Below are 288,358 nucleotides of genomic sequence, written 5' to 3' on the forward strand. Positions count from 1 at the left end.
TGGATCTATCTACTGATTCGAGTAACAATGAAGAGGCACTGAATCGAAATGCGGAGAAAAGAGCTTTGTGTCACAAATTGGCTAAAGGGTGTGGATTGTACAAGGAGTATTTAATCTGGGTTATGTAGGAGAGAATGGGGAGTATTTAATTGAAGAGGGGGGAGGGGTGGCAAAGCTTGACTACAGTGAGTACAATGAAGTGGATGCTGGTTGCGGTAGTTATGAAACTGGCGAAAAGATCTGCGTCAAACTAGTTTTCGGAATAATTACTTCAATAAACAACAAAAATACTGGTTCATGAACGATTTGTGTATGTTCCAGCTTCTACGAGTTACATACACTGTTGAGCCAAAACCTTTTAACCACTGCCCAGCGCGAAACTGAATGCTGCCTGGTGGCTTGAAAGTAAGAGGTATAGTAAGAAAAGTATAGCAGCGGAGCAGGGACGAACGGGGTGTCATTCTAGAGACGTTACAGCTCGCAAATAGGAATATCTACTGGCATTACCGACTTGGAAATAGGGTAAATTATTATGGCTCGACGCCTGGACACGAGAATCTCGCAAAAAGTGCGATAGTGATCGGCTCTTCGCGTGCTATTGTCGTGACCATCTGTAAAAGTAGGTAGCAGCGCTGTCAAACCTCGAGTAGGCGACAAGGAATTGGATGTCCACGACTCATCGCAGAACGTGGAGGTTGGAGGCTCGGCTGCTCCGTGAAACAGGATTGACGACAATCTGTGTGGCATATCTGGCGATAGTATACAGAGCTAGCGTTCCGGAGCACACCGTTCAGCGCACTCCGCAGCGAACGACTTCTACGCGTTTCCGTGTTGACCCAATGACAATTTCAATTACGATTGGAGTAGGCACTGGACCTCAAGATTAGACCGGAATGTGTCGCGTAGTCGTGAGAGTCACGTTTCTCCTTACTCCAGGTCGATGGTTGTGTCCAGATACGTCGGCATCCAGGCAAACGGCTGCTGGAAATAAGCCCCGCGCGATTGACGGAGGCCAATGGGCGCAGTTTTGTACTCCGCGGGACATTCACCTGTGTTTCCATGGAACCTGCGGTGATACGAGGGCAAATCAGAAAGTCTTTGCCCCCTGTTTTATGCCAAATTAAGGCTGTAAATGCTAAGTCAACATTTTTCTTGGTTCGTGGCGGCCTTATCTACTGGTAGCCCCGCCACACGGCGCTGCTGTCAGTTGTTAAAGATGATGGCGGTTGTGCTTCACACGTCCATGGCGTTTGAGCAACGAAGTGTTATTTGTTTTCTATGGAGCAGGGAGGAAAGCCGATAGAAATCTACAGGGAAATGCAGTTCACATATGGGGAAAACTGTCTCGCTTTAAGAACTGTGAAGTGGTGGTGTGAGTTCGACAAAGGCCTTGAAGTCTTGCATGACAATGAGCGGTCGGGGAGACCGCGTTCGTTGCTGACTGACGGCAACATGGCGCGCGTGGATGCAATGGTGAAAGCAGATCAGCGTGTGCACATCACGGCCATTTCCGAGAGCTTGGCATATCGTGTGGGAGTGCTTACGACATCGTAAGCAGTTGGATGACATGATCAAAGGCAAGCGAATGATGTTTTCACTGAATCATCTGGAACGGTACTCCAAGGAGGGTGAAGGTTTCCTGGTCCGCATTGTTACTGGCGATGAAACGTTGATGCTGCATTTCCCGCTGGAATCCAAGCAGCAGAGCATGGTGTGGAAACATATGGGGCCGGCCGTTGTGGCTGAGCGCTTCTAGGCGCTTCAGTCCGGAACCACGCGGCTGCTACGGTCGCGGGTTCGAATACCACCTCGGGCATGGATGTGTGTGATGTCCTTAGGTTGGTTAGGTTTAAGTAGTTCTAAGTCCAGGGGACTGATGACCTCAGATGTTAAGTGCCATAGTGCTTAGAGCCATTTGAACCATTTGAGACATACGGGTTTTTTGACAAAGAAATGCCGTTCGGCGCCATCTTTTGGGAAACTGATGTTAACGACCTTCTGAGATAGCTGTGAACCACTCCTGCTGGATTTCATGCCACAAGGTGTAATCATCAGTGCCGACTGTTATTGTTCCACCATGTCCTGTCTGAGGGCTACCATCAGGCGAAGGTACCGAGGGATTCTCGGTGTGGACAACGTGACTCGGCTGACAATACGAAACCACATGTGGCAATCAGAACTGCCGAGAAGCTCCAGGCATTTTACTAGGAGATTTCTGTGACACCCATCATACAGTCCAGACCTCGCCACTAGTGATTACCATATTTTCTAACTGCTGAAGAAGTTCCTGGCAGGACAGGGATTCAAAAGTAACGATGAAACCAAGACAGCAGTCCGACGGTGGTTCCATAGTCAGACGAATTATACCACAGGGGCGTCTCAAATTTAGTGCTGCGATAGGACAAATGTGTGAACCGGTGAGGGGACCATGTGGAAAAATAGTGTAAGACACGGAGGATAGGATGTACTTGAGGGCATTATGACAGCTGTGGATTACCTGAATATTATTTCCAACCATCTTTATGCACGATGTTTCTCGGATGGCTATGGTATCACAAGGCGAAAATCATGCTACACTAGTTTAAGAAGGATTATAGTGAACTTATGCTGATGTTTTGTCCACCAAATCTGCCTCATCTGAAGCAGATGGCACACATCTGGGACACCACTTCCATGCCTACAAAACACTCCCCCATAATTAACGAGAACTGTGTGACCTGAGAGCAGACACTTGGTGCTACAAACCTCCGGAAATCTAAGAACGACTTGTGGAATCCATGGCACGCAGAATCACTGCTGTATTGCGTCCTTTTAAGAAACCAACAGCGTACGTTACAATACTGCACACAAGTGCACTTTTGATGCATCCTCAATCACATTTTGTTGCACTCTGGTTCCCAGAAGTTACTTCAATTTATACTAGCAACAACTATTGTTTTCTTTGAAGTAATGTAACAGCCGCAATATCAAGTGAGACATCCATTTGGAAGAGATGTGTCTCCAAATCTGTGGTATGGAAAGAAAAAAAGTGCCTTTGCGTCAAAGGTGAAACACGTATTGTTCCACAAAAACATTTTACTTAAGTACTGTCATCTTTCATCCCTCAAACGTTCAAATAACGCTCAGTGCACTATAAGTAACAAATTATAGATCTGTGACTTAAAGGTATTGCGAAGTAAATATTTTAAGACAATTACTCAGAGGTATTACAATTATATATAATAGGGACTTAGTGTACAATGTCATGTAAAATAAAAAAAAAACTATTTTGTTCGAATTGTGCTTAAAGTATTCACCTTTAACAATATTTACTATGGTTAAGAATTGTTAATGATTATTTGAACAAAAAAAGAGAAAAAGAAAAACTAGAGAAAAATGTTTTTATTTAAGAAGAATATGTTTCATTACTTGTAGCCTTTCTTTCATCGTTCAACATTGTTCTGAGTTTTGGTTTTGTGTCCAAAACACGGGTGACTCAGTAAGTCTAGATAGCGTTGCATTACGTGAACTAATAAGAGCAATAGTAAGCTATCAGCTTGTCATGTGAGTGTAGAAACAGCAAGGCTTGCAGCAACGAGAGTAAGAATTAGCAATGTTGAAGTTACAGTGTATAATCTATATAGAAGCAGTAGTTAGCATCAATCAGAAATTTTTAAATGTTATGCAGCAGAAAGTGAATTGGCTCGCTGTGCCTGCATAAAAGGACTATTCTGTAAAACGCGAAAGTACATGACCGGGTAAGGCTATCGGCGTGAGGCAGGGGGGCGGAAAGGGGGGGGGGGCGAAGAGGCGCGCGGCAGGAAATACGAGTGTGGATTTCGACTGTTTCGGGAAAGGGGATGTCATTTAAAGCTGAAACGCCGAATACGTTAACCGTGGCAGCCAGTCAACTGAAAAAACAGGAACGGCAGTAATACATAATCCACCTGCACTACAGATTGTCAACATCGTATGGCACGTTTCGTGCAACATTTTTCATAGAACAAACAGGACCTACACATTGCACTTACTGTGAGATATGAAACAAGATAAAAGAAGGGCAGCTGAATAATTTCATTTTCCGTCAACCCATTAGAGTTAAAGTCCATATTGGCTGAGGACATGGATGGTAATGGAGCACGGCCTTGCTCGAGGAACGATTACAATGTTCACCTGTAGTGATATAAGGAAAGTACAGAAAGCTCAAATTGGGTAGGCTGGATATGCATCTGAACGGGATCCGGCCGGTTACAAAAAAATGGTCGTGGTGAAATAGGTGACGCACAGCCTTAAGAGAAGAGCAGAACTAATCCTTTGGTTCCCGGTACATTAAATTTGATAGTTATGCTAAGTCACCGAATGCATTCGCAGAAAAGTCTGGTAAGAACGCACCAAACAGTTCCTCCACATCGATAAGTTGCAGAGGACAGAAAATGTACTCCTAACAGATGTTGCAAAAAGTGTTCGACCGAAAGTGCTAACGTCAGAAAAGTTGATCGACGTGCAAGTTACATGTTCCGTGCGTAGCGTCAAGTCTTTGCGGCCCCTATCTAGCTAGTCTCTCCGTTGATAATGCCGACACGGTTCAGCGCAGGTGTTTAAAGATGCATCCGTACGATTAGGACCTGCTTATGACTTATTACTTGCAGACAATAGAAAATGGGTAGATTTCTATCAATGGCTGTTGTCATCCGTAACATTATAAGGAGAAGTACAGTATGGTTTCTTTTCATCTGAAGAAACACGGTACCATCTTTATGGACATATGAACGTACTTTTTTCAGTTGACTTCCATCAGCCATAATATATTTGAGGAAACGCATGACACAAAGCTATGTTAATGGTTCTTTATTGTTACTGTCGGTTTCGGTAAAACACCATCTTCTCGATGTCTGTATCAACGATAAAGAGCAATCACAGAAAAAAATATACACAAACATCGTTATATTAATGGGTAAATACGAAGTAACACTTACTTAACGACCCAGATTCGTTATACATACTGACATGGAAAACTACATTTTTGCTACGAATTCTTCATAATGACGCATCTTCGCCACAATAGTAAATCTTCTAACATACGGTAAACAGTAACCCATTAGATAACAATTAAAACTGATCGTAATGTAGTGAGCAGATAGACAAAATAGATATCAAAATGATCGATCATGCAAGTGTGTAAAATCAACTATGTGACATCTCTGTACTGATAACTTCCATGATCGATCATGTTTGATATGTGATTTGACTTTTATGCTCACTACTTTACGATCAGTTGTTATTGATGTCTAATGAGTTACTCCATAGCCTCGCGTATTAGAACATTTACTATTGTGCTAAAGATACACCATTATTAAGATTTCATAGTTAAAATGTGATTCTCCATGTCAGAATGTATAATGACAGCTGGGTAATATTAGTCTTTTTTGTAATACCCTGTTTTTACCCATAAACCTAACAATATTTATCCACATTTTTTCAATAGCTGCTTTTCTCTTTTCGTTGACGCAGATATGAGGTAGTCGGTTTTTTTACTACCGAGACCGGTAGCAATAACAAAGAGAGACTGAGAAAGTTTTATGTGATGCGTTTTCTCAAAGACATGTGAATGTCAGAACTGACGCATTTGGGTTACGGCGAATCACATCAATGGCAGGTAAGAAATTTAAATGTTTGGTGTGTAGTCTCACGTAGGCGAATGTTATTCACATTCTTCCAGTGAACGGTGAGCACCGAGTGCCACGTGCAAATGTTAAAATGTATAAGCACTATAAGCACTATAAGCTGCAGCATACGTGGCTTCATCCGCAAAATACTACACCGTGTCTGTGTTGGATTGATGTTTCCGTCACCACTGTTTTCGAATGGGCTCAAGCTCTCTCTATTTATCCCCATGCGAACTGTTCTTGACGAGATGCCTTAAGGATGCTGCTTCCAGTGTGACACTCATACTATTCGCGAATTGCAGAAATAAATCGAACGATGTGTTGCGATAATTCCTCTACAGAGGAGTACATATATGTTTAAGTAAATGCAACGTCGTTTTCAACTATACGAATCGAGTAATGGAAGCTACTTTCAGGAACTTTCGCGATTTAGATATTTTCCTGTAAGGTTGTACTAATTTTTTGAACAAAAAAATGGTTCAAATGGCTCAGAGCACTATGGGACTTAACATCTGAGGTCATCAGTCCCCTAGAACTTAGAACTATTTAAACCTAACTAACCTAAGAACATCACACACATCCATGCCCGAGGCAGGATTCGAACCTGCGTCCGTAGCGGTCTCGCGGTTCCAGACTGAAGCGCCTAGAACCGCTCAGCCACAACGGCCGGAATTTTTGAACATTCCATACAATGTTCTACGTAATCTAACCTATTTGCAGGGTGCCTATAATTAAAATTTTGGTACATGAGAGGGCCTCCATGAAAAACTAGTGATCGTAGGACAATGAAACATTTGTAAGGACATGCAGAAGAGAAATAACGAATAAACACGAAAGGGTAACATTTGTTAATTGCTTACCATGTTTACGTTCCAGGCTACAAACGTTGCTCAATAAGACGACTACCTGCATCCACAACAGCCCGGAACCGTACCAGACATTGCTCTACTGCTGTCCGAAGCAACGGAGGACGATGCAAAGTTCAGTTGTCGCGACACAGCTCGTGCACGGCCTGAAGATCGCACCCGGCGTCCAGCATTTTCAGCTATGGCAACAGTAACTCCTTGAACAATTTGTGGCGCAACTGGTCGTCGGCCTCTCCCAGGAACAATTTCGTCAACCTCGGTGAGGAAAGAGGATATCTCCATATTCCTTTAATGCGCGGATACGCGCCAAGAGCAGCAGCACTACGGCTGTTGTTTTAATAAAACAGGTTTACAAGTGAGGCCCTGTCAACCTTGTCCAGACCCATGTTGACTGTTTGCCACTGCAATGCAAAAATGGTTCAAATGGCTCTGAGCACTATGGGACTTAACATCTGTGGTCATCAGTCCCCTAGAACTTAGAACTACTTAAACCTAACTAACCTAAGGACATCACACACATCCATGCCCGAGGCAGGATTCGAACCTGCGACCGTAGCGGTCTCGCGGTTCCAGACTGTAGCGCCTAGAACCGTACTGCAATGCACACTGATGCTTGTGTTCAACCACGGCACCCAGCGGAAAGTCATGACACTAATACCATTAACAACCCAAATTCTGCAGTGCACAGTCTGGACATCATTCCTATAACGTTGAATTCCTATAACGTCTACACTGGCTCAAGTAGCGGAAGTCTAATTAGAACCACCATGTACGGAAGGAAGTTCGCATAGACGCAGCGGGCGCGTGCGATCGAGACAGCGGCGGATGCAGCCGTGGTGTGCTCGGTGCGTTGTCAGCGCTGTGTTAATCATACCGTGAGGCACGGGGAATTGTGAGCGCGTCCCACCATTGTCGCCGCGCTACTGAGTGCGAGGACGCAGCCAGGCCGGCTCCTGCTGGGGCCAGCGGCGCATCGGGAGAACGGAGGACGGCTCCCACAATTATCTGGCGCAAGAATGCGGCCCGGCCGCTGCCCCTGCTCCAGTCATGTCGATGCTCGGCACGAGATACTTTCCGACAGCAAACTTTGCTGTTCTACGGGCTATACCGCTAGTATAACCGACAGACTTGCGGCTAGACAAATGTAATACCACACTGATCACGTAAGTTAGAAACAATCGCAGGAACAGCATTACCCCGGGGAAGGAAGTTGGAGTTGGCATGAAGCTCAGTCCGTTGCTATCATGGCACTCTTGCAGCATATTGTCACATGGAAACATGCAACGCTACATTGCGCTTCCCCATCAGGACGTATCTGACAGCTGAACGCGTGAAAGTAGGGTCGCATATGACGCGTGTGAGAAAACAACTGGGAAGGCCACATTCGTTCAGTGGCGTCGAGATAGTAGCAGCAAGTTAGGCTCGGACAAAATCTGTGATAAAGACGTCTCTGGAAGAGTCAAGGCTTCTTTTTGGGCCGGCCGGTGTGGCCGAGCGGTTCTGGGCGCTACAATCTGGAACCGCGGGACCGCTACGGTCGCAGGTTCGAATCCTGCCTCGGGCATTCGGGCATGGATGTATGTGATGTCCTTAGGTTAGTTAGGTTTAAGCAGTTCTAAGTTGTAGGGGACTGATGACCTCCGATGTTAAGTCCCGTAGTGCTCAGAGCCATTTTTTTTTTATTCCAAACATGTTTCACTGCAGTTGCAACATCGTCAGCGGGCTTTTATTATATGGCTGTTGAACATAAAGAATGTTCTTTACTGTTTGTATACACGTAAATATTAGTTCTTAAAATAGTAATTACAGGTTCTTCAAGAACACATAAAATTATGTATTCATACCTTTATACCATAGGGTGCGGTTTTCCTGATGTATTATTTTTTATAGTGCCTGCTTTCTTTCACAGTTCGTCATCTGCAGCCATATACAACTTAATGTGGACATATTTGTCTACATTGTCTACGTAAACAACGACTTACGGCTACGGTGTCTCCGGAATTTAATCACATTATCAACTAAAAAGATGTGACTAAGGGCGAACTGTTTTTTGCTCAGACCTCCAAGTCAGTAGTTAGCCTGGACTGTTCATTGTTGATGTAGAGATCGAGTATGATGTATATTTTTGTTATTTTAATCGATAAACTCTGTGAAACATCTCTGCAAACACCACATCACTATCACACAAAATAAAACCGAAAATATGTATAGTAGAAATACATAAGTTTACAGAAATGGAGCTCATGATAAAAAAAGCAGCAAGTCAGCCGAACGGCATGATAAGATAGCTGCGAACGAAAGCAATTTGCTAGAAATCCAGGAGGATTTGTCCTTATCTCTGCACCTTCAGATCACATTTACAGATCAATCGCTTACACTGAAACTGCAGGATTTCCGCAAGTGAGCTAGACGGGTTCGGTAGAGGGGGTGGGGGGGGGGGGGGGAAGGGAAGGGGTGTTAACGAGACAATTTGTTTGCGCTAAGTAGAAAATCTGTGGCTACTTTTGATACGAATTCATTCCGCAATCCTCATTAAGCAACGCAAAGAAATTTCGCGTAAGATGTAAATAAGTTGGACAGGGACTGGCTTCGAGCCGAGCTACGTCGGAATACGAATCAAACTCGTTTGCAAGACGCCGACCGAGTGGGGCGCGGGCGCAGGCATTTTCAAATGTAATTATACTGAAAACAGAACGGCGGCGCGGCCCGTGGTGTCTATTACTTCTGAGATGAAACGAAATAAATCGATCAGATACGTGCCATTAAATGCAGTCCGGGTGAAACCGGACGGAGGCGTTACAAGCAGGTGATTATCATCAGCACTTGCTTAAAATATGCAGACTGGTAGAGCAGAGTCGAGCCACAGCCTAGGGCAACTTACACACGCGGTTGTCGGTTCATTAAGAACAGATCGACACGATACCGCCTGCTGACAACGTAGCAACATTAGCAGTAAAGGAAGATCTGAATCACGTCCGTGTTGCAGCGGCAACGGTGTTTCCAAACAAGTTTACCTGAGCTTCGAGAGAAACAAAAGAATAAAAGCTGGACGGAGGCAAGAATAGAAACATTAACACTATAAACAGGAAAATGAAATAATGAAATGGCCCAATTTAATTTCTTGACTCCTGTATTGACGACAAGGGTACTAGGTGAATAACACTCAGTCTTTGGTGCGAGGCGGGAAACATTAATTCATATTCATTGTTCGTCCAACAATAATTTCCATTCAGTATAGCTTCACAGTGAACTGTCAGTTTTAGGTAACCAATTATAAACTGATTTGTGACAGAATGACAGTTCCAATTTCCTTTTTGCGTGATTTCTAAGGTGAAGTTAAGTAACCACTAGAGTTGCTATGTAATGATGAACACAAATAAGTTACTCGCGATAGCATCAGGAAACTAGAAATTAATCTTAACATGTGGTCGACACCGCAATGCTAGCACTATAACAAATAAAACTTAACAAGACGTCGAAGTTACTTATCGCCCTCATCGTAAGGGTAGGTTACCACGGATACAGCATGAACATCGCCAAGGTCAAAGACTCTAGCAGAGAAAACGTGCAGATTACCTGGGCTCCCCTGTAAGGATTTACGCTGAATAAGTAACATGGCGTGCCGTCTTTTAAACAGCAGTTTACCGTACGGTACCCATTAATAACCTGGGCTGCAGCACGACTTTGCGAATGGATGCTCAGCTGCAGACCTTTTATCAATTATTCAACTTGTTGCAGACATGCGATAGACAATTTTCGCTCCTATAACATCAACCTCGTAGTGACGTAGCTATTGTTCTACAAATCTGGTGAAAAAGACATTGCTCAAGTTGTAGCTAGTTGCGCAAACGATCCGAGGCATGCCCCCCATTCGACAGCATTCAGCAATTCCTCAGCAGTATTGGTCTGAGAATTTCTTGAGGAGCCCAAGCAAATATTTAAGGACTGCTCACCGAATGTAGTCTGAGACGGCTGCAGATGTGAGAGTTCAGCCTGAGTTATCTAGAATGTCTTTCTACCAAAGCCACACTGTCGCCTGCTAAAGAAATACGAGTGCGGCATATGTGGCCAGCTTAGCTGTTGGGCTGAAGAGTTATCGCCGGGAAGAAGTAAGTATGCTGGTAAAAACAAACATAATGCTATAAACGTACACATAAAATAGTGACAAAGGACTGCAGTCATTCATTCATTATACAAATGAAGTGGACAATATACAGGTAAGTTATAGATCATGTTGTCCTTAATAGAACAGCGTTCCTTTCGCACGGAAACTTAAGTGAATCCAAGAATCATGATGTATTGCCTAGCTGTTAACTATCAATGTAAAAAAGTATAGAAAAGTACAATGTAAGGAGAATGAACGAAATGAAAAGCTCCGACAACATTTGACTCGTTCGCTGAAAAACCAGCGATAAATAACCAAAGCCACACATTTTTATCAAATATCTGGCGACGACCTTTAAACGCTCTTTCCAATGTAACGACACACCGAATGCCACAGCTAGACAAAGGAACAGAGAGAGAATTGCGAAGAGATTTTATTAGATCAATTGTCCTAGAGCTTCACGACCTGTTTGAATCATTTGTCGAATCGAAACGGTTGAATAGAGCGATAAATTCAAGTAGAAATTGTCAGGTCGGGACGGACTTGCTTAGGTCAGCAACAGTGTGTTATTAAAGGAACATACGCTACAAGCAAAAAATTACTCGTATTACTCATTAGTAAAACTGTCTGTAGCTCACAAAGGAGTTCAATTGCATTAACAAAATTTTTTGATCATTTTCCCAACAACATAAAATGGCTGACAGATAGTAAAGCAATTTTTAAATGTAACCTAAAATCTCTTCTTCTGGACAACTCCATCTGTTCGTAATCGAATTTTTATTTGAACAGCTGGTGGCCTGCAAAAAACTAGTTTTAAGGGTAGCTGCCTGAATAGCACTGAAAAATAGTACGAGGGATGTTCAGAAAGAGAGTGTACTGTGACCGTAATGGGCTGTGGTTTTTTGTCTCTTGAGGTTTGGCAATAATGAGTTTTAGAGGGGGATCCCCCGAGCACAACGAGAATCGCAAGAACACAGCAGTACGTACACTCACGTTGTGGTGTACTTTGCGTGGTGAAAGACGTTGGTGCCACGTGCTGCAATCCGCTTCCTACTCGCGGAAGGAGTAACACCTACCGAAAGCTTTTCACGAATCAGGACGGTTTACGGCGAAGATGTTACTAACAGAACGAGTATGTTTAAGTGGTGTATGGAGCTTAGTGGAGGCAGAACAAATGCTCATAACGAACAGAGGAGTGGATGACATTCCATTTTAACTGATGAGTTGATGTAAAAACTCGAGGTAACTGTTCGTGAAGACTGCCGATTGAAAGTGGATAAAATTTCTGCAGTGTTTATTCCACGACTCTACAGGACTCTCTCATACGAGACACTCACAGCAACCGCTGGGACACCGGAAACTGCGCAAGGCGGGCCGCAAAGCAGCTGATAGAGGAGCACGAGAAACATCGTGTCAATAGTGCCCGCGAGTTCCTTGAGTGACTTCAGTCGAAAGGGAGGTTTTCTGAGCTCTGTTGTACGAGCCTGAGACAAAAAGACAGTTTTCACAGTGGCGTCACACATATTCCCCATCTGCCAAAACACTCAAAATCACGATTTCGGGCAGAAAAAGAACATGGCCTCAGTGTTTTGAGACCGAAAAAGGCATCATTTTGGTCGAATTTCGTAAGTTAATTCATGTTAAATTTTGGATTCTGTGCCATTTAGTAGTAGTAGTATGGTATTCTGCCTTACGGCAGGTCTTGTGGTAGGTTAAGCCTCTTCCAGTTTTGTCTGTCCCTAGCCAATCTTTTCATTTCTGAATATTTGTCTCCTTTTATATTGTCCAGCATTTGATATCTTCTTCTTCCTCTTCCCCTTCTTCCCTCCACCATTCCTTCTATTCCTTCCTTCAATAAACAGTCCCTCCTCAAACAACGTCCAATCCAGTTCCGTTTCCTCTTTCTGATAACTTTCAGCATGTTTCATTCTTCTCCAACTCTTCTTAATACTTCTTCATTCCTTACGCGGTCTTCCCATTTAACTTTTTCCATTCTTCTCCGTATCAACATCTTTAGTGCCTCCAATCTTCTTCCATATTCCTTCCTCAATGTCCAAGTCTCCGCACCATATGGTGCAACGCTCCAGATGTAACATTTGGCAAGTCTTTTCCTCAGATCTTTGCTTAGTGGTCCACAAAGTAATTTCTGTTTCCTCTTGAATCCTTCTTTTGCCATTGCAATTCTTTTCATAATTTCTGTTGAGCAATACATATCATCCATTATTATATTTCCAAAGCAATTGAAGTTATTCACTTGCTGTATTTCCTCTCCCCCCTACTTTCATACGGCATTTTCTCCCCTTTCCTCGAATTACCATGCTTTTCGTTTTCTTCTTGTTAATCTTCATCCCATATTCTTCTAATTTTGTGTTTAGATCATCTAACATTTGTTCCATCTCTCTTGCATCTCTCTGCCATCACAACCATGTCATCTGCAAATCTGTGTCATTCAGAAACGTGTAAATGGAGAGCATGTGGCCATCCAATGAAACTAATCATGTATATGTATCCTGAAGTGACTTGTTCCACATTTCGATAACAAAATCTTTTAAATGACCAATGCAACAGGTAACCAATTGATTGCGCGAAGGGACCCAGATTGCTCTAGTGCGATGTTTGTTTTATCGATATATATTAACAGAGGCAATAAAACTCTAAGAATAAACAGTACTCCAGCACCGACACCACTGATCAATAAAAGTATTTATCTGTAAAACTAATTCCTCACTCTCAAACCCCACCTTATGGGGAGAGAGGGAGAGTTTTAGTTTTAGCGAATCAAAATTTACGAAGTAAAAAAGTATTTTTTATCTATCCGTAACCATTTTCCACACAAAAATGACAACATGGATTTTCTTGAATCAGAGCGCTAACTACCAAGAATCAAAACAAATGTTTTAGACAAACTGTACGTACTTTTTTTAATGTAGAACCTGATTCTGCAATAAAAATGGGGGTTCTCATTTGAAATTTTAAAGTTGACTCCCGCCCCACCCCTAGGGGGCTGGGGTGGCGGGCTAATTTTAGCACTAGCAGATGTCCCCCTCGAAAATAATCAACTTTGGATTCTACACATTTTTTCTTGTCAAGCTTATATTTCGAGTTGTTCTGGTTTGTCAACTTAAAATTTACACCCTGTATACAGGCTGAACATTAATAATAATAATGGTAATAGTAATAAACGACAAACTGGAGGGGCAAATTCCTCACTAGAGGTGGAAGAAAAGCGGTCCTATGAATATGTGTTTGGAAATAGACGGTGTGCGTGCAACGATTACAAATCGTATAGGAACACAATTCGGAGCCGCGCGGAGTGGCCGCGCGGTTTAGGGCGCCATGTCGCGGAGTGCGCGGCCCCTCCCGCTGGAGGTTCGAGTCCTCCCTCGGGCATGGGCGTGTTGTTGTTCTTGGCATTGGTTAGTTTAAGTAGTGTGTAAGTCTAGGGTCCGATAACATAAGCAGTTTGGTTCCTTAGGAATTCACACACACACACACACACACACACACACACACACACACACACACACACACACACAGTGGAGCTGCATCGCATCCACGTCACAACAGATGTTCAAAGTGGTCTCCTTGGGATTGCAGGTGATGGGAATAGTAGCGGCCGTCATGCAGGACAGACATAATCGTAATTTGGCGTACACCATGTTGCGGGCCACTTGCCTTGAGCTTGTACTAGAGTTTGTCTCAGTATCTTGTAGAACCCGGTCCTCCGAATCCGATGTATGCAAAGCTCGCCGTCTCCCTGTACGTCCGTCTGTCTGAAAGGAATCATGATCAAACGAACGCCCAAAAAGCGCTTCAAATGCTGTATGATATTGTTAGTGTCTGTGAGGGTACTTGTTTTTGTACAGCCGTGTTGCCTCTCGATCGTTTCCATCTGCTTGGCCGTACACAAACACCATCTTGGCTTCGGGTCAGAGGAACTGTCATTAGTCTGCGCCATCTACTGTGACAACGATGCATAGGCCCTTTTTCCTCCTTTCCCGTCAGAAACTCGTCCTTGCAGTTTGTCTATTTTTATTAATGTTTTGTGAGTGCGCGCGCGCGCGCGCGCGCGCGCGCACGTGTGTGTGTGTGTGTGTGTGTGTGTGTGTGTGTGTGTGTGTGTCTGTTTGTGTGGAGACAAGGTATTGCCTACGGTTATGTGACAGGAAGTTTTCTAGCATTTTAACCAATTAAGAAAGCAACGGAAGGACTTCTTTAACTTTTGCTGTCCTGTCTTCCTCATTTGCGTTTAATATTACGGTATATTGTTAATTTTTACTTGTTGACTGTCTGAATGAAACTATTTTCGTGCCATTCGCGTTTCGCCTTTACTCTCTGCAAGGCATCTTCAGTGGCCTGGAGCTGTAGTTAGACGGTAAATATGTAAAAATTAACAATATACCGTAACGGAAGGACTGTTGGGGAGGAGTTGGAAAGCTTGAGCCTACTGCGTTTAGTGTTTTGACTCTGTGCTGTCTCGCGAGGAGCACAGCTATAGTAGGAGAAAGTACGAAGTCTTAGAGCATAATTAGGGGACATACTCGTAAGGTTTGATTTTGACCCTATACAGTTATGAAGCAGTTGAATTAGAAATAGTTGCTATCATAGACCATACTAGCATTTGGCATGGATTGTGACCATGTCGTCAGGTCTTGTACTGTGATTAAGAAATAACAAGACGAGAACAGCACAAAATTTCATCATACCTAAGTTTAAACATCTGCTAGAGTAGCAACTGCTGTCACAACGTGCGGATAATACCCGTTCATGGCTGCGTAGCACAATGTGTAACTCGATGAATAAACCAGGGCGCCGCAGTTTATCTGACAAAACATTGGATGTCAAGTTTCGGGATACAAATAAGATTTGCTTTGCTTCATGCTCCGTTTCCTCATACAGCAGCCATATGGGGCACGGGCGCCCCATTTTTGCATTTTACTGTTAACCTTAGACAACTACGTTACGAAGCTGGAAATTTACAACCGTGGTAGCATTTTTATTGGAGCCTTAGGAGAATGTGACACGTATTACTCGAAGAGTAATGTACACTGGTGTCCAAAATTAAAGCAACAAACCGCTCTTTGAAATGATAATTAAATCGACACCCTAGCTGCAAACAGGCGTTCATATACAATATTAGTGAGATGTTGAAAATGTATGCCCCGACCGGGACTCGAACCCGGGATCTCCTGTTTACATGGCAGACGCTCTATCCATTTTTTTTTCTTTTGGCATTTTGTTTGTTGTTGATCGTTGTGTTTGGTCGTTGCGGACGTCACATGACATCCGTTCAAGTTCGTTTGTTGATCGTTCCACTCAGTTTTTTTTCTTTTTTATTTATTATTATTATTATTACAGATGCAAACCAGCTCTCTGACCGAACACGCTGAGCTACCGTGCCGGCATTCATCTAAGCCACCGAGGGCACAGCGAATAGTGCCGCCTGCAGGGACTTATCTCTTGCACGGTCCCCGAGAGACCCACATTCCCAACATGTCCACACCACTACATTCGTAGTGCGCCTAAATAGATGTTTCCCCGTCCTGTCTATAATTCACTATATAATCACACAAAATGCCAACAGATGTCAGTACGATCGTGTTCTGCATGGAAGATGGCGTCAGGGCAGCTATCAAACGGAGTAGTGTTTGTCAGGTTCGCTGTCGAGGGTCATAGGAAGAATGGAAGCAGGACAGTCGCAAACTCATGTGGCCCGATGGCTTAACGTGAATCGCTCTGTCGTTTCTCGGATGCGGCGACAGTTTATAGACATCTAAACTGTATTCCGAAGAGTAGGGCATGGCCGACCACGTGTGACGTCAGTGATTTGCTGTAACGGCACGACGGTACCGCCGTAATACTGCGCAGCAACTGGCATCTGACCTCGCAGGACCCACTGGACGTGTTGTATCGAGACAAACGGTGTAGAGAAGGCTTCGACAGAGTGGCATTTACTGGCGGAAACCTGCTGTATGTGTGCCTCTGACGCGTCTTCACAGAAGAGAACGTTTAGAGTGGAGTCGTCAACATGCCAACTGGATGGCAGGACAGTGGGTCAACGTTCTTTTCACAGATGAGACCCAGTTTGGTCTCCAGAGTGATTCTCGACGGATTCACATGTGAAGGGATCGTGGAACACGATTTAGAGACCCGATCATCGTGGAAAGAGACCGATATCGAGGAGGATAGCTAATGGTGTGCGCAGGGATTATGTTGACCACTCGAACACCCCTTCATGATATTGTACGAGTGAACCGAAAAGGTTTGACTGCTGTCAAGTATTGTGACAAGGTCTTGGGACCTCATGTATGGTTTTTGTGAGGTGCTGTGTGCCCAGACTTGGTATCGATGGGCTCCACCTCATAGAGAATGAGTGGTCGATGTTTTCTTGGAAATGGAAGATACTGCATGCATGGCGTGGCCTGCTCACTCTCCCGATTTGAATCCCATGGAGCATTTCTGGGTTGCACTTGGGAGACGGCTTGCATCAGGTCAGCATCCACCGACCACTCTCCAAGACTGGCGAGCAGCTCCGCAGGATGAATGGGCGTTATTACCTCAACATGACATTGATGACGCTATCCACAAAATGCTCCGTCGTTGTCAGGCCTGTATTGCTGCCAGAGATGGTCACACGCTGTAGTGAGCACATTCAGCTGTTGGAATGTGAGTGCAAATCTGTAAAGTTGGAAAAAACGAGCAACATTCCGTCTACTGTTATGAATGTTACCGATGTTCACATTCTGTATTCTTTACATTGATTCTAGTTTTCTATCACTTTTTTATACAGTTTTGTAGGAAAATCAACGCAACCTTGCAAAATTTCCATTTGTTACTTTAATTTTGGACACCAGCGCACACGTGTTGGGCTCGACATACTTGTTGACTGACAATTCACTAAATTCTTCGTTGATAAAAATCTTCTCGCGACAACACGACGCCACAACTCGGCAAATAACCCGAGAAATTTCATCAATGTAATTCTTCGAAGAAGCCTGTATTCCCTTTCGCAAGTTGTGTACAGCCAAGTAACAAAGCTCGATGAAACTTGGGACCATACATATAAAGAACTGCTAAAGTATAATGTAGAAGGAAATTGAAAGAAATACTCAATGAGGCGAACAGAAATGATACTTTCATTCAAAGACAATTTTTACACTGAAGTCACACCAATTTATGATGGTCCCATGGACCTTAAAAAAGCTAATACATATTTCTTGATAGAGTGTGTGATCACCACGGACGGCAGATGATGCTCTGCAACATGCTCTCAAGGCGGCCACAGCTTGGTAAGAAGTTCTTGTGGTGGGGCGTTTCATTTCTCCACCAGCTGACAACTGCTGGATGCTCGTTGGTGCATGTGGGCCTGCTGCAATACGCATTCCACTCGTGCTCGATGGGAACGGGCACGCAAGTCTGTTCAAGGAAAGTCCTCTCGTCCCAAGAGCTGCGCCACCTGCGCCGTTGTATGGGGCCGCGCTTTGTCGTCCATATAAGCCAAGACCCGACGCATCCCTAATAGACGCATACGGCGAGTGCAGTGTCACAGTAACGTTGACCAGCGATATTCCGTTTTTAAGGATTTGGAGGTCAGTACGCCGATGCAACATTTTGTCTCCTCGCACCATAACACCTTGGCCACCAAAACTATCATGTTCGACAATGCTCCTGGGATGATTGCGTGTTCCCAACTCTTCCCATATGAGCGTACGTTCAGCATCGTCTAATACGACTGCTCTAAGTGTGCTCTCCACTAACTCACAGAGGTAGATCGGTTTAGACGCAATGCATACGTGCCGCCTGTACCTGAACTAGCCGGCCGCGGTGGCCGAGCGGTTCTAGGCGCTCCAGTCCGGAGCCGCGCTGCTGCTACGGTCGCAGGTTCGAATCCTGCCTCGGGCATGGATGTGTGTGATGTCCTTAGGCGAGTTAGGTTTACGTAGTTCTAAGTTCTAGGGGACTGATGACCACAGCATTTAAGTCCCATAGTGCTCAGAGCCATTTGAACCATTTGTACCTGAACTAAATTTTTTCGGTATCAGAAGATATGGAATACCACGCAACTATCGCAGGAAAGCTCACCTCCGGCACAAACAGGTGGGAACGTGCACTGTCTTGCTAAAATGTAAATGTCGTGTGACTAGGGACTCCTGTCGGGTAGACCGTTCGCCGGGTGCAAGTCTTTCTATTTGACACCACTTCGGCGACTTGCGCGTCGATGGGGATGAAATGATGATGATTAGGACAAGACAACACTCAGTCCGTGAGCGGAGAAAATCTCCCACCCATTCGGGAATCGAACCCGGGCCCTTAGGATTGACATTATGTCGCGCTGACCACTCAGCTACCGTGGGCGGACATTCTCTTGCTAAAATACACATCTCCACCAGGTTACTGCAGTTAACAAAATGGATGCGTACATCTGCCAACAAATATATTTATCTTTCACCTGTCTGGGTCGATAAAATATGTTTTTCACGTAAATAGTACCTAAATAACGTGACTGTTACGACCATAAGTTATATTCATAACCATAAAGACGCATTTGTTCCATTGCAATGGAAAGCATCAGTCCAGGTGAAATTTTTATACACTATGTGCGTCCAGCGCTACTACTCCTAAGCTCATGCTACGGTGACGTTTGTAACTTTGGCTCAGTACTGGAACTCCAGTGAGCTGCTGAAATTTGCACGTAAAGAAAAGAAAGAGGAAAAAGTATCATACTGACATATTGAAACACATCAGCAGCAACACGAAACAGCATTTAAATTGATATAATTTCACTGTCTATACAAACACGTTATATGCGTTTTTAGAATACAAGTCGTCATGATGTCGAAATTGTTGCCGACACTAGTTTAGGGGCCGGCAGGAGTGGCCGAGCGGTTCTAGGCGCTTCAGTCTGGAACCGCGCGACCGCTGCGGTCGCAGGTTCGAATCCTGCCTCGGGCATGGATGTGTGTGATGTCCTTAGGTTAGTTAGGCTTAAGTAGTTCTAAGTTCTAGGGGACTTATGACCTCAGATGTTGAGTCCCATAGTGCTCAGAGCCATTTGAACCATTTTGAACTAGTTTAGGGATGAAAAAATGCATCAATGGTAGGCCCAAAAATATCAGAGAATAACATATTATACAGTAACTTCGGTGGTAACGATGATTTCAGACAGGATGAATACTTCGCCCGTAGAGATGATGACGATGATGCATGAAGTCGACAGGCTGTATCTCTCTGAGAAGGAGTATCTCCTTCCTACTGGGACCAACTGTAGAATATCAAGTACCACGATTGGCCATCTCAGTATCGCACATTGTTCGTTGTCGAACGAGTCTCGAACGTGAAACGTAAATAAAAAGGTGTGAAGAAATAGGACATACTGACATACACTGAAGAGCCAAAGAAATTGGTACACCTGCCTAATAACGAGTAGGGCCCCCACAAGCACGCAGAAGTGTTGCAACACGACCTAACATCGACTCGACTAAAGTCTGAAGTACTGTTGGAGGGAACTGACCTCACAAATCCTGCACGGCTGTCCATAACTCCGGAAGAGTACGGGGGGTGGAGATCTCTTCTGAACAGCACGTTGCAGGTGTGCTCATTAATGGTCATGTCTGGGGAGTTGCGTGGCCAGCGGAAGTGTATAAACTCAGAAGAGTATTCCTGGAGCATCTGTGTAGCAATTGTGCATGGGTGCAGTGTCGCATTGTCCTGCTGGAATTGCCGGAATGCACAATGGACGTGAATGGATGCAGGTGATCGGACAGGATGCTTACGTATGTGTCATCTGTGAGAGTCGTATGTAGATGTATCAGGGGTCCCATACCACTCCAACTGCACACGTCCTACGCCATTATAGAGCCCCCACCCGCTTGAACAGTCCCCTGCTGACATCCTGGGTCCATGGATTCATGAGGTTGTCTCCATACCCGTACATCCGCTCGATACAATTTGAAACGACACTCGTCCGACCAGCAACAAGTTTCCAGTCATCAACAGTCCAATGTCGGTGTTTTGACGGGCGTAGGTGAGGCGTAAAGCTTTGAGTCGTGGAGTCATAAAGGGTACACAAGTGAGCCTTTGGCTCCGAAAGCCCATATCGATTACGTTTCGTTGAATGGTTCCGATGCTGACACTCGTTGATAGCCCAGCATTGAAACGTGCAGCAATTTGCAGAAGGGTTGCACTTCTGTCACGTTGAACGACTCTTTTCAGTCGTTGTTGGGCCCGTTCTTGCAGGATATCTTTCCGGCCGCAGCGATGTCGGAGATTTGACGTTTTACCGGATTCCTAAAACTCATGGTACACTCGCGAAAAGGTCGCACAGGAAAATCCCCACTTCATCGCTGCCTCGAAGATGCTGTGCTCCCTCGCACGTTCAAACTCACTTGAATCTTGATGACCTGCCATTGTAGCAGCAATAACCGATTTAACAACTGCGCCAGACACTTGCGCCATATTCTGCCCGTTTACCTATCTCTCTATTTGAATATGCATGCTTATATCAGTTTCTTTGGTGCTTCAGTGTATATTAAATACTAAGCGCCCACAAAGTCGGCGACATACTTCGCATCTCCAGGAACGGGCACATCCGTCGAAGACGTCTCCATGTCAGTTGTCCCACGCTGTTCTTGCCTGTTCTGCAGGTCACGTAAGACAACACTTTAGCGCACTACGTAGCGCGGAGCTCCTAAATTCAGCCATGAAAACTGTCTTCTCTAAAGAATATAAAATGGTTAAGTAAAAGAACGTCACCTTCTACGTACTTTTTACTTTTGTCTCGTGCAAAGAGAACTGGAATTCAGGTCTCTTAACAGACATCTCTGAATAAGAGTTCCTCGGAAGGAATGCGCTGGAAACAGCTCTATGAAATGTGTCGGCGTACATCGCGGGTACGGGCTGCTGAAGACACACGTGGTCCTGGTAGCGGCTAGCGGTCCGTAATGGCCGCGGTTTGTTTGTAGTGGCCTGCCGGCTGACGTCAGCGGCGATTAGCGCGGGCATTACACGGGCCGGCCGGGTATCGGGCGCGATCTGCGCGCCCGCGGCGGCCGCCTGCGGCAACTACACCTGCACTCAATGGCCGCGGCGCGCCTTCACACATTCGCCACTCCCGCTGCCCGTCAACAAACGCCCGTCTCCCGTCCAACACTGTAGCGTGTACACCTTGCCGTCTAACATAATATGTGGCCGAATAAGGGCTGTGGAGTTGCCCCGGAGCGCTATTAGGCAGTTTTTTTTAGAAAATTAGTTCGTTCTACCGACTTCACAGCAAGCCACTGTTGGAAGAAGATACACGTAATATGACTCGTTGGGGAATAAGAAAAAAAGGTTGTGTTGCCGAAGCCAATAGATACGGAGTACAAGCTCACCAGCGTGACAAGGAACATTTTATTAAAAGAGTTTGTCTCTTTGCATACGCTGAGTTGACAAAAGTCATGGTACAGCGATATGCACATAAACAGTTGGCGGTAGTCTCACGTACACGAGATTTAAAAGGACAGTGCATTGGCGGAGTTGTCATTTGTACTCTGGTGATTCACGTGAAAAAGTTTCCGGAGTGATTACGGCTGCACGACGGGAATTAACAGACTTTGAAGGCTGAACGATAGTTGCAGCCAGACGCGGGACGTTCAATGTCAGAATTTCCAGTGTTAAAAGTGTGCCGACAGTACAAAATTTCAAGCATTACTACTCACCACGGGCAAAGCAGTGGCCGACGGCCTTCAATTATCGACCGGATGGCCCGGCATTTGCGGACAGTTGACAGAGCGAACAGACAACCAACACTGAATGAAATAACCTCAGAAATCAAGATGGGACTTACGACGAACGCATGCCCTGGGACAGTGCGGCGAAATTTGGCATTAATCTACTGCGGCAGTGCGAGTGCGTTTGCTAACAGCACGATATCGCCTGCAGCAGCTCTCCTGGGCTCGTGGCCATATCGGCTGGACTGCCTGGGCGACTGGAAATCGTAGCCTGGTCACACGAGCCCCTATTTCAGTTGGTAATAGCTGGTGGTAGGGTTAGAATGTGGCGCAAACCCCACTGAGCAATTGGTCAAAGTTTTCAACAAGGTACTGTGCAAGGTAGCACTAGCTCCACAATTGTGTGGGCTGTGTTTGTATGGAATGGATTGGGTCCTCTGGTCCAATTCAACCGATTATTGACTGAAAATGGTTATGTTCGGCTACTTGGAGACCATCTGCAGCATTCATAAGCTTCGTGTTCCCAAATAATGCTGGAATTTTTATCGATAACAATGTGTCACGTCAGCAAGCCACAACTGTTCGCGAATGGTTTGATGAACTATCTGGACAATTCGAGCGAGTGATTTGGTTACCCAGCTCTCCCGTCATGAATCCCATTGAACATATGGGCCACAATCTGGAGGCCAGTTCGTGCACAAAATCTTGCACCGGCAACGCTTTCGCTGTTATGGTCGGCTATAAAGGCATGGCTCAATATTTCTGTAGGGGACTTCCAACAAATTGTTTAGTCCATGCCACGTCGAGTTGCTGGACTGCGTCGGGCAAAAGGAGGTCAGACACCATATTAGGAGGTATCCCATGATTTTTGTCACCTCAGTGAATATCAGTTTTCAAGTTTCTGAGCTAATACTCAGAAACGAAAGTAGTATGAAAACCAAGAGACCTGCAGTGGCAAGAAGTACTAGTAGTGTCCTTTTAACATGGTATTATTTCCGGTTGCTAGCATACACAGACGCGCTTGCGTCCTGGCCGGCTACAGAGAACATCCCAGCCACGGAAAGGCGCCCATTCACAGATTGGCTGTAGCTGCCGCCAACAATAAATCCGACACGGTTCGTGAATCCACAGACAGAACCAACAAAACACAGCAAGTTGAGAAAAGCAGACAAAAAGGAAAGCCCGCAAAAAAAGCAGGAGAGAGAGAGAGAGAAACACTACCTTTCTCGAACGGAAGTGAAACTGACAAAGGAGCAGCATGCCCTCCCCCCCCCCCCCCCCCCCAAATTTACACGCTCACATAGCCTTACTCTATACGCCTCCGTAGCTGAGTGGTCAGCGTTTCCATTTGCCATGCTGAGGATCCGGGTTTGATTCCCAGATCTGCCAAGGGTTTGTGGGAGCACTAACAGGATGCACTCAGCCTCGTGATGTGAACTGAGGAGCTACTTGACAGAGCAGCAGCGGCTGCTCGTCGCAAAAACTGACAACACGCCCCGCCTTACCGCATCCAATGACGCTGTTGGCAAAGGAATACACGGCGGTCGGTCAGTACCGAAGGGTCGCCAGGGCCTGTGGACTGAGCTCACGCACGTACCTTACGTAAGTATAGCCATAGTCTGCACACCTGTGTCCACAATCGCAATGTTAAGTGCAGTTCTGAAAACAGCTAGTGCACACTTCGATTTTGTGTCACGTTAATTATGAGATTGCCCGTGTTGTGATATTTTATTACTATAGCTCTTCAAACAGTTGCGTTGACACATGCATTATCCTCCTCATAAACAAGGAAGAGAAGCTCAATAGCTGAGACAGATTCCTGGCCGAAATTAAGAAAACATTTGGTGACATTTTATAGCAAGTTTGCTTAGCAGAGCAACAATTGAAGAACAGGGCCCATTGTCATGGCGAAACAACGCACTCATGCATATAAAATACTTTGGCTTTTTACAATATTGTGAATCCATATGAGAAATCAACTAAATCAAACATTTGATGAAAGAAGTTGCATATGACACGTACCAAACTCTTATGGTAAAGGATGTCTCGACAACAGAAGAATCATCAAGTGGTGGCAGCGAATCGAGGTAATGCAGCAGAAGGTAGTGGGCTGAAAGGAGTATCATCGTCTGCCGAATGTGGCCTTTATGGCAGTTGTGGGACACCATGATCTCGCTTCTCTCGTGCGCCAGGTTGCAAGGGAAGTGATACAGTATTTTATAGCAGCCAGAACTGTCAGGTCGAGTACGTAAGGGACAACAACCACGAATGTCATACGTCAGGAGATAATAGAGAATGTCGAAGAAGAGGTGTATCAATCTTTGGCACCAGTCTCCACCATCAGTCAAATGTAGAACAATGGACCTGGCCAATACGGAACTAACGCTGCTGACAAACGACCAGCCAGAAACCGACCTACGCAGATATAACCATTTCCTCAACCAAGTAAAACGCTCCACAGAAGAAAAGACATTTGGAGGACGGAGGATAATATGCCAGTCAGTTGTCAGTGTGGCATACGACGACTTCTACACCACCAAGAGTCAATCATCGCAATAATCTATTCATGCCAGTCAGCTGGAGACTACTGTAGTCGACCTATGCGACGAAGTCCAACACCATACCCTGCACGATGTCACTGTCCAACAAGCAGTAGACGTTCCACTTCACCATATAGAGACTGTGACGCCGATCGCCTAGCCACCAAATTGAGGAAAACTAAGCGATGCAGCCATCTGTGGAAGTTTCGCTGCAAACAGATGTAAAACCTGACTGCCTAGCAGGGCGGGCACTAGCAGGTTCAGTAATATCCTACGCTTACCACCGCAAGCTAAATATAATATGCATTTAAAACAGTATGTTATTCTGAACTGCAATTTATATTATTATTATTATATTAAAACATCCCATATTAAGCCGCTAGGTACAGTAATGATGACACGAAATTACATTGAGGGTAAGGAGAAGAAGGAGGAGGAGAAGAAGAAGGAGGAGGAGGACGAGGAGGAGGAGGGGCAGGAGGAGGAGGAGGAGGAGGGGCAGGGGGAGGAGGAGGGGCAAGAGGGGGGGGAATAGAAAGGGGAAGAGGAGAAGGAAGTAAGAAACTGTGACCCCTCAGAATCCAACCGTGGTTCTGCTACTGACGGTTTTCAGAGAAAACATTCCTATGTTCGTCTTGCGCGATTTTCTGAAACTACAGAAAACCTAAATTTGGATGGCCGGACGGGGAATCGAACCGCCCCCAGGCCCAATGCGTTTCCAGTGTGTCACCACTCCGCTGCCTCGCTCGGTGTACAGATTATAACTGCTATAACTGCCCAATTACGCTTATTTACTGTAGAAACAGAAACAGGAGCTATGGGCACAAATTCAACAAATCGTCGATGGCCTGTAACAGGATAATTACTGAACCACGTACCACATAGATCTTGACCAATTAGGGGCTGATGTCGCTAGACAGGATACTTTGAAAACAGCTGAAGAACTGGCGTTGCGGATGCAGTACTAAAACATAACAGATCCCCCTCCGGCAAGAACTGGAAGCAATAATCTGCTTAATACTCGTATTACTACGTCTTACAAGCCGCACGGCTTAATGTGGGCTACAAATCTATTCGTCTTCGGTGCGATTCTTCTCTGGTAGTTAATATGACTTTTATCCTGGCAATATTTCCTGTGTGTAAAAACATTAAATTGTTCCGCGATTCGAGTTCCATGTTAATTTAAACCCTCTTATAAATGCCTGAATCAGCCAGTTTTCATGTGGAGGAAGGCAAACACGCACCGACATAACACGGTAGTTTGACGCCCACAGAGTTCAACATTGCCTACGGTTGATGACCACTTCCATACAGCAAACATTATGAGACACAGGGCCGGCCTTAGCCATCCAGGTGCCCCGGGCGAGTCGTCCAGTTGGCACCCTTTATTGTATAAATAGCGAACCTGGCAGTGCTTTGCAACACGGTATTTGACTGTTTTCTAGAAATCGTCTTAAGTGGTTAATGGCGTCATCTTATGATCATAACATGGTTTTCTCCATCGTAAATTTGAGTATTTTATTTTTTTAAATGGAAATGAAATCCAAATAATCTGAAAGCCCGCTAAGACGCTCCATGTGAGTCTTGTGTAGCCTGTGACGTCAGTCCAGCATGCTGCTGTCGCTGCCGTAACAGTCAGTATAGCAGTGATATATTGTTTGGGCATTCACGTTTTGGGAAATTGTCTAAAAATATTGCGTAGTACTGCACTGTACATCTACAAAAACTCCAGAAAATTGTTTTTGCGAGTTCCAAACAAAGAAAAGATGCGTAAAATGTGGTTGAAACAGGCTCGTATATCCCAAATATTTCTTTTCTTTTCTGAAGCACCCCTGTACTAAAGCGAACAAAACAAAACAAAAATTATTCAAATTGGTCAAGCCATTTCTTTGTTTTGGTGAGACTAACACACAACAATTGATTTTTATATATAGGAGGTAATATGTATAACGAAAAAACACTAATTTTGAATTGGGTACCATATTTTTATTGAATTTAATATAACTGTAAGCCATAAACCTATATTTTCTGTCAGTCATCTGAACACAAAACAGATTACGCCTAATGAAAAACAATTATAAACAACTAAAATTTTACTTTTCTCGCTTTTCTGTCGGCAAAGTCTCTGATCAGATTAGCAAAGTCCAGGTTTTCTGCAACTTCATTTTCAATGGACAGTGAGGCCAAACTGGTTAGTCTTGTTACAGACATTGTAGACCGCAAGTACGTTTTTATCAACTTCAGTTTGGAAAAACTGCGTTCGCCGCTTGCGACAGTCACTGGTATTGTTAGCAAAATACGTAACGTTATCCAGATGTTGGGATATAGCTCTTGAAGATTATGCTTTTTTATGAAGTTTAAGGCTTCAATAGGCGTTGCCTGGCTGTCTTCGAGATAGTGTTGCAGGCCTAAAATCTCGTCGCACAGCAAATTTCCATCAATATCTGACTTCATGTTGACAGTTAACTTTTCTTGTAATTTAGAACAGCATTGTATTAGTTCTTTGATTTTTTTTAATGTCAAACAAGAAACTCCACGTCGCAGAAAATTCTTGCATCTGTTCAAATCTTTCTTTCATGGATATGTGCACGGTGTCCAATAGTGCATTGAAAAACTCTACTTTAAACTTCTTTTTTGGGTCAGTTATTTGATCATCGACAGCCTCTTCACCCGGCCTGCGTTTAATACGTCTTAATCGCATTTGTGGTTTAAATGATGGCTGCGTATCAAGATCCGAAGCCAGTTCAGTTGCTGTTACAATAGCTTGTTCGAAACCTGTTTGTCCATATGTTTCCAAATAAGAGCAACATTTGTCAAGGATTCCCATAAACTCGACAAAGTTGATTGTGGGTGACTGACTTGCTTTACTCACAACGTTAATTTGAAACAGAACATCATACCATGTCACGAGAGAAACAATGAAGCTGAAGTCTTTTAATTGTCCTCCTAGTGTTGTCGCTTCGTGTGACACCGCAGCATCGCTTTGTTCAGTAGCATCGGCCAAGGAAACCAAAGCGTCATGCATTTCGCATAATTGATAACGGACCGCTTTGACGCTATCAATTCGAGCTTCGCAGCGTGTGTCACTTACATTTTTCAGGGTGTATATCTTCAAATGGTCGGTCAAAATTTTCCATCTATTTACCGATCCAGCAAATAGATTAAACATTTTTTGTAACATTCCGAACAGTGTCACGGATTTTACTGATGATTTTGCCGCATCACACAATACCAAATTATAACTATGGCATCCACATGGCACAAAAAAATCTAGTGGATTTAACTTCTTAATTCTGTTCTGGACGCCTTTATTTTTCCCCTTCATGTTCGCGCCGTTATCGTAGCCCTGTCCTTTGCAGTCATTAATGTTAAGGTCAAGATCACTCAATGTTTTTAAAATGCTTTCTGTGAGACCTTCACCGGTTGTATCATCTATTTGCAGAAATGAGATGAAATGTTCTTTTACACTTGCGCCATCCTCTGTTATGTCGGCGCATTTTAAAGTTATCGAAAGTTGTTCTTTGTGGCTTATATCTGGAGTACAGTCAGCTATGATTGCATAATACTTTGAACCCTTTATGCGGGATACGATTGTAGACATAACGTGTGATGCCATGAGTTCTATTAATTCATTTTGTATATTTTTGCCGCAATAATGGTCAGCCAAATCACCACTCAATGCCAGTCTGACGTGCTCTTCCATGATTGGATCAAACTTTGCCAATAACTGTACAAGACCTAAGAATTTTCCATTATTTGGGGTAAATAATTTATCTGATAACCCTCTGAATGCCGTATTATTTTCAGTCAAATACAAAGTAATGTGCATCAATCTTTGAAGCACATTGCTCCATCGTAAACTTTCTTTAGAAATTAGCTTTTGTTCTTCCTTGTCAATAGTTAATCCAGCTTTAAAGCTGATTTCAGCTTCAGTCCATTGAGTAAATGGTTTTTTGTGGTTAGGACTATTTTCATGCAGTGTCAGAGATTCACTTAAATGTTTCCAATTTCTGAAACCCACAGTGGTAGTCAAATTAGTAGTTGACTTTAAATCAAACAGTCGACAACAAACGCAAAAGACACTGTCGTTTGATACAGAATAAACTAGCCACCGTCGTCTGATAGTTTCTTCGTTTGATAGTTTTCTTGTGTAATGAGTTGAAGAGAAATGACGCCCATTTTCATCTTTTGGAAAGTTATTTAGACATACTTGTGAGGGTCCACATATTATAATCCGATCTATATCTCTAGCATTAAGTACTTTTGGCCACGTACCTACATCAGAAACATTGTATTCTTTTATTGCAAGAACGTTGATACTTTCATCGACCACAGATGTCATGTGTTGATTTTGACTTGGAGAAATATCAGAGGATTCATGCCATGATGTACTGCGCTGGTCAATTTGATCACCTTCAATAGGTGATTGTATATTTTTTGTGTATAATTGTTCACAGTCTGAAGAAATATTTGCTGACACATGGACATTTGATTCAATATCTGAAGTATTTGCCTTAGAATTTCCTTTAAGGTACTTATAAATATTCATGTGCTTTTTAGTTTCTTCAAGAACTTTTTCTTTTTCAGCTTTTCTTTTCCGATTTTCTGAACCAGAAAGCTTTTTTAAAATCATTTCCTTCTCTTCTGGCATGATTTAATAATTTGACAAATTATTGCTTGGACACTGCTCTATTTCGCGACCACAATATTCGATCTATAACAAATAAAGAAATTCACCTATCAGTAGACGTAACTAGAAAAAAACCTGAACTGGAAGATAAAAATGTTTTTCGCACTTACCAGAAAATTAAAATGTTGACACAGTCACGACACTCGTTTCACTCACAATTATTCCGCCACGAAAACATGACCGCTGCCTCCGACTCTTACTGACAATTACTGACATGCGGGTGCAAATCGTAGCGCTGCCAACATATGCAGTCTAACAAACATTGTGTGGCGCTGTATTATTTCAGTACGTTAGGGGAGAATTCTCTATGAAAGAAGTGCACGCATTGCATGATCTATTAATTAATGTACATGAGTCATTAAGTCACAAATATTCGATATAAATACATTCGTATTAATTAAATCATAATGTAATGTATATTTCACCGTCTGTATTTTCTTTTATTTGGAGCGACCGGTAGTTTCTGTTGTGAACGAGAGATGGTGCGGCTGCATGGGCTCTTCCTTGTTGCAGCTCTTGAAACAAATAAGAGAGGCGCTTTGGTAGAGCCCGTGCTAGCCCGCGTCAAACATGGATGGTTGCAGACAATACGAAGATTGCATTCAGCATGATTTCTCTTCTGCTACCCCGAATTCATCGCGCATTCGTGAGATTAGTGACGTATGTTGAATGAGACTGAATAATATTTTAGTTTCGCGAAATGGGTGATTGTAAATTGTAATTTTTTTTTTTTTTTGCGTTTAGTACGTGGCGCCCCTTGGGCCCCGGCGCCCTGGGCGACCGCCCGGGTCGCCCCACCCTAAAGCCGGCGCTGATGAGACACATGTGCAATTCAGAACGCCTGTAGGTGCTATCAGTTTACTTTTGTTTAAATACATGTCTCGTTTATACCGCTTAAGGTAAGACTTCTTTGAAATGTAGTCGTCTCAGTTTAATACACACTGAAGAGCCAAAGAAACTCGTACACATGCCTAATATCGTGTAGGGCCCCCCTGAGCACGCAGAGGTGCCGCAACACGACGTGGCCTGGACTCGACTAATGTCTGAAGTAGTACTCGAGACAGTTGACACCAATAATCCTGCAGGGCTGTTCAAAAATCCGTAAGACTACAAGGGGGTGGAGATTTCTTCTGAACAGCGCGCTGCAAGGCATCCCAGACACCATCAATAATGTTCATGTCTGGGGAGTTTAGTGACCAGTGGAAGTGTTTAAACTCAGAAGAGTGTTCCTTGAGCCTCTCTGTAGCAATTCTGGACGTGTGGTGTGTCACGTTGTCCTGCTGAAATTGCCCGAGTCCGTTGGAATGCACATTGGACAGGAGTGGATGCAGCTAATCAGACAGGATATTTACGTATGTGACACCTGTCAGAATCGCATCTAGACGTATCAGGGACCCCATATCACTCCAACTGCACACGCCACACACCATTACAGAGCCTCCACCAACTTGAAGAGTCCCCTGCTGACATGCAGCGTCTATGGATTCATGAGGCTGTCATCATACCCGTACACGTGCATCCGCTCGATACAATATGAAATGAGACTCGTCCGGCGAGGCAACGTGTTTCCAGTCGTGAACAGTCCAATGTCGGTGTTGACGGTCCCCTGCGAGGCGTAAAGCTTTGTGTCGTGCAGTCATCAAGGGTACACGACTAGGTCTTCGGCTCCGAAAGCCCATATAGATGATGTTTCGTTGAATGGTTCGCACGCTAACACTTGGACACTTATTGATGACCCAGCACTGAAATCTGCAACAATTTGCGGAAGGGTTCCATTATGCCACACTGAACGATTCTCTTCAGTCGTTGGTCCCGTTGTTGCAGGATCTTTTTCCGGGCGCAGCGATGTCGGAGATTTGATATTTTACCGGATTCCTGATATTCACGGTACACTCGTGAAATGGTCGAAAGGGAAAATTCCCACTTCCTCGCTACCTCGGAAATGCTGTGTCCCATCGCTCGTTCGCCAACTATAACACCACGTTCAAACTCACTTACCTCTTGATAACCTGCCATTGTAGCAGCTGACCGCAGTCGTATTCTCCTTGTTTACATACCTCTGTATTTGAATACGCATGTCTATACCAGTTTCTTTGTCGCTTCAGTGTAAAAAGGAAAACAACAATGTTGTTTCAAAGCATTGTGGCGTTGGTTCATTTGGTACCTAGGACAGGACGAGATGCCTCGTCAACATATTGTACTGAAAAGAAATAAAGCTACTTGTTTAGTGAGACTCCTGTTACCTTACCGTTTAAAGGTAAAGACGTGAAAACGTAAGAAGCACAGCACCGGTTACAATGAGGGATTGATGCTTAAATTGAACTAAGTTGCAAAATGCTATTGATATACAGTGGCAAATACATTTAAGACATTACATCGGGTGTCGAACCTTGAAAAATAGTCGAAATATTCTAGCACTAAACGTCAATGTCTAGAAAAGACGTCTTAGTGTCGCAACAGTGCAGAGTGTCTCCACTGGAGTCTGTTTTCCTTTATTTATATCAGTCTTTCTGATTGGAAGTCAAATGTACTATTTATACTAGAAAAACATTTATCTACCTCATAAATAAATTGAGATATATAGGAATAATCAACTACATGTACAGACAGTGCTTTCGCATGCAGTACCTCGTATGTGGTGTTCCTGGAGAAACTATTTTAGGTTTACTCGATTATAAGCAACTGCAAAATCGAAAGAACACAGCACAAGCGACAAGAGTCATGTTATAGAATGTTGTCAGATCACCACGAAATCTATCGCAACCCAATATTCATTGCTCTTCATAAAACTTCAAGCTTTCAACAGTTATACATATTATGTAAACGTGCTCGTTCCGTATCATTTCATTAAAAAAATCTTTCGAATAATCTTTTTTGCGCCGGTAGACAACTAACAATGGGTAAATTAATTTCGTGAGATTTCGAAGCAGGAGGGAGGCCGTCTATGACGTTCGGACTAACGGACGCGGTTGCTCTCCATACGACCAAAGATTACGTTGGCGCTTATGTCACAGATTCTCTCGCGGTGCTCCCTTTTCCGCCAGCGCTCTCTGTTTATTAGACGCATTTCCTCACGTACTGCTGAGTGCGTAGCCATCTGTCTGTTGTAGCCGTTCGTGCCTATTCTTGTTCCGCCGGCTCTCTTCAGAGATCATCGTTTGCCAGCATAGACTGCAGAGTGCGCAGCTGTGAACGTAGATAATTGTCATGTGACAAATACTGTAGTGTTTTAGTTGATGATAACGCGTAAAGGCTATACAGGCACACAACGAATTCAACAATACCGTGTCGCCTCCAATCCTGCCATCTCGCTCAAACGTACGGCTCATCATCAACAATATCTTTTGACAAGAGCCTTGGATGTGGATAAGCCGATGTTTCTGTTGTTGCGGTCATCAGTCCAGAGACTGGTTTGATGCAGCTCTCCATGCTACTCTATCCTGTGCGAGCTTCTTCATCTCCGAGTAGCTACTGGAACCTACGTCCTTCTGAATCTGCTTACTGTATTCACCTCTTGGTCTCCCTCTACGATTTTTACCCTCCACGCTTCCTTCCAATACTTAACTGGTGATCCCTTGATGTCTCTGAATATCCTACAAATTGATCCCTTCTTCTTATCAAGTTGTGCCACAAATTCCGCTTCACCCAAATTGTATCCAGTACCTCTTCATTAGTTACATGATCTACTTATCTAATCTTCAGCATGCTTCCGCAGCACCACATTTCGAAAGCTTCTATTCTCTTCTTGTCTAAACTGTTTATCGTCCATGTTTCACTTCCATACATGGTTACACTCCACACAAATACTTTCAGAAAAGACTTCCTGACACTTAAATCTATACTCGGTGTTAACAAATTTCTCTTCTTCAGAAACGCTTTCCTTGCCATTGCCAGTCTACACTTTATATCCTCTCTTCTTCGACCATCATCAGTTATTTTGGTCCCCAAATAGCAAAACTCATCTACTACTTTAAGTGTCCCATTTTCCTTTAAAGCCACTGTCCATTCGGTTCAACTGCTCTTCCAGGTCTTTTGCTGTCTCTGACAGAATTACAATATCATCGGCAAACCTCAAAGTTTTTATTTCTTCTCCCTGGACTTTAATTCCTAGTCCGAATTTTTCTTTTGTGTTCTTTACTGCTTGCTTAATAGACAGATCGAATAAAATATGGGATAGCTACAAACCTGTCTCGCTCCCTTCTCAGCCACTGCTTCCCTCGACTCTGCCATCCGATTTCTGTACAAATTGTACATAGCCTTTCGGTCCCTGTGTTTGACCTCTGCCACCTTCATAATTTGAAAGAGAGTATTCCAGTCAACATTATCAAAAGCTTTGTCTAAGTCTACAAATGCTAGAAACGTAGGTTTGCCTTCCCTTAATCTATGTTCTAAGGTAAGTCGTAGGGTCAGTATTGCCTCGTGTGTTCCAACATTCCTACGGAATCCAAGCTCACCATTCCCTGAGGTCGGCTTCTACCAGTTTTTCCATTAGCTGGTATGAAGAGACAAAAATGTAATTACACATTTGTGAGGGGTGCGTTGAACTATTACTGTTCTAACAGCTCTTTTTTGAATCTTTTACAATGTCTGTTGTCACGCATACTTAATGACGTCAAAAACTAGAGCAGTAGTCCACAACAAGCCGCCGGTAAATATCTCCCAGTCAACTTCCCTATTACCGAATTCACGAGTTCGTTCAATAACCCTTCGTGGCTTGCACTAGAAATTTACCGCCGATTTTGTAATCCTATACTGCCTGCCTTTTTGTCGTTTTATGGGCTTTACGTACATTTATCAAGACAGGCAGAGAATATTTTCATTGGGATTTCGGAATGGCTCTGAGCATTATGGGACTTAACATCTTAGGTCATTAGTCCCCTAGAACTCAGAAATACTTAAACCTAACTAACCTAAGGACTTCACACACATCCATGCCCGAGGCAAGATTCGAACCTGCGACCGAAGCAGTCCCGCGGTTCCGGACTGCAGCGCCTAGAACCACACGGCCACCGCGGAATGTAGTCGTTTCCTCGGATCAGTCTATTGGAAATACTCTCCCGAAGGTAACAGCATCGTCAACGAACGATCTGGACTCGCTCCTCGCTCCTGTATCCATCCTACAAATCGTGTATCTATGGTGAGTACACCTGCCTTTCTACTTTTGCTTCTGTAGAGCACACACGATTTTATTTTTACTATTCTTGACATTTGTCGCCCACTTTCAATTAACGGGTTCTGTCTATTCTAAATACGAGGGGCGTTCAGTAAGTAATGGATGACATTTTTTTTTCTAAAAAGAGGTTGGTTTTATTCGGGATTACAGTACATCATATTATTTTTCACTCTTTTGGCTGCAGTACCCTATTTTTCCACATTATCTCTGCTCAATGCGAAAGCCTTACGCCACCTTACTGGGAGGGCCTGTATGCCCGAATGGCACCACTCTACTGGTCGGAGCCTGTGACGATGATCGACTACAAATTTTCACGATCAGCGACGTAACGCGCAAACAATTCCGCACAGATGTCTTCGTTGCTCTTTATGGTCTTCTGTTGGGCGGTGAAGAATCCTGCGTGCCCTATGGTCGACGAAAGTGTGAGCACTAACAACACAGACGTCCATTTGAGAAGCGAGGTGTTTGATTGTGATCCGTCGATCACCTCGAATGAGAGTGTCTACACGTTCCAACAGTGCAGACGTCACAGCTGTGTGCGGTCGCCCGGCAGGCGGGAGATCAGACAGGGTTGCGCGACCTTGTTGCGATGATGACAGACGCCTCCCCTAACGACTCACCGTGCTTTAGTTCACTGCCAGGTCTCCGTAGACATTATGCAAGCGTCCGTGAATACCTGCAACATTCTGCTTTCCCTCTAAAGAAAACTCGGTGACAGCTCTCCGCTTGGAACGCACCTCTATTACAGACGCCATTTTGAAGACTATGTATAGCCCAGCCACCTACCGGAACACCATGAAACTATAGGGGCTCAAGCGGGAATAATCCACGATTCCTCCGCAACCGCGATTTTCAACGGAGATTGACCATATATATATATATATATATATATATATATACTCCTGGAAATTGAAATAAGAACACCGTGAATTCATTGTCCCAGGAAGGGGAAACTTTATTGACACATTCCTGGGGTCAGATGCATCACATGATCACACTGACAGAACCACAGGCACATAGACACAGGCAACAGAGCATGCACAATGTCGGCACTAGTACAGTGTATATCCACCTTTCGCAGCAATGCAGGCTGCTATTCTCCCATGGAGACGATCGTAGAGATGGATGTAGTCCTGTGGAACGGCTTGCCATGCCATTTCCACCTGGCGCCTCAGTTGGACCAGCGTTCGTGCTGGACGTGCAGACCGCGTGAGACGACGCTTCATCCAGTCCCAAACATGCTCAATGGGGGACAGATCCGGATATCTTGCTGGCCAGGGTAGTTGACTTACACCTTCTAGAGCACGTTGGGTGGCACGGGATACATGCGGACGTGCATTGTCCTGTTGGAACAGCAAGTTCCCTTGCCGGTCTAGGAATGGTAGAACGATGGGTTCGATGACGGTTTGGATGTACCGTGCACTATTCAGTGTCCCCTCGACTATCACCAGTGGTGTACGGCCAGTGTAGGAGATCGCTCGCCACACCATGATGCCGGGTGTTGGCCCTGTGTGCCTCGGTCGTATGCAGTCCTGATTGTGGCGCTCACCTGCACGGCGCCAAACACGCATACGACCATCATTGGCACCAAGGCAGAAGCGACTCTCATCGCTGAAGACGACACGTCTCCATTCGTCCCTCCATTCACGCCTGTCGCGACACCACTGGAGGCGGGCTGCACGATGTTGGGGCGTGAGCGGAAGACGGCCTAACGGTGTGCGAGACCGTAGCCCAGCTTCATGGAGACGGTTGCGAATGGTCCTCGCCGATACCCCAGGAGCAACAGTGTCCCTAATTTGCTGGGAAGTGGCGGTGCGGTCCCCTACGGCACTGCGTAGGATCCTACGGTCTTGGCGTGCATCCGTGCGTCGCTGCGGTCCGGTCCCAGGTCGACGGGCACGTGCACCTTCCGCCGACCACTGGCGACAACATCGATGTACTGTGGAGACCTCACGCCCCACGTGTTGAGCATTTCGGCGGTACGTCCACCCGGCCTCCCGCATGCCCACTATACGCCCTCGCTCAAAGTCCGTCAACTGCACATACGGTTCACGTCCACGCTGTCGCGGCATGCTACCAGTGTTAAAGACTGCGATGGAGCTCCGTATGCCACGGCAAACTGGCTGACACTGACGGCGGCGGTGCACAAATGCTGCGCAGCTAGCGCCATTCGACGGCCAACACCGCGGTTCCTGGTGTGTCCGCTGTGCCGTGCGTGTTATCATTGCTTGTACAGCCCTCTCGCAGTGTCCGGAGCAAGTATGGTGGGTCTGACACACCGGTATCAATGTGTTCTTTTTTCCATTTCCAGGAGTGTATATTGCATTTCATATTGAACGCCCTTCGAATTGTGACCAGTCACATATCTGAGACGACATTGCGCATGATGCATCGTTACTGTCAATAAGTATTGTGACACAATTGTCGAACGCCTTTGTGAAATGCAGAAAGACGATATCAGCCTATTCATCAGCGCCTATTGTTTGTGAGACATAGGGCAGAATGGACAAGGATGGAGAAATAAATAAACCCCGTCCTTTTCGAAACATAAGTCCCAGCATCACAGTTTTTTTTTTAACCACGAAAATCCAAATCTGTACGGACGGAAGGGAAAGCGCGAAGGGAGCTAAAGTGCAATAGACTCGAAAAGTGACACGCTGATTCATTATAGTACTTCTAGAATAATGTAATTAACTGATTATATAGCATTACTTGCCAATCTGGGACCGGAACCAGGCAGGATTAGAAGTTAAAATACAGAAGGTCCGAAGAGTAGCGGCTCGTTTAGGCACGCGTTCGTTCATTTACCGTAAGAGCGTCACACCGACGCACATCACACCACTGTGGAAGACGCTGCAACAGAGGTGCTGCGCATCGCGAGAAACTTAAAGAGTCGGGCGACATGTTACTTCCTCCCACAAACAGCTTTCGAAATAGCTATGATGGGAAACCCAGGAATTTTAGTTCATTACGGAGTCGTTTCCTTGTGCACCATTCCCGAATGCAACAGGAAAAAGTCGACAGCGACGGGCCTGCGCAATATAGATGTAGATGTAGATGTCAACCTTCGTCCTCTAGATCGCGAGGCCATCGTATAAACCATTGGATCACCTCAGTAGGTACAATAGTTGTGTTCAAATATCTGGATTTTACCCTAAGATCTTAATTATTTTTACAATTTCTGTCTGAGAACAGGTACGGTAACGGTCTCAACTCTGTTTCTGAATTGACGGAGTTGCCGCCCGTGATAACGTGGTGTCGCTCGAACTATGGGTAGCCGATGTGAATACACGAGATGGAAAACGTTTTTATAACATACACTGAAGCGCGAAAGAAACTAGTGTAGTCATGCGTATTCAAATACAGAGACATGAATACGGCGCTGCGGTCAGCAACGCCTACATAAGGGAATAATGTCTGGCGCAATTTTTTAGATCGGTTACTGCTGCTACAATGACAGGTTGCCAAGATTTAAGTGAGTTTGAACGTGGTGTTACAGTAGGCGCACGAGCGAAGGGACACAGCACTCCGAGGTAGTAATGAAGTGGGGATTTTCCCGAACGACCTTTCCGCGAGTGTACCATCAATATCAGGAATCCGGTAAAACGTCAAATCTCCGACGTCGCTGTGGACGGAAAAAGATCCTGCAAGAACAGGACCAACGACGACTAAAGTGAATCATTCAACGTGACAAAAGTGCAACCCTTCCGCAAATTGCTGCAGATTTCAATCCTGGGTCATTAACAAGTGTCAGCGTGCGAACCATTAAACGAAACATCTACATCTACGTGATGACTCTGCTGTTCACAATAAAGTGCCTGGCTGAGGGTTCAATGAACCATCTTCAAGCTGTCTCACTACCGTTCCACTCTCGAAAAGCGCGCGGGATAAACGAGCACTTCAATTTTTCTGTGCGAGCCCTGATTTCTCTTATTTTATTGGAATGATCATTTCTCCCTATGTAGGTGGGTGCCAACAGAATGTTTTCGCAATCGGAGGAGAAAACTGGTGATTGAAATTTTATGAGAAGATCCCGTCGCAATGAAAAACGCCTTTGTTTTAATGATTGCCACTCCAATTCACGTATCACGTCTATGGCACTATCTTCCCTAATTCGCGATAATACAAAACGAGCCACCCTTATTTGAACTTTTTCAATATCATCCGTCAGTACCACCTGATACGAATCCCACACCGCACAGCAATACTCCAGAATAGGGCGGACAAGTATAGTATAAGCAGTCTCTTTAGTAGATCTGTTGCACCTTCTAAATGTTTTGCCAATGAATCGCAGTCTTTGGTTTGCTCTACCCACAACATTATCTATGTGATCGTTCCAATTAAGATTATTTGTAATTGTAATCCCCAAGTATTTTGTCGAATTTACAGCCTTCAGATTTGTATGACTTGTTACGTAATCGAAATTTAGCCGATTTCTTGCAGTACTCATGAGAATAACTTCACACTTTTCTTTATTCAGGGTCAACTGCCACTTTTCGCACTATGTAGATATCTTATCTAAATCATTTTGCAATTCGTTTTTGGTCATCTGATGACTTCAGAAAACGGTAAATGAAAGCATCTTCTGCAAACAATCTAAGACGGCTACTCAGATTATCTCCTATGTCGTTAATATAGATCAGGAACAATAGAGGGCCTATAACACTTCCTTGGGGAACGCCGGATAATACTTCCGTTTTACCCGATGACTTTCCATCTATTAGTACGAACTGTGGCGTTTCTGACAGGAAATCACGAATACATCGCACAACTGAAGCAATATTCCATAGACACGCAGTTTGGTTAGAAGACGCTTGTGAGGAACGGTGTCGAAAGCCTTCTGGAAACCTAAAAATATGGAATCAAATTGACATCCCCTGTCGATAGCACTAATTACTTCATGAGTATAAAGAGCTAGCTGTGTTTCACAAGAACGATGTTTTCTGAATCCGTGATGACTAGGTGTCAACAAATCGTTTTTTTTTTTTCTAGTTAATTCAAAATGTTGGAACACAGTATACGTTCCAAAACCCTACTGCAAATCGACGTTAGTGATATTGGCCTGTAATTCAGCGGATTACTGCTATTTCCGTGTTCGGGTATTCGTGTGAAGAGCTTTTCCAGTCTTTAGGTACGGAACTTTCTGTGAGCGAGCGGTTGTATATAATTGCGAAATATGGAGCTATTGTATTAGCGTACTCTGTAACAAACCTGACTGATATACAATCTGGACCGGAAGCCTTGTCTTTATGAATTGATTTAAGCTGCTTTGCTACGTCGAGTATATCTACTACTATGTTTATCATCTTGGCAATTGTTCTTGATTTGAATTCAGGAATATTTACTTCGTCTTTTTTGGTGAAGGAGTTTCGGAAAACCTTATTTAATAACTCTGTGTTTTTATCACGCAGTGAAGGTATTGATTGCGTCTTGCCACTTGTGTGCTTTATGTATAACCAGAATCTCTTTTGGTTTTCTGCTAGATTCCTAGACAGAGTAACGTTGTGGAAATTATTAAAAGCATTTCGCATTGAAGTACGCGCTGTATTTCGAACTTCTGCAAAACTTTGCCAATCTTCGAGATTTTGGGTTCTTTTAAATTTGGCATGCTTCTTTCGTTGCTTCTGCAACAGCGATCTGATCCGTTTTATGTACCATGGGGGATCAGTACCGTTTTGTGTGGTACATATCTCTCAATTGCCGTCGATACTATCTCTTTGAAATCGTTCCACATCTTTTCTGCGCTTGCGTGATCAGGTCGGAAGGAGTGGAGACTGTCTCTTAAAAAGACATTAAGAGCATTTTGTATTGTATGTTAACCGAGGGCCTAGAAACTACGGAGAGGCTCCGTCCCCGCCGCAGCCGCAGTGGTCCAGAACCCCACGGCGACTACCACAGTCCACTTCACCCTCCGCCGCCCCATATCGAGCCACTCTTCCATGGTTAATGTGCTTTTCGGCCCCCGGTGGACCCACCAGGGAACGTCTCACACCAGACGAGTGTAAACCCAACCCTATGTTTGCGTGGTGTACGCGTGCGTGGAGAACTTGTTTGCGCAACGAACATAGTGTAGCTGAGGCGGAATAAGGGGAACCATCCCGCATTCGACGAGGCAGGTGGAGAACCGCCTAAAAACCATTCACTGACTGGCCGGCTCACCGGACCTCGACACAAGTTCACCGGGAGGTTTCGTGCCGGGGACCAGGCAATCCACAAAGCCGTGCGTTAGACCGCATCGCTAACAAAATGGTTCAAATGGCTCTGAGCACTATGCAACTTAACTTCTGAGGTCATCAGTCGCCTAGAACTTAGAACTAATTAAACCGAACTAACCTAAGGACATCACACACATCCATGCCCGAGGCAAGATTCGAACCTGCGACCGTAGCGGTCACGCGGTTCCACACTGAAGGGCCTAGGAACGCACGGCCACACCGGCCGGCGCATCGCTAACAGGGCGGGCGTAAATAGATTTACTTTGCAACTGCCTTGTGGTCACTAATCACTGTATTCGTCATGATACTCCCTATTTGTCCAGGATTATTTGTTGCTAAGCGGTCAAGTATGCTTTCCCAGCCATTTACGCTTCGACTGGGCTCATGAAATAATTGTTCAGTATAGTTTTCTGAGAAAGCATTCAGTACAATTTCGGATGATGTTTTATGCCTGCCGCCGGAACGTATAATATCGAGGGTAGATTGAAGTCACCACCGACTATAATTGTCGAAGGCCCACTCGTGTACCCTTGATGACTGCACGACACAGAGTTTACGCCTCGCCTGGGCCCTTCAACACCGACATTGGACTGTTGGTGACTGGAAACATGTTGCTTGGTCGGACGAGTGTCATTTCAAACTGTATCGAGCGGATGTACGTGTACCTCATGAATCCATGGACCCTGCATGTCAGCAGGGGACTGTTCAAGGTGGTGGAGACTCTGTAATGGTGTAGGGCGTGTGCAGTTTGAATGATATGGGACCGCTGATACGTCTAGATACGACTCTGACAGGTGAAACGTACGTAAGCATCCTGTGTGGTCACATGCATTCATTCATGTCCATTGTGCATTCCGACGGACTTGGGCAATTCCAGAAGGACAATGCGACACCCCACACGTACAGAGTTGCTACAGACTTGCTCCTGGAACACTCTTCTGAGTTTAAACACTTCCGCTGGCCACCAGACTCCCCAATCATGAACAATATTGAGCATATCTGGGATACATTGCAACGTGCTGTTCCACCTCCTCATACTCTTACGGATTTATGGACAGCCCTGCAGGATTCATGGTGTCAGTTCCCTCCGGCAGTGCTTCAGACACTAGTCGAGTCCATGACAGGTCGTGTTGCGGCACTTCCGCGTGCTCGCGGGGGCCCTACATGATACTAGGCAGGTGATCCAGTTTCTCTGGCTCTTCAATGTATTAAGCGTGAGAAGGGAGAAGCGCTGAAGGTGTACTCCCAGCTGTGCCTCAGCGTCTTGGGTTACATCACAAACGCCTCCATAGAGCCTCACGGAGTGAGGTCATAAGATACTGTTGATGGCGGCCCGTTTGATGCAGGGAGATGTCAGGCTTCGTGGCCACACCGAGCTGTTCGAGACGCCATGTGCCTGGTTACGGTTTCATCCTCTTCTTGCGCTTCATTTGCATAATCATCCATCAAATACTACAATACTCCGCGCAACTCTCTACACTACACAAACGACCACTCTGCAGTCTACACTGAGGAATAAGGTGAATGATACGTTATAATTTTAGTTTGTTTTACGGCAACAGATATCGATTTGGAACAAGTTAGCAGCATTTTCCAATCTCTGGATCAATGATAGACCCCTAGGTCCCCGTCTCATTCAAAATTGTTATGTACCGCGCCCAAGGCAATTTTCAAGACAGAGTTGTATCAAAAGGACACGGCTGTGCCGACCAGCGTAAATACATTCTGATTTCTTCCATTCGCAAAACAGCTACCCAAGGAAGGCCGATACAGCTGCGGACGACGAAATATTTCTGATTATCTCACTAATCAAAGACACAATCACGAAAATAGAAATAAACTAAGCTCTAGCAACTTGATGTCCTTCAGAATGTCCATACATTCATTTCGTATGCTAGAACTGCCTGCGTAAGAGAATTATGTAAACTAAAGATGCATTCAGTGCTTTAGCTTATGCTACATACCAGGCTTTTAACACTCCACACTGCTGCTGATCTGATATAAGTTCGAGGATTTTAGGAGTTGTTCGTGAATCGAGAATTCACAATTTCTGTCACTATTACGTGTCTTCTACCGGGTGTACCGTTATGAAATGAGCGTTTTTTTGTGAAAATGAAACACTAATTTTGATTTGAAAAGTAAAAACATTTTATTCAAAGTACTGACCATTGCTTTCTACACATTTTGACCCCCTTTCTGACAATTTGTGGACATCACGCCAATAGAAATGTTCGTCTTTCGAAGCAAACCAATCAGACACCTAATTTTCGACTTCTTCGTAGGAATCGAAGTGTTCCTCAGCCAATGCGTGTCTCATTGATGAAAACAAATGGTAGTCGGAAGGGGCCAAGTCTGGTAAACACGGTGGGTGGGGTAGCAGCTCCCAGCCAAATATTTTGATTGTATCCTGAACCAGTTTTGCTTTGAGTGCAGGTGCATTATAGTGTTAAAAAATTACTTTGCCATGTCTTCTGGCCCGTTCTGGTCTTTTTTCGATCAATGCATAGTTCAAATTGACCATTTGTTGTCTGTAGCGATTAGTATTCACAGTTTCACCGGGTTTTAGAAGCTCATGATACACCACACCTTTCTGATCCCACCAAACACAGAGCATTGTCTTCTTGCCGAATCGATCAGGTTTAGCAGTCGATGTTGATGGTTGTCCCGGATTAATCCATGATTTTTCCCGTTTAGGATTCTTAAAATAAATCCATTTTTCATCGCCAGTAACAATTCGATGCAAAATTTGTTATCTTTCATGTCTTTGAAGCAAAATGTGACAAATGGTTTTTCGGTTTTCCATCTGTCTTTCATTCAATTCATTTGGCACCCATTTTCCACACTTTTGGATCTTTCCCGTAGCTTTCAAACGGTCAGAAATTGTTTGTTGTGGAACATAGAGCATTGCTGCCATTTGCTTCTGACTCAAAGTATCATCTTCATCCAATATTGCTTGCAATTCGGCGTCTTCGAACTTTTTTGGTGGTGTTCCACGTTCTTCATTTCTCACATCAAAATCATTGTTTGAAACAAATTTTTGCATGTTCCTTCTGACAGAGCATGATCACCACATGCCTCGACAAGCATTCGATGGGACTCTTCAGCACTTTTTTTCAAACGAAAACAAAAAATTAATGCTTTTCGCAAATCATCACTTTCTGGTACAAAATTCGACATTGTTAACACGATGAAAACATATGATGCTGTTTGTTCCATGACTTGATGTATACTAAATATCTTTGACAGATGTCATACCAACCAAACAAAAAAAATTAAGACTCGTTCACAAAAAATGTTCCCTATCGACAAATTTGTCTTAACGCTCATTTCATACCGGCACACCTGGTATACATATCAAGATTCTGCTTCGCTCTCTTGAGCTGCACATAGCTCATCAGTGTCAGTTCGTTGTACTTTATATACTCATATACAGGGCGTTTGGAAATACCCGTAACAAAATTCTAGGGCTTGTAGAGGGGAGTGAGTAAATATTATTTTGAATTGGAACTCATGTCCGGAAACATACAGATTCCGTACTACAACTATTTGAATTAACCTGACAATTAATTGATTGGGAATGACCCATATATTACTTGTTTAACAGTTTTACTCGTTAACAGCCAAAGAAATTGCACTTGTACTCGTTTACGGATTCGTTTCAACGTTATGCAATACGGCCATCTCCAATTCGGGTGTGCGGCGTCTCCTTGGAGTACCACAGTCACGCCTGCTGATGGTGAATGTACCCCTTCTGGAAACCGTTCAGGAATTCTGGCGAAAAGGGTATGTGATGGAATCTCACGTTGTGGAGAACTATCTTGATAAAGGCGACGAACAACTCTTCCATTAACGCGAGCTTGGATATTCAGAAGTGTGATGTTGGTGTATTCTGTAAACATGTGCTCAACTATGCTCCGCTAACACTAACAGACATGTGAATAAAGCTCTAAACACGTCAGAGAGGTAGGATAGACGTTAAATTGCATCAGCCGACGTAACCACCCAACAAGGTGACTACGCTGTTGGATACCTACGTAACAAATGTGTTCCCAATCGACTGTATGACGAAAAGAATATGTTTCTGGAGATGGGTTCCTATTCTAATTATTATGTACTCTCTTCCCTCTACAAGTGCTAGAAGTTTACAACGGGAATTTTTGAACACTCTGTATAGGGACTGAAAATTTTATGTGAAACGATAGATAGTTCTGGTGGCTGTCGTACAAAGTGACTAAACTCCAATAATTCTCTCCTGTGTTGTCTTATTCTTTAAGAGGATGCAAGACAAGCGCAACTTCACCTCCTCGCTTATTCTCTAATTTGTTTCAATTTTTACAGGTGGGGAAAAATGGACAACGTTTCGTGCATTCTCGATAAGTGAATTTTAATACAGCTCACGGTGAAAACACACACACACACAGTATGAACCACATCCTGAGACTTCGTGTGACAGCAGCCACTCGTACCAAACAGCGCATCCGCTGTGAGACACACCGCTCGTCAGATTATATGTGTATTGCTGACCCACTGCTGCTCAGGAGCAGGATTTGTACAGAATTCTTCGTCGAAAACTAGCTAATGGAGAACAACCACGTATAAGTGAACTGCATGATGGAGCACGCAACGGGTAGCCCCACATACAGTATCATGATTTAGAAGAAATAGACGATTTAGGGATCTTGTCTATGGTGAGCACACTGGTCGCTGAAACGTACCAAATTAGGTTAACCTAGGAGCACCAAACTGTGCAATTTGTCAAGGCGTCTCATTTTCGCACATAACACTGTAAGGAGATAGCTTACGTCCAAAACTGTATTTTAAGCTGTGTCGCCGTAGGCAGCAAAACATGGCCACAGTATGTCGAACGAAGGAATGGCACAGCGCCGAAGAAACTGATATTGGAACACATCGCTCCAAGCAGGAAAATTATGCACCCGCTTTTTATGAGAAAGAGTACTGTGGATATTTTTTTGAGATGAAAACACGTGAATATTTGCGACATCTCAAAACTTTTGAACGGAACTCTTCGCCCTAGTTCTCTTCAATACTGCGAATCTCGCAAGAGGCTCTCCCGCCATTCAAATGGTTCAAATGGCTCTGAGCACTAAGGGACTTAACTTCTAAGGTCATCAGTCCCCTAGAACTTAGGAACTACTTAAACCTAACTAACCTAAGGACATCACACACATCCATGCCCGAGGCAGGATTCGAACCTGCGAGCGTAGCGGCCGCGCGGTTGCAGACTGTAGCGCCTTTAACCGCTTGGCCACGACGGCCGGCTCTCCCGCCATTCAGTGAGGATACAATCCCCGAAAGAAACAAGAAACGTAGAGCCGACCGCACATTTAGTTTATTGTTCTCTGAGGCGACGCAACGAGGTGTGAATAGTAGCAACAAGTGAAAGAAATCTGTGCGCTAAATTCACCCGTCCGAGTTACGTTCCCAACTCGCCACACGGTTTTCAGGCGTCACAACTACAGAACGCGTACTACGAAAGGGAAAGAGGAAGGTAGATTACACTGTAAAGTCTTGACTCTGTTGAAATCTTTGGGGACGGTTCAGTGGCTCGTTCCGGTACGTATCGGGTGGTTCTAATTAAAGTGCAGCTTCTCATAGAGGTCCAATGTAGGCTGTAATAACCGCATGACAGCGAAACTCCTTACTATTTCAGCGATTTACGTTGAAAAAAAGAAAAAAACCCATTACTTCCAGTTTTGGACACCAGGTGCATATCTGGCGCTGTGAATGCAAGAAAGACGTATAGAAATGTTTTCATATGTAATGGATTAGGAACGGGATGTGGGCAGACAAGGTGAAACATTTGAGAAAGGCTGATATTATTATTAATCGCTGCTTAAACATTTTGTTCAATAAGATCTTCCGGTGGAATCTGTGCAACGTAATCCCGTATACGGACTAGCCTTCAGATGAGGTAGAGACCGAACGTGTACCTGGTAACGCGTTTTTTTAGGTATCTCCAGAACCAAACTTCACACAGATTCATGTCACGTGATGTCGCAGGCCATCATATGGAAAACTCCTGGAGATAACACGTCCGTAGAAGGTTGTATTAAGTACGTCTATTATGGTGAGCGACAGGAGGCGCACGAAAACAGTGGTTTCCGCGCAGCTGCATTCTTCCAAAGCAGGAACCACATGCGGTACAAGGAGGTCTCGATAACGGGCAGACGTCACGGTACGCCTGACAGGTCCTATTCTCTTCAAAGAAGAACGAACCGCGAATAAAAGTACTTGTGTTTCTGTCCCGCACAGTCACGTGGGGCAGGTGCAATGGTTCTTTGTGTGCAACACGCGATTTAACACTACCTCAAATTCGGCAGTTTTGTGTATTCACTGCAGTCTGTAGTGTAAAATGCGTCACGTCACTCCTAAGAAAATTGCCCAGCCAATCCGATCCTTACCAGAGACAGGAGAGCAAATTCAGAACATTCCTGCGGATCATGAGGTTTCTGCACCGTCTGGATATTGTACCGACACCAGTGTAAAATAGACCGCAACACATTCCGTACTGTTGACCGTGGAATGGGCAGTTCTCGTGGCACACAGCAGAGTACTAGCGCTACCCGAGACACGTGCTGCATGGTCAGTTCCCGCAACAGCGACATCGTCAATAACTTCCAAGGGGCAGGACTACTTCCTTTTCCAGGTGCCACAACAAGACCAGTCGCATTTTCGAATTTACGTGTCACCTTCTTTAAAGCATTTAATGATCTCGGGTCAATCCTCAGACCTTTCAGCTGGCGATACTCTCTCAATGCACCACTGTAGTTCCTGCCACTCACATGAAACAGTCTCACTAACAGCGTATGGTCTCTCTTCTCGCTAGCTATGCTGCCCACTCACGTTATGGCTTGTCAAATGACCGTCACACAAACAGAGTACAGCGCTAGATTTGTTCCTGGTGGCCACAGTTGGAACTAATTTTTTCCAGGGCAAATTGGTTCCGCATTAACTCATTACCATTCCTACCAAGTTTCGCTGCCATGCGATAATTACAGCCCACACTGGAGTTCTGTGAGTATCGTAATTATAGCCACGCGATATGAGGAAGGAAATCGGCTCTGGCTTTCAAAATAAAGAAGTAATCGAATTAGGGAAGGTGGGGGAGGAAACCAATTGTGGCGTTTTGAACTAAATAATCCCAGAGTTTACCTCAAGTGGTTTACGGAAATTACAGAAAACCTAAATTGGGATGACTGGATGGGTTTCGAACCGTTGTCCTCCAGAGTACCAGTCCCGTGACTCACGACTGCGCCAACTCGCTCGTTGACTTTGTATAACGAATGATGAACACTGTCGCAAGCTGTTGAAGGGGAAACTATGGAGAACATAAATCAGGAGGACAGAAAGGAGATTCGAAATCGAAATACGACTCGAACGTCTTAAACTTTGCACAACGTCGCCGTGTACAGAAAAGTGCAACACGCCATATCTTAGCAATAAGACACGTTGCAGTCATGTTGCGAATCTCTGAACCAGCTGTTGAGTAGTGTATAGAAAAAGAGTCAGGGATACGCCTAGTTATGGATCGCTATGCATTACGGCAATTTTCAGCCATTTGCGCCATATTTCCGTGGGAAAGATATGATAATCATCGAAAAACCGAGACTAAAGACCCATCTATTCTGATTTGCTTCCTTTTGTTCACCTGGAAAGATCCTTTGCCGGTAAGGTATGCGCAACGACGGTGTAACAAAACGAGCTGGTGTTAATATCGGAGGTATCACTTTGTAACGAGACTGAGCATAAACTAGCGCACAGCCAACGTAAATGCACAATTACTGAGGATAAGCACATAGAGAGGCGACGTAAAGTACACACTTCCTCGTGATGCTAAAGCTGTTTGTAAAGCTGCTGTCAAGTATTATTAATGACTTTGGCGGCAGTTACTTTCCCTACACGCCCGCATTCTTCAAGGTCTATAATGACTATTTGTCGGTGATTATTGTCGTCGAATACTGTAATTTTACTGTTTGGCAGTACGAGCTGATTTGCAGTCTACAACGAACTAGATAATGGATATTTCGCTGCGCGCATAAGCACCAGCGCAAGAACGGCCAGTTAGTATGCATAGCGAATGAGTCAGCCAATGTTGTCGGAGGTAACGCACGTGCACAACGCGCAGGGGAGCCGGCTGCGCTCCTCTGCGTAAACGCTACATAGTGCCCAGCACTGGCATTCTTCGCCACAATGGTTACCACTGGTGCGGTGAGAGCATATGTTTTTTGGAGTGCACTACAAAATGTGTAATACCCGCATCAGTATCTACACTAAGCGAAGCAGCTACTTCGGAGAAGGTAGCAACGTCCTGAGACCGAATCGAATTGCAGGAAGACCAGCAAAGGATAGCAGTAGCGCGAGCGTGGGAGGAGAGGACATTGATTAGATGGATGGTACTGATGAAGATGTTGTGCAAGTGAAATTAACTCACACATAGCTAGTATGATGAAATACACTGAGCTGACAAAAGTCACGGATGGTGATATGCACATATGCAAATGGCGGTAGCATCGCGCATACAAAATATAAAAGGGCAGTGCATTGGCGAAGCTGTCATTTGTAACCAGCAAATTCATGTGAAAAGGTTTACGACGTGTTTATGGATTATGGCCCCACGATGGGGATTAACGCACTTTCAACGCATGCGACATTATCTTTCCTAAATCGTTAGGCAATTCAATATCACGAGGTCCACGGCGTCAAGAGTGCGTCGAGAACATCAAATTTCAGGCATTATCTCTCACCACGGGCAACGCTGTGGCCGAAGGCGTTCACTTAACGACCGAGAGCATAGGCGTTTGCGTAGAGTTGTCAGTGCTAACAGACAACCAACATCGCACGAAATAACCGCAGAAATCAGTGTTGGATGAACGACTAACGTATCCGTTAGGACTGTGCGGCGAAATTCGACGTTAATGTGCTATGGCAGCAGACGACCAATGCGAGTGCCTTTGGTAATAGCACGACATCGCCTGCCAGCACCTCTCTTGGGTTAGTGACCATATCGTTTGCACCCTAGACGACTGGAAATCGCGGCCTGGTCAGATGAGTCCCGATTTCAGTTGGTAGTAGCTGATGGTCGGGCTCGAGTGTAGCGCATATCGCACTAAGCAATGGACCCAAGTAGTCAACAAGGCAGCGTCAAGCTGGCGGTAGTTCCATGGGCTGTGTTTACGTGGAATGGACTGGGTCCTCTGGTCCAACTGAAACGGTTATTGACTGGAAATTGTTATGTTTGGCTACTTGGAGACCATCTGCAGCCATTCATGAGCTTCATGTTGCCAAAAAATGTGGGAATTTTTATGGATGACAATGCGCCATGTCATCGGGATACAGTTGTTCGCGATTGGTTTGATGAACATTCTGGACGATTCGAGCGAATGATTTAGTCAGCTAAATCGCTCCACGCGAACCTAATTGAACATTTATGGGACACAATCTAGAGGTCAGTTCGTACACAAAACCTTGCGCCAGCAACGGCTTCGCGGTTATGGACGGCTATACAGGCAGCATGGCTCAGTATTTCTGCAGGGGACTTCCAACGACTTGTTTAGTCCAAGCACGTCGAGTTTCTGCACTACGCCGGGCAGAAGGAAGTCCGCCACGATATTAGGAGGTACCCCACGACTTTTGTCACCTCAGTGTAATGTATCCCTTGCACAGGCAATGCGGAATTGTTTTCCTGCTAGCAGGAGATGTTCGCGTCCTGCCATTTTACTGTTAGTGACCGTATCTTGCAAGGGATAAGGTAACTACTCCCTACCGACGTTTCTGAACACAATAAGAAGATGGTTCAAATGGCTCTGAGCACTATGGGACTCAACTGCTGTGGTCATAAGTCCCCTAGAACTTAGAACTACTTAAACCTAACTAACCTAAGGACATCACACACATCCATGCCCGAGGCAGGATTTGAACCTGCGACCGTAGCGGTCGTGCGGTTCCAGACTGTAGCGCCTTTAACCGCTCGGCCACTCCGGCCGGCCCAATAAGAAGATAACTTTGTCATTAAGGAACAAGTACCTGAAGTTTATTACGGAATTCAGCAATGAGTAAATCATTGTATTAAAAGAACCTAGTTCAATTCTTTTACGTTAGCGCCTAGCTGTTGGCAAAGGGTGCTTTGAATTTGAATAAAACATTACAAAGGAGCGCACCTGCACACATTAAGATGAGCGCGCGCAAACAGATTGAATAGGAGAAACTAGCTCCAGCACATAGCCCCACTTGCCCCACTGTAGCTAGTCACCCTGTGAATCACTTTAGGAAAAGTCTAAACCTACTGGAAATTACTGAATATGCTGCTATGCTGCAAGGAGAGTAATGACGGGAAGGCTCACCTCTTTCAAGCTGTTCACAAGTTGGCGCACCAGGGACGGAGACGCACCGTGGACGGTCACGTAACTCGACTTCGTTTGCGCGAAAAACTGGTACAAAATTAAAGAGACAACAGTTGTCTGTGGCTCGAATTTGCTCTAGGTTAGAATTTTCCGTTGAGTCAGACTTCCACCGCCGGCTCTAATACCAAAACAAGAGGGGCGTGACCTGAGAGAAACGCAGCGGCCTCTTCCCTACCATAAGCCAATGGTTAGCATCCTCTACAGCTGGGAATACGTGGCCAGGCAGTGCCAAAGGCAGTGGACGGGTATAGTGTTCGGGGCCCATTACGCCACGTTGTTGGAACTGTAGTGCTTCCCTCAGCCTAACGGCCAAACCTGGGCCGCTTTTACTGGCATAAGCCTTCCTAGGCACATTTCCCGCCCTTATTCGCAATGTTGCTACTTTACAGAAGATGCACTGTCAGTATCGCACTATACGCAACGCAGCAGAAATAAGGGAGAGTTTACTGGGATGACTAGCTGCTCTGTCAAATTACAGTTAATGTATTTAACTAGCAGACTGATATCTATGTTATAACTATTATGAGAGAGGGCAGCAGCTGCTCTTTCGAAATGACGTGCTACAATATGACCCTGAACGTAAACAAATGTTACGCGTTGCGCATCAATAAGTGAAGAAATGGGCTACCGTACGATTACGCGTTTGGCAACAGATCATTGAAAAAGTTAAAAAATGGTTCAAATGGCTCTGAGCACTATGGAACATAACTTCTGAGGTCTTGAGTCCCCTAGAACTTAGAGCTACTTAAACCTAACTAATCTAAGGACATCACACACATCCATGCCCGAGGCAGGATTCGAACCTGCGACCGTAGCGGTCGCACGGTTCCAGACTGTAGCACCTAGAACCGCTCGGCCACACCGGCCGGCGGGAAAAAAGTAACTACAGTAACATATCTTGGAGTTACCTAAAGTGAGGAGCGACCTGAAGTGTAATGAGAACATAAAACAAACTATAGGAAAACCTTACGTCGGGAGAGACCTAAAGTGTAATGACAAAATAAAACAAATTTTTGGAAAAGCAGACGCCAAGGTGAATAATTTTAAAAAGAAATGTAATTCATCCATGAAAGAAGTGGCTTACAAAACACTTGTTCGACGGAAACTTTGGTCTTGCTCATTAGTCTGCGACCCTTAGCAGATTCGATTAATTGAAGAGATAGACATGATCCAACGAAGAGCCGCAAGTTTAGCGACGGAACCGTTTAGTCGTCGCGTGAGTGTTACGTAGATACTCAACAGATTGCAGTGGCAGACGCCGCTAAAGAGGCGTTGCACTTTACGGAGAGGTTTACTTTTGCAGTTCCAAGAGAGTATGTTCCGGGAAGAGTCGGGCAAAACATTATTTGCTCCAAATTCTTCGTTTCCACGAAATGATCACAAAGAGAAAATCAGAGAAATTAGGCCTCAGCTCAAGTGCTCCGAATATATGACACAGCTGAAATACCCTAGACTGCAAGAAGAATTTATTAACACCAGTTCCAAAGAACGCAGGTCTTGAAAGGTGTGAAAAATACAGAATCGTCAGTTTAATAAGTCAACGGTTACAAAATACTGACACGAATTACTTACAGAAGAATGGAAAAATTTGTAGAAACCGACCTCGGGGAAGATCAGTTTGGATTTTGGAGAAGCAGAAGAATATGCGAGGCAATACTGACTCTACGACTTGTCTTGGAAGACAGGCTGGAGAAAGGCAAACTTATGTTAATGGCATCTGTAGATTTATAGGAAGCTTTTGCAGATTGGATGTAGCAAGAAAAGCATTTCTGAAAAATAGGAATTTGTTAACATCTGTCTTCTACTCATGTCTTCTTCTATATCTGCCTATACGTATTAGAAATTAAAGTCCCCCACTGCAGTTTCCGTCTGTATGTTGGTGCTAATCTCTGGAACTAGTGTAGAGATTTTGATTCAGTTTTCACTAAGAGATAGAATGATTCACGAATAAGGTATGTGTACATCACTACATATTATAAACAAGCCAGATTCCTAGTGTTACCCGAGCGAAGCCGGGGCTGGTCGATACCCTAATATAAATTTAAGTGATAGCAAGTGTGGTGTCACCGCCAGACACCACACTTGCTAGGTGGTAGCTTAAATCGGCCGCGGTCTATTAGTACATGTCGGACCCGCGTGTCGCCACTGTCAGTACTTGCAGACCTAGCGCCACCACATGGCAGGTCTAGAAAGACGGACTAGCACTCGCCCCAGTTGTACGGACGACATTGCTAGCGACTAGACGTACGAAGCCTTCCTCTCATTTGCCGAGAGACAGTTAGAATAGCCTTCAGCTAAGTCCATAGCTACGACCTAGCAAGGCGCAGTTAACCATATCTGGAGAGAGTCTTACTTGTATTCACCATAAACGATGTATACCAAAAGGATGGATTAAAGTTAAGTATTCCCAAAGCAACGTACTTTTCTTATTAGCATTCATTGAGCATCCTGTTTCAGACTTCACGATATTCTGGGGGAGCTGATAGCGTGCCTATTCGGCCCTTCATAATAACACTGTGTCGGCACTTCTGTCGACACATAACAGCAAGTCTTTTCTGAAGGTATTTTATTTGGATTGAAGCCTTTCGCGGCGGTGTAACATGAACGATAAGGCATTCAGATAGGTACAGAATAAAAACTTTTGAAATTTGGTGCTGTAGAAGAATGCTGGAGATTACACAACTAGGCGGAGTAACTAATGAATAAGTAGTGATTCGATTTGGTGAAAAAAGAAATATATGGCACAATATGACTAAAACAAGTTTTACCGACAGTCATGCTTCTCACGCGCCATTCGGAAATGGAGCGGGAAAGAGCGGATCATACAGTGAAAGTACCGTCCACCTCACACTGTAAGATGGCTTACAGAGTATACATGTAGAAGTGTTAACTTCTCTAGATTTTATTTCCAGACACACGTCTAAAAGCAACGACCACTTTCTGTTCTCGAAGTCTTACGTCTGTCTAAGATTTTGCCGTTCTACGTCAGTATTTTCTGCCGTTCGCTTAATCGTGGGGGTATACGTGCAGTAGCGTGAACAATATTTTGCTTTTGTTTTCCTTCCTGACGCAGTGGGAAGCCCTGTTAAAGAATCAGGTGGGACGAATGTAACAGTTGAACACACACATACCGATGTATCGAAGTTATGAAACCGTAGATACACACAGCCTCAAAGCTCAAATCCAAATGAAATGAAAAAAGGTCCTCTAATCTTCCACAGATCTTCTTTTCAGCATTTTAAGATCTCACAAATCTAACAGGGTGGCTATGGAAAGCTTTAAGACTTCACCACAACTCGTTTTCCTGGACAGCGGTAGGCCATCAGGACTTCGTTTACTTCGCGATAAGTTCTAGACTCTAGAGTGAGCCTGACTGTTGCGCAGACGCAATGTTTTGCCAAAGTCAGGGCAGACCCCGTCACGAAGCGACACCTGCTCGCCTCTGAAAAGACGGAAAGTTAAAGTTCAAATGGTTCAAATGGCTCTGAGCACTATGGGACTCAACTGCTGTGGTCATAAGTCCCCTAGAACTTAGAACTACTTAAACCTAACTAACCTAAGGACATCACACACATCCATGCCCGAGGCAGGATTCGAACCTGCGACCGTAGCGGTCGTGCGGTTCCAGACTGTAGCGCCTTTAACCGCTCGGCCACTCCGGCCTGCGGAAAGTTAAAGTTTGGTCTCTGAAACGAGTTCTTTTACAACATGTGTGCGATATATGGAACTATCTTCCTCTGACCACGTGCAGGGAAGTCAAATTCATGTAACTAAAGCCAAAGAAAACAATCACAGCGAGCATTGTTCTTAGTCGTATCCAAATCATTATCATGCTGCGTTAGGAAGAAAAGTGGCAGTCAACGTACAAGCTTAAAACAATCTCCTTGACAAAGTTTACTTCTCACAGTGGTGACTGAACAGAAAGACACAGTGGTTCCCACTCTGTACTTGCGTCCCGTCCCTTATGATATCTTCATGGACGGGACGCTAAAGTCAAATCTTTTTTTCTTCGTTCCTTAATTCGGCACAGTAGTCGCTCTACAGCTGTCTGAGGACTCATGATACCTATAAAAGTATTTTACCTCGAACTGGGCTTCGATAACTGTGCAAAGAAGGGATACGGTGTCTGAATATGAGAACTAAATTGTTATAAAAATGCGGTTTGTCTCTCACTTTAAAAATCAGTTTACTATCGGAGAATTCAAGTATCAAGCAGCTTTGCTAATTTACTGACTAATACGAGAGCAGTAAAAACGGAATGGTCCTTCATGCACCTAACAGGGCTAAATATTTAGTTTCCATTACTTATAAACCTTCAGATGCATATGTAGACAACTTTCGAAAAGCACGGTAACTTTGTAATAAAAGGAAATTTTATAAAATGTTGAAAAAGTTGTGCCGGCCTTTGTGACCGAGCGGTTCTAGGCGCTTCAGTCTGGAACCGCGCGACCGCTACGGCTGCAGGTTCGAATCCTGCCTCGGGCATGGATGTGTGTGATGTCCTTAGGTTAGTTAGGTTTAAGTAGATCTAAGTTCACGTGGACTGATGATCTTAGATATTAAGTCCCATAGTGCTCAGAGCCATTTTTTGAAAAAGTTGTGGAAATTATTCATTGATCCAGGTAGCGTCGGGTATTTACAAAGTATTTTAAATTAATTTCTTTTACAGTTCGTTACAGCCTCTGATGCTGTTCTGAAATTTTCTAACGTTGTTAGGGCGCCTTTTTGAAATTTTCCTGAAGTTCATTTGTGAGAACAGGAAACAACCAGTGCGTGTAGTGTTTCGTTTGTCTTTGTATGATATAGCTATTATCTGTTCTCCCACTAAAAAATCCAATACAGAAATACTTGGGAAATTAAATGGCCAGTCGGTGTGATCTCCGAATTATTGATCGATGAATTTTAGACTTAGCTGACGTGAATGACAGGATGAGTCGTCATGCTGGGAGAACTTTATTAGAGTAGAATATTTGTGACCATTAAAACTGTCTGTTGGAATGAGTTCAAACCTTGATCCCTGTCTTTCGCGCGCAGTACATTGCGTCATCCTATCACGTGTCACAGATGATAATTGCCAGTACACCTTCTTACCTTTCAATGTTCGAGAGCCTCTCCCAAGATGCTGCTAACATTTTGGGAGAAAGAGTATGGGGAGACTGCGACATGACGTGTGTGCATTTTGAAAGATAACAAGCAGATGAAGCTTTAAGTAGGTCCGCAGGTCGTACACTGTCTACGAAAGACAGTGATCCAAAACTCGAGTCCCGATTCGGCACACAGCTTTAACTGGCAACAAAAATGTTCACTGCTATGTATACTCCCTTGAAGAGTGGAACCTACGTTAACTTATGCCTCGGCTTTTAGCAAACGCACGTCTTCCAATAATGGTAAAATCTAGCACCGAAGCTGAAAATAATTAGTAGAACCACTCCACAAGAAAACAGAGAGTGAATAATTAAAATCTGCTTTGTCACTTGCATAATTATTCTACACGTTTCAGGAATAGTGTTCCAAATGTTGAACGTACCTACGCAAGCAGTATCAATAGAAGTGAGCACCTTGAACTGACGCGCTGTTACAAATACAAGTGGCACCCACTGATCAGTAAGAATACTGTGAACACTGCCGCCTGGTGGCGTTAAAGGCACGTGATGTGGTAAAGGAAGTATACAGGATGTAACAAGTATAACTACAGATATTTTTATGAGTGGTATCTTAATATGTTCCCACAGTAGTGTGTTGGTTGTTTTTCCTCTGCGTCTAACAGTCCTCCCGCACACGCGTCATGTAAGTTACTACCTGATGTTTTCTGCACGGTCATAGCTGCAACCCTAAGTGGGCTACATCTGTCAGTATAAGCTAACCGTTTTGTATCCACATGTACACACTTCAACAAGCGACCTGCTGTGTATCTATCGCTTGAGCCTTGTCTTGCAGTTACGCAGGGTCAGCCATCGTTAATCGGATTTGGCATGTTAATGTCTAAGGGGTGCCCAGATGCCCTTCCTGCCACCACCCCATACCCCCTGGGACGGAATTGTGTACCCAAACTGTCTGCGTCGAGTGGAATCCATGCAATAGTGCGAAAGTGTTCAGATGCCTGCGAGCCGTGTAACTGAGGTGGAACATGGGGACCAGCCCGGTATTCACCTAGCGGGATGTGGAAAACCGCCTAAAAACTACATCCAGGCTGGCCGGCACACCGGCCCTCGTCGTTAATCCACCGGGCGGATTCGATCCGGGGCCGGCGCGCCTACCCGAGTCCAGGAAGCAGTGCGTCAGCGCTCTCTGGTACCCTGGCGGGTCTAACAAGCGACCTACTATCTAGGGGAATAATTATAAGCATTAATGACTTGCTCTTGGTACAAGTATTTGGAAGTTCAAAAATGGCTCTGAGCACTATGGGACTTAACTTCTAAGGTCATCAGTCCCCTAGAACTTAGAACTACTTAAACCTAACTAACCTAAGGACATCACACACATCCATGCCCGAGGCAGGATTCGAACCTGCGACCGTAGCGGTCGCGCGGTTCCAGACTGTAGCGCCTAGAACCGCTCGGCCACCCCGGCCGGCTATTTGGAAGTACTAACCAACCTAAAAACGTACGTTTTGTAATAGCTAGTAACAATTATTAGTCTGCAAATGACGGAAATACTGATGTAATGTTGTTCAGTATACCATCCTCAGTTACACCCGGTAGAAACGAAGCAGAAAACAATTGGGACTTCTTCTAGCGACAAAACGGGTCAGAAATATGGAAATCTGCCAGCAAAAGAGGCTTTGGCAAAGGGCAGATTGTTATGTCCCGGTGCCTGGGAGCGAGTATCTCGGAAAGGGCGAAGCTGATTGACTGTGTTGCATGCTGCTGTCATGCGCATCTGCGGAAAGTGGCTGAAGAACGGTGAAACCAGACGTAGGTGACAAGATATTGGAAGTATTTACAGAACGTGGGAGCCAGAGACTTGGAACCCCCTCCCCTATAAACCAGGAAATGCAGCGACCTGCAGCAGATCTGACGACAGGGATCATGCCGTTCAATGGACACTGTTGAACCTGGGGCTCCGCATCAGACAATCCACGTTGACTCAACGATATTGTCAGTAACGACTGCAGTGGACGCGCGACATCAATATTGGACAGCGATCAACGGAGACTCGTCGCCTGCTCGGATGAACCATGTTTCTAGTTGCACCAGGTCGGTGGTCGTGGCCGGATATGCTATGATCCAGGCGAACGACTTCTCAAAACATACACTGCGCCACAGACAGGCTGATGGGGGGCAGTATTATGCTATGGGAGAAATTCATCTGGCTGTCACTGGGACCTGTGGTGTTAATCGAAACCACCGTGACAGTAGTGTACTGCGTGAATATTATTGCTGCCCACCTGCATCCCTACGAGGTTACTTTGTTGCCTGAATGCAGTGGCATCTACCAGCAGAGTAACTCTCCGTGTTACAACGCCTGAATCGTTCTACTGGTTAGTGGAGCATTATACTGAACTCATGTCGACGTCTTGGACACCAAATTTGCATTTCTGAAGCCGACAGAACACACCCGGAAAGCTATCGGGCGCCAGCTCCGCCCCCACAAACTGTCAATCCGCCATTTACGGCAATTTTGTGGCCTTTTCGTAGACATTTGATACGACATACCTCGGGAAAACCTATTTGTGGAATCTATATCACGTAGAATCGTTGTTATATTGCGTTTCAAAGATGGATTAACACGCTGTTAAAGTGGTGATCGTAACGTTTTGGCTCTTCGTTATATTAATTACTATAAGTAGTGCTGAAAACGTTGAGTATTCGATGCCTAACTCTCGTTCCCCGCAAACTACGTTCTAGATACCAAGGACAGAGTAACCAGACAAACTCTGTGCCCTAGGCTTCTGACCGCATACCACATCGACCTCCACTAAAGAAAATATATTCGTCATTTTTTCTGTTTTCCGTTGTCCCTTAGTTAAGATCCGAAGAAGAGTAGCGCCTTTAGTCACATATTTGTTTAATAAGCACGAACGTGTCACGAAAATGCTCATCCAGTTTCATTTGGCAGAAACTACAAGAGTGGTGTTGTGCATCACGTGTGATCTATTGTTAAAATACCTAGAGCTGAAGTTTCTAGAAAAGTCGACCAGAGTGATATTGTGCACAGTGTCTGATCTACTGCTAAAATACCCAGATCTGACGTTTCCAGAAGAGTCGACCAACATATTGTGTCCTTTTGCTTGAATCACGAGGTTTCCCAGCAATCTTTCTTTCCGAAAACCGTTCCCAGCTGGACTCGGTACAGAGATAAGCAACAGAGGATACACGGTGTACTATCCAAGAAACCATAAAGTGGCTTTCTTAGTATAAATGTAGATTTACATGTAGAAATAACATTTGGTATTTCCTCGAAGAAAATTGTTATAGGACCATCACTATTCGTGAGTTAATGATTTAACGAACAGTTTTATTTCCAATACGAGAAAGCCTCACACAGTTAATATAGGAGTCGATCGAGATTCTAATGTTGGATTATTTAATCAATAGTGACGGAGACGTTCGTTTAAGGAAAGCGTGGTATCAAGCGCTAAATTACATGGATCTCGTCAGAAACCACATCACTGTTATAACGGAAAAAAGTCTCGTTCGCAGGTTTGAAATAAAACGCTATTTCGGCACCGGAGAACTATCGTTGTTGTAAAAGGTGGTGTTTGGAGTGGACTAAATTCGCAGTCTGACTGGGGTGGAGACAATCGAGCTGTCATGAAGGAGATGGACAGAGAGCCTGACGAAATATCTTGAAAAATGATGAAACATTAACTCCACTGCCATCTTGGTAATCTGTGGATTATCAGTATCACCAAAAAGGTGTAATTTAGACAATCTGATCTGCAAATATGTTTTCTACAGCTTATTTTAGCTCTTTTGCTACTCCTTACATATTCCGAATTCCCTTTCTGAAGCGAACTTGACAAACACAGCAAGGTCGAGGCGCCACGCCACATTAATCGGAACTATCCATTATGATTTTTTATTTTCGAAAGATCTGGGATAACCGTGGGAATTCAGGAGGCGGCCGGTCGCACCAGGAACGGAGCTAAACCCATCTGTCACGCAGACTCAGCAGCTTCGGCTGATGCGCGCGCAGCATGGAATTTCCCATTCATATCCAGCCGCGTCTCGGACAAGTACGTTCGCATTCATCTGTTCTCCGCATTATTTACTTACCGCCGGCGCTCAGGCGTCTGTGTTAACTGCGTGAGGCATTTGTTTTTCATTTAGGCGTCTGCTGCCTCTGCACAGACACGCTCATTCAACATCTTTTCTTGTTCCTTAACGGCGCGTTTGCAAACACGCGCGCTCCAGCAGTGTATGCGGCTTGTAAAAGATTAGACAAGTTGTAACACGGCGGCTGGCGGCACGTTTTCCTCACGTCCGAGTTACAAATAGAGAAACTCCTAGGAGTCAAATGGCGCGCTGTCTTTCAGCAGACTAGGAACAAGTTCAGCCAGCTAAGCAGGGTCACGTCCTTGCGCAGCAGCTATGCGCGTTTTGTAATAGCAGACGGGTGCAGTGATAGCTGTGGCATTAGTAATACGCAGAAGTACCTGTTTTCGCGCGCAATCGCTTAACGGTAGCCACAAGAAATGGCTGCAAACTATTATTAGAAAGACAAGCGCGCCTCTAATAACGGAGAGACTTTAGTATAAATGAAAGTCGTGTGAGAGCATAGTGCTTCGGAGGGAGGTTCCTTTAAGTTCTGAATACACGTACATGAGAATTAATGGAACGCTGCAGTATTAATAAGGCGGCTAACCAGTAATCTGTATTGGTCGACTGGAAACATGTATTAGATCTCTGACGAGGGAGAAACATGCCATCCACGTATTAATGGATACGAGACCGACAAACAAGCTTATAAACATTACGGAGCAAGTCTGTCCTATCTCTTTGGGTTCCGAATGCTATAGATTCTTCTATGATGAAAATTCGGTAGCTTGCGCGCCAGTTTCAAGCAGTTGTTGTCAGCCGACAAGTCAAGTGAGCATAAAAAATATGACCCTATAGAGCTCACTGCCCGTATTAAAATTTTATGAATACAAGTTCCAGAATTATAAAAGAAATGCGAAAAATCACATATTATGTGAAGCATATTAGCGAGCTACTTACAACCCAGTATGATCCCAGTTATTATATACAGGGCGGTCTTTCGATACGAAAACGTGAAATTACTACCTTATCCGCCAGCGGCTAAAAACTGCACGAAAGAATTACAGAACCTAGAAGCGCGCAGTTCACAAAAACGATTTGGTTGCTAAATATTTCTTCGTTTTCCTGGGAAAATCCCGTGTCTTCAAGGGACCAGCATTTCATTCTGGATTTGGCAATGTTAGTGGTAAAGTGTGATTGAGTGTCCTTCCTGTGCCCACCCATTCCCTACCGGGATTGAATTTTGTGTACCCAATCCGTCTGTGTCTAGTGTTATTCCATGTGGAACTATGAGTACGTTGTCGAAATGTTTGCGAATCATGTAGCTGAGGTGGCTACCCGAACGGGTGCTGTTGAGTCTTATCAATAGAAAACCGAGGAAATTTTTCATTTGGAACAGAGATGAATTCGGTATCACTGAAAGTTTTTAATTATGTTGGCAAAAACATGTTTGAACTGCGATTGGTTTTCTTAATCGTCATTTACTTTGTTTCCTTTATCCAGCATTAGGCCAGGTTGGACATTCATGGTACTTCTCCACTTTCTTATGTCTTCCCAATATTCTTATCCTATAACTGTTTTCTTCCAGTCCAGATTTCTTCTTCTCAAACTCACCTTTATTGGGTCCATCCATTTTGCTGTAAGTTTCTTTCTCGCCCTCAAACTTGGTCTCCATGATTCACTTTGGTATTCTTCCATCTTCCTTTCGCTTTACATGTCCACACCACTTTAAACTGTTTTTCTCAGTTCTCTCATTCAGAATTTCTACTCCAATTTCGTTCCTAACGTTTTCATTTCTCACTCTGCCTCTTCTCGTTTTCCCTAATATACTTCCTAGGAATTTCTATTCACTGGTTTGGAGTCTACTCTTCTCTCTTCTTGTTACTGTCCAGGTCTCTGATGATATACCAGAATGGGTGTAAAGGATGTCTTGTACAGCGCTTCCTTGCACTTAATTGGCACCTCCCTTCCCCAGACTAAGCCCTCACACACTAGTAAAATGCATTGCTCTGTTGTATTCTTTCGCTATTTTGCAAACTTCTGCTTCCATTCTTGCATTTTTCAGCATCACACTTCCTATATCTTTAAAGTTATACACAATATTGGTATCCTGTCCTTTATAGTTGATTTCTTCCTTGCCTTCTCTCTCTCCTCTGCTTAAAACTATACTCTTGCTTTTCTCCACACTGCATTTCATTCCGTAACTCTCGATTGTTTTTTTTTTTTTAATGTCTATTTGTTCTTGCAGCTCCTTAGTGTTAGTTCCCCTCACCACAATATCATCGGAAAATACCAATAACTTCATCTTCCTTGCTCTATGATCTTCCTTTGTCTCTTTCACAATTTCACCCGTCGCCATTATAAATAATAGTGAAGACACTACACTTCCTTGCCTCAATCCCGTAACAGTCCTAAACCAATCAATTCTTCAAACTTGGGTCTGGACACAGCTGAAGCTTTTGTCATACATCGCTTGAAGCATTTCAATTGTTTGTTTTCCAACACTCTTTCTCTCCAAGGTTTCACAAACATGTTCTCTGGGGAGGCTATCATAAGCCTTCACTAAGTCAAGAAATGTCATCAGCAGATCTTTCCCATACTCGCAGTGCTTTTCCATCAACTGTCTCATACTCTTTTCTTAACCCTAGATTACTAAACCCTTGTAAAATTTGCGATTGCATTAGGGTATAAGACGGGACATTTTGCAGTTAATGTAGTATGTAACATACCACTGGACATCTAATAACTGTAGTTAAGTAATGCATAACCTATAAGGAATATCTTTCTTTGAATAAAATTTGGAGTAGTAATATTTACGATGGTTTAGTACTGATGGTAACATTTTTCCCCTTTTAGTGTGCTAGGTTTAATATGGCTTTATAAAGAAATCTTTTTTTTCGTCAAGGTGGATGTTTTGGATACATGAAATACTTCATTGCTGATGTTTGTATGAGGGCATTAGGCCGTTCTTTAAGGCATAATTCTCTGCCTAAAGTTTCGTCTTCCAATTCCAGGGATATCATCAGAGGCTATAACGACTCAGAAAACAGGTACAGTCTCAAATAATCTCAGCAAGCTTGTTTCGGTCTATAGCTGCTTTCTGAGTCGTCATTGCCTCAGATGACGTCTCCAGCACTGGAAGACGAAATGTTACGAAGAGAATTATGCCTTTGGATCACGGCCGAATGGGTATAATACAGATATCAGCAACATCACAAATACCGCCCGCGAAAGCCCGCATGCTATAATAAAACATTTTGTTTTGTGCTATTTATCACCAAAGAATATGCAACCAGAAATGGTGCGGTTTATAAAAAGTCTGCGTTTTGAACAGCTAAGAAACATGCGACTGAATTCAGACAAGGCTGTTCCTCTTGGATTTGATTCACGTGAAGGACATCTGTAGACTACATAGAGGAAATGCTCTTACGGGTAAACCAGCAATGCAGCAGCTGTTATTCCGTAGAAAGCACAGACCGCCACACGAACAACACTTCTTTGCTAGTTCCCGTAAGATATTGGTACGGTAGTTTTTTGGGTGCACGAAACACATCGAATGATGAGACAGACTTACCGATTGTTATTGTTATGTTGGTCTTTAGTAAGTTTCTGGCTCTTACAGGCGTCCGCTTGCCTGTCTGTGAACTGGTCGCCTAGTTTACACCTGTCGCACGCGCGGAGCTGTTAGTATGCAATGACTCGCCATTGACTCCTGCTGTTTCAGTTTCGCAGCACTCCAGTAGCTTTCCCATTCGTTTTGCAGGCGTAGTCTTCGGGAGCATCGATTCTTAACATTTTGTTGTATTTATTCATCGTCAGGTTTTGCTGCTCCTGCCTTGCCCGTGTTTGCAGGTGAAAATTATTGGACATAAGGTCCGCCTGTTACGCAAAATATTTTTTTTCATATAGACCTAAACATGTTTCATCACGTTTGAGTCACCCTCAGTGGGTTTTCTTTATCTAAATCTTAATTTTACTTTATAGGGTGTTTATAAAAAAAAATGGTTCAAATGGCTCTGAGCACCATGGGACTTAACTGCTGAGGTCATCAGTCCCCTAGAACTTAGAACTACTTAAACCTAACTAACCTAAGGACATCACACACATCCATGCCCAAGGCAGGATTCGAACCTGCGACCGTAGCCGTCACGCGGTTCCAGACTGTAGCGCCTAGAAACGCACGGCCACCCCGGCCGGCGGGGTGTTTATAGGCTGTACATTATCGTGTACTGCTAGCTTTTCATACTTAGTTCTCGCATACCTTTTTAACGTGCAATCCTTTGAGTTGTTGAGAAGCACAGTCTGAGACTGGACGCACAACAAAAATTACACAGTGTTGTGATGAAGTATGATCGGTGTTATTTACAAGTGCAGTTATGACAAATATGTGTAGTATTTGTGTGTGCTTGACGACAAAATGATTTGCGAAAACTTATTATGACTAGTACCAGTACAGTGATATTAAATATAGAAAACTTACTGAGAATGTCACAGTGGTGTCGCAATATGTATATATGGAAAACCAGTGTTTCGCATAACAGGCGGACTTCGTATCCAGTAGTTTTTTCGTTGTATTTGCACGAATTCTGCCGTTACTTCTGGCTTTTGCGTTTGCATTTTATGTTCATTGCTAGAAATTTTTTACATGTTGCGTTGCTATCACAAAGCTTTGTTTGTTTATTTTGGGGTCATTTAGGGAATGTCGACAAGCTCTACAGTCTACACGTACGTACGTTCAAGCCCGTCTCTATCATTCATGAAGTTCGGCAGATGAAAATATCAAGGATGTGCAAACTGTGATGATGGGCACTGAGTGTTTAAAATAGAACAAGTACTTGGCCACAGAACTGTAGTTGAGAAAGAGTACAGCGCGTTTTATATGAAGAATAAACTATTAGAGAAGTTTTTGCTACTTGAATGCTGGATTTGTTGAATGGTGATGAAAAGTACATTTTACTTGAAAGAAAGGATGACCGGCGTTTAATAGGACGAAAAAAAAATGTTTGCTGATTACCTTGCAAATGGTAAAAAAAAAGCAGGGCAAAGAAATAGGAGAGCTTAAGATTGCAAAATAAAATATTTTAAAAGGAGAAAGAATAGTGTTTTGATAATTCGAATGAAGTACGAATTGCAGAAACGTCTATCCTGTTCACCATTTTCGGCACTGGGAAGGTGCTATTTTATGGTGCGTGGTGCAATCCCTAACCATCGTACGAACGGCAGTCATACAGTTTTAACTCTCACCTCGGTCGCCCCTGAGTGGTCAGAGCGACGAATGTCATACCTAACGGCCCGGATTCGATTCCCGGCTGGGTCGGAGATTTTCTCCGCTCAGGGACTGGATGTTGTGTTGTCCTTATCATCATCATTTCATCCCCATCGACGCGCAAGTCGCCGAAGTGGCGTCAAATCGAAAGACTTGCACCAGGCGAACACTAGCCACACGCCATTTCCATTTCCAACTGTCACCTCGAGAAAATGAAGTTACGTAATTAATTTTTTTGTTTATTCCATGAAGTTTCGGGATTGCAGCCGGATGGTATCGTGTTCTTGCCATGATATTTCGACTGACAACCATTCAGCCATCTTCAGGTGAATGTAAATACATGAAACTGCGACCATTCACTTTTTTGAATAGTTATTTATTATTCGATGAACCGGTTTTCGAACCTTTTCAGGTTCTTCCTCAGATGGTTTTCCGGAAGCTACATATCTATTTCTAACATGATGCTGGGTGCTACTACAAATGGATATGTAACTTCCGATAAACCATCTGAGGATGGACCTGGAAAGGTTCTAAAATCAGTTTATGGAATAATAAATAACTATTCAAAAAAAGTGACTGGTTGCAGTTTTACTAATGTACATTCAGTTAACAGTCACGGGTTATAAAATATCCCTAATGGATAAGCTTGTATTGTATTGCATTGTATGTTAACAGGGGACCTAGAAAAGACGGAGAGGCTCCGTCCCCGCCGCAGCCGCAGTGATCCACAACCCCACGACGACTACCGCAGTCCATTTCACCCCTCTGTCGCCCCACACCGACCCCAGGGTTATTGTGCGGTTCGATCCCGGTGGACCCCCCAAGGAACGTCTCACACCAGACGAGTGTAACCTCTATGTTTGCGTGGTAGAGTAATGGTGGTGTACGCGTACGTGGAGTATTTGTTTGCGCAGCAATCGCCGACATATTGTAGCTGAGGCGAAATAAGTGGAACCAGCCCGCATCCGCCGAGGCAGACGGAAAACCGCCAAAAAGCCATCCACAGACTGGCCGGCTCACCGGACCTCGACACAAGTCCGCCGGGCGGATTCGTACCGGGGACCAGGCGCTCCTTCCCACCCCAGAAAGCCGTGAGTTAGATCGCTCGGCTAACCGGGCGGGCATGGATAAGCTTATTAATAATCTTCAGGCGAGTTATGCATTGGAGATTGCTAGCTCACATCGCAAAAACTGGCGCGGAGACGCATGCGCACTGGCAGCCGCTACGTGAACGACCTCCGCCGAGTTTCGCGCACTCCTCGAATACTGCGCGCAGGTGCATGCGTAATGGTGATTCTACAAGTGCGCGCTGTTGGAATGCTACGAGGGCGAGTAACTCGATAGAGGTCACTCACAGAGCGACTGCCCTTGCGCATGCGTCTTCGCTCCAATTCTTGGTATAAAATCAGGGATGTGAAATAGCATGTCACTATTCACCACCCTTATTGCGTTAGTCTTTCACAATCCTCATATTTCACCAGTATTTTAAAATCGTTGTCATTCTGTGTTCATGCTTAGGTATTAGCGGCTAAGTGTGTGTAGTCCCCTGGCTGAAGGATGGGTTGAATGTAGCGCTGGTAGGTCCCCTCCCCACCCCCCATCCCCAGCCCACGTGGGCCGAGAGGGACGAAATCACAATAAAAAAAAGGCTAGCATCTCCAGTATAAAACATTCACTTGAAGCTGGCTGAATGGTTGTCAGCCGAAATATCGTGGCAACGAGTCGATGTCATCCGGTTACAACCCCAATACTTCATGGCTATTCACTTCAGGCATAAAATCTGGTAGTTCTGTTAAGTCTATCTGTTTCAAGCTTTTGTTAGGTCTTCGTATTTCAAGGTTGGCATTACGCAAGGAATATTTCAAGAACCATAATTTTTTGTTTCCAGTTACATGTCTGCAGTCTTGGTACACACTAAAATCCCTACGCCACACGTACTTTAATAATCCGTTAGAGCAGCAAAAACAAAATGACGCAGATCATCGATAAAGCGCAGTATCGCGCGGTCATTCGTTTTCGGCCGCTGTGGAGAAGGTTTAAGCTGTATCAGGCCATTCCATGTAACGCCGGAAATTCATATCCTCCTATTTCCATCTATTGCACTGCAAATTTTTTTCCTTATTTTGTTACCTGAAGATATAACATTTCTGTGTGTTTGTACATTGTAATTGTTTTACTATTTGTATATATATGCATTTATGTCGATGTATAATTGGTTTGTTTTGTGAATATTATTTGTATTTATACGCTGGGTCTGGCCTAGGGAAAACTATACTATCGAACGAATACATCGATAGGTCGTGTGGAGAACCAAAGTGTTTAGGATCTTTGGTATTGTTAACTCTGTCGCGTGGAGCGCGGGCAGAGAGAGAGTCTGGCTGGGGTGGTGCAGTGGAGCAGGTGTGTTGTGTGAAGCTCCCGCGAGTTGCCGCGCTTTCGGGGTTTGGCAGCATGTAATTGCGCTCGACTTGCGATGATAGTTTCTGACTTGGTGTCGCGGACGAGAAGCATTAGCTGGCGCACATCAAGAGCCCGTTTCGTCTGGTGACCGTGTCGAGAAAAAGGCGCGCCAACATCCAGCTTCTGCAACAGCGACGGCCGACAATGAGTGACTGTCGCCACCTCCTCGATCGACGGCTTCAAACCTTCAATCAACCAACAAGGATGACTGGAAGCACGTAAAGTTTTAGAACTGTATGGCAGACCTCAGCTTTTCAAACTTTTTAAATTGTTGCATCACAAAATTACAGCAACTTAGCATGAACCTTTGTTGCTCATTGTCCCAATTGCATTGCCAAGCAGGGTCCCTTCCTTTTCCGGAATTAACCCGAGTGTCGTTCAAATTCAAACGCCAGCATTAAAGTAATGTTATAGCATTTCACTGCTTTAATTTCAAAGTTCAGTTAAAGTATTCATAGCTGGCTACAATATTTAGATTACACAAGCACGAATTAAGAGTGCGAGTTTTGTTACCGTATTTTAGCTTACCTGTGACTGCAGCTCAGCTTGGTATGTACTAAATTTTACTACTGTTAATTGTTCAGAATCATTTAATTCAAGTTCAAAGTTAAATTCCTTATTTCTAAATTGCGTAGATTCAAGTAGCTTTTGAAATGATTGTTGAGGTAGTCCAAGACTAACCGTATTTTACTGAATTTCGATGTGCTTCAGAAAGAAAGCTCACTATTAACTTCAGTCACTAAATTAACTTTCGATTTCCCGGTTTTATTAATTCTTCTGCTAAATTCAGTCAGAGTGTAGCGAAATTTATTACTTCTGACAAACTTTCAGTTTTCACGCTACACGTGTCAACCTTCAGTTGCCACGCTTCTAGTGCTAATTATATGTGTAATAACCTTTCTTTTTCAGTTCCTATAGTAATTGTCCTTAGGACTGGCGACCGTAATTTCCCCCAAATCTCAAATATCTAATTACCGCTAGTTAATTATTAACGTAACGGCCGCACATTTACTTTCTTTATTAACTTTACCCCTTTTCAAAATTAATTTCCACCTTTCATTTAGATGTAACCCTTTCCTCCCTCTTTACCGACAGATTAACTTCGGTGACGATTGCTTTTCCCAAATTTCCATTAGGTACACGCGGTTTAACTTTTCACTGTCATTGAGGTCGGTAAGTGAGGGGGAGGTTACATCCAGATGATGGTTCAAATGGCTCTGAGCACTATGGGACTTAACATCTGAGGTCATCAGTCACCTAGAACTTACAACTACTTAAACCTAACTAACCTAAGGACATCACACACATCCATGCCCGAGGCAGGATTCGAACCTGCGACCGTAGTGGTCGCGCGGTTCCAGACTGCAGCACCTAGAATAGCTTGGCCACACCGGCCGGCTCTTAAGACATGCATTCATATCCAGGAAACTAGTGTAAAGTTAATGGCAGAAGGTACTTCCCATTGTAGGGTATTAGGGTATCTTTCCATTCCCTTCGCGTACGTGGTGCGGGAAGAATGACTGGTGAAACGCCTCTGGGGGCGCTGTGATTTGGAAGGCGGGTTCGCGTCAGAATGATCCGGCGCGGCCACGCCGCGGCCGCAGCAGCGGTGGCTATAGAGTAATGAGGCGTGTAGCGTCTAGGCTGCAGAGGCGCAAGGCGCGCTACGGTGGCGCTGCGGCCAAAGAGAAAAAATGGGCCGGCCCCGGCCTGGCCCCCGGTGTGTGTGTGAGAGAGGGGAGGCCTGTGCGCCGCCAGGAATGCTGCCGCAGCTCCCAGGCCTGTCCCACATTCCTCAGCCCGCCCCGCCTCACCTGCATCCCGCCATCTGCCGCTTTTCGCTGCTCGCCTCACTCGCCACGCACCACATGTCTCCTCTGTCGAGCTGTACACCGTTCTGAACAGCTCTCCCTTTACTGAGCCTTGTAGCTCACTACGCCGCCTCCTTCACAGAACTCTGGCAACGCACGCCAATAAGGTGCCTATCGATCCCAGTCGTAAGATGCACGATACTAAGGCAACTCAAAGCTGCCACAGTCTTGGCGTGAAGTCCATTATTTTTGATTATACGATTGCAGAACAATCGCTGCAAACTCTCACATCTGCCAAATATCTGAGCGTATGCTTATGAAGTGATCTTCCGTGGAATGACCTCAGAAAACTGAGGCACTGACAAGGGAACCTCCCCATCGCACCCCCCTCAGATTAAGTTGGCACAGTGGATAGGCCTTGAAAAACTGAACACAGATAAATGGAGAAAACAGGAAGAAGTTGTGTGGAACTATGAAAAAAATAAGTAAAATATACAAACTGAGTAGTCCATACGCAAGATAGGCAACATCAACGACAGTGTGAGCTCAGGAGCGCCGTGGTCCCGCAGTTAGCGTTGAGCAGCTGCGGAACGAGAGGTCCTTCATTCAAGTCTTCCCTCGAGTGAAAAGTTTACTTTCTTTATTTTCGCAAAGTTATGTTATGTCCGTTCGTTCATTGACGTCTCTGTTCACTGTAATAAGCTTAGTGTCTGTGTTTTGCGACCGCACCGGAAAACCGTGCGGTTAGTAGATGAAAGGACGTGCCTCTCCAATGGGAACCGAAAACATTTGATCGCAAGGTCATAAGTCAACCGATTCCTCCAGAGGAAAACACGTCTGATATATTCTATACGACACTGGTGACGGCATGTGCGTCACATGACAGGAATTTGTTGTCGACCCACCTAACTTGTAAACTTGGCGAATGGGTAAAAAAATTCTTCTACCTTGCCCGATTTAGGTTTTCTTGTGGATGTGATAATCACCCCCAAAAAAGTGATGAAAACAGAAGAGTTTGTCACATAAACTGCAACAAATGAATGCAACAGTTTCACAGTCGCACAGTTTTCCCTGTGCTTTGTCAAAACATGTGTTTTTAACGTTTTCAAATTTTTCCGTGTGTAGACCGTCAAATCCTGCATATGTCCAAGCAAATCTGAACATGTCCTGGAATTTTGGAGAGCAAAGTTGATTATGTGTGAGTGCCTGAACTTTGATAAGTCTGAAAATAAAAAAATTAAACTTTTCACTCGAGGGCAGACTTGAACCAACAACCTATCGTTCCGCAGTTGCTCACGCTAACCACAGGACCACGGCGCTCCTTATCTCAGGTTATCCTTGATATTGCATATGTTGCGCATGGACTACTCAGTTTGTATATTTTGCTTATTTTTTCTATAGTTCCACACAACTTCTTCCTGTTTTTTCGATTGATGTGTGTTCAGCTTTTTACAAGGCCTATCCACTGTGCCAATTTATATCTAAATCTGATGGGGGTGCGATGGGGAGGTTCCCTTGTGAGAACCACGAGGGGCCAAAGCATAGACACAGAGTTTTGAGAAAAATAGATGCTTATGATAATCAAATTTGTGCCATAGGCTTGACCTGTTTTTCAACCAAGTGCAACACCCTATATTTCCTACAAAAAATAATGGACCCACTTTATGTTATGAAATTTTAGTTAATATTCAGGATTATTATTATTAATGTTACTCCACAAAATTTTCTTATATAGGATAGTGGAAATAGCGTCTTTTTTACTGCGGCGTAGTTCGCAATTAATGTGGAACTAGAATCGGAACGTAAAGAACGGATACTAAATCTACCACACACACACAATCATGACATATCCTAATGCTTCATGGTCGTCGTTATCATTATTTACATTAAGGACATTCTCTGGCTTGAGGTTCAGATAAAAATCGCTGTTCACTTCAGGCATAAAATCTGGTAGTTCTGTTAAGTCTGTTTGTTTCAAGCTTGATCAAATAGTTCTGTTAGGTCTTCGTATTTCAAGGTTGATACTTTCTTCCACTTTCGCATTAGGGCGCTTGATTTTGCAAGGCATCTATAAATTGTGAGGATGTAACAAATTGTGGTCTCCTTCGATGTGACTTGAAGAAAACGATGCCTCCCACAACTTTAAAGAAGAATATGTTAATATAAACAACAGTCCCCGACAACTTGGTGAACATTTGATCAATGTAAAATTTTTCTGAAATGTGCATTCTTGCCACGAACATTAAGTTCTGGTTTGATCGTGACGACCATAACATTCTTAAAACATCTGAAATCCTCAGCGCCCATTTTACTGACTGGAATGCTGACAGCATGAAACGTCAGGTTATGATGGGCGTTCCTACGAGAGCGTGCAGCTTTTATGAAGAAATGGGCGTCAGTGTAACCAGTGAGCGTGCTTACAACAATGAAAATTTGTGCTTTGGGCCCAGATGGAGATGAGTAGTAGATAAATTGGCGAAACAGCTTTACGAAAATGTTCATACCTATGTATACAATGTAGGTGTACAGCATTGATAAAGCTGGTTCAAGGAAAGCTCAATGGTGTCAAGAGCATGCATACTTGCTACAGTCTCAGAATCAACGACGATGGGCTTTAAGCATGATTGTTAGCGCCTCAATTGTACAAACATCAGATGCCTCACTAAGATTCATCGGATGAATCCTCAGGAAGTGTAGTCCACCCACGAAAGAGGTACAATAACTTATAAAACCTTCCTTCGATCGGTACTTGACTTCTTCTTCACTATTTGGGACCCTCACCACGTAGGGCAGAAGAAGAAAGTGAAAAGATCCAAAGATATGCTGTATGTTTCGTCGTGGACTCGGTTAGAAGGCGTCAGGGAGATGTTCAGCCAACTCCAGAGGCAGGCGCTAGAAGCATGGAACTGTCCAACACACTGTGGTTTATCGTTTAAATTCTGAGAGCGTACATTGCTACAACAGTCAAGCAATGTATTGCTTCTCCGTGTCTGTGTCTTATAAAAACACTATGACGGCAAAACGAGAAGATTCGAGTTCATGTGGGGGCTCAGTCGTTCTTCCCCCGTGCCATTTGCGACTGCAGCAAGAAATGGAGGTAGAGACACAGGTGCACGAATTCTCCTCCCCCACACACCATGAGGAGGCTCGCGGAGTATGGACGTAGATGTTGATGTACTTCTACAGGGGGAATGGCACGGACACTGAACGAAACCGGAGCGAAATAACTAAATGCAGAGTCAGAATCTCATGAACTGAACACTGAACGAGTTCCAAAGAGTGAAATATTGTGGAACCTTCTGAAAGAGTTGAAATTCAAAAACAGACTCGAGAAAAGAAAACTATGGAAGGAGCTCGGGTACACAAACTTCTTTGAGTTGACAGTCACGCTAGCAATCTTTGGCGGCGTGCTACCGGCTGTGGCTGCATCGCGTGGCTCTGGTGTGATGAGGTGTCGCATGTAACGCAGTCATTGCACACGGGGGAATTGCAAGGAACGAGGTCAGTGCAACTTAAATGTTTCACTGTTTTTATGTTGCAGTTTAATATTTACTCACGTTGCTAAGACTTGTTTAAACTAACAATGGGATATAATCTCCACGTTCAACTGGAGAATGACCATGGTCATTTGCCGTAGAGGGATAAATCCCTGTACATCGAGTCATGCTGATGTTAAAGTTTTTTCTATTTCGATCTGATTATGTTATCTAAAGCATTGTGGCTTTCGCTAATCAATACTCATTCGGACTGTATCTGTGATGAGCTGTTATCCATTACCACTTCATTCCCCATGTATATTAAACCGACGAATGAATCGACTGTATTCTCGTTTCCTATACTACTCGATCACGTGCGCTCAGCAGATCGGTGGTCCAGTCCATGAGATTCATGCATGACGGGGCCTCAGCGCACTTCGGTTTGGATGCACACCGAGATGACAAAAGTCATGGGATACCTCCCAACAGCGTGTCGGACCTCCTTTCGCCCGACATACTGCAGCGACTCGACGTGGTACGGCCTCAATAAGCTGTTGTAAGTCCCCTTCAGAAATACTACGCCACAATGTCTCTATATCCGTCCATAAATGCAGGTGCAGGACTTAGTGCACAAATTGACCTCTCCACCTCTCGATTATACCCCATAAATCTTCGATGGGATTCACGTCGGGCGATGTGGGTGGCCAAACCATTCACTCGAATTGTCCAGAATGTTCTTCAGACCGATTGCAAACAACTGTGGCCCGATGACATGAGGCACTGTCATGTACAAAATTCCACCTTTGTTTGGAAACATGAAGTCCATGAATGACGCCAAATGGTCTCCAAACAGCCGAAGATCCAGACGACCCAGTCCATTCGGCGTAAACACAGCCCGCACCATTATGCAACCACCACCGTCTTGGACAGTGCATTGTTGACAACTTGGATCCATTGCTTCGTGTACCGTCCAATCGATGTGGTCACGAGCCCAGAAGAGGCGCTGCAGGCGATGTCGTGCTGTCAGCAAAGGCATTCCCGTCGGTCATCTGCTGCCATAACCCATTAACGCCAAATTTTATCACGCTGTTCTAACGGATACGTTCGTCGTACGTTCCACACTGATCTCTATGGTTATTTCACGAAGTTTTGTTCGTCTGTTAGTACTGACCAATCTGCACGAACGTCGCTGCTCTCGGTCGTTAAATGAAGGCTGTCTGCCACTGTGTTGTCCGCGGTGAGAAGTAATGCCTGAAATCTAGCGTTCTCGGAATACTCTTGACACTGTGGGTCTCGGAGTATTGAATTCTCTTACAGTTTCCGAAATGGAATGTCCCATGCGACTAGCTCCAACTACCATTCCAATGGTCTGTTAATGCGACCATAATCACGTCGGACACCTTTTCACAATTAGGCTGTAATGGAAATGCCTTGTGGCTAGGGCCTCCCGTCGGGCAGACCGTTCCCCTGGTGCAAGTCTTTCGAGTTGACGCCACTTCGGAGACTTGCGTCTTGATGGGGATGAAATGATAAGGCCAACACAACACCCAGTCCCTGAGCGGAGAAAATCTCCGACCCATCCGGGAATGGAACCCGGGCCGGTAGGCATGACATTCCGTGGCGCTGACCACTCAGCTACCAGGGGCGGACATTAGGCTGTCAAGTCTTCCGAACCTAATCCACTGCACTTTCGGCTGTGGAGAGTACAACGCGAAAAACCTCTTACATGTAGTGAAAGAAGAATCAACTCTGCCGTAAATTTCGTAGTGATTCACAGAGCACAAAAGAAGATTGTGTAGACTGAATCACTACTTTTTTGTTGTTAAAATTGTTTCCATCTGCCGCGCGGAGTGGCCGCGTGGTTTGAGGCGCCATGTCACGGATTGCGCGGCCCCTCCCGCCGCAGGTTCGAGTGCTCCCTCGGGCATGGGCGTGTGTGTGTGTGTGTGTGTGTGTGTGTGTATGTGTGTGTGTGTGTGTGTGTGTGTGTTCTTAGCGTAAGTTAGTTGAAGTAGGTTTAAGTAGTGAGTTAGTGTGTAAGTCTAGGGACCGATGACCTCAGCAGTTTGGTCCCTTAGGGATTCACACATTTTGTTTCCGTTTTGATACAAATGGAGTCTAATGCTCATAGCTACAAATGATGTCCGAGATCTAATGCGCAGTAAAGCTGTTGTGGGATGGTGGTAAAGTACTGACAAGAGGATTGAGTGAATCGCGTCAGTAGTCACTGAATCGCTCCTATCATACAAGTATCGATGAGAACAATGCGTGGCCTATAATGAAATACTGACTGAATGGGTAGGTAAGCATTAGGTTGTAATTGTGAAACAGTGATTGCATGAACAGAACCGTCAAAACTTGACTCGAAAGTGAGTATCATAGAAATGATGAACAGTTTCGACTGCTATAATTTGAATAAGAATGAACAATTACCTTCCGAACAGCTCTTTCGACACCCCAAGAATATATCAGGAATCCGTGCAGAAATATTCTTTAGTCCATTTGAAATAATCCAGCCAGTGACAGCTCTCGCACAGGCATACAAACATTACATGCAGTCCTCACTAAGGGAATATACACGCTCTGCCGGACACCTCACAGCAATCAGCAGTGTACGTACGTAGATGGCGAAGCGATTTCAGAAGAAGGGGCGGTCAAAGAGTTTCCACTTGAGTTCGTTCCTGCAGCGTACATGCAACGTAACGCGACTCCGATGCGGGTATATGTGCACCGACTTACTGGAAAGGCATCAGTGTGGCACTCGTGTCTTTCCGACGCGCGTGCGGTGAGTGCAGAAACGTGAACTATGGCGACGTTACTATCAAATGCGTCCAAACACGACCAACGTGCTATTATTCTTTTTTTCACTTCCTTAGAACCTAAAGAGCGTATGGGAAGCCCTTGAAGACAGAGATAAGTTCTATGTAGTATTCATGGATTTTACAAAAGCCTTTGACTTTATAAAAAGAAAATTAATGACCAAAAAACTAGAGGAAACCCTGGGAAAAAACATCTGGACACGAATTATAAGCGCAATACTGCAATGGAACCAAGTAAGAATATCAGACAATCTCTCCCTATCGGAGCCGATACTCCAATCAAACGGAGTACTACACGGAGACCCACTTAGTCCTCTGTTATTTATCCTTGCAGCGGAAGAAATTGTAAGAATACCCCAAAGGGAGGATGTAGTCTCATATGCATATGCAGACGATATTGCAATAGGTGCAAAGAATATTGCAAAGTTACAAGAAGCGATAAACGATATGGAAGATTGGTGTGTCGAACACGGCTTCGAAATAAATGTGGCGAAAACAGAAATGATGGTACTCAGAAATGGAGGAAGAACACCTGCATCAGCTGAGATCTTCATACGAGAGAGAAAACTGAAGATTGTACCGGACTACAAGTACCTAGGGGTCACAATACAAACAACTGCAAAATGTTTCACAAAACATGTAACAGAGAAAGCAATGCAAGCAATAATGGCAATACATGAAATACAATATATCAGATTCCTTAGCATAGAGACTTCAATGGCACTATTCAGAGGCAAAATCTTCCCAATACTGACGTACGGCATAGAAATTATTGGACCACATGTTACAGTGAACAACCTAATAACACTAGAAAGAGTGAAGGCGACCTATATAAAGAAAGCAATAGGAGTGTCCAAAAGAACACGATCGAGACTTATATACCTGCTGGCGAGGGAATCCTAACTCATTGAAGACCTTCGGACAATCCTGATGCTACCCATTAGCAGCGCCTTGGAAAGCCTACTTAAAACATTGAAGGAAAAAAGGGAAGACATACCTCCAGAAGTTTACAGCACAGGTGCCATGATTGACCGATCGTGGACAAAGGAAAACTTCGAAATGAGACACGTGATCACCAGATTGGCAGTCCATGGTTTCCACCTCCCTATTTGCTACAACACGTCATATCATGAACCAGACGAAATGTGTGAGTGTAAACTGTGTCACCAAATTTGCAAACTTTACCATATAGAGCTCTGTACCAAAAGGACACGAATAATAAGTGACTATGCAAATCACAATATGTGAAATTTCTAATTTATCTTGTTATTATCACTGTACATTGAATTTGTATGTCTATTTGGCTGCAATAAACTTATTATTATTAGTACGAACACCTGTAGATATCCATCAGAGGATGAAGAACGTGCATGGGGCAGCATGTCTGTCAAAATCACAGTTGTGAAATGGTGTGCCAAGTTCCGTGCTGCTGCTTAATGATAATGCACGTCCGCATGTCGTAAATGTCGGAACGATGGTTCCAGCGTTAAAACTAATGTGACTTTGGCACTGACAGGTTACTGAATACAGGGAAGAACAATAACTTCTGTTTCTCCTTAAGTTTGAGGAATGATTCTTGATCTGAATTGATGTGTATTAAAGAAAACATTCCAAACACCGTAATTCTCTCAATCCGATCATGTATCAAGCAGTTTATTTCTCCCGCAGTAAATTTACGCCATGCTTCGAATGGACCGCTGCTGTAAAGTAAATAGTCCTGAGAGTTTTTGCGGAAGCGCAAGAATCTGCGGATCTGTTCCACTAGAAGGGGCAGTTTCCAGAAAAGTGCCATTTGCTAATTCTGCTTACGCGATTTAGATGCCACCAGTGGAAATTTCGCGGTAGCTCAAAACGACGCACAGTACTCACACGCGTGACGGAGTCTTTTTGCGGCGACTTCAGTTTTTCGGGCTGCAGTCTGCTTCCGCGAACCGTCACTGTAAGAAGGGAGTCCGCTGCGCTTAGGGCGGCTCCTGCGCGACAGCAAGTGAAGAATATCCCAGGCCACGCCTGCCACCGCCACGACAAGTCCTAAACGCCATCTCTCTCCCTCTCCCTCTCTCTCTGTCTGTCTGTCTTTGTCACCTAACGGGAATAAAGCGTGTGACAACGGTGAATGGTGAACGGTTCTCTCGTCGATTCTCTTTCCTACCGGCAGGTACCATGTAACAGAAGAGCGTTTGTGCTACAACCGCGTTATAAGGTTTCTGAAAAAATACACCAAGCGATGTGGCTCAGTTGTTAAGACAGCAGAGTCGAGCTGAATACATACAGGACTCGATTGCTGTGTCAACTCTTCCATTTCATGTTTTCCTCGGTTAATACCGGTATGCTTGATTCAACCATGGCTCTGACCATTTTTTTAAACTTATTCAGCTAGTACTCAGTGTATACTGACTTCGTTATCGCCGTGACGTTACAAGGACATTACGGCGGTTGACCGTAAACGTAAATAAATGTAACGTATTGCTCATACATAGGAAAAGAAATCTACTAACGCACAACTACACTATTGATGACAAATTGCTGGAAAGAGTATTTACAGTAAAATTTGTAGAAGTAACTATCCAGAGCGACCTTAAGTGGAGCGATCACTTAAAACAAATAGTAGGAAAAGCAGATCCCAGCTTAAGGAAATGGAACTCATCCACGAAGGAAGTGGCATACAAGGCGATTGTTTGACCTATTCTTGAGTATCATTCATATATCTGGGATAGGTACCACGTGGGAGTGATAGAAGAGATGGGGAAGATCCAAAGACGAACGGCTCGATTCGTCACGGGATTCGCTCAAACTATAGTATTACTGTTCGTTTTTGGAGCGTCACCTGCGACCAGCTTTGCGAAAGAAGCGGCGACACTTTCTGCACAACCCACCCATCATTTTGCACGACAATGCGCGGGCGCATAAAGCGCAACCTGTAGCTGCTCCGTTCGGTCGATGGGACTGGGAAGTATTGTACCATCCACCATACTCCTCGGACTTAAGTCCTTGTAACTTTCATTTGATTCCGAAGATGAAGGAACCACTTCGTGGCATTCGCTTCAGAACTGTTCCAGAGATTCGACAGGCAGTAGACCGCTCCATTCGCACCATCAACAGAACAGTCTCTGCTATCGGTATACTACGCCTTCCACATCGCTGACAAAGAGCTCTACACAACCTGGTGATAACTTTCAAGGACAGTAACAGGCACAAACATGTAACTCTTTTGTATCGGTTGTGTGTAAATAGTTGCCACTATTTAAGTTCCAACCCTCGTATGTATCCATATGTTAGGGACGACGTTCACCAAAGGTAACAGTCCATCAAGAAAACTAGGAGAGTACTTGGGTTTGGTAGAACTGACAAGGAGTCACTAACGTGATGGTTAAAAGATGAACTGAGAATATTTAATTCAAGAATGACAACTTAAGTAGTGTTTCAGTCAAATCTCAATCCTATCATACAAGGCGCTGTGTAAAAATAAGGAAATGCAGAACGACATAGTGTTTCTACACTTTAAATGCAAGACAATTCACACAGACAAGAGAAAAGCGAGCGAGGTGGCGCAGTGGTTAGCACACTGGACTCGTGTTCGAGAGGACGACGATTCAATCCCGCGTGTGGCCATCCTGATTTAGGTTTTCCGTTATTTGCCTAAATCGCTACAGGCAAATGCCGGTATGGTTCCTTTGAAAGGGCACTTCCCTAATCCGACGAGACCGATGACCTCGCTGTTTGGTCCCCTCCCCCCAAACAACCCAACAGACAAGAGAAAAACATGTATCAGGTAAAACTATGTCACATCGTTAAGAAACTTGAGGGCAATGCAACAAGGCGAAAAGCAGCCTACAGTGAGATCAGTAGCAGAGAAAGCGAATGAAGAAACAGTTTTATTAGGAGGACTCGGGGAAAGTACAGTGCACCTGTTAAGGGTAGTACATGCATAAGTACTCTAGAACAGCGTTCCAATTTTTGCTGTTCTTATCAACAACAAAAAAAAATGGCTCTGAGCACTATGGGACTTAACGTCTATGGTCATCAGTCCCCTAGAACTTAGAACTACTTAAACCTAACTAACCTAAGGACATCACACAACACCCAGTCATCACGAGGCAGAGAAAATCCCTGACCCCGCCGGGAATCGAACCCGGGAACCCGGGCGCGGGAAGCGAGAACGCTACCGCACGACCACGAGCTGCGGACGGTGTTCTTATCAAGAAGGTACTAATGCAGAGGGGTTTCAGAGTATTACGAAATTGATTCGAATTTTGCAAATCCGGATTGACGTCAGCTGTTTGTGGCAGATGAAACATTGTGTCTCACCCGTACTCGAACACAGATACACCGCTTACAGCGAGCGTTCAACTTAATTACTTCGCTACCCGTGCACACCACCAGGACAGATGTCACGGCGTCCATAACTCTTACCTTCACACATTTCGTGATTCCTTCACAGAGGGAGGGAGACAAATATTTTATCGTCATTTTAGCCCTTCGATGCATGGATACATCATTGATGGTTACAATGCTTATGTTTATGCAGTGTCTGTATCAACATTACGACGTCCATACATGTTTGAAGGGCACTGTAATGTGAAGATACAAACGAAGAAATACCAACGAAGAAAGAGGCCAATGTTGGTACGAAGTATCATTACAGTTGCTTGCAGAACACACACGTTGAACCACAGTTAATATCATAAAACTGACACTGTTGGAAGTATACGTTAATAGAAGCACAGATGTTCCAGTAAACATGGGTCCAGAGCGAGCTGTTTGCGCGATAACTACGAATTTGTGGTTACGAGCCGCCATTGACTTCAGTGCAAAGTATTGCCCTAGTTAGTGCAAATGTATTTGAAACTTATACCTTCAGATTAAGTCACCGTCAAATCAGACTCATATTGCACTCATCGTCCTTGGTTGCGGAATGTGGAACATGTATATCAGATCTCCAGCACATTTTTCTTCTGACGTAAGACGACAGCTAACGCGACAGTATAGTCCGAGATGGGAGGTCGAGCAGGATCTTAGCCTTCATGATCAACTGTATTATTATATCTGAGGTCATCTTAGAAGCGAATTGTACAGCACACCTAATGAAAAAGTTAAAGAGCTGAAACAGCGAATTACGCAGTGTTGTTAAGATTTAGAATACGATCCAGCGACGTTTGAAAGAATTAGTGAGTCACTGCAGACACGAGCGCAGCATCACATCCAAATGAGAGTACGACACGTGGAGTGCCTCGTTTAACACGTACGCGCGTACAGCATGAAACTCGCTGACGTGGTTTTGTATTTCTCGTTAGGGTAGGACACGGGTGGAAACTCTCTCTCTCTCTCTCTCTCTCTCTCTCTCTATATATATATATATATATATATATATATATATATATATAAAGCCTAAGCTGTATGTAGATCTCATCTGTTGCTGGCAATTTTATAGTCCTTCACCCTAATGCCGTCCTCAGACGGGACGAGGCTGCTAACGTTGTCGCGGACGCGGAGATGCCTGACGTGATTCGCGCTCTCCAGCGGCCGTTATCGACTTCATTTGACTCGCAAACGTCGCATTTTCTTTACGAAAGTGAACACGCATGAAATGGGTGCGTTAACTCTGTTAGCGATTGTTGAAGAAGGGCGAATAAAACCTCTTAGAGCATTCTGAACTGGATGGCTAGAAACATCGAATTTCTGATAGAGGAGTACAACATAACACTGTATAGTGATCTGAGATACATAGTAAGAACACAGGTGATTCGTTGACTTAACTGAATTTTCATCCCATTTTCGGTTTTAAATGTAATATAATTAAGGTATAGCGTCTAATGACAGTTTGGTATGCGTAATATCCATATACTCAATGTTGCATTGACTAACAACACTGAAATAACGTGCTTCATCATATATATTTCACACCAACAACACATCAGTAAAACTCACACACACACACACACACACACACACACACACACACACACACACACACTTAACCTCCTCACACGTACACAGCATTTTAATTTTTGGCTGGAACAACATCCTCAACGAAGGATGATGTTCCAGAAATAAAATAATATAGTTCCACTACCCCACTTCCGACCAAGGTTTGCGGGATGATTGTCTTGGTTGTAAGGCGTATGGCGGAACTGGTAAGCCCTTGCCATTTACACACCAGTTGGGATCCTCCATTGATTCACTATCAGCTTGTCTGATAACTGGCTGAATACAAACGCTACTCTTAATGGGCCGCATCTCGAACAGTCCGCTCCACTCCTAGGAGTGGAGAATGAAAAGAGTAACATGAGTAACGTACATCAAGATCGAAGATTCGTTTCGTAATTTCATTCGAATGGTAGAGGAGATTTTTCTGAAGCTGCTCACCATCACTGAAAAAGATAATTACCGGCAAGGTGCAAACATCGTCCACTCCTTAAACCCAGAGATAGGTATATAAACTTTACAGAATGTTTCGTAATACCAAAAACTTCCACTGTGTAACTCGTGTTTACTTTCTGATATAGACTGGCATTCATTTGAAAATTTGTTTCCACTGAGGAAACATCCCAGTCGTTGACCTTTCCAAGAGGAATGAAAGCAAATGCGCTATTTATAACAAATAACATCGGCTGCTGCAGGTAGTACTTCTATTAGGTTAATAAGAAAGATCCAGAATCGTTTGCGAAACGAAAGATAAACAAAAAAAAAGTTTTGAAATGAGATGAACGCGAACCTGCAACATTTTGCCTTTCAACTCATGACGCTATCAACCAAGCTACAGCTTCAACACGGCTTCCACTCTTCCGTATATAATATACAGCGTCCAACGACAATATCAACAAATATCATTACTAGTATTGAATACGCAAATGCTGCATTCTGGAACTGCAAGACCGCTACGGTCGCAGGTTCGAAATCCTGCCTCGGGCATGGCTGTTTGTGATGTCCTTAGGTTAGTTAGGTTTAACTAGTTCTAAGTTCTAGGGGACTAATGACCTCAGCAGTTGAGTCCCATAGTGCTCAGAGCCATTTGAATACGCAAATTGTACCAAAAAGACGCGGTTTTGATAGATCATCATTATGCCCTGGCATTGAAAAGATATACTTCGTAACACATAAGTTATAACACTAAAAAAGTCAACTACAGGAAGCCTTTAGCTAGCGATGTGTAGTTTTTCTGTCATTTTATCATAACGAACCGTAGCTAAAACGATGCATTATCGAGAGATCCTCAATTTGCTGATGCTCTGGAGCAGCTTATATTCATACCAAATACTCTTTCTCATAGAGAACCCGCAAAACACGATGCTTAAAGCCGTACAATATGGCGGCTCCTTTGTTCTGCTTGGTATGGAAAACTATATCGCATCTCATTGGCCGGATTCCTCTGCACGAGGTAAAAATCAGTCGTGCCAGATTCTTTACTTCACGCTCCACAATGTACTGTCACCAGCTCTTCGTCCACTTGCTGTTTCCACGAGGACGGCTTTGGGGTGATACATATCGAGAACTATGAAAACAAGAATTCTAGATCCAAATACGAGTTTATATTTTCCCCTAGTTAAAATGTGTGTATTAGTATAGAAATTTGTCCTTGTGGAGTTTCTCTAGCCATTTTAGGAACTTTCATTAGGCCATCTAGTCAATATATAGTCGTCGTACTTTTGATGAATAAAAAAAACTGTAAAATGGTCGCAATATTTCTTCGGAATTTCCAATTTAGAGTTCCGGAAAGATGCCTTAGGTCCTACAAAGCAAGAACGAGGACGGGGAACAAGGAGCTTATGGTGATAACGGGGAATGGTTTCCTTCATTGGCTTTTACGCAGAAGTCGCTGTTCCGTTAGAAACGACAGCGCTGAGGGAACCACAGCTAACGGTTTTTTCTGAGTCGTATCTTAGGGCAGGTGGTACTAACTACGTGACTGACATAAGAAGCGTTTGTCGCCAGATGTCTGAGATCGCAATTAATGGCTCTTCCCGGGGAAGTCTCTCTGTTCTGTGTTTTTCATTGGCCGGTAATATATCCTTCGTGCAGAAACTTGCGTGGATGGTTTATGTTACCTTCTGTTCGACAGCTGCACCAAGCATCTAGAGAATAAAAATCACGCTTGGAAAATCTTTTGCAGCACACGGTTAAAAGCAATGAGCAAGATAACATTCCTTGCATAGTATATAGAAAGGGAGATCTCAAATGCTGCGTTTCAATGTTACGATCGAGGACGTCCTGTATTGTTTGTAGCCCATCATTACAATTTCGGAGATACTATTTCTGTTGACGTTATTCGTATCGTGACAATGATCGCAGGACAATGTAAGATTATTGACACCAATGGCAACACAGGGAGATTAGGGAACATAGATGGATGTGTTCTGTACTTCGTTTTAGTTTACTTAACTATTTCTTAATATGAAACTAAGCCAAGATGACACTACAATATGTTCCAGAATATATCGTATGGTGTAGCAATGTAACATTCTGCCTAATACCTTCACTGATACTGCGCGGAGAGGGTTACATGCATAACGAATTGTACAGAAACGAAAAGATGTGTTGACATTGAAAATCCCAACTATTTTATTCGATTATGTTCAAGCTGTAAAGCATATCCAGCAGTGATTTCAACTTATACAACCAGGCGGACGTAATATAGTGAAATATTGGCGCTGTTACAGTCAAATACAAATGAAGCACTGTGAATCACAGAGAAACACTTAGGACATGTGAGTTTAAAGTATTGAGCAGGCAACAAGTTGCATGGGATGTAGGTTTTTTTTGTGGTTTTTAGGGCGCACAACTTCAATGGTCATTAGCGCCCTGACTACTCTAAGAATGCACCGCGAGGCACAAGTTGACAACAACAAATAAAAGGGAAAACACGATAAAAGACAGACTGACAGGCATAGGATTAAAAAACAGCATCATCAAATGTCCGTAGAGAGGTTTGTCAAATTGATAAAACGAAGAACACGAGCAGCTGCTCGTGGGTCATCCGCTAAAATGGCATCGAAAGTACTTGGCAGGTTAAGATCTAGGCGCAGTGTGTTAAAATCTGGACAGGACATTAAAATGTGTCGAACCGTCAGCAAGTGCCCACATGGGCAGAACGGCGCCGGCGCAGCCGTCAGCAGATGGCGATGGCTGAACCGGCAGTGTCCAATTCTTAACCGGGCCAAAACTACCTCCTCCCGCCGAGAAGGGCGTGAGGAGGACGTCCAAGCCACGGGAAGAGGTTTTAAGGCCCGAAGCTTGTTGTCTGTAAGTGCAGCCCAATCGGCATGCCACAGCGATAAAATGCGCCGACAAATGACCCTGCTAAAATCGGACGAAGGGACACAACAAGAAGCTGTCCGAGGCTGGCCGCGGCATCTGCAGCTTCGTTCCCAGGGATACCGACATGGCCAGGAACCCACATAAAGCTAACCGGAGAACCGACGTCCACCAGCTGCTGAAGAGAGCGTTGGATCCGGTGTACGAAAGGGTGAACCGGGTACGGATCACTGAGGCTCTGGATGGCGCTCAGGGAATCGGAGCAGATGACATAAGCAGAATGTCGGTGGCGGCAGATGTAAAGAACAGCCTGGTAGAGGGCAAAGAGCTCAGCTGTGAAGACCGAACAATGGCCATGGAGCCGGTATTTGAAACTTTGCGCCCCGACAATAAAGGAACACCCGACCCCGTCATTGGTCTTAGAGCCATCTGTATAAATGAAGGTCATATTGATGAACTTCGAACGAAGTTCCAAAAAACGGGAGTGGTAGACCGAACCGGGGGTAACCTCTTTTGGGAGCGAGCTGAGGTCAAGGTGAACGCGAACCTGAGCCTGGAGCCAAGGTGGCGTGTGGCTCTCACCCACTCGAAAGGTTGCAGGGAGTGAAAAATTAAGGTGTTGAAGGAGGCGACGAAAGCGAACTCCAGGGGGTAGCAGGGCAGAGACATACAACCCGTATTGACGGTCGAGAGAGTCGTCAAAAAAGGAACGATAAGACGGATGGTCGGGCATTGACAGTAGCCGACAGGCATACCGACAAAGCAGTATATCGCGCCGGTAGGTGAGCGGCAATTCGCCAGCGTCAGCATGAAGACTCTCTACGGGACTAGTATAAAATGCTCCGATCGCAAGTCGTAAACCCCGATGTTGTATGGAGTTGAGGCGGCGTAAGATGGATGGCCGTGCAGAGGGAGTATACGAAGCTCCCATAATCCAGCTTGGAGCGGACGATCGACCGATATAGACGAAGTAGGACGGTTCGATCCGCTCCCCACGACATACCACTGAGAACACGGTGTGTAGGTTCTCATCATCAAGACGCATTAGTTCGTCAGCACTTAGCACAGCTCCAGCTCGGAATACACGTATTCAAGATCAAGTTGGCGAGATCGTTGGGACTCCTTTACAAACAGAGAAGTGATTTCTCCTCAAGGTTTATCTCAACTAGAAACGCTGTCCACAGGTCGAACGTCGTGGCGCATATCGATTTGATTAATTTAAAGTTTTCACGGAACCACACTGCCTAAATCTTAAAACACGTATTAGTTTAGACATGCTGGTTCCTTAGATGTGAGGACGTAGTTTGTTTGTGGCTGTAGTAATCCATGGAAATTTTGGAAAATTTCAATACCAAGAAGGATGGTTATAACCGATATGAACTTTACATTATAGATTATGTCTATGATAATACAGAAGTGATAATGATGTCACAAATGTATATTATATGAGACTCTGAGAATTCAGTACAATATGAGGCTGTCGAGTGCTACAATGAGCAGCCTCTGAATACCGAGAGCTGAATGAGAGAGGGCGTGTACATCCCTGAGGAATGTCCGTTCACGCAGATTGCCCACAATGAATCAAACTGGTTCCTGGACGACGGTGGCGAACGAGGTGGTGACCGACCATAACATAAGCGTATTCTGTGACACGTCGGACGAACGAACAGGCCACGACGCTAAGCTGTACTCACTGCGTGTGACCATCATACTAAATTGAGGAATGTGTAGTTGCCTGAAGGAGACAATTCCCCTGTTTCTAAGACACCCCTAATTTAGCAATGGCTGTTGCGGTGCACTTCACACGTGGAGAATGAGATCGTATTTTATTGTACACCTTGCAACCTATTCTGACCTCAAAGGTAACGAAGTATAACAGAATGACCTTTTCCATTTCAACCCGCATGGATTTGCAAAACATCGGTCATGTGAAACCCAGCCCTTTATTTTCTCGTATCACATCCAGAAAGCCATTTCTATTTAATTTATTTAATCGTATGGCTAGGGCCCCCCCCGTCGGGCAGACTGTTCGCCAGGTGCCGGTCTTTCAATTTGACGCCACTTCGGCGACCTGCAGTCAATGAGAATGAAAGGATGATGATGAGGACAGCACAACACGCAGTCCCTCGGCGGAGAAAATTCCCCGACCCAGCCGGGAATCGAACCCGGGCCCAGAGGATTGACAATCCGTCACGCTGACCATTCAGCTACCGGGGGCGGACAGAAAGCTATCGATCAAGGCAGTCTGGCAGGTATGATACTTTTTCCGTAAAGCTTCTGGCTCAATAATGCGCCAATGGCTATTAACGGAAATCTGATAGTATGGCAAACAAAATTCGTGGCTGGATTGAGGAGTTCTTGTTAGGGAGGACAGAGTATACCGTCTCGGATGTGGAGTAACCGACAGAAGCAGAAGTAACTTCAGGCGTGACGGTGGCTCCGTTGCTGTTCATGTCGTATGTTAATTACCTGGCGTACAACATAGATATATCCTCAGATTGTTCACAGGTGGTACATTTATTTGTAACGAACAACTGTCTGAAAAAAAAGCTGCACAGGCATTGTCAGATCTTAGTAAAAATTCGAAGTGATGCAGAGATTGATAATTTCCTTTGATTGCTCTGATATGTAAAAGAGTGCATTACACAAAACAAAAGAATGTGAAATCCAATGACTACAATATCAACGTGTCACTATTAAACTCGATTCGTACAAATTACTGGATGCAATCATTTGTAGGGATATGAAATGAAACGAGAACATACGCTTAAATGTAGGCAAAGCAGGTGGCAGACTTCGGCACAACCGCAGAATACTGCAAAATTCCAATTAGTCTAAAAGGAGACTGCTACCAAAACAGTTGTGTGACGCAGCCTACGGTATGATTTTGCTTAAGTGTGTGGGGCCTATACCAAACACGACTAACAGAGGATATTGAATGTAAACAGGATGATTATTATTAACGTTTAAAAACCCACGAAGTGACGTAGGTGATGCTGAGACAAAGAAGTTAATATAAGACACTTGGGGCCGCAAATGTCGGGAAATACCCCAAAAGTGGTCGACAAATGTTGGCGAACATCTTTTGTCAATTTGATTTGTTGTATACGTAGACGCTACAAAATTATTATCCTAGCTGTAACCAAGCAAAAGCTGTTCTTAGTTTGTGTTTCTTTTCTCATGCCCCTTCTTTTTTTGTTTACAGATTTCGCTCTATAGAGAACACGTAGTTCAATTACTGGTAGCGATGCAATTCGGAAGCTTATACGAGGTTTGGAACTTAAATAGTGGCAACTATTTATTCACAACCGATACAAAAGAGTTACACGTTGGCACCTATTACTGTCCTTCAAAGTAGTCACCAATGTTGTGTAGAACCCGTAGCCAGCGATATGGAATGTGTAATATACCGTTAGCAGAGTCTGTTCTGTTGATGGTGCGAATGAAGCGGTCTGCTGCCTGTCGAATCTCTGGAACAGTTCTGAAGCGAATGCTATGACTACCGCCAAACACGAGACCGAATGCCGCCTGGTGGCATTGTAGGGCGGCATGCAATAAGAAAGGTGTACAGGATGTCCCAGAAATGTTGCGACAGACTTGGAGGGGTAGTAGATTGGTGTCTTGAGGAACAAATCGAGAATAGGAACCCGTTTCCGGAAATATCGTCCAACACCGCTACAGAGCGTCGAAGTTATAGACGCCGGCGCCTGGTATTAGGCCACCCCTAGGCAGCAAACGTGGCTTTGTACGCTAACGGACAGTAGGCGGAAAGTCTCGCAATGTTGTTCTGTTATTCAGTGATCGCGACTAATTGCTACGATTGCCAGTAGAGAAGATGGAGCTAACTGCCATCGATGGAAGAGTTCAGCAAGTGGAGTTTGAAAGTAAGTCTGCAAATTAACCATAAAAAGACTAGAATAATACAATCTAAGAAAAAGAAAAAAGAAAACAATGCACCACAAAGGAATGATGACCCCAGCTCGTGGTCTAGGGGCCAGAATTGCTGTCTCTGGATCACGGGGTCCCAGGTTCGATTCCCAGCTGGGTTGGGGATTTTCTCTGCCTGGGGACTGGGTCTTTGTTTTGTCCTCATCATGTCATCATATCATTCGTGACAGTGGCTAGATTGGATTGAGTAAAAATTAAACTTTGTTAAAAATTGCAACTTTGTGCTGGCGCTGATGACCGCACAGTTGAGCGCCTCACAAATCGAAGATCATCAACAAAGGAATTACTTGAATGAGACAGCAATTGGTAGAAATGATGTACATTTTCAGACGAACAAATTATAACAATTTCAGAAAAAAATGTATGATATACTTAAGTGAAAGAGTTTCCCAAATTGAACTAGCCAGTAACACATTGGACCACCTCCGGTCCCTAAGCAAGCAATTATTCAGCATGGCTTGATTGACAGAGTTATTGGATGTCCTCTTGAGGAATGTCATGCAGAATTCTGTCCAATTGACACATCAGAATGTTAAAATCCCGAACTATTTGGAAGATCCTGCCCATAATGCTTCAAATTTTTTCAGGGGGGGAGAGATCTGGTGGCCTTGCTGGCAAATGTAGGGTTTTGCAAGCACAAATACAAGCTGTGTACTGAAATTTAAGCCCACGATGGCTAGCCATTTAGAGCAACAAAACGAGCTGTAGGATATCGTCGAAGTACCGCTGTGCTGTAACTGTGCTGTGCATGAAAGCCAAAGGGATCCTGCTATGAAGTGAAATGGTAACACAAAACACCACTCCTGGTTGTCAGCTCGTACAGTGGGTAACGGTTAAGTTGTTGCCCATCGCTTTCCGGGGCGTCTTCAGTTACATCGTCGCTGGTCATCGGGGCTAGATTGAAAGGCCTTGTATCCTAATGCGAAGCTCCGTTGCCTTGGTGTATGACGGTTTTGGACACGGGTTTTCATCTGCAGTTAATTTTTCTCCTGGAACCATCTAAAATCTCCAGCATTTTCGGTAAATAGGAAAAAAAAGTCATTCACCATGGAAACAGAGCATCGCATTCATTGGATACAAGGCCTTTCTATGCAGCAGCTGGCTCCATTTCTCCACTGACCGTCATTGGCAATCAGTTGCGATCACTGGAAAACAACAATGCGAGACGTTCCGTTTATGGTCCGTCAGCGTACGAAGTCACATTTGCTGCAGAAGGCCTAATGGCAGCAGCGGGCACCTATAATTTCGCCGCACTGTAGCGTCGCTGGATGACGTTTCCAGAAACGGTTTCCTATCCTCGACTTCCTGACGCCCTCTACAACTATTCGAAGATTGTTGAAACGTGGGACACCCAGTGTAAGCGTCAAAATCCTCTGACGAGAAAGACTTTCACAAAAACCAGAATTCTACGTTCTGGCCCCTGCGCAGGAGCACCTCGGAAACGGCGAAGCTGATCGACTGCTCACGTGCTTCTGGCGTGAACATCAATGGAAGAGCTTGAAGGACGTCGAAGCCACGAGGAGATAATAAAACGCTGAACGTCCACACCTGGTCACAGAATGTGGAGCTCGGAGTCTTGCCCGCTCTGTAAACCAGGATAGGCGACGATCTGTGGAAGACATGACAGAGCTTGCACAATCCCAAAGTTTCGGAGCAGACTGTTCAGCACACGTTGTTGAATGTAGAGCTACGCTGCAGACGAGCTCTCCCTGTTCCATGTTGACCCAACGAGATCGTCAATTGTCCGCCGCTCGTGGTCTCGCGGTAGCGTTCTCGCTTCCCGAGCACGGGGTCCCGGGTTCGATTCCCGGCGGGGTCAGGGATTTTCACCTGCCTCGAGATGACTGGGTGTTTGTGTTGTCCTCATCATTTCATCATCATCCAGGAAAGTGGCGAAATTGGACTGAGTAAAGACTGGGTAATTGTACGGGCGCTGATAACCACGCAGTTGAGCGCCCCACAAACCAAACATCATCCTCATCGTCAATTACAACTGCAGCGGGCACAAGATCACGGAAATACGAGCGTCCATCAAAAGGCAATATAACGATGATCGTGTTTGGATATGCCGTTATTCAAGCAAAGTGCTGTTTGAAACAACGCGCTACGGATGCAGGGCGGCGGAAGTAGTATTACGCCACGATGGACATTTACCTGGGCTTCTGTGGAACCCGTAGCAGTAGTCGGAGGCACCATGACAGTTGTGGGTATGAACATTATCGCACACCATATGGATCCCTTCATGCTTGATGTCTTCCCCAGCGGCGATAAGATCTTCTAGCAGGATTACTGCCCTCGTCACAAGGCCATAAACGGACTACGGTAGTTTGAGGAGCTTGACAGCGAACTACGATGGTGACATAGCCACTAAATTCGCTTAATCGTAACCTGATGGACCGTATCTAAGATGCTGTCGGGCGTCAGCTTCGGGCCCAAAAGTCACTGATCTGTAATTACGGGAATTACGTGACCTGTGAGTAGATATCTGATGTCCCAAGCCTTCGTATACACAGAAAGAACTTGTCGGATCCATACTACACCGAAATGCTACTACTTTGCGTTCCAAAGGTGGACCCACATGCTGCTGAGCAAGTTGTCTTACGGCTTTGGATGATCTGTGTATATACTGTCATTCATACAGGATTCTAGGCAGCGCTAGCAGTGAACCTTTTCATTTCTTACGTTATCAGGCGATTTAATTTTCAGCATCTTTCTGTGACACCAGATCTCTAACACTTCGCTTTTCCTTTTTTCCAGCTTTTCCGAAGTCCATGATTCACTTCCATAAACAATGTATAGAGAACATTACGCAACCTAATTAGTAATACGTGCTTGGGGTATAAATTCTGTTTTTGCGAGAAAATAAGATGCTGCTCGTTGATTGCCAGACACATTTCGCTCTTTTACTTTCGAAACATCCTCAGAGGTCGTTCACCGTGGTCATTTCTTCACACATATGGCGCGATGGAACTGTGTTTGGCGGTGGAACACAGAGTAAATACACGTTTCTAAAAACATGCTTGTGAAACCGCGAAGTATATGTAGTGAACTGAATACGCAAACACCAAGAACAGGACACCCTGCTCGGTACAAGGCATCGAAGCGCAGTTCCATCGCGGCACGTATCTCTAGAAAGGGCCACACGAAGTTGCCACAGAGACAACTGACTACGGTACAGGAAAAAAGCAAAACGCGTCTGGCAACCAAAAAGCATTTTATTTAGATGCAACACGAAACTTGTACATTAAGCAGATAAAACTGAAACTGAACTCCGCTCGCAAAAGCCATAAATGCCCAAAGGTACCGACCGGCTGTCGTGTCCTCCTCAGACCACAGGCGTCATTGGATGCGGGTATGGAGGGGCATGCGGTCAGCACACAGCTCTCTGGTCCGTATGTCAGTTTACGAGACCGGAGCCGCTACTTCTCAATCAAGCAGCGCCTCAGCTTGCCTCACAAACATTCAGTGCACCCCACTTGCGAACAGCGCTCGGCAGACTGGATGGTCACCCATCCGACTGCTAACCCAGCCCGACAGCGCTTAATTTCTGTAATCTGACGGGAACTGATGTTACCACTGCGACAAGGCCGTTGGCACATTAAGCAGATACTAATAATTAATTTAGTGACGAAAAATGACAAAGTACATAAAATGGTAAGATTACGAGAGTCAAACAATTGGCTGAAGAAAACTTGAGAAAAGGCGTCGAATGAGAAAACAAAGACACCGTTGTTGACATGGCCATTTTCTGCAATAAGAGAAAAAGCATTAGTTTTATAAATTCAAACGTCATTTTATTACTGCAATACAGTGTTTACGTACATTCCGGACGACGCCGGCCGGTGTGGCCGAGCGGTTCTCAAAAAATGGTTCAAATGGCTCTGAGCACTATGGGACTCAACATCTTAGGTCATAAGTCCCCTAGAACTTAGAACTACTTAAACCTAACTAACCTAAGGACATTACACACACCCATGCCCGAGGCAGGATTCGAACCTGCGACCGTAGCAGTCCCGCGGTTCTGGACTGCAGCGCCAGAACCGCTAGACCACCGATGCCGGCGAGCGGTTCTAGGCGCTACAGTCTGTAACCGCGCGACCGCTACGGTCGCAGGTTCGAATCCTGCCTTGGGCATGGATGTGTGTGATGTTCTTAGGTTAGTTAGGTTTAAATAGTTCTAAGTTCTAGGGGACTGATGACCTCAGAAGTTAAGTCCCATAGTGCTCAGAGCCGTTTTTAAACATTCCGGACGCATTTCGTCTTTCGTAATAAAGGCATCCTCAGTGGATTTAAGCCTCGCAGTATCAAGGGGTGGGGGTGGGGGGATACTTATGGGCACTTTTTTAAACTACTGTCATTTAATGGGCTACTTTATATTTTAAAATTCTGAAAACATATTTGTCGTTTTTAATGAATTCTACTACCAAATTCTTTGTATGTTTTAAATTTTTCAGTTAAATCCAACACAAAAATTTAAGTTGAATTAGTAGACGTCACTTTCCTCAGCAAATGCCGTATTCAGCATTTCCACGGCTTACTTATACATCAGTATTCTTTAACAAGTATGCTGGAAGTAAGTCAACACCAGTGAATGAAATTTGCATTTTTAATAATCTTTTTTGTGGTGGTCATAAGTCGGTAGTACTTGATATTGCTAAGAGTGTGCTAAAAGCTGTCTTCAGGATCGGGGTCCTACTTACACATCAGTATCTCTTTAAAAATCACGTTGTTAATATAAAGTTCAACAAAATTTCACGAATTTCCTTTTCTAAAATTTCGTTTAGGTTGGGTATGAAGGACTCCCTCCCTCCCCCCCCCCCCCTCTTTCGCAATGCACGTTATGAGAAATGCCTAGGTATTGCTAGGGTTAATCTGCGGTAATACAGTTTTATTTTGTAAGTCGTACTTCGAAACAGTTCTCACCATGATTTTTACACGAATAAAATTTTAATTACAGGACAAAAGAGTTACCAAAAGTAACATTTCATTCATGTCAAAATTATGGTGTAATTGTTTCGTATATATAAGAGTCGCACGTAAAAACAAACCTGCATTATTCCAGATTAAATCAGTTGACGGTGCCTTTTTTATAACAGCTGAGATGCGTCTGGAATGCAAATACAAGTTATACTGTATCAAGAACAAGGCATTTGAATTGACAAACGAATAATAAAAGACATCTTTCTTTAGAGCAGTGCAGCTGCCGAATGGGTACCTCGAAAATGAGAAAACGATGCAACCTACTTGAAGTTCAGGTTGTTGATATATCACCAGACATGGTACTGACACACCTCCACCTTTCCCCACATGTGACGAAATTTGTGGCTGGAACATGTTTTCAGCCAGCTGAAAAGGTAATGGCAATATACATAGGTATGTCGCAGATTTTACCGAGTCTAAGTTTTCGAATGGATTTACAGTATCTGGAGAAACGTTACGTCTCAAAGAAGAGTTCGCCGAAAGGTAAGTGCATTTTTACTTAAAAACAAACTTATTTCTATCCTTCCATGCTGAGAACTTTTCAGAGTCCCAGCTTGTCAGACGAGTAGTACGCGAAGACAAACAGCTCAAGTATCTTGTAAGCTACGATTTGCAACTACAGCCAGGCATAACAACGACATACTATGGTCGCTTTCCAAACATCCACTGTCAGACGGAAAGGGCACGGTAAGAAGAATGTATCCATTGCGCAGGCGCAACACAAGTAACAAAGTCCTAGCGGCAACTATCTGCCGTATTACTCAAGGTATGTTGTTAGTTCACGATGCGGAGTGGGCGCCAGCTAACATGTCTATAAGCTGTCACGACATCTGCAGACCCATCTGTGATACGAGTGACGGTTTACGCCGATGTCAGCAGGAAAATTGTTCCCGAGCGGAAGCAGACAGTGATCGTGAAGATGCGTGTGTGCTGGTCTGATGCCGGATGCCGCAGAGTGTGGAGCCCGGTGCGGTGTGAATCCGTGCCTAGGACTCTGTGCGGCGCGGCGTTAACACGCGGGCGGGAGGCGGTGTTGCGCGGCTTGTTTGCCCAAAATGCAAATTGGGCTGTTAAGAGCAGGCCGCAGGAAACAGCGCGCTCGCCCGTCGTTAGCGGAGAGGAAAAAGCAAGAGCCGTGCACTATCCTGTGTGTGCGCCCTGCAGGTTGTAGACACGGCCCCGCGAGCCCTGGCTGCAAGTAAGCTGTTATCGCTGGGAACACCTTTTTTTTTCTTTATTAATTTTCAATTCCCCCCGAAGGGGGCGGGCTGGCAGCAGCTTACTACGCTGCTCTACAGCCTACAGACTTGTTTTTAAAAAAAGGAAGAAGAAAGAAACAAGAAAAAACAGGCGATAAAATGGTGATTTAAAGTGTAAAATGGCGTAAAAATGCGGAAAGTTAAAACAGAAAGCAAAAGTGGTCGGCAGTGTTGATAAAATACACAGGAATCAGACAAGTAACATAGTAGACACACAATTAAAATACATGGCGACAGTCTGGTTTCTGTTCGCAAGAGATAAAAAAATTCACACCCAGCGACAGTATGATGGCTGTTCGCTACACTTCCCAAAAGACACAACACGGAACACTCACTGGAAAAACACACCGTAAAACACTGCACGAAAATGGCGGCACAAATATGGCACTCCCGATCCAAAGGCAGATGGGGGGGGGGGACCTGGAGAAGGGGGAAAAACAAGGAGGGAGGAGAGGAAAAAACGAAAAGGGGGGGGGAACCAAGGAGGGAGAGGACTAATAAAGGGGCAGAAGGGCAGACGCGAGAGGGAATGAGAGGAGGCAGAGGAGGGAAGTGTAAAAGGACTCGGGGGAGAGAAGGGGGCAAAGAGAGGGGAGGTGGGGAAGAAAGAGGATGGAAGGGGGGGGGGAGAGGGAGCCCGGGAAAAGGACAGAGGAAAGGAGTGGGAGTGAGGATCAGAGTTGATATGAGGGATAAATGGAGGGAGAGAGGGCATCATCCGGGAGGGGGAGTTGATGGAAGCCACCTTGGGAAAGGAGATGTAGGGTGTAGAGATGGAGGGTAGGGGGGACACAACGGGGAAGACGTGGCAGGGGGCGGGGATCAGAGAGGAGAGGAGCAACCAGGGGGTGAGGGGGTTCAAGACGGCGGGAGGTGTAGAGGATGCGGATATGTTCGAGGAATAGGAGCAGATGGGGGAAAGGTATGATATCATAGAGGATCCGCGTGGGGGACGGGAGGCGTATACGGAAGGCAAGGCGGAGTGCATGACGCTCAAGGATCTGGAGGGACTTATAGAATTTGGGGGGGGGGGGGGCAGATATGGGAACACCCGTGGCGACGTTCTCAGTACTTTTGGACTTAACAACTAGAAGTCTGCGTACACTACTGCACGCCCTCGATTGCAATTATGGTCTTCTGTTAGTTTCTCATCTATCTTCATGTACAGGGTGGTCCATTGATAGTGACCGGGCCAAATATCTCACGAAATAAGCGTCAAACTAAAAAACTACAAAGAACGAAACTTGTCTAGCTTGAAGGGGGAAACAAGATGGCGCTATGGTTGGCCTGCTAGATGGCGCTGCTATTGGTCAAACGGATATCAATTGCGTTTCTTAAAAATAGGAACCCCAGACATTTTTATTACATATTTGTGTAGTACGTAAAGAAGTATGAATGTTTCAGTTGGACCACTTTTTTCGCTTTGTGACAGACAGCGTTGTAATAGTCACAAACATATGGCTCACAATTTTAGACGAACAGTTGGTAACAGGTAGGTTTTTTAAATTAAAATACAGAACGTAGGTACGTTTGAACAATTTATTTTGGTTGTTCCAATGTGGTACATGAACTTATCATTTCTGAGAATGCATACTGTTACAGCGTGATTACCTGTAAATACCACATTAATGCAATCAATGCACAAAATGATGTCCGTCAACCTCAATGCATTTGGCAATACGTGTAACGACATTCCTCTCAACAGCGAGTAATTCGCCTTCCGTAACGTTCGCACATGCACTGACAATGCGCTGACGCATGTCGTCAGGTGTTGTCGGTGGATCACGATACAAACATCCTTCAACTTTCCCCACAGAAAGAAATCCGGGGACGTCAGATCCGGTGAACGTGCTGGCCATGGTATGGTGCTTCGAAGACCAATCCATCTGTCATGAAATATGCTATTCAATACCGCTTCAACCCCATGCGAGCTATGTGCCGGACATCCATCATGTTGGAAGTACCTCGCCATTCCGTCATGCAGTGAAACATCTTGTAGTAACATCGGTAGAACATTACGTAGGAAGTCAGCATACATTGCACCATTTAGATTGCCATTGATAAAATGGGGGCCAATTATCCTTCCTCCCATAATGCCACACCCTACATTAACCCGCCAAGGTCGCTGATGTTCTACTTGTCGCAGTCATCGTGGATTTTCCGTTGCCCAATAGTGCATATTATGCCGGTTTACGTTACCGCTGTTGGTGAGTGACGCTTCGTCGCTAAATAGAACGCGTGCAAAAAATCTGTCTTCGTCCCGTAATTTCTCTTGTGCCCATTGGCAGAACTGCACAAGACGTTCAGAGTCGTCGCCATGCAATTCCTGGTGCACAGAAATATCGTACGGGTGCAATCGATGTTGATGTAGCGTTCTCAACACTGAGATTTTTGAGATTCCCGATTCTCGCACAATTTGTCTGCTACTGATGTGCAGATTAGCGGCGGCAGCAGCTAAAACACCTACTTCGACATCATCATTTGCTGCAGGTCGTGGTTGACGTTTCACATGTGGCTGAACAGTTCCTGTTTCCTTAAATAACGTAACTATCCGGCGAACGGTCCGGACACTTGGATGATGTCGTCCAGGATACCGAGCAGCATACATAGCACACGCCCGTTGGGCATTTTGATCACAATAGCCACACATCAACACGATATAGACCTTTTCCGCAATTCGTAAACGGTCCATTTTAACACGAGTAATATATCACGAAACAAATACCGTCCGCACTGGCGGAATATTACGTGATACCACGTACTTATACGTTTGTGACTATTACAGCGCCATCTATCACAAAGCGAAAAAAGTGCTCCAACTAAAACATTCATATTTCTTTACGTACTACACGAATATGTAATAAAAATGGGGGTTCCTATTTAAAAAAAAAAACACAGTTGATATCCCTTTGACCAATGGAAGCACCATCTAGCGGGCCAACCGCAGCGCCATCTGGTTTCCCCCTTCAAGCTAGACAATTTTCGTTCTTTGTAGTTTTTTCGTTTGACACTTATTTCGTGAGATATTTGGCCCGGTCACGATCAATGGACCACCCTGTGTAGTCCAAGTTTCATCGAGCTATGTTACTTGGCAGTGAGACATCATGCGCACACCATTGTAGTTTTTAATCCGTCAAAGTAAACACCATCACGAGTAAAAGAATTTTTTTCTGTGAATCACCAGTTACTAGTCGATCTCCACTGTAGTTCACGATGATTTTATGTCACTGAGAGTCAGTTAGCGGTAGGACTGAATGCAAGCGAATGAGTGAATCGACTGAATCCCTAAAAATGGCGGAAGCATTTCTGAGGAGTTACGAGCATGCTGTTGTATTTTGAACTGACAGTTTTTAGTGTACAGATCATACGACTCGAGGACACGGGTGATGTATTCGTAGATCGATATTGTAAACCAAAATCGACGGTCGGAAACGTGAGACGCATAAACCGCCGGGCAAGATGAAAAAGGAGATAGCTGTAAAGTTTTGACAGAAATATCTCAAACGAATACCTATACGGGAGTATCGGCAATTAACATTCACGAGAGAAGTGAAAGATTTGTCGAAGTCCGAGTTAAAGAGTACGACACTCGGCTGAGTGTTAAAAAGGGGAAGCGAAGCTTGAAGTAATTGCTATCGTCTATCGGGCGATGGCGATTAAAGTGTCGTAAAACTAACGACGCATTTAAATAAAGTGATAATTTTATTATTTAAAGTGATAATTTTATTAAAACTGTAACTTACGTAAAAAGCCATGGCAACAAAATCGACCGACTCGTCGATTCTGGCTTTAGTGGAAAGAGAATAATGGAAGTGTACCAACTAGCATGATACGATGTTATGAAAAATGCAGCTGCAGCTGTGTAAACTTTGTCATAAAAGACACGCAGCATTTATCAGTTTTCAGATTGTTTATTGTGAATGCACCCCACCCTGTCGTTATGTATAGAAACACGGATATTATTGATATAATGAAATATTGATGTTAATAATTCCACACCTTTGGACCGGTATGGATATCAAGTATTCTATAATTTCATAGCGTGGTAAGAAATATCACATTACCGGTAAAGAAAGTAACTAATGAAGTTTGGGAAAATAATAATATCTCAATGAGAGTTGTTGTTCAACGAGAATTGTGTATGCAGCATCCATGTAATATACAGGAAAAACAAGTTTATAACAAAAATACGTACCGTGCCCAGTCTAAACGAACATAGCAGATTTCACCAACACACAACAATAATATTAAGTGTGAATGCACTGTCTTGGGAAAATGGCTCGCGGTTTAATAACCGAGTCGGTACATGCAAACATAGCAAACTTCCCATATTTTCCCTCATATTCAAAATGAGCGTTTTCTGAATAAATAAATTATTTTAAATAAACCTTTTGTCTAAAAGAGAACGTATTGGTGTACAGAAAAATGAGTTGTGCTTATGGGATTTGTGCTGAGATCCCCTTCCGGGGAATTCGGCCGTCTGGTGCAAGTCTTTTTAGTTATTGCCACTTCGGCGACTTGCGCATCGATGATGATGATGATGAAGACAAAACACACACTCAGTACCTATCGGAGAAATCCCGCACACGGCTGGGAATCGAATGGGGGGCCCCGAGTTGACAGTCAGCAACGCTAACCACAAGACCACTAGCTGCTGACAATTTACATTAGTAATAGCCCGTATCGATGCCATAAATTTTATGTCAAGGGCCTTATTTTGTTTACGGCAGAAGTACTTGTCCTTTACTCTCTACGTTTGTATTTACTTTTATATTGAAGTATGGAAATGAAGTCCCACGCTTCTTGACAGAGCGCAGGGGAACGATGCGGGAGACCCGCACCGCCGTACGCGGCTAGGTCCTAATAGAGGTGGTTTGCCGTTGCCTTCCTCCGACCGTAATGGGGATGAATGACGATGATGGTGAAGACGATACAACTCCCAGTCATCTCGGGGCAGGTGAAAATCCCTGACCCCGTGCTCGGGAAGCGAGAACGCTACCGCGAGACCACTAGCTCGGACATATTGAAGTATGAGTAGCGTAATTTTCACATTTCGCCTTGTATTAAAAGTAAGCCCGCTTGTACTCACGAATAGTTTAAAAACACACAATCAGCCAGGTCTTTGCAATATTGTCTGTATCGAAACTTTTGTTACGGTATTGTGAAGACATCGATACAATTTTAGGTATTCGCGTCGGTACCAAATAATCTATCGAATCTGGCATTTGGATGTCTCTATTTAAAATTCTGTGAAAAGCGCTTGCAGTACACAGCAGGTAGAACACAGTAATGTTCTGAGGCTTCTAAAACAAGTACGCGGAACAATTGTTAGCCGAACGCTTAATATATGCGCGGACGCTATGCATGATTCATGCAGGCCGCGTTCTGCTAGAGGTCGAGAAATTTTAAGTTACGTACTGTGCATATCGTTACTAAAAGCAAATATATGCTCAACTGTCTGCAAAATATTGGAGGTCTCTGCGGTAACTGAGACCCCTCCTTTTTTACAGGCATGACATACATTCTTTCTTTTTCTTTTCCTTCGCGAGCACCGCCAGAGAGAGCACTGTAGACACAGTGACGTCACCTTCCAGGCTGCACACTGAGACAGGCTTCCTACTCCTAACGAGACAACGCCCAGGGCGGAACGGGTTATCCTGAGGAACTCGCAGCCAGTCTACATAGTTGCTTACAGACGCGATTGTGAAAATATGTAAACTGCGCGAGAAATTTCGGCCTTCTTAAACGCACATAACAAAACTTTCCACATCTCAAACGTTGTGGACGGTACATGACAAGGAAATCTCCAGAGGTGGTCTGGTGTTCCTAGAAAATAAGCTATCACTTTAAACGAGGAATACTAGACACTACTACACTTTCCAGTCACATTAATGTGACCACCTGTCAAAAGCCTGACTAACCACCTTAACCACCTTTCGCAGCGCGGACCTCTGCGAGACCTGCAGGAATAGCGTCAGTGAGGTTCTGGCAGGTATCATCAGAGACGTAGAGCCATGCTGACTCCAGTGCCGTGGACAGCTGGGCTAGGTTTGTCGGTTTAGGATTCATGGTGTGAACAGCGTGATGGAGATGGTACCACACACTCTCTACTGGGTTCAAATATGGGGAATTTGATGGCTGCTGCTCTTCGAACTACGTGCGTACACTGAGAGTTGTGTGCCAAGTTGCATTGTCCTGCTGGTAGATGCTACCATGCCGAGGAAAAACAAACTGCTTGAAGTGGTGGTCACGGTCCCCAAGCATAGATGCCTACTTGTGTTGATCCATTGTGCTTTCCAGAATGACATGATCACCCAGGGAATACCACGAAAACATCCCCTAGATTGTATCAAATGGTTCAAATGGCTCTAAGCACTATGGGACTTAACAGCTAAGGTCATCAGTCCCCAAAACTTAGAACTACTTAAACCCAACTAACCTAAGGACATCACACACATCCATGCCCGAGGCAGGATTCGAACCTGCGACCGTAGCAGCAGCGCGGCTCCGGACTGGAGCGCCTAGAACCGCACGACCACCGCGGCCGGCTCCTAGATTGTATCCTCCTCCGGCTGGGGTCTTTGTTTTCAGACATTTGAGACCGCACAGCGAACATCCAACTGTCCAATGGAGCATAAAATGTGTTTCATGTGAAAAAACTACCCGCCGCCAAGCAGTGGATGTTCAGTTGCGGTATTGGCGTGGAACTTCTGGCCTTCGTCGCCGATGAACAGCACTCAACATGGGCACATGAAACAGGTGGCTGCTGCGGAGGCCCATACACAGCAACGTCCCGTGTACGGTCATTGACGAGACACTGTTGATAGCCCCTCGATTCATCTGGGCGGTCATGTGTTCAACAACTGCACGTCTAACCGCCCGAACACACCTCCGCAGCTGTCGATTACCCCTGTCATTAACGGCCCGTCGTGGTTTCCCCCCCCCCCCCCCCCCGGGACACGCTTTATATATCCTTCAATGCTACTGCTGCCAACTGCCTTCCGTGAGCGGCTACTGTACATTGACGTCGAACATAGGAACAGACCACATTAATGTTACTGGACCGTGTATTTGCAGTACCATGACTGATTAGTGCTCTTTTCGAGAATTTGTTACCTATGACAGAGAAACTATCGGTAAGCAACACATCATCCTGTCAAATGATAGGGGAAAAGAAGGAAGATATGGTATCTAATTTATAAATGATAGAGCGCAGCAATCAGTCGTCTTCTTTTTTTTTTTGCGGGTTTTATTACGCAAATCCAAATTTCGGCGAGTGCCTGGACAGTAGTTTTCAAAGAACTGTGACTGACGCCCGAACAACAGGGAACTAACATGCATCGAGTTTAAAAAATAGTGCATTGTTAATGTCTAGACACTAGCCGAAATCTGGATTTACGTAGTAAAACCTGCAAAGAAAAAAAAAGTACGACTGATTGCTGCGCTCTACCATTTATAAATCACATAACAGTCGCTGAGTACACTCACTTTCCTAATGGAAGGTAACCTGACGAAGATATGGAAAGATAAGGATTTGAAGTCCTGTCGACGAGGATATAATGAGAATCGGAGGACAAGCGCGGTTAGGAAAAGGGTGGGGAAGCAAAGCGCCCGGTGTTCTTTTCAAAAGGACCATGCCGGCATTTGCCGTAATCTACTTGCTTTTAAGAGATTTAGCGAAACTGCGGAAAAATTAAACCTGGAAGACTGAACGAGGTTTTGAACCACGATACGTCCAACTGCAATCCTGTGTCTTAACCAGTGTGACACCTCGCTAGATTTGACCGCTGTTCCCTGGGAAATTGATATGACCTCATTGATACGTGGTCCTGAACTAGTTAACTAGAGGTCACACGTTCGTAAGGAATGACGATGAGATCCCATACTCCGAGGAGCGTAGGGGACATTGCGGGAAACGCGCGCCGCCATACTAGGCAAGGTCTTAGCGGAGGTGGTTTGCCATTGCCTTCCTCCGATCGTAATGAGGATGAATGATCTTGATGAAGACGACACAACAACACCCAGTCGTCTCGACAGGGAAAATCCCTGACCCCGCCGAAATCGAACCATGGACCCCGTGCGCGAGGAGCGAGAACGCTACCGCAAGACCACGAGCTGCGGACTTCGTAAGGGAAGTGCTACACTGAGGCGCCGAACAAACTGGCATAGGCTTGCACATTCAAATACAGAGTCATTTTAAGAGGCAGAATACGGCGCTGCGGTCGCAAACGCCTATACAAGACAAGAAGTGCCTGCCGCAGTTGTTGGATCGGTTACTGCTGCTACAATGGCAGGTTATCAAGATTTAAGTGACTTTGAACGTGTTGTTATAGTTGGCGCACGAGCGATGCGACACATCATCTTCGAAGTAGCAATGGAGTGGGGATTTTCCCGAACGACCATTTCACGAGTGTACCGTGAACATCAGGAATCCGGTAAAACATCAAATTTCCGACATCGCTGTGGCCGGAAAAAGATCCTGCAAGAACGGGACCGACGACGACTGAAGAGAATCGATCAACGTGACAGAAGTGCAACCGTTCCACAAATTTCAGCACATTTCAATGCTGGGCCTTCAACAAGTGTCAGAGTGTGAACCATTCAACGAAACATCATCGACATTGGCTTTCGGAGCCGATGGCCCACTCTTATATCCTTGATGGCTGCACGACTCAAAACTTTACGCCTCCCCTGGGCCCGTCAGCATCGACAGCGGATTGCTGGTGACTGGAAACATGTTGCCTGTTCGGACGAGTCTCGTTTCAAATTGTATCGAGCCGACGGACGTGTACAGTTCTGGGGACAACTTCATGAATCCATGGACCCTATATGTCGGCAGGGGACTGTTCCAAGCTGGTGGAGGCTCTGTAATGGTGTGGGGCGAGTGCCGTTGGAATGATATGGGACCCCTGATACGTCTAGATACGACTCTGAAACATGACATGTACATAACCATTCTGCCTGATCACCTGCGTCCTTTAATGTCTACTGTACATTCCGACGGACTTTTGCAATTCAAGCAGGACAATGCGACACCCCACGTTCAGAATTGCTACAGAGTGGCTCCAGGAACACTGTTCTGATTTTAAACACTTCCTTTGGCCACGAAACACCCCAGACATGAACATTATTGAGCATATTTGTGATGCCTTGCAACGTGCTGTTCAGAAGAGATCTCCACCCCGTCGTACTCTTACGGATTTATGGACAGCCCTGCAGGATTCACAGTATCAGTTCCCTCCAGCACTACTTCAGACTTTAGTCGAGACCATGTCACGACGTGTTCCGGCACTTCTGCGTTCTCGCGGGGGCCCTACACGATATTAGGCAGGTGTACCAGTTTCTTTGGCTCTTCAGTGTATGAGCCATTCCCGGCCAGGGTGGAGGTGCTGGAAGCCAGCGCGGCAGACCAGACAGAGCAGCGAGCAACTCGCTCGTCACGTTGTTTGCTCGCAGACCGCGCCGCTGTTTGACGATCGGCGCAGGCGAACCCGGATTCCCGACGCCGTCGCGTGTTTACACAAGGGGACGTGCTTTTGGGCAACCAGGATTTATGATTTTTCTCCCGTCTACGTTTATTTTAACTTTTAATTTTCCTCTCCGTAAATTCCGGGCCCACGATCTTTCCCGCCGCCTCGTTTAACGGGACAAGAAGACGTGGCTTTACGACCGGAAGAGTGATCCCGTCGAGACCGGGAGAAACAGTTGCGTACACGCCAGGCGTACCCAGCACAGCGTATAAATCAGTTCTCAAGGCCCACATCTGTGTTAAGCCTACGGTTTGAATACTCGACACTCAGGGTACGACACGTGGACATTTTAACCGGACCTTCTTCGGTAGACGTTTATAGCATTAACTGTACTTATTTCTCGGTAATCTGTCCACGAATAAAAATAATATATAACTGCATACACAGAAAGAACGGTCATAGTCTTATTTTCTGTCAGTGGAGTATAGCACAGTAGTAAAAAAAAAATAAAAAATATTACTATGTTTGCGATCAAGGCTGAGGAACGACGCTTCCTCATCCTCAGCCCCAGGACATTAATGGACGACGGCATTACTGTTCTTCTTAACTGTTCTTCACATAGTTCCTCACTCTTGCTCAGAGAGCTGAATGGGGCCGTTCCAGTTCATTCACCAAGGAAAAGTATATTTTAGTACCTACGATCGAATCGGGTCATCCGCGTGACAACCAGACACGCTGAATCCTTATCTTGCGATTCTTCCCTTCTTATTGCGCGTAATTAACCTAAATTTATCACGGGAAATATTTCATTGGCGCCTCTGGAATTTCTTTATATCCACCTGTTCTAGTGAAATTACTTCAGTAAGTGCCGCCAGCCTCGCTTTGACACTGAGAGAAGGTTAATCAGTTTCAAATTCTACGCCGCTGATGTGCGATCCATTACTGTCTGACTGCACTCAGAACGTCACATCCGCCCACTAGAGTATATATTATAGGTCTCTAACAGTTTTTACTTAATTCTCCTACAAGGTCTTAGAACTTCCTTGTATTTCATGAAAGAAAAGTGGTTTAAAGTACAAGATTCAAAAAGTGATACAACAATCAAATAGTTTATTCCTACTTTAACAAACGAGGCAGTGTTCACTCCCTCAACTAAAACAGTCATTAGTTCGCTATTAGTTCATCAGAGTAACACAGAGTATTTCCAGAAGTGGGGCTACATCAGTTCAATTATTTGATCTCGGAATAATTCTGAAGGGAATTTGATTGTTACAGGCTTTTATCAGTGGAGTTGTAGTAAAAACAGTTTTAACTCTAATAAACTTTTGTTGAAAACGTTCCGCCTTGGAAAACACAATTGGCTTCTTTTTTTCACCAGTTCAAATTTCAGTGATCATTTACCACCATCAGTAGGGTTTCTTTATTTCTTGTTTTTCCATGTTTTCCATGTGGTTTCGACGTTGACACGACTGTCAAACTGTACTTGCAAACAGACATTATGCCCTCTATACGAAATATTCAATCCTTATTTGTTAAAGGAAAAACGGACACAAAAAGTGAGCTTTCACCTCAAAATGAATTTTTATTCTGTCTCGCAGTTCATAGAACAGCTAACGACCTTCAGTCAGGGTGTTGTTTGTAAGATATTCGTAATAGTACTTTTTTCACGATTCGCCATGTGTTTCCGGACACATGCTCTTCCTAGCTCAAGCAGTAGTTTTCCCTTCCAAAGCTCCTATTAAATCTTTTTAGCTTTATGTCTGCAGTATAAGAAGGAAGAATTAACGTCCCTTAAGTGAAGTAAATAACACTCGAAGTTTATGCAAATTCACGAATCATAGTATACGACGGAGCTTTCGTATGGCTAGTGGGATCTGATAAGATGCTTCGCTTGGGCCCGGAACAATGGTTTTTCTGAATAACAACCATTTTAGATGCATTAGGATATTTTAGATAATGGTTTACTTGCTGAAATCTGACAACCCCTCGAATCAGATATTTTCTGCGTGAGCATGGTAATACACTTCTCCATCCTTTTCAGGACGGTTCTATGAAACTCATGTAGGCTAACTGGATGTACCTGCTTAAAGCCTGGATCTGAAGCACACCGAGCAGTTTTGAGATATCTACAGCGTTGATGGCGTACAAAATCAACAAGCTGTTCCTCGCGGTACAAGAAAAAGTCTACAAATTCCGTCTTAAGAACTTAGTTGTAAGTTCGCTCCGAAGACTAAACGTTGTCCTAGGTGCAAATACTTCCGTGGCTGGTGTCTTTGGACAAGAGCTTTGTTCACACAGTATACTCGAGGAATGGAGACGAGACAATAATACACACAGCGCTATTTTGGATGAGCTGGGGAATCAGATTCTGTACCGTAGAAGCTGGTGATCAGCAACTGCGGATTACTTCGGCTGAAAGGCGGCACTCCTCAAAATAATATGGTGGTGACCATGATCATGAAGACTCAAAGTTATTCAAAATCAAAAAAATTGTAGAAACGTTATGATTAATTTTACTGAATATAAGGTCTGTCTGCCATGCAAAACAAGGGTTTTTCCTGTGAGCCGCGTGGACACGTAAAAAAACAGTGTTTCGCATAAGAAGTGGACCTTATATCCAATACTTTTAACTGCAAACACGGCATACGCATGAACAAGTCCACATGATGAATATAATTAATTTTCTCTACATAATAATAGTATGAACAGTAATTACTACGCTCCATTACTTGGGCACGACTTTCGTCTCAAGTAAGTGACGGAACACGAGGTTTCCGCTTTTAAAGGCCACATATTACTATCCTAGGTTCGGAATGGAACTAATACGCACTTACTCTGTTTTCAGTTATGATTCTGGGATTCACAAAAAGTTTATCCTCTTCATATACTGTTCGCTGTACTGTGTGCGTTTGTGTTAATAAGTTAGGCGTACTTGTGATCCGAAACACCGTTAAAAATCTTCGCTATCCTATGTGGCACGATAGGATGACGGCCGAAGAAACCGCCAAGGAAAACTATGAGAAGATGCACAGGTGGGGAAATATTTTTCGTATGCCTGGCATCGACGGATTAGTTTGACACACGCCATGCTGTTATTACTCAAAACTCTACGCAGACCTGCAGAGGACTTTCAATGAAGTAATTTTATATATGATGTGGTGAGTCGTCGAAGTCGGGAAACACTAAAATTGACCATATATGGAAAACAGGTCTTGTTCCTATTAATATTTGGTTCTTGTACGGATCTAAAAGATAAATTACTTGCTTGAATACAAACATAGTGGCAAAACATCGTTCACCAGAGTACATTAGTATAGTTCGTGTATAGTGATTTTAGCAGGATATATGAGGGGTGCGAGCAGAGTCAGATGCTACGTGATCACTGTGAAGAACACGGAGACGTCACGTACTCGTTGGTTTCGAATTTCATCAACAGCAGCATAACTTCCAAAAAACGTGTGTGAGCCGGCCGGTGTGGCCAAGCGGTTAAAGGCGCTTCAGTCTGGAACCGCGCGACCGCTACGGTCGCAGGTTCGAATCCTGCCTCGGGCATGGATGTGTGTGATGTCCTTAGGTTAGTTAGGTTTAAGTAGTTCTAAGTTCTAGGGGACTGATGACCTCAGAAGTTAAGTCCCATAGTGCTCAGAGCCATTTGAACCAATGTGTGTGAAATCTTATGGACTTAACTGCTAAGGCCATCAGTCCCTAACCTTACACACTACTTAACCTAAATTATCCTAAGGACAAACACACACACACACACACACACACACCCGTGCCCGAGGGAGGACTCGAACCTCCGCCGGGACCAACCGCACAGTCCATGACTGCAGCGTCTGAGACCGCTCGGCTAATCCTGCGCGGCCATAACTTCCAATTTCTAACATATACATCTCAATTCATTATACTGAACAATGTACTATACAAACGAAAGTAACAAAGTTTTGTCACAAAAAAGCGTAATTGGGTTTGAGGAAGTGCAGAACGACGGAAACAATATCTCCATTTTGTGTGCTGAATAGTAATATTCTTAAAGTGAGAATGGTGAACCATAAAAAAGAGAAATAAATTGTTAATATTTTATTACAAGATCAGGGATAAACGTCTGGTTCCGCTTCGTAGTTTAAATGTCCAGAGTCCAGGCCACAAAACTAAGTAAAGTCAGAAGTAGGGAAAGCAACTATAAGGGTTAAAACGGTCTGAAGTTTCTGGGAAAGTTCAGGATGTATGGTAAGGAAAAGGTGTCCCAGATTCTAGCATCACAGCATAGCGATGTAGTCCAAGCGAAAGCGTAATAACAAATATCAGGTAACGTTTAAAGGTGAGCTCTAAAAAACTGCGATGTTGAAACGAAACGTTTTGCGTAAGCTTAAAAGATCTATATTCGAGAGAGACTGTGCAAGAATTCTGCTGTTTCCTCGCATATCGCGGCTAGGGAATAACAGAATAACACAACAGGGCTTAGGGTGCGTACAGAGAAAGTAAACCGTTACTTTTTCCTCATTCTATGCACAGATAACGGCATAGGACAGTGAATGGCTGATAGTGGTGCCGAAAACACTGCACCATGGAATATACTGTGGCTGGAGAACCTTATACATGTATGGAGATGTAGGCGCTTCTCACAAGCCTAGAAGAAATAATTCATTTGCTTTAAATATAAAAAATTTATTTTTAGTAAGAAAAGTTTACGTACGATAAGTTTCACTGCAGAGCGTACCTCCAAGTAAATAATAAAAGACACTTTTTCTTGACTAGTTTAAGACATTTTTAGGGTTCCGTACCTCAACAGGTAAAAACGGGACCCTTATATCACCACTTTGTCCCGTCTGCCTGTCTGGCTGTCCGACTGTTCAAAAACCCTTTCTCAGGAAAGGGTAGACGTGTGAAGTTGAAATTTACGTCACATACTAAGGCCTACGGTCCCTTAGCGGTGTAATAAACGTCAGCTTCTAAGATAATTCTGTCAAAAGACCCGGCCATTTATCACATATTTTGATACTCGCAAGCTCAGTCACCAAAACTTACAGGGTATTTCCGTTGACCTAGAATCACTATATTCGGCAAGAAGCGAAGTTTATTAATACAACCACAGGAAAAAAACCCGAAAACTGTTAATTTATATCTATATCACACGAAAAACTATTTCTTTTTTCACTGGATATCAGGCTTCAAACCTGAAATTAAAACATCCTCGAAAGTTTTAGAATCCATGGGACCCGTATCTTACTAGTATGAATGCCGATAACAGGCAAAAATTGCCAAGATCTTGGACTCCAGGAATGGATGAACAGTCTGTATACACAATTTAGTTTGTACGGAGCCCTCAGTTTGAGAATCCGTTGGCACCTGGCCATTTTTTAGGCCTTGGCGACACGAAATGATTTGAATAAAATTGCTTTACCGTGTCTTCCACTGCTTTACGAAGCATGCTCCAACGGGAGGTGGAATACCATTGGCTTCCTCCGACCTTCCAACTGACATACACAGCCGGTTATAAGGAGACATTATATTAACGTCTTCTTCGAACCGTGATGCAACCTAACATTTTCCACATCAACAAACATTTCCAGAGGTGAAAAAAGTGTTAAGTGAAAGACAAAAATCGTAAGAATGACTGGGAAGGAAGAATGGGAGATTAGGTTTTAACGTGCCGTCGACATCGAAGTCATTAGAGATGGAGCACACGCTCAAACTGTGTCAAGTATGGGATAGGAAATCGGCCGTGCCATTCAAAGGAGCCGCCTCACCATTTGGCTGGAGCGTTTTAGGTAAACCAAGAAAAACCTAAATCTGGTTAGTCCAGTATGCTGACCACTGCGCCACCTCGGTCGGTAGGAATGATTGGGTATCGAACCCGAGAGCTTTGGATCTGTAGTCAGACACTTAATCACCTTTTTTTGTGTTCCCACTCCCCTTCATCACTTCCTTTCCTTCCCCAGAGACGCCTTCTTTGGTCTGGAGTCATCGTCGTTCACTTACATTACTTGCGCGGCATGTGCAGAAATCCTAACTGGAACCGAAGAGCCTCAGCCGATACCTCTGTAAGTAGGCTGTTTATGTTTTCTTATTGGTAACGCCACGTGGCGCTCTGTATGAAAATCACTGGCTGTGCTGTGTGCAGTCTGTGGCTAGTTTGCATTGTTGTCTGCCATTGTAGTGTTGGGCAGCGGCAGCTGGATATGAACAGCGCGTAGCGTTGCGCAGTTGGAGGTGAGCCGCCAGCAGTGGTGGATGTGGGGAGAGAGATGGCGGAGTTTTGTAATTTGTCATGAACTGCTATATATATTATGACTATTAAGGTAAATACATTGTTTGTTCTCTATTAATATCTTTCATTTGCTAACTATCCCTATCAGTAGTTAGTGCCTTCCGTAGTTTGAATCTTTTATTTAGCTGGCAGTAGTGGCGCTCGCTGTATTGCAGTAGTTCGAGTAATGAAGATTTTTGTGAGGTAAGTGATTTCTGAAAGGTATAGTTTAATGTTACTCAGGGCCATTCTTTTGCAGGGATCTTTGATAGTCAGATTGCGTTGCGCTAAAAACATTGTGTGTCAGTTTAAGCACAGTCTTATATAATTGTTCAAAGGGGACGTTTCACCTCGTTCGAACATGACAACAAACTACAGGCGTAATGTAAGGTAAATGAAAGCGATTTCTTGGAATTTAACTGAGTTGCTGCAAAAAGAAAAGTAATAAAAAGTAAAATATTATGCTTCTGCTTTGAAAGTCTCGTTCTACACTGACTCCTAAAACCAGCGCCTTGCGCCGCTTTTGTATCTTTTCGTTATTGGAAGAGATGAAATAAAGGTACGTTCGTGATTAAATGAAAAAAAACAAGTTTACTGTTACCAGTAACCGTTTTATTTATTTCCACGACGCGTTTCGAAGGTCTAAACCTCCATCATCGGTTGGATTTACATTAGTTGGTATGACATTTGTGCGTGTGTTGTGTTACGATGTTTTGGAGGAACTTGTGGCACTGTCTAGTGGAGAAACAAGACACTATTTCAGAACATGGTTTTGGGTTTCTTCTGAACCATTTTCTGAAATAGTGTCTTGTTTCTCCACTAGACAGTGCCACAAATTCCTCCAAAGAATCGCAAGACAACACACACACAAATGTGATACTAACTAATGTAAATCCACCCGATGATGGAGGTTTAAACCTTTGAATTGCGTCGTGGAAATAAATAAAACGGTGACTGGTAACAGTAAACTTGTTGTTTCATTTAATGTCAATAACAGTCACGATAAAGCCTAACCTAAAATGTTCGCATTACGTTCGTGATATTCATAACGTTGCATATTCTGCTAGCGTAACCATCTCTCCTGGTTTTTCTTAGTCGTGGGTGTAGCGTAAGTGCTATAAATAAATAAATAAAATAAATAAAGGAAATCCACTTGCAAGCAGAATGATATTCTCGTCTCTCCGTCATTCTCGTCATGACTGCCTCGCCATGTTAGTTTCTGTTTTTTTGACATCCTTTTCCTCATAAGTTCACATTCCTGTTTTCGTCGATGCGTGTAGGACGATCGTCCACTGAAACGTCAGAAAGCAATTCACTAATGTCGTTAGCTTTCGTCCAGATGTGCCCGTTTACGGTAACACAGCCTTTCAGAAGTTTTGAAATCGAGTCTTGTATCTGACCACTGAGCCGCCAATCTAAGAAATGAAATGTGTTTCTGGACCGGAACTGAAAAACGGACGCTTGCATTCCCGGGCGACGTTCTTACCAACTGAGCTATCGGAGAAATCATCGGCGCTCAATTCACAGGCTCAATTACCCAACACGACGTCCGCGTCCTTGCCCGAAATAGCAGCCCACTCCATAAAGTAGCCTATGCCCAGCACACGGTGATATCCGTCGGGAACTTCCATTACCGCAGAGTGAAAGATTCGTTCTGAAACAGGGCATGTGCGCCATGTCCCCTCTCAGTCGAGCTTATCACACGCAACGGAGGAATTGCCTGCTGCTGAATGAAGCACGGAGTACACGATTTGTTACACGACACTACATGAAACAGAGGCGAGGAGTTACAGTGTCGGCAGGCTTTCATCTCACTCAACACAGTTTTCGCCCACGTCAGCCATCCAGGTAAACTGGACGCAAGAAATATCGTGCGTCAGAGTGCGAGTGATTATTCCGTAGATATAATAAGCAAAGAACTTCAGTGCAGACCAGCTCCCAATGACAGCTGAGATATAATGCTCCGACCTGTGCGCCAGTAATATAAGGCAATTACATATTTCATCCAGGAGTGCCTACACAAGTGCCGGTTGCTGCCTTCCCAGTTTCACACAGACCCCAAGATCTTTTCATCTTCCGCTCGCGCATGTTCTCGAATAATCACTTTGCTACGCAAGACGCTATCTGGAATGTAACATTTCTCAAATGTTACATACAATCCTGACAAGTATTATCTAGAAATTACTTAGCTTATTTGCTTCACAGAACGTCCACCAGATTTGTTTCCCAATGTGGTCGCGTTGCTACTGCTAGGACTAAGTTTTCATGTTTGATGAGACTTTGCACGAGAGCGTAAGCTTAATAATTGGAGTGAGGGGCAAAAAGATTCATGAAATGTTTATAGGAAAGACGAAATTTATACGACTCGTTCATACTAAGTGATTAATCAACTAGTAACATACACAGAATAAATCACTGCCATTGCACCAGTCCTGCCATATGCGACGTCTGTCGCCGACAGCCATCTTGACTGTTGTCTTTATTATCTTGAAGCTTTTTAAAGGAATCCGAAAAAAAGACTGAAAGGAACTATAAACACGCTTTGTACAGAGCACTAATGACGGGAAATAACGTACAAAAATCAATATTTTTATATGGTAGATCGCCTTATTGCCTGTGAGAAAAATGGTTCTGCTCTCCGTTAAGATTGATCGTAAAGAAAGGAAGAAAGAAAGAAAGAAAGAAAGAAACAAACAAACAAACAAACAAGGATTCCTTCTGGTTCTTAGACAGGGACAACACGTTCACCGGATCACATAATTCGAGACGAAATAGCATTATTGTAATTGAATCGTTCTAAATGTGGGTCAAGAGGAATATTTGATACGAGTTATTGGCTTTGTCCAGTGACGTAATGTTAATGGCAGCTGAGACGTCATATTCTGGTACATTCACAGTATTGTTGTTGGCGAAGCCAACGAGTGTGAACGCATAAAAACCTGGTTGTGGTGACAGACTGAACTGTAGCTTAGCCAGAGGTCTAGGATAGGTGGGAAGATGACACTTTAGTTGTGAGTTTGAGAAGCAAACGAATGTGAAACTAAAAATATGAGATGTGGTGACAGACTGATATGAACAAATCGCACCTGGTAACATGTTTTAATCGTCACGTTATTTACACCGTTTGCCGCATGTTTCCTATGGCACGCGCCAAAGCCGACGACTCTTATCGAATATCTCTCTTTAACCCGACATGTAGCTTCCAATAGAATGGCAGCAAAAATGTAAAACAACATAGTAAACTTACAGAATCCCATCTTCTGTTCCGTATCCTCTATCCTCCCTATTACGTATCTGTCCCATCACTTGGCCATGAAAATAAGTCGATCATAAATAATCTGTGTTCCTTGTTCCTCGTTAAAGTAACAGTTCATCAAGAAATCGTTTACGTCATTCAGAAGCGTAAGCTAATGCGCGCCTTGATATCACAATGTTTTTCGAGACCACCATGTATTTTTGGTATTGATGTGCAGCTTATGTATTTAAAGCAGCAACTCTGCCGCAAAGTTCTGATCTTATAAATTAAATACTAATCACGAGATCACACTTCTGAAAAAGGCAAAGAATACGTTCATTTGTTACGGTAGACCAGCGATCTTGCTAATCTTCTCTCAACTGGCAGCTATCTTACAACATCGACTACAAAAAAAGTTGGTTATTCCGTGATTGTATTGCTTTCGCTATATTGCATATCTGACATTTGACATGAAATGGTGATTTGACTGATAATAGAACGTTAGAAGAATATTGGTTACAAATGGAAGGAGAGCATTGTACTAACTTACGTAATAATACCACGCGTCTTGTGTTGATCAGCGGGATAAATGTTGCGAGCCCAGATTTTGGAATATGCTGTAGCAGACAAACGTTCAGCACACTTTGTACGGCGTGAATGTGTGAGAGGCCTTAACGTGACTGTAAAAACAGCGTATTTGACTATTTTTTCCTTATAGGTAAACAACAAAACTTTAGTTACATAATTAACTCATTGTTAACAACGGTCTTTTTTAACTGTTTATTAATGAGTAACTAAACCTCTTCGAAAACATGTCTTGTTTTTAGCTTGCCAAGAAACTAAGATGCTTCTATTTGTCAACGAGTACGTTAGTAGGAACGATAGCCAAATGAAAAAGTTTTCTCTTCATCTTGTTCAGTTCATTTCTTTAAAACGTAGCTTAGACGATTCTTTATCGTTGCATTTGCTGGTTTAAAACGAGCATTTTTTATCAATGAAGCATTTCCTACTATGAGATGGAGAACATTGTTCAAGGAACACGTCAAGCTCGAAACATTTTTGAATCTCCATGATGAAAAAAAATTTCATTACTGTATATTTTATATAACCGACAGTTACAAATGCGGAACTTAATTTCCAGGTCCTTCCCCATGAACTCTGATCACTGAAATTTTTGTTCTCTTTCCGTAGTCTTGGCAGTTGTCATACTGTACATTGGTTATAGAATAAGAGTCACGTGATAAGAAAACGTTACTATCGCAAGTAAATGTGATGAATAGTGAGAGCAGGCGAGATATCACATAAACGTCTCATAGAAATGAAAACAACAAATTAACGGCTGTGAATTATATTACAACAAAGGAATTCAAGAGTCAAGACTTCCAAAACGGAACGCAACTTCAAAAACGTTGAAAGAGCACAGAGACACTCTGTGATTGTAAGACTTCATTTCTTGATGAGTACTTGGAGAATATAGGAACTGCCTTGGATTATTACAAATTTACTGGTGCAGGGATGGATTGGCCACCATACTCGCCCGATGTGACTCCTTGTGACTATCTTTTTGTGGGGCACATTGAAAGACACTGTTTACCAGAACCGTCCCACGACCCTGGACGAACCTGAATCGACCATTTGTGTGGCGTCTGAATCCATTTCGGTTGAGACACTACGGGATCAGATGGAAAATTTCATTTTTTGCTTGCGCTACCACCGTATTGCGAGTGGTGGACACTTCTGTACGACCAGGACATCGTACAGCGCCATCTGCTTGTGGCTTTTCGAAGTACTTCTGTATAACTTCTGTATACAATTCTTACAGCTTTCACAATAAACACATCTTTTGTTACACTCATCTACTGATCTCAGTGTTGATATTTAATTTTGAAATGTGGGACTCATTCCCTGGACACGCTGTATAAAACAGTGTGCCGCGAGGCTTGAACAAAATCCCGAAGAACGACTCTTCTGACAGTTTCAGATGTTTGAATGATAGTTCTGTGAGATGTTCACATGTGGGAAGAGACTCTGTAGAATGGCCGAAGCTTTAAAACCATCGTCTTAACTTTATCTATTTTTGTTAATCCAGTCGCGAAACACTCCGGACAGACGGTGCATACCGCCTCATATCGTAGCTTTATTTTGTTTAGCTGCAGCGGACTAGCTTAGTGGTAATTTTCAATCTCGGCCTTTTCCTCTGGCACTTCGTTTCTGACAGCTCTCATTTAGATAATGATGTTAGAGAAGTATAACGCGAGATACTGACAACAGAAACGCACTTACGGGCTGCAGCGCCCCGCTCGAGCGAAGGCGACTTTGCGGTCGCTAATCACTTTCAGATATTCTCGACGCAGACGTCCAGCAGGAAATGGTAATATTTAGGGAAAAACTTGCACTAGACGCGAACGAGCAGTGCGCAGGAAATGCTGAGCAGGAGGCGACGGTCGCTTTCCCCGGTAGCGCTCGTTGCGTATTCGAGTCAGGCGGGCGCGCCGCAGACGACGCGACGTACCGGCTGGCTGCAGTTCCCACACGGCACGGCCAGCCAGCCGCCAAAGAAGTCGAGGCGACCGTGAACCCGACACTATCGCCGCCGGTCTCTCCTCTTTGCTGTTACCGGGAGACGGACCAGCAGCTTCTTGCACCGGGGCCTGGAATGGATGGATTTACGACGCCTCCATCCATCAAGCATGGGCCATCATCGCCACAACATCAACTTGATTATAACGGGGCAGAATGTCCAAAGTTCGTGTTTCGATCTCCGGTCGATTCGACGATTTCTTTCTATTACTTTTCGCCACTTAATCTCTCGTATCAGAAAAATTTCGTGTTACACTACAATTCGTATTCGAAAGCACCTCTAGGTTTACAACAGGTTGAACATGATGTACCAGGTACAGAAAGATTGTCGATTTTAGGTGAAAAGGACTTATATTTCGACGTAGTTTTCTAGTCAGTATATAGGAGTGGGACAAAAAGATGGAAAAATAAAAAACACAATACATTACCATGCCTAATACGGTGTCAGTAAACCGTCGGCATGCAAAATACACTGAAGAGCCAAAGAAACTCGGACACTTGCTTATTATCATGTACGGCCCCCGCGAGCATGCAGAATTGTCGCAGCACGACGTGGCATGGACTCGACTAATGTCTGAAGTAGTACTGGCGGAAACTGGCACCATGATTTCTGCAGCGCTGTCCATAAATCCGTAAGAGTACGAGGACGTGGAGATCTCTTCTAAACAGCACGTTGCAAGGCATCACAAATATGGTCAATAATGTTCATGTCTAGGGAGTTTGGTGGCCAGCGGAAGTGTTTAAAATCAGAAGAGTATTCCGGGAACCAGTCTTAAGCAATTCTGGACGTGTAGGGTGTCGCATTGTCCTGCTGGAATTGCCCGTCGGAATGCACAATGTACATGAATGGATGCAGTTCATCAGACAGGATGCTTACGTAAGCGTTACCTGTCAGAGTCGCATCTAGACTAACAGGGGCCCATATCATTCCAACTGCACACGCCCCACACCATTACAGAGCCTCCACCATCTTGAACAGTCCCCTGCTGACATGCAGGGTCCATGGATTCATGAGATTGTCTCCATACCCGTACGCGTCCACCTGCTCGATACAATTTAAAACAAGACTCGTTCAACCAGGCAACATGTTTCCAGTCATCAACAGTCCAATGTCGGTGTTGACGGTCCCAGACGAAGCGTCAACCCCGATAGCCCACATCGATGATGTTCGTTGAAAGGTTCGCACGCTGACACTTGTTGATGGTCCAGCACTTCTGTCACTTTGAACAATTCTCTTCAGTCGTCGTTGGTCCCGTTCTTGCAGGATCTTTTTCCCTGCACAGCGATGTCGGAGATTTGAATTTTTACCGGATTCCTGATATTCACGGTACACTCGTGAAATGGTCGTACGGGAAAATCTGCACTTCATCGCTACCTCGGAAGTGCTGCCGCCCGTAACACCACGTTAAAACTCCCTTAAATATTGATAACCTGTCATTGTAGCAGCAATAACCGATATAACAACTGCGCCAGACACTTGTGTATTTGCGTTGCCGATCGCAGCGCCGTATTCTGCCTACTTACATATCTCTGTATTTCAATACGCATGCCTATAGCTGTTTCTTTGGCGCTTCAATGTAGCTTCCAGTCGCCTCGGAATGGAGAAAAGGTGGATGTCAAATCGAACAAACACCTTTCAGCCGTCTAGTTTCGAAACTTAGTTTATTTGGCTGCCAGTTTCGGTGATCTACTACGGCATCTTCCGGTCCCTGACCGACGTGTAGGAAGATTCTACCTTGTTTCTGGTCAAAACAGCGGCCAGCAATACTGGTATTAGTAGATTTTTGCTTGCTTTAGCGATCACTTCTAACATCATCTGCCACGTCGGCAGATGATGGTTGAAGTGGCCGCTATAGCAAGCAGAAATCTACTAATATCAGTATTGCTGGCCGCTGTTTCGATCGGAACTGAGGTTGAATCTTGCCGAGTCGGCAGATGATGGTTGAAGTGATCGCTATAGGGAACAGAGATCTGATAATACCAGCATTGCTGGCCCCTGTTTTGACCAGAACCGAGGGGGAGTCTTCCTACACGTCGGTCAGGGGCCTATTGATGGTGAAGTAAATCGTCGAAACTGGTAGCCAAATAAAATAAGTTTGGAAACTAGACGGCTGAAAGGTGTTTGATATGACATCCTGTATCGAACAGCGAGTCCAGCAACCATATCTGAAAAAGATGGACGTACAGAGACTGGATAAAAAGAGGTCCTCTGTTTTCAAGGGAGTCGTGTACCATTAATCTTGCAAAACAGTGACAAGCGCAGGAAACGACATGGAGGTGGATAGCAGTCACGCACCTTTCTCTGCAAAGTAGAGCACGAAAGCTCAGTAACATTGAGCTGATAACTGTGGTGGCCCGGAGAGATGCGACAGTTAACTCCTTGACATAAAACCCCGAGTTATCTCGTTTTTATTACTTTGACAGAAACTTCAAATCCCCTGTATACTCGAGCAATTTAACAAGAGACCTTAGAAAAGATAAAACCTCTTTTAAATCTTTTGCAGCAGTGATAATTACGTGTTCGGCTGCTAGAGAGCATCTGGTACTACATTTGTAGCCTGGCTGTCACGTGTTGAGGAGGTTGTCATCAGATATTTTCTCTACTGTGGACAGCTTTGGATACTCGACAGCAAAACGAACGCTTTAATATTATTTCCGTTATTGTTTTTTATGTAATGATTTCAAAAACTGGTTACCATAGTGGTCCTGAGTTTCACATCGAATTTAGCAGCGCAGGAAGAAGGATGTGATGTTTCTTCATTAGAGGCTGAAAGAGACGACAGTTCGTCAGTTGCGCGATGAGTGCTCGCCAGTGATACGAGATAAATACATCCACTGTTCACAGCCACCTCCTACAAGCTTATTGTTCACAGGAAACTGTTGTTAAATATGTGGTTAGACTTCATAACTACCCAGAAACTATAAAATGACTTCAAGTTTCTGGATATTTTAGTCAAAGTCCAGGGCACTCGCATACGCAAGATTTTACGTGTTATTGGAGATCTTCAAAATTTTGTAATTCATTATTTTGAAGTTTAAAAGCTATCTTTATTTATGCTCACAGGGAAACGTTGTGAAATACGTGGTTATAGACTTCACAGCTACACAGAAGCACAAAGATGGCTTCAAGTTTCAGGATACTTTACTCAGAGCCCAGTGCACGAGGATAATACGGATTTTATTATGGTGATTTTCAAAATTATGTAGCTCAATATTTTGAGCTTTAAAAGCCCTCTTCATATGTGTTTATGCAATGTCATTTATTACACAATTTTTTCATTAATAAAAAATATTCATTTTTGGAAGTCTGGAAAAGTCTGGAAAAGTCGTAAAGGTAGGAGACGAGGTACTGGCGCAAGTAGAGCTGTGAGGACGGGTCGTGAGTCGCGCTTGGGGAGCTCACTCGGTAGAGCACTTGGCCGTGAACGGTAAAGGTCCCGAGTTCGAGTATTGGTCCAACACACAGTTTTAATCTGCCAGGAAATTTCAAATTTTAAATCGTGAAGTGAAGGACTTAATCCTCGTGCTCACGAAACCAGCCCTGGACGATGCGAGCTGTTAGATCAGGGGCTCTGTCGACGTTGAACACAGCATCTCCATTGCGGAACAAAAATTGTACTACGGGATGGACCTGATCAGCAGAAGTGGTTACATAAACCTTGGCAGTAATGTTACCTTGCAGTATACCGATGGGGCTGATGAAATACGACGATATGCCTACCGAAATAATCACCCGAACCCCCGCCGTATTTCACTCTTGAGACGTAAACACGGCTAGAAGTTGGAAACAGTGCAACAGAAAACTCATACGACCATATGACTTTCTTCCATTGCTCCATAGTCCAGGTTTTATTGTTTCGACACCAAAGTTTTCGGTTACGGGCATTTGCATCACTGATGACTGGTTTTAAAATTCCAGCGGTTTCCTGCTCATGAAAGTCCCTTCGAGTTTTTTGGTGCTGGCAGGGTGCGCGAGTGCGACGTTCAGTTTAGAGCAATTTTGCAGCTGTCGTCTTCTAATTTTTCGTCACAATCGACTTCAATGACCATGTGTCACGATCACACAGCACACACTTTCGACCGCGTTGTCATTTAGTACATAATGTTTTACCGGTTTCCCCGTATGCGGTATAAACCTTAGGTACGGTGCCTCTTAAAACACGAAACACTGACTCCTTTGGTTACGGAAGTCCACATCATTCGACCACCAACAGATCGCCCAAGTTCGAATTCACTTAGTTACGACGCAGTGCACTCGTAACTATACAGCACACGGCTCTGACCACGACTGGCACTTGTTACGCTTTGAGGACATTGCGCAGGTGCAGTTCGTTATCAAATACAACAGTGCAGTCTGCAGCCTGGCCTAGCATCTTGCAATTGTGTTCAAGTACGAATGTCTCGTGGTGTTTACATATTTTTGTTCAACACGTGTACTTCGTCCAATAATTTTTCTATGGGCAGATCGCATACATCAACGGCCAGTCCTCCATCTCTTGAGGATACCCATCTAGAGAAGTCATAACCGTCAAGAGTACTGCTATTACGTTTGAGTTCAGCCACCTGTTTCTTCACTGTTGGAGTGAGGAGGACGTAAATTGACAAACGCTAAGCTGTTCAAAAGAAATAATTTTGTGACGAGACTGTATTTTAGGTGATCAACTTGATTGAGAAACAATAGGAATACTTTCAAAAGCCGTTTAAACAAAACTTTTCCACAGTTCGAATTGGCACCTGACTTACACTACTGCGCGACAACTGTCGACACAACTAAAATAATTCATTTACATAACGCCATATTTGTACTGGGCAGAGAAATTTTCTCTGTTCCCACGTAATGCGAGAATAAATTTTATTATATCTGTAATGAACTGTTATGCTAGGACTCGGTCTCATTAAAAACGCACAATAAAGACAACGTTCTGCGTCAGACGCTCTTATTTTATAAATGAACAAGAAACACTGTTCGTTGTAGACTGTATATTCATTTATTTGTTGTTCGATTGGCCGGTTTCGACTACCATCTTATTATGTAGCACGTATAGCTCAACAATATGCACCACATCGCCACTTACTGTGAGATACAAAATAAATTATCAATCCACATATGAAGCCACGCACGAAACAGACCATTTACAGCATACCTTAAGGACGAAAACACTGTCTTTTCACTACAACACCATATCGTACCGTGTGATGAACCGCAGTAATTGTGGTTCGCACATGGTACGATGAGGTGTTGTAGTGAACGGACGGTGTTCCCGTCCTTAAGCTATACTGTATATGCACTGTCTCGTGTGTGGCTTCATATACTCTGGCAGCAGCGGTTGGAGGGAGGAGTCACGTATACGTGAGGTGTGCTTGCTTTTGTGAAGATTTATGTGTTCTATTTTATTTTCTGAAGAAGACTTTGGTCGAATGCTCAGTCTGTTACAGTTTTTTCGTTGTGCCTGTCTGCAACTCAACGTGTCATCATTATGGTATCAGTCTATCCTTTTCATAATATCGTTAATATTCCAACCCGGACTTTCCATTGTTTAACATTTGAATTTATATTAGATGTAAAAAAAATCCTATTTTTAGAAATTATTTTCGTGCTCCGCAAATAGCAAAACTCATATACTACTTTTAGGGTCCAACCCTATTTCGACTACCCTCAATTACTTTTGTTTTACTTCTGTCGATGTTCATCTTATAATCTTGTTTCAAGACACTATGCATTGTGTTTAACTAATCCGTCAAGCCCTTTGCCGTCTGTGACAGAATTACAATGTCATCGAAAAACCTGAAAGTTGTTTTTATTTCTTCTCTTTGAATTTTTATTCTCTTTGTTTATCTTTAGTGCTTACTCAGTGTATAGGCTAACATCGCGGATAGGTTAGCACCCTGTCTCCGTACTCATCCATTGCTTTCCTACCACTTCCTTCGACTCTTATAACAGCAATCTGCTTTTTGTACAAGCTGCAAGTAACTTTTTGCTCCATGCATTTTTTCCGTGCAATCTTCAAAATTGCAAAGACTGTGGTGCAATCAACGCAATGGACTTTGTAAATTTAGAAAATGCTTTTGACAGAAAGCTTTATCTAAATCTACAAATGCTATTAACATGGGTTTAGCTTCCTTCAACCTATCTTCTAAGACAAGCCGAAGGGCCAGTATTGCTTCGCTTGTACCTACGTGAAACACAAACTGGACTTCTTCGAGGTAGGTTTTTACCACTTTTTCTATTCTTCTGTAAACAATTAGTGTTATAATTTTGCGACCACGAGTTTTAAACTGGTAGTATTTACAGCTGTCAACCCCTGACTTTTGCGGTACCGAATCGTTAGCAGCAGTGAGCAAGGTAGTTGCTTTTTCCTGCTCCCTGGCGGTCAGCTACAGGTGAGGCGACGCAGAGAGGTGACTGTGTGCGCCGGTGCTGCACTTCCGGCGGCCGGCGCGCCGCGGTGCAGAGGCTGCACCCCGGCCTGCCAATAAGGGCACCAAAAGCGCCGACCACAAAATTTGCTTGCCGCGGGCTGCGCCGGCCGAGATGATGGTGTCTGGCGCTGGCGTGCCCGGCCGCCCGCCTGGGAGCGGCGAAAACGCCGACTCCGGGGGCGCTCTTGCTCTTCTTTTTGCCCCGAGTTAGCTTTCTTTTTTCCGCTGGATGGTCAGTCAGACCCAACGGTTCTTCCAGTGTGGGCACCTCAATGGGCCGATAACCCCTCACACCTCGGGGCCAAATACTGACCTTACGAATGGAATTCCAGGTTGGGTATTCACACCGCGGCGGGTGAATCACAGTTCCATTCAAGAACGATCAAAATCAGTTATACGGGATGTCTGGGTTAAACAAACAATAATATAAAATGTGGAAACTAGTATTGTAATACACTGACAGGAAAAAAAATCGCAACACCAAAAAAATTATTAATTTAGAGTTAATGGAATTCCGGGAATACGTATGTCTAGGTAACATATTTAACTGATTAACATTGCAAGATCACAATTTAATGTTAGCGCGACAAAAGCCATCGCAAATGTGAAGTGCTGATACATTAATAACTGCTGTAACCACCAGAATGTTGAATGAAAACATGCAAAGGTGCAAGTATTGTGTTGTACAGGTGCTGGAAGTCTGTGCGATGGAGCTCCATGCCTGTGGCACTTGGTCGGTCAGTACAGGACTGATTAATGCTGTTTGTGGATGACGCTGGAGTTGTCGTCCGATAATGTTCCGTATGTGCTCGATTAGAGACAGGTCTGATGGTCGAGCAGGCAAAGGCAACATGTCGACAACAGGGGTATGTGGACGAGCGTTATCCTGCTGGAAAACACCCAGCGGAATGCTGTTCACGAATGGCAGCGCAACTGGTCGAATCACCAGACGAGTCAGGTTGGTGGGATAGCCATAAGTATAATCGTGCCATCGTCAGAAATGACACCCCAAACTATAACTCCAGGTGTAGGCCTACGTCCTGTGTGTTCAGCACATAGACAGGTAGATTGCAAGCCCTCAATTGGCCTCCTTCTAACCAACACACTGAGGCAGAACCTGATTTCATCTGAAAACACAGCTGACCTCCACCCTGCCCTTCAATGAGCTCTCGCTTGACACCACTGAAGTCGCAAATCGCGGTGGTTTGGTGGCAGTGGAATGAACGCCACAGGGCGTCTGGCTAGTACCTGTCCTTGAGGTAAGCAATTTGTAACATCTCAAACTGCTGCTGCAGCTGCAGCACGATGTGTCGGAGCCATATGCCAAACACGATGGTCTTTTCTGTCGGTCATGCCAATTGGCAGTCCGAAGACCGGTCTGCTTGCGACCTTACATTCTCGTGACCGCCGCTGCCACAAATCATGTAGAGTGTCTACTTTCCTGCGAAGTCTTCCTGCAGTATCGCAGAAGGAACATTCAGCTTCTTGTAGCCTTATTACACGACCTCGTTCAAACTCAGTGTCGTCCGTTGTGGCCGAGCGGTTATAGGCACTTCAGTCCGGAAACCCGCTGCTGCTACGGTAGCAGGTTCGAATCCTGTCTCGGGCATGGATGTGTGTGATGTCCTTAGGTTAGGTTTAAGTAGTTCTAAGTCTAGGGGACTGATGACCTCAGATGTTAACTCCCATAGTGTTCAGAGCCATTTGAACCATCAAACTCAGAGAGGTGTTGACAACGGTGTCTTTGTCGCCTTCAAAGCATTCTCCACTAACATTAAATAATCACGTCCAATCTCGAAGGTAACTAACGCTCGCAGCCGTTACACCGTATATTTGAAGCAAACCTGATTTGCATCCTCATAGTGGCGCTATTAGTGCTACTGTTATACGACTGGCGCGAACTTTGAGTGGACATCCTCTTTCAGATGTAGAAACGTATCTAACAGCTTTCGTTAATTCCGCACAACTCCTCCTTGGAGTTTTGATGTTTTTCCGTCAGTGTATTTATTAACGGTATGTTTCTACAATTATGGTAACTCAAAACGTTTTTGACACACCTAAAACACTTCGATACGAGCAGCATTAGTGGCGCGACGGATATCGATTCTGTGTTCCACTTCTCTCCAAGTGTTTTGCAACACTGCAGGCGTGACATATGCTATAGCTACTCGAATACGATGGCGCACGCCTGGTAGATTACGAACTGGTGTCTGGTACACCTGATTATTGATACACAGAATAAAAAAAACAAGCAGTGTAGTGCCTGGGCTTCTAGGGGTCAAGCAATAGATGAAATACCTTTGACAGTTCAGCGATCTGGGAACTCATGACCCAAGAAGCGCCTCGCAACGTTCGCACAATGGTATGGTGCAACATCTTGTTGAAACATACGTCACGAGTGAATTATGGCACATTATGTAGCTCCAACATGTCTCCGTACGTTGTGCAATTAACTGTCGGTTCTGTGAAGAATAATGGGCCTCTAATCCCGTCCTTCAACAATTCACACCACGTGATCACTTTCGGAGAGTTACGTTCGTTCACTTTCGGAGAGTCACGTTCGCACTCTATAACTACGTAGGGGGCTCACTTCCCCAAGGCGGCAATTGCGCCTGTTTACCGTGCAGGACGTCTGAGATGTTGCCTCCAACGAGAAACAGACGAAGTCGAGAAACGCCTCCTTTTCATCCATTTTTGCTAGGATTGTGTCCACGAATGCCTTTACCGTGGCCTGTCCTTAGTCTTGATTTTGTGATGAAACTGCATTTTGTACTCTTTTAGTTGCAGCCTTTTATGGGCTACGTCGTGTACTGTCGAACAAGGTACCTGCAACTGCCTACTTGCTTGTCGGAATGACTTCCGAGAGCTCCACTGGAAGGACGTACGGATTAATTCAGCAACAGCCTCTGGAACTGCGTGCTTGGCCTCGTGGCCCGACATCGAAAGCAAACTACCAGTTTCCCGAAGCCGGTTGTCCCATTTCTTGACTGTTACGTAAGTGGGAAGATTGTCAGTTGGTCGTAGTCCGTACTCACGATATTGTACCAGTGTAACAAACTTTAGCCCAGCGAGAGAAAGCACACACAACATCTGCTGTGGAGCCTCCATGGCTACTGCTGCGCGCTTACCTGAACAAAGCAATTACGCACTTGTGCACGCCGTACCAACTGCCGCAAGCAAACAGGTGATACAAAGACGGAACTAAACCTACAAAAACATAAAAATTATTACAAGATCCTTCCTAAAATCAATATTTAAGCTACCGTTTCAACATTAAATGTACTCTGACGGTCTTAGATTCGAAGAGTTATATATACCAATAGCAATTTCCAAACTATTCATTTGCTAATGAAATCAGATAAAGTAACCCATCACAAAAACAATAATAATGTACACCGTTACAAACTAGAAGAACTGACTACCATTAGACGCGCTGGTAGCTCAAATAGATGTGGCACAAAATTTTTTGTTGCTTTTTATCAACAAAATAAAACATCATACCGGTAGCTGACCACGCTTTAAATCTGAGGTAAATAAAGTTCTCTGTACGGTTACTTCTGTTGTTTTACAGACGCAGCTTGTGGATTCCATCCTGGGGAACGGTGCAAATCTGTTACCAACATAGTCGAATTCGCGAATGTTGGAGAGATATTTTGTCCCCTTCAATTCTGTTTCAAAATTTGTGTTTTTGAGAGTTCCATTAAATGCACACGTTGCGAAAAACGTCAAAATGCACAAAGCAAGAAAAAGAAACGTGAAAATAATGCGCTTTATCAAGCAAAGGCCGTTAGGAAGCGAGGAACTTGCTGGCAACTGAAAATAACGATAGTATACAAACGTTTCACGCCCTTGTTACATATAATCCTTTGGGAATGCGATTACAATATGTTACCGCATTCTAGAAAACTTCAGCGAGACATTTCCAAACTTAGCAATCTTTTATTGCATCAGACAGATCTGCCAGTGCCAGAAACATGAAAAAGTATAGGATGTTTCAAAAAGAGTTACTTGATTTTGGACGGTAATAATTACGAAACATGGGTCGTACCGTCAAGGAAATGTGTGTTGCTTGTATGGGCGTGACCTAGAGTTTCAGAAAATCACCGTTAGATGTCAGTCAAAGGGTCTTCTCAGTTTGGAGTCAGTCAGAAGTAAGATGAAGACCGTTTAACAGAAGGCGTTTTCTGTGCTGCAGTTCGCAAAGCGTGGGTCAATGATTTCGGTACAGCATACTTTTCATCGGCATTTTGGCATTGATACGCCTGCAGCGAAAAATATTTGTCGTTGGTATCGCCAAGAATGCTTGTGCAAAGGTAAGAGTCTAGGTCGACCTCTTGCTTCTAACGACATGGTTGGAAGAATTCGGTAAACGTTTGAGCGGAGTCCAAGAAAATCTACTCATCACGCAAGCAGAGAACTGGCAGTGCCTCATACAAGTGTCTGGTGAGCTGTTTCGTGAGTGTTAAGGCATCGTTTGGTCTATAAACCATACAGACTATACACAGTGCAAAGTATTCAGATTGACGATAAAAGGAAATGGGTTGTTGTCAGGAGTGCTCTGCAAGAAGACATGGAAGGCGACACAATTGTATCATGGTTAATTTTCAGTGATGAAGCAACATTTCATATTAGTGGTGAAGTAAACCAATATAATGTGAGCATATGGGGACTCCAGAATCCTCATGATATTACTGAGCGTGGGGGAGACTCATCTAAAGTGAACTTTTTTGTGCCATTTCTCATGAAAAAGTGTACAGTTCCTTCTTTTTTGAGGAAAACACTGGGATGAGTTATCTTCAATTGCTTGCAGAACTGGCTCTTTCCACAATTTCAGGAGGACTCCGATGACTTCGTTTTCGAACAGGATGGAACTCCACCACACTGGCACAACAATGTATGTCAGTTTCTCAATGACACTCTGCTGAATAGGGCGCACGGGACCCCGAGACACAGCCTTGCATTCTTGGCCTCCTAATTCGCCAGACATGAGACCACGCGAGTTTTTACTGTGGGGATCTGTGAAGAAAAGTGTGTTCATCTCTCCTTTACCTCGAGGCACTGAAGAACTGAAGAACAGAATAACAGCCACCGTAGCTTCTGTAAATGGTGTTACATTATGTAAAGCTCTTGAAGAACTTAGCTATAGTCTAGATGTTGTTCATGCTGCCGCTGGTGGACATATAGAGCGTTTGTAACAGCATAGCTAAAACTTTACGATTTTGTGAGTATTTTGCAATCCATCCCATGGTTGTAGTTTTTTTATCCATAAATATGGAGTTTTGAAATCGGGTCATTCTTTTTGAAACATCCTGTATGATAGAGACATACAGAGACAGGAAATCGCGAGTGAATGTCTATCCTCTCTGTTGATTCCCATTCGTTTCAAACATTGGAATGTGAAAATCCTATGATGCCTTATGTTCAGCTAGCTGAACCTTCTACAAGCACATAAGAACTGTTGTCTGTAAAAGTCACGCCAACAAATCTCTGCTACATGGAGCTAATCATTATTTCAAGGCGCAGTCTTATGACTGGCTATTACCTGTTTGATATACATCACTCGATGTAAACAGTATCAAAAAATTTGAGTGCTAGTATTTAAATTCACGTGGAAAATATTCGAAATGCTTCTTACTAATTTAAATTCTGAGGTACGTTTTTGAAACACATATTTCAGTGGACTGTTTGAAATGGCTCCGTTTCAGAGGTTTATCTGAAAGGTGCGTGCGCCTCAATTTTAATCACAATCCACTGGTAGCTGATGGCGTTCCACAGTATCACACTGGTATGACACCGCATACTGAACACTTGGAAATAGCTGTTTCGTTTAAAAGCCTCCCGTCTTATCGGGTATCACGATACTCCAAACTTAAACACGAACGGTAGGATAATTTGTCCTGCTTTGTATCGCCATGCCACTGTATAATCTGTCGAGACCATTTTAGTAGGTCTATGGACTGGCATTTGGAGTATTTACGGTGTAGTAGGCTGCTGTGAAATGTTTCGTCTCCTGGGGTGCCCTGAGACACTGTTAGCATACGACACAACTGTGTACAGGGAACTGCCATCGACAGCAAAGTTACGAAATGCAGATAGGTCTGCAGAGCCTGGTACAATGATAAGCAGCTGACTTTAAGCATAAATCAATTTACTGTAATGAGCGTAAACACTCGAAGTCATCCGAAATCGTTTTGCTACGATGTCAGCTTTCATTTACTTACTGCGAATTTATAATGAAATCTGCAACTCACGATCACAGAACTAAAAGTGAAAGTAATATCGATATAAGTTATGCATTCCTGGCTAGGGTTCAAATGGAGTTTTCTATATTCCGATGCGAAAATCTATAATAGATTGCTGATGGACACCAGGTAGGAAATTTAAAATCTAGAAATACTGAAAAACAAACTAAAAGCACAGTACACTAGCTACCCGCTCCACAGTTTACCAATTTACCAGAATACTGAGACTCGGGAGTGTGAATTCAACGTCAGTCTAATATTTGTGTTGGACAGATACACTATCTGATCAAAAGTATCCGACACTGCTACGCAATGCGGAATTGACAAGTAGATGTCACGGGAGGCCGTCCGCACAGTATAAAATGAGGCGGAAGTTATTATGTTATTAGCAGCAACAGTAGAATGGGTCAGTGGTGAGAGCTCAACGACTTCGAACGTGGACTAGTCATTATACGTTACCTGATAAACAAATCAGTCAGATCATTTCAAACCTTCTAAAGCTACCCAAACTGGCTGTTGCTAAGTCGAGGCGCTGCGGAACCAGCACAGATAAACCAATACCAAGCATATATAATTTACAGATGGACAGGTACCGTCGGGCACTGCGGAGAGTGGTTGCAAAAAATCCACGAAATCGGTGGAATGAATCAGTAGTGAGTTCCAAAGTGATACCAGTAGTCTAGCTAGCACAATGACTGCGCACAGGGAGTTAAAAAGACCGCATTACGTGGTCGAGCAGCTCTTTATAAGCCACAAATTTCAGTAGTCATTGCTAAGAAACGCTGGAACTGGTATAAAGAGCGATGGCAGTGGACAGCGGACAATTGGGGACGAGTGATTTGGTCTGACGAATCTCGCTAATCCACTACCAAATGGTTCAAATGGCTCTGAGCTCTATGGGACTTAACATCTGAGGTCATCAGTCCCCTAGAACTTAGAACTACTTAAACCTAACTAACCTATGGGCATCACACTCATCCATGCCCGAGGCAGGATTCGAGCCTGCGACCGTAGCAGTCGCGCGGTTCCGTACTCAAGCGCCTAGAACCGCTCGGCCACTCGGGCCGGCAATACACTACTGGCCATTAAAATTGATACACCAAGAAGAAATGCAGATGATAAACGGGTATTCATTGGACAAATATATTATACTAGAACTGACATGTGATTACATTTTCACGCAATTTGGATGCATAGATCCTGAGAAATCAGAAACCAGAACAACCACCTCTGGCCGTAATAACGGCCTTCATACACCTGGGCATTGAGTCAAACAGAGCTTGGATGGCATGTACAGGTACAGCTGCCCATGCAACTTCAACACGATACCACAGTTCATCAAGAGTAGTGACAGGCGTATTGTGACGAGCCAGCTGCTCGGCCACCATTGACCAGGCCTTTTCAATTGGTGAGAGATCTGGAGAATGTGCTGGCCAGGGCAGCAGTCGAACATTTTCTGTATCCAGAAAGGCCCGTACTGGACCTGCAACATGCGGTCGTGCATTAGCCTGCTGAAAGGTGGGGTTTCGCAGGGATCGAATGAAGGATAGAGCCACGGGTCGTAACATCTGAAATGTAACGTCCACTGTTGAAAGTGCCGTGAATGCGAACAAGAAGTGATCGAGACGTGTAACCAATGGCACCCCATACCATCTCGCCGGGTGATACGCCAGTTTGGCGATGACGAATACATGCACCATCATGATGCTGTAAACAGAACCTGGATTCATCCGAAAAAATGACGTCTTACCATTCGTGCACCCAGGTTCGTCGTTGACAACACCAATGCAGTCGCTCCTGTCTGTGATGCAGCGTCAAGGGCAACCGCAGCTATGGTCTCCGAGCTGATAGTCCATGCTGCCACAAACGTCCTCGAACTGTTCGTGCAGATGGTTGTTGTCTTGCAAACGTCCCCATTTGTTGACTCAGGAATCGAGACGTGGCTGCACTACCCCTTACAGCCATGCGGATAAGATGCCTGTCATCTCGACTGCTAGTGATACGAGGCCGTTGGGATCCAGCACGGCGCTCCGTATTACCCTCCTGAACCCACCAATTCCATATTCTGCTAACATTCATTGGATCTAGACCAACGCGAGCAGCAATGTCGCGATACGATATATCGCAATCGCGATAGGCTACAATCCGACCTTTATCAAAGTCGGAAACGTGATGGTACGCATTTCTCCTCCTTACACGAGGCATCACAACAACGTTTCACCAGGCAAGGCCGGTCAACTGCTGTTTGTGTATGAGAAATCGGTTGGAAACTTTCCTCATGTCAGCACGTTGTAGGTGTCGCCACCGGCGCCAGCCTTGTGTGAATGCTCTGAAAAGCTAATCATTTGCATATCACAGCATCTTTTTCCTGTCGGTTGAATTTCGCGTCTGTAGCACGTCATCTTCGTGGTGTAGGGTCTGGGTTTGGCGAATGTCTGGAGAACGTTCCCCGTTGCCAATAATGAAGTACTAAGGCCGTGGTGTTACAGCATGAAGGTGTTTCTCGTGGTAATGTTCGACTGCTTAGCTGAGTGGTTACGTGCTTGCCTCCCATGCAGCGGGCCCGGGTTCGATTCCCGGTCAGGCTGGAGATATTCTTCGCTCGTAGACTCGGTGTTGTGTTTTTCTCATAGTCATTTCATCCTCATCGGCGGCACGCGAGTCGTCCAGTGTGGCGTCGACTGCAATAAGACTCGCACTCGGCGGCGAAACTTACCCGGGTGGGGCGTCCCGGCCAGCAATGCCATACGATCATTTAATTTTTTTTTCCCGTGGTATGGTTGTGTTCCCTTTTTGTGCTTAAGAAAACGCTAAATTCGGACGGATATAAACACATTTTACAGCATTGTGTACTATTTATAGTAGAGGAATAGTTTAGAGACGAAGACTAGTTACATGAGCATTACAGTGGAGCCTACCATAAAGCAGCATCTGTGAGGCAATGCCGTGTGGCCAATAGCGTCCCTGAAATGTACTGGTCTCTCCAAAGTCCCGACCAGATCACAATGGGAAACCTCTGGCATAAGTTATAACAGAGGCTTTGCTCCAGACCCCAGCGTCCGACATCACTACCTCCTCTGTTTTCGGCTCTTAAGAAAGAAGGGGCTGCCACTCCTCCACAGATATTCGGGCACCTCACTGAAAGTGTCTCTAGCAGACTTCAAGTAATCATAAAGGCGAATAGTAGACAGACGGTACATTAATGTCCACTAATAAGTGAACGGATACTTTTAATAAGATGGTGTAACGCGCACTCCGTTTTCAGGCCACAAGTGGCGCATCGGGACCACCCGACCGCCGTGTCATCCTCACTCAGGACGCGGATAGGAGGGGCATGTGGTCAGCACACCGTTCTCCCGGTCGTTAGTATGGTTATCTTTGACCGGAGCCGCCACTATTCGGTCGAGTAGCTCCTCAATTGGCATCACGAGGCTGAGTGCACCTCAAAATATGGCAACAGTGCAAGGCGGCCCGGATGGTCACCCATCAAAGTGCCGGGCCGCGGTTAACTTCGGTGATCTGACGGGAACCGGTGTATCCACTGCAACAAGGCCTTAGCCTAAGAAGATAGTGTATTGTGTATAAAGTTGCATAAATGATTTATTTCAAGTACAAAAATGGTTCAAATGGCTCTAAGCACTATGGGACTTAACTTCTGAGGTCATCAGTCCCCTAGAGCTTAGAACTACTTAAACCTAACTAACCTAAGGACATCACACATATCCATTCCCGTGGCAGGATTCGAACCTGCGACCGTAGCGGTCGCGCGTTTGCAGACTGTAGCGTCTAGTACCGCTCGGCCACCCCGGCCTGTCTGGTTTATTTGAAGTATTAGATAAGACAAACATCTCACGTAACGAGGACGTCGGAGGAAATATAAGAGAGATTTGGGGTCATACAGAGGAGTACCGATTGTATCTCTACGGAGTGCCATCTGCGAACGAATAAAGGAACGACGGAGGTGATGCCGTTCACTACATACACTCCGCCAAACACCGTGAGGTGGTTTGCTGTGTACAGACTTATAGATTACTAGTGCGGTCACACTCCAAGAAATCTCTCCACTGAATCCTGTGTACGCCTTTACGATCTACCATTCACAAAATATGATAAGAGTTTCTCTTGAACGCGATTTACTCTTTTTCCCAAAGAAGTAGAAGTGCGATGATCTCCTACATCCACAAATTGCCGAAGCTATATGTTGTCACACTTGGGTCGCACGATCTTACAGATGTCATCACCACGTGATAGACTTGAGCTTGAACGAGCTTTTCTCTGAACGAGTGGTTGTGAGATAGTACACCGATAGAGTTGCGACTACATCTATTGTGGAACTTCTCCCTTGGACCACTCGTACTTGCTACTGCTCGGAGGAAATTGCCAAAACAGAGAGGGAACACAAACATCCACGGTCACATGATACCTGGAAAACACTATTAGTCCGTCCAGGAAATGGCTCTGTCCGCGAACGGTAAACGTTTAAAAACGGCAAACCCATCCTCGGATAATCCTGACAGCGCAGGCTAGGCTGGTTCTTGGCTGGAGACACTACATGGCTGGCAGTTCGCGTAAGGCAGAGAATGGGAGCCCTACACGCCTACAAATATGTTTGTGCAACATGTAGCAATATTTTGAGAACGCGCGAAATTAGCGGCTGCCTTTGCGCATGCGTCTCCGCCCAATTTGTTGGTATGAACTTTTCGATGTCAGGTAGCAACCTCCAGTGCTAAATACTCACCTGAAGATGGCCAAATGGTTGTCAGCCGAAATATTGCAGCAAGAAATCGACGTTATCCGCCTGCAATCCCGAAACAAAAATTGCAAAAGAATCATTTCCGGCCTTTATTAAGGCGATGTCCTAAACAACAAATTTATGGCAACCGATTCCTATCCGTAACCGCTTTCTGACTGTTCTGATGAGAAATTAGAGTGATTTCATTCTTGTGCGCTACTGAAAAGATACTTAGCCACATAGTGCTGTTTCTCTATCGAGCCTGTTTATAGGACCACAAAGGAGGGCTCTTCAAATACGGAAAATTCATTTTTTGTTTTAACATCAATGATTTGTCCAAACAATTAAGTTAGTCGCAAGATAAGATGAGAGGTAAACCACGCTGACCTAACGAAAGGACGGTTTCCCTATCAGATTTATCTCACTAGGGGAGAACACAAGGTTGGGATCACAGATTTACTTCAACTTTGTAAAGCTTCAGTAGGCCATTAAAACAACATAATCTGCAAGTAAGAAGGTGCACTACTCTAGCAATTCCGAGAAAATCACGAGAGACGTTTTACGCGGCTACTATGTATTAACTCATGTATCTGTGGGCGGTGCCGGACATTAGAGTTTATGGTGGTGAAGCGGTTAGCGTTCGAGATTCGTAAAGCGAATGTGGATGTGGTGACAGTTCGACCCTTTCTGAGACTTAATTTTTAACCTATATTTTCTGCGCTACTGGTCATATTTTTTAATTTATACTTCATTTGAGAGGCAATATAATTTTAAAAAAACACGTGTATTTACATGAAGTTACAATGAATTTCGTTTTATTTGATTACTTATTATTTTTAATTCTATTTATATATTAGAACAAATATATTTATAATTATCGACAAGTAAAGATGTAAACGAAGACACGCATAGATTTTTCCTGAAAATGTATGCCTGTCGTGATTTGCAAAATCCCTTATATATGCTGTCTGGTAAGGCACCTGGAATTACTTTGCACCTCGACGCTTCGAGTTGCAGATACAGAGGCAGACCCCCCCCACTAGGCAGTTAACATGCGTAGCGGTGAGACGTTGCTAGCGTAGCAAAAACGAATGGTGTAGGTGCAAATTTTTTAAATATTACAGAATTTACAATTGTGCTACAAAAATGAAGGTGATTCCCTGCTCTTCGACTATTGCAGTTCATGAATGTCATGAGGATCGATGCATGATGCAGTTACAAAACGTCTGTTAAAAGAAGCGTTCGTGTACTGTGAAATCCTTCAAGAGGCTGATCTTATTGATACAGAGCAATCACCTACGATTTCTGCAGATACAATGACATTTGGAGAAGTACTTTCTATTGTCGAAATGTTAGGAGAAAAAATAGCAGATTAAAAAGTAAGTGCTAGCAGGATTCGAACCGTCGTCTCGCCCAAGACACTTTTGCACATCACAAACGCTAACCACTTTTTCTTTCCTTTGTTGATCTCATTTTGTTCGTCATTGTTCGTCGCATTTGTTCGGGGCGGACGCCCCATGATAACCGTTCAAGTTCATCGTTGATCTATTCACTCAGTTTTTCTTTTTTTTATTACAGAGGGCAACTATCCCTCTGACCGAACAAGCTGAGCTACCGTGCCGGCTACCACTTGACCACAATAACTTCGTACGGGAAGTATCTTCGCACAGGTACATCAGTTACATAATAGACGAGTAAAATTTCCCTTGCGATTTTCTCGGAATTGCCAGAGCAATGAACCTTACTAGCTGACTAAAGGTGTACAAGGTCCGCCCTCGTGGTCTCGCGGTAGCGTTCTCGCTTCCCGAGCACGGGTTCCCGGGTTCGATTGTCGGCGGGGTCAGGTATTTTTCCTGCCTCGAGATGACTGGGTGTTGTTGTGTCGTCTTCATCATCATCATTCATCCCCATTACGGTCGGAGGAAGGCAACGGCAAACCACCTCCATTAGGACCTTGCCTAGTAAGGCGGTGAGGGTCTCCCGCATCGTTCCCCTACGCTCTGTAAAGAAGCATGGGACTTCATTTCCATTTCCAAAGATGTACAAAGTTTGAAGTAAGTCTGTGATCTGACCGTGTTGGCCTTCCCTTGTCAGAGTGCAAGTAAACAAGAGCAACTTTCGCTAGCAAGACAAAACAGCTGCAGAAAGACGACTAATTCAGCCAGTACCGAAACAGTCGAAACCCAATATTAGAATGACTGTGGCTGCGAGACACCGAAGTACCTGTTCGGAGTGGGGCCTGGTGATCTACTGGTAAGGTGCGCGCCTGGAAACCGAAATGTTACGGCACGAATCTTGGTCGGACCACATATATTTCAGTCTGACTTTAACCTAGCCTGCACCTCTCAGTTATATGAGGACTAGATGACAAACTCGGCGCTGAACAGATATTCAGTTTGAAACTTCCTGGCAGATTAAAACTGTGTGCCCGACCGAGACTCGAACTCTGGACCTTTGCCTTTCGCGGGCAAGTGCTCTACCATCTGAGCTACCGAAGCACGGCTCACGCCCGGTGCTCACAGCTTTACTTCTGCCAGTACCTCGTCTCCTACCTTCCAAACTTTCAGGAGTGCTAGTTCTGCAAGGTTCGCAGGAGAACTTCTGTAAAGTTTGGAAGGTAGGAGACGAGATACTGGCAGAAGTAAAGCTGTGAGCAGCGGGTGTGAGTCGTGCTTCGGTGGCTCAGATGGTAGAGCACTTGTCCGCGAAAGGCAAAGGTCCCGAGTTCGAGTCTCGGTCGGGCACACAGTTTTAATCTGCCAGGAAGTTTCATATCAGCGCACACTCCGCTGCAGAGTGAAAATCTCATTCTAGATATTCAGTTTGCCAATTTTCTGTTAGAATACGGAAAAAAATAAACTTGATTTTTAGTGAAGTATCGAAATTTTTTTTATTTCCATGTATTCGCGAAAACTCCTTGGAAATTATGAAACAATCGTACAAAGAAATATACGTGACTTCAACTGTATAACTACAGTATCCAAATTAGGAAACATGACCCGGATAGTTTCTTTACGCTGGGCACAGCCGCTTCGCGTGTTATTACTAGTTTCGAAATGAAATGAAAGGCGCGAGAACAGCTGTAGGCTGTTGGTTGTTCGTCTTGGAGCTCGCCAGGGCCGAGGAGCGCAGTCGTCCAACACCGAGCACTGGACTGCTATTCCTGAGGAGTGAGTTTCAAATCTCTGAGCAGTCATCCAAATAAAGCTTTTTCTTGGTTTCCCTCCACGATGACTAGCGCCACGATTTCCTTGAAAAGAACATTGCTCTTCTCCTCTCCATTTCTGGTCCAGCTTGCGCTGCGGCGATAATGACCTTGCCGCCGACTTTCATTGAAGAACTCAATTCCACTTGAGTTGAGTTAGCGTCTTAAAGTCGTGGATTTCACTCCTGTAATAAACCTGGGAATATTTTGCTACTGCATACATAACTTATTTGCAGGAACAGTATAATAACAGAAAGGCAGCCTGTTACATGTCGTGTTTAATGTTATATCAACAACAAATTCATTGCTCTATCTCACTCATATATGAACGGAGCGAAGGATCTGACGGAAATCGTGTGAAAGGTACGCATAATATATTTCGACATAAATCATTTCAGGAAAAAATAAATACGTACAGTCAGAAGGCTGGGTGAGCATTTGAATCTAGTGTTGTCCACCGTCTACGCCAACAAAAATAATCGGATGAAAACTTATCATGAATGCGATTACGCTATCGAACTGTGAACAGCCATTGGTCAACTTTTTATGTGATCACACAAAGACGCAACTGAGGCGCCAGACTTGATTCAAACGCTAGCCGCAAATTGCTTTTTTACCGCACTCTCAACTGTTGCTTTCGTCTGATCCTTTTACTCAGCTTCGGAGGACTGTGTGATCAGGTGTGGTCATTTTAGTAACTGCTATGTAGCAAATCGTAGCAGTGTGACGCGAAAAACAAATTACATTTTCGTTAACACATGTCATTACATGAATTGGCTGATTTCTCTCTACGAAAGAAAATGTTCTTTACGGAACTTCTGTGATATGTAGCAATAACTTAAATGAATGTAAAGGTCGCATGCACACTGTACTGCAACACTTAAAGACGAGCTAGATAAAGTAACTAACACACTACTCGGTGGAAACATAGAAATGTGCGGGAGCATGTTGCCACATGTCTCCCAGTCGCGCATAGAAAGTTAGACGTCGTGTGGCGAGGCTATAGCGCCAAATGAGCCTGGCCTCACAACACGAGGCAGTTGAAGGAACGGGAAAAGACAGTGTGTGCCAATCAGCGAGCAGTTGCTGTGCACAGCGGTGGTTTTCTTCATTACAGCATGACACGGAGACCACAATCGATGACTTCACACGGAGACGAATCGCCGTGAAAACGGAAGGTGGACAAGTGTGAGGCGTAGCGCCTTCGCATCGCTCCTGTCACTTGTTACGACGATATCGTTATAGGCATGAGTCATCGACAGATGTCACCAGCTGACATGGACCTGAGTTACAGAGCTGCATGTAGTTGTACTAGTAGGCGGCAGAGGTCAGCAGTTGACGGACAGTGCTAGCAGTCGTAGTCAAAATAATGGTGTAAAGTTATGTTTGATTAATATTTAATGTATTTGCATAATTATAATTGTTTTATGTGCTTTTATGTGTGTAGTAATTAGCAGTGTGAGTGTTGTATGAGTGAAGGACAGAAGTAAATGAAAATTGTTTTGTTTATTCACGAAGTACCAGTTAAACTATACAGGGGATATACTATAATTAAATGTGCAGTCAATTTATGGTACTAATAAATCGTGAGTAGACCACAAATTAATCGGTAATTTCAGAAGGAGTAATTTGATATTTGATACTTTTCTAAATTTATTTATTTAAGAATTGCCATAGAAAGAAATGTTTTATTATGATTGGTCATTGAAGTAAAGCGCGGGTTAGCGCGGGATAATACTGCAACCTGATTTGCTGTTTGTGATATCAGCCAATCAGAAAAAAGCAGGCTCGCGCCAATCTATGCTGGGAACAAAGCCTTTGGTGTGATCTAGGGAAGTCGGGGCTGAGGATTCAAACTAGTAACATCTAATTGAAAGCAGCTCCGACGAAAGCACTGTAAAATCGCGAAAAAATGCTAATTACCGAGTTCGCAAAGTAGTACAAAGCGTATTTAAGTGAACGGTATAGTGGAAGTCGTGTGGAATTTCGGACGGAATATCAAAATTATTGCTTTTGACTGTTAGTTAAAACCGCGTGGCGTGTTGTGCGATCTAAGACTGGAACAGGTATTACGTGTAGAGCAGAGTGCACAACATTTGAGCGAGCATTTTCATAACTAAACTATCCAGTGAACTCTATTAACTTCGGTAACGGGTGTAAAAACCATAAACTGGCTACGTGTGTGATTGTGGTGTGCGTGGGAACTTTACATTGTGTAGACACTTAGTACGGACTTGGCAGTATTAACTGTGATCGGCAGTATTAACTGTGATCTTTATCGTAAAAATACACCTGAAAATTTACATTGCCAAGTTAAAACTTTTATTTCAGTACTAACCACATCCCGTTTACCGGACAATTCTATGTATGTTGCGACCTGCAATAGACAGTAGTGGTCTAGTATTTTCTACTACAGCTTTTAGCTCGACAAATGAACATTGCTGGACACTGGCAGGGCGGTAAAAAGAAACGTGCCGCTCCGCAAGTGTGTGGAATGAAGCAGGAGAGTTTGGTATTGCTCACAGCACTGTTTCACGTGTATGGGGAGCGTGGCGAACCACAGGCACTGCTGACCGAAGGAGAGGAGGTATTTCACGACCGCCAGCTACAGCAGCAGACGACCTTTACGTTATGCTGCCGGCAAGAAGCGACCACGTGAAACGGCGGGTGCAATTGCAACCTCATTTAACAGGCATGCAATATCACGCTGCACAGTGGCACGCCGGCTCCATGCGGGTGTTCTCTTTGTGCGACCAGTATGTTATGTTCCGTTGACACCCACATATCGGCCGCGCCGTTTGCGAGGTGCGAAGAGCGTCGGGGTTGAGCCAACGAGGGGTGAAGTTGCGTGCTCTTCGCGGATGAGAGCGGATTCAGTCTCAGTAGTGATTGTGGACGTTCCCTCTAATGGCGAGAGGTGGGGATACGTAATGCACACAGGAACACTGTCGAACATCTGTATCTACATGGATACTCTGCAAATCACATTTAAGTGCCTGGCAGAGGGTTCATCAAGCCACCTTCACAATTTTCTCTTATTCCTATCTTGTATAGCGCGCGGAAAGAATGAACACCTATATCTTTCCGTACGAGCTCTGATTTCCCTTATTTTATCGTGGTGATCGTTCCACCCTATGTAGGTCGGTGTCAACAAATTCGCATTCGGAGGAGAAAGTTGGTGATTGGAATTTCGTGAGAAGATTCCGTCGCAACGAAAAACGCCTTTCTTCTAATGATTTCCAGCCCAAATCCCGTATCATTTCTGTAACACTCTCTCCCATATTTCGGGATAGTACAAAACGTGCTGCCTTCCTTTGAACTTTTTCGATGTACCCTGTCAGTCCTACCTGGTAAGGATCCCACAACGCGCAGCAGTATTCTAAGAGAGGACGGACAAGCGTAATGTAGGCAGTCTCCTTAGTAGGTCTGTTACATTTTCTAAGTGTCCTGCCAATAAAACGCAGCCTTTGGTTAGCCTTCCCCACAACATTTTCTATGTGTTCTTTCCAATTTAAGTTGTTCATAATTGTAATACCTAGGTATTTAGTTGAATTTATATGATCCTTTCGGTGATGCAAATGTTCAAAAAATGGCTCTAACCACTATGGAACTTAACATCTGAGGTCATCATTCCCCTGCTCTTACAACTACTTAAAGCTAACTAAACTAAGGACATCACACACATCCATGCCCGAGGCAGGATTCGAACCTGCGACCGCAGCAGCAGCGCGCTTCCGGACTGAAGCGCCTAGAACCACTCGTCCACAGCGGCCGGCTGGTACAAGTGTGGGGAGGCATAATGTTCCATGGATGTACTGACCTCCAGACCTTTGACCACGATACATTCACCGGTCAACGTTACTATCACACAGTACCCCTCCGCCGTGCGCGCCTTTCAGGGGTGCATTCGGCTCTGACTTCATTTATGTGGATGACGTATGCGACCGCGAGCTGGTGGAGGAATGAAACGCTCTACCACAAGAACTGCTTGCTAACCAATGTGGCCGGCAGGGCAGCATGTTGCAGAACATGCGTTACTGTCCGTGGTGGTCACACCTTCTATTAAGAACCATATCATGCCTTTTGTTATATCCAGGGGACCATCATAAATCGTGGTTACTTCAATGTAATTACTGTATTTGAATGAAAGTGTAATCTCTGTTCTCATGATTCCATATTTTTTTCAGTTACCTTTTCTCTCTCTATCTATCTATCTCACATTCTCTCCGTCTGCACATACTTTAGTAGTTCTTTCTATGTATGGTCCAAGATTCAAGATTTGCGCAACAGTGTATTACCTGAAGATTGTTTCTAGAGCTGTAGCTACATATAAATACGATATCTTACACTTTCTTAGGTAAACTCATAAAACGGAGAGGCAGGATACTCTACACGTTTCATTTAAATTCATGGCTTCCGTGTGGAGTGGCTGTAAATAAGATTGCGAACATCACTGCTTCCAAAGTTACAGACGTGCCAATGGCTTTTACACTGCAAGGCTATATAAAGTACACAGACCACACTGAAAAGTAAGCGCCTTTAATAAGACACAGTTTACGCAGACGGTGAACGTTTCTTATGCAATGGGATATTGCGAAAAATAAAGGATGCTATCCAGGCCGGAGATCTTGTTGAGGAGATACTGAAATTAAGAGAAACGACAGTGTATAAATGTGGACTTAACTGCTTAGGTCAATACGATGCTCACAAAATTACTTCTGTGAAGAAATCCATTATGACGAACGTGCAAAGTGAATAAATTAACTACTTAGGTGTTACCGCAAGCGTAAATTTCCTCTCATGTACGTTCAGGTCAAAGTAGTCGAATGGTCAGGGAATGAGCGTAAGAGAGAACATGCAAGAAATCTGCACCACAGTTCTAGGCAAGGTCCTAGTGGAGATGGTTTGGCGTTGCCTTCCTCTGCTCTGTTATTAAGTATAAAGCAAGCCCGGTCCACACGCAACGATCCGTCTGCGCAGACATTGGCGCAGATGTCTGTACATGCAAAAGATCGCTGCAAATGTGGTGTGTTCACACAACACAAACCCCAATCTACTACTTGCCCGCCATCTGTCGGTGTAGAAAAGAAATATCAGTGGCAAGCGATTACGCTCCCCGTAAACGTCAAAAACTTAATTCAGTTATTTTGAAATATAGAAATGGAGGAAGTTCTGTTGTGGTCTGTGTTCGCAGCTTGCGTTGCAGAAAACATTCAGACCAACGGCAGGGAACAGAGAAGGCGGTCAAAATGGTGAAGACAGTGGCTGCTAAAGCGAAAGCAGTTTTCTCACGTACATTTACTGCGAGAGTTGCAGGGCGAACCTGTTTTGTTTTACATTACCTCGTGTTCCATTTCCTCGCACATTGACACTCCAATTTCATCTTCAGTTGTACTCCTGCTTGGTCTTGGCGTTTCTTGATCACTAAGAAAGCCAAGCAGATCAAAATACCATAACGTTGGCTGGTATACTTGATCTACTCTTACACCAGATCTCCTAGATTTCTGAACTTTTCGGTAAACAGTTCGCTGACAGACTTAATTTACTTGACTTGCCTTCATGAACTCATTCTTCAGGACAGCGTAAATAGCTTCACATGTGTTGGGTATTATTTTACTCAACGCTTGTTTCGATATTGAAGTTGAAAATTCCAAATCCTTGTAGCTCCTTCCTGTTGCTAGGAATCTTGATGTTACGCCAGCCGTTTATGAGGAGAAATTGCCCTTCTCATACAAGTATTTTTTTTCTCATAATATGAGGGGTTACAAGCTTTAAGAGATAATTATAAGTTTCGACATCCATCTGCAAATAATTTCGCCAGTTCGCAACGAATTTTTTTTTTTATTACCGTTTCTCTGTTTGCCGAGTCGTCAACTGCCCGCAATTTTTCAATTAGAGCATTGTATGCTGCTGTCTTTTTGTCTTGGGCACTATATTCTTTACTTTTAATCTTCCACAAACATGGGTAGTTTCTATATATTTCAATGAATTCACTTACGAACTCTTTAGAACACTGACGAGTATCAGTCATTTTAGTGCCCTATGCGCACAAATACAAGCACTAGACTGAGCAAACAGCTGTTTCGTGCCAGGTTTGCGGCGATCTCCTGTCCACACGCTCCAACTTGTCTGCGCAGATGTGATTTGAACCCACAGATTTGAGAGGTTTCGCTCAAACCTCCAACTCCAACTTCCAGGTTTGCACACACCTCAGGTTGGTGCAAATCTTCTGTCCACACGCAACGATCTGTCTGCGCAAATGTGATGTGCGCAGACATTTGCGCAGACAGATCGTTGCGTGTGGACGGGCCTGTTAGTGTGTCTGTGTGTGTGTGTGTGTGTGTGTGTGTGTATGTGTGTGTGTGTGTGTGTGTTGCTGATCAGTGCTTGTATAGTGTAGAGATGCTTTTGTGTTGTTATGGTTGAAGGGGTGGGAGAGGGTGAAACCCGATGCCGGCAGGTATCCTACTCCTCTCGAATAACACCAAGGGTGCCGTCGAGCTTAACGTCCCCCTCCAACGGACGGATGCCCGTCAACAGTATCACATGCCCTCACTTTATGAGACCCTGCCAAGATCTTTGGAATTTAAACCAGGACATTCGCACAAAGCCTGGTGTTCGGAAACTTTACGCTGTCACCTCTCCTTTCCTTGCCGGCCAAATACCGACAGTGAAAATGACCCACCACCAAGATTCGAACCCACTTACCTCCGAGTCGAACGCCACTGCTTAGGCGTGCAGTAGCGACCTCGGCCACGGCTGAAAGTTTTTATGTGTTATGGTCACTCAATTTTCCTCTTTTAGTACGGGCCATTTGGATTTTCACAAGTGCAATCTTTCGCTCAACTCAACGTTGGGTGTATGTCCATCCATTGTAGTGCATAATAGCACAATGTAGTTTTCCTACGAAACACTACGATGACCTTCACGGCACACATACAGTGAAAGTGATAGGTGTTCCAGCAGTCAATCACCTTCATGTTATAAAGTTAATTTACCTAACCGATATCGGTATCTTGCTTACGTTTAACTCGAATGAACGAATGCAGGAAGACCAGGAAGAAGGTTTACGTACGATAATGAACATTAACGGTTACCTGAATGAATGAAAATTGGTATCCTAGCTAAAAGAAACTCCATATTACTGACCATTCTATTCGCTACCTCTGTTTAAAAGCCTAAGAGCGAAACTGTCACCAGTTTAATAAAGCAGTTAAACGACGGTTGGTTGCTGTTGGAATAATTTTACTAATCGAGGATTACATACTTTAGGTGCCCTGAACTATTGCAAAAGCAACAAAACAATAATCATTTATTGCCGGCCGGAGTGGCCGAGCGGTTCTGGGCGCTACAGTCTGGAACCGCACGACCGCTACGGTCGCAGGTTCGAATCCTGCCTCGGGCATGGATGTGTGTGACGTCCTTAGGTTAGTTAGGTTTAAGTAGTTCTAAGTTCTAGGGGACTGATGACCTCAGAAGTTAAGTCCCATAGTGCTCAGAGCCAATAATCATTTATTAAAAACTAAAATACATTATATTAATATTCCAAAATAATATTTATTTTATTTTAAGACTAATACTGTGTATTCCAGTTAACAATACTTATATGCTTATACAAGTATCGACAGAATGTTTCATAAATCTTATCAAATTTGCTAACGTAGCTCAACTGTCCGTCATTTACATAAAATTAATGAACAAGTTTGAACACAACACAACACAATTGGTTCAATCGCAAATCTTAGAACTCAACGTAAGATCACTAGTTGAGATATACCGCATACGCAGCCAGGAAAGCTATCAGTGTGTCCGAGAACAACAAAATATAAAATAAATCGTTATTTTGGTACATTAGTACTGTGCATTATAGTTTTTAATATACCTATGCTCCTCCATGTATTGACAGAATATCCCACAAATGCTACAATTACTTAGCTTCATTGAACAACACTACATCTCATACGAGACATGGTATACATACTTCAGAGAACGGAATCATATATCTTATCCGGCTTCTGGTCTAATGTTGGACACATTCGGCATACAATATCATCTCTGAGATTCTTACATCAACATCAGGCATAAATTTGGAAACAAAATCTACAGTACCCGTTCAGCAGTGTTTTGTGAGTGCCGATACGTAGAGCACCTGTCTTTCGACGATGATCGACATAATACATTTTGAAAACATAATTGTTGTCAATCAGCAGATAGCTGTTGACCAAAACATTTGAGACATAAACCCACTGACAAAGCTAGCGTATAGACAAGTAGATTTTGTATAACACTGGAGAGCAGACCCGCATCGTTGAATGAGCTGAAGGTGTTCAATTCGAATCAACTGTTACTCACTTCAATGCGGAATCAATTTTACTATGAAATCAAGTAAAAAGTCTAAAATGCACGTACTCGTGCTGTCAAATCAACTAGATTATACTTACGACTGCAGTGAAAATTGCGTTGGATGTGGGTATATGTTAGGAGACACGGCCATTTGCTATTTAAACGCCGCCGTATCGTAATAGTATGATGATCACCGACCGCAGACGCAGTATTACTAAAACATCCACGGGTACGTCCGTGATGAAGCATATCCGTAAGAGAAGCGACATTTTTCTGCTTCAAATGAGGTATTTAAACAGTTCCGCAGCAAAAGAGATTCATGACATATTTTGCTTTTGAGAAGCTGCTAGTTTTACGTTAGGGAATAACAATCAATGGCCTTCGGAGCGGTACATACATGCTTTCAAGGAGAACATCTATGTCTGTATCAACACTCCACAAACCACTTTACAATGTGCGGTGAAGGGTATTTCGGAATCCCTGTCATTTCCCTTCCTTCCTATTCCACTTTGAAGTACTACGCGGAAGGATGACCAGCGGTAAACCTTGAATTTCTCTAATTACGTTGTTATTTCACGAGACGTGTATTGTCGGTGTCAGCCTGTAACTTACCCTCTAGGAGTTTTAACGATAAATCTCTCCGTGATGCACAGCGTCTGTTCTGTATTATCCCTGGACTTTGAAGCTTGATCTCCGCAACGCTTGGTAAACGAACCCGTGACTAAACACCTCGCTTTCTTATCGATCTTCTTTATCTCTTCTATTAGTATTTAGTGGTAGGGGTCCAAGACTGACGAGCAATATTCGAGGATCATTCGAACAAGAAGAATTTTGGATTCTTCCAACGAGTCTCAGTCTGCCATTGGTTTTCCATACAGTCTCCTAGACATTTAATTATCACAGTTGTAGAGTAATGGCTCTTTCCGAGTATTTACACGCAATACATTACATTTCTTTACGTAGTCATGTCATTTTGCAGTCTCTGCAGATCTTTCTGCATTTTACCAATTTTCTGTTGGTGCAACTTTACCACTTACCACACAATTATCCGCGAAGAACCTTACGGGACTTTGGTATATAATGAATAGGAGCGGCCCAATAACACTCATTAGGACTACTTACGAGGTAACTTTTACATGTGTCGATTTTGTTCCGTTATGAACGACGTGTTGGGTTCTCTCTGCTAGGAGATTCTTAATTCAGTCGGAAGGCTCGTATTGCGTTCACTAAACGACAGTGTGGAACTGTAGGAACACCTTCCACGAGTCAAGGTACCTGTCTACCGTTCTCTCTATCCGAGCGAGCTCAGCTACGCATAATTTATGTTTTTCTTAATACATGTGTTTACTTTAGAGAAGATTTTTGTCCTCCAAAAAACGTCGTAACATGCAAGCATGAAACGTGTTCAGTAATTCTGGAACCTGCTGACGTCAGCAATATTAATTATGTGCATCTGTGTGATGACCCTTCTTGAAAGCGGGAATTACCTGCGTTTTTTTTTTCCAATTGCTTGGGAGACTTCGGTGCCGCAGCTACATACGATGTTATTTATCGTTATATGTGTAGAATGTTATAGATATTTCATCAGTTGCAATTTCCTTTCTTCTATTGAGCAACTTTAATTAATTTTCTATTCCGCGACCACTTATCTCAATATTTTCGGCATCTATACGAACACTGAAAGGAGGAATAGATTTACTATCTTCGGAAGGAGTTCAGTATTACTGTCCACCACCAGATATCTTCCTTTTTGACACTAGTATGATCACATAGTGGCTGAATAACTTATTTTTATACGTTCTCTGACTTTATGTGAGACCAAAACTGCAGAACTGTACCAGAATTTTATCTTCGAAATCACTGAACACTTCTCGCAGCGATCTCCTTATTCTAATTTTGCCTTCGTTTAGCCTTTCCTTCTTAACTCGACTTCGAATTCGTTTAAATACTTTCTAAAATTCTCGTTTGTTTGTAGTAACTTTCTAACACGACTACTGAACCACGGCGGATCTTTCTCACACCTTGCAGTCTTCCTCGGCAGACACATCTCTGAAAGATATTGCACAATAATTTTGAATTCTGTCCATTTGTGCTCCACAAGTTCATCCTCACAGATGAATGTTTGATGCGACTGCTCAGATAATCTGTATTCTGTTCCTAGTACATATGTCAAGCAAAAATTTTTTCCTACCTTTCTCAACATTGATTTTAACCCTGAAGTCACTGGTGTCGTGCAATGCTCGCTCGATTGTGCTGGTAATGGTTGTCGTGGATAAAATTTGGAAATAGTAGGAATAATACTATTAAACTCGTCACCGAATGCAGGTTTTCGATATCCCCGCACCATTAACTGACAATATGAATCATGACAAAAATGTTAATCCTGAAAGGATAGAAACAGGTAATCCTCCAATCTCGGAATAACTATGTGGATGCTGCAATACAGGGATAAGTCTCGCCATAAGTGTAGTGTAGACATCTATTGATATTTTCAGTTATAGTCCACAAGTCTCGATACGATGTTTTAATAATCAAAGGGACAATCTCCTAGCCCAAGTAAGGACACATCTAACATCTTTCAGTAATCGATACAGAGCTGTAATATTTCATCCCGTCTTAGAGTAATCGATAATGAACAAAATACTGGCAGCAGAGAAAGAGAGCAATACGCATTGGCGCAAAAGATCACTGCTGCACAGACAATAAAAATTCTGGTGACGAGAAAATCGTAACTCGTAACACTACATATACGACATTCAGAACAATCTTACACGAATTCTCGACTGTGGTACTAGCTTTAGTAGCTGACAGATGGCAGCCTTCCTTTATTACAACAGGAGAGCAGGAAATTTACCCACTATATTCCTCAGGTATTACCTAAAGCATTCTGCCCCTATAGCTCCAGAGGCAGGTATTCTGAAAAGCACCCGATTACCATGTATGACTCGCCTTTGATGCTTACCTTCATTCACAGTACTTTGCATTCGGATCTATAATAACCTTACCAGATATCATCGCCTTCTTTACAGTAATAAATACGCCGCCAACATTGGGTTCAAGCCTGTTATTGCGAATATAAATGTATTCCAATCTGAATTTAGGATTTCGCTGCTGTTCACTTCTAGTGTCAGTTAGCTTCCTATTCCTTTCGCATATAGGCATTACTAGAATTGATAAATGAGATAAATCCCGAGACCTCACAGTGGAACAGCTATTGCAACATTACAAGCGCCCAGATTCTCATCAGTAATTATAAGTCAATCGTTTTTTGAGTAGCGCAAATTTTTACCCTTTCTTAGGAAACACGATATAGCACTCTTCCTATCAGAACTCACGAGTTTCGTCTACTAAAGAATAATCCAATGTACGATTTAGCAGAATCTGAAATCATTATTTCGAGTCGTACACAAGCACTACGGAAAACATCACTTAAGTGATCCACTTCTGATAACAAAAAAATGGTTCAAATGGCTCTGAGCACTATGGGACTTAACATCTGTGGTCATCAGTCCCCTAGAACTTAGAACTACTTAAACCTAACTAACCTAAAGACATCACACACATCCATGCCCGAGGCAGGATTCGAACCTGCGACCGTAGCGGTCACGCGGTTCCAAACTGACGCGCTTAGAACCGCACGGCCACACCGGCCGGCCTTCTGATAACAACAAAATATATGAACGGGAAGAAGATAAAATTAATACCGTAGATTTTTTGCAGGAGTTAAAGTATTTTAATTTAGACATAACCTTTAATTCCACAGACAACAATTGACTCTTCCGATGAGAAATTGTTCGGCGTCGAATTCCCGGCAACAGGCGACTATTTTAACCCAGTTAACTATGCGTAAGTCACAGGCTGTCCAAAGCTCTGCAAATAGTATGTTTGCTAACAGTTCACCAAACCAATACTTAACAATATGTCGTTGTCTGTGGACAGCGTGACGGAAATCGATCTGCTGACACTCGAGATTAATTTTAGCTTTTTCACTTATTACAAGTTTTAAAATCTCTCAGTTTTCATCTTAATTAAAGTGAAAATTGAATGTTGTCTTGTTTCATCCTCTTTTAAAGATCATACCACAAAAGACACGCAACTGCAATTAAAGTATTGCGCTATTGGCATTAAAAAGAAAACAACGATTTAAAAAACGGACACAATACGCAAATGATCGGAGTAGTATTTCTTGACGTCAGTAATGTTAATAGTTACTCGTTCCTTCTTGTGTTCAACGGAGCTGTCAACAAAAAGGATTATCCTTATGTAAGTGCACGCAACAAAAATTAGCGATCAAATGAGAAAGAACTTTTGACACTGAAAATGTTGTATTACGCTAAACTGTTGCAGCTATAAGAGGTATTAGACAACGTCTTAGGAATTCGATAACGTGCATAGTAATTACTCGTGCTTTGTGGCTGTTTTGCCGATTGAAATATACTTATATAAATACATATACGGTACATTAAACATCGCCAAAACATATAATACTTTCATAATAAGATGCTGTTCGGTTTACGAAACGATAAATGCAGTGGATTAAGGTCCTAATGACGAGGAATGCCTCGTTTTCATTCAGTGGTCATTTTGTAGGTCCCCAGTCGCAGTTTTTAAGATATTTAGACGACTATTCGACAAAATTATCGTTTCGAAAAAAGCTTAACGTCTTGCCGACGTCGGTGAATCCGCAGTTTCAGCAAATACATACGTGTAGTCATGCAAACAGCACTAACCTTATATGAAAGGATTAAACGATCGAAACTGCTGTCTCGTTACTGAGATCTGCAGTAGGCTAGACTATAGCTCCGTCTGGATGAGTCAGATTTAGAGTCAGAGGGAGATAAGGGCATAGGACAGCGCTTCTGTGGTGCTCAATTCAGCCTTCTTAATAACAGATTTATTTTGTAAATGCCTGTAAGTTCCTTACAATACACGCACGGAATCTGTCGAAGGAAACTGCAACCAGCGTTGAGAGATCCAATGATAGCTTAATGTGACACAAGGGTCTCGAAATTTGAACAAAGAGCCAAAAGTAAACGAGATGATGAGCGTTGAGAGACACTTGACAGAATTTTAAAATAAAATCTACCCGGCTTTGTGATTCGTTTTTTACCGACAGCTTATATAAAACACTTCCGCAGAAAACACCAGCGGCATTAATCTCAAGTGACACCATTCATTTATTTCACAAAGTTGTGGCGATACTTGCTGACGAACAGACAGGATGGCGATCAGATTTCTGCGGAGAACTAAGCAGCTACTCAAATAACGAAACAAACAGAATGACTCGAAGATGATCGAAGCGGGATCAAACCTATATCCTTTCCCAGGTACGGACCACTTCAGGTAATTTTTATGTGTCTTTAGCTGACTTTGGTGTTCCTGCTTGGAGTTGACGAAACATACGCATCTAGATGTCTAGATGCTAAATGTCATAACAGCGAGAGCACGGTGTTTCATATACTCCGTATCATGACGTCGGTGGTATTAGTCGTAAACAAGTAGACAGCTTCGGAAATATTCACGGTGCACGTATTAAGATACTAGAAATTGCTACTTTCTTAGAAAAATCCATAATAAAATGAGAATACAAAATTACAGTCGTACTTATACTCCCTTGTGATCAAAAATGTGTACCGATTCTTTCAGAATCTTCAACACTGTTGCGCTACAATTTAATAGAGAATAATGCATGAAAATTTCCAGAACTTTGTTACCTCATCAGCATATAAAATTATTGTGACTGAAGTCTAGCTAACAGAGGTAACAATAAAACTTAGTAACAAAATCTTTTAGACTGATAAGAGAAGGTGTCTGCTTCTTAAGGTGTAAAAAACGAATTTTAACAATTATGTATGTCCAACATGGAGATAACCGTTCTTAAGCGTTGTTAATTATTTTCCGTCGCGTGCCCTATGCAATCAGTTTACTCCTATTAAGATTTAGATTGAACAATTGGAAATCTCAGTGCTGTATTGTCTGTACCCAAATTTCCCTTATAACACCCCACTGGTGTATATTTCATCTACAATTCGAGTTATGTAATGCGCGTGATTTGGCTTCGAAACTATATCTTATTAAAAAATACTTTGAAATCATATATGCATCAATCTGGACTGTTCAAATAATACCAAATAGTTTACTGCGTAAGTTTTCAACATTAAATGGTTCTGAAAAATTCAGATGTGAATCTGAACATAATAGATTTCTTTAACGAAATAAATTTGAACTGAACCGAGTAGCTAAACAAGTAGCATCGAACGAAATCAAAATCGATTTCTGATACACTTGTTTCATCTAACACGGTCACGTGACCATTTCTGTAGCAGACACAACTAAAAGCAGTTATTAACGTGAGATTCTAGACATAGTGCTTGAGGCGAGTGTTGTGACGTATATACTTTCTAAAGAAATGACCGACATTATTAGAATATGTTCCATGAGTATCGTTAAGATTACAAACAATAACGGGAAACAATGTAATAGTACGAGAAAAATCGAATTATTATTTGAGATCTTGAGGAGATACTGATCGAACGAGGAAACCGAAGATTATCGACAGCCGCAATGTCGTGTGTGTACTGTAAGCAATGTATTATAATTCTACAGAATAAAGTGAGTTACAACTCTGCTGGAAAAAAATGGAAGTTGGAGGATGCAAAAAATGCGCAATATTTGAGCGATATAGAGTACATACAACATCTTGCAAGAACAGAATGTTGGTTTCTGCGCGAATCAAGTGAGGAGGACAGAAGTGAATCGAAGTTTCACCTCTCTCGATGAATAACATAAGTAAGACTGCAGGTCCACATAAAGAGGAACGAAGCTCCGGCTAGAAAAATTTATGGAAGGGGAAGTTCCAATCCCACAAATCGACGGAATTTAATAAATAGAAACTTGCGTCCTTTGAGAGTATTTTAAACACTACGGATGATTCACATTCTGAAGTCTTTACCAAGAGTGATAGCAGATCTTATGCAGCAAAATATTGTGAAAAATTGTGAGTACAGTCTTTCGGCCATGACATCAATAATGTGACTATAAGAAAACACTGAACCTACGAGGGAAAATATATTAGGAACGTATCCATGTTGATACTGACAAGATGATGTCTCAAACATGTTTAACAGTATTCAGTAACAACACGGTTAGAGCGCTGCATTTATTTGGAAAAGTCAAACAGTCATTCTACGGTTATCTATTTCACGTTTCGGCATTATAGTACAATGGGATATATAGTGTACTGAAAAATACTGTCAGCTGTCTTGAAAACTGAGTTTTTATTAACCTTCAGTCTACTTTTCGAAGCGCAACTTTATCGCCAGGGAATTAGATTGCGACTGTAGCGGCTTAATTAAGCTGTCAAAACGGAGGCTCGCGTATCTGTGAATGACGTGCTGCCCCTTCCTCCATGACATCGCAGTGTGTCTGGTGTTCACAGATCCGCACGCCTGCTCTAAATTCGACTTGTACAAAGCACTGCGCCTCCAGTTTATGTACAGGGAAAACATGTGAAAGAACTACATTGCGATTCTGTATACGAGGACGTAGCAAAACATTCACATATATGGATTTTGAGACTTTTTAACAAGTCAAAGAAGGGCTTTGATTAGTAACTGAAATCCAAAGGATCTAACAGTGCTTCAAAAGGTACATAGGAAAAGCCGATAAAAACGTTGCTTTTTAAGATCATTGACAGATTTCGCCATTCGACAATCCAATTGGCCTAGTAACACATCAGAACGTATGCGTAAGAAATCACTCTGTTCTTAGTAGGAATTTCAGTTGCAAAGATATGGCAAGATTTTAAACATGGCTGAAACAGAAACTGTTGAAATTCTTCACGGTAAATGATAACAGCCAAACAGTTGCAGGATAAAGATTTATTAAAATTCTTGATCACGGTTTCGGTATATCTAAATATACCTTCATCAGAAGTAAAATACACGTGAACAGGAAGACACCTTCATTAGCAAAAACTTTGCATCGGAAGTGAAAAAGAAAAAAAACACTGTAGCTTAAGTAACTGTAAAATTACCAGAGTATTATAAGGACAAAAACTTTTAGTCACTAAAATCACATCCTGCACTGGAGATACATAAGAACAATTGTGCCACAAGTGCTCTCTCTCGGTGAAACTGTCTGCCCTAGGGCTTTCACACCCTCTTCACGCTACTTCAGGCGAGATAATGGTGTTATGCTGTGTCCGCATGAGCCCTCTGTCCGTAATTATGTTGTATAAATGGAGGTGATGTTTTAACTACTGACGACGCATTTGGCACAATTGTTTTAATGTATCTCCAGTGCAGGATGTGATTTTAGTGACTAAAAGTTTTTGTGCTTATAATACTCTGGTAATTTTACAGTTACTTAAGCTGTAGTGTGTTTTCTTTCTCAGTTCCGATGCAAAGTTTTTGCTAATGAAGGTGTCTTCCTGTTCAGGTGTATTTTACTTCTGATGAAGGTATATTTAGATATACCGAAACCGTGGTCAAGAATTTTAATAAATCTTTATCCTGCAGCTGTTTGGCTGTTATCATTTACCGTGAAGTAAAGATACGAAAAAGAACAAAGTCTTATGAGTCTTTTCTCTCTCTCCGTGTGTGTGTGTATGTGTGTGTGTGTGTGTGTGAGAGAGAGAGAGAGAGAGAGAGAGAGAGAGAGAGAGAGAGAAGAGGAGATATTTTTTATCGACTGAAGGTTGAACTGTATTAGAACAGAAGCTGTTGGAGAAAGGTACGAAGCGCTATTTTATTTTAATTCCTTGATCAGTAGGATGCGTTTAATTGACACTCCGTGATCATCAATTGGTTCTACGTTAAATTATATTTACTTGATAAGTGCTTTCGTAACTACGTGCGACTTTCAGAAGTGCGAAAGCATCTGAAGACGATGAAGTTCTTCAGCGTAAGAAACTAAAGAAGAACTACCACATTCGTAGCTTTTTGTTATAAACAAGCAATGTTCTTGCCTTTTTAAATGTGTCATACTGCGTTTCAAGCTCGCGCAGGCCATAAGAAAGCCCATTCCTATGAAATTTTTTCAAAGTAAACAGTCAGCCACAACGAGTAGATTGTTGATCACCCGATTTCATTCTCCGACCAGTATGGTCTTCAGACTGGACGAAAGTGATACATAGCTACTGAATTGAGTAGAAACATTTTTCGTGTAAACGTAATTTAATGTAAAGGCACCTGATGATAAGAGCACTCCCACGCATCGCTTCGTACAGAGCAAAGATATAAAAACAAAATAGTGACATTTCAATACACAGCCACGGGCCACTCTGTGCACGGCGGGGAAGACAAAGAATGAAAAACCACAAGATCGCCAGCGCTGAATTACGGAACGGTATTTGTAGAATGTGTTGTATCCTGACCTCGTTGCCAACTACGAGACTGGTGTACGCAGTGAAGGCGGCGGAGGCGCGTGCTGGCGAGGGCTGTCTGGCCGTGTGGTGTCGTCCGCGCGGCCGCCCGTTCCCACAGCGACTGGCGGCTCCGAGCTCCGGCGATAATCGCCGGATCGCTGCTGGCGGCTGGGTGCGTGCCACGCACGTCGTACGTGCACCTGTCCCTCCGGCTCACCGAAGCGTCTCCGGAGGCCCGCGTTGCGCAACAGTATTCGTGATCGTAAACGTGTCACTTCGACGAATTATGCATTCACCACCCTCTCCGGTGTCAGGCAGATGTGCCTTCGGCGAATAGCTGAATGCAAGTACTAATACAGCTACTGGGCCGCAGGACCAGATCATCAACTCAGTTGTTTTTAAAAGTACGTGTGGTGTGTAGGTTCTTGTCGCATAGGTTCCGGAAGAACGTTTCCAATTATTAACAACCGAAGTTAGGTGACTAAGTGTTTCCTGACTACTCTGGGTGCAAAACAATTTACGAATAAGCTAATTCACGAAACAAACGCGAAGGGATTGGCAGCACAGTACTTATGTTCTTGTCGTACAGGTGCCGAGGGAACATTTTCCGTTGTTAATAAATGAATTAATGTGACTCAACACGTTTTTTATTCCTCTGGCAGCAAAACGCTTAATTCAGACACGAGGAAATTAACGGTACAAACACTATGGACTGGGCACGAAGTCGATGCATACGTGCTTGTCAGTTTCAATACAAGCACCTGCTACCGCTTCACTTATGTTTGCTGTATAGAGAGCGTCCCTGATGCAGGCCACCTGAAAGAGCGTTCAAATGCTGGGCCATCTGATAGTATGACGCCGTCTCTAATCCAGAAAAAAAATCTATTGAAAATGAAGTGTGTGTATTTAGGCAACAGAAGTGAGGTTTGTATGTGAACTGAAGGACTGTTCCGAAAGAGATAACAGGAGAAATTATAACATCGAAAGACAATTAGGTACACATTCGTTACGACGGAAACTGATGTTTACCATAACAAATGGACCAAACATGCATGTTACAGGACTGTACGAAAACCGCGTACCAAAATTGGGTTTGCATCGTCAGGAACACATAGTGTGGTACTTCTCAGAAAGAGGTGGACTGCCAAAAGAGACCTAACGTACATGAATTAAAATTAAAAGTTTATAATTATTTCACAGGTAAATGAAAATATGAAATATCAGATTCGTGAGTTGCTTTGGCGTAAGACAGTACAAAATATGCAGCCTTCCTCACAGAAAATTACAAAACGAACACCGTCAACAGATAAATAGACACACGCATCATTTTGGCCAGAGAACTAACTGCGATTTTCACCAGCTGCGACATAATCGCGTATACGCACAGTGAACCAATACCGTCAGATGTTTTTTATTCCAGTCTTTGATCACAATATCAATTCTTTAGACGGTGACCGGTTTCATTCCGTAATGACCATCCTCAGATCTTTTTACACCATGTTCTAAAGTGATAAGGTCAATGGCATCGTCAAAACACATAAATATAATCAGCACAGCATCGCCACCTTATTTTAGATCTATGTGACGATGCTATGCTGATTATATTTATATGGTTTGACAATGCCGTTATGGCCTTATCACTTTAGGACATGGTGTAAAAAGATCTGAGGATGGACATTACAGACTGAAACCTGTCATCGATTAAAGAATTGATATTGTGATCAAAGACTGGAATAAAAAACACTTAATTGCGAATTTCAATGATGAAAATAGAAAAAGTAAAAATTTGAAAACTATTGGAAGCTGCTCATACCGCTTGGTGGGCTGAAAACGAAAATTACACGGAAATTTTATGCTCGTGAATCACTATTAAAGAAAGCATAAACCATTATTTTAAACGCAAGAATCTATGGTGACGAGTGTAAAAATTTCCACGGGAACATGTTGCGACATTAGTTAAGTAAATATATATCCGCTTGAGCTATTTGCTGCTGCTATTTTATTTTACAATTTATTTTCACATTTTCTAGCTCTCAAACTGGACAAAACTGTGACGTGAAACGTGTTGTGGGTTACTACATCTACTGTGCGTGCGAAACGCTCCAAAGACGTCAAAGAAACTTTTTTCAGAAATCGATAAGTATTAACGGTACGCTTCGGTGACCCGAAAGTGTGTAAGCAGCGGAGGTCAGTGAACGACAAAACCACACATGGCATCTTACAACAAACTGATCCAGCCCACAAGACACTAGCTTTTTAACGGCGCTTTTTCAGTACGTATTTAACACGTGCAATTCACGGTCATATAGGAAACACTTTCGTAACAATCTGAGTGCCACAAAACTAGGTGTCGTTCGTGATTCGAGTGCCTAATAACTCCCGAAGCAGCTGTCATCGGTACCGAGAACGACGAGCGTCGCCGTGTCAGCTATTTGCGCAGTCGGCACACGTATTGGCGCATCCGGCGGGGCGCCTGCGTGTGACATGTGTAGTTTACCTTGTTAGAAGCACGGCGACTGATGTCTGCGGCGCATGGCTGGGTCCTTAGCGGCTCGCTGCTGCTCCGTCGGCTCGTTACGTCGCGCTGTGGTCGGCACTCGTCGCGTGGCGTGGCGGAGCGTCCGCGAGCTGTGTGCGAGGCGAGCTGCGTGTGCTACTTGCGGTGCCGCATAACGGGCGGCCAGTGACTGGTGGCGGTAGCTGCGCGGTGCCCGGAGCCCGGCTGCCGACTGGCCCACATGTGCTCGCGACACAGACTGAGCGGCCGAGCGCGGCGCGGCCTGCGCACAGTCGCAGCCGCCGGCCGCCAGCCGCCAGCCGGGAGCCGGTCGCTGGAAGCCGAGCGGCCAGCGGGCGACCAATAGGCGGCCCGCCGCGAGGGGGCAACGACCAGCGGCCAGCCAGCCGCCACCAGGGGAAAGGAATTCACAATTATTATTCCGGCCGTCCGTCCGTCCGGCAGGCCGGCCTGGCCGCCGGCTTCACACACACACACACACACACACACACACACACACACACACACAGCGAGACGCGCACGGCCCCCTCCGTGCTGCCGTGTCGTCAACAACACGCACGTCGACGACGCCTTGCCCCACCTCGGCGCCCTGGGAGGCTGGGAGGGGATTCCAGACATTCTCCCCAGCACAGACAGACTTCTCCCACCTTCCTCACACTACTGCTCCTCTCTGTCTCTCTCTCTCTCTCTCTCTCTCTCTCTCTCTCTCACCTGCTCCCCCCCTATCGCTCTTCAACGACGCGGTCGTACTTCTGCCTTGCAGGTTAATAGAGCGCCGACGGCTGACTCAACACGGGCACGGCAGGCCGCCTAACCCAGAGGCCCCCCACGCCCCGCAGCGTAGCAATGTTGTTAGTTCTTGCCCGAAATGTGCGTCCCAGGGATGTTTTCCACACGAACAGACTATGGGTGCGAAGCTAATGTTCGTGTTCCTACCGTGCGTTGAAGTCTCCACAAGTCGCATGCCGTACGGTGATATTATTCCTACCTGGCGTCAATGTCACTTAACAAGTATCTCGTCCGTCAAAATACAAGTTCAACCGTCCTCATCTCGGCGGGCTGGATGACGAACACACACGCTACCAGAGTTCGTAAAGGCGGCTCTGGCTATGTGACGCCGTTGCTTACCGTTACACAGTCACTGCCTGTGTTTGCGTCCCCGTCTTTCCGACCACTAAGTCTGGATCCTGTTACAACCACATATGTTAATTCTTCATTCATTGAGAAATGAGCGCTGAGAAGATCCCACCAATGAAATTTATTTCTTTTGATATTCTTGCACAGTTTCCTCACTAAAATCAAAACTTGTGTCTACAGTATGAGGATGATTACCTACGAGACAGAAACCGGTCCCTATTTCACTCTTGAAACGTTTATTAGTCAGTTAGGTAGCTGTTAAGCCTTAACAAGCTCTTAATCAGATGGTGACATCTGCATTAGACAGCGATGCAAATTAAAATAGTCTCTCGTTTGCAGCGATTCTTTGGTCTTCACCGACAGACTCAACTGTATACCAACCTGGAAAAATAACGTTTACAGCTACTTCTGTACTCTGCAAGCCACCTAACGCTGTGTGTCCCCATTTTCCAGTTCCATTCGCGACAGTTTTGTGGGAACTCAATTGTTGGTAAACCTCCATATGAGATGTAATTTCTTGGGCTTTCCTGTTGTGATCGTTTTCCGAGCCGTACGTAGGAGGAAGTATGTTGCCCTACTCTTCCCAGCAAGCACTCTCTCGTAAATTCAATAGCAAACATTTCCGCGTCATGCACAATGCCTCTCTTGTAGTGTCTGTCACTGCAGTACGTTGAGCATTTCCGTAACGCACGGGCACCGACGGAGTGATTTCGTGACAGAGTAGTAAAACGACCGTAGTCTACCGTAGACTATCAGACGTACGTGTAGAATACGGTAGTTTTCCCAGTACGACTGGTAAGCTAAGACCCTGTCCGCGTTACATGTACATTAGATGTGTTGTACGAGCACATCATCTGTTCCATCGGGCACACATCCATTCCTACATGAATTTCTGACAGACGTAGAAGAACTGATTACGCTTTCTAAGCGTCGTTATGCCAGAGACCCAGTACTGGAGAAAAGCTTTTCATTCAATTCGTCCTGCCTACAAGCCACCTAGCCGTCACAGTGTCGGTACAACGTCGATCAACGCTGACTGTCAAAGTGTTCACGTTGTTGTCACAGATAAGATAAACTCTGAAATGTTCTCGCTTTAATTTCTGACGGATGGACAGATGTGTCCGGGCACTAAGTGATTAATTGTCACGACAGCAGAACCAATTTCCTTCAAGAGTATTCGTCCTAGTGAGTGCAGAGTAACAGCACAATTAAGGATACAAAATACACAATGGACCAACACTGAAGACGTGCGGTTCTAATTATGCGCGCTACCAGTACTATAGCTAACCCTACCATTTACTACATCATTTATTTACCGTACCAGCACTACCGAACCGTAGATTCGATAGAGCGCAACTCTCTTCTGCGACGAAACGCGCTGCTCTTTGTTGGATCTTCTCTGTCTCTTAAGGCAATCTGGTAACGATCCAAGTCGGATCAGAATACTCAAGAATCTGTCGAACAAATGTTTTGTAAGCTACTTCTTTCGTAGATGAATTATTCGCACATTTCGTTAAAATTCCTCCAGCGAAACTCAGCTTGGCATCTGGTTTGTATATACACTCCTGGAAATTGAAATAAGAACACCGTGAATTCATTGTCCCAGGAAGGGGAAACTTTATTGACACATTCCTGGGGTCAGATACATCACATGATCACACTGACAGAACCACAGGCACATAGACACAGGCAACAGAGCATGCACAATGTCGGCACTAGTACAGTGTATATCCACCTTTCGCAGCAATGCAGGCTGCTGTTCTCCCATGGAGACGATCGTAGAGATGCTGGATGTAGTCCTGTGGAACGGCTTGCCATGCCATTTCCACCTGGCGCCTCAGTTGGACCAGCGTTCGTGCTGGACGTGCAGACCGCGTGAGACGACGCTTCATCCAGTCCCAAACATGCTCAATGGGGGACAGATCCGGAGATCTTGCTGGCCAGGGTAGTTGACTTACACCTTCTAGAGCACGTTGGGTGGCACGGGATACATGCGGACGTGCATTGTCCTGTTGGAACAGCAAGTTCCCTTGCCGGTCTAGGAATGGTAGAACGATGGGTTCGATGACGGTTTGGATGTACCGTGCACTATTCAGTGTCCCCTCGACGATCACCAGTGGTGTACGGCCAGTGTAGGAGATCGCTCCCCACACCATGATGCCGAGTGTTGGCCCTGTGTGCCTCGGTCGTATGCAGTCCTGATTGTGGCGCTCACCTGCACGGCGCCAAACACGCATACGACCATCATTGGCACCAAGGCAGAAGCGACTCTCATCGCTGAAGACGACACGTCTCCATTCGTCCCTCCATTCACGCCTGTCGCGACACCACTGGAGGCGGGCTGCACGATGTTGGGGCGTGAGCGGAAGACGGCCTAACGGTGTGCGGGACCGTAGCCCAGCTTCATGGAGACGGTTGCGAATGGTCCTCGCCGATACCCCAGGAGCAACAGTGTCCCTAATTTGCTGGGAAGTGGCGGTGCGGTCCCCTACGGCACTGCGTAGGATCCTACGGTCTTGGCGTGCATCCGTGCGTCGCTGCGGTCCGGTCCCAGGTCGACGGGCACGTGCACCTTACGCCCACCACTGGCGACAACATCGATGTACTGTGGAGACCTCACACCCCACGTGTTGAGCAATTCGGCGGTACGTCCACCCGGCCTCCCGCATGCCCACTATACGCCCTCGCTCAAAGTTCGTCAACTGCACATACGGTTCACGTCCACGCTGTCGCGGCATGCTACCAGTGTTAAAGACTGCGATGGAGCTCCGTATGCCACGGCAAACTGGCTGACACTGACGGCGGCGGTGCACAAATGCTGCGCAGCTAGCGCCATTCGACGGCCAACACCGCTGTTTCTGGTGTGTCCGCTGTGCCGTGCGTGTGATCATTGCTTGTACAGCCCTCTCGCAGTGTCCGGAGCAAGTATGGTGGGTCTGACACACCGGTGTCAATGTGTTCTTTTTTCCATTTCCAGGAGTGTAGTTAGTTTTATGTGGATATTCCACTTTGTTTTTCTTTGGCGTTAGTGTTGCCAGCGATTATTCGCCAATAGTGTAAGTGGATAGCAGTGGCTTTCTTCTCCTATCACCGAGCAAGGTGGCGCAGTGGTAAGCGCATTGGGCTCGCATTCGGGAGGACAACGGTTCAAACCCGCGTCCGGCCACCCTGATTTAGGTTTTCCGTGAGTTCTCTAAATCGCTTCAGGCGAATGCCGGGATGGTTCCATTGCAAGTGCACGGCCGACTTCCTTCCCTAATCCAATGGGACCGATGACCTCGCTCTTTGTTCCCCTTCCACCGAATAAACCAATCTTCGTCTACTTATGCGCAACACGCTACCTTTACTTACGTTCACGATGAACAGTCAGTCCCTGCATAAACCATCGATTCTCTGCAGGTCTTCCTGCAATTGCTATAGTCTTCTGGTGTTGCTACCGTCTTATAGACAACTGAATCACGTGGGAACAGCCTAATGGAGATTCCGGCGTTATCCAATACATGTTTTATATAAATATTGTGAACAGTAACGGCCCTGTCGCACTGAATTTAAAAAAAGTGCTTGATTTCTTTGGCGTAATGTCACGGGCTAGTGTTTCTTCCTGAGATACACTCAGTTTACTCCAAAGTCACTGGGTGGAAGAACGCCTACAATGAACATGGTAACAAGAAATAGCTTTTGATTATGTGGATACGTACTCAGAAACTCATCTAAGATTTGTTGTGCCTTAGAGGAAAACGGCAGAGCCGTTATTATTCATAACAAAAGCTAACGTTTTACGAAGCAAGTGTTCACAGATTACATTGTAGCTCAGACATTTATGGTCTTCTGAAATATCCCATAAAATCAGAAACAAAAGACAAATAAAACAGTATGTGGTGCAATATTTCGCAGTTCGTCTGAAGTATTAACGGGATAAAATTAATTAGATTCTGTACTACTGTTTGAGCCACACCATCAGAGGAACTTAACATGAATCAATGTCGTTGTTCAAGCATCCTGCTCTGACAGTTCGGAGAACTACGCATTGAATTTGCCATATAAAACTAGTAGATGAAAAGTAATTTCAGAAACTTGAAGAATGTTGATTTATTTGCGAAAGAATCACCCGCCAATATTTTCTAGAGATCTATTCTTTTATGATTTCAATGCGTGTGTGTGTGTGGTGTGTGTGTGTGTGTGTGTGTGTGTGTGAGAGAGAGAGAGAGAGAGAGAGAGAGCTGCATTCACGTGACTAATGAGATTTAGATAACCCACAGGCGCATAATGAGTTTTTTATGGGCTTCTTTATTCTGAACTACACTTGTTCAATATACGCTGATCAGCCAAAACATTATGACCACTGCCCATCGCAACGTTGGATGCCGGCTGGTGGCTTGGCGCGCGTATGACGCGGTAACAAAAGCATAAGTAGAGCAGACACGAACGAGGGATCACGCTAGCAAAAATATGCGGTGCAAATGGGAAAATCCATTCAGATAAGCGACACTGACAAAGGGCAGATTATTATTACGCAGAGCTTGCGAACGAGCATCTCGAAAACGGCGAAGCTGGTCGACTGTTCACGTGCTACTATCGTGAGCGTCTACAGAAAGAGGTAGAGGGACAGTGCAACTACCGCTAGCCTCTAAACGGATGGAAGTTCACGACTCTTCACAGAACGTGGAGTCCGGACAGTAGGAAATAGTAAACTAGGGTAGATGGTGATCTGTGCCATCTCTGCCGAAAGAGCGCAATGCTGGTGCACGCACAAGTGTTCCGGAGAACACCATCGCACATCATTGAATATAGAGCTTTGTAGGACACAGCCCCTGCGTGTTCGCATGCTGACCCAATGACATCGTCAATTATGATTTCAGTGCGCATGAGATCATCGGGATCCGAACGTTAATCAAGGGAAACGTGTCGGTTCTTGGGGTTTTTGCTATACTTAGTCGATGGTCGTCTCCACAAACGCCGTTATCGAGGTGAACAGTGGCGCGAAACTTGGAGCGCGCCATATGTCACTAATCGAAGACACGGTGACCGCTGCATCCCTTCGTGATTGATGTCTTCCCCGAAGGCGATGTCATCTTTCAGTAGTATAATTGTCCGTATCTCGGTGCCAGAATCTTGCTACTGCGGTGAGAAACATTATAGTAAACTCACGTTGACGTCTTGGAGACCAAATTCGCTTGCTGTAAACCTTATGGAACCCCTCTGGATCGCTATCGGGCGCCATCGTTGCGTAAACAAATCAGCAGCTCGTTATTTACGTAACACTGCTTCTGGCGGGCCACTTGAATTTGAGCTTGCTACGGCCTGACATGGTAGACATCTGACGCCACATACCTCCACAAACCAACCAACAAACAGTTGAATACCTGTTATGCAAAATCAGTGACGTTTTTCTTTCCAAAGACGCACAAACAAGCTATTAAGCAGGTGGTCTCAATGTTTTGGCTCATCAGTGTACGTTCAGGGCAGTGTAAGACACGAGTTCTATGTCATTTAATGTTACCGGTAATGCCATCTTATATGCAATATATCTCTTGCTCTCTTTTAGAGACTTCAAATGGAAGTAGATACTATGGTTCAAATGGTTCAAATGGCCCTGAGCACTATGGGACTCAACTGCTGTGGTCATAAGTCCCCTAGAACTTAGAACTACTTAAACCTAACTAACCTAAGGACATCACACACATCCATGCCCGAGGCAGGATTCGAACCTGCGACCGTAGCGGTCGTGCGGTTCCAGACTGTAGCGCCTTTAACCGCTCGGCCACTTCGGCCGGCTAGATACTATGATAAAGTACTTAAAAACATTTTTGTTTTTCACGTTTGGAGTCACGTCCACGGATTATAGCTGTTGAATGACCACTTTCGTTCCACAGCAAAGTTATCAGTGAGTCTAGTGAATTTATTCTTTAAGTGTACAACAATGCCCATTGTTCTCGCTTCTTCCCCACTGGTATTTCTTGTGGCATCGGGAAAACGATGCAGACACCGGTTCTTCAGTTCTGGAAATCTGCTATGCCATTTATATCGCAATATCTGCGCGGAAACCACGAAGTGAAGGCACTTTGTGACTAAAATAAGTTATGTGCTGTCTAAAATTAGATGTGCAGGGTGATCAGAAACAGTAGCAAAAGCTTGTATGGGTATTGCGAAGCAGTTTGTGCTTACACATAACTATTAAGAAAAAAAATTTTATACGTTGCCCCTTTTCCGAGTTAATTAGCATTGAAGTTAGCCAGTCAGGCCGTTGCACCCTCTAATTTAAGTGGCCCGCCAGAGTCAGTGTCGCCAAACGTGTTCTTCGTTTGGTTTCCTAAAACCGAACAAGAGAGCGGTACAAAAATTGGATATCGGACGGTAGTAAGCATCGAAACCGAGCATCTGGTGTGCTATCATATACGCTACGAGAACTATTGAGACATATTGTATTTGGTGGCCCACTTGAATTTGCGTGCGCGACAGCCTGATAGGCTAACTTTAATGCTAATTAACTTGGAAACGGCGCAACGTATCTAATTTTTTCTTAACAGTTATTTCTCAGCACAGTTCATCCTGCAATAGCCTTACAAACTTTTCAGACTGTTTATGACCACCCTGTATACAGTTTAAACAACATGTAAATAACTGAGATTTCCAGTATTAAAATTATTACCAATAACTTTCTGGTGCACTTATCTGTAAAGCTGTGATGTCTCACATTATCATGTAATACTTGTTATGTAGAAAACAATATTTACGAGATCCAGAAGAGTACGATCTATTCCGCTCAGATTCAGAAAGTAAATTCCCTCGAGGCAGGACAGCATTCACAGGCATATATTTTACTTTTATTCTCCTACTAGGAATATTTTCAGTGAAATCGAAGACGACTTTGGTCTCACATAAACCTAGTCACGAGTAGAAAGAAACTACAAACTTATTTGCGTTTTCCCAACATTGGTTTTGTTCCAGTGCGTAAAAGGCTGATAGCACATAAAAAATTAAAATTAAAACGACTTCCACTCGTCATAAAGTAATGAAACAGTTGTGACTATACCTAACGGTTACTGCTTGTGAAGTTGTTCTTCCTAAACAGCATCCCATACGAGCAAACCAATTGCGTCTTTATTTCTGGTTACTCTTACTTTAGGTACTTGGGCTGTGCACGTCTCTGTTTGAAAAGAATAGATCGATGTAGTCATAGGACCGAGTCGCGCTCGTCTGCTTTCATGCCTTGCAGCTAACTGTCTGCAGATAATGACATGTAACTGTGATCCTGTAGTCAAATAGCATTGGCTAGAATTGCAGGTTAATAAAATACACGGAAATACAAAATAAAAGTTAAATGAATAATTGAATAACATGGGTTCTATTCTAACGTCTGGAATTTATGTAGACGACAGAATTATGTTGAGTAACGTTTATTCAAGAAACGACATCTGAAAAAAACGAGAAGTGGTGTTTGATATTCTAGCAACAGAGAGACAGAACATACCCTTATAAAATGCAGTAAAGTTACATTGAGGGCTTTAAGAGAATGGTAGCAGAATCCCCAGACTAAACAAAGACTCGCGAAAACTAAGTTCATTTCGTGATCACGATACACGAAAGATTCATCAGTTCAAAACAGTTCAGAGTTCAACAATATGATTCACAAATTAACACGCGCGATACAAGGAGCAGTAGCTCATACTCTGTCTATGCGCAGTTCCGTACTGCAAGAGGAAAAATTAAGGGTCCTACAGCCGGCCGCCGTGGCCGAGCGGTTCTAGGCGCTTCTGTCCGGAAACTCGCTGTTGCTACGGTCGCTGGTTCGAATCCTGCCTCGGGCATGGATGCGTGTGATGTGCTTAGGTTAGTTAGGTTTAAGTAGTTCTAAGTCTAGGGGACTGATGACCTCAAATGTCAAGTCCCATACTGCTTGGAGCCATGTTTTTAGGGTCCTACGCAGGGGAAAATTCACTCCTCTCAAATTATGAATTCCCGTCAGAAGTATGACAGCGGCCGTTCACCGCCGAGAATCAAACGTCTCCACGATGGAATCACGCTCGTCACAACACGTCGATATGTCTTGCTCCAGAACTCGACATAAAGTGTCCCCAAACTAAATAGTCATCAAAGATAGACGAAAGATAAGTGCTGTTCGCAGTCGAAACACACGAAATATTGACCAGCTCAAAACAGTACGGAGATCAACAAGATGATTCACAAATTAACACTCACGATATCAAGAACTGTAACTCATACACTTGTAACATCCCACAACATCCCACCCGTCACTTAGCTGGTTTTGGCGTGTGTTCACCCCAACTATTTGACTAACAGATCAACAGAGAGTGCAAAACTGCCGCAATATCGGATAACGCAAAAAAGTAATATGGCCCTGTGACTCCTGATTGAACTGCGGTAGCAGTGTTGACATTAATTTATTCAGAATTGATCACTTTTAATTAAAAAAGGGTGCAAATTGATGTTATATTCAGCTATTGAACACAGATGCAAATGTTGAACATAAAATTAATTAAGAAAGTGACTTGGGGTTTCAACTACTTGATTGAAAACAGATGCAGTCGATTAGCACAGATTTATTTTAACTCACGACCTTCAATCATCACAGTACGTGACTCTCCTATCAGGCAGTGGTAATAAATTCCGTTTGCGTGGAGTAAAGTGCGATAACTCAAAAGTAATTCCTATCGACTGACCCAGTGCGAAGTGCGAGAAGAATTCTACAATACAAGGCACATGAACCATGAAACCCTCATGGAAACTTTGCCGACGTGATCCAACAAATTAATCAGTGGCTGGAGCGGGCGCAATATCACCGAATACAGCGTGGCGGAGCGGCGTCGTAGTGTGGACGTCAGCCGACCTCATGGTGCTGCAAGGCTGCGCTCGTCTATTCACTCCTAGCTATCTTGCTCAGTACATAGCTGAACCAAAACTTTCTATCTCCAAGCTCAATTGTTCCATTTTCTAAGTCCTAAAGTGCAGAGATGCTCACTCTTTCTCAGGCAAGCTGAGTAAAGAGCGCCACGTCCGCACTCTAGGCAAGCTGGGAACGGAAGACCTCTACTGAGACTACTGCCAGTCCGCTCTTTGCCTCAGTTTCCCCTCCAGCAAAATCACTTACGCCAATTGCAGCGCAAGTCCTGTTAATTATGTGTCGCTTCCCAGCACCGACCAACACCGGCTCTGGGAAGTGAACAAATTCCGACAAAATTTCCCTTCCTCTCAACTTCTTCTACTTAGCTCCCTCCAGGCCACCCATCAAGGTTAGCGTCTGCACAAACACCAAGTTTTCCGGAATTCTGACTCCCAGGAGAGTACTTCAAATTCCTTGGTCCTACATTCCCATTGGAGGCTGGCGTATTTCATTCTGTCGCTCTTCACCTGATTTACTTCAAACTCTGCGGACCGTGAATTCAGCGTGAAGTTGCTATAGTCACGAACACGCATATTTTGACCTCTGTTGACCACTCCACCATAGCTTTGCACAGCTTTCTCGCATGTCTCCCTGAAAACGGAACGACAGACATTTATCAACAGGCATACAAGTTCTCCGTCTGCTTCCCGGTACATCAGCATGGGGTCGGGGTCAACCACCCATGCTGTCACTCATCTTAAGGCGGCTGGAGGCCGCGCCGCATTACCGCTTTCTCAGAGCTCGAGCTGCCCTAAGCTGCCTATTGTCGCTTCCCTTTGCCGTTCCCCAGCCGGCCACGGTCAACTCTAAATACTTCCCTGGGGTAAACTAGCGTCCAGTAAATCGACTCGTTTCCACAAAGTTTTCATGTTGTGTGAATTACTTTAAAACCATCACCCGACATTAATTATTCCACTACGTCCATACTATACCCTCTACAGGATGCATTGTGCCTTGTCAGTCATTTTGTTCAGCCCTACTGTTCGCTCAATGTGAGTTAGATGATCTTTAATGGCTTCATGTAAGGGGCATAGTTCTTGCCATCTTACACACTGTCTATCTTCAGTTCCTTAATAAAAGCGGGAGAACTTTGAGTCGTATTTGGAGCAATTTCAAATCTCTCGAGAATAAAGTCCTTTTAGAAGTTAAAAGTATTGTAGCGGCCTTCCACCACCTAGAATCAATCACCTCCACGATGGAATCACGCTCGTTACCACAGCCAGGTCTGCCCTCTTCCAGCACTCGACACAAAGTGTCAAATGGTTCAAATGGCTCTGAGCACTATGGGACTCAACTGCTGTGGTCATAAGTCCCCTAGAACTTAGAACTACGTAAACCTAACTAACCTAAGGACAGCACACAACACCCAGCCATTACGAGGCAGAGAAAATCCCTGACCCCGCCGGGAATCGAACCCGGGAACCCGGGCGTGGGAAGCGAGAACGCTACCGCGCGACCACGAGATGCCACAAAGTGTCCCCATCGCTCTCTTGAGCTCTTCACTCGATAAGTCACAGTCCCCTCTTGACTCCACCAATCTTACGCAACTGTCCAACTCTCATTGGCTGAACGCCGTCACCACCAATATACATTGTTCTCAGGTTCTACCAACATAATTTGACTCATCTTGACCAGTTCCAGACTAAACTAATATTACAACAATATTTAAATAAAGAAATGTTATAAACATTCTGTCATACTCAGACCATGCACAATGAATATAAATAAAGATTTGTACGTAAATAAATAAGCCAATATTCTTGTGTAATTGAGCTCATGTTAAACGACTACAGATTGTCCTTACATATTGTTTAAACAATTATTTAGGCCTGCGTGACAGAAGAGCCTTTTTGATCTCTTTCCAATTGTGGTGTCCACTAACACATGCGATTGACCACTTTTACATTAGCACAGTCTATAACAGCACTTGCAATCGACTTTTAAATAAAGGTACTGGCAAAACAGTAAACTGCTCATTAAATATAAACACAAGTATGACAAAGTATGAAGTATTCATGCTGTATTCATTTTATGTGAAATTGTGGCGGATATGATGTTTTGACAAACATTTACATAATGAAACAGACATAAAAGAGGTCGCGAATCAATAAATAGAATAGAAACAGATACGTAGCTTTCAGGGATGATAGCTGTAGTGCAATGCTATTATCTGAGATATCGTTTGTTGAACTAGCATGAAGCTATTAAAAGTTATTAACTCAGAAGTTCATGAAAATGTGTATTCACTGTAAAATACTATGTTCTGTATTTCAAAGATATTTAGATACTGTTATGTTCACTGGATGCGCCTCATTTTTCTGTGATCGGAAAGGTATTCAGATTTGCATTAATATTTGATGTGAGCTATTGTCGAATCTCAAAGAGCTGTAACTTGGCCATGTTTAAGAGTGTCTGACATTCCACCATTTCCTGGAGCATGTTATGCAGGCAATACGAGCATCAGCGGTCCAAATCCCCAACTCTGGGATTTACCCGTTTCCAGCAAAGCACTCATTATCTCTGCACCTGAGACCGACCAGCTAGCTACGCTGCCGCACAGCGCTCTGTGCCCTGGGACCGTTAGTGTTCAGTCGCGCAACAAAAATTCTACTTAATACCTGGCCTCGGAGCACAGATAACTCGTCCACATACTCTTAATGTTACACAGTGCGAACCAGTTACTATTTCCCCTGTTATATTTTAGGTTCCCGAGGTGCAGCTCAGCTTAGTTGTTTTGATCAAAGGTAATAATACGTTATGCAGTACTGAAGCGCACTGTATTTGGTAGCGAATCAATTAATGACTTCCGCAAGAAGTCTTCGAGTTACTTTGAATCTGAATCTCTTGGTGGGATGACAATTCCGCATTTTTTCTGTGCTCACCTTACAGATCTGCACCTATCGTAGCGTAGTTCTTCAGTGATTCAACTTTGGAATGCAACTTCTTGCACTATCTGCTGTACTTAGCATTTGCCAAAATATATTGGATGCAAAACATAATGAAAAGAAAACTGAAATTTAAAAACATAGGAAAGATGTTCAATACAATAACGGAAATGAGCGTTTGGTGTCATTGGCCGGGAGGCCCCTTATGGGGCAGATCCGGCCGCCTTGGTGCAGATCTTATTATATTCGACGCCACATTGGGCGCCGGATGGGGACGATATGATGATGAAGACAACACAACAGCCAGTCCCCGAGCGGAGAAAATCCCCGGCCCAGCCGGGAATCGAACGCGGGCCCGTAGGACGGCAATCCGTCACGCTGACCGCTTTTATTTTTTTTAATCTCATTTTGTTTTGTTCGTTGACTTTCTTCGTGGCGGACGTCCGATGACACTCGTTCATGTTGTTCGTTGATCCGTTCACGCAGTTTTCTTTTTAAAGTCTAATCTTGTAACAAATTACGAGGGCGCGCTGAAAAGCAATGCATCCGAATTTTTCAGTGTGAAAACTCTTAAAAATTTTAAAGAAAATCATACGTTATTAACATTCTACATGTTTATTTTTCATTTACCAGAGGTCTATTTGTAGCGTCTTTGTTTATTAATCAAAACTTCATCGGTCCTGCATTCGAACGCCGCCACTGCTGAAATTTTGAATAAAAATCATCGGAGACGGCGGTCGAAGATTTCCAGCATAAGAATTCACCCGCATTCTCTCAACGGTCTTGTTAAATAGGTTAGAGGAGCGGACAGAGGTTCAGGGCACACTCTTGCCCTTGGGGTGGGAAACTGCTCCTAAAAGGCGGAAGAATCAGCAGTGATCAGCGGTATGAGAATGCAATATGGAATCCACTGCATTAAAGCCACACAACGTGTATCCACAGGACATGTTGCCTGTAATTGAAAAACTGTCATGATGATCTCGCCATCGGCAAAAGATTTCGAAAGAGTCCCCCATTCAGATCTCTGGGAGAGGACTGCCGAGGGGGACGTGGCCATGAGAAACAGACTGAATAACCAACGAAAGGATAACGTTAAGCGAGTCGGGGCGTGGAATGTCAGAAAACTGAACCTGGTAGGGGAGCTAGAATATCTGAAAAAGGAAATGCAAAGGCTCAATCTGGATATAGTGGATGTCTGTGAAGTTCAGTGGAAAGAAGACAAGGATTTCCGGTCAAATGAATATAGGGTAATATCAACAGCAGCAGAAAATAGTAAAACGGGAGTAGGATTCGTTACGCGTAGGAAGATAGGGCAGGCAGCAAGTTACTGTGAACAGTTCAATGGTTCAAATGACTCTGAGCATTATGGGACTTAGCATCTGAGGTCATCAGTCCCCTAGACTTAGAACTACTTAAACCTAACTAACCTAAGGACATCGCACACATCCATACCCGAGGTAGGATTCGAACCTGCGACCGTAGCAACAGCGCGGTTCCGGACTGAAGCGCCTAGAACCGCTCGGTCACAACGGCCGGCTTCTAAAAGAACTCTAGCATATAGTCAGTGAATGTCGACAGGCGAAGCAACAGTTGTTGCGATCACATCCTAATTACTGTTCTAAAGAGGTTGCAGCATCCAACATAAAATGGTCTTCCACAAGATTTGAAGGTTGTTAGTGACAAACTGCATGTACTCAGACCCACGTTTTAATGAGATTGCTGGACGTATTTCATTTAGAAAACACGACAGAAGCGATGTTGAAGTTTTCTTCCAACTGTTTTGAAACTAGAGAAAATTGTCCGCCACGCTACAACCTATTGTATAAGACCTGCTGCTTGCAACACGCACTGAAGAGCGAGCCTTAGCGCAATGGGTATAATGGGCGTTTTTTATGGATCTGCATTTAGACATTGTGTCTCGCACCGAGACTGAACGAAAATTGTACAGATCGTTTTACATAACCAGCTCGAACATGAGAAATTTGTTTTTGGTCTTTGAAATCAGACGACTCGCGTCTTAAGGTATGAGTCATAAACTGCGTGCTCAAATAGAACAAGCAGAAAGGCAAGTGCTGCCAATTATTTTGAAGAACGGAGCATATTTTGATTTGTCTTAAGAATATGAAAGTTGCAAATCATCGCGTTTCACAGGATACAAATACCACTCTGAGAAATTTTTAACTGGCTTATTTTGGTTTCAAACCAACACCTTAAGATTGTCTACCGAAGGATCTTCAGGCGAGACGTCTTTTGTACATTAAAATTGTCCACGGAAGCGCTTCCAGTGTTTGAGGAGACCCTCGCTGCCATTCCAATGGCTTTGGAGGGAGACAGATAAGCTGATAGTGGTTAGGGCACGCACTTGTGGCGTGAAACCTCTCCTATAGACAGATGAACCAGTTATAGTCAGTGGCACAGAAAGTCCCCGGCGGCGGACAAGCATTAGGACAGTAAGTCTAATCTAGGCTGGAATGTCGGATGGAGGCTGCAGTGGCTAGGAATACTTCACTTATTTTGCATCTGCTTGCCACTGAACACAATTCGTAGGTCATCAAGAAAAGTGCGTTTGTTGAAGTGTGACAACACTCTCACCCTAAAAGAAATCACGCACACCAATCTTCCAACACAAAATGACTCTCTTCCAAAATTTCTGTCTAGTCGTTCCGGTCAGTCTCTCTTTTTAGACAGCTGCATTTCCGTTTGCATTCTTTATTTGCTGAGTCATTACATTTTTCTCTTTTCCTCAGTTAGATTCAACATCTTGTGCGTTATTCAAGGATTTCTACTTGATTTGTTTTTCTGTCCATTTTATGATCTGCTGCCTTCAGTATTACGTCTCTCAAGGGTACCTCTTCTATTGTGTTGTTTGCCCTGTTTCAGTCATAGTTGCCTAATGCTCCCACTGAAAATTTTGAACAACCTCTGGTTCTTTCAAATTAGCTATCTCTCTAAATTCCTACCTTTTTGTAATGGCTTCAGTTTTAACCTGCATTTCATAACCATTAAATTATGGTCAGCCTCCACATCTGCCTCCGGAAATGTTTAGCAGTTTAAAATGTGATTTCGAAATCTCTGTCTTATCATTATGTAATCTACTTAAAACCCGGCAACTTAAAATCTTTTCCACGTATACAATATTCTTTCATGGCTTTTGAACGACGTATTTGCAATGATTAAACTGTGCTCGATGCAAAACTCTTCCGAGCGGCTTCTCCTTTCATTCATTTTCATCAGTTCATGTTGTCCTACTATTTTTCCTTCTCATTCTCTTTCCTATAATCGAATTTCAGTCGCCCATCACAATTAAGTTGCAGCCACCCTTAACTATCTGAATAATTTCTTTTATTGCATTATACATTAATTTAGTCTCTTCATCATCTGCAGAGCTAGTAAGCGTATAAATTTGTGCTACAGTGGTGAAAGTTGGGCATACGTCTATCTTCTATTTTATTACTCTGCATTCACAACCAAGTGACCGGCAATGGTTTCGTCGAAACACCTTCAAGCTATTTCTTTACCGTTCTACTCTCGAATAGCGCGCGGTAAAAACGAACACTTAAACTTTCCGTGCGAGCTCTGATTTCACTTATTTCATTACAGTAATCATTTCTCCTTATCTAACTGTGCGCGAACAAAATATTTTCGTAATCGGAGGAGAAATTTTGTGATTCAAATGTCATGAGAAGATCCTGCCGTAACGATAAGCACCTTGGTTTTAATGATTACCACTCCAGTTCGAGTATCAAATGCGTGGCACTCTCTCCTCTACTTCACAGTAATAAAAAACGAGCTGCGCTTCTTCGAAGATTTTCGATGTCCTCCGTCAGTCCTATCTAATTCGGATCCCCACCGCGCAGCAGTACTCCAGAAGAGGACGGGCAACCGTATTGTAGGCAGTCTCTTTATTAGACCTGTTGCATCTGCTAAGTGTTCTACCAAGAAATCGCCGTCTTTGGTTAGCTTTCCCACAACATTATCTATGGGACTATCCCAGTTCAAGTTATTCATAACTGTAATCCCTAAGTAATTAGTTGACTTCACAGCCTTTAGATTTGTGGGATTTATTGGGTAACTGAAATTTAGCGGATTCCTTTTAGTACTTGGGTGGATGGCTTCACACCTCATTATAGAGAGTCATTTGCCATTTTTCGCACCATACAAACATCTTGTCTAGATCATACTGCGATTGGTTTTGATCATATGATGACTTTAATAGACGATATATGACAGCATCATCTGCAAACAATCTAAGAGGGATGGTCAGATTGCCTCCTAAATCTATGACATACCCCAGAAATAACAGAGGACCTTTACACGTCTTTGGGGAACGTCAGATATTACTTTTGCTTTACTCAACGACTTTCGTCATTTACTACGAACTGTGACCTTTCTGACAGGATATCACGAATCAAGTCGTAGAACTGAGACAACACTCCATAGGAACGTGATTTGGTTAGAAGTCGCAGATGACAAAAAGTGTCAAAAGCTTTCTGGAAATCTGTAAATGTGGAATCCATTTGACATCCCTCTCGATAGCACTCATTGCTTGGCATGAATAAATAGCTAGTTGTATTTCCCAAGAACGATATTTTCTTAATCCGTGTTGGCTATTTGTCAATAAATCGTTCTCTTCAATGTAAGTCATAATGTTCAGACACAGTATATGTTCGAAATTCCTACTGCAAATAGATGCTACTGATTAATTTATCAATTACTTACATTACCATCCCTGTTGAAGCTAAGGGCTTTCCGCAGCTGACACATGGGTCACTCTCAGGGAACTCCCTGCCTCCTCGCCTCCCCTCCTCTCGCTCTCCTCTTCCCCTCACCAACCTTCCCTCCCGGCACGTAATCTAAGATGGCAGCCTGGAAAAAAATGCCGAAAATTCTGTCAGTCTCTGCTGAGCTGCTAGACTGGTAAGACCTCAAAACCATAGGCTAACATCGCGTGCATAAGGCAACGTTTCAACAGATTTTTAAGAATATTGTTTATTTCTTTTTGAAATCGCAATACACCTCGAATTCACACTGGTGTTTAAACAATGTAGATGAAGTTAAACAATTGCGGTACATTTTTTATTGCGATAGCGTAAGGAACCATGTGATTACACTCTCACAGAACACAACATATCCGAAAAACTTTCTCCCACCGGAGTCACGGTCTCTGTTAGGAGCCGTGCGCTTGGCTCGCAGCACAGGCCGGGGTCTGACACGTGACAACCGCAGGGCAGCACTAAGCACTTCCTGTCGTGTGAGAAATACCCCAGCCTTTCGTTCCCCTGGTGCACTTTCTTTCTTTGTACACGCGGATACCCCTTGTCGTTGAACACAAACTGCTTATTATACCTGGTGTTCAAGCAATGTGTGGTACACTGTCACACACATATCCTGAAGATGTCACAGAACTCTCCAAATGCTGCTGTTTCAGAAGATGTGCCACAAAAAATATTAATTAAACAATTCGCTTCACAAAACACTGTGAGGGCTGTAGTTGTACATGTGACCACCTCCAGACTCTGAAACTAAGTGTATATTTACTTTTTAAACTATGTCAATGAACCATCAATCACAAATAAATTTACTGATTCCGAAACCGATATCAGCTGCAGTGTCTGATTTTATACGCCAAAACGACGATATTTGGAAGTCGAGATAAGTGTCTATAAATAGGATGCTCACCACTTTTCGAGTTTTAGCTGCTTGTTTGAAGGCACTGCCAGAGAGAGAAAAATTTCTGAGTTCTGCAGCTGCTGTGGTGTTCATCACTTTTCTGAAACACTGACTGGGCTTAGCTTATAGCTGCTGCTAGAGTCAGGGTTGATAAGGCTTTTATTGTTTTATCTTCCTCGCTTTTCGAAGAACACTAGTGTCTAAGCACCGGCATTAAAATTATAATAATTACTTCTCTAAAAGTTCATAACATATTTCGAAACCCACAACAGATCGTGAAAAGAAACACATAATTCGATGTAATATCCTACAGATCAGAAAAATGGCTGGAATTTTCCATGAATTTTCGATGTCCTACATCTGCTGGTCTGAAGATGCTCTAAAGCCACAATGCCGGGTGGGGAACAGCATCCCACCTGTCTGAACTCGAGGATACTGGTCTGCTTGGACTTGTCTCTGAACACTCGAACAAATAAAACATCATGTAACCCTCAAATGTCACGGAACTTCCGTAGATATCTTGGCCCTATCTTGTTCGATTGGTCCTCACTGAACTTACCCACCAAATTGCTACTGCTGGTGTGGAACACTGTCCATCACTTTCTGCAGGTGGACAAATAACGAGAATTTCAGAGGCAAACTAACTTACATAGATCGAAAATCATAAGCAGTCATACTGCACTGACAGTTAAACCCTGCAAATGTGGTCTACAGATCTTGAAATATGTAAACTATCGCCAAAGACAATTTCCTCATTTGCACTGTTCGGTTACTGTCAAGGAATGATTGAATATTTAAGTGTGAAACGGATCTCCAACCAGTCTATATTACGATAAAAGATTTTACCACCATACCATATCATTGTAGCAAACACAATTCGTATCCTGCACATACAAAACCATCACTTCTACATCCTGCGTATAGCTATCGATAACTAGATACTCACTCATATACTGCGAAGACAGAAAGATCCCAAAAGCACATGCACCGTATATAGTCGCAGCATTAGATATTTCCCACGAGGCCGATCAGTCATCCACCATGGCCAACGGTCATGAGGCATCTGACACTGCATGTGCTGCCCTGATGCGTGATCAGAGCACCCTCTGTCGACAGTGGTCACTCTCCAAACTGGTGTATAAGGGCTGGGCTCGTTCTCCCAGCACAAAAGCATCCACTAACGGTACTGTCTCTGATCTGGCCGGCTTGCTGTTATGGTTTCTGCAACGTGTTGCAATCATCCCCAGTTTCTGGGACCGATGGCCTTTGTAGACTGGTCCTTTCAACCCCCCACAAATCAATCAATCAACCCAGATTCTGGAATTACCAGGACATTTACTTCTGAGCACTGCCGATGAGAAATGCTTCATCAATCGCGAATTCATTTACCGATCTCGAAATCGATATCAGCTGCAATATCCGATTTTACACGGTAAGAAAACCACGTATTTATGACAGTTTTATGCTGAAATCAGCGAGCAGCATATAAAAATTTCCGCAATTTCATGTATATTCTCGCGGTTAGCCAGAATATCACACCATTTACACAACTGTTCTAGATATCAACCACGTAGCAGTATCAACCGATCGTTTGCACGGTACTATTCCGAAGATAAAGAGTGGAAATTATGTCTCTCGAAACCCGAAACTTTAGCAAGATCATTATGTGGGACACGTTGCAAACCACTGAGTAAGTACAAACTTCTCTCGTCTGTGAAGACCTCTACATGAATTCTTGAGAATAGAGGAAACTGGTATCTCCTTTCGAATATTTTAACACGCACCGATGTCAATGCTATGACAGATTCCAGATCATCTTGTACTTTACAAAATCAACTATGGTTTCAGTATTCATAATGGTATGTGTCTCTCAAGCCTAGAGAACCAGAAAATGTTTCTTGCACCTATTTTTCACCATCTAGATGCAAACAACACACATCACAGTCGATGTTCTCTCAACCAAATGAAGACGGGAAGCCTGTAGAATGGCAGTATAAGCAGTCAACTGGTCGGTTTACTCGGGAGAGAATAATTCTCCAGCGCAAACACTCGGCATATCGAATATGTCCAAATTTCCACATAAACATCGAAGAATACTCGCAACACCTGCAATCACGAAGGCTGTACAACACACACTGAGTATCATTTCGCTACTCACCCACCAAGAGGACGACACGGTTACGTCAGCTGCCCACTTGTACACTAGCCTGTCCAGTTCAGCCAGTGCAGTGACGGCTCGTACCTTAAACCAGAAATGTCAATGTATGCCGCGCACCGGCTACCTCTACCACACGCCCTGCACTCCAAACTGTGTAGTCACAGGAAAGCAGATAAATATTTATTACTGTAATTACAATTAAATATTACGAATAGAACAAAGTATCGGAAATACCACTTCCTGCGGCTGTGGCTCTGGAAATATCAACATCTATATCCTCCTTATGACTGGACATAACTTTCTATGTAAAATCTTTCATCCACCTTACAGCTACTTATATGCTAAAATTGCAGTTCTCCATGTCAAATCCATACCTCCCTTAATTGGACATACTAATTTTCCTTGTTCATGTTGGAGCACTGATCACAGTAACTTTTCACCTCAACACATACTTTATAAGCCTGCTGATCACAGCAAATCTAACACACATCACCTACTAAGTATAACACCTCGCCGATAACTAAATGCCAGTGATACCAAAAAATATTGAGCTCAAATCCGTGATGGATGGACATGTCTCGTTTGTTTTTCTTACGAATGGTACCAGTGTGTTCAAAAGTGGCTCTAAGCACTATAGGACTTAATATCTGAGGTCATAAGTCCCCAAGACTTAGAACTACTTAAACCTAACTAACCTAAGGACATCACACACATTCATGCTCGAGGCACTATTCGAAACTGCGACCGTATCAGCCGCGCGGTTCCGGACTGAAGTGCCTAGAACCGTTCGGCCATAGCGGCCGGCTGGTACCAGTGCGTCTTAGGAAGAGAGACATAATCGTTTGATAAGCAACTGGCTATTAACGACTACTTTACTGTCACCCAGCAAAAAAGTGGTCTTGGTTGTACAGATGCACACAAGTATCGCTAACGAATCAAGATTAAAAACTATACAAGCTTTATAAATCGAGGTAAGATATTGCTTCCAAACAAAGTGGTCTTGCACACAAATACTACTACACTGCATATAGATGGAGAACGCGAAAGCGCAAGCCCACATCGCTAGCACTGTAAGCTGATGATAGAATTACCCTTCTCACCGAATTTCTATTAAGCCGATATTTGCGGCTCCCTCGTGCCACCGGTATATATTTCTCACACTACCGAACAGCATTGTAACGCATCCTACCTTGATGCCATGTAGGCAGTGTGACAGAGGTTCTGCAGTATATCTACTGGGCTATAGACGAGGGAGGACGATGGTTGATTAAGAATGATCACATACAGTAGATGGTGCGTTATGTCAGGAATCACTTAAAAATGCAATGCTAGACTGAAGTCATAAGAAATGTACAAGATCCTGGCTTTTCAGATCTATAGTGTTACGTTTTCGGGTAAAAATGCTCTCTACAATTTGGATTCAAGTCTGTCAATTCAACCACATTCTTGTGTTGGATCCTGTGGAGATGTCTTGTAATGATTGCAGCCACTAGTGACACGCTCATATCTCGAAACGAGTCACCTCTTTAGAACATGTCTGCTAAGAGCTCCATGCAACAAAACTTCAGCACGGTTCTAGACAGTCACTCTGCACCTTCTAACTGTTCCTCAGTCTCTGCTCCACCCTTCCTACAGCTTTGTCCATGTGATCGTTTAAGTTTAAGACGGAATTGTAGTGGACTGACAAGACAGCCAGTCCACAGTGACGGGTAACCGAAAGGCACGCGTTTACTCACGTAAGCTTGCGTTAAGTCTGAAACAGGATACGTAATGAATGCTATAAAGAAAAGTACGTAGCTGCTGGAATACTTAACTTTAATCCATCATTTGTATACAACATTCTTGATGATACAAGTGAGACACTCTCTAGAAATGGTTAATGGCGTCTTGCTAGGTCGTAGCCATGGACTTAGCTGAAGGCTATTCTAACTATCTCTCGGCAAATGAGAGAAAGGCTTCGTCAGTGCAGTCGCTAGAAAGTCGTCGTACAACTGGGGCCGAGTGCTAGTACGTCTCTCTAGACCTGCCGTGTGGTGGCGCTCGGTCTGCAATTACTGACAGTGGCGACACGCGGGTCCGACATGTACTAATGGACCGCGGCCGATTTAAAGCTACCACCTAGCAAGTGTGGTGTCTGACGGTGACACCACAGGAACTGTGCGGAAGTTGGAGTGTGCTATATCTAGCACCTTCTGAGTCCTATGGAGAAGCAGATGAGCCGAGTTAATGCAACATGGCTGTGTTTTGACGACTCTTTCGAAATGGGAACATGTTGTCGTAGCTCAGCCAATCGTGTACAACATGTAAGACCAGGCCAAACGAAGTTGGAAGCAGGAGAGCGCTATCTACCAACTTGTGCATCCAGTGGAGAGAAAGGACGAACTTATGTGATAGAACCATGTTTAGACCACTTGGTGGAAACGGGATCATGTTAGCAAAGCTCAGACAACTGTATACACGCAGAGGCAGCAGAAAAGACAGTACAAGCAGTTATGGTGGTGTTTCTTATCGGGAAAATTAGGAAGACTCCACAAAAAATGGCTCTGAGCACTATGTGACTTAACATCTGAGGTCATCAGTCCCCTAGAACTTAGAACCATTTAAACCTAACTAACCTAAGGACATCACACACATCCATGCCCGAGGCAGGATTCGAACCTGCGACCGTAGCGGTCGCGCGGTTCCAGACTGAAGGGTCTAGAACCGCTCGGCCACACCGGCCGGCGGAAGACTCCACATCATATGAGGACTGGAAGAAGGACGAGGATTTTGCTACTGCATTGCAGTGCGTTTCCTAACTACATATAGGTACTGCAGTCTTAAGCAGATGCTTCCCTCGCGATTTATTCACGTTTGTCACCCAAACATTCTCTCTATCGTCATTAGTTTGTACCATACAACACAAAAAACTGCGAGCTACAAAAACTTCGCAATTCTCAGAATTCGATAAGATATTACTGCATCCCTCTCTTCAAATATATCAAAGACAAACACTGTCTGTATGCTGACATTGAGCATATGTTGCAATCCTATTACATACACACATCAAAAATAGTTTTGCGTCACCCTGGTTCCCAGAACTCCTGAAGATAGGCGTTGACTCTGGATATTGTATCACAAAAATGGTTCAAATGGCTCTGAGCACTATGGGACTTAACATCTGAGGTCATCAGTCCCCTAGACGTAGAACTACTTAAACCTAACGAACCTAAGGACATCACACACATCCATGCCCGAGGCAGGATTCGAACCTGCGACCGTAGCAGTCTATTGTATCACAGACACAGTCCCTCTGACTGTTCAAAGATGTCACTAAGCCCGCCCAAAGATGTAAACAACCATGCATGAGCAGCGCCTATTAGACGGAGGGGGGTCCGACAGCCAGTCATTTCCAGTTATTCCACCAGGAAGGAAGTACATGGCTCGTGTCGTAGTTCAACCATGCCTAGACGGTCAATACCGCGATTCGATCGCGTCCGCATTGCTACTTTGTGCCAAGAAAGGCTCTCAACAAGGGAAGTGCCCAAGCGTCTCGAAGTGAACCAAAGCGATGTTGTTTGGACACGGAGGAGATACAGAGAGACTGAAACTGTCAGTGACATGCCTCGCTCAGGCCGCCCAAGGGCGGCAGTGGATGATCGCTACCTATGGATTATGGCTCGGAGGAACCCTGACAATAATGCCACCATGTTGAATAATACTTTTCGAGCAGCGACAGGACGTCGTGTTACGACTCAAACTCTGCACAATAGGCTGCATGATGCGCAACTTCAGTCCCGACGTCCATGGCGAGGTCCATCTTTGCAGCTACGACACCATGTAGTGCGGTGCAGATGCGCCCAACAACATGCCGAATGGACCGCTCAGGATGACATCACGTTCTCTTCACCGATGAGTGTCGCATATGTCCTCAACCATATAGTCATTGGAGACGTGTTTGGAGGTAACCCTGTCAGCCTGAATGCCTTAGACACTCTGTCCAGTGAGTGCACCAAGGTGGAGATTCCCTGCTGTTTTGGGGTGGCATTGTGTGAGGCCGACGTACGCTGGTGGTGGTCATGGAAGGCAGGCACTGTAACGGCTGTACGATACGTGAATGCTATCCTCTGACCGTTAGAGCAACCATATCGGCAGCATACTGGCAAGGCATTCGTCTTCATGGGCGACAATTCGCGCCTTCATCGAGCACATCTTGTGAATGATTGCCTTCAGGATATCGACATCGCTCGACTAGAGTGGCCAGCATCTTCTCCAGATATGAATCCTATCAAACATGCCTGGGATAGATTGAAAAGGGCTGTTTATGGACGATGTGACCCACCAACCACTCTGAGGGATCTACGCCGAACTGCCATTGAGGAGTGGGACAATCTGGATCAACAGTGCCTTGATGAACTTGTGGATGGTATGCCATGACAAATACAGGCATGCATCAATGCAAGATAGGTTGGCTGATTTTGGGGAAGGAGACCAAACTGCGAGGTCATCGATCTCATCGGATTAGGGAAGGATGGGGAAGGAAGTCGGCCGTGCCCTTTCAAAGGGACCATCCTGGCATTTGCCTGAAGCGATTCAGGGAAATCATGGAAAACCTAAATCAGGATGGCCGGACGCGGGATTGAACCGTCGTCCTCCCGAATGTGAGTCCAGTGTGCTAGCCACTACACCAACTCCCTCCGTCATCAATGCAAGAGGACGTGCTACTGGGTATTAGAGATACTGGTGTGTACAGCAGTTTGGACCACCACCTCTGAAGGTCTCGCTGTATGGTGGTACAAAATGCAATGTGTGGTTTTGATGAGCAATAAAAAGGGTGGAAACGATGTTTATGTTGATTATTCCAATTTTCTGTACTGGTTCCGTAACTCTAGGAACTGAGGTGATGCAAACTTTTTTTATGTGTGTGTATAGGTATTGGTCCGTTGAAGCAGGCTGGCAGGACTGATGCAAGCATAGTATGTGAACTGTAATTGGATGTGAGCCGTGGGTGCTATCCACCTCCAGAGAGCTATGTTGTGCACGTAACACAAAGAATCTACGTTTTTCTATGGTGTAGAATGGAGTTTTACCATCTTAAAGTTTGTCACTGTAGTGAAAGGGACAAAGAAGTTGGAGGGTGGACATATGTCAGATGTTGGACATATATGTCCTGCATTAGAATATTAAAAGCGCTGCACTTTGTATAACTAATATTTCGGAAACAACGTGGTTTTAACATTACAGCGTTATTAAGTGCAGAACCATGTAGTCTTAGGAATGCACGTGTTTATGTTCTACAATCATTTCTCTCTTGCCAATATCTTTTCGAACTGGCCCCAGCCACTAGAACAATATTTCAAAATTGATAACACAGTTGATTTACATAAAATGCTTTAAACTCTGTCCATCAGGAACTCCGTCATGCATAAACCACACCTTCCTTCGCCGTCAACGCAGACGTGGCCAACGGCACCGGTGTATCGTCAAGGTCCTGAAACTTATCATGCATCTGCACCTCCTGCGCCCAGTCTCACAGGCAAGTCGATGACGCTGGATCTCGAGAGACAGACGTAGTAGTGGGTGCATCCCAGGGGCGGGGCCTCGACGATCTCCAGCATCCCTACAGTGCGCTGTCACGCCAGTAGCGGGGGGAGACATAGGCCCATGTGGATCGTTAGGATCGGCCGTGCCGGATCGGTGTTCCGGCTGACGCACCTCATAACCATCGTTGCTTCGTCGGGCCGTTCTACTGCCTCGGTAGTTACGCGCTCTTTCTTCTGGCGCTTCGAGGATTTCTGTTTACGCTCTCTTACCTCGACGAAGGACAGGGGTGGATGCGGTATCCTGTTCTTCAACTATCACCGCAAAGTCGTCTTGTCGTTGCAGCGGTGAGTGCGTCCCGCCAGGGCTCGACGAGAGGGCAACAGAGGTATCGGTGCTAGAAGGCGCTGAGGACTCCTCAGGAACTGCTGCAGGCGCCTCCGAGGCTTGCGCGAACAGAGAAGGGTCGTTTCCCGTCTCGCAGCCGAAAAATAAGTAATCGGCACAGAGGTCGTTATCGGCGTCTGTACAAGACGGCTTTGCAGCTATTTTGTACATACATGGCCCACCTATACAGACCTGGAGTAGGTTCTCGGCCGACTGTTGTAAATAGTTATCGCCCACCACCCGGCGATCGTGAGATACGAAGATATATGGCGGTGCAGTTCAAGACGGCCTGTCACACCCCGTTAAGCACAGGGTAAGTTTCGAAGATCTTCCATTTTTCGACTGTATGGCTGAACTTCAAATGGTAGCTCAGACACGCGCACGTTTTGTATTCCCACTCCAGTACGTTCAAGTGTTACAACATGCACGTTTCGTAAGAGTGGCAGAATCTGTAACCTCCCGTCGAGCGTCTGCGAAGTTTATCGAGTCTTCATCGTCAGAGTCTTCATCGATATACAACGCTGGAGACGATAGACAGTGGATACCAGTAGCTCTTTCAGGTCAACACGTATCACGTCTCGTAAAAATTTCTCTACTTCGGTGGTCTTGTGTCTATAGTACGTTTGCCAGCCTTTGTGACCGAGCGGTTCTAGGCGCTTCAGTCCAGAACCGCGCTGCTGTTACGGTCGCAGGTTCGAATCCTACCTCGGGCATGGATGTGTATGACGTCCTTAGGTTAGTTAGGTTTAAGTAGTTCTAAGTCTAGGGGACTGATGACCTCAGACGTTAAGTCCCACAGTGTTCAGAGCCATTTGAACCACCTGGAGTACGTTTCGTCAAAACGCAGCTTGATCGTGGATTTCTGATACGAAAGAGCCCTCGAGAGTCAGGAACGTAACTACACCCCTGGAAATGGAAAAAAAGAACACATTGACACCGGTGTGTCAGACCCACCATACTTGCTCCGGACACTGCGAGAGGGCTGTACAAGCAATGATCACACGCACGGCACAGCGGACACACCAGGAACCGCGGTGTTGGCCGTCGAATGGCGCTAGCTGCGCAGCATTTGTGCACCGCCGCCGTCAGTGTCAGCCAGTTTGCCGTGGCATACGGAGCTCCATCGCAGTCTTTAACACTGGTAGCATGCCGCGACAGCGTGGACGTGAACCGTATGTGCAGTTGATGGACTTTGAGCGAGGGCGTATAGTGGGCATGCGGGAGGCCGGGTGGACGTACCGCCGAATTGCTCAACACGTGGGGCGTGAGGTCTCCACAGTACATCGATGTTGTCGCCAGTGGTCGGCGGAAGGTGCACGTGCCCGTCGACCTGGGACCGGACCGCAGCGACGCACGGATGCACGCCAAGACCGTAGGATCCTACGCAGTGCCGTAGGGGACCGCACCGCCACTTCCCAGCATATTAGGGACACTGTTGCTCCTGGGGTATCGGCGAGGACCATTCGCAACCGTCTCCATGAAGCTGGGCTACGGTCCCGCACACCGTTAGGCCGTCTTCCGCTCACGCCCCAACATCGTGCAGCCCGCCTCCAGTGGTGTCGCGACAGGCGTGAATGGAGGGACGAATGGAGATGTGTCGTCTTCAGCGATGAGAGTCGCTTCTGCCTTGGTGCCAATGATGGTCGTATGCGTGTTTGGCGCCGTGCAGGTGAGCGCCACAATCAGGACTGCATACGACCGAGGCACACAGGGCCAACACCCGGCATCATGGTGTGGGGAGCGATCTCCTACACTGGCCGTATACCACTGGTGATCGTCGAGGGGACACTGAATAGTGCACGGTACATCCAAACCGTCATCGAACCCATCGTTCTACCATTCCTAGACCGGCAAGGGAACTTGCTGTTCCAACAGGACAATGCACGTCCGCATGTATCCCGTGCCACCCAACGTGCTCTAGAAGGTGTAAGTCAACTACCCTGGCCAGCAAGATCTCCGGATCTGTCCCCCATTGAGCATGTTTGGGGCTGGATGAAGCGTCGTCTCACGCGGTATGCACGTCCAGCACGAACGCTGGTCCAACTGAGGCGCCAGGTGGAAATGGCATGGCAAGCCGTTCCACAGGACTACATCCAGTATCTCTACGATCGTCTCCATGGGAGAATAGCAGCCTGCATTGCTGCGAAAGGTGGATCTACACTGTACTAGTGCCGACATTGTGCATGCTCTGTTGCCTGTGTCTATGTGCCTGTGGTTCTGTCAGTATGATCATGTGATGTATCTGACCCCAGGAATGTGTCAATAAAGTTTCCCCTTCCTGGGACAATGAACTCACGGTGTTCTTATTTCAATTTCCAGGAGTGTATAACACTCAACACCAGCGCAGTGGCGCGGTAAACAACAACAGACCCGGAAACGCGACACGGAGTCGCCGGGACGTACCGCACCGCACCGCACCGCTCCAGAGCCAAAGGCCGACTGTACCACTCAGCTAAGGGGCAGATGCACCTCTCCTTGTGAGTATCTTCTACAGCTGCGTAAGCTGAAGTACGGTCTCGATGGCATCCCTGAAACAAGTGTACTAGTCATTGCGTCCCCCGCAAGTGTCTTCTGACTTTACGAAACGTAGCTGCTTCTGCCAGTGTCAGAATATTGCGAGCTAATTGCAGCAGACCTTGTGCGTTTCGACTAATAGTAATTTTATAAACAGCAGTTTCTTATTCTAACGGATTTTATCTCAGTTAACCAATAAATGTGCAGCGTGGGAAAGAAGGCAGAAAATCTCTCCCACGACATGACAGATTTCCAGAGACAGCCAGTCAAAAGTCTTGCATATAGACACACACGGGAAATCATGCCTTTATCGAAATAATTACTTCGAGCCAATCACAAAACCCCTTACCCAGAGTTTGAACAACATTCTTGCATAGTATGACAGCATCCAATGGCTACACCCGCAGTCTGAAGCTGTGTGTTTTTCCTGGCCTTCAGATCTTATCTAGCCGAAAAGAATTCCTTTTATCATCTTGTATAATGCAGTTTTTGTAGAACACAGTCCACCCTTTCCCACACTCCTGCTCTGTAGAAACGATGGTTGGGATTTCCCTGTTCTGTTTCACCACTGAGACAATTTTCAGCACCAAACAAGTTTACGACACACTGGTCCTTCAAAATTAGCTTCCCTGTCACGAGTCAGCTAAAGGAAGCCCCAAAGGTTGCAGAAATAACAGGTCTCCCTCTCTGTATTAGAAAGAGAGGAGAAGGAGTATTTAGTGGTGCCACCATTGGTAGTGGTGAATATTGTCTGCAGCTTTAATATAGCGTTAAAGACTTGACTATACTGACTATTAGGATCTGCATATTACATTACAAAAATTGATAATGTGTCAGTTTGGGCATGAACTTCCACATAACACACGGCTTGACTAAAAGAAGGGATGTGTCCTGAGGCATCAAGAAATTTTCAGTTTGGTAATAAAAGAAAGTTGGGAGTAAAAATTGTAGAGGGATATCATGACATGAATACAGTAAGGAGGTTCAAATGAGTGTAAGATGTAGCAGTTAGCGGAGATGAAGCTTGCACAAGATAAACTAGCATGGAGAGCTGCATCAGACCAGTCTTCAGACTGAAGACCACAGCAACAGCAATAGCAACAACAAAAGTGAACCAACTCCACAACAGTCTTGTTTCATGACGCTAAAAGATTCATTGTATATCTTTTTAATTTAAATGTTCTGTAAATACGCAGCGAGACTAGTCTTTGTGTTTAAGAGTCTAATGAGATGGTGGCAAAGTCAACAGTATATTGTTCCAGCAAGCACGTAAAAGATAACGCTCGAAACATCAAGTATGTAATACTGATTTTAGACAGCTACATTGGATTAAATCGAAATATTGAATGACTCTGATTCTGTTAAAATTAGCTCAAGCTCCTAACGTGAGAACGGAAACCATACGTTTGAAGATCATAGAATTTTCGTATAATCGTAAAACGTTAACAGGAAAGTATAGAACCTTACGTGCCAGAGGATTGGATCAAAGTCATAAACACAGCGAAGAGGAAGAAATCTAGCAGTTCTAATGTCTAGCAATGAGTTATTAAGTACCATAACTCTGGAAACTTCATAACTAACACGAAAGTGCACATACAAGAAGAGAGTGTCAATTAGATGAAAACAGGGTGGCAGAAATTTCAAAAAGCTGACCTTCAATGTTTAAATTCGAATAAACTCTGCAAGAGTTTAATCTTGAAAAGAAATGACAAAGAAAACCTTTGTGTACTTCAACAAACGTGCATAAATGGTTGCTTTGTAAATTCAGAAATCCTGTTTGTCCAAATCAAATGAGTACAACTTTTCAACAATTCCTGCTTGTCCAACAGAACCGCAGCGCTACCCTCGTCAGTGGGTAGAATAATATCAGGATCCACCCTGAGCGAAAGCAAAGCATCCCTCTCAGCTGCTGTAAAGCTACCCTTGGGCAAACGTTACCCAGTCAACACGCGACATGATTCTATCCTAACGTCAAGAGTCTGGAGGTAATTTAAAAACAGCCTCTTCGACAGAACTTATAAAATCAACAACTAGTAAAAGTCTAGGCGTTGGAGAGAGGTTCATACCTTTCCCTGTCACGGATAAAGCTACGTCGCGCAAAGGTTTCTCCGTGATATTGATCACAGAACGTCGAGATGTAACATCACATTCCAAGCTATGGAAAGGCTCAAACGTAGCCGAGTGCTGCACAGTGACAGAACAAAATTCTCAGCCAGCCTGCGATCAAGAAGCACCGTCCAGCCAGTCCCAAGAAAATGCCGAAATTGTCCACGGAGCCATCAACTGCAGTCGAACTAACTCCTCAGAAACGAAATCCTAGAGTCAGAAATTACAATGGATCTTCTCACGAACAAGAGCCCGTTGTTTGATGCTATTAGTGGTTTGGTAGTCGTTGGAACAACATTACGGTCTTGACTCCGTAACTAAAGTGAAAGTGCATATTGAAATCTCACACTTTTACTGCGAAGTTTATTCAACTTACACAAGCAATGATAGCCTACGTGTCCGCCCCCCACCTCCTTCAAGTTTCAGCGGTAGTGGAATGTAGTGGAATTAAATCAGGCGATGCTGAAGGAATTAGACTAGTAAATGAGACACTGAATGTAGCAGGCGAACAACTGACGATGGCGGAAGTATGAAACTCGGCTGCTGTTGGACATCTTTCATGCCATGTACTCACGTGCCCATCGATAAGCACTTCGCTGTCTCAGAGAAACTTAATCACTTATTCGTCTGTTAGAGTAGATTATCTTTTGATGGGAGCTCTGATGTGAGCGGGGCAATATAAATGCCATGTGAACAGAATCGGTTAGCGAGGGCCGGATGGTCAGGAGATAAAGCAACACACTCTGTTCTTCCATTCGGAGCTGTGAGGACGTACTGATCACTTTAGTACAGAGGCTTTGCCTTGTGATAAATAAATGACCATCTTGAATATACATGATTGTGGATTATGGTGAGATGGTTGCTTGCTTCCGCTGCATTTTAATTTTTCTGCATTGTGTAACATCAGACTTATTTACGCGATATATCTGCAGTGGTATTCACTGCGGTTAACATTAGTTCTTTGGTCGAGTTCACGGTTTCGATAGAATGCGTGGGAACCAATATCCAGTTTCTCTTCAGTTATCTGGGTTGCAAGTTGAGTATCTCATTGTTTTTCCACTAATTAAATAATAATTTGGGCATTAATACCAATACAGGGTGATTTTCCTTGTCTTTTGTATATGTATGGTCATCTCAAGTCACCGGTCCGTCGAAGGGCACTTTGTGATGTAACAACATAAAAGTGATGTTGTTATTCAATGGAAAAGTTGGAAATTGAGATTTCGCTTACTGTTTTATCAATCACAATTGGCGTAAGAATCATGGATCGACCATTGTCATAAAATATTGCATTGTGAAATGTGAATAGTTTTTATTTGCAGTTTCGCGTGGCTTGAAGCAGTCACAGCTAGCGTGCTATTGATTAAGAAATTGCATTACCGTCTTTCTAATTACTTCATGGTCGTAGATACAATCATACCCGGTCGTGAAGTTATTGTTATGAGGAAACAATTTCCTAAGGGACCAGAAAGTTCTTAAGGGCGCAAAAACAACTGTAACATCACACAAACGGGAAATTCAATATTAAAGCTGATGCAAGAAGACGATAAAACAGTTTTCTTTTTGTCAATGTAACACGCACATTGGACTGCTGATCTTGGCGTCTGTAATCTTAGCAAAATGCATAATTAAAATGAAAATAATACTGAGGAGACGATAGGAATGAGCACTGCTAAATGATTCAATATTTCCAGAACAAATATTTATTATAACTAAAACATATATCGTATCTTATACTTAGTACTACAATGACGGTAAATTTTTATGTCCGTTTCATGTCCATTGAGCGTTCTTTTATACAGCCATTGTCCTTTTGAGTCGCCCGTGCGTCGTCACGATAAGTTATAACAGTTCTTCTTTTCACACTTCACTGAAACTTAGACGTAACACGTTTTTTATACATTTAGTAAAAATTAGATCAGACTGCCACAAATCTGCGTCCGTCTTACTTAAGAAAAACAGTACAAGTGTTTAGCGCTCAAGGCTTCATTTGTTCTCCACCGAACAAAACAGTGAAGGATCGCATATCTATCCGTATTCTTCTGTTTATGTTGCCGCCCAAAGACGACGAATTACATTATTTAGGAAATTCCACCATCGCTATGCGACGCCTTATTATACAGTAATCATTCTTTATAAACAAGTATTTGCCTTCTGGCTGAAAGTATTAACTATTTGCTGTTTTAATGAAGCCAAATATAGCGAATATCACAACTTGCATGTGAAACATTGTAACGCCGGAAATGCATATCCTCCTATTTCTTTCTATTGTACTATTATTTTCTTTCCTTGTTTTGTTACCTCAAGATATGACATTTCTGTCTCTTTATATATTGTAATTGTTTTACTGTTTGTATATATATATTTATGCATTTATGTCGATGTATAATTGGTTTGTTTCGTAAATATTATTTGTATTTTTACGCTGGGTCTTGCCTAGGGAAAACTGCTATCGAACGATTACATCGATACGTCGTGTGAAGAATCAAAGTGTGTAGGATCTTTGGTAGAGTTAACTCTGCCGCGTGGAGCGCGGGCAGAGCAGAGAGAGTCTGGCTGGAGTAGCGAGTGGAGCAGGTGTGTAGTGTGAAGCTCCCGCGAGTTGCCGCGCTTTCGGGGTTTGGCAGCATGTAATTGAGCTCGACTTGCGATGATAGTTTCTGACATGGTGTCGCTGACGGGAAGCATTAGCTGGCGCACATCAAGAGCCCGTTTCGTCTGGTGACCGTGTCGAGAAGGAGGCGCGCCAACATCCAGCTTCTGCAACAGCGACGGCCGACAATGAGTGACTGTCGCCACCTCCTCGATCGACGGTTTCAAACCTTCAATCAACCAACAAGGAAGACTGGAAGCACGTAAAGTTTTAGAACTGTATGGCAGACCTCAGCTTTTCAAACTGTACCATTTTCGTAACTATAATTACAGAAACTTAGCGTGAACATTTGTTGCTCATTGTCCCAATTGCATTACCAAGCAGGGTCCCTTCCTTTTCCGGAATGAACCCGAGTGTCGTTGAAATTCAAACGCCAGCATTAAAGTACTATAATTCGATTTCAATGCTTTAATTTCAAAGTTCAGTTAAAGTGTTCATAGCTGGCCACAATATTTAGATTACACAAGCACAAATTAAGAGTGCGAGTTTTGTTACCGTATTTTAGATTACCTGCGACTGCAGCTCAGCTTGGTACGTACTAAATTTTACTATTGTTCAGAATCATTTAATTCAAGTTCAAAGTTAAATCTCTTATTTCTAAATTGCGTAGATTCAAGTAGCTTTTGAAATGATTGTTGAGGTAGTCCAAGACTAACCGTATTTTACTGAATGTCGATGTGCTTCAGAAGAAAGCTCACTATTAACTTCAGTCACTAAATTAACATTCGATTTTCCGGTTTTATTAATTCTTTTGCTAAATTAAGTCAGAGTGTAGCGAAATTTATTACTTCTGACAAACTTTCAGTTTTCACACTACACTTGTCAACCTTCAGTTGCCACGCTTCTAGTGCTAATTATATGTGTAATAATCTTTCTTTTTCAGTTACTATAGTAATTGTCCTTAGGACTGGCGACTGTATTTTCCCCAAATCTCAAATATCTAATTACCGCTAGTTAATTGTTAACGTAACGGCCGCACATTTACTTTCTTTATTAACTTTACCCCTTTTCAAAATTAATTTCCACCTATTTCGTTAGCATTTTTCCTTTCATTTAGATGTAACCCTTACCTCCCTCTTTACCGACAGATTAACTTCGGTGACGATTGCTTTTCCCAAATTTCCATTAGGTACACGCGGTTTAATTTTTCACTGTCATTAAGGTCGATAAGTGAGGGGGAGGTTACAACATGAGATTCTGTATTCATTTTTTTGAATAAAATATATTCAGTATTGATATAATATGGTATTTTTGCGATTATATTTTTCATTCCTCTGATCTTTATTCAAAATGTTCAAATGTGGGTAAAATCTTATGGGACTTAACTGCTAAGGTCATCAGTCCCTAAGCTTACACACTACTTACCCTAACTTATCCTAAGGACAAATACACACACACACCCATGCCCGAGGGAGGATTCGAACCTCCGCCGGGACCAGCCGCACAGTCCATGAATGCAGCGGCTATGACCGCTCGGCTAATCCCGCGCGGCGATCTTTATTCAAATCTTTACATGCCTTTTTTTTAAGAACTACGTTCTCGATGGAACTGGATTTTCCTTGCACTATATTTCAAGCAGAGAGACAATAATCTGACTTCAGCAGTGATGGCACTTAGTTATTTCTAAATGAAATTTAATCTAGCCAGGTAAGTTCGTGTTGCAGCAGAACTTCAAGGCACATTTTTGCAGTGACTAAGACTTCGATATTAGATAATACACGAGTTCAAATCTTTTAATGTATTAGGATACAGATTGAAAAACCATTTGTATTGCACGAATTACACCTTTAAGGTAGCGAGTAACTGTATGAGACCGGTTGTAGGGATTATCGGTGCGGGTTGAGTATGGTCTTGGTTTAACTATTGTTAAACTCTCTATCTCCTTCGCTGAGATTTGATGGTAAACGAATGGTGCTCCCAGGGGAGGAGAGGAAATTACAGGTAAGGAGGGGCTAGACTGTTATTTTTCGATGTCAGACTTGATATCATTGCTCTGACGATAAAGCCGTCTATTTGTCGGTTTTCGGGTTATAACGCGGGTGTGACGAAATAATGATTTTTGTAGCTACTGCTGCATTAAAAAGCTATTCAAAGTGAGTCGTTTTGGTACAGTTTGTTAAAATGAAGCTTCCGAAAATTGCACATCTGAATATAAAATATTGTTGTTCTGCTATCTTTTACGAAAGCACGGCGGGTTTAGTTGAATATCCCATATACTTCTACGTATCTACATATCTACGTGCGACCCACTAAACGAAACGTCATCGATATGGGCCTTCGGATCCAAAGGTCCGCTCGTGTACTCTTGATGACTGCACGACACAAAGCTTTACGCCTCGCCTGGGCCTATCAACACCGACATCGGACTATTGATGGCCGGAAACATGTTGCCTGATCGGACGAATGTCGTTCCAAATTGTATCGTGCGGATGGACGTGTACGGGTATGGAGACAACCTCATGAATCCATGGAACCTACATGTCAGCAAGGGACTGTTCAAGATACTGGAGGCTCTGTAATGGTGTGAGGAGTGTGCAGTTGGAGTGAGATAGGTCCCCTGATACGTTTAGATACGGCTCTGCCAGATAACACGTACGCAAGCATCCTGCTTGATCACCTGCATCCATTCATGTCCATTGTGCACTCCGACGGACTTGGGCAATTGCAGCAGGGCAATGCGACACCCCACACGTCCATAATTGCTACAGAGTGGCTCCAGGAACACTCTTCTGAGTTGAAACACTTCTCCTGACCACCAACATTATTGAGCATATCTGTGATGCCTTGCAATGTGCTGTTCAGAAGAGATCTCCAACTTCTCGCACTATTACGGGTTTATTGACATCCCTGCAGGATTCATGGTGTCAATTCCCTCCAGCACTACTTCACACATTAGTCGAGTCCATGCCAGTCGTGTTTCTGCACTTCTGCGTGCTCGCGGGGGCTCTACACGATATTAGGCAATTGTATCAGTTTCCTTGGCTCTTCAGTGTAGTAGCAGTAAGAAAGACCAAGTTGGAGACAATGAGTGAAAGGAGATTGCTGTAGTAGGACAGAACGAAGGGGATGCGGCTGCGACACAGCCGACAATGACAGACACAGTAACAATGAGGGGACTTAATGAGTGAGTGAGAATGGGGAAGTGGGAGGGGGTATGAGTTTTTTACAGCGATGGTCCGCAGGTCGTGATCGTGCGGTAGCGTTCTCGCTTCCGCGCCCGGGTTCCCGGGTTCGATTCCCGGCGGGGTCAGGGATTTTCTCTGCCTCGTGATGACTGGGTGTTGTGTGATGTCCTTAGGTTAGTTAAGTTTAAGTAGTTCTAAGTTCTAGGGGACTGATGACCATAGATGTTAAGTCCCATAGTGCTCAGAGCCATTTTTTTTTACAGCGATGGGAGTGAGTGAGGGGAGCTTGTGGGAGTTTGAGGTGAGCTGCGTGTTAAAAAAAAAAGGGGGAGTATGATCGCAAGGCAAAATTTTTGGGAAAACTTTTAAAAGTGCTGAGGATGTGACAGCTGGTACACAACCTTTCAGTCGTTCTCTTAAACAGGAATCTATCCGCATTTTTTGCGTACTTTTCCGCCGGTTGTTTATAGCCTCGAAGTGGTAGGTAACGCCACACGGTCCTGTAACACTCGCTCGGTGTGCCGCAGAGTGGCTAGTGCGCGCTCCGGCGTCGCGGCGGTGCGTAGGTCAGAGACCGCGGCGGCAGTCAGGTGCAGCGCGGCGCGGCGCGGCCCCGCCCTAATCCGTAATGACGAATGCGTGCGCCGAGGCCGGGCCGGGCCCGAGCGGTCCTGCGCGTGCGGAGTGCGGATGGCCCGTGGCGGGCCCCCGGCTGCCCTCTGCCTGCGCTGGGGCCTCCGTCGAGGGGCCGCGCCAGCGCCCGCCGCTCACCGCGCTCCAACCGGCGCTGCGTCACCCGTCACAGCAGCTCTGCCAGCCCGTGAAGCCGTCGGCACAAGGGACGAGGCAGCTTACGACGGGATATCCAACGGCACGAGACTCGGCGTCTTCGGAACTCGGCACGAGCCACTTAACACGATTTTGTGTTCTCAGTGCTGTCAAGCGAAAGCTGTCGGCTTTATTTGGCTTGCAAACCGTACAGTTTGTTCACGAAAATGGGCGCAAGTAGGATTCTTACTTAAGCTCTACGAAAATGCACGTTTCCTTTCTTGAACATATATTAGTCACGTTCTTCTGCCTGTGAACTCGTAATAGGGCAAATATGAGAGACACATGTACATGCAGTAAGGACGTAAGCTTATAAAAGTTCACCAAATCGAACAAACATTCTCCCAACAAGGAGTGCACTTATACACTCCTGGAAATGGAAAAAAGAACACATTGACACCGGTGTGTCAGACCCACCATACTTGCTCCGGACACTGCGAGAGGGCTGTACAAGCAATTATCACACGCACGGCACAGCGGACACACCAGGAACCGCGGTGTTGGCCGTCGAATGGCGCTAGCTGCGCAGCATTTGTGCACCGCCGCCGTCAGTGTCAGCCAGTTTGCCGTGGCATACGGAGCTCCATCGCAGTCTTTAACACTGGTAGCATGCCGCGACAGCTTGGACGTGAACCGTATGTGCAGTTGACGGACTTTGAGCGAGGGCGTATAGTGGGCATGCGGGAGGCCGGGTGGACGTACCGCCAAATTGCTCAACACGTGGGGCGTGAGGTCTCCACAGTACATCGATGTTGTCGCCAGTGGTCGGCGGAAGGTGCACGTGCCCGTCGACCTGGGACCGGACCACAGCGACGCACGGATGCACGCCAAGACCGTAGGATCCTACGCAGTGCCGTAGGGGACCGCACCGCCACTTCCCAGCAAATTAGGGACACTGTTGCTCCTGGGGTATCGGCGAGGACCATTCGCAACCGTCTCCATGAAGCTGGGCTACGGTCCCACACACCGTTAGGCCGTCTTCCGCTCACGCCCCAACATCGTGAAGCCCGCCTCCAGTGGTGTCGCGACAGGCGTGAATGGAGGGACGAATGGAGACGTGTCGTCTTCAGCGATGAGAGTCGCTTCTGCCTTGGTGCCAATGATGGTCGTATGCGTGTTTGGCGCCGTGCAGGTGAGCGCCACAATCAGGACTGCATACGACCGAGGCACACAGGGCCAACACCCGGCATCATGGTGTGGGGAGCGATCTCCTACACTGGCCGTACACCACTGGTGACCGTCGAGGGGACACTGAATAGTGCACGGTACATCCAAACCGTCATCGAACCCATCGTTCTACCATTCCTAGACCGGCAAGGGAACTTGCTGTTCCAACAGGACAATGCACGTCCGCATGTATCCCGTGCCACCCAACGTGCTCTAGAAGGTGTAAGTCAACTACCCTGGCCAGCAAGATCTCCGGATCTGTCCCCCATTGAGCATGTTTGGGGCTGGATGAAGCGTCGTCTCACGCGGTCTGCACGTCCAGCACGAACGCTGGTCCAACTGAGGTGCCAGGTGGAAATGGCATGGCAAGCCGTTCCACAGGACTACATCCAGCATCTCTACGATCGTCTCCATGGGAGAATAGCAGCCTGCATTGCTGCAAAAGGTGGATCTACACTGTACTAGTGCCGACATTGTGCATGCTCTGTTGCCTGTGTCTATGTGCCTGTGGTTCTGTCAGTGTGATCATGTGATGTATCTGACCCCAGGAATGTGTCAATAAAGTTTCCCCTTCCTGGGACAATGAATTCACGGTGTTCTTATTTCAATTTCCAGGAGTGTATTTACGTAACATCACATATTACAGAAATTATTTGTATTAATTTCATAGGAAAGTCCCACAATCTTTTATATAAGAGGACGCAAACCTTCTACCGATCCCCCCCCCTCCCCCCCCTTTCTGTAACCGGGTTTCACAACCAATTCTGGAGCCGAGCGACCGCTACGGTCGCAGGTTCGAATCCTGCCTCGGACATGAATGTGTGTGATGTCCTTAGGTTAGTTACGTTTAATTAGTTCTAAGTTCTAGGCGACTGATGACCTCAGAAGTTAAGTCGCATAGCGCTCAGAGCCATTTGAACCATATGAACCACAAGCAACTACGCTATGCTGTAACTCTGCATCTTGCGAGCTCGTATTTTGTTTCAGTTTTCTAAGCGCTTCAGTCTCCAAAATGTTATTAATTGACATTTAATTATAACAAATCCTGACCAAAACGAGACGTTTCCATGAATCTTCAACGAAGCGTATCCTTAAAATCGATCTGTCGCACAACACGCGAGTTACAACGCCAAAATAACTAATTATAACAGATAGTAGTAATAAAGATTCGTTCTCGAGACATTCAATGTGCTGGTGCTTAGAGGCAGCACATAGGGTGTAACGTATGACAAAAAACCCACGATTATGGGCTTCTGCTGACCACGAGAAATACAGTATGGCGTCTTGTGCTCTTGCTTCCTATTGGTTCCACTATACGTGGCACGTTGCCCAAACGTTGCAGAACTTATTTTGTGTTTGATGTGACGAAATGGCTCCTCACCGTGAAGTAGCTGGAACTGACGTCATAAAACACGTAGAGCGCACGTCAACGGTAGCCAACTCGCCCCCTCGACTCAGGTGCGGTCTCTTATGGCGGCGGAGCATTCCGCACGTTTCTAATGCGTACACCAGGCTGCGCGAGACTTCCGTAGCCGACATGTTGCTCTTCGTATCAGGGTGACGTGGGAACTCTAGATGTGTCCGTTGACCATACGGTAGCGAGCATACGTCAGTTAGCGTTTGCGACGGGCTTCACTGAGGCTACAGTACTTTGTAGCTTCAGGTTTCCAGTACTTCCACAATAATCTTTAATTAACGCATTTCATTCTCGTGTATTTTTTGAAGATTCGATAATTTTGGTAATTTTTTTTCGCGGAGTACTGCTTATTCTTCAGGTTTTACTGTCCCCGTTAATACATATCCGTAAAACAAACATCGAACCAGATTGATTTGGGGCCGTTTTGTGCAATGGGCACGTAAAACTCCGGTTTCAAAATAATTTTGTTTCTAACGATAAACAATCCGACGCCTTACGTCAACGTTTGGCATCGCATGAAAGACTTGATAAGCAGGAGTTGTTTGAGCTGACTCCTGCTACACATTTCAAAAAAGAAATTGCAAATATCTGACGAAACATCAGATAAAATGCGCCTGTTGAAATAATTATACGTAGATACGTAGAAGTATATGGGATATCCAACTAAACCCGCCGTGCTTTCGTAAAAGATAGCAGAACAACAATATTTTATATTCAGATGTGCAATTTTCGGAAGCTTCATTTTAACAAACTGTACCAAAACGAATCACTTTGAATAGCTTTTCAATGCAGCAGTAGCTACAAAAATCATTATTTCGTCACACCCGCGTTATAACCCGAAAACCGACAAATAGACGGCTTTATCGTCAGAGCAATGATATCAAGTCTGACATCGAAAAATAACAGTCTAGCCCTTCCTTACCTGTAATTTCCTCTCCTCCCCTGGGAGCACCATTCGTTTACCATCAAATCTCAGCGAAGGAGGTAGAGAGTTTAACAATAGTTAAACCAAGACCAAACTCAACCCGCACCGATAATCCCTACAACCGGTCTCATACAGTTACTCGCTACCTTAAAGGTGTAATTCGTGCAATACAAATGGTTTTTCAATCTGTATCCTAATAAATTAAAAGATTTGAACTCGTGTATTATCTAATATCGAAGTCTTAGTCACTGCAAAAATGTGCCTTGAAGTGCTGCTGCAACACGAACTTACCTGGCTAGATTAAATTTCATTTAGAAATAACTAAGTGCCATCACTGCTGAAGTCAGATTATTGTCTCTCTGCTTGAAATATAGTGCAAGGGAAATCCAGTTCCATCGAGAACGTAGTTCTTAAATAAACGCATGTAAAGATTTGAATAAAGATCGCCGCGCGGGATTAGCCGAGAGGTCCCAGGCGCTGCATTCATGGACTGTGCGGCTGGTCCCGGCGGAGGTTCGAGTCCTCCCTCGGGCATGGGTGTGTGTGTGTGTGTATTTGTCCATAGGATAATTTAGGGTAAGTAGTGTGTAAGCTTAGGGACTGATGACCTTAGCAGTTAAGTCCCATAAGATTTCACCCACATTTGAACAGTTTGAATAAAGATCAGAGGAATGAAAAATATATTCGCAAAAATACCATATTATATCAATACTGAATATATTTTATTCAAAAAAATGAATACAACATCTCATGTTTCACATGCAAGTTGTGATATTCGCTATTTTTGGCTTCATTAAAACAGCAAATAGCTAATACTTTCAGCCAGAAGGCAAATACTTGTTTATAAATAATGATTACTGTATAATAAGGCGTCACATAGCGATGGTGGAATTTCCTAAATAATGTAATTCGTCGTCTTTGGGCGGCAACATAAACAGAAGAATACGGATAGATATGCGATCCTTCACTGTTTTGTTCGGTGGAGAAAAAATGAAGCCTTGAGCGCTAAACACTTGTACTGTTTTTCTTAAGTAAGACGGACGCAGATTTGTGGCAGTCTGATCTAATTTTCACTAAATGTATAAAACACGTGTTACGTCTAAGTTTCAGTGAAGTGTAAAAAGAAGAACTGTTATAACTTATCGTGACGACGCACGGGCGACTCAAAAGGACAATGGCTGTATAAAAGAACGCTCAAAGGACATGAAAAGGACATAAAAATTTACCGTCATTGTAGTACTAAGTATAAGGTACGATATATGTTTTAGTTATAATAAATATTTGTTCTGGAAATATTGAATCATTTAGCAGTGCTCATTCCTATCGTCTCCTCAGTATTATTTTCATTTTAATTATGCATTTTGCTAAGATTACAGACGCCAAGATCAGCAGTCCAATGTGCGTGTTACATTGACAAAAAGAAAACTGTTTTATCGTCTTCTTGCATCAGCTTTAATATTGAATTTCCCGTTTGTGTGATGTTACAGTTGTTTTTGCGCCCTTAAGAACTTTCTGGTCCCTTAGGAAATTGTTTCCTCATAACAATACTTTCACGACCGGATATGATTGTATCTACGACCATGAAGTAATTAGAAAAACGGTAATGCAATTTCTTAATCAATAGCACGCTAGCTGTGACTGCTTCAAGCCACGCGAAAGTGCAAGTAAAAACTATTCACATTTCACAATGCAATATTTTATGACAATGGTCGATCCATGATTCTTACGCCAATTGTGATTGATAAAACAGTAAGCGAAATCTCAATTTCCAACTTTTCCATTGAATAACAACATCACTTTTATTTTGTTACATCACACAGTGCCCTTCGACGGACCGGTGACTTGACATGACCATACATATACAAAAGACAAGGAAAATCACCCTGTATTGGTATTAATGCCCAAATTATTATTTAATTAGTGGAAAAGCAATGAGATACTCAACTTGCAACCCAGATAACTGAAGAGAAACTGGATATTGGTTCCCACGCATTCTATCGAAACCGTGAAATCGACCAAAGAACTAATGTTAACCGCAGTGAATACCACTGGAGATATATCGCGTAAATAAGTCTGATGTTACACAATGCAGAAAAATGAAAATGCAGCGGAAGCAAGCAACCATCTCACCATAATCCACAATCATGTATATTCAAGATGCTCATTTATTTATCACAAGGCAAAGCCTCTGTACTAAAGTGATCAGTACGTCCTCACAGCTCCGAATGGAAGAACAGAGTGTGTTGCTTTATCTCCTGACCATCCGGCCCTCGCTAACCGATTCTGTTCACATGGCATTTATATTGCCCCGCTCACATCAGAGTTCCCATCAAAAGATAATCTACTCTAACAGACGAATAAGTTAATTCGGAGTTTATTAAAAATTTGGGCTCGCAGGCTACAAGATGACCCACACAATTCTACTCCCACTGCCTCACTGTTAGATGAATCCCACAAGAGTTTAAAATGGCTCAAACGCTAGTGATTACAAAACCAGGGCAACACAGCAATAGCCTAGCAATTTATCGCCCCATCGCACTGTTGAGCATATCATATAAACAATTACAACAAAATAATTACTGACAGCATACTTGCCTGGAGATGGTTGGATTTAGATTACACTGATGTTCTTACGAGCAGATCTTAGCTCTAACGTCATTCATTGAAACGGGCGTACAAAGAAGTCAGAATACTACTATTGCTTTTTTTTTATTTTCCTGTAGCGTACGACACTACATGGCTAGGTGGGCTACTGTCTAAGATGAAACTGACCATAAGCTTCGCTAAGCTCTCTAAATTACTGGAGACTGTTCTTAAAAATCGCTCGTTCTGAGCTGTCGTGTGAAAACGTTCAAGTAAATCGTATAAGACAACAAAAACGAACTTCCTCAGTGATCCGAGTTGGCGCCCTTCGTGTTTAAATTATAAATAAGCGACATACCGGCAGCAACATATTTTGCTCCGCAGGCGATACTGCTGTAGAAACAGGAACTAAATTTTTGAACAAGGTGGATAAGTTTTTTCAGAGGATCTAGATACGCTAAATAGATATTTTTAACAATAGAGGCACTATCCCAACACCAGTGAAACAAAGGTGTACGCATTCGACGCTAGGAGCAGGCCCGCCGCCATAAGACTTAACATAGATTACTGTGGATCACTGTTACACAACGTCCCGTAACCTAAATATCTAGGCGTAATACTTGATTGCTCTTTACTGTTTAGTACAAATAGGATAAACAAGAGACTATGTGTTTCATGTAACAACAACTACACTTACAGTTAGCCATAAAATGTGGTACGTAGCACTGCAAACTGTTATTAAGGATTTACATGTTCTTTCCGAACTTCTTTTTATCTACTTATATGGATATGGTGTCTGTTCTTTCGGACATGTCCGAAATATATATTAACTATAGAACTATATATTAATACCTTCAGCTGCTGACGGGCGTTGAAATATATACCAACGGTGCAGGTGAAAATGTGTGCCCCGGCCAGGACTCGAACCCACGATCTCTTGCTTACAGGGCAGACGCTCTATCCAGCTGAGCCACCGGCGGCACAAAGGATAGCGCGACTGCAGGGACTATCTCGCGCATACCTCCCGCGAGACCCTCATTCTCACCTTACATGTCCACACATTACATTCGCAGTGTCCCTACCCGACACACTCATTACTCGTGGAAGACATTCTTACCAAGTCCCGTAACAGTTCGGGTAATATGTTTACATCCACAAAGAAGAGGAAGGTCATGGCCGGAATTGCCAGAACTATATACTTATATGGATATGGTGTCTCTTCTTTCGGACATGTCCGAAAAAACAGACACCATTGATGACCTGCAGCCGTCTAAAACGAAATTAGAATTATATATTAATACCTTCAGCTACGTGCGTGTTAGATGAATATTTGGCGAAACAGATATCCGTTCTACAATGGTATAATAATGTTGCTTCTAGCGAAAGGATTTGAGTTTACAGTCTTGGTAGCAAAAGCGTAGCAGAGATTTATATGAACGTGTTACTTGCTGGCTATTATAGGAGAATGCTTTAAGGAAGAACAATGGTCATATAAGGAAGACTCAACGGCCAACCGCAATACACTGTGCCAAAGTCAAATATGTTGGTTACAGACTACACTACTCGGAATTCTGAAACATTCTTAGGGACTTTAGAAAGTAAGTTACACATGTCATTCTACGTGAAGGCCACTGTGAAACAAGAGTGGGACACTGTCATAGTCCATGTCGGGTGCCCTCAGATACAGTTCTGTTGTAGTGCAGACAACAGATGCATCACAGTGTACGGGAGAAATTGCTTAGCAACTGAAAACGTACTCCAAACTTGAAGTGCTCGGGACAATACGATTCTTGCGGGCAAAACGTCTAAGTTGCAGACATCCGTGAAATTCTGGGGGTATGTGGGTCACATGCAATATCGCCTACAGAAGTAGTCGAATAGAGGCAATTATTTTGTTGCCTCATAAGTTATAGTGTTTTTTTTTTATTTTAGGTTTGCACGAAAATAAACAAGAAATCATCACAGATCAATCAATATTTTTTAACGTTGTTGTCAGCAACCTATTCCCAACGTCCAACAAGCTGTTCAGTGTTAGACTATAGAAATCATCTGGTTTCCACTCGAAGAAATCGCCCAGCCAAACCTTCTATTCCACGTCAAAAAATGGTTCAAATGGCTCTGAGCACTATGGGACTCAACATCTGAGGTCATCAGTCCCCTAGAACTTAGAACTACTTAAACCTAACTAACCTAAGGACATCACACACATCCATGCCCGAGGCAGGATTCGAACCTGCGACCATAGCGGTCGCGCGGTCCCAGACTGAAGCGCCTAGAACCGCTCGGCCACACTGGCCGGCTTATTCCACGTCATTATTGTAGGAAACGCCATGTAACGCATTCGAGACGGATGGGAACAGACAGAAATCCGAAGGCTCCAAATCGGGAGAATATGGAGGATGTGACAGCATTTCCCTGCTTCTTTGGCTTCTTGGCAATGGAATGGCTTCTACAGCGATGTGACAGCGTTGCTATGCTATAGAAGAACGCCATGTCGCCGGTCGGGTCGTTTTTGCTGGGTAGCTTTGTTTATCGTGGGTGATCATACATGTCTTTGAGGTCGAAATTGCCGTCTCTGAAACGCTTAAAGCAATTTTGAACCGTCTTAAGAGGCCTTGCTTCTTCGACGTACTCATCACAGATCTCTCGAGAAGATTCTGTGGAACGCAAAAGGTGTCGAAAATGCTGTATTGTGTCAATTTGACATTCCATTTTAACGATCTGAAAGGAAAAAACAGTTCAGTCCGCATAAAAAACTAAACACGGTGTTTTGTAGAGCACATAACTATTCATTGAATAATATAAAAGTCATTGCCAAAACGGTTCATTTTTTACACAAAATTTTCACTAAAAAAAACAAAAAAAAAACGCTATTCGATCATGGCAGCGTAAAGCTGGGTGATACTGATCGGGAACGAAGGCCATCGCCATCGGCCACCGGTGACGATGTCCAGCAACCTTTTCAGAAAGCTTTAAGAACAATTGCGAGAAGTAGATTTTCCAACGATAAGGACTTTCATACAACGGTTCTCGAACGGTTATGCGATCAAGGAACCGATTCTTCTCGTCGAGGAACTAAATGATTGGTGGAACGTTCTGACCGGTATTTACAGAGACATGGTGACTCTGTTGAAAATGGCGTCATGTATCTCAGTCACTATGAAGTGTAGCACAGCATTCAGTGAAAGTTACTTGCTCTACCATAATAATGTGTAACTTACTTTTTGAAAACCCATCGTATATACAGAGTGATTCCGTGATGACGTTACAAATATGATCGAGAAGTGTACATGCATCAATTTGAGGAAAGGGACACTGGTACGGAAACGACCAAGTCGGAAGTTATAAGCGAAAACTGTCCTAATACCTCCGACAGTGGACCTCTTCTGCTGCAGTCTCTTTGCTTCCATATTTTGAGAGGTAGTAGTATGGACCAAAGAAGGAAAAAAGTTCAGTAAACTTGGGCTCTAACGTGTATATCGCGAGAACTTATTCGTATTCGGTATTGTGAAGCCCAACTCTTCTAGCGAACAAGTGCTTACACCTCTTACGATATGAAACACATCTCTTCTATCGAATAAGCGCTCATACCTCTTAAGATGTGCGTTTTTAGCCCATATTTATTGTATATTTTTTCTTGTTTTGGTCCATAGTATCTTCTCCCAAAGAGTGGAAAGCAAAGCGCATTCAGTAGAAGAGGTCCACTGTCGGAGGTATCAGAACGATTTTCCCTTATAACTTTCGATTCGGTCGTTTCTGTACCGAGGTCCCTTGCCTCAAGTTGATACGTTTTTTCTTTTCCATCATCTCTGACAGTTTATAACATCATCACGGATTCACCCTGTACATAGAGTTCGCATCACACGTCTATGGCTATGAGAAATAACTCTTGTTAGAGACGAAATGTTCGCCGACGCGTCGTTCTTCTTCTTTTTATTGAATTCGCCGTATTCCCCACGACTTGGTCTATAAACGCCCTTTTCAACGTAATGCACTTTTGCATCAATGTGCTTTGTCGAGTGTTTTTATTTTTTTCTATATTTTTATTTGTATTTATTTTTTCGTATGGGTCTTACATTTCAGCTTCTTGACCAACGGCCATATTCACCTTATCTTGCCCCAAGCTACTTTTATTGTTCCCTCGGCTAAAAATTGAGATCGGAGGACAGAAATTTTCATTGAATGAGGAGGTCATCACTTTCATAAGCAACTATTTTACAGATGAAGACACTAAATATTATTTTATCGGGTTAAAGAGATGGGAGCATCGTTGGCAGAAGTGCATAAACTTACAAGGAGATTATATTGGAAAATATAAAGAAATTTGAAGAAAAAAATATCTTATTTCTCTGTTAGGTCGGAAAATTTCCTGACTACCTTCGTAGTACTTCAAATTTACCAGTGTCTGACTGTCAAAGCAACTTTGCAGATACGTAATTAAATTATTTGTTTTCTCTTGCAATCAGGACTCTTGCCGTGTATTTTTTGCCTTGCCTTGTAGCCGTGTGATCGTACAAGAAACTCTGTCCACAGCAAATTTGACGGAGCTTCGCCTAGAGAGCAGATCATTGGACCAGCTGACACAGAACGAAGACTCGGTAGGTTTTTAAAGCCCCACAATCTGTTCGCTCGCCTGTGAAGCGGGGAGCACGCGATCTGTGAAATCCTATCGGTGCCACTGTCATGGCCGACGGCTCATTCAGTGGGGACGCCTGCTCCTGGAAGACGCACCACCCGCAACGCCGCTAGCAGCCTGTTCCGGAACACGGCTCACAGAAATGCCGGCACCGCACCTGGTGGGGATCCTGTTGCTGTTGGGAACACACTATACGTTTACAGACACGTGTCAGTTGATCGTACACTTCATCGCGTATTTGATTAGTCCCGATTCTTATAAGGAAACATTTTCTGTAGTACATGAAATCCTTCGGGTAATTACAAGGAGCCGGCCGGAGTGGCCGTGCGGTTCTAGGCGCTACAGTCTGGAACCGAGCGACCGCTACGGTCGCAGGTTCGAATCCTGCCTCGGGCATGGATGTGTGTGATGTCCTTAGGTTAGTTAGGTTTAATTAGTTCTAAGTTCTAGGCGACTGATGACCTCAGAAGTTAAGTCGCATAGTGCTCAGAGCCATTTGAACCAATTAGAAGGAAAACAGACGTTTCCACAATCTTTGGAGGGGTCTTTTTCAGTGTGACGAAACTGTTGGATTCTGGCGATGGTCTTCTACATGCCATCTTACTTCAGTTGTCACGTGGCAACCGGCGTTCCCACTCTGGAACATGACTGAACAGCCCCACGTCAGGATGTCTGTGGACTGGTAGTTGTTCAAAACATTATGCTACTCTAGAAGACGATTTGCAGGCAACAGCGAATCAACAGGTTGTACACTGGGGCGGCATAAGTTCTCTTGTTTTCGCTTGTTTATATTGCTGAACGCGCGCATTGTAGAGCTGCTGACTGGTAAACACGCGGCTGGCCATTGGGCTGGGAGACCATGCAAATAGATCGCCGGCTGCTTGAAAGCATCCTACCTTGTTCGTATGCTCCGGGTGTTTAATTGTCTCAGCAGCCTTTGATTCTACTAGAATATAACAAGAGTAGCACAGTGAATAGCCTTCCATACAATTAGCCCTCGACAGGCATCTTGATTTTGGACTGTCCAATGACTTTGCAAAATGGACGCATCGGTTGTACCTCATCATTGAAATGGGACGGTATGTGGGGAAGATTGACCTCAAAGCCTAGCAGTTTGGCCACACTGAAGAGGCTCATTGCAAAGATGTTCCAAACGTAGGTTTTTTTATGGTTGCCTTATAACATGTGAAAATGACGAGACATAGTACCCAAATGTATTATACTGAAAGTAACACCGGTAATGTAGGACTACCCACTTATGTCTTTGAAAGTATTCCAGTGTAGGCACCTATCAGGTTAGGGATGATAATAGTTAATGACGGCTTGAGTTCCGTTATCATTTATGCATTGCAGGTCACATAGCCACTTACTGTTCATATTGTAATAACATGCAACACGACGTTTTTCTGCATACGTGCTTACGTTGTTGTGGGGGGGGGGGGGGGGATGGGGGGAGGAATAAATGTGTCAAGTAAAGTCTGATACCATACACTTTTCACGTCATTACTTTGACACCTCCTTGATCATACAGTAAACATAAAGTAGTTTTAGCTACCGAATGTACACTACTTCTCAGGTGCTGTTTCAGCATTTCCCTAACGTGTAATAAGTCCGATCTCTGATGATCCATAGAGTTCCCCATAATATCATAGAAATTTAAGAAAACTATGATGTCATGCAATGGAAACATCTTACTGAAATAAAACTAATAGGGAGGTTCCAATCAAGCATGAAAATATTTACCATACCATACATGGATATATTAATAAGTGGGTCACTGTCTACCTCTATAAATGGGGTATGAACGCATTAGCTTAATTCGCTTACCTTTTTACATTAAGGTGTGTGTGTACAAAAGAAACAAGTAGTCACTGCTGTAACAATCTGGCTTATTACCGTAAAGCATCAAAATATGAATTACCCACTGAGATAAGCATGTGAACAATTAACAAATGGGCAGGGATTGTAATTGTGGAATCTAAAATTGGCACAGGTGGGATAAACATGAAACTAAATCACGGGTACGGCCAATGACTGCAAGTATGGTCAGTCGATTAAAAAAAGAACCCGCAAAAATAAGTTTAAAAACACTAGTAGAATCAACAAAGTGCTTCACAGCGACGCCTAACTGGCTGCGAAGCTTAAAGTTGTGCAGTTATATTGTCAGTTCATTCTTATTGTTTTCACACGGAGTGAATGTGGAAAGCGACCGCAGTAACGGCTGGAAATTATGAGTCTGGCTTGTTCTCTGAACTCGTTATTAAAATGGAGACAGCCTTCTGTATGACAGCAAGTCACGTCTCATCTAACATCTGTAGCAGGTCTTTATTTCTCCATTTGTCAGCAGCCAGTGTAGTCTCTTCGATCGTCTTCCTACAAGTGTCCTCTGACTTAGCTTTCTGAAACTCGTCTCTTTCTGCCAGTGTACCAATCTCACCGGCCATTTGTGTCAGACCTTGCGAGTTCTGTCAAATGATAATTTTGTAAATAAGTTAAACAAATTTCTACTCCCACAGATTTTGTCATGTTTAACACCAATGACAGCCTGGAGTAGGGAGGAAGGCAGAAAATATCTCCTACTCCATGATTAGTTTCAAGCCCTGGATTATCAAATGGCGTACACATACACATGCGCGAAAGTGGGCGTTCTACAGAAATAATTGTTATGAACCAATAAGAGAACCTTTTGTAAGTATTTTAAACTAACATTCTCTGCTGCCAAGACGTGAGGATAACGGCACATCCCGTACTTTTCTCTCTCTGGCGTCTGCACCTGGCTACACACATTGTCTTTCCAAAAGTTTTATGACAGACATGCCAACCCTTGGGTCACGGAGTGTGTAGAGATTGGCTGCAGCGAATTCCGCGTTATCTATCTGCTCTGGGGGACAGGTCTCAGTTCTGAACATGCTTATAGACCCTTCTGTTCCTTTAAGTAAACTTTCATATCATGTGATCCAGCTAAGAAGTTTTCAAGACTGCAGAAAAAATGATACCCCCCACTCTAACAAAAGTAAAGGAAGAGGCGAAGTAATTAGCTTGGCAGTCACTAGTAGCACTGGATACTGTCTGCAGTTGTGATGCAGTGTAAAAGTGTCGACTAAATTCACCATGGGTTGTTGTTGTTGTTGTGGTCTTCAGTCCTGAGACTGGTTTGATGCAGCTCTCCATGCTACTCTATCCTGTGCAAGCTTCTTCATCTCCCAGTACCTACTGCAACCTACGTCCTTCTGAATCTGCTTAGTGTATTCATCTCTTGGTCTCCCCCTATGATTTTTACCCTCCACGCTGCCCTCCAATACTAAACTGATGATCCCTTGATGCCTCAGAACATGTCCTACCAACCGATCCCTTCTTCTGGTCAAGTTGTGCCACTAACTTCTCTTCCCCCCAATCCTATTCAATACTTCCTCATTAGTTATGTGATCTACCCATCTAATCTTCAGCATTCTTCTGTAGCACCACATTTCAAAAGCTTCTATTCTCTTCTTGTCCAAACTATTTACGGTCCATGTTTCACTTCCATACATGGCTACACTCCATACAAATACTTTCAGAAATGACTTCCTGACACTTAAATCTATACTCGATGTTAACAAATTTCTCTTCTTCAGAAACGCTTTCCTTGCCATTGCCAGTCTACATTTTATATCCTCTCTACTTCGACCATCATCAGTTATTTTGCTCCCCAAATAGCAAAACTCCTTTACTACTTTAAGTGTCTCATTTCCTAATCTAATACCCTCAGCATCACCCGACTTAATTCGACTACATTCCATTATCCGCGTTTTGCTTTTGTTGATGTTTATCTTATTTCGTCCCTTCAAGACTCCATCCATTCTGTTCAAGCGCTCTTCCAAGTCCTTTGCTGTCTCTGACAGAATTACAATGTCATCGGCGAACCTCAAAGTTTTTGTTTCTTCTCCATGGATTTTAATACCTACTCCAAATTTTTCTTTTGTTTCCTTTACTGCTTGCTCAATATAGAGATTGAATAACATCGGGGAGAGGCTACAACCCTGTCTTACTCCCTTCCCAATCACTGCTTCCCTTTCATGTCCCTCGACTCTTATAACTGCCATCTGGTTTCTGTACAAATTATAAATAACCATTCGCTCCCTGTATTTTACCCCCGCCACCTTTAGAATTTGAAAGAGAGTATTCCAGTCAACATTGTCAAAAGCTTTCTCTAAGTCTACAAATGCTAGAAACGTAGGTTTGCCTTTCCTTAACCTTTCTTCTAAGATAACTCGTAAGGTCAGTATTGCCTCACGTGTTCCAGTATTTCTACGGAATCCAAACTGATCTTCCCCGAGGTCGGCTTCTACTAGTTTTTCCATTCGTCTGTAAAGAATTCGTGTTAGTACTTTGCAGCTGTGGCTTATTAAACTGATTGTTCGTTAATTTTCACATCTGTCAACACCTGCTTTCTTTGGGATTGGAATTATTACATTCTTCTTGAAGTCTGAGGGTATTTCGCCTGTCTCATACATCTTGCTCACCAGATGGTAGAGTTTTGTCAGGACTGGCTCTCCCAAGGCCGTCAGTAGTTCCAATGGAATGTTGTCTACTCCGGGGGCCTTGTTTCGACTCAGGTCTTTCAGTGCTCTGTCAAACTCTTCACGCAGTATCGTATCTCCCATTTCATCTTCATCTACATCCTCTTCCATTTCCATTTCCATAATATTGTCCTCAAGTGCATCGCCCTTGTATAGACCCTCTATATACTCCTTCCACCTTTCTGCTTTCCCTTCTTTGCTTAGAACTGGGTTTCCATCTGAGCTCTTGATGTTCATACAAGTGGTTTTCTTTTCTCCAAAGGTCTCTTTAATTTTCCTGTAGGCAGGGGTATGAACTTGCAACTACAACTACAACTACAACTTACAACTATATGAAGTGTGTTGCATGAGAGTTTGTGGATGGGCTGCCATATAACATCCTGATAATTAATTCACACGAAAATCAGGATGATGGTTGTAGGATGTACGAGTGCGTCTCTGTGGCATCGATGCCTGCTTGCTTGACATATTTGCACCACACTGAGCCTTCTGGCTGTGAGCTTTCTCTGTTAAAGGGTAGACACAGATGGCGCTCTCGATGCTAAGCCACTACGCTATATGTTGGCGGACTATACTGAAACCATTAATCCCTACATCTATTGTCACTTTGGTGGCATATGCTTTCATCAGATCAAAAGCGACGTTGTCTTTCCAGGTGCACTAATTTTTTTTCCGTCAATGTATCTGAAGGTTAACATGAAATGTTGTCTGTAGAATTTGAGAGCAACAAGGATGATATAACTCATTCGTTTTTATCAAGTGCCTTACTTTCCAAATACAAAATTCGATTGTGGCAAAACTTAACAACTAATTATAAGATCACAATTATATTTACGTATACAGATTTAGTCTTCAACATATTTACAACTTTAATTCAAAAATGGCTCTGAGCACTATGGGACTTAACATCTACTGTCATCAGTCCCCTAGAACTTAGAACTACTTAAACCTAACTAACCTATGGACGGCACACAACACCCAGCCATCACGAGGCAGAGAAAATCCCTGACCCGCCGGGAATCGAACCCGGGAACCCGGGCGTGGGAAGCGAGCACGCTACCGCACGACCACGAGATGCGGGCACAACTTTAATTATCTCTGAAATATGGATAGGCGTACTTTGTGTTGTGAAGCAGTCTAATAACTCAATCCATGAATGTATGAGTTAGCAGTACAAATCTATTAGGCTTCCAGCATACACTCAGATTTTTCAGTCATGTATGAAATTGTAATCGATACCAATTATTGTCATACACCTGAGAATCTTGTAGAATAACGTTAGTTGTACAAACCTACTGTGAACTGTGAACTAAGTCTGATTTGTTGCTAGCCCATCGTCCTCCTTTTTCAGTTATTTGCTTCCTAAGAGCTTCCCTCTCTATCGTCAGATTACTGCAATCTAAAACCGGGCGGTCAATAGTTGTGTCTTCTCCATCATACGCGCGCAGTGCGTCTCCAGTTGTTTTGAATCGTTTATAACAGGTTTTTAGTTTCCGTGACCAGTTAACATGGCTGTAGAATCCGACGATTGTGCTAACTTAGTTCATAAACGTTGGCTGGTCGTAGGAATATTCGGTTTCTTGTTTCCGCGTTTTTAGTTCGTTGCCAGTCAATATCCGATTTCTTTCTAAATTCTTCTCTTAGTTCTTTCTTTAATGCGTTTTAGAGTAATTTGCTGTAACTGTTTTTCGTGATCAGGCTGGTTTCTTAGCTAGATTATTAGCAAATTAATTGTCCCGTTCCCCTGTATGAGCTTCAAGGCATCCGAAATGTACCTGCCAGTTGTGCTTCTGTGATCTTCTAATTTTGCATCATATTCCTTCAGTCAAGAATACCTGCTTATTTGGATTTTGTAACTAGCCCAACGTTATCCTTCTGTCGGTCTATTGCTGCAATTCTGTCAATATTCGTTAGGTTGGTTATTGACGCAAAGGGAATTAGACTAGAAATTATTATGCTTGGTTTTTTTAGCATTGACTGCATAATTCGAGCTACAACTGACGAGTATCCTTCTGGATGATAAATAACGCTATTCCTGAACCCATTCCTCTACCTGATTTGCTTCCATCCGTGTACATTCCAATACTTACATTCATCCTTTTCAGTTACTTTGAATAAATCTGCTGGCTGCGGCCAGCTTCTAAGCCGTTGGGCTTTCACTATCTTTGAACTGATTAGTCAATGCGCACTGTTAATTTTGATGTGGTTGTATTGTTGCTCTAGGGCTTCTATACAGACCGGAGTGCGATAATACAGGTGAAACCTCTCCCTTGTAAATAGTCCTAGTGTCTCAGAGCGCAGATCCTAGGTGAGCATAGCGTACCTTGAGAGAGCTCTAAATAAAGCCCTATATCTGCCTGTAGAGTGTTGAAAATTGTTCGGTCCTTCTCGGAAGTAACTGGTACAGTGCGGAATTTTATTTAGTACTGTGGTGTGGCATTTTTCGGTTGACACGACTCTCTTCAGTTCGAAAGAATCGGGGGGTCAGCACTGTTTACCCTTCGCTATTTGTTTCTGGTATAAAGGATGTTCACAGGTCCAGTGGCTTTTTGCGCATAAAGAGGCAGGAGGCAGTCCAGCGATCTATCGTTACAATCATTTAAAAATGATAGAAGAGAAAAATAAGAATTCGCAATATTATGCAGTCGCATAATCGATGAGTACTGAAAATCTGCTATGAAACGACATTACAATACCGGGTAGAAGGACTTTAAAGATTTAATTGACAGTGTGAACAAAAAATTATATCGATCAACAGACGGGATTCATTGTCCTGTATATCAAGAAGCACTTTGTGCCAAATTTGCATCGAACACGTGAAGTAATTGGTGGTAAATATAGTAAAATTTCTGAAGTCGCACTCATTAATCCTCTGCCAATTGCAACGTTCATAGGAACCGAACGAAGAGTAAGGAGACTTTGTATATTACTGCTAAATGCTGTGGTTGAGTCAAGGGGCACACCTGGAACGATTTTTCGATTTAAAACCCCTACTGTTGAATTTATGAATGAAAAAGGAGTGCAGGCACGAAAAATAGAGTACCCAGAATGGATTGCAGACTCAGCACTTTAAGTGGACTTGACTCTGCATTGCCCACAGTAAAACTCTGCAAGTTGAGAAACAACATGTTGGTGATGTGAGAGCATACATTTAAAAAGAAAACGGCATTGTGGAATGGTCAAATTCTGACAAACACAGTCCAGTTTCCTAAGCTCATTGGTCTGGCCGGCCCTGTTGTGAAGTCACGTTGTATAGAAATAGAGCGTGCAGAATAGCTTAGACCGCAGTTGGGCAGATGATGGGACATTGGAGGGAACGGTGGTAGTAGTGAGGGTTCCGCTGAGACTAGCTACAGAGTGGTGGGGGAAGTACTGGACTCTCTCATTTAAGTATTCCGATTATATGGTTCAAATGGCTCTGAGCACTATGCGGCTTAACTTCTGAGGTCATCAGTCGCCTAGAACTTAGAACTTATTAAACCTAACTAACCTAAGGACATCACACACATCCATGCCCGAGGCAGGATTCGAACCTGCGACCGTAGCGGTCACTCGGCTCCAGACTGTAACGCCTAGAACCGCACGGCCACTCCGGCCGGCATTCCGATTATAATTTAATGACAATACAATCTTTCTAACTTGCATACCAATGAACTTCTCTCCCTGCATCTAGTGCACTTAAAAACTTCGATACCATGTTGCGTACGGCAGAAGTAGCAACAATACTCAATACTCGTATTGTACTGGTCTGCAGCCCATAGTCATCTGAGACGACTGCTGCTTTCAGATAAGTAATTGAAGACCGAAAATGAGTGTTCTGCACATGGCCAATATATCCTGCAGGAGCTTACCGAACGATGCGATGCACAAGCCGCCAGAAGCTAGCTCGTGGCGGTGGCCGAGCGGGGATAAGGCCTCGCGCCACCGGCAACGCGGCAAAACCGTCGCACAGCGGCTTCCTCTGAAAAGCGGTAGCAACTAAGAGACTTGGCGCGGAAGTGTATATCAATAGTGTGGTTACTCCAAAAAATGTGAGAAACTCCTAATAACCTCGACAACTTCGCAACTGACGTCTGTGACAGGAAGACGACGGTACCATAACCTAACGACATCTCCAGGGGACAAATGATGTATAAGTGACAGCATCTTTCGACAAGAAGGACGAGGTATCAGCGAAGAACAATAAATTACTGCTGAGATTTAAGAACTGAAAGCACATTTATCGCTGATATCAAAGTACAGCCAGTACGGAACTGACATTGACGTAAATTAAAAAAAAAAAAATAAATAAAAAATAAAAAAATAGAAAAAAAATTCCAGAATTTTGTCGATTATACAAACATCGAATATTCCAGAAAATACATCTACATCTACACGGATACTCTGCAAATCACATTTAAGTGCCTGGCAGAGGGTTCATCGAACCACCTTCACAACTTTCTTTTATTCCAATCTCGTATAGCGCGCGGAAAGAATGAACACATATATCTTTCCGTACGAGCTCTGATTTCCTTTATTTTATCGTGGTGATCGTTCCTCCTTATGTAGGTCGGCGTCAACGAAATATTTTCGCATTCGGAGGAGAAAGTTGGTGATTGGGATCTCGTGAGAAGATTCCTTCGCAACGAAAAACGCCTTTCTTTTAATGATTTCCAGCCAAAATCCTGTATCATTTCTACGACACTCTCTCCCATATTTCGCGATAATACAAAAGTGCTGCCTTTCTTTGAACTTTTTCGATGTACTCCGTCAGTCCTATCTGGTAAGGATCCCACATCGCGCAGCAGTATTCTAAAAGAGGACGGACAAGCGTAGTGTAGGCAGTCTCCTTAGTAGGTCTGTTACATTTTCTAAGTGGCCTGCCAATAAAAAGATCTTTGGTTAGCCTTCCCCACAACATTTTCTATGTGTTCTTTCCAATTTAAGTTGTTCGTAGTTGTAATACCTAGGTATTTAATTGAATTTACGGCTTTTAGATTAGACTGATTTATCGTGTAACCGAAGTTTAACGAGTTCCTTTTAGCACTCATGTGGATGACCTTTCGTTATTTAGGGTCAACTCCCACTTTTCGCACCATTAAGATATTTTTTCTAAATCGCTTTGCAGTTTGTTTTGATCTTCTGATGAATTTATTAGTTGATAAACGACAGCGTCATCTGCAAACAACCGAAGACGGCTGCTCAGATTGTCTCCCAAATCGTTTATATAGACAAGGAACAGCAAAGGACCTATAACACTACCTTGGGGAACGCCAGAAATCATTTCTGTTTTACTCGATGACTTTCCGTCAATTACTACGAACTGTGACCTCTCTGACAGGAAATCGCAATTCCAGGCACATAACTGAGGCGATATTCCATAAGCACGCAATTTCCCCACGAGCCGCTTGTGTGATATAGTGTCAAAAGCCTTCCGGAAATCTATCTGAAATTCCTTGTCAATAGCACTCAGCATTTCATGTGAATAAAGAGATAGTTGTGTTTCACAAGAACGATGTTATCTAGACCCATGTTGACTGTGTGTCAATAGACCGTTACCTTCGAGGTAATCCATAATGTTCGAACAAAATATGTGTTCTAAAATCCTGCTGCATATCGACGTTAAAGATATGGGCCTGTAATTTAGTGGATTACTCCTACCACCTTTCTTGAATATTGGTGTGACCTGTGCAACTTTCCAGTCTTTGGGTACGGACATTTCGTCGAGCGAACGGTTGTATATGATTGTTTATTATGGAGCTAATGCATCAGCATACTCGGAAAGGAACCTAATTGGTATACAGTCTGGACCAGAAGACTTGCTTTTATCAAGTTACTTCACTACTCCGAGGATATTTACTTCTACGTTACTCATGTTTCTTGCCGCTAACAAAATTCACATACGACCAGAATCTCTTTGGATTTTCTGCCAGGTTTCGAGACAAAGTTTCATTGTGGAAACTGTTATAGGCGTATTGATGCTCTTTATAAACTCAGGATTATTTGTTGCTAAGAGGTCAAGTGTGTTTTCACAACGGTTTACTACTCGCGTGAGCTCATGTACTAACTGCTCGAAATAATTTTCAGAGAATGCGTTTAGCACAATTTCGGATGATATTTTATGCGTACCTCCGGAATTAAACATGTAATTTCGCCAACATATCGAGGGTAAATTAAAGTCACCACCAACTATTATCGTATGAGTCGGGTACGTGTTTGAAATCAAACTCAAGTCTTCTTTGAACCTTTCAGCAACTGTATCATCTGAACTGGGAGGTCGGTAAAAGGATCCAATTATAATTTTATTCCGGTTGCCAACAATGACCTCTGCCCATACTAACCCACAGGAAGTAACATTACAAATATATTACAAGAATCACAAATAACTTCTGGCGGCCGCGTTTGAACCGGCTGCACTTACAACGGCTAGTGGCACTACTATTTAGGGTAATGATTTTGGTTAAATGGCTCTGAGCACTATGCGACTTAACTTCTGAGGTCATCAGTCGCCTAGAACTTAGAACTATTTAAACCTAACTAACCTAAGGACATCACACACATCCATGCCCGAGGCAGGATTCGAACCTGCGACCGTAGCGGTCGTTCGGTTCCAGACTGAAGTGCCTAGAACCGCACGGCCACTCCGGCCGGCTTTTGGTTAAAGTAGAGCATATGTAAAAATAGGCAGTGAACCAGAGATCCCGGAAAATACTGAAAATGTTGTGGGACTTACGTCGCATCCAGAATTTGTGGAAGGGAGCAAACTTAATGAAATAGGGAGCACGTCTGTGCGATAAATGATCTAGACACGAGGAAAGATGCAAAGATTCTCATACTTCTGAATGGGGAGCTGTGATGTCGTTGGCCAAACAGTGAGCGGTAAAATCAACATTATTAACTCCAGGACAATATTCATGTAATATTGTCACGATAAATGTACATGTAAGACTATCCTGCGATAAAAATTCATATCTGGAGGATCTTCCAAAAGATAAAAAGTTGGCTGATATTTTTTATTTTATGACTGACTATAGTAATTAGAAAGATCGGCCTTCGGTTCCACAGGAAGATGTTCAACATATTCATTTACTGCTCAATAAAACTGTATCTGTTGATCGTCAGAGGAAAAAGCTCTGAAAAAAATGACGGATCGGGTAATAATATGGAGAAATAAAGATCCTTACTTCTAGCTCAGTAATGTAGTTGAAGGAGAAATAAACAATGTTCTGGAGAGAGAGAGAGAGGAGAGAGAGAGAGAGAGAGAGAGAGAGAGAGAGAGATAGATAGAGGGCACCAACAGGAGAGAAGTGATTTAATCACAAGAGACAGTAGGCTGCTCATTACAGTAACACCGAACGTATATATGATAGAGCGTTGGAGAGACCAATGTGCTGCTCATTACAGTAAGAAGAAACGAATATATGATAGAGCATTGGTAAGGTAAGGAAGTATATTCAAACTGGTGGAAACTTCAGATGAAACTCCCAGATCGACTAGATCACAGAGGTGGGTCAACTGTACCGCTCACTCTTAAGTAAACAATAGCCCGAAATGCTTAATCTACAAGAAAAAGATGGTGACTCACCAGGTGCAGAGGTCTGTTATAAAAATGGCGAGAGGGGATTGAAAACTAATGTGTTGATTGATATGTGACATGTTACTTAAGCCATTAAAATTCTGTCAACAGCTAGGGGAAATAGCAACCCTCCCAACCTCCCCATGTTTAGTGTAAGGTTTACAAATGTTTTTGGTATAAAAGAACTACAGCTACTGAGTTCTGCATTTCAGAGGTGTGAAATTTTAAAATGCTTTTTATTGGAAGGGAGAAGCAAACTGCGCTTAAGAAGAGACTCTGGAGAAACAGACAGCGATGAAAATATACGTTTAAGAGTTATCATTACGAATGAAAGTCGTTTGGTAAAACTAATGAGAGGCACTTTGTAGGCATTAAATCTGGAGGAAGCTGAAGCTTTATGTGTAACACAGTGTCCTCCTACTTTGAGCAAATAAACTGCCAATGACAAAAAAAAAACCCATACGTCGTGAGGAAAGGAGATGACAATGTACGCTTCGTTACCATTAAATGGATCAGCCAGAAGGCGTGAAACAATAAAATGAAGAAGTAAAAGAGAAAATCGGAAACAAGAAAAGGGCATATATATATTCGAAGGAGATGAAGAACCAAGTCAGCAAGAAATGGAAGATGCTTGGTATTTGACGGTGCTCGTTCTTCTCTTTTCCTTTTTTAGTGCAAGTCCAACCTACTTAGTTTATCAAGGTAGAACAGAAAACCAAGTGTAGTTTTCCTCAGCTACATTTTTGCGTTTTGCAAGGCAATTAGAAGAAAAATTTCAAAAAGTGTTGACGATAATCTTTCCAACAGGCGAAAATGACTTTGCGGTCGATGTTACAAAGGCACTGGGTATCACACAATCATTTAATGATTGTTTCGTTTCTGGCGTAAGACTGTGGACGCACTAACAAATTGAAGCACAAAAGCAGTTTTAGCATTTTTTTAAAGGTTTAAAAACTGCTTAGAAATTCGTTTTCACATTTTCTTTTGGTCAGCAGTCCAAAATTGAGACATACCTCTTACACAAAATTTTCTTTATGTGAATATTCTTAAAGTGGTAATGTATGACACTCTTTCCTTTGAGCTCCTTATGACATCAGATATTTTACAAATCTAATCTTTGATCATCCAATGACGTATTGCGCTCTTCCTGAAGATTTCAAATGTGATCGCGCGTTTGGCCTTTATTCACGTTGATAGTCTTCAAAAGGTAATTGAGGTCGCATCTGAATCATCTAGACACACCTTATCGATTTAAAATATAGGAGCAGTCTCCTCAACTTTGGAGAATCCTCTATTAGTGATAGAGAAAGCTCGAAATGAACATCCATCTAATTCATCGCCTTAGTAATGATCTATGAAAGAACCGAGAAGTCCAATTAGACAATGTAATGAACGTGACGATGTCGTTCCGTGTTGTTGTAATGATTTAGCTTCATTTCTCGCAATGTACGGACACAACAACTTAAACTAGATGACAGGACCTGCTGCCTCAAGCGAAATACACACTAAAAGGCATTTTTATATAGTAAGACGCACTGGGAACTACTTGATAACTCAAGAGAGCGCAGGCATTAAGTATCTAAATTTACAGAAGGCAGTTAAGAGCAGTGTAAACAAATAATTATATCTAAAACTGATAACATTCAGTCTGGAACCGCGCGACCGCTACAGTTGCAGGTTCGAATCCCGCCTCGGGCATGGATGTGTGTGATCTCCTTAGTTTAGTTAGGTTTAAGTAGTTCTGAGTTCTAGGGGACTGATGACCTCAAATGTTAAGTCGCATAGTGCTCAGAGCCATTTGAATTGATAACCAAGTTTTTTTTCCAAAAACGGGAGAAAAGCAACAGAAATGATAGACCCATGTAATTCAAAATATAGGGTAAGTACTAAGCCAGCGAAGACTCACTCTGCTTTTATAAATCGTCCTTCAAAGGTTTTTCAGGATGAAGCGTTTTAAGATGTCTATTTTTCACGAAATTTAATTTAGTTGCAGTGGCGGTGTTATGTATGTGTATACTGTTGATGATATTGCTATACTAATTGACTGTGGCATTTGCCACTTGACTGGTTGCATACGGCTCAAGAAAAATAATACCAGATTAAAACGCGTAACCAAAATTGGTCGTTTACTACTTTTACTGATATATCAGACATCTGAGGACGGTATAAATTTGTTGTACATGGACAGTGATACAAAAGCTTAATAGAGCTTGAAAGGTAGCCTTTAAGTTCTGCAATATTTCAGTGTGACGAATAGTTACAATATTTACGTCAGGCAAGTAGCAGACGAAACGCGGTAGCTGTCTACATTTTTGCGCACCAGTAAATTTGTATGTCTGCTTCCCCACCGCCCTACCTCTGTCTCCCATTCTCCCCTTTCTCTCTCTTTCTTGCAGTTACTGACAGAGTTGCTTTGGAGAAGAAATGGTTTCCATACGGAAGGCTGGAGAATCTTTTGAACTGCAGAAAAGGACGATTTTGCAGGAAAGCAATGTAGTTTCTGCCAGCCATATGACGTGCGTTCAGGGAACTTCCATCCCTCTTTGCACACAGTTCTGTGCTGCAGATGGAAGGTCATTCTTCAGTGGCTGAATGTTCGGGCAGGTTGGAGGCAGCCAGCTTCTAGTAAGCACGGCAACAGTTTCCATCGAGTGGTTGGTTTATGGGAGGTTGAACGGACCAGACTACAAAGGCCATCGTTCTCCATCGAGTGCAGTTGCGTAATTCACATAGTATAAAAGTAGCGAAGCAGTAAACGATGTTCTCAGATTCAGTTTCTGCGATTTAATTTTCAGTTGGGTTTGCCGAATTTTCACTTTTTGTGGCAAATTGTCACTAGCACGTGCTGCGTGGCCCAGTTCTATCTGTCGCCATGTATTCTAATCTAAGTGTGTGACGATCAAATGCAGTCCCAAGTAATCATTGAAAGTATTTTCTGTTTCCGTTGCAAACGACAGATATGTCCAAAACAACTTTAGCGTTGCTCCGTCTGCATGAGGCAAGACATAGTAGCTTCAGTTGTCTGGTCCTTCGTGGAAGGTCAGTCTTGTTCCGAATACTATAACACCACTTAAATCTTGGTGACTTGCCATTGTAGCAGGCGTAACCGATCTAACAAATACGCCAGACACTTGTTGTCTTATACTGGCTTATCCGAGCGCAGCGCCTTATTCTGCCTGTTTACATATCTCTGTATTTGAATACGCATGACTATACCAGTTTCTTTGGCGCGTCAGTATAGATGGCCGTAGTATTGCGTACACAAGGTATAAAAGGTATTGTCGGAGCTATCATTTGTACTGAGGTGATCCAAGTCAAAAGGCTTCACACGTGATTATGACCGCACGATGGGAATTAACAGACTTTGAACATAGAATGGTAGTTGACTCTAGAAAAATCGTTAGGTAATTCAGTATTCCGAGATTCACAGTGTTAAGAGTGCGCCGAGAATCATAAATTTCAGGCTGTTCTTCTCACCACGGACGACACAGTGGCCGACAGTCTTCACTTGACGATCGAGAGCAGCGCCATTTGCGTAGAATTGTCAGTACTAACATAGAAGCAACACTACGTGAAATAACCGCAGAAAACAATGTGGGACGTTCGACGAACATATCCGTCCGGACAGTGCGGGGAAATCTACATCTACATCCACATTTATACTCCGTAAGCCACCCAACGGTGTGTGGCGGAGGGCACTTTACGTGCCACTGTCATTACCTCCCTTTCCTGTTCCAGTCGCGTATGGTTCGCGGGAAGAACGACTGTCTGAAAGCCTCCGTGCGCGCTCTAATCTCTCTAATTTTACATTCGTGATCTCCTCGCGAGGTATAAGTAGGGGGAAGCAATATATTCGATACCTCATCCAGAAACGCACCCTCTCGAAACCTGGCGAGCAAGCTACACCGCGATGCAGAGCGCCTCTCTTTGCAGAGTCTGCCACTTGAGTTTGTTAAACATCTCCGTAACGCTATCACGGTTACCAAATAACCCTGTGACGAAACGCGCCGCTCTTCTTTGGATCTTCTCTATCTCCTCCGTCAACCCGATCTGGTACGGATCCCACACTGATGAGCAATACTCAAGTATAGGTCGAACGAGTGTTTTGTAAGCCACCTCCTTTGTTGACGGACTACATTTTCTAAGGACTCTCCCAATGAATCTCAACCTCGTACCCGCCTTACCAACAATTAATTTTATATGATCATTCCACTTCAAATCGTTCCGCACGATACCCCCAGATATTTTACAGAAGTAACTGCTACCAGTGTTTGTTCCGCTATCATATAATCATACAATAAAGGATCCTTCTTTCTATGTATTCGGAATACATTACATTTGTCTATGTTAAGGGTCAGTTGCAATTTTGGCATTAATGGGCTACGACAGCAGACGACAGACGCGAGTGCCTTCGCTAACACCACGACATGGTCTGTATCGTCTCTCCTGGAGTCGTGACTATATCGGTTGTACCCAACACTGCAGGAAAACCGTGGCCTGATCAGATGAACCCCATTTCAGTTCGTAAGAGCCGATGGTAGGAGGTAGGGTTCGAGTGTGCTTAAAACTCACGAATCCATCTACACAGGTTGTCAACAAGGTACTGTGTAAGCTTATGGTCGCTCCATAATGGTGAGCGCTGTGTTTACATGGAATGGACTGGGTTCTCCAGTCCAGCTGAAACGATCGTTGACCGTAAATGGTTATTGCAGTCATTTATGGACTTCATGTTTCCAAACAACTATGGAATTTTTACTGGACAATTCGAGCGAATGATTTGGCCACTCAGGTTGCCAGATAGGAATTACATCGAATATTCATGGGACGTAATCGAGAGGTAAGTTCGTGCATAAAATCCTGCACCGGCAACACTTTCTCAATTATGGATTCGTATAGAAGCATCACGGCTCAGCATTTCTACACGGGACTTAAAACGACCTGTCGAGTCTATGACACGTCGAACTGCTGCACTTCGCCGGGCAAAAGAAGGTCCGACACCATATTATAAGGTATCCCATGACTTTTGTCAGCTCAGTATATAACAATCCTTCCTGGAAGTCCAGGCGACCCCCTCAGTGTGCTGTTCCCTAATAGACCTTAAACTGCACTTTTCGTACTTTGCATATTGCCTTTATTGTTCAGTTATGGAATGCATCTGTCCCTTTAGCTCTGTACATCACACATGAGGCGGACAGTGAACACTCACACATCCGAGTAATGTGAGCCTTCGGCTGTTCACCACTAACATCTCTCAAATTGTAGTTGTTTGCGAAATAAATGTGCACATATTTTTCAGTTTGTAAATATTTATACATAAAGAGACTTTACATAAAGACATAAATACATTTATACATAAAGATGTAAGTAGGCTGTTTAGATTCTTATATGGGTAATGCCACGTAGCGCTCTGTATGAAAATCACTGGCTGTGCTGTGTGCAGTCTGTGGCTAGTTTGCATTGTTGCCTGCCATTGTTGTCATGAACTGCTATAGCTGGATGTGAACAGCGCATAGCGTTGCGCAGTTGGAGGTGAGCCGCCAGCAGTGGTGGATGTGGGGAGAGAGATGGCGGAGTTTTGTAATACTGGATGTCAATTATGAATATTAAGGTAAATACATTGTTTGTTCTCTATTAATATCTTTCATTTGCTAACTATCCCTATCAGTAGTTAGTGCCTTCAGTAGTTTGAATCTTTTATTTAGCTGGCAGTAGTGGCGCTCGCTGTATTGCAGTAGTTCGAGCAACGAAGATTTTTGTGAGGTAAGTGATTTCTGAAAGGTATAGTTTAATGTTACTCAGGGCCATTCTTTTGCAGGGATCTTTAATAGTCAGATTGCGTTGCGCTAAAAACATTGTGTGTCAGTTTAAGCACAGTATTGTTTAAATTGTTCTAAGGGGACGTTTCATATGTCGACCCTTAGCCTAGGATACCTCATTGGAATCTTCTGATTTTTTCTTGTAGTTTGTGTATTTAGTGTAGCTTTTGTTTATTGCTAGCGCGTAATTGTAGAGAGAATCTCCTTTGTAGTTGCAGTCTTTCATTGTTGTACTGTAAAACAGTTGTGGCATGCATGTAGATTTGCACCAAGTATTTCGCAGCTGCAATTAACTAGATATTATTTTCAGTGCTATATTAATGTGTTCTCTCATTTTTGCTCTTCAAATTGTGTTTTTCTGTGTTATCGTGTGAAATATTGTCACAATAATGGCGTGTGAAAAACGTAACATTCGGCTCCAAAGTAAACTGAGAAACGACAGTGAAGACGAAAGCAATGTGTTAGCGCCACTGTGTAATGAGTTAACTAATGTTCAAAGTAGTAATTTGGTAACTGTGCATAGGGAAATGGAGCGGGCGTCAAACAATGGCGTAGACAGTCAAACAGGTAGTGAACAGGGAAGCATTATCGATCGATCGGTCGGCAACAGCTCGCCTCAGGAATCCGAAATGATAGGACACAATTTTGCAAATACTGTAGATTCAGGTTTTGCGTCCTCACCGTTTTCTCAAATAAGTCAAGACACATTTTCAGCTTGTCAAAATGTGAATGTTGCCGGTGCAAATGCACTGCCGAAAAGAGTAGAGGAACAGATTCCAGACACTAATGCATTGTTATTACAACTAATGCAACAAATGGAACAAAATCAGAGACAAACACAGCAACAGTTAGACACAATGGGACAAAATCTTCAAAAGTTAGACACAATGGAACAAAATCAGAGACAAACACAGCAAAAGCTGCAAAAGTTAGACACAATGGAACAAAATCAGAGACAAACACAGCAAAAGCTTCAAAAGTTAGACACAATGGAACAATACCAGAGACAAACACAGCAAAAGCTTCATAAGTTAGACACCACACTTGAACAAACACGTGAAGATTTAACTACTGAGTTACATAACATTGAATCGAAATGTCAAAAAGTCTGTAATGACGTAAAAACACAAATTTGTGAACATTTTCAACCTATTTTTTCGCGGCATGAAAATGCATTACAGAATCACGAAGCAGCCATAAAAGAACTGCAAACTATTGTTCATGAAAATCATGAGACCTTGCAAGCTAAAATGGACTCAGTTGCATCTACCGATTCGGTTACGCAACTTGCAAAATCTCAGGAAAACTTAAAGGACACAGTAGAAAGACACATGGAGGAAATTAGTTCATTATCAGAGAAAGTAGCCGAACTTTCGGATCAGGTCACTAATTTATCTACGAAGGTAGATGATAATCTGAATGACACAAAACCAGTAGTCTTTAATGACACAGAAGAGTGCGAACAAATTAGAAAATTCAAACAAAATCAGAATCAAATTAATACGCAACACCAAAGAGAAATCCGGGAAGTACAAGATCAGCTGACACAGGTAATACAAGAATTAAGTATTTTAGAGGACACTCGCGCTCCAACACGGGAAGAGGAACTTAGAAATACGCAAAAGCCACAAAATAATAACACAGGGCATTTCGGTAATTATGAAAGAAATTGGCAAGGTACACCGAATTTTGAGATGGAACCGCCGACACGACGTAACAATGACCGATATGCTACTCGCCGACACTATGATTTTGACTATAAGCTGTTCATTACTACACGTAAATTCAAAACGTTTAAGAATTCTGCCAACGACATTCATCCACAAGCGTGGCTCCATCAATTCTCTCATTGTTTCCCTCCCAACTGGTCATTGGAGCACAGGTTAGAATTTATGTGTGGCTACTTGGAGAATGAACCAGCTGTAAGAATGCGATCGGTCATTCACGATTGCCACAGTGAAGGAGAATTTTACCATGCCTTCCTCTCAGCATATTGGTCTCAAGCCACACAAGACCGCGTAAAACATAGCATCATAATGATGAAACACTTCGAACAATCTGAATTTTCCAGTCTTGTGAAATATTTTGAAGACATGTTGCACAAGAATCAATACCTGTCAAACCCATACAGCCCCTCAGAACTCATCCGCATTTGCTTAATCAAACTGCCCGAACATTTGAGACATATTATTTTAGCAGGACGTTGCAAAGACGACATTGAAGCTTTTCAGGGACTGTTACAAGAATTAGAAATTGACACAGACAGTCGCGGGATGCGAAAACAGGAAAACAATCACTACAGGTCACATCCGTCACAATTCCGTGACGACAGAAACGATAACTGGACGCGACAAGGCTATTCTCACCACGTAAATCGTGACCAAAACAGACACCACCCATATGACAACCACTGGCAGAGTAATAGTTACAGGGAAAGATCACCTTTCTGCGTTAATGACTATCACAGAGACAATCAGAGAAACAGACAATATGGGAACCAAAATAACTATTATCAAGGGAGACAGAATAACTTTAGACGCAACGGTCCAGCACGCAGTTACGACTCAGGGAGAAATTCTCCACCACGTGACAGACAAGAAAGAAACTATGTAAACTACCGACAAAACGACAGACGTGAATTTCATCAGAACTGGCGGGTTTCTAACAGAGCTGGGCCCTCTGGGCAACGTGAATTTGTAGAAGTTAGGCCTCCTAATCCCAATAACGGCGCGCGCCAACAAAGAGGTAGCAGACAATGACTCGCACCGCAGGCACCCGCGTGCGCCGGCTGGCTCAGAAAAAAATAACATAGACGCTAACCTTGAGAAAAATTCCAGTATTCTTTACCGACGTATACAACATGATGTAGCGACTATGAGGCTCACATACTTGGAACATATACCCGCACTGCTAATGAGATTCTAATGCAACATTTTGGTTCACTTGAAAATACATTCTGGACTTAAAGTACTTCCTGTGAAATACCAGATGATGCAGTGGTTAGTTTATGTGACAGCTACATGATTTTATCACGACGCTGCTAATGCGTGACAATTTACAATGTTGCTTTTGCGGTGTATCTGTTTTATATCTGCACAGTTTTTTCTGAATTCTTCTATAAAGTGAGACTTGTTTTAGTGGTGACTTTTGTGCTATTGCTACAAGGAGACAGCCTTTTCCGTAGGACAACAATACGTTACAGCACAGTACTTTCCTCATCACGGCAATAAGCGTAATAACTAAGTTATCTATACGCAAAGCATTTCACTTTTGTGTATCATGAGGTAAGTACATTGACTTCTGCAGAACTTAGCTTTCGGAGGACAATAACTACGACACTTCCCAGAGATTATCTTACAGCAAGACGCACATTTAGCGCTACAGGACATGTATTTGAGTGACTAATTTTGTACTTAAAACATTTATTTTTAGAGATTTTTGAATTACAAAGAAAGTTTTTCGTGATACATTTCATTCCATTGCTGTAAGCTATAATACCTGAGGATACAATTACAATAATCCTCAGGGGGGTACACGTTTACTTTGTGTACCATGTGTCTGGCAAGCACAAGGAGCCCTAGCTAATATGGTATTTGCTTATACAATTTAACACATCGGTACCATATTTCTCTAACACATAAATTACACAGCTATCTGATCATTTAACAGAGAAACAAACATCTTTTTTACTACGTCAGTGACACATGTTTACGCAATTACAGAGTTGGATTACTTCACACTTAAGAAATTGTATTTTGTCTGTACTTTTTGCACTGTTCATATTTTTTTGGAACCATTGTGATACTATGAGAGCTTTGAATGATGTATTTGGTATGGGATCATGATTTTTAAAGAACGTTTGAGGTAGATGACACTTTTGACATGAGCAGAGAATTTTTTTAGATTCTGAAATTATTGCAGAAAGCTACGACGTTTTTGAGATTTGACTGAGGTGTTATGATGTTACTATTACGACGACGATGTGTATTATGCTGCTGAGGTATGTTTATGATCAATAAGCTAATGCTATATGAGTTATTTGATTATGCTACGTATGTTATGATGAAATATTGAAGAAGTGTTGATGAATAAGGTAAGGAATAATGAATAGAAGTTAGGGACTCTTGACTTGTGAAAAAGGATGTTGGAAACCGAGAATCGTACTTTAAGAGTTATGAAATGTGTGTAAATGCGTGAATGTATCACAATGCCGGCGAAAATTTTTTGAACAATGTTATATTCATAAGATTTTGTTTCTACAGATTTGTAACGCAAATTCTTGACCTGTGAAGACTGTCACTGTAGCGGAAACTGCTGTCGTAAATATTTCCGTAAGAAAGTTAATTGACCACCTGCACATGCGTCGTCGGGACACAGCTGTGTCAAACACCTGGAGAACAAGCCATTAGGGTGTGCCTTTCATCGCTAATGCGACACCCTCGTTACTTGAAAACATATGATTTTTGTAATGCGTTGTGGGCACACAGCTGTGTCAAACACCTGGAGAACAAGCCATTAGGGTGTGCCTTTCATCGCTAATGCGACACCCTCGTTACTTAAAAACATATGATTACTCGCACTTTGTGCTAATTATTGAAATGCTTATGAATTGATGGGAAATATTCGTACATCTGTACACCTGATTATGACAAGTGTCTTTCTCCGAGAGTTGTGTGCTACTGACTTACGAAATGCCACATGACTATTGAATGATATTTTTATGCTTTGCTTTTCATAGTTGCTTATTTCATTTAATATCTGGTTTCCAGCTGTGTTGCAGCATTAGTTTTATAAAATAAACTTAGATGCATTTGCTAATGTGAACTCTTTCTGTCAACAGATCTATTAAATAATTATTTTATGATCCACATTCTTTAAAAAAGGAGCACTTGGAAAGGAAAGAACAATAAGAAGGAACTAGTAACAGTAACACATAATTTTCTTTTCAAGTACATGGTAATATTTTTTTTTTACAATAAGTTGTTATGGTGCACCACTTTAATTACATAGACATTAAGATGTGAATAGACATTTCCCTTTTCTGCATTGTTGTTTTTACTGTAATATCTTTTCTGCTTGAGCTATGTCATGTTTAGGTATAAGTTACTGCTGTTTGCCAGGCATAGTGTTACTGAATTTGACTTTGTGTTACTCTTTTAAGCTTATTTTTATTGCGCATTGCCTTATATTAGTTGTAATATTGCACTTGCTTTGCTAATTTATGCTGCTAGCTTTGCCAATTTGCATTTTTTGTCATTGCTGTTTGTGATAATTTGTTATGTGATGCTGCATTGCCTCGTCCCTTGGTATATATATCTGAGCTCAGTAGATTTAAGTTAGCTTAAGAGAGGTAGACTGTATAAGAAACTAACTATGATGACTTGGAAGAAATGTTTTGAGAAGCTATATGAAAATGGTTTGGGCAAAAAAAAAAAAAAAAAAAAAAAAAGGGTACTGTACAGTGGAGAAAAACTATTTTTGACAGAGGATGTGAACAGAATACAGAAAACAGGCTTAGATAGGACTTTTGGGAATAATGATGAACGAAGGGAGATCTCCATGCAAAATACTGCAGTAAAACAAACCCTGTCCTCTCCTTTTGTGTCATCCCTCTATATGTTTGTGTGCCCTTGTGTATTTGTGTTTTTCCTGTCTTTATGTGTTTAGCTGATGAGAGCTATGTTGTAGACATTTTGTAATATTCTGTTATTTACTTTGTAAAGATGTTTAGACATTATTTATACTGTTTGGTTGCTCACATGTGAAGGTGATGTTTCAAACGTTCTTCTGATCTTTTATGTATGTACTTATGCCATAATTTCTGTAACACTGATTTATATGTTTATTTCTATTCTTTTGTAAAGCCTGTATTACTACAAATGTTATCTGTATTGTTATGTTTTTAATGATGTATTTTGTACCTTTGTAATCGTATTTTTATGTTATAAAATTGTAATTGACACCAGTTCATCAAATTAAGTAACATGTACGTTACATTTCACTGCACACGTTTCTGTTGGTCACAGTAATGCACAATATGTGAGAAGTTGGGACTGTTGTGTTTGCATCTGTGTTAATAATTCAGCAAGGGACTGGATAACAGCAATGCTGGTTCTAAGGACAACTCCAAAAAGTTTGTGAGTGCACAAGTGGTGGTTATGAACTTGCTAGATTATCCGCAAGACTCTTCAATGGTGAATGTGCACCTGCACAGTCGCAACAGATGGCTGCTGGCCGTCTCCACAAGGACTACAGTGGGTCTGCATCTTTGATGGCCCACCAATACCATTATTTCGACAAGGACTGCAGTGGGTCTGCACCTCTGGTGGCCCACCAATACCACAATCTCTACCAGGACTACAGTGGGTCTACTCTGTGATGACCTACCTACCAATATTCATCAACTTCGACTGACTCTGCTGTGGGTTTGCTCTGTTGTGGCCCATTACCTGTCTGCATGTCAAGAGTCAGCACTGTCTTTCCGTTGGAAGGACCACACTACTTCTTCAAGACTGCATGGAAATCCACTACTTCTGTGTGCAATTTTTTTTTACTAATGAGACAATCTGAAAAAAAAACTGTAATTACTATTGTGATGAACGATCAGGACTGTCTTTATGGACTGTGAGAAAATTTTAGCTTTTGACCAACATTGTATCAATAAGTGTGTGCATTGGATATCTTTGTTAGAGTAATTATAAAAAAAAATTTCTCAAATCATTATTGGCCACTGGCCAAAAAAATTTGTAAAATTTTTGGTGGGGAGCATGGGGGCTATGTAAGTAGGCTGTTTAGATTTTTATATGGGTAATGCCACGTAGCGCTCTGTATGAAAATCACTGGCTGTGCTGTGTGCAGTCTGTGGCTAGTTTGCATTGTTGCCTGCCATTGTTGTCATGAACTGCTATAGCTGGATGTGAACAGCGCATAGCGTTGCGCAGTTGGAGGTGAGCCGCCAGCAGTGGTGGATGTGGGGAGAGAGATGGCAAAGTTTTGTAATACTGGATGTCAGTTATGAATATTAAGGTAAATACATTGTTTGTTCTCTATTAATATCTTTCATTTGCTAACTATCCCTATCAGTAGTTAGTGCCTTCAGTAGTTTGAATCTTTTATTTAGCTGGCAGTAGTGGCGCTCGCTGTATTGCAGTAGTTCGAGCAACGAAGATTTTTGTGAGGTAAGTGATTTTTGAAAGGTATAGTTTAATGTTACTCAGGGCCATTCTTTTGCAGGGATCTTTAATAGTCAGATTGCGTTGCGCTAAAAACATTGTGTGTCAGGTTAAGCACAGTCGTGTATAAGTTGTTCTAAGGGGACGTTTCAAAGAGACTTTAATTTTCACGGTAGTCACAATCCTCTGTCCTTCCTGATTCCAATTGATTACTGTTTCCTTATCATGAAGCATTGCTTTTACGTACAGCACATTTCAGCATTTTGAAACAACAACAACTTAACACTACCGGCTACTATTAAATTAGCAATTCCCCTATAACTTTACTCCGATGAAAGAATTTTTATTTTTTTGATGTGACTGTGTGCAATGGAAAGGTATCGGTTGTTTTCGTCTCTGGAAAGATTGCTAATGAAAGGAAACAATAGCAAAATAATCACAATCGAACCAAGATTCTGTTAGCAATAAAATAAACTGTAATTATGCAGTAGGGAACGGTCGCCAGACGAATTAGGCAAAGTTGTAACAAGTACTAGCAGGGCTCATAAAGAAAGTTAACTATTGGAATTAACTTTACGTAATACTGAAATTCTGTTTTGTTGATAGGATATAACGCAGTAACGCAATGTAGCAAGTAATGTAACGGTAGTTTGACATGAACGACACAAGAGGAACATTAATATGTTTAGTCAATAACTGGCTTTTAATAACACTTACTATCTGTACATTACAGCAGGAAACTAATGATCATTACAGGTAAATGATAACTAATGGTGGAGCACAACTAACTTGGACAAGAGGTTCTTTTGTCAGTTTGATTATTATAAATTACTGCCATTGAAACAGATTTCAAGTAACTGACTCATTTGTACTGATTATTATTTGTATCCTCAAAAGAGATTCACTTCCTTATACTATTTAACTCAGATGGGTCATGTGATACCTGACTCTACTGTATAGTATGAATTTTAGTAGCTATTTGCTTACTGTGGTAGACACCAGTTATAAGAGTGAAAGCTGCACTTCTTGAGTACTGTTTTTGTAAAATCTAATTTAAATCTGCCTCAACTATTAGCATGAGGACACAGAAACTATCACTAGACTCGGATCTAAGCTGAACATTTTAGTCACAACGTAGTATTAGAAACACTGTTAACTACATGACATGTGAAATTATAAACAATGTATATTGAATAAAAACAACCTTTAAACTCAATACTTTAAACCTTCTCAATCCGAAGGGAAGAGCGGGCTGCTTGAAAACTTATCCCATTTCTCGTTTCTTTCTAGTCACTTGTTTAAGTTTATCTGAAGATAGCAAGCTAAGAAGAAGGATGAGTTTTGTAACCTACATCTACATGGATACTCTGCAAAACACATTTAAGTGCCTGGCAGAGGGTAATATATTTACGTGACTAATATTGTCCAAATAGTTCGGTGGATAATGTTGAATATATGTTGCATAATTGTTTAACTATGCTGAAAGCTTAACTAATTTTATTGTTTGAATTATTAAAAGATGAACTATTCTTTCGAATTTGCAACATACGCCAATTCACCATTCGTCGTTGCCTGTTATGCTAATCCACGCCGGTCAAAGATGTGCTGTGGTGTTCAGCAGGTGTTTATTGCGTACCAGTTCGGTGAAGCTATAAGCTGTCCACGTAATGAAGTGTCCGGCCCAATTTATTATCAAACGTTACAATTGTACGGCAGTATGGCAAGGTTTGATCTCGCGTTTTCAATAAATTCGATCAATATCATTTCTGCGTGTCTCCCGGACCTACAGAAACTGAAACCACTGCTCCGATATACCAAAAGTATAGCAGTATACACCAGTCGGTGTGAGGCGGGAATAAGGGCTTAATTGGTTCATTCACGTATGGTGCACTTCTGGAAAGTTGGCAGCCGCCGATTTTATCACTGGGCGTTGCGGATTTGTTGGCACCAAGCGACACACTCATTAATATAAACTAGCGCGCTTACAAATGTGTTCTGGCGACTGTTATAAATATGCTCACCTTTTATTGGCGACAAATTCAGTCCAACTTTCTGTCCTCTGTCCAACTCGATAAACAAAACTCTCGATTACTATTTCACTTCCACAAATACACACAACTACAACCGACGTTTTTTCGCTTCAAATTTCAACATGTGTCCCTAATGAAACAACATACATTTAAAAAATACTGTACATTACGCCACTATAAATTACTTTTATCGTTTGTTTCTCGTTCGTACTCGTTTGTTTCAGAGATTAACAATCGCCAGATTAACTCTTGAAAAGCGTACGAGATTAATTTATATCGCAGATATACAGAGTAAACCACTACTGCACTGACAAAATTTCTGATGTTATTAGGGATATTTTCTGAGTATTTTGGTATAACAGACCCGTGATCTCCAACGACTCGTAATGGAGTAGTAATGTAATCGTGATTTCTTCAGCTTTGTTATCAAAATGATCTATGCTACTGTGAAGATATTTTCACAACATTGAACAGGCTTGTAGCACGCTATCATCAAAACGCAGTAACACCAAAGGATCCGGTTATTCGTCAGCGCCTATGTACAGATGCAAAACTACTGTGATTTGGTTGCCGTCGCTGCGGGAACAGCTGAGCATAGCGTCATCAAACCGATTTTCCATTTCATTCAGTGATTCCATAGACAAGATCCGTGTCGCTCGATTCTTCATCAATAAACCATCCATACCGTTGACCAACACTGTTAACGTTTAGCTAACACTGCTGAAATAACCAGCTGGACCGAGCAGTGCTTAATGCAAGCTTGAGCACAAATAGTAAAATACCTCTTACTGTTGTCAACAGCAAGTACCGTGAGTGAACGGAACAAGTTTGTCTCCAAACAAGACACACAGTGCATATCGTTGACATTTGCATTGTTGTGCAGATATTTTCAGTGCAATGCCGATACAATGGGTAAAAAATCAAATGAAATGTATTTCTATTATTATTATTATTATTATTGTAAATATAAATACAACAATATAAATACAACAGATCTGAACATGGTGATAAGCCGAAACCGGTCATAAAGTGTAAAGAAATCTATGTGATCAAGGCGGACTTGTAAAAATAAAGGTGCTAAAAATAAAATGATCGCGGACTCATAAACAGATTTCATGTCTTCAATTGATAAGAAATGTATTTCGGTATAGAAACAGCCAAAGTTGTAAGGTTCAATTTTTGTTTACTTAATGACTGATTTAGAATTATCTGAACCCATTTCCAAATCATCCAGGCAATCAAAACGGTATTTTCCGACATAGCATATAAGCCATGTCAAGATTATACATACCCGTGTAACAAAGCCACGTTTAACTATGAACAGTGACAGAACAAACATATAAATGTAATTACTGTCTAACGAACCACTGGAAACGAGGGGTCCCTTAAACCAAAATACTCGAAAAATAACCCGGGATAACCTCTAAAATTTTGTCCCTGTGGTTACGGTCACCCCCATATAATGATATTTTCTTACAAATCGTTACTTTTAGAATATTATTAATAAGAACACATTTTACATTTAATTTTATAATTTGATTTCTGTAATTCTACTGAAGTATGACTATAAACGACGAATAATAGCCATTCTTATCTACATGATAAAGAGCATTATACACGTTCTTTTTTCTCTTTCGTACCTCTTTTCTTGAATCACGTGCCTTCACTCCATCTTTCCATAGGAAAAAAGTCTTTAACGAATCTTTCAGATGCTCATACGATATGTCATTATAGCTCTCTGTTAAACAGTCCGAAGTACTTTTAGATAAATGTTTGGACCACAGACGTTGATATCTTCCGATTATACCACTGTTCACCAATTTTAATTGATAACTCTTTTTCCAAGGGCGTTTCCTGTCACCATGTTGAAACAAACTCATCCTCAATTCTCTTTTGAAATTAAGCCTGCTGAAAATCACACTCGTCCTTAATTTCCTTGAATTTCCGACTCAGAGACACATCTTCTGTTATCTGCGCAGCTGTGAGACGATAGTATTTATCAGCTGGGTATGCAGAAACTCTCCCTCTTGAATTCGTGGCAAATCCAGCTCGGTTCATTAGACCAAGCTTCGTGTGAAATGATGGAAGCAGTATTTCTTCAAGAACATTCAGAATCTTGCCATGCTCATGTGTTACGCATACATTCCATCTTTATTACAGCCATTTTCTTTTAATGTAGTGAGATTTATGGCTGCGAATATCCCACTCCCATGGGAAACTTCTAACTTCATATAGCCTTCCAGCATTCCCAATATCATAGCAAATACCTAAATTCGTCGCATCCTTTTTCAGCATTCAGGGTGTTTGTTTTAACTTGAAACAACTAAATATCTCGATAACGACGCATCTACGAAAAAAAAATGTTCTAGGTGAAAATTTGACATTACATAAGGGGACATTCGTCTGTGCTGCAACAGGCCATCTCCTAAGCACAGCTCCTGCGTGGGCAGAGACAACTTTGTATTTTCAAATGGGAACGCCCCCCCCCCCCCCCCATTTTAATGGCATATTTTTGTTCTAGGTCAAAAAGCACTTATGGTTTACTGAAACCATTGTAAACGACAAATATCAAGTCTGCCTTGTTTTTTAAATTAAGCACCGATGTAATTGATTCTACATTTCATTTACTACGTAAACGTAAACCTCTGTGTTCTAACGGTTGGTATTTATGTTCGAAATTTACTTTAATGTTCCAAATTTGATTTTACAGTACAGTATGGTTATCGTCTCAATGTCCGGTTAGAAACTACATTTAACTTGATCTAGGAAATATGACGTGGATGCACTAGTTTTCTGTTCCCATAGGGATGCTTGAGGTCGGTGATTCCTCTTGCCTCTCACCACTGGAATGCTTGATTTCGTTAAGTACCCTTGCCTTTCACCAATGGGATGCTTGATTTCGGTGAGTATCCTTGGCAGGTGCGCCTGTCACTATCACTTCATGGACATTATACCTTGTTACAACAGATAAACAGTGGAAAATCCAGGATGGATAATTTTCCATTATGAAAAGGATAGTTGCTACTCGCCATAGAGCGTAGATGCTGAGTCGCAGATAGGCACAAAAGTACCAGTCTTTTTGTTGTGCCTATCTGCGACTCAACATCTCCGCTATATGGTGAGTAGCAAAAATGGCTCTGAGCACTATGGGACTCAACTGCTGTGGTCGTAAGTCCCCTAGAACTTAGAACTACATAAACCTGACTAATCTAAGGACATCACACACATCCATGCCCGAGGCAGGATTCGAACCAGCGACCGTAGCGGTCGTGCGGTTCCAGACTGTAGCGCCTTTAACCGCTCGGCCACTCTGGCCGGCGCGGTGAGTAGCAACTATCCTTTTCATAGCATTATTACAATAGTTGTAGTTTGTATTCCGGAGGTTAGAGCGAGAGTTATGACAGTTGGATGAAAATACACAACGAAATCAACCACCCTGCTGGCGGGATTCGAGGGAAACCACCGAAAGCTAGTATTCCCGTAGGGAACAGAAAACTACCTTACCGTACAAGTAGCGTATTTGCCAGAAATGACAACGTCTAGCCATATTATTTTTACTGCACAGTCATATTTGCAACACTCAGCTAACATTTGAACAACTCTATCAACGGTTAGAACACGAAGATTTACATTTATATCGTACGTGAAATGTAGAATCAAATGTGTTGGTTCTTAATTGAAAAAAAAAAGCAGACTTGATAATTGTCGATTACAGCGCCGTCTGCCACGAATGGAAAACAATGGTTTGAGTGAACCGTACGTATTTTTTTGGCGTAGAATCCGAATGCGCAATAAAAATGGTGGTGGTGGTGGGGGGGGGGGGGGGGGGGTTCCGTTTGAAAATACAGAGTTGATCCCGCGCACGCAGGAGAAGTGGGGAGGGGGTGACCAGTTGTAGAACGGACAGATCTCCCATTTACTACCATTCGCTTTATACCTAGAACATTTGCTTGGAACGACATGTAGTTTTCGAGATACTCATTTGTCTCAAGTTATCTGTATATCTAGTGAAGCCAGCGTACGAAACTGGGCTTTTTATTTCCACTGTGGAGTAAAGCACCCTAGAGGCCTTCTTTAAGACGTATGTACGAGGGTCACTCCAAACGAAATGCACACAATTTTTTTTAATCCATATTTTATTCTACATGTTTGAAAGTTTTACAGTGTGTAGATACATCCTTTAGGAATAATATTTTCATTTCTCCACATAATTTCCATCCCTCTCAACTGCCTTACGCCATCTTGGAACCAGCGCCTGTATACCCGCACGGTAAAATTCTGGACCAACCTGTTGGAGTCACTGTTTGGCAGCATACACAAGGGAGTCATCATCTTCAAACCTTGTTCCACGAAAAGAGTCAGTTTCCCAAAAAGATGATAGTCACATGGAGCCAGGTCGGGACTGTAAGGCGGGTGTTTCAGTGTTGTCCATCCGAGTTTTGTGATCGCTTCTATGGTTTTTTTACTGCCATGTGGCCGTGCATTGTCGTGCAACAGCATAACATCGTGCTTTTGCCGATGTGGTCGAACACGACTCAGTCGAGCTTGAAGTTTCTTCAGTGTCGTCACATATGCATCAGAATTTATGGTGGTTCCACTTGGCATGATGTACACAAGCAAGCGTCCTTCGGAATCGAAAAACACGGTAGCCATGACTTCCCCAGCAGAAGGTGTGGTTTTGAATTTTTTTCTTGGGTGAATTTGCATGATACCGCTCCATTGATTGCCTCTTCGCCTCTGGTGAAAAATGATAGAGCCATGTTTCATCACCTGTCACAGTTCTTCCAAGAAATTCATCTCCACCATTCTCGTACTATTCCAAAAGTTCGCTGCATACCGTTTTTCTTGTTTCTTTGTGAGCCACTGTCAACATCCTGGGAACCCACCTGGCACAAACCTTTTTTAACGCCAACACTTTCAGTATTCTCCAAACACTTCCTTCGCCTATCCCAACGTAGCGTGACAATTCGTTCACTGTGATGCGTCTGTCAGCAGTCACTAATTCGTTAACTCTCTGCACATTGTCTGGAGTGTGTGCAGTACGAGGCCTGCCTCTGCTAGGACAATTCTCAATATTGCCGTGCCCGCTTTCATCACATAACCTGCTTGCCCTCCGACTAACTGTACTGCGATCCACAGCAGCATCTCCATACACCTTTTCCAACCTGTTGTGGATGTTTCCCACTGTCTCGTTTTCACAGCACAGGAATTCTATGACAGCACGTTGCTTTTGACTAATGTCAAGTGTAGCAGCCATCTTGAAGACATGCTTTTGTCAGGTGTCCGGCAAATCCAACACCTTCCATGAAAACCCTGACATGATAAGCAAATCCAGTAGTATGTCACGTAGCTCCGAATAAATCGTGGCATTAAATTAACCAAAGTAATACGAGTAACGAGTGAGCAAATGGAATACCACAGACTAACACAAGAATGCCTAAATGCATGTCATACCTTCCCATCGTGAGACAGACGCAGTTCCGAGGGGAGAAACGAGAACAGAAGCCGAGGGCAGAACCGTGTTAAGCTAGAAGGCCCTACGATAAGGGACGGACACCCACGTCGCCAGCTAACCACCAGGACCACCCCCCAGCCCATGTTAAAATCTAGAGCCCTCCAGAAGAACAATATAGATTTTACGATAACACTAAAAGGACCACACCAGCCGCAAGTTTTAGCGTGAGACTTTTTCGCCTCTCTGTTACGTTGCAAAAGTTAAAAACATTGCCCCACCACGAAAAGTAACCTCCAGGACCACCCCCCAGCCCATGTTAAAAGCTAGAGCCTTCCAGAAGAACAGTATAGATCTTACGATAACACTAAAAGTGCCACACCAGCTGCAAGTTTTAGCGTGAGACTTTTTCGCATCTCTGTTACGTTGCAAACTTTAAAAACATTGCCCCACCACGAAAAGTATAACGTTTCTCATTGGATAGACAGAATTTTTGTAAGCGGAGCTTAAGGTTAACATTGAGACCCTGATTGGCCAGATGAAAACACAGCCAGATAGTGTTTTTTTAAACCAACTTCGGTAAATTGTAGTAAGGAGAAGTTAGGAGAATTGCTTCCGAGACGGCGAGATGTATGGAGCTGCGCCGTCATCGCCCCCTGACGAACACCGACAACGTAATGAACGCACGCGATACCGCACTTTTGAGCGCATAAGGCTTCACTCAGAACTGCAGAAGTCTCATCTGTTACCTCCCCTTTTTACGTAATACTGGTGTCGATCGTCAATTGAAGCTTATGGTATTCACATTTGCTACGTAAGTTAAAATCTGAAACGCGATGATTTTTCTGTTATATAGTTGTTGAGAAGCCACATCAGCCACTGTAATTTACGACAAATTAGATAAGTAATTAAAGATAATTGAGGGTCACTGTAGACCATTTTGATAGTTTTCTCTTTTGTGAAACTTAAATTAAACCTAGATTATAGATGTGATATGGCATAGGTCATCCTTCGATCCATTGTAGAACTTGGAAACCCATTCAGGGAATATTGGTTCACATTTTTGTTGAACGCAGTTGGTTTTTATCATCCTGCATTAAAACATTTCCTTTTATCAATAGTGCAATTTATAAACAATGTTTTTTGAGTAGAATAAAATTTCCAATGGTAAACTTAACTGCTTTTTCGACGTTATTTTACCAGCTAACTAAAAATAGGAAAGCCTTGAACCCCTTCAACTAAATTTAGTTAGTATTAAGATTCTTTTACAGGGAGTGCAGTGGAGCTGACGCTGAAATCATTAAGTATTTGGTTATATCATCGCTAGTCTCACTGAACTCTTCTGAAGTCTACATGTCATGTGTGGTCTGGCGTCTCCTTACCAGCAACAGGTCCCAGGTTCAAACTAGTCAATTCCCTAAAAAAACACGCTCAGAGCGTCGTTGCGCGAAAGTGGTAGGGAGACACGACATAGAACAACAGACACCACGCAGAATGTTTGACTTTGAAGGTGCCACTCAAGGAAACAGGTTGAACTAAGTATGAAAACAAGCGAGAAGGATGTATCTACACAATGTAAAACTTTCACACATGCAGAATGAAAACTGTTTTTTTTTTTAAAAAAGTAATGTGCATTTCTTTTGGAGTGACCCTCGTAAAAAATCCCCATTTCTGTGAACAGTAACCAGAAGTATTCCTGACCAATAAATTCTGTTCGCAGATTTGAATTTGTTAAGAAGTACCCACTTTCATACCGGGTACAGAGTCGTTGTGAAACAGCGTAATGGAGAAGAACGAGAGGCGAGGCAGGGAGCGAGACTGTGGGAGGGCGGCGGTGGACCCAGTGCAGCAGGAGAGCGCGCGTTCGGCTGGCGCTCTGTCAGGCCGCCGATCTATGTAGTTCGCGCCCTGTATAGCTTCTCTTGATCGACTATTTACGAAAGCAGTCGAGTTTCTATTCTAGATATTAAGAGCATTAGCGAATTCGAATCCAACATGCTGAAGGCTCTTTTAGGTATGTAGTTTTCTTGCACGTCAACTTGCTTTTCTCCGCAACACTTTCTCGTTTTTCAGATTCCTAACGCTCAGGGGTCTGTCAGGAGCAATTTTTCTTTCTCGCTTTCGGTACCTTTACTGTTGTGTGAACAAATGAACGCCAGATTCTGTAACTGTAACTGCTAGTGGGACGTACTAAAGGGAGTATAGTACCTCGAGGAAAACGTGCCGATGAACACACCATGTTAGCGGCCAACCTAGTGACCGATATTAGAATCGCTTGAAGGAATGCACATCAGAGACCGCCATAAGCACTTTCTAGCATTTTCTACTATTGTTATCGTTGTGAGATGTGAAGCTGTGTTGCGTGCTGCATTTCGCCGGTTGGGGTGGCCGAGCGGTTCTAGGCGCTACAGCCCGGAACCGCGCGACCGCTACAGTCGCAGGTTCGAATCCTGTCTCGGGCATGGATGTGTGTGATGTCCTTAGATTAGTTAGCTTTAAGTAGTTCTAAGTTCTAGGGGACTGATGACCTCAGAAGTTAAGCCCCATCGTGCTCAGAGCCATTTGAAACATTTTTGTGCGTCATTTCTAAATATTTTTAGTTCTACATACACTGTCTAGTCACATTAATGTGACCAGTCGAAAGCCTGAATAATCACCATTTGCAGTGCGGAGCGCTGCGAGATTTGCAGGAAGAGGGTCAGTGAGGTTCTGGAAGGTACCCATAGGGATGTGGAATTATGCCGACTCCAGTGCTGTGGCCAGCTGCGCTAGGTTTCTCGGTTGACGACTGATGGCGCGAACAGTCCGATCTAGCTGGTCCCATAGATTCTCGATTGGGTTTAAATCTTGGGAGTTTGTTGGCCAGGAGAGCACGGTAAACTCATCCTGGTGCTCTCTGAACCACGCACTGCAAACTCTGTGACACGTTGCGTTGTTCTGCTGGTAGATGTCATCGTGTCGAGGAAAAACAAACTGCACGTAGGGTAGACATGGTCCTCAAGGATAGATGCATTCATGTCTTGATTCATTGTCCCCCTCAGAATGACGAGATAACCCAGGAAATGGCAAAAAATATGGAAATTTGTGGTAAGGACTATGGGACCATAAGGACTATGGGACCAAGCTGGTGAGGTCATCGGTCCCCAGGCTTTCGTACTATTTAATCTAACTTAAACTAACTTACACACTAAGGACAACACACACAGCCATGCCGGAGGGAGGATTCGAACCTCCGACGGGAGGGATGGGGGGTGGGGGGTGGGGGAAGCCGCGCGACAAGAAATGGCCTCCAACCTCCTCGACCCTTCCAACCATTGTTACAGGTAGTTTCTTTTCAGACATTTCATGCCGTTCAGGCCAATATCCGTTTGTCCGATGGAGCATAAACCTTGATCTATCTGAAACGACCACCTTCGCCACTCGGTGGACATCCACTTGATGTTCTGGCGTGCAAATCCAGCCTTCGTCGCTGACGAACAGCAGTCAGCTTGGGTGGATGAACCAGGCATCTCCTGCCGAGGTCCACACACAGCAACGTTCGCGGCATAGTCGTTGAGGAAGCACTATTGGTAACTTCTTGGTTCATCTGAGAGGTTGAACGTCTATTCGGCCGTACACATCTTCGCAGCCGTCGTTCGCCCTTGTCATCTGTGGCCCATGGTGCACCACAGTTAGCCCGGCGCCGCTTTTGGATAGCGTCATTTAGCCATGCATGGTATAATTTAACCACGTCGGCACGCGACCAGTTTACAAACTTAGTCGTTGCCTCCACTCTTGGTTCGACAGCCAACAATCATGTCCTTTTTGACTTTAAATAAATTTCCACATTACGACAACGTCCCCCCGACACGCTTCATACATCCTTCACTGCTAGTGCTGCCACCTGGGCACTATGCGTCGACGTCGGACATAAGCAGTGGTCACATTAATGTGGCTGGACTGTGTATGTAAGTGCTGTATAATGTATTAAAGTTATCCGACAGATAATCCACTCTACTTTAGTCGCGCCCCATGTTGTACCTTGCAACGAAAGGAGGTCTACTATCGTAGAACATCCAGTGACTGCAAATAAGTTGAGTTTTTTTAATATCTCAACAATTGTGCTTCGCTTTAAAATGAAAATATTTGTTATTTTTCAATAGCTTTTATTTCAAAACGTATTTAACTAGTAACTACTTTTTGAAAATACTTCTACTTAATTTGTTTCCACTTGATACTTATTGGTATATAGCTAAAAAATAATGTAACGAATAGAGTATTAAATGTAGTCTTGACAGAATTTTTCGATTCAACACCTTTAAATATCAATAGGAAATTTATTTCTAGATACATAACCATGTTGGCACTGGAACAGTTTCTCACGTTTGGTGAAACCTTACTTCTCAGCAGTAATTTTTTTAATTTCAGAGAAAGACGGAACCACATAAAAAGTGATTACTGTTATTAAATAATGGCGTAAGAAAGAAGCTACATTAATGTGCTAAAATCGAGGACAAAATTAGCCTCCGCATGATGTTTCACCGCCAAGTAACACAGCTCAATGAAACTTGGACCATGCATGGAAAGTAGGGCTACCGTGGTGTACAGAAGATACTCGTAACTGAAAGGAATAAACAATGAGACGAACAAAAATGACATTTTCAATCAAAGACAATAATTACACTAATGTCACCCCAATTTATGATGTTCTTCCTTGGGCATTACAAAAGGCGGGACATGGTTCTTAATAGGGTGTATGATTACCACGGACAGCAGTGCATGGTCTGTGAAGTGCTCTCACGCTGTCCACAAGGTTATTAAGGAGTTCTTGTGGTAGGGCGTTCCATTTCTCCAGCAGCGCAGTTGATGACTGCTGTAACGTGCACGTGGACGTGCTGAAATACGTCTTCCAAACGCATTCCACACGAGCTCAAGGGAACGGGCATGGCAATCCATTCACTGAATATCCTCTCGTTCCAAGATCTCTTCCACCTGCGCAGACCGTGGGGTCACGCACTGTCATCAATGAAAAAACAAGTCAGGGCCTAATGCACCCATGAAAGGACACACATGTGAAAGCAGCACAGGATCACAAAACATTGACAGGTGGGTGTACCCTGTTCAGTGACATGAAGGCCAGGACGGCCATGCAACATTATACCTCCCCATGCCATGACACCTGGACTATCCAAACAATCATGTTCGGCAATGCTGGACGTTCTCTGATATGGCAAGAGATGGGAACACGTGATGCACGCAAGAACATGGACGAACATGATTATTTTCGGGGTCTAATTGTTATGGTGTGGGGAGCCATAATGTTGCGTGAATGTACTGTCTCCAAATCTTTGAACAAGTGACACCGTCCAGTCAACGTTACTGTGACACTGTATTCCTTCCACATGTGTGTCTTTTCAGGGACGCATTCGGCCCTGACTTCATTCTTAAGGGTGGCAATGCGCGACCCCATCGAACTGCGTAGATGTAGGAGCTCTTGGATCGAGAGGATATCGAGCGAATGGACTGGCCTCCCCGTCCCCCCCCCCCCCCCCCCACTTAAATTCCAGTGAGCAAGTGTGAGATATCCTGGGGAGACGTATTTCAGCACGTTCATATGCACCGATAACAATCCAACAGTTTTCAGCCGCGGTGGTGGCGGGATGGAACGCCCCACCACCAGAATTTATTACAAACCTTGCGGCCAGCATGGCAGCCCTTGTCAGAGCACGCACTCCTGTCCGCGGTGATGACACACTCTACTGAGAACCACGTCCCGCTTTTTTTAATGTCTGTTGAACAACGTCATAAATCACGGTGACATCGGCGTAATTTTTATTTTTCAAAAAATGTGTCATTTCTGTTCGTCTCATTGTGTATTTCTTCCCGTTACCTTCTGTACTATAGTGAAGCACTTTTTTCTATGCATGGTCCAAGTCTCATTAAGCTATGTCGCTTGGCAGTGACACATCACGCTGAAACACCTGGTTAAATCCGCAGGACAGAACAGGTAGTTGGAATTGTGGAAAGGGGCCAAAATTGAGCTGCTGTCAGTTACACTCGAACACATAACTTTATTTAGTTGCCCAAACATTACAGCGCAAATTTCGGACCTTAACTATCGACTGAATGTCACACAATCTTATGGCTTAAGGGCACAACCTCTTTAATTTTTAAAACGCCTGAAGGCCCAGGATTTAAAAACACAACTACAATAAATTTTCAAAGGCAGAAGGTCCAAAGCTTTATCGTCAAATAATTTTGAAAAAGGAGACTGAAGGCCCAAACAATCTAAGATTTAACAAGTAAGGAATTTAAATTTTAAGACGGCTGAAGGCCCATGATTGAAAAACACAACTGCTCCTGGAAATTGAAATAAGAACACCGTGAATTCATTGTCCCAGGAAGGGGAAACTTTATTGACACATTCCTGGGGTCAGATACATCACATGATCACACTGACAGAACCACAGGCACATAGACACAGGCAACAGAGCATGCACAATGTCGGCACTAGTACAGTGTATATCCACCTTTCGCAGCAATGCAGGCTGCTATTCTCCCATGGAGACGATCGTAGAGATGCTGGATGTAGTCCTGTGGAACGGCTTGCCATGCCATTTCCACCTGGCGCCTCAGTTGGACCAGCGTTCGTGCTGGACGTGCAGACCGCGTGAGACGACGCTTCATCCAGTCCCAAACATGCTCAATGGGGGACAGATCCGGAGATCTTGCTGGCCAGGGTAGTTGACTTACACCTTCTAGAGCACGTTGGGTGGCACGGGATACATGCGGACGTGCATTGTCCTGTTGGAACAGCAAGTTCCCTTGCCGGTCTAGGAATGGTAGAACAATGGGTTCGATGACGGTTTGGATGTACCGTGCACTATTCAGTGTCCCCTCGACGATCACCAGTGGTGTACGGCCAGTGTAGGAGATCGCTCCCCACACCATGATGCCGGGTGTTGGCCCTGTGTGCCTCGGTCGTATGCAGTCCTGATTGTGGCGCTCACCTGCACGGCGCCAAACACGCATACGACCATCATTGGCACCAAGGCAGAAGCGACTCTCATCGCTGAAGACGACACGTCTCCATTCGTCCCTCCATTCACGCCTGTCGCGACACCACTGGAGGCGGGCTGCACGATGTTGGGGCGTGAGCGGAAGACGGCCTAACGGTGTGCGGGACCGTAGCCCAGCTTCATGGAGACGGTTGCGAATGGTCCTCGCCGATACTCCAGGAGCAACAGTGTCCCTAATTTGCTGGGAAGTGGCGGTGCGGTCCCCTACGGCACTGTGTAGGATCCTACGGTCTTGGCGTGCATCCGTGCGTCGCTGCGGTCCGGTCCCAGGTCGACGGGCACGTGCACCTTCCGCCGACCACTGGCGACAACATCGATGTACTGTGGAGACCTCACGCCCCACGTGTTGAGCAATTCGGCGGTACGTCCACCCGGCCTCCCGCATGCCCACTATACGCCCTCGCTCAAAGTCCGTCAACTGCACATACGGTTCACGTCCACGCTGTCGCGGCATGCTACCAGTGTTAAAGACTGCGATGGAGCTCCGTATGCCACGGCAAACTGGCTGGCACTGACGGCGGCGGTGCACAAATGCTGCGCAGCTAGCGCCATTCGACGGCCAACACCGCGGTTCCTGGTGTGTCCGCTGTGCCGTGCGTGTGATCATTGCTTGTACAGCCCTCTCGCAGTGTCCGGAGCAAGTATGGTGGGTCTGACACACCGGTGTCAATGTGTTCTTTTTTCCATTTCCAGGAGAATATATATATATATATTTATATATATATATAGGGTGTTACAAAGAGGTACGGCCAAACTTTCAGGAAACATTCCTCACACACAAAGAAAGAAAATATGTTATGTGGACATGTGTCCGGAAACTCTTACTTTCCATGACAGAGCTCATTTTATTACGTCTCTTCAAATCACATTAATCATGGAATGGAAACACACAGCAACAGAACGTACCAGTGTGACTTGAAACACTTTGGTGCAGGAAATGTTCAAAATGTCCTCAGTTAGCGAGGATACATGCATCCACCCTCTGTCGCATGGAATACCTGATGCGCTGATGCAACCCTGGAGAATGGCGTATTGTATCACAGCCGTCCACAATACGAGCACGAAGAGTCTCTACATTTGGTACCGGGGTTGCGTAGACAAGAGCTTTCAAATGCTCCCGTAAATGAAAGTCAAGAGGGTTGAGGGCAGGAGAGCGTGGAGGCCATGGAATTGGTCCGCCTCTACCAATCTATCGGTCACCGAATCTGTTGTTGAGAAGCGTACGAACACTTCGACTGAAATGTGCAGGAGCTCCATCGTGCATGAAACACATGTTGTGTCGTACCTGTAAAGGCACATGTTCTAGCAGCACAGGTAGAATATCCCGTATGAAATCATGATAACGTGCTCCATTGAGCGTAGGTGGAAGAAACTAAAATGAGCTCTAACATGGAAGGTAAGCGTTTCCGGACACATGTCCACATAACATCTTACATTCCGTAAATTTTTGTAACACCCTGAATATATATATATATATATATATATATATATATATATATATATATATATATATATATATATATATATATATATATATGTGTGTGTGTGTGTGTGTGTGTGTGTGTGTGTGTGTGTGTGTATTAAATGAGGCTGAAGGCCCAAACTATGCAAGACTTGACAAGTATGGAACTTTCAATTTTAAAACGGCTGCAGGCACATTATTTAACACCCAACTAAAAGCATACAAATTGAAACCATCGGCTATGATCTATTAAAATACACAAACACCAATAAGAAAAGGCAGTACAGACAGTGGCGCTCAGATGTTTCCGGGGGTCGGTCTGCACTTGAAATATTAACCTTCGCTTAGGGGAGACAGGTAGTCGGCCCAACTATATCCCATCGGCTGGCAACCCAACCAAGAGACAGTCAACGGACCCACCGACAAGACGACTTGCTTTCCACTCGACCAGTACACAAGGAACTCCAATGCCAAAACGTAAAAGGCGTAGCCGCCCACAACCAAGTATGCATAAACTGTCAAAACTATACACACGTGTTGGACAGCGACAACACAGTGAAGAAAGGACACTGCCTGAATTTTACGTCAGCGGCCAGGGCAGGTAACCAGAACGCTAACGGACAGAAGGCAGAAAATTCCGCTGGTGCACTTGGACTTCAAATAACCAAAATACAGTAAAACTCCACAAGATGGTGGCCAAACTTTCGCCACCTCGAAACACTCGCTGTTGCTCATGGGAATACCCCCAACAGCCAACCATACAAACCAACAGCACAATGTGAACAGATTGGCTTCGGTAATTAAATCACCACTCTACCATAATGTCCTGGGTCGCTGAGAAACGAACCTCGTAGCAATCGGAACAGCTCCCCCACTGAGCCGCGCGGAGATTTCCTGGCTGATCCACACCAACCGACCGACTCCTTGCACACCAGCACAGAGACAGCACTAAAATAACTGAGTAGTTAACATCACAAGCTACACATAATTTCACAAACACAAGGACGAAGAACGTAACAAATGCTAAAAGCAGTGACCCAGCGATGACACGGCCGAACCACAAGTTGAGACACACACCGCCAATCCATAAGCGACCGGCGAGCAAATACACGTCGTCCGGTAAGACGACCAACCGACGATCAACCAAGACCGTCCCCAGTTCAAGTCATGTGTGCCGGCGACGGTCGGGTGAGTCATGGCTATCCCCAAGCCTCACGACTGCTCCAACCCGACCGGCTTCCGCCGCGTCCCAACTCTACGACTGCCAGGTCCGAACTGCACTGCAGGTGCGTTCCAACTTGCTGCACGACAGACGTCAACCCGGAAGTAATAGCAGTCAGCAAAGATAATACGGCAGGGCAATATCGATAAGCGCTGCTGCTGCCGCTCACGGGCAGGCAAAGCAGCAACTCAGTGACAACAGAAATTGAAACTAACATAACAAGGTGGTAGTGTGGAAAAAAAAAAACAGGACGGAAAATAAGAGATGGCAGGAACACGAGCCACGCACGGGTCACACGCGAAATTACTTTAAGTTTCGCACACCAATGTATTACAAATCTGGCTAGAGGTGGAAGTCTGTAAGATGTTCCTGGGTGCAACAATCTCCCCTACCCACTCCACTATCAGAAAACGGACATTTGAAATTGTCCTCAGCGAAAAACCACATACGGAGAGTAGATTACATCTAATGAGAATCTGACTCCTTTGATATTCGCAGTTTGTCGTAGTTCATGAGCAAGGTTTTCTCGCTACGGCTGGATGGACAAGTTTATCAGTGTGGATCGTTTCACTTGTTGCGTCAAGCATTCGGAGTCTCTGGAGCAGGCTGGTCGCTTTTAAACTCGTCAAAGAAGTAAGGATGAGATGGGACGCAGAATACGGCAAATGGAAAATCAGCCCTGGAGTGAACAGAGAGGTTGGCGGATTGCGAGCAGGTCATAAAGACGTCTTTAGTGCATTAAGCGACGTCGACGACCTCGCACTGGGGCTGTGCGAATTCACCGCAGCCTAGATGAGCCGTCACGGCACGCCCATATCCTCCAGTTCCCATGCAACGTCATAGCTCAAGAAGAGCTCGTAGCGGCTCCTCAGCTTGCTTTTCGTGTAGTGGCAGCACTGTAATTCATAATCATCATCATCATCATCGTCATCATCATCACTGCCACGATTGCTCTTTGTGAGCCGTGTTCTTCTGTAGCAGATTATTCCATTCTTTCCTCTCTAGTGCCAAACTCCTTCGTTTCTGAATTTCTATATGCCTTATGTTCTCTCTTACGCCTTTCTTCTACCTCACCTCCTGGTTTCTAATTATAAGTTAATATCTTCTTAATCGTTCTTTCATAGCTCTCAATACATGTCCTGCCCATTCCAACCTTTTAATCTCAATGTAACTGACAATGTCTAATTCATTATACAGAATATGTAAACCATAGTTGAATCTACTCCACCAGGCACCACATTTTCTTCCACCATGACAAGAATTTGTCTCAGGATCTATCTTTAAAATATGCCAAGTTGCTTTTCATTGAATTTCGTTAGCGTCCATGTGTGACCACTGTATATAATCACTGGATTCACTAAATTTTGATGCACCATAACTTCAATTTTTCAGAACATCAGCTTAGATTTCAAATGTTTGCTGAGGCCATGGTAGCACTTGCTGGTGGAAAATATTCTTTATTGTATTTAAGAGATGACAGTGTTCACACAGTTTACTTCTGATACAATGTAAATGAAAGTACACACGTGAAAGTTATGTTTACTAATTTCTATAAATGGCGGCTCATTAGCATAACCTTTGTTAGTTATGGAAAGATACATATTGCGCCTTCAGTCATATGTACCTCCATCTTTATAGCAGCTCTTTCAAGATTTGTAAACGTTTCTTTCATTGCTCTTGGCGTTGTTGCAATTATATCAATATCTTCTGCATAAGACAGCACCTGAACTGATTTGCATGGGACAGTCAGTACCTCTGATATTGATGCCCACATCTCTTACAACATTTTTCGAGGCTAGAGTAAAGAAAAGGCAGGATTACGTATCTATCCAATTTATCGTTTTTTTTTTTTTGGTAACAGCACTTGATAACAAATTCTGTGTTTTAACTTGACTCTGTTCTCCATGATAGCTTTCAGTAAGGCAATCAATTTATTAGGAAGTCCTAACTTTTCCATTGCTATATACAGCTCCCTTTTTTCATCACCGTCATAGGCTGGTCTGAAGTCTAGATAGAGGTGACTTGTCTCAGTCCCAAATTCCTTACATTTTTCTGGTACCGTACCTTATCGAGAAGCTCTCATCAACAGTGGATGTTCCTCTATGAAATGTATATTGACAGTAACCAAAAGCATTTTCGTCATTGGGTGCATGTCTGCTAAAGAGGATACTGGAGACTATGAAATATTTTATATGTTGTAGGTAATTAATAGGCAAATTCCCCTGTAGTGATTCTGTAGGCTTTCCTGGAGTAATAAATCTTGAAAGTCTGTTTGGGTTTCCTGTCGGATACTGAAATCAACTCGATTCAATATTTCGGCGATCCAGCTGTTCGCCACCTTCAGGAGAACGCTGCTTCTGCTGCTGAGTCCCGTTGAGAACTGAAAAATTCCCCTGTAGTTAGACCGTGCTGTAGTATCATCTTTCTTGTGTACTGGGCATATGACACCTAGGTTCCATTCAACACTGATACTTTCATGTGTCTATATCTTAATTAGAAGCTGGGGGAAATGTTTCAAAAACTCATTTCCCACGTTTTTAACTTTTACTAGTATTACATAGATTCCTACAGCTTTATTATTCTTCAGTATCTTGAACACTGCCCCCAAGTTGGTGCTGGTCCGTCTGCTTCTGAGTTCCTTGTATTTACAGGGAGTAAGATTCTTGGTTCACAGCTAAACCCTTACATAGCAGTTCGTTAAATGCTTTGATTGTAATATAAATGTAATATAAAGTGTGGGTTTGTTTATAAATAACTTTCCTGGTACTAGTCACGATTTTATTTTATACGATGCGTTTCAGGAAATAACCCTATTTTCAAGTGCGTTCTCTCTGTGTACTTTGCCGTTTTAGTAATGTTTACGATTTGTGATGATCTGCTTTGTTTTGTTGACTTTATCACAATATATAAAAACGCGCAATTTTTAGTTATTATCCATTTTTATATGTAGTTAGTGGCGAAATTTGGAATTACTTGTACTTAAAGTTTTCTTATGGCATATTTGGCCGAGTCTCATGTAAACATCACATTCTGTGCACAATGTTTTACTATTTATTGTTGATTTTTTTTTGGTTCAAAGGTATTTTAATTGCCTTAGGTAGAGAAGTTTCATAAATTCAATAACCTCTGTGTATGCAAGTTTCTTATGTTTTATAAGGTTCTTCTGGATTACGTTTGAGTAAGGATCGGTAATGTAAAGTGATAAGAACTGAGCAGCTTGGGAAAGTTTTTGCGTTTTCGTTCTTCAGCTAGTATCTCGCTGTTTTTTACAGAGTACGTTCTTTCATATGTATAATTTTTCATTAGTAAGTTATTCAGTTTCTGCGACAGTTTGTGTACTGGGTCATTTATAGAGTTTACCATGGGAGTTTCGGATTACCTTCTTTGTGTATTTTTGGCTGTGCTTATAGTCACGATGCCTTTGGATTCATGTATGTCAGATATTCCTTTTCAGTTTCCGTCAACAGGAAATGTTTGTTCTTTAGATTTTTCTTAATTTTACTTTGAAATTGTTTTTGCCGTTATTTATTAATGCAATGAGTATTTTTTTCTGTGTGCTCCTTTTCTTTCATCACTACTAATGTACAGTTTTTGTCTGTGTCGCTAAAAATTGTAATATCTTCAACATATCGCGGCCCTGTCAGCAACTGTGCAAATTTTAATTTTAATTTTAATAATTAACAGGCTCAGTTGCACCGATTACCTAGAATTTACCTAGGTTTCAGTCAGGATAACCCAACCTTATTAAATTATCCATAAATTATCGTCAGACGATAATTTATGGATTTGTAGTTTTACTTGATGATGTCCACTATGGGAAAACTGTAGATACTGTTATTCTAAAGAAGGTTGGGTTATCCCGACTGAAACCTACGTAAATTCTAGGTAAACGGTGCAACTGAGGCTGTTAATTATTAAAATAATAACAAAAAAACTGTAGTTAAAAGTTATTCCAAATTTCACCACTAAAAATAGATAACTAACTAAAAATTGTGAGTTTTTTATACATTTCAATAAAGTCTACAAAACAAAGCAGCACTGCACAAGTCGAAAACATTACTTAAAAATGGCATAGTACACAGAGAAAATACACTTGAAAATGGGGGTCACATTCCGAAACGCATCAAGTAAAAGTTGAATGAAAGAAAATCGTGACTGGTAGCAGGAAAGTTGTTTATAAACAAACCCATTGTTTTCATAGTTGCAAGGTTTCACGAAACCATTTATAATTAACACTATCAGGTAATATAATGTAACATACAAATATACAATAGCAATTCAGTGTTAATATGCAGCAGTGATACATCATTGATATTACTAATATATACAAAATTAGCGAGTACACTACTCAGAGAAACTAATTTTTTTACACAAATGTGCATTTACAAGTGTTATAATCAGGTTAGTTGTGGCATTTAATTTTTCTACAGCTGCATAACTTCTGTCTGTAACTTAATTAGAGTAGATCTTGCAGGATATTGTTTCAAAGCCACGTAAAGTTTGTTTACTTACTAAACTAGCAGTAGTTGTTGTTTTTAGCCTAATAAACATTAACACACACAGCACATTAACAAACAACACAGATCTGGATTAAATTAGATCCGCATGGACTGAACATACCGAGTTTTCCCGAAGAGTTACGTTCATGCAGATAATAGACTAACATGGGTAGTACCACATTTGGATGCCAGATTTGTAATTCAGTATCAAGCCCTTTTTCCATGTCTTCTTTTTGTTCTCTTCTTAAAATATGTCATAAATTTATAATTTCCTAGTTTCAAATTAACGTATTTTTCTTTAAAAGATAAGTATAACTACTACAACTAAATAAAAGATAATGCCAAAGAGCAGAGAAAAGGACTCCATGCAGCCCCACCTCCACATGGTGCTACATGGGCAACCATGTGTGCAGCCTCAGCTATGTGGCACAAGTCTGCTGGAAGATGGGGGTGATGTGTACTGGCTAACAGGTCTGTGTGGAACACGATGGTCTGCATAAAGTAATAAAATGGCAGGCCATAGTAGTCATAATGCAGCTTTGGGAAAAAATCATCACTACTCAAAAGTGAGCCATTTGTATTTATACATAAATTCGCCCTGGGCTGGAAGTCCTTTTGGCTCTTACTCAACTTTTGCTAAAAGCTCTCACTTCATCCACCTCTTTCAGCTGTTTCATTTCCAGTTCTTTCCTGTCATGTTCTCTCTTTTGCTTTTTGTGTAACCTCTTTTCTTCTCTTCTTGTTATCCTGAAACCTCTTACATGTTTTCTGGTATGGCTTGCCTTTTGCATTCTCATGAAGGCCTCATTTTTAATTGCTGGTAATTGTTTGCACTCTTCATCGAACCAGCCATTCTGTATGACCCAATCTTCTCTTCCTATACCATCGTCAGTAGCTTTTGGTAAGGATGTATTTTAGGTTTTTCCATATTTCTTTGATACAGTCACTGCCGTGAAAGTGTGTCAGTTTTTCCTTGAGTGCTTCAGAAAATCTGTGAGCCGTCTTGGAGTCCCTGCGCTTATCCGTATCGAATTTTCTTACATGAGATTCACGTACTGTTCTTGTATCAGATATTCGACTTCTGACTCTTGTTATTTACATTAGCACGTACGGCGGTGTCGGTCTCCCGCATCGTCCCCTATGCTCCTCGAAGTATGGCACCTCATCATCATCATAGCTTCTAACATTCATTATATTTGACAGATGTCCTACATCTGTTAATGATGGGCAGTATTCACATCTGAAGATTTCTCTGTCATTTTATGTACTGTATGTCTTTGTGGTTAAAAATTGTACTGCCCACTACCATATTTCTCGGGGAAGCAAAGTGTACAATTATGATCCCTTGTCATGTTGAGCACATTTTTCCAATAAAAGACCTACTTTCATATTTTAACATTCATATTTTCAAAAATTATCTTACAGTCTCCTCTTGGACATCCAGTGAATACTTCATCTAACTCTTAAAAAAAGCATCCTTCTCTTCTTCACTCTTCACTCTCTGATCCTGAGTCTCCACAATCTGTGTTATTTCGCCTGGAAATCTGTAATAATAGGATTTTTTCTTCTTATGTGCAATAAAACCAATAGTAATCATGTGATCCTTGTTTTGGCTGCTATAGAATATCATATGCTGTTTCCTTTCTGTCACTCCTTTACCTAACCAGCTCCCCTCCTGAATATACAGTCGGTACTCATCCATCTGATAAAGTGATTTTCTTAAAGCTCTAGCTTGATACATAATCCCAAGTTCTTTAGACCTTCACCTGTTCATCGTAAACAGATCACGCCTTGACTTCTGCAGGTTGTGTTGTCAGCGCAAACCAACGCCAGAAATCTTGAAGTCCTTATGTTTTTTGGGACACTTGGATCAAATGACACTATGGAAACCTTAATTTGTATTTTCTCTTGCCATCAGTGTAGGTTGCTAATACTGCACCACATGCAGGTTTCTGATAGGTACTATCTTGACTAGACTGGCAGCTGTCAGTGAGCCATGGCTCCTCATGCAGTCCACATTTCAAATATTTTTTAGATGTACTTGCAGTTCGAATATAGACAAATCGTTTTGGGATATATCAGTAAACACCACAAAAATTTGAAATAGCCATTCAAACTTTTTTGAAAAAATTGAAGATTTAGGAGTCTTACTTAAAAATTTGAATTAAAACCTGATGTCAAACAACTGAAATTAATTGTTGAGTTAAAATGAGATAAGTGTTAATGAGTATTCATAAGAGTAAACAACGTAGTAGTCCAAAGTTTACGTACTACTTACAAAACGAGCAACAGCATTAATAACATTGTATGAAACAGTATAATAATATACACTACAGGTGACAAGTAGTATCTATTGCAATATATAAGATGTATAAATAAGACAATTTATATTGTAGCTCGAGGCGTAGGTACTATTGTAAGATAAGGTCTAGATGCTATCGTAGTTCACATAGAATTCCATGTCAAAAATACATAAGCTTCACCTTACTTTTGTGTACATTTGCTCCATGCTGAAATGCATTCCATTATTCACCAAAAATACGTAAAGACATTGACAAAACTAGTGTGACTTGGCCCAGTTAACTAACTTATAGTTTAAACTGCAATTGTCAATGAGCCTAGTTCAGTGAATATACTTACTGTAAGGAACAATGGGCCATCAAATTAAGTACGTCCCCTTCTCCCCAACCCTCCCCACACACTTTTGATTTTGTGCCTTGTTCAAAAGTAGCTCAGCGGCTTCTAGTATTTATTGAAATATGTAAACTTCATCTAAATTGCAGAAATTGGCGTAATGTCCAAAGTATCCAAACGATCTGTGTTATTCATAAAAAAAGTAAATGATGAGACTAACTTATACTATTTCCACATCAAATCGGCATCTAATATGTAAGTAAAAAATACATCAGCAACACACTACTTGTGTAAAGTGTCAAAGTGTTATTTTCATATCTAAAATCTGTGTCAAAATACATAAAGGGTGTAATTTTCAGCATTTTCACATCTGAATTGTTTTATAACTGAACAAAATACACGTGCTCCGCTGAAGTAATATGCGAAGCAGGCAGCTGATATTTCATCCTATACCTAAATGAGTCTATGCGTAAAACCAAACTTGGACAAGCGCCATTTTAGGTAGGAGGAAGAAAACAAACTCAATGTTTATGTTAAATGTTACAATAGTGTTTCCACCTCCAAAATATCTATCGAAAAACATAAAGGGTGGTCAGCTACAATTAAATGACTCGGACTGGTTTGGAAAGTACCATGAGAAATCAGTTTCTGTTGCCTCGCATACAACGCTTTCTGAGTTCCGAATGTATGAGATAGTTTTTTGTAAAGCGCACTTGTGACCTGTTGCTTATTTGCTGTCGTTACTTATAGTGTCAGCACAAATAATTCCTTATTCTCAACCGTTAATTTGTTTTCCTTCACAAATGATTCCACTGTAACTTAGAACGAAGACCATCATTTAGAGAAGTATTGCCTAGTCTTCTGCTTCCTGTTTCCTCTTACTGACGACGATTAACCTTCCCTGCCACTGTCACTGCAAGCTCAACTTGTGTACAAGAGGGCATCAATCGTCTACAGCTACATCTACATGTACAAGTAGACCTCAGTCATCTACGTCTACATAACACTCTGAAAAACCACTATGAAAAACATGGAAGAGAGTTCTTAACATTGCATCACATGTTAGGGTTTCTTCCTGTTCCAGTCGCGAGTGGAGCACGGTCAGAATGATTGCTTAATGCCTTTGTGTGCACTGTAGCAAACATAACCGCATTCTTGTGGTCACTACGGCACCGACACGTAGGGGACTAAAGTACATATATAGAATTCTCAGTAAATAGTGGTTCTTGAAACTCTACGAACACATAGTCATATCAAAAATGGATGCAGCATATGAAAAGGAGTCAGTAAACAGGGTAGAATAATCAAAGTTTTGCTTGTACATGTCGATGGAAATTTGAAATGGAAGAAGCATATTATCGAACTTCTCAAACAGTTGATGTATATTTGCTCTTTGTATAATTGCTAGTCTTGGAAACAAACCAATCGCCCAACTGGTATAATCTACATATTTCCACTCAATAACTGCAAAAACTTCAGTGTGATGAATTTCCCTTAACCCTCCAGAATTTATTGTGTGCAGGCCACTTCTTTAAGAACTACCCTTTAAATGTTTGTGCGCAAGGGTAAATGAATAATGCGAAAATTACTGCCCTAGGCATAGCTCTTAGAGTGGTGTATTTGCAAAACAAATATCTCACTCTGACTACCGCTATCTGACTGGATTAATATGTTGGTGATGATTTTGAGCTGATTGCTAATATCTTCTAAAATATACATTATAAGCCTACAAATTAATGTATGTGAAAGGATGAAACAGAAAATAATTATTAATTTCAATATTCACATTTACTTATAAAACATTTATGGGATCAATATATTAACAAATAATAAAAACCTATGATAATTAGCTCTATCCGAATTTATATAAAGATTAAATGGAAAGCAGTGTCACATCCCTATCAGTTATTACTTCTTGCCCTCCCAAGAAATTACTATCTCCCGATGTTCAGTGTTAACTGACAACTACACCGAAGAGTCAAAGAAACTGTTACATCTGCCTTATACCGTGTAGGGCCCCCGTGAGCTTGCAGAAGTGCCGCAACACGACGTGGAATGGACTCAACTAATGTCTGAAGTAGTGCTGAAGGAAACTGACATCATGAATCCTGCAGTGCTGTAAGAGTACGAGGGGATGGAGTTCTCTTCTGAACAGCACCTTGCGAGACATCCCAGATATGCTCCACAATGTTCATGTCTGGGGATTTTGTTGGCCAGCAGAAGTGTTTAAACTCAGAAGAGTGCTCCTGGAGCTCTCTGTAGCAATTCTGGACGTGTGGAGTGTCGCATTGTCCTGCTGGAATTGCCCAAGTCCGTGGGAATGCACAGTGGACTTGAATGTTCAAATGTTCAAATTTTAAAATGTGTGTGAAATCTTATGGGACTTACCTGCTAAGGTTATCAGTCCCTAAGCTTACACACTACTTAACCTAAATTATCCTAAGGACAAACACAAACATCCATGCCCGAGGGAGGACTCGAACCTCCGCCGGGACCAGCCGTAGGACATGAATGGATGCAGGTGATCAGACAGGATGCTTACGTATGTGTCACCTGTCAGAGTAGTATTCAGATTTATCAGGAGTCCCATGACACTCCAACAGCATACGCCCCACACCATTACAGAGCCCCCACCGGCTTGAACAGTCCCCTGCTGACATGCAGGGTCCATGCATTCATGGAGTTGTCTCCATACCCATACACGTCCATCTGTTCGATACAATTTGAATCGAGACTCGTCCGACCAGGCAACATGTTTTCAGTCATCAACAGCCCAATGTCGGTGTTGACGTGTTGTCGTGCAGTCATCGAAGGTAGACGAGTGGGTCTATGGCTCCGAAAGCTCATATCGATGATGTTTCGTTGAATGGTTCGCACACTGACACTTGTTGATAGTCCAGCAATGAAATCTGCACCAATTTGCGGAAAAGTTGCACTTCTGTCACGGTGAACGATTCTCTTCAGTCGTCGTTGATCCCGTTGTTGCAGGATCTTTTTCCGGCCGCAGAGATGTCGGAGATTTGATGTTTTTCCGGATTCCTGATATTCACGGAACACTCGTGAAATTATCGTTCGGGAAAATCCCCACTTCATCGCAACCTCGGAGATGCTGTGTCCCACCGCTCGTGTGCCGATTATAACATCACGATCAGACTCACTTAAATCTCGCTAACCTGCCACTGTAGCAGCAGTAACCAATCTAACAACTGTGCGAGACACTTGTTGTCATATAGGCGTCGCCGACCTGAGCGCCATATTCGACCTGTTTACATATCTCTGTATTTGAATACGCGTGTCTGTACCAGTTTCTTACGCGTTTCACTGTATTAAATCTCATAACGCTTGACTGGAACTGTGAATGGATGTTGTTGACTAAAATCCAGAAGACCGCTCATTTTTTACGAGTCCAAAAGTGATGAGACAGTCGAATTTTCTACACTCTGCCAGTGCTGTCAATTATACTAACCGTAAGCACAACTGTAATGCACCGAGCTGCAGGGTGCAGACATGCAGTCCTCTTAGCAAAGATGGAATCAGCAGCACCTGAGTAGACTCCAAGATGCAACACCCTCTACCACGCTGCTACGCCAAGTTGATCCGGACACTTTCACATCCCACCCGCAAGTGCTTCTCTGACACGGACGCCTTCGTGTCCTACACGAAAGGATTTTTTCGAAGTGGCCGCCTTCGTGTTCTATCGGCAAGAACTTCTAATGCAGTGCTCACTTATGCCCTGTGTATTCCTTGTCACGAAAAAGGTGCCAGTCACCAATGCGCTTCAACCCCGAGGATTCCCTGCAGCCGGCCGGGGTGGCCGTGCGTTTCTAGGCGCTGCAGTCTGGAACCGCGCGACCGCTACGGTCGCAGGTTCGAATCCTGCCTCGGGCATGGATGCGTGTGGTGTCCTTAGGTTAGTTAGGTTTAATTAGTTCTAAGTTCTAGGCGACTGATGACGTCAGAAGTTAAGTCGCATAGTGCACAGAGCCATTTGAACCATTTTTGATTCCCTGCAGCAGTGAATCCCGCCAAAAAGTGCTCGTTTTTCCCAGCCTCAAATGACAACATGAAAACTCTATCCTACCACCTAAACACATTCATTTTAACGCTGCGATTCGACATCACACTTCTTTACGCCAGCTGCACGTGTTCCTGTCAACGTCCATAGTCTCACAACCGGGTTCGAGAATTTCAGACAGGGCCACTGCAGGACTAGAGTTTCTTTGTGGTGGCCTTCGCTTTATACGAGCAGCATCTGCTAATCCTCAAAAGGAGTCAGAAAACATAGGAAAGTGGCCCTGACTCTGCACGTGATCCCACACCTACCGCGACCGAACCTCACCCACCAACAGTCATTGTGGGAGGACATTACTTGCCACCTCTGGGAATTTGGTTCGTCCTCGCTTCCCTTAATCTCACGCTACCCAAATGCGGTCCCGTCGACTGGTCAGAACCTGCGCGCCACAGCGTTTCCTTTCGCTCTGTCTCGAGTTCAATCCTCTGCACATTCACACGCACCCCAGATATTCATAATTCATTTAAAACTGTCGCCGAATTAATAAAGAGAGGTACGCAAAGTATACAGGGCACCCAACTGCCAGTCACCGAGTTGTGTGATATCAATAACATTTTCCATACCAAATTTCCCTGTTGTAATGATAACTAATTCTTAATGGAACCGGCATGAAAAAGGCTTGTTGCATTTAATAATGTTTTTGGAATAATTTTCTGGGGTAACTCAGCGCTTAAAATGAAAGTATTGATTGCAAAAAAAGCGAGCAATAAGAACAATATATGGTGTTCACCCACAGTTGTCATAAGATACATGTTCAAAGAACTAGGCATTTTAACTGTACCATGACATTTCATATATTCGCTAATGAAATTCGTCATAATTAATCCACCACAATTTGAGAAGAACGGTGACGTGCATATCTGTAACACTGTACGAAAGATACCCATTAATTACCCATTTTTAAAGTTGTTGGTGGCTGAGGAAGGCGTTGTGTTCTGCAAGAAACAACTATTGATCCTTTGCCAAATAACATAGAAGTCTGACGGGTAGAAAATCAAATTAATTAAAATTTGACAGTTTACCGCTGGTCGGACCTCTATTAATAACGTCCCGTAAGGCAAAATATTACTTATTTCATGGGCTTGCATATCGCATGGTGGCTAGAGTGCTCAAGGTCCTTTGTTAGATCTGATTAAAGACGATAAAATTCTTCTAACTTTCAGAGGATACAAATGTTGTTTTACTTGCTATCGTAAATAATACCTGTTTGATTTAGTTTCGAGAAGTTCTCTCTCTCTCTCTTTTTTTTTTTTTTTTTTTTTTTTTGATGACCAATGCCTTCCTGACATTGTCTGTAGGACTTTTTATACAAAACTTAAAATGAATACAGATTTCGTTAATTTTGGCTAGTGATTCCCTTATACTTGATTGTTCTATTCCGGCAGATCCATGTGTGAGATGTGATGAACACGAGGGCATTCAGCTGAAAGCATTTTCAGAATGAATTATCCCACATTTCTTCCTCATGTTTGCTAACTTATTTTCCTCATGTTTGCTAATCTATAAGAATCTGTAATGTTCTTGTTCATCAGGAGCCGTATATATCAGTAGCTTCTATTATTTTCATTAAAACAGACCTTCCGTCTGAACAGTGCACAATTGCCTCGAGAAATTTTACCAAACATTTCCATAATTTGTTTTCGTAACCACGTGGTCAGGACTAAGTTCATTACATGATCAGGAATCATTCTTTTTATTTCTTTTTACTGTATGAACTGTTAGGATCAAGGTCAGAGGTGAGCCCACATTGTGTCCGAAATTTGGAGGCATGCTGCAATATCCAATATGAGGTCGATTACAGCATAATAGGACAGATAGTAGTATTGCCTCCAATGCAGTCAAATGGTTCAAATGGCTCTGAGCACTATGGGACTTAACTTCTAAGGTCATCAGTCCCCTAGAACTTAGAACTACTTAAACCTAACTAACCTAAGGACATCACACACATCCATGCCCGAGGCAGGATTCGAACCTGCGACCGTACAATGCAGTCACAAAACATCTATGTGCACATTTATGTTGTGTTACATATTCATTAGGATCAGATGCTATATTTATTTCCGTTGTGTTTCCATATTTATTAAGGTCTGATGGTTATTTACTTCCGTTGAGTTTACGCACGTATTAGGGTCAGATGCAAATTTATCCACAGACCGTTGCATTTACATCCAATATTAGTGCTCCCTCCTTACATGGCGACCCCCTCCTTACAATGAATTGACTGATCCCAGCCGTGACTCACTGACAGGATACTATTTTCTATGTCTTGTTAAGTGCACAATTTTGCATTTCTGTATACTTAAAGAAAGTTGCCAGTCTCAGCACTGCTTTGAAATTTTATCAGATATCGGGTTGACGGGTTTTATCAGATCGGGTTGACGGAGGAGATAGAGAAGATCCAAAGGAGAGCGGCGCGTTTCGTCACAGGGTTATTAAGTAACCGTGATAGCGTTACGGAGATGTTTAACAAACTCAAGTGGCAGACTCTGCAAGAGAGGCGCTCTGCATCGCGGTGTAGCTTGCTCGCCAGGTTTCGAGAGGGTGCGTTTCTGGATGAGGTATCGAATATATTGCTTCCCCCTACTTATACCTCCCGAGGAGATCACGAATGTAAAATTAGAGAGATTAGAGCGCGCACAGAGGCTTTCAGACAGTCGTTCTTCCCAAGAACCATACGCGACTGGAACAGGAAAGGGAGATAATGACAGTGGCACGTAAAGTGCCCTCCGCCACACACCGTTGGGTGGCTTGCGGAGTATAAATGTAGATGTAGATGTCTGAATATTTACGCAACTTCCTGCATTGGGATAGAGAATGGTAGTAAAAGCAGTACAAGACCACACTTAGGGCTCTTTGGAGTAAAGCACCAAATCTTTGCGATTGTTCTCATGGTGGTACGACAGCTTCTGGATAATTGTCGGTGGCGGATGTTGGTAATGCAATAATATAATTTACTACTTTACGTAAACAAAACAGCCCACTTCATTATTGGCAAAGGAACTGAATTATTACTTTGGCGAAGAAGTACGAAGCACGAAGTAGGAGGCATGAAGCTTAAATGTTTTAAAGCAAAGGACTCGATCATTCAGTTAATCACAACCATTCGTCGCTAGGAATGTTGCCATGTTTCCAGTCACTGAAGCGACGAGTTCACAAACCGCACCTTATAGCCGATTAACTTTTTTTTTTTTTTTTTTAGTAAGTATAGGATCCGAAATGGTAATTAATGAAAGGAATATACTTCTGCCTCTACCAGCTGAGAAACTTTGATTGGTGGGGCGCACTTGATAAAAAATACGAAGCTTTTTTTCAAGATAGTGTCCCAAACAAATCGTTGCGACGGCTCCATGAGAAGTGATGTCCCGCTGACTCATAACATTGTGTCGGGAGCTTTGTTAATTCCCAGCCTGCGGTCCGCCGTGGGCCCGGATGGGCTCCCGTACAAGGGAAACGGCGAACAAGCGGACGCCATCTCATTCAGAGTCGAGCCTTTAACAAGATTTAAGTAGGTACGAGTATGCAAATTGGACGCTAATCCACCGGCGGTGGGATGCCTCAAAACTTTCACATACAGAGTGAGTGACGGTTATGAGCAAAATTATGCACTCCGGAGACTGGTGTTATATTTTACCTTATAATTCAACTTTAAAATATATCAGAGAAAAACGCAAGTTATAATTTAATACTGTTTCCCTCTCGCTCGATGAAAATTACGGCACTCTGCTGGGAAATAAATCTGCTTCTCAGGAATCTCTGTAGTGGGTGTCACAGCTGAGAAGCTGCTGTCAGAGTGATGCGTGACTGTTGGACAACAGTGGGAGAATCATGCAAGGCAGTAACTTCCTGCGACCGGAACGTTCATGACCTCCTAATTACGGGAGAACGAGGAAACCAGATTCTCTCCACAACTGCGCACCGTGGTAATCAATAGGTACACCATAGACACCCCCCCCCCCTACACACACATACGCTCTTTATTATAAACACAAGAACATTACTGGCGACGTGTGACAGCCCGTTCGCTACATCTGGAGATAAAGACGATAAATTGATGCACCAGTACTTCGAGGAAATAGCAACAATATTCATACATCGATAACTTGCGTCTATACATCAACATTATCAGGGCACTTCCTCGGTATATTGTGCATTTTAATTATAGTTTGTGTATGTCTTTACTGTACACCAAAAGTTAGTAATCACCGATATTTATACGAGGGTGAGTCAAATGAAAACCTTAAATTTATAATAACGAATCGAAATTTCACGCCGTTATCCTGTAAGTTGGTAAGCGTGCTACAAATAGCGTGCAGAATGGCCTGTAGGTGGCAGCATAGTGCAGATGCACACATACAGTATCAGTATAAAGATGGCCGCCCCACTTGCGACTTGCACCAGGGAAGAACAGCGTTCTGTTGTTCGGTTTTTGCGTAGTGAAGGCGTGAAACCTATTGAAATTCATCGACGAATGAAGATTTATTACGGTGATGCATGTTTGTTACAGCAGCAAGTCTACGAATGGAGTAGGCAGTTCGCAAATGGTGTGACTTCAGTGGAAGATGCTCCTCATCCAGGTCAGGAACAACGAGTTGTGACTCCACAGAACATTGCAGCAGTTGAAGCCATAGTGAAGAAAAACCGCCGAGTGACACTGAATGACATTGCAGTATGCTTACAGATTAGTTATGGGTTAGCACACCATATTGTGCGTGATGTGCTACAGTTTCACAAAGTGTCTGCAGGATGGGTGCCACGGCAGCTGACTCCTGAAATGAGAGAACGACGTGTTGATGCTTATGAAGAACTTCTTCGACGCTTTGAACGAGAAGGTGATGGCTTCCTTGCAATAATCGTTACTGGGGACGAAACCTGGGTTCACTTCCACCAACCGGAAACGAAGAGAGCGAGCAAGGAAAGGCGCTATTCCTCATCATCAGACCTTGCCCAAAGTGATTTCCATATGTTTGGACCACTCAAACACGCAATGGGAGGAAAGAAGTTCCGTTCTGATGAAGAGGTACGCCACGCGGTGCATGAGTGGTTGCGCGGACTACCAAATGAATTTTTTTCTAAAGAAATTTATGCACTTTGTAAGTGCTGGAGGACTTGCATTGAGCGTGTGGGAGATTATGTTGAAAAGTGATACAGCTTTGTACCAATTCTGTACAATAAACAATATTTTAAAAAATATTTAAGGTTTTCATTTGACTCACCCATATACATCGTGTTAAAAATGTTGTCTTCAGTCTGTAGGCTGATGTGGTGCAGCTCTGAAAGCTATTCTCCTTCGTGCAAGTCCCTTGATCTGTGCGCAGCAATTGCGCCATACATCCATCCGTGTTTACTGTATTCAAGCTTTGGCCTCCTACACATTTTGTCACCACACGTTTATCCACTGCCATGGTTACTATTTCTTGACGTCTTTGGATGTCTTGTATCAACCTACCCCCTTACTTAGGAATATTATGCGGTTTTCGCTGTGATATTTATTTACATTTCGATGACCAACTAGAGTTTCAAATATTGGAATTAATTCCCAAGTTCACCTTAACTGTAACAGGTGTAGGCCTACTACGTAAAGCGACACATAAAAATTTCTACCGGACCGGGACTCGAACCCGGATTTTCCGCCTACCGGGATCGATCCCTTTTCACTTTCAATATTTGATATTGTATTGCGTCATCTAGATGTAAATAGATGTAAGGCAAAGAACGGGCCTGTGATGAAGATAACAACTATAGTCTTTGACTTCTCGTTGTTTTGATTCTAAGTCCTGCACGGGAATGTGGGTAAATGAATTAATAATCTGTCAGAAGAAATAAAAAGGTGTGCGACATACAGAAATTGGGGTTGTTGCTCGGGTAGCCTAAGTGGTAAGGCGACCATTCGCGATTAGCGGGAAATCCAGGTTCGGGTCCTAGTCCGGCACAAATTACCACATTGCACTTTAAGTATACATCTACGCCTATCAGAGTTAAGCTGAATTTCAGGAGTAAATTTCTCTGATATCTGTATTATTTATGTTTAGTGCATTTAACAGCCTCTAAAATTATTTAAAACTAATTTACGGAAAAAACTCTGGTGTAAATCAACAACGACAGACCTCCTAGAGAACTAATTTAAATACTAATCGAACCTATAAACTTTTTTTCAAATAGTAACTTGTCTTTCCGATTTTCCGAAAGTCCGATTGAACGAAAATGTTGATTTTTACATTGGATACATCGTCAAATTCGATATCACTCATGATTTATCGAAAATTCGATGTATCGATGTTTCTGGATATGGACGCTTGCCTGATTTCAGCCTTCCTTAACTTGGCCACATCCCTTTAGAACCACTGTTTTACGTTTCCTGGATGGAACCAGGAATAATTCTCCGTCTTCCATCTCAGACTGAAAGAGAGAGAGAGAGAGAGAAACTGGGTGATCGCCTCCTTCATGAAATAAATAAAACCACCGCCAACAGAGAATTAATAGAATCTGTACAGTACACAGAAAAAGTAGGTCTGTCTTATGCACTGGAAAAACTAAAAAATACTTTCTGGATAGGCTACATGAATTCATTGATGGTTTCAGACTTAACCACCACTAAAATCTCTGTGGTAAATATCTGATAAAACAGCCGTCACAGTTGCCTCCAAAGAAGGTGGTAGTGCACCTTTCATTTATATTCTCTTCGGGTTCCCAAGTCCCATAATTTATAGGTAGCAGTTATCAGCTTGTGTCGTTCACTACAGGTGCTCACTACGAGGAAGAGTTTTAATGTTTTGTGTCTCACGACAGCTATTTAATGTTCGAATAAGGTCGCTGAGTGGACGTCAAGTAGGCGTCCTGACAAATCCTTTTTGCAGCAAAGTGACGATGCGCGAACTGTCATGAGTTTAAAGTGATCCTTGGAGGCACGTTGCCAGTCCGAACAGTGTGTCCAGGCGTATTATCCCTTGTACGACAGTAAGCGTGCTCTGCTAAACTGCACTGACAGTACAGGTTTATACACTGAAGAGCCAAAGAAACTAGTGCACCTGCCTAATATCGTGTAGGGTCCCCGAGAGCACGCAGAAGTGTCGAACACGACGTGGCACGGACTCGATTAATGTCTGAAGTATTGCTGGAGGAAACTGGTACCATGAATGCTGCAGGGCTGTCCATAAATTCATAAGAGTACGACGGGGTGGAGATCTCTTCTCAACGGCGCGTTGCAAGGCGTCCCAGGTATCTTCAATAATGTTCATGGCTGGGGTGTTTAGTGGCCAGCAAAGGTTTTTAAACTCAGAAGAGTTTTCTTGTAACCACTCTGTAGCAATTCTGGACCTGTGGGGTGTCGAATTGTCCTGCTGGAATTGCCCAAGTCCGTCGGAATGGACAGTAGACATAAATGGATGCAGGTGATCAGACAGGATGCTCACGTACGTGTCACCTGTCAGAGCCGTATGTAGACGTGTCAGGGGTTCCATATCACTCCAGCTGCACACGTCCAACACCATTACAGAGCCTTCACTAGCTTGAACAGTCTCCTGCTGACATGCAGGGTCCATGGATTCATGAGGTTGTCTCCATACGCGTAGACGTCCATCGCTTGATACAATTTGAAACGAGACTCGTCCGGCCAGGCAACATGTTTCCAGTCATCAACAGTCCAATCTCGGTGTCGACGGGCCCAGGTGAGGCGTAAATCTTTGTTTCGTAGATTCATTGAGGGTACACGAATGGGCCTTCGGCTCCGAAAGCCCATGTCGATGATGTTTCGTAGAGTGGTGTGCACACTGACACTTGTTAATACCCCAGCATTGAAATCTGCAGCAATTCGCGGAAGAGTTGCACTTCTGTCGCGTTGAACGACCCTCTTCAGTCGCCGTTGATCTCGTTCTTCCAGCGTCTTTCTCCGGCCGCAGCAGTGTCGGAAATTTGATGTTTTACCGGGTTGCTGATAGTCACGGTTCAACTGTTTCAAATGGCTCTGAGCACAACGGGACTTAACTTCTGAGATCATCAGTCCCCTTGAACTTAGAACTACTTAAACCTAACTAACCTAAGGACATCACACACATCCATGCCCGAGGCAGGATTCGAACCTGCGATCGTAGCGGTTGCGCTGTTCCAGACTGTAGCGCCTAGAACCGATCGGCCACCTCGGGTGCCATCACACACATCCATGCCCGAGGCAGGATTCGAACCTGCAACCGGAGCGGTCGCGAGGTTCCAGACTGCAGCGTCTAGAACCGTTCAGCCAGCCAGGCCGACCGATAGTCGCGGTACACTCGTGAAATAGTCGTACCGGAAAATCCTCACTTCATCGCTACTTCGGAAATGCTGTGTCCTATCGCTCGTGCGCCGACTATAACACCACGTTCAAACTCACTTAAATCTAGATAATCTGTCACTGTTGCAGCAGTAACCGATCTAACAACTGCACCAGACACTTCTTGTCTTATATAGACGTTGCCGACCGCCGAGTCCGCCGTATTCGGCCTGTTCTCATATCTCTGTATATGAACACGCATGCCTGTACCAGTTTCTTTGGCGCTTCAGTGTATTTATTTCCATTACAAAGTTGACTGTACGTAGCGAGTTCCTGGGGCCAAACGAGTGTTGAGAAAGAGGTATCTAACAAAAACATCTCCATGACAGATTTACATTTAGAACATTTTTGACACATTGTCATGAAAGCATTTGATCCAGTTATATACATAGCGTCCCACTTAACTCTGCGACATTATATATTTTCGAAATGAGAAAAATGCAGTTGTCCAGCGATGCACCTATGCCAGCGGCTCACACAATGGGCATAAATGCATATTGCATAAAAGTAAACAAATATCACTTTCAACACAAAGTTACCTTTATTTAAATGGCACAAGTACTTTTTTCTACTGAAATACAAATTAGAGGTATAATTAGCGATGGAAGACTTGCTTTCACTATTCCAAAACTCTTTATCTTCTGAAACATTTAGACTTTAAAGGATGGCTATGCTGCCGCAGTTTCTGCCGTAAATCGCATAACATGGGTTGTTTGCCCTGCCCTGAATCCTGCTGTAAACAGACCAATATCAGGATAAGAGGTTTAGTAGAGTGAACCCAAGTCTGTCATCACTTACTGTACCTCTAATTTGTTTTTCGGTACAAAAATATTCGTTTGTCATTTAAAGAAACATAGCTTTGTGTTGAAAGTGATGTTTGTTTACGTTTGTGCGCTCCAGCCCATTGTGTGAGTCTCTGACATAGGTCCATTTTAGGCCGACTGCGTTTTTCACTTCTGTTTCGTGTCGAAAATATATGAGTTCGCAGAGTTATGTGAGATGGTTTGTGTATCATGTTAATAGGATCAACTACAAATAGAAATATAACAATTTTCATGTTACAAATAAAAGTGAAATTTTAAATGATGACAAGTAACAGGCGGCCGGAGTGGCCGAGCGGTTCTAGGCGCTACAGTCTGGAACCGCGCGACCGCTGCGGTCGCAGGTTCGAATCCTGCCTCGGGCATGGATGTGTGTGATGTCCTTAGGTTAGTTAGGTTTAAGTAGTTCTAAGTTCTAGGGGACTGATGACCTCGGAAGTTAAGTCCCATAGTGCTCAGAGCCATTTGAACCATTTTTGAACCAAGTAACACAGATAGCGATGTAAAATGCCTAGGCATTTATAAGTTCGGACGAATTCCTAGGATAAATGCCTGGGCAAATGCCCAAAAATCGTAACTGTCCGGGCATTTATGTATTTTAAAGATTAATTGATAGGCCGCGCTAATAAGAAAATTTTAAGCTGATATTTTGAATCGGAAAAAGTGTTTTGCAACACTGCTTCTTTAGTGGTTACGTTGAAAAAGCTGCTTGAGAGGTAGGGGAGAGTTATTGTGGGAAATAAATTGGACTGTAAACGCAACTATTTACGTTTTAATGATGCCAATTCTTGGGGTAGTACGTATTAAAATAGGAAAACAACATTCAAATTTAAAACTAATTTTTGAAATAAAGTATAGTTTACATTAAATAGTAGCCTGTAGGTAGTATTTTCACTTATACTATACGACTGCAAAAAAATTTTACAAATTTTCTCAGTCAGTTTGTTGATCTTCATAAGCTAAAGAAGAGCCATAAAGTTCCAACTATGCCTCAGATTCTCCTGTATCTAATTCTTCACTGACTACTGGGTTCCTTTTCATATTTCCTTTCCTTGGGCTGTTCAGTGGGGGTTTTTCCTTCTGACCAACAGGCTATGGCCGTGTTCCTGCTCCATTCAACTTTCAGTTACAGGAGAGGTAGGTAATGTTGCAGCTGTCTTTGATGCGAGCCTGTTTCTTTTTTACTGTGGATCCATCCAAATGTGCTGTAGGAATTCTTTGTAGCAGCAGATGTAGCTGATGTGCCCACAATTTTTGTGACAACTTCTGCCAATTCCTAAGATCCTCTAAAACCTCACCAACACAAAAAAAAGATTTACACAAGATTTTTATCTTCTTGGGAGTGAGGAACCACTCCTTTAGACACAAATTATTTAGGCCAAATTTCTTGTTTGTCGCAATAATTAGCCAAGTTCTCTCTAACCTGAATAACATTTTGTCCATTGTTCTTTGCTGTGCCACAAACAAAGTTTATTGCATCAACGATCTCGATAAGCTTCAGGTTACTATCTTGTACTGCTGGATCAAGAAGATTAGCTGCAAGGTGGATAGAAGACCCACTGAATTCCTCTCTAGCTTGGAATTTAGATAAGATTGATTTTTCTCCTGCAGACTGCAATGGAGAGGACTGCAGTTTCTCGATGAGAACTTCTTCCAAATTATTGAACTTTGTGGCTTTTTTGTGAACGTGACTCTCATTTAACTCTAAAGCTGCAAGTAAATGAACGATAATGTTCTATCAATTTCCCATCTCTAACCCGGAAAACATCATCATCATGATCGTCGAGTTTTATTTATTTCAGGCTGCAGGTATGACTGCGACTTTTCGTTTGCAACTAAGGTTTGTAAGATAACTTTTTTTGACTGCAAACTTTCAAGACAAAAAAGATGGCTACCCCTGCTTGTCTTTCCTGGATACTTCAGTTACATCCTACCTTTGAAATTCTTTTCAGCTGATATTTCATCGAACACTGCTTGTCTAATGTGGTTGTGTTTTAATGTTTTGACAACTTTTACTGATTTGCCATGAAAGTTTTGATTGTTTAACAGCCTAAAATACCTAAGCACAAAAAGTTTAATAGATGAGCTAGGCACCCAGGTGGAACGATGTGAAGGGATTTATCCTTTACCAGATTCACTGCAGCTTTCATGTTCGCAGCATTGTCACCTATCGCCACCAGAAACTTTTCTCATCCATGCTTATCCAAAATCACTTGTTATAAGGTGACCAAGGTAGGCGGCATTGTGGCTGTTGCTTTTAGTCATTGCAAACCCAACAAAAACTGGTTATGGCTCTGAAACTATGGTGATAATAATTGATTAATTTTTGAGTTTGCTCCAACCATCACACTGCAGATGATATCTATAGCACTTTAAATAGCACAAAGGCGAGGATAAGTTGCTTCTCAGTCAACCACATAGACGTAAATGGCTGTCAGACAGTCAGACTGTTGTTGCCATTTCCAAGTAACTAAACAACCGACAGAATTGCATGAATTACTTGAAATTACCAGCCACTCACTCAAAAGTTCCTCTACTATTTGCAGTAATAGCAATAGCACTAATATTTATTTAGAATAATTGGAATTAGAGTAAACAAAGTTTATCCATAATGATTTTTAATTAGGGATGTGTCGACGCCTATTCCACATTCCAAGAATCGCCAATTCTCTAGGAATCGACTAGTATCGGAATCGAACGTCTTGGACATCGATTCTTTGTTATTAAATCTTTCTTATGTTAGTGTTCTCATTTTATCTTCACACCTGTGCAGTCATGGGAAAGTAGATACAGAAAGAAGCAGAATAGAAAAGTATAGTCCGTAGGAAAAATTTCACTACCAGTCACAATTGAAGATTATTTATTCGTCACTCGACCGGTTTCTGGCTTGTGTCCATCCGCAGGTGTTTATATGTTCATGTACATGTTTCGATAGCTGGAGATCACTGTTTAAATACAAAGAAAATTATATGCTGGTGGTTAAACAGATACAAGTGGAACAATCGTAAGTGGCTAAGTTATTTGACCATAACCCATATGTTTCTGTACCAGGAACATTTTACCCTCTCCTACATCTAAGTTCTGTGAGCATAGCCTACATGCTAGAATGTAAACACAGTGTACATCACGAGTGCATAGTAGTGAAATATGAAGATAATTTAAAAAAAACTGAAACATGGATGTGAAAATGAAAACAAATGTGGAGCCAAGTAGAAAAACTGTCACCACAGCATAATTATAATAAGGATGCTTCACCTTTTTGTAAGTACAAATATATTTTCGACAAAATGCTGCCTTGCCGTTACAACTGTTCCACTTGTATCTGTTTAGTCGCCAGCAAATAATTTTCTTTATATTTAAATAGTGATCTCCAGCAATATAAACAATTACATGAATGTATAAACACCCGAGAATGGGCACAAGCCCGAAACCGGTCGTGTAACGAATAAATGATCTTCTATTGTGACTGGTAGCAGAAATTTTTCTACTCCCTATAAAGGAACAGTCACGGAGTTCAACAGCATCCACTATGGGTAAAATTCACTTAAAGTTTAGTCCGTCTCAAATGTCGCTACATCTGACAGTAAAAATTCTTCCCTGAAAATAGCTGAACATTTAGGAACACATCTGTCATCAAGAAACGCATGCCCGCTGTTTAATACATTCAGTAATTATTTTGTCGTCAATAATCATTCATCAATAAAAATCAGAGATTTGATACAGATTATAAAGTGTGTTACGTTAGAATGTGATGACCTAATGATTTTTTTGTTCTACCGGCTTAACACTAAACAGCTGTCCGCCTATGTAGCTGAGTAGTAACGTATTTGCTTACCATGCAGCAGGCCTGGGTTCGATTCCCGGCCGGGTTGGGGATTTGCGCTGCTCGTGGACTGGGTGTTGTGTTGTTCTCATCATCATCACCGGCACGTTAAGTCCCCCAAAGCAGCGTCGACTGAAACAAGACTTGAAACTCGGGTGCTGAACTTCCCCAGATGGGGTCTCCCGACCAACAATACCACACGATCATTTGTAATGTTTTTTTTTTCCTTCTTACTATACAGCTTTTCAACGCTGTGCGTGTGCTTGCGTGTGTGTGTGTGTGTGTGTGTGTGTGTGTGTGTGTGTGTGTGTGTGTGTGTGAGAGAGAGAGAGAGAGAGAGAGAGAGAGTGAAGAGTGAAACTGGTAAAAAGGAAAAGGACATTATAAACGATAAGCTTCTCTCCTCTTTCCTTTCGTTTATACTAATAACGGTAAAGGCAATGAATGATATTTGCAGGTTTAAATGTAAACATTTACTAACTTTTAATATCGGGAGTATCGTCTCATTCTTTACTTTGACTGATAAATTGTATATTCTAGGAGTAAAAATTTTGAGTCCTTTTTATAAATGCACAGATTTTTGGCATATAAAACTGCTTTGGGCAATTTTCCGGGCAAGTACTCACTTATAAATGTCCGTGGGCATTTGCCTGGCCCACGGTACGGAATTTCGTCATATGTGTAGGTAATTTCGTGAAGGTGTAAGGTAATTTCTTGATAGTTGTAAGAAGATTACTTGATTGCTGCTAGGTCAACAATCTCTGCCAACAATGATGTCTCGTGAGCCTTCAAGCTGAAGTCATGCGTTGCCTATCTAAGAGCTGTGGTCACAGTGAGTTAACAGAAAAATATTATGAAATTACCTGTATCAAGAAAATACCTCCCTTCACCTTATTCCATGCTAGGTGGTAAAATCTCACATGGACACGCTAGTCAGCACTTCTCTGATATTTTCGACATAGTGTCTTTTCTTTTGACGTGTGGCGACTCAACCATCAATTGCCTTAGCAGACTCTTTGGTAAAGGGGCCAGAGTTCTGTTACGGCACTGTCTTTGACTGGCAGTTCACTCTGAACAGTACGTGTGCGTGCACGGAACCCTTGTGTATCGAGATGCCGGCAGTAAAGTATACCACCTACATTATTCTGCTTCGAGTACCCCTATCTGGATCCTCCTCACACTGATGCTGCCGCGACAGACACCAGAATACTCTGTCTCATCAGCTACACGCCAGCAATGGAGTCGTCAGGCATTTGCAGTCCTGGTGAACTCCAAGTGCAAGGCAGTGGCCTTCGTTGTGTTTAGTTTAGTGCTACAAATCAGAAGGAACAATCTACTTTTTCTGTGAAACCTGAAAGTGAAGCTTTGCTGTGCCGTACAGTTGGCACCAATGACGCTTGTGTACACGAACTACATGTAGTGACTGCCTACCTTCTGAATGATTTTGTTAATGGGTGTAACACGTTTTCCTACCAACAAGACACTGTTCATCGGACTGTCGCAGACACCTATCCGAGTTTATCGTCGGGAACATTTCTAGCGAACCCATCAGTTACGTCATGCGACAACATTCTGTTGGGATATTCTAGCGTGCCACATTTGGACAGGGTAGCTAGTCCGCCGTTGAAATCTCCGATCTTCCGTGTCACCATATGCAAGCTACCGCATCGACTGGGATCAAACTCCCAAATACCACCCTTTCGTTCGGAACACCCAGCAACATGGCTTACTGTTGTCGAGTGTATCCTACACAACTAAGGCATTTTCGATGACAGCTTCAAGTTCGTCAATCTATTGAGCCATGTAGGTAAGCACGCAGACCAACTCAGTGACATCACTGAGACATCTCCAACTACAGGCAAATATGACATGGTGAAGGCAGGTTGGCTTCATCGGTTAGCCAGAACACCAGAGCAACAATTACGCCAAGTCATTTACAAAGTGCGACTAGGCACTATGACACCTTCTCGAACATTAATCGACTCATCCCTCATGCCAGACCATGCACTATGCACTCTGTATTGTCAAGTTACTGCCACATGTTCCTATGACCATGATCTCGCATGATAGTGAACCTATACCACGAAAATTCACGGAAGAATCCACGACGAGGGCGTTGTTCACACATGAATTTCGCATTTTGTCTGCGCTCTCACGACTGATGAAGGCCGCCATTTTGAATCGGCACTCTTCACCGAACTCTGCAACTTGTGCGGTGTTCCATCACCCTTAAAGCAATGGCTTACTGGAGCATTGGTACTGCATACTTAAAACAGCGCTAATGTTTCACGAAGCTGACTGTACCGCACCCCTGGCGGGAGTACTATGGCTTGCGTTCAGCATGTAAGGCAGACCTCCACACCTCCTTAGTGGAAATCCTACAGGATGAACCTCCCACACAAATGGCAGAAATTATATCACCAGCACAACCGCCAATGGACAAGGAATTCCCCCACTCGCCCGCAAGGCCAAGCAGAACATCGCTCATCTCAAGATACCACCCCTGCAGGCACACAGATCACACAAAATCTTTGTACATCAAGCTCTTGAAGACTGCGACTACGTCATGCTGATTGATGAAACAGTCCTGCCTACTTTGCAACAACTTTATAAAACGACGTGACAACACCTTTGATATTCGACTCCAAACAAAACTGACAACTGTTACAATGAATCGTCTCAAGCTCACGAGGATTCTCTATGACAGCACCGGTACAGCTGACGACGATACCGCCCACACAGATGCCAATTCGCACACTGCCTGAGACAATGTCAATGCGTCTGATACATCGGACGAGAGCCACACCATTAAGCATAGGATCTGCCGGTAAATGTCATCTTAGGATAATAGAGGGAATGGCAGACTGACGAACGATGTCTTCCTAGTCAGTTCACTTGCAGCTACAAGCTCCCAAATAACGTCGACCCAGAAGAGATTACATCCACTGATGGAACCCTTTCTGTCACGGCAGCAAGGAAACAACTTCTATTTCAGTGATACAAATCCAACTACGATCTCGTCACCCCCACAGCCTGGCGCCCTGCCGCCCCCACCTCCCCCCAACGCAGACCAACTATGAAGCTGATGCCGACCGCTCCTTCTCCTTCCTCACCTCAGACAATATCAACTCTATGAAGACGCGACGCAGACTGCTGCACCGCGTCCTCTGCACCACTGGGCAATAAACGGCCTGCGCCAGCAGGCAGCCACATCACGGCAGATCACACGCGCTTGTGCGAAGATGTCATCCGTAGCGACCTACGGTTACCTCCTTTCCCATTCCCTCATGATGTACCTGCGCTGGGCTCTGTGACTACGCAACCATGTATTGCCTTTGGTCACCGGGACAGAGTGCCGATACTGCTCTGTCTTCTGAATATTAGCTGTGTGCTCATGCGCTCTCCAGTGTATCGAGCAATCGGCAATAAAGTGCACATTGTCTGCACTTAACCGCCTACATTATTCTGCTTCAAGTATCTCTCTCTGGAGGCAGCAGAAAAATGGGTTGCCACAGGGCAGTGTACTGGCACCCACCCTCTTCAATATATACACTAACGACCAGCCGTTACCAGAAGGAACACAAAGCTTCATATATGCAGATGACCGAGCAATCACAGCACAAGATCACAGCTTTGAGAGGGTGGAGCGGAAGCTAACTGATGCTCTGAAAGAATTAACTGCCTATTACAGGGACAATCAATTGAAACCAAATCCTTCTAAGATCCAGACCTGTGCTTTCCACCTCCGAAACAGACAGGCTGGTAGAACCTTGCAGATAGATTGGGAAGGAACCTCTTTAGAACACTGCAAGACTCCAAAATACCTCGCAGTCACTCTGGACCGTGCTCTTACATATAAGGAACACTGCTTAAAAACAAAGCAAAAGTGGCTGCCAGGAACAATGTGGTTAGGAAGCTGACTGGAACAACATGGGGAACACAGCCAGACAGTGCGCACATCCACATTAGCCCTCTGCTACTCTGCAGCTGAGTACGCTTGCCCAGTATGGTGCAGATCTACACATACAAAGAAAGTTGATGTTGCTCTGAATGAGACATGTCGTATCACTACGGGTTGTGTAAGAGCCACACCTGTGGAAAAACTGTACTGCTTATCCGGCATAGCCCCCCAGGACATCCGAAGAGATACAGCAGCACGGAGTGAAATGAAGAAGGCATTAACATCCGAAGCCCACCCACTACATGGTCACCAACCGGCACAGCAAAGACTTGTGTCTAGAAAGAGCTTCCTTCACAGTACAGAACCACTCGCTGACACTCCACATCAACACCGGGAGAAGAGATGGCAGGTCAGATGCCAGCATCTGGAGGTGTGGCTGATCCCGCAAGAAGTTCTTCCCCCAGGCCACACAGAGAAATGGTCCACATGGAAATCACTCAACCGCCTGCGTTCTTCTGTCACAAGATCCAAGAGTAATCTGGAGAGGTGGGGCTTCCAGGTGGACTCTCTCCAGTGTGACTGCGGAGCTGCCGTGCAGACATCAACACATCTACTACAATGCACATTACCCCCAATTGTGTGCACCATGAAGGACCTCGTAAACGCTACACAAAGTGCACTGGACGTTGCAAATTTTTGGGCATCCACTGTATAGATTAAAATCACCTTATGTTTGACAACACAATCTGTGTCTAATCATTTATTTCATTCTTGACTAGTTTAATTTATAAACCATAATGTATGTATGTATGTAGTAATGTATCTAATATTGTTTTTTTTTGTTTTAGTTTGCTTCTGACACGATAAATAAAATCTCTCTCTGGTCCTCCCCATAGGCATATTATGGCCCGAAATACGAAGAAAGTACTTTAAGTTAGGTAATTTCGTGATATGCTGAAACGAAGAAATATTTACATGAACGTGAAGGTACGTAGCCGACTAATTTTGCTTAGTACACTATGTTCATAAAGTACAAAGCGCAAAACAGTCGACCACGTGTTAACTTCGCCTTTACAAACGCTAAGACTTCCTTCGGAAACTTAAGCTGGATCTTCTGTCACGTAAGTAATACAACTAAGTGCGATACATAACGAATTAGCCACATGCTTGGCTAAGAAACTGATAATTAGCTTTTGCTCTTACATTGACTGGTTATATCAAATTCTCAGAAATAGCGCACTGAGCGCTACAACTATTGAATCTCAAGGCGCACAAAGACACAAGTACGAACTGTTTTCTATCGACTGAGCGCCTGCAGCCATATCAACAACGTGCTGCCAACAGTGATGTACCACAGAACTACAACCTGGAGTCGCGTGTTGTCCTCCACCAGGTGAGTGGTTGCTGTTGAGTTAATAAAAAAGAAAAGAATCACATTACTTGTATCACTAAAATATCTTCCTTTACCCCACGTATGTCATGCAGGTTAATAGCAATAAACTCTCATAGCTCTGATAATGTCATAATTTGCACGACATAAAATTGGCATGTGCTATCATCATTACCACCATTTCAGTCTGCACCAGGATTATGATCAAAGGTCTGCAGAATATTGCTATGCAAGCGCGTAAATGACGGAAACACTGTTTCTGCCGGTGTACATCTACATTTGGAAAGTCAGCCTTCCTTGGTTTTCTTTTCTCCTAGGTGGAGGTTCCTTCTGTCTTCCGTTACTCTACGTCCTGTGTTTTGCCAATTCTACCTTTGGACTCACCAACGATGTTAGCATTATTGCTGAAGGCAGGCACGTTCAGCCTGTATCGGTCAGGCCGAAATCTCATACACGTGGGCAGACCCTCACTCAAGCTGATGAAAAGTACCCTGTGTTAAAAATAGTTTCTACGAGGGTCATTTAGATAGTTGTGTACACTGTAAGACGGAAGTGAAGAATATAATTTATTTTACAGAATATCTTTACAATTCTTCAATAAAATCTCCAGTTTTGTTTATGACAGCTTCCCAATGTTTTGCCAACTTCTGTATTTCGGATAGGGCACTTTCATTGTCGAGCTGTCTGATTACTCGAGTGATCTCACGAAAAGCTTCATCAACTGTATCAAAGCGTTTCGCACGGAGTTGTTCCTTCAGTTCGTGAAACTAATCGAAGTCTGGTTGGCTCATACCAGGATACTATGGTGCTTGGGGAAGTAATCCCATCCACATTTCTCTCATCGGTAGGGCAGTCTGCGGTCTTCCATTATCGTGAAAAATGAGGACACCAGCTGCAAGCACGCCAGGCCTTCTTTGACGAATTTTCGTGCGACAAACATCTTGCAGAAACAGCTCGTAGTGCGCGCCTGCCTCAGACGTCCCCTAGAGCACTCTGTCTGTAGTTATGATGCCATGAAGGTCATACGCAAAGATCATCGTCAGTTTCACCTTTGACTGTTAGTGGTGGAAATTTTTCGAGCGTGAAGGGTTGCCATTTTGACGTCTGAGACATTTCTAGCTCAAAATCTCGTATCCAGATTTTACTATGTGCAACATTCCTTTTCAGAAACTTCTCCTTTGTTTCCATAACGTTGAAGCAATACTTCTGCGATTCTTTTGCGACCTACTTTCTGCTCTTCCCTCAGATCATGCGGAAACCAACTGGCAGCGGCTTTTCTCATCTTTAACTTTTCAGTTACGACTATGCAAACTGAAATGACAAACATTCTGGCCTCGTACGCTATTTCCTCGCATGTTTTTCGTCGATCCTCTCTAAAAATGTTATCAACGGTAACCTGATAAGTGTAGTCTGTTGCAGTCGATGGCCTTCCACTTCTTGGGGCGTCCTCAATGATTATCCGACCTACGTGGAAACGAGCACAGCACCGTGATACTGTGCTACGATCCACTACACTATTCCCCCCCCCCCCCCCCTTGAAAACCTTGTCAATTTCCGTTGGGATCTTTGCACGTAGGGATTCGATTTTCATGGAGGAACGCTGGTTACTATGTGTAAAACGACGTGACTCGGTTTCAGCTTGCATTTTAAAACTGAATTGTCCACGACACAGCCGCGCGAATCAGCACACACATACTGTACACGACTGTCACGCCTAAAGCCTCGCTCACGGCTGACAAGAATTTCAGCATGTTCACGTCACCGTAACTGTCGCAAAAAATGGTTCAAATGGCTCTGAGCACTATGCGACTTAACTTCTGAGGTCATCAGTCGCCTAGAACTTAGAACTAATTAAACCTAACTAACCTAAGGACATCACACACATCCATGCCCGCGGCAGGATTCGAACCTGCGATCGTAGCGGTCACGCGGTTCCAGACTGAAGCGCCTTTAACCGCACGGCCACACCGGCCGGCGTAACTGTCGCACATACGCAGTGTGCAGGACTTTTGAAATGACCCCCGTTGTTGTTGTTGTGGTCTTCAGTCCTGAGACTGGTTCGATGCAGGTCTCCATGCTACTCTATCCTGTGCAAGCTTCTTCATCTCCCAGTAACTACTACAACCTACATCCTTCTGAATCTGCTTAGTGTATTCATCTCTTGGTCTCCCTCTACGATTTTTACCCTCCACGCTGCCCTCCAATACTAAATTGGTGATCCCTTGATGCCTCAGAACATGTCCTACCAACCGATCCCTTCTTCTAGTCAAGTTTTGCCACAAGCTCCTCTTCTCCCCTATCCTCTTCAACAGCTCCTCATTAGTTATGTGATCTACCCATCTAATCTTCAGCATTATTCTGTAGCACCACATTTCGATAGCTTCTATTCTCTTCTTGTCTAAACTATTTATCGACCATGTTTCACTTCCATACATGGCTATACTCCATACAAATACTTTCAGAAACGACTTCCTGACACTTAAATCTATACTTGATGTTAACAAATTTCTCTTCTTCAGAAACGCTTTCCTTCCCATTGGTAGTCTACATTTTATATCCTCTCTATTTCGACCATCATCAGTTATTTTTCTGCCCAAATAGAAAAACTCCTTTACTACTTTAAGTGTCTCATTTCATAATATAATTCCCTCAGCATCACCCGATTTAATTCGACTACATTCCATTATCCTCGTTTTGATTCTGTTAATGCTCATCTTATATCCTCCTTTCAAGACACTATCCATTCCGTTCAACTGCTCTTCCAATTCCTTTGCTGCCTCTGATAGAATTACAATGTCATCGGCGATCCTCAAAGTTATTATTTCTTCTCCATGGATTTTAATACCTACTCCAAAATTTTCTTATGTTTCCTTCACTGCTTGCTCATATACAGATTGAATAACATCGGGGAAAGGCTACAACCCTGTCTCACTCCCCTTCTAACCACTGCTTCCCTTTCATGTCACTCGACTCTTATAACTGCCCTCTGCCTTCTGTACAAATTGTAAATAGCCTTTCGCTCCCTGTATTTTACCCCTGCCACCTTTAAAATTTGAAAGAGAGTATTCCAGTCAACATTGTCAAAAGCTTTCTCTAAGTCTAGAAATGCTAGAAACGAATGTTTGCCTTTCTTTAATCTAGCTTCTAAGATAAGTCGTAGGGTCAGTATTGCCTCACGTGTTCCAATATTTCTGCCGAATCCAAACTGATCTTCCCCGAGGTCAGCTTCTACCAGTTTTTCCATTCGTCTCTAAAGAATTCGCGTTAGTATTTTGCAGCCGTGACTTATCAAACTGATAGTTCGGTAATTTTCGCATCTGTCAACACCTGCTTTCTTTGGGATTGGAATTATTATATTCTTCTTGAAGCCTGAGGTTATTTCGCCTGTCTCATATATCTTGCTCACTAGATGGTAGAGTTTTGTCAGGACTGGTTCTCCCAAGGCTGTCAGTAGTTCTAATGGAATGTTGTTTACTCCCGGGGCCTTGTTTCGACTCAGGTCTTTCAGTGCTCTGTCAAACTCTTCACACAGTATCATATCTCCCATTTCATCTTCATCTACATCCCATTCCATTTCCATAATATTGTCCTCAAATACTTCGCCCCTGTATAGACCCTCTATATACTCCTTCCACCTTTGAGCTTTCCCTTCTTTGCTTAGAACTGGGTTTCCATCTGAGCTCTTGATATTCATGCAAGTGGTTCTCTTTTCTCCAAAGGTCTCTTTAATTTTCCTGTAGGCAGTATCTATCTTACCCCTGGTGAGATAAGCCTTGACATACTTACATTTGTCCTCTAGCCATCCATGCTTCGCCATTTTACACTCCCTGTCGATCTCATTTTTGAGACGTTTGTATTCCTTTTTGCCTGCTTCATTTACTGCATTTTTATATTTTCCCCTTTCATCAATTAAGTTCAATATTTCTTCTGTTACCCAAGGATTTCTAGTATCCCTCGTCTTTTTACCTACTTTATCCTCTGCTGCCTTCACTACTTCTTCTTCCACTGTATTTGTTTCCCCCATTCCTGTCAATTGTTCCCTTACTCTCTCCCTGAAACTCTGTACAACCTCTGGTTTAGTCAGTTTATCCAGGTCCCATCTCCTTAAATTCCACCCTTTTTGAAATTTCTTCAGTTTTAACCTACTGTTCATAACCAATAGATTGTGGACAGATTCCACATCTGCCCCTGGAAATGTCTTACAATTTAAAATTTGGTTCCTAAATCTCTGTCTTACCATTATATAATCTATCTGAAACCTGTCAGTATCTCCAGGCTTCTTTCATGTATACAGCCTTCTTTTATGATTCTTGAACCAAGTGTTAGCTATGATTAAGTTGTGCTCTGTGCAAAATTCTACCAGGCGGCTTCCTCTTTCATTTCTTCTTCCAATCCATATTCACCTACTACGTTTCCTTCTCTCCCTTTTCCTACTACCGAATTCCAGTCACCCATGACTATTAAATTTTCGTCTCCCTTCACTATCTGAATAATTTCTTTTATTTCATCATACATTTCTTCAATTTCTTCGTCATCTGCAGAGCTAGTTGGCATATAAACTTGTATTACTGTACTAGGCGTGGGCTTCGTGTCTATCTTGGCCACAATAATGCGTTCACTATGCTGTTTGTAGTAGCTTACCCGCACTCCTATTTTTTTTATTCATTATTAAACCTACTCCTGCATTACCCCTATTTGATTTTGTATTTATAACCCTGTATTCACCTGACCAAAAGTCTTGTTCCTCCTGCCACCGAACTGCACTAATTCCCACTATATCTAACTTTAACCTATCCATTTCCCTTTTTAAATTTTCTAACCTACCTGCCCGATTAAGGGATCTGACATTCCCCGCTCCGATCCGTAGAACGCCAGTTTTCTTTCTCCTGATAACGACGTCCTCTTGAGTAGTCCCCGCCCGGGGATCCGATTGGGGACTATTTTACCTCCGGAATATTTTACCCAAGAGGACGCCATCATCATTTAACCATACAGTAAAGCTGCATGCACTCGGGAAAAATTAGTGCTGTAGTTCCCCTTGCCTTCAGCCGTTCGCAGTACCGGCACAGCAAGGCCGTTTTGGTTAGTGTTACAAGACCAGATCAGTCAATCATGCAGACTGTTGCCCCTGCAACTACTGAAAAGTCTGCTGCCCCTCTTCAGGAACCACACGTTTGTCTGGCCTCTCAACAGATACCCCTCCGTTGTGGTTGCACCTACGGTACGGCTATCTGTATCGCTGAGGTACGCAAGTCTCCCCACCAACGGCAAGGTCTATTGTTCATGGAGGAGGGGGGGCGGGGAATTTATAGAATTCGTTGTCATTTTCGAGTTCGTGTAGTTTACACGCTGCTTTATTCTCCGACAGCTGATAATGAACTTTGTTAATTGACTTATGTGAAGTTATAAACGGTTCCACTGTAATGTATTCTGCACGAGCGTGCATGTTGTGTTTGGGTTTGTGTGTGTGTGTGTGTGTGTGTGTGGCCGCGCACGCGCGCAAAGAGCGTTCACCCTTCCTAACACTCACTCCCCCCATCCCACCCACACCCCGCCACCGCCGGGCTCAGTTTGGATACGGAACTGGAGCTCTTAGGGACATGCCACCACGTTCCTGTACTGACACAGGGAATACACGGGGTACGAGGTGAGGTTGCCTTAGAAAGGTCGCTGTCGCTAAGTTCCGCCAGTGGGGCTTCACGAGCAGCGAGGCCATCGCTGGCAGAGCCCCGTCGGACGCGCCTGGCCCACAGCGCTTGGCCGGCTGCCCGCCCCGCGCACAGTCGGCGCACGTAGCGCAGGGCTCGCTGCTCTGCGGCGGCCGCGTGCAGTCGCCGGCTTGCTCCTCCGTTTCCGGGCCGCGGCGCCCGCTCCTGCTTAAAGTACCTGCAGCTGGCGTTTGACAGCTATCGAGCTGTGCAGCTCCCAGCCAGCACCAGTACACCAACGGCAGTCTAGCGTTGTCGGCTTCCTCTTTGTGTCCACTTCCACTGCGCAAAGTATTGTGCCTGCCAGTTGTCAAGTAGGAAATTTATCAGGACGCGAACGTTTGGCCTACTTAGAGAAAAAATCGCAACGTTGGCTGCAATTCACACGGAGAACCGATTGCTGACATGTTTGGAGACGCTGCAGAGATCTGTTCCATACGTCAATTTCAGGAATTTTATGTGATTTTTGCAAGAGATAGACACTTTGTCAGAGCGTACTTTCTCCTGACATAATGACTCGCCATATTTTTTCCTTTCATTTTAGGGTTCCCTACCTCAATCGGTAAAAAAAGGAACCCTTGTTGGATGACTTTCTTGTCTGTCTGTTTGTCCGTCTGCCTGCCAGTTTGTCTCTCCAACTGTTCAGAACCCTTTTCTCTCAGGAATGTGTAGACGTATGAAGTTGCAGTTTGTCACATATTATGGTCTACGCTCCCGTGGCAGTGCAAAAATTGAAGGTTCTGATTCAATGCAATCAAAAGATAGGAGCCATTTATGTCACGTATTTTGATACTCTCAAACTCACACAGCAAAACCTACAGGGTACTTCCTGTTGACCTAGCAAAGTTTCACACTACAAAATAAAAGGAAAAAAAACGAATATTGTTAACTTATAATTATATCACACGAAAAAATACTCATATTTCTTTTGTAATTTCTTACCTGTCCTTAACGTCTGTTAAGACCGTCTAAGGTCGATTTTCGGTATAATAAACGTTAGCTTCTAAGTCAATGCAATCAAAACATAGTGCCAGTTACATCACATATTTCGATACTCGCAAATTCACTCATCAGAAGCTACAGGGTACTTTCCCTTGACGTAGAATCAATAAATTCGGCAAGAAGAAACGTTCACAGTGGAAGTAAAGGAAAAAATCAGAAATCTGTTTATTTGTAGTTATATCATACGAAAAATTATTTCTTTTGTCATTTGTTACCCGACGCCATACTTGAAATTAAAACATTCTCGAAAACGTTGGCACCCCTGCGACCGATATCTTATTAGTATAAATGTCGACAACATGCTATGAGCGTCGGGCTCCTCGATTCCCGGAATCGATAAGTTGTCTATAGAGTTAATTACATTTCTACGGAATCGTGAGTGCGCGAGTCCTACTCACACCTTGCCAGTTTTTTCTTTCATCCAGCATATTTTGTAAGCTAACGGGAATGAGTTACGAATGAATGTTCTAATATATTATAGGACTATAAAATTACTTTTTTCTTTGATATATAACTGCATGGGCAGTTATTGTCGAAAGATGCTGTTATTATATGATGGAGTCGCAGGTGAATAGTTAATAATGATACTGCCAGCAAACAGCACCAGCAGAACCAGGGGAATAAATCTTGGAAGCGGATTTTCGATTCTACGCAGAGCAACGATTGGCTGAGATATTGTTATTTATTTCTAGAAAAACATAGACCTCATTAATATACATCGCCTGTACAAAAGACTGAAAACGTGATATGGGAATAGAGAGATAATTGGTAATCTGAAATAAGATGTGAAAACTGTATCCTAGGTGTATTTTGTATACTTACATGCGAAAAATTTAAAACAGGTATATTTCTAGTTAGTAATAAATGTTAAATAATAGGCATTCACTTTTGTTTTGATGCAAGTACATCTGCTAATTAGTGTATCAAGTTGTGACATACATAGCGGTCACATGTCGCTAAAAGACATTATTTCACTTTCTGCAACTATTCGATGGCTATTTTATTAAGAGTTCTGGACGTATGGGCTTATGCGAAAGCTGTGTGAGCAGATGAGCTTCTGGTCTGGCCTCGGGGTTATGCTGTCGGCTGAAGGCGTTCCCCACGGAGACAGGCAGTTTCCAGCGAAGTGAGGCTACGGCCTGCCTTGGGCTTTCAGGAGTAGCGCCGGAACCTGACCCAGCTGACGGCAGTTGGCGGCACGTTGCCATTACCGTCGCAATGGAATAATTGAGTTTGACATTTTCGCCTTTCCTGCGTGATCACTAGAGGCCGAGACGCCACAGTGGCCGAGACGCCACAGTGGCGCCCTTCTAGCCTGAGAAAAACTCTTGCTTTCGTTTCAAAACTCTGTGCACCCACACGAAATGAGCCGCTCTACCACAGTTCTTGCCACGAAGAAGCAGACCAATCGAGAAGACACTGCTACAGCCCAGTACCTACCTGGAGTATTCTGTATGCGAAGAGTTGGAAATTTCCAATGCAGTCCCTGTTTTTTCACGAAATAAATTATATTCGCGTCTGTCACGTCAACAGTAGCAACGGGTCGTCCCCTCCATATGGTATTTTTGAAAATTAGGCATCTGAGGTCCGTGAAATAAGATTTTGGGCTACTCTGCTCTGGACTGGCCGCGGAGGCCGTGCGGTTCTAAGCGCTTCAGTCCGGAACCGCGGGACTGCTACGGTCGCAGGTTCGAATCCTGCCTCGGGCATGGATCTGTGTGATGTCCTTAGGTTAGTTCGGTTTAAGTAGTTCTAAGTTATAGGGGACTGATGACCTAAGATGTTAAGTCCCATTGTGCTCAGAGCCATTTGAACCATTTTTTTACTCTGCTCTGGGGCCCTACGCTGGCCCTCTGCGGGCAGCCATCTATTGCTGATTTGCGCATACTAGTTGTTGCTTTAGAAATGTATCGCAGCTGCCGTAGCGTGATCTACAGTCTGAGCAGCTTATTGCTAGCTTACTTTGCCACACAAACTGTGGTGCTTAATTTGGTTATAAATTGTGGCGTCCAGTGTATCGCTGATTATGATTTCGCAACCTGTTGCGCTTTCTTCACACAGTTGTTCACACTTTTTGTACCTCCCCATAGTGTCAGCATAATTCTGTCAGCTGACTCGAGTAATTTTATTGTGATTTATGGCAGTCGTTATAACAAATAAATGTCTGTTAAACTCAGTTTTCACTTCGATCTCAAGATCCTTTACATTGGCCGGTCGTGGTGGCCGAGCGGTTCTAGGCGCTACAGTCTGGAACCGCGCGACCGCTACGGTCGCAGGTTCGAATCCTGCCTCGGGCATGGATGTGTGTGATGTCCTTAGGTTAGTTAGGTTTAAGTAGTTCTAAGTTCTAGGGGACTGATGACCTTAGAAGTTAAGTCCCATAGTGCTCAGAGCCATTTGAACCATTTTGAACCTTTACATTGACCTATAACTTTTGGTCCCGTTTGGTCGCGTTGGTCCCGTTGGTAGGTTGGCATCGTGTGATAGGGACAGTGGCGTCTCGTTTTCTTCTTGTGTTTACTGGCGCCACTACGTTTGCCGGCGTTGTCTGTCTGCGAGTGGCAGCAGCAGCGGTTATCGATATCTAGTACAGCGGTACTATCTCTGTAGGGACGTCAAGTGTTTCCCGGTTCAGAGTATTTGAGCGAGTTCAGTTGGGACAGGCAGCACTGAGGTCCGGCAGCGCCAGGTCATGCCAGGACTGCTGGCAGCACGCAGGCACTGTAGGGTCGAGGGGTTCTAGTTGCGAGGGCAACAACCTCGTTGTTCACTGGACCCAGGACGTTTGAGTTGAGTGAACATTAACCCAGTAGTGAAACCGCCACTATTTTGAGATCACGACGTTTGTTCGCGCGTTGCTTCTTGCAGGGTTGCTGAGAAAAAGAGCAACGAGCGGAGTGTCTGGAGTTGGCGAAATTAATTAGCTGTCCTCCACTTCTTATTAATAATCATTGAATTCCTTGTGTTATTATTGGCGAAGTTCAACCTGCGGTATTTTTCTGCCCAGTGGCCGCTAACGCTCCAGTTACCTGCCCTGGAGGATAGCGTATTTTCGCGGCAGTGTACCTTTC

The 288,358-nt window shown here is 43.5% G+C and overlaps 1 pseudogene; it reads left to right on the forward strand.

The window, feature by feature from the left end:
* The first annotated feature begins 1,216 nt into the window (after positions 1-1,216).
* Positions 1,217-198,243, forward strand: LOC126104411 (uncharacterized; annotated as a pseudogene).
* The last annotated feature ends 90,115 nt before the right edge of the window (positions 198,244-288,358 follow it).

Source organism: Schistocerca cancellata, chromosome 1 (assembly GCF_023864275.1).
Source record: "Schistocerca cancellata isolate TAMUIC-IGC-003103 chromosome 1, iqSchCanc2.1, whole genome shotgun sequence".
NCBI classification, from domain to species: domain Eukaryota; kingdom Metazoa; phylum Arthropoda; class Insecta; order Orthoptera; family Acrididae; genus Schistocerca; species Schistocerca cancellata.